The 288,358-nt window shown below is 34.9% G+C and overlaps 1 protein-coding gene and 6 long non-coding RNA genes across 9 annotated transcripts; 4 read left to right on the forward strand and 3 right to left on the reverse strand.

Annotated features, from left to right (window-relative positions):
• Positions 1 to 5,228: 5,228 nt before the first annotated feature.
• Positions 5,229 to 120,919, reverse strand: LOC143228536 (BCL11 transcription factor A-like). 3 transcript variants are annotated; one of them, XM_076459793.1, is made up of 3 exons: positions 119,223 to 120,919; positions 30,178 to 30,615; positions 5,229 to 11,578 (listed from the first exon to the last, which is right to left on the reverse strand). In XM_076459793.1, exons 1-3 carry the CDS (start codon positions 119,272 to 119,274, stop codon positions 9,459 to 9,461), a joined length of 2,610 nt encoding a protein of 869 aa, XP_076315908.1. In that variant the 5' UTR covers positions 119,275 to 120,919; the 3' UTR covers positions 5,229 to 9,458. The 3 variants fall into 3 exon arrangements, with proteins under 3 accessions (XP_076315908.1, XP_076315904.1, XP_076315897.1); XM_076459789.1 differs by having other exon boundaries at positions 30,178 to 30,618; XM_076459782.1 differs by lacking the exon at positions 119,223 to 120,919 and adding an exon at positions 91,222 to 91,444 and having other exon boundaries at positions 30,178 to 30,618.
• LOC143228558 (uncharacterized) lies at positions 76,631 to 82,225 on the forward strand. The gene is made up of 2 exons (XR_013015350.1): positions 76,631 to 77,501; positions 79,165 to 82,225. It is a non-coding gene; the product is annotated as an uncharacterized LOC143228558 (long non-coding RNA).
• LOC143228577 (uncharacterized) lies at positions 120,552 to 133,690 on the forward strand. The gene is made up of 2 exons (XR_013015354.1): positions 120,552 to 120,647; positions 132,606 to 133,690. It is a non-coding gene; the product is annotated as an uncharacterized LOC143228577 (long non-coding RNA).
• A 40,086-nt stretch (positions 133,691 to 173,776) lies between these two features.
• Positions 173,777 to 217,469, forward strand: LOC143228642 (uncharacterized). The gene is made up of 3 exons (XR_013015370.1): positions 173,777 to 173,834; positions 214,377 to 216,030; positions 217,300 to 217,469. It is a non-coding gene; the product is annotated as an uncharacterized LOC143228642 (long non-coding RNA).
• On the reverse strand, positions 176,447 to 204,089 carry LOC143228650 (uncharacterized). The gene is made up of 2 exons (XR_013015377.1): positions 203,658 to 204,089; positions 176,447 to 176,629 (listed from the first exon to the last, which is right to left on the reverse strand). It is a non-coding gene; the product is annotated as an uncharacterized LOC143228650 (long non-coding RNA).
• Positions 217,470 to 229,386: 11,917 nt separating the features above from the next.
• Positions 229,387 to 249,754, forward strand: LOC143228646 (uncharacterized). The gene is made up of 2 exons (XR_013015371.1): positions 229,387 to 229,705; positions 248,672 to 249,754. It is a non-coding gene; the product is annotated as an uncharacterized LOC143228646 (long non-coding RNA).
• LOC143228638 (uncharacterized) lies at positions 247,217 to 287,193 on the reverse strand. Its single transcript, XR_013015369.1, has 4 exons — positions 286,415 to 287,193; positions 282,177 to 282,528; positions 270,242 to 270,351; positions 247,217 to 249,051 (listed from the first exon to the last, which is right to left on the reverse strand). It is a non-coding gene; the product is annotated as an uncharacterized LOC143228638 (long non-coding RNA).
• Positions 287,194 to 288,358: the final 1,165 nt, after the last annotated feature.

Here is a 288,358-nt window from a genome sequence, read left to right on the forward strand (position 1 = left end):
GAATAGTGGGATTGACTGTCACATTATAACGCCCCCACGGCTTAAAGGGCGAGCATGTTTGGTGCGACTGAGATTCAAACCCGCCACCCTCGGATTACGAGTCAAACGCCTTAACATGCTTGGCCATGCCTGGCCAATTTTGTAACTTAAAAAAAAAAAAGTGATATCTATCATTTTTGCAGAACGATGAAATCACAATGCTGACCAGGGGTATTGGGAATGACTGTGGGCAATGAGATGTTTGTTACAGTTAAACGAACCAACTAAATAAAAATGAAAATGAAAAATAGGTATAAAATCAGAACACAATATTTCTCCTAAAACTGACTAATAGGTAGAAGAACTATACAGTTAATAAAATAATAATTTAAACTAATTCGCCTACAGGTTACTTACCGCTGTTTCACTGGTGAATGGTCGACTTATATAAAGGGCTAATACCAATCTGTTTAACATTTCTTTCCGGGGTTTCGGCCTGGCATGACCAGGTGTATAAGGCGCTCGACTCGTAATCCGAGGGTCGCGGGTTCGAAACCCGGTTGCACCAAACATGCTCGCACTTTCAGCCGTGGGGATGTTATAATGTGACAGTCAATCCCACTATTCGTTGGTAAAAGAGTAGCCTAAGAGTTGGCGCTGGGTGGTGACGATTAGTTAACTGTCTTCCCTCTAGTCTTACACTGCTAAATTAGGGACGATTAGAGCAGATAGCCCTCGAGTAGCTTTGCGCAGAATTCAAAAACAAGAAAAACTTTCCGGGGTTTCAAAATTATATGTTTCTTCTAGAAACAAAATTGTAATCTTCTCAATGGCTGAATAAGTCGTCTCTTATCTATGGTAAAATAAAGCATATAAAAGCGTAAATTTAGAGTGCCTGTACTGTACAGAATGTCGTGGTTATGCAGGTAAACATTTGTTTTGTATTGGAATACGATTTACTCTCACCATCCCTTTTGTATCTGTGTAATTGTACCAACTATTTTTTGTGTGAATGAAATGAATATATTTCATCACAATCCGTATAATTTCAGAATATAATAAACGCAACTAATATATTAAAAGTTTAAAAACAGAACTGCGGTGATGTAAACTTCTGATTTAAGGTTCTCGTGTTTTTTTTCACCCCAGCGGAATGTCTCCGGATTTACAACGCTAAAATCAGGGGTTCGATTCCCCTCTGTGGGATCAGCAGATAGCCCAATGTGGCTTTGCTGTAAGAAAACACACACTCTCATGCTTTTGAAATCTTTAAATTGGACAATATTTATTTTACTGAAAAAAAAGAACAAGGACTAACTTTGATAGAAGATAGGTCTTCACTAACTTTTCAACTTCTGTGACAACCACCCAATTAATTCAGCAACAAGCCGGGCCCGGCATGCCTAAGCGTGTTAAGGCGTGCGACTCGTAATCTGAGGGTTCGCATCCCCGTCGCGCCAAACATGCTCGCCCTTTCAGCCGTGGGGGACGTTATAATGGTACGGTTAATCCCACTATTCGTTGGTAAAAGAGTAGCCCAAGAGTTGGCAATGGTTGGTGATGACTAGCTGCCTTCCCTCTAGTCTTACACTGCTAAATTAGGGACGGCTAGCACAGATAGCCCTCGAGTAGCTTTGTGCGAAATTCTAAAACAAACAAACAAAAAATAGCGACAAGCCATTTCGAAAAGAAAACAAAACTGCTGGGAACTTCGACGAAGAACCATATTCAGAATCATTGAGTTTCTATTCATGAAATAAATTTAAATGAACTTACTTAAACTTATCTTATTTTCAGCTTTTACTGCACAGAAGAGTCTAATTTCTGATCGATTTGGAAGACATTATTTCATACCCAGTTCGTTACGTTGTAGTAAAACAAACAAGAAAAAACTTCTCTCTGTTCATTTAAATCGTACTGACCTATACTTAACTTGTTATATCCAGAAAAACTGTCGGTTTTATATCTATATCTATCGTGTTAACTCATAAATTTAAACTATATTTTTTTGGAAAAGTGTCGATTTTTTTTACCTGCTTATATCATGTCGATTCACAAACCTAAACTGTTTTATGAAAAAAGCTTTATAAAAATGTATTTGGACAAAGTTGACTCGTTTCATACGGTGAAAATAGACTTTGTTTTACACAACAAATAAATTTATGCCTAAATACCGATACCTGTAAAAGGAAATACGAAATAGTCAGTGTAAATAAACCCTTTGTGGTGTGAAGACCCCAAGCAAATAAAATATTCGTTTTTCAGAGTAAAACAGAAGCCCTGCGAGAGTGGTGAGTGTTTGTTTTTGAATTTCGCCCAAAGTTATACGAATGTTATCTGCGCTAGCCGTCCCTAATTTTGCAGTTTAAGACTAGAGGGAAGGCAACTAGTCATCACCACACACCACCAACTCTTGGGCTACTCTTTTTTGACTAATACTGTTAATGAAACTAACTTTTAAACAAATAGAATATGACTTCGCTTCCAAGACGTGTGGTAACTAGTTTGTTTGCCTTATGTACTGTTACAATGGAATTCTCGTCCTTGAAAACTACCATAAGACAGCGCTTGATAAAAAATTTTGGTCATTCTTATTCTAATCTTATAAAATCAGTCTATTTGGTACATTTCAGCAAACACACTTGGTACACAAACGATTGGCTTATTTTGAATTTCGCGCAAAGCTACACGAGGGCTATCTGCGCTAGCCGTCCCTAAGTTAGCAGTGTAAGACTAGAGGGAAAGCAGCTAGTCATCGGCCATCCACTGCCACGTCTTGGGGTACTGTTTTACCAACGAATAGTGCGATTGATCTTCACATCATAACGCCCCTACGGCTGAAAGGGCGAACATGTATGGTGTGGAAATGATTAACCACAAATAAGAAACAACATTTATGATTTTAATACAATGAAAATTACTGAAAAAATATTTTAATGTTACTATACATGCTGCCAAACAGATATCTGGTGGGACGGGGATCGAACGCGTGATCCTCACATCACGACTCGAGCGCCTTAACCACCTGGCTGTGCCGGGCCTAGTGATTAGACCTCTTAAAGAGCTTTTGCTTTTCTACATTTTGTAGTTTGTCTTGGACTGGACCCTAATAAGGTAATTTAGACTCTAAAGAGAGAGGAAATTACTGCGTTAATGAAAAGGTAAAAATTACGCCTATCGAGAATTATATGATTTTCATGCAAATGAAAATATTTTACCTCTTCCACTGTGGTAGTATGAAATATCTTAAATATCTCAATTATGAAACAAAATTTTCGGTCTCCAGCCTAAAACGTTTGATATATTTATTTATTTGTAAAGCTTCGCGATTTAATAATAAGCAAGTCAAAATTACATATGTATTTTTGTGTTGTACAAATGATGTTTTTAACTCAAGTTGTTTTTTATTACATATTGTTGATTTCAAAGCTGTTGATACAGTGAGTATGTACATCGACGCCAAATATGCTGATAAAGAAATCGTATCAACGTTTAATCTGTCACCATGACTACCTAACTTCTAGAAGAGTAGAGAGAGGTGGCACTTAGCCCCTTCTGCCATGTCTATAGGTTTGGTGCCAATGTTTGTCATCTAATATCTATTTTGTTACTACAATGTGTATTTTTATCACACGGTGCCTTTGATCAAAACACAGAACTTTAGGAAATTTAAAATATAACAAAATACACCCCCCCTCATTCAAAGAAGAAATGCTTTTCCTTGTCAATAATAATATCCTCGTTAACCCCGGGCCCTGAAAGGCATGGCCAAGCGTGTTAAGGCGTTCGACTTCTTATCCGTGGGTCGCGGATTTGAATCTCAGTCGCACCAAACATGCTCGCCCTTTAAGCCGTGGGGGCGTTATAAAGTTACGGTCAATCCCACTATTCGTTGGTAAAAGAGTACCCCAAGAGTTGGCGGTGGGTGGTGATAACTAGCTGCCTTCCCTCTAGTCTTACACTGCTAATTTATGGACGGCTAGAGCAGATAACCCTCGTGTAGCTTTGCGCGAAATTCAAAAATAAATTGTTAATCCCTAATCGATTATCAGCGATTTACGTACACGACGTTTATGGAAATATTTTACGTCTCTGCTTCTCAGACAATTCAACCATTTTAATGAATATTTACCTCCATAAATAATATAGTCGTTTTTTCATTCAACCATTTAAATGAATATTTACCTTCCTAAACAATATAATTGTGTTTTCATTCAACCATTTAAATTAGTATTTACCTCCATAAACAATATAATCGCGTTTTCATTTTATGTTTTAATATAACTTATCTCCTGCATATAACGTAATGTTTATAAGCTGCAGAACGTATTTGAATTTTGTTTGTTTGTTGTTATTGTAGTTTATATCTCTGGAGAGGGAAACGCTTTAATTACCATGTCAACCGTGATCATTGAACTCGAAACTGAAACAGCAACTGTTCATGGTAGTTGTACACAGGTCCATCCCTATTTCCCATTCAAAGGGGAATTTGGCTACCGAATTAAAATTGTAGGCCACATGCCCTTTAGTGAACTCACGGCTCCACCGCCTATAGTAATAATTTTCATTTCAGAATCTTAAATGAGCCGATAACTATAATTGAATCTACTTCTAGGCAGTCACGTAACAAGTCTCACAGAGTCGAGTAATTGACCTGTTAGGTAGGACGTGTGATAAGAACACTGTGAAAGTCTTGTCCGATAACACTAAAGAACCTTTTCTCAGCTGGTGTTATGTGTTTGTACGTGAAACGTCTTTCCTGACTGCTACGCTTGTCGAACTTAACGTTAACTATAACACCTTCAAGTTCCATTTATTTCAGTTTATACACCGACATATCGTACATCGTTGTGATTAGTACTGATGTGTTTTGAGACGGTCAGAAGACCCTCGCATTATGACGAATTAAACATTACGGTTAAGCAGGTGTCTGCTTCAGCTTGTGTAGGAATACTCGTAACGTACATTTTCTGAGACATAAACTACAACCGAAATTATTTACAGTTACTCTGTCGACAAGAGGCATGATAAAAGTTGGTGAGAAATACAACGCAAAAATTAAAAATCTAAGATATAATTCTTTTTAATACGTGATGATCGTGTACCATACGTTTTAACCATTAATGAAGTATTCAGGTTGATTGATTCTTTGTTTTTAGGTTGGCAATGTTTTTGAAATATTTTCAATTTCGTGTTTTTACTTCCACGTTTGTGACTTGAATAATATCAAAGAAAACACAGATAAAACAACCATTTCAGCAAGACTTTAATTTATAAATTTCGATTCATAAATAAAATTTGTTTTCACAACTTATTAATATACATTAAACATGCATGCTATGAGTTGAACAACCAAACCTATAATACTGGTCAACACGGGAAAAACACGGGGTCGTGTAAGCCCAATACAACACTCCTGGTAAATCACACCCCCTGATGGTTGATAACGTGGAATACAACAAGATAAAACACAAAGCAACCTTTGAACCAGTTGTAAACACTATCACAAATTACAAATCAAAACTTATTCTGTTATATTCAACCGGTTAAAGTAACATTGGTTAAAGTAAAACATGTGCAGGATAAACCATTCAATATAAGAATAAACTAATCGACGATAAATAGAATAAAACAATCCTATTAAAATTCCGCCAGAGTGCAAACACTATATCGTCTTCAATATTTTCAAAGCACACAGTTCTACAGAAAATACGTATCTCTACTGTCGCCATGGTAACAATGAATATTTAAATTGAGCTTTTGTGTCTGTCAGGAATTGACACGTCTTCATCAACGTCGGAACATATTTGAGTTTCGGCGTTGTTACTTCTGGAAGAAACTAAAATTGTCTAGGCCCTCTGAAGAGCTCTGGCTACATAAAACAGCTGCTAACTGTTAACTGGGATCTGTTGAATCCAGTCAATATTCTTTACTGGATCTCAAAAACCAGAGATGAAATAAAAGAAACTAGAATCGTTGAATAAGTTAACATATTAAGCGTTAAAAAGTGTAAATGCACAAGTAATTTAACGTAAGACTTAAAAGTGTAAGTGTACAAATAAATATGAAAAACCAAGATGTGCGGGTTACTGGGTTTTAACATCTGATTTTAAACACGTAAAGCTATCACCGAATCTGAATAAATATATATCAGTTCCTACTTTATAATACACGACCTGTAATCACACATCTTATAATTATTTGACTTGGTCTTGACTGTGCACCAACATAACAAAACAAGGAAACTATAGATAATGAAACAAGTCGAAATACTACAGTCCAAAACTCAAACAACTCAAGAACATTTAGGTGATCTTTCCAAATGAGATATACATAATTTTTATATTAACAGCTCTGAACGTGTTATTATTTAGTGCTATTAACTAATATTTGTTCACAGTATTATGTTCACAGCTTTCAAAAGTAAGGAAATTCAAAATATATTTTTCATAAAGTGGCTCACCTTTTAGTGGTGCACAGTATGAAATAGTGTTTTAAGGTAAGTTCTTAAAATTCTAAGATCTTAGCGCCCTTGGGTAGCGCTCAAATGCACTAATATCAAATATAATGGAAATCAAAATAATAAAGAAAACACATTTGGCTGTTATTCTGGGATGTTGTTGTTCACGTGAGTTTACAATAGGAAATGACACTTTCTGACTATAATTACAATCCAAACACTTCTACTTGAAATGCAAAACAACAGAATAGCCAGTTTAGAGACTGACCACAACTGATAAATTGAAAGTTACCAGAAAATGCAAAAAAAAAATAAAAACAGGTATCGTAGTAGCTAAGATTTTTATTCGTACATACAGTCTTAGAAAACATACACAAAACAAAAGATACTCAATAACCGTTAATATTTTGTTATTCTATCTCACATCAAAAGGCACTAAACACCTCTGATTATGCCTTTCTTTTTATAATTTAAGCACTAATGTCGCCGTATCAAGGTTGAATGAAGGTACAGTCAAATTACTGCTGCTAAATGTCTACATAAGCGCCCCCTTTCAAAGTGGTGTGAAGCCTGGAACCAACAAAAATCAGACAAATATGACGATATTTTTACACCCAAATCTTCGAGTTTCAGAGAAATATTGTGATACCTTTTGTTCCATGACATGCTTCACTTTCCACATCGCCAGATATAAATACCAGCTTCTTGCTGTCTTTCATAGACCGTTGGAAGAAAGAACATTTGCATGACGTAAACAGAATTGATCACAGATGACTTTATAGTTCAGTTCTTCCATTAACAAAACAAACAGGTGTCTGTACAAATGTAGGCTCGCTCAAATTAACTTCACCGTTAAGTTATCTCGTTTATTTTAACCTTAAAACAGTCCACGTATATTATTAACTCGACAACAATTGACTAATCATTTTCATATATTGAAACACAAATGCCACGTAAACGAAACGGGGTAAAACAACAACACTTTGTAAAATTCTATATCTCTCAGTTTACTAAATACTCTATTAGATTATTTATTTTACAACGTGTGTGTAATCAATTTATAAATTTATTTCGAGAAAACCGGTATGCGAACATCATCTTTCAATTTTCTTTCATAACTGAGCAAAATTACCAGGTTATATATTTTCTTCTACTTAACACCTACGGAAAAATGGTTTCAAGATGTGTTAAGTACTACGGAAAAATGGTTTCAAGATGTGTTAAGTAAAATAAAATGTGTTTATCATTCAAATATTAACCCATTGGATGCTTTCAAGAAAATGGTTTAGGTTTCTTTATGTAGAAAGAACACAAAAGAAGGGACCTCAACATGTGTACTTTGTTTTTTTTTCATTTCTTTTTAAATTGAGTCCCTTGTTTTTCAAAGACCGGTTTTCACGAACGAAAAGAATGCAGCAACCCACACATCAAAAAAAAAAAAAAAAACAACAACAACAACAAATAAACGACTTTTTATGGGAAGTATTTTCTAAATCAATATAATATTTCATGCTCATAAGTCTTGTGTGCACTTATTGCTTGTGATGTACTTTTGAAAACATAAAAACCCGTTAAAATGTGTTATTAACCGCACACAAAAAAATAAAATTATATGTTTCATATTAGCGAATAAAATAAAACACGATTGAGTCAAAGCACTTTTCTTTTTATCTGAAAGGTGCAAATAATTTGCTTTTATTTTATTTTACTAAAATGTAAGGCAGCTGAAAGGTGTTCTTTTGGATACGTTCTTTAACACTGAATGTCGAATAGTAATAAATTTGTATCTGAAATTGGAAGTTTTCACACTATGAATAAAATTACAAAACGGAATGAGCGTTTCTCATTCTTACGCTTTTGGTTTTCAAACTTCAGTGCTTAAAATACGCCATACGTTTTAATAATTCTAATGACACAAGTTCAGGATGAAGACAAAAATAAACACTCACCTGGACATGGAGATAATTACTATAACAGAAGGCAGTGAGTTGTGTTAGTGTTTTGAGTCGACATGGTAAGATTCTGTTGTTTTTTTTATTCTCTCTAGTTTTCCAAATATAAAATGGCAGGAACTGAGGCTTGTCATCACTTTGAGCGAAATAAATAGTTTTGTGCTATACACGGAGAGCTCGCCTGTGCCTCCTAGATGTGATTCTTTAGTATCTTTAACATTAAATTTGATACAAGGTTTGTAACCTTCAACATCTAGGCACTTACATAAACCAAGTGAAAACCTGAATTCCCGCCATTTTTAAAGATTATCTGAATACTTTTATCAGCTAAGAGAACGTTTATTACGCATAATGCACGTATCAAGAGTGGAGGGTTAAAATGTATTTTAACACAAGTTGACATCACTCGCTTACTCTATTTACTCAACAACTCTGGGGGAAATTACGTTTAAAGACTTTAACCTGATTGTCAAACCCAGAAATGACGTTAGGTTAAGCTACTATTTCGGAAAGCAATCTTGTTGTTAAACCAGAGGTAATGTCCGAAATGTTTAAAGGCTTAGCAAGGGTTTAGCTCTCAAAACATTTTTGACAAAGAGTATAAGTGAAGTGACTTACTATTCACTAACTCACAAAGGATTAAAGACCCATGCGTGTGAATCCGTGAAATCAATTCCACGAGTACTGAAAATAAATCAAATAGTTTTATATTTTTTAGCAAGGTTTCTTTTCTGAATCATACAACAGACTAATGTTGATGTATTCTAAACAATTTCTATCGGTTTCACCAAAATTATTTTATATCGCGCAACCACGATAATGATATTTGTATTTTTTTTCCATGCCGACAGAAGTTATTTAAGACAATCCTTTGGCCAGTTTGGGATACGACATATTTCTTATCCACTGTGGCTACTTATTTGTTTGTTTGTTTTTTTGCTAACACGATATTTAAATACTGTTCTACTTTCTAACTCACAGCCTTGTAGAAAACAACACAACACACATACGAAATTTCAAAATTTGGGAAATATATAATTCAAACGTTCCATAACATTTCACCATTTTCAAGAAGCTTCCCTGGAATCTGAATCTCTACCAGTTGTTATACTTGGGGTTTTCATTTGTCTACAATCAGAATCTTTTTCTGTTAATATACCTGAGGTGCTATTGTCCCTAGAATCGGTGTCCCTATCTGTTGGGAAAACGTTCTGATTGACTACACATTTTCTCATATGTTTCTCCAGAGTGCTTGGTACTGAAAATGGCATTCCGCAGAAGCGACATCTATACACATCTTTACCCATTCGACCATGAGTTTTCATGTGTCTGGTCAGTTTGGAGCTCTGTGCGCATGCGTAACTACATAATTCACATTTGTACGGCTTTTCTCCAGTGTGAGATCTTCTATGGACTGTTAAGTTACTGCAGTTCTTGAATACTTTTCCGCAAAATTCACACGTGTCATTTCTAGTTTTGTCTTTCGGTTTGGAGGGAAGGGTGGATGTGGGGGTACTAGTTCCTGGAAGGTTGGACGTCACCGCCATCAAGGCACTTTCACTGGATGATCTGTGATCAGGTTCTGAAGAGGTTACACCCCCAAGAAAAAGGTCACGGCGACTGGAGGTTACAGAAGGTAGCCAGAGTCCTGCATACAGATTATCTCTCTGGTGGTCTCCAAAATCGAGCCTCAGTCGCTTAGTTTCTTCAAAATGGGTATCAAAAGTTCGTATATTACTCTGACCTAAGTTAAGTGGAGGTTGGCTGAGAGCATTATTGCCTTCTTCCCTAGATGATCGTTCCAACCCATTTTCAGGTAAAACGCTAAACTTTCTTGAAGGAGACCTGTCCACTGGAGCAGAAGACGGTCTTTCTTTCTTTATTAAAGACCTCCCAACTCTGTTTTCTTCCAGAGCTTGCTTATAAGCCTCATTATATTGCTGAATATTGTTGAGTCCAATTTTTTCCATAACTTCTCCCAGCAAAGATTGTTTTTCTTGAGATGTTATGGAAGGCTCGATATTGGAACTCTTCTCACCATTTTCATCTCCAGCACAACGGTATGAGGAGTTATTTTTGGGCCCTTTCGTTGTCAAGTCTTCAGCTGTTAAATCTTCAGAATCATCTTCTTCCACTTCGTCTTCCTCTTCCAGTTCCTCATTTTCATTTTCGGCTTGCTCTTCATAGCCTTCTTCGTCCTCTCCAACATTGTTTGTTCCACAGTCTTTACTAGTTGAATCTGGAGTGGACCTTCCTGAGCATACACTTGTATTTTCTGCCGAATCTGGAGAACTCTTTCGATGAGTTTTCATGTGTCGTTTCAGCTTACTAGCTTGAGTACAAGCGTGATTACAAACGTGACACTTGAACGGTTTTTCTCCCGTGTGGGATCTGCGATGTACGGTCAAATTACTCTGAAATCGAAAGGACTTGCCGCAAAACTCACAAGACTTACTTTTTGGCGATTCTGATTGGTCAAAAACTCTCTGGTTTGGAATGGGAGACAGAGACTGAGACAATATTGGAGTGGAAATTGACTGAGGTGTGCTGGAGGGAGTAGAAGGGTGAGGGGAGAGCTGATTGGAAGTCAAGGAATGAGAAAATGGCGAAGTGATTTTTCGAGAAGGAGTTGAATTTGGACTTGTTGCCCCTGCTAACTGTCGAAGTCTCTGAGAATAAAAATCCAGATGTGATTCAAGTCCTAGACCAATATGAGGTCCTCGTGGTCTATCAAAACGGTTTCTATCAAAAGGGCTATGCGAATCAAAAGGATTAAGACCTATTCCTGCAAGATGACTTATTCGATAGTGATGATCACCAATGAGATCCATTCGGAATCCATGACTAGATGGACGAGAAAGATAGTTGGGGGTATTGAGCGCAGGGCCGAACTGTCGTTCACCCAGGGGTATGCGGGGAAGCTGTAGATTTGGAAATGGAGTAGCATCTAGACCAACGGAAAGGGGAATTGATTGTTCTTGGCTAACAGGAATAATGGAGAGTGGGGAAGAAGTATTCGTGGGTGAAAATGATACTGGTGTTGATCTTGGAACTTCTGTTAAAATTCTTTCTTTGTTGTTTGCCTCTACGTAGATTTTCAAGCCGTGCATTTTTTGAACATGTTGAACTAGTAGCCATGCTGAAGTGAAGCTCCGCTTGCACGTTGAACAAACATGGCTGCTCGGTTCTGAAAAAGAAGAAGAAAAAAAATCAATTGAAACCCATATCCAGACAATTCTTTCCCTACTTTTCCTTCGAGGATTATTTAAATCAGTACAGAAGAATAAAGTTAGGCGTTACACGCTCTCTCCATTGCACAGGAAATTAAAATAATCCAGTGGTCATCAAGGTGTTATCCATCACTGTCACGACCTCCTGTCGTGATCTGGGAGGAAACCCACGGCTTTGCAAACTGATAGCTGGTGTCTTAATGAGGCAGCGTTTTTTCCATTTCCACTGGGTATAAGCAGCGCATAAGGGGGGATCAGTAAAGTTTAAACTGTAAAATTGAAGGCATGCCGAGGATCTTTTCTGACCGATCTGCACAAGAGTCCCGCTACTGACATTACTCGAGTAATGGGTCATCAATCAATCTCAGAGCATGAAAAAAAAAAAGTATATATATACGAGGAAGAGGGCTGCTTGTGATTTACGCCTATCCTAACTTCCGCACCAAGTGAAAGAGATCGAACACTTTTTCAAACAGCATACCTATCAGGGTGGGTAAACAAGCCTCTCGATCCCTTTTATAAATCGACAATATCCGCCTAGCTCGTGCAAGAAGGACATCGCAAGCCTAATTTCACAGTGAAGGCTTGGATGCCAAGTTATACATCAGTCATGTGTTTGAATTGTGTAAAACTAGTCTTTAAAACGTTTCGAGAAGTCAGAGGATTCAGACATCATTGTTTGAATTTCTATTTACTTTCAACTCAAAATATCACACTGTACACATCTCAAGAATAAATTCGTTTTCAAACTGGTAGCTAATGCAAAAAACAAACAAACAAACCTCTATATGTTTAGTGTTATTACCAATACTTAGCTTTCATATAATTACTAGAATAATGTTTGTTTCTATAGTTATAGTTCAAGTTAAAATACATATATTATGGTGAAAAAAAAAACAATGCAATAAATGGAAATGAAATGCAAGAAATTATTTTTGGAAAGTCAATACCTGGTCATTACCTCATTGCTATTTTCAGTTTCAGCGAATGAAGGTAGTATTTTGAATATCATAGAATTCCTCTCAAGATGGTGAATTTATATTTTATTTCTCATAAAAATTACATTTTAATGTAATGTTTCGTATAAAAATAATACTATTTTTCCTATTTATTAAACTCGTGTTTTATTTCTCGACATCCGTAATAACAGGTTTTTATGTTTGATTAATGTGAAATTTTATTGACAAATCAAAAGTTTTTTTTTCTTTTACAATTAATCATAATTTAAAAAATAGTTAACACGAACTGAACAAGTTTTAAAAATTTATCTCAGAACGGCTGGTATGGATATTAACACTTTTACTGGTAAGCAGAGTTTCGACCTTCTGGGTCATCTTCAGATCAACAAAGAGTTGTTTGTTAACCTGAAGATGACATAGGAAGGTCAAAACGTTGTTCTCTGCTTGTCAATAAAAGTGTTAATATCCATACCAGCAGTTCTGAGATACATTTTTATTTCAAGTGGGTTTCTCGTCATCAAGAATAACTTGAACACGTTTTACTTATTCTGCTGCAAAACAATCCAGGACGTCATGATTTCATACACAATTTACACGAAACATAAAAGACTCCCCTCCGGTGCCACAGTGATTACTCTGAAGAATTATAACGCTGAAAATCAGGGTTTTATACCTTTGATGAGCACAGCACATATAGTCAATTGAGTAGCTGTGTGCTAATTTTGAACTGACAAACATAAAATATTAGTGAACTCCTGTATATAATATATTTAGAAAATAAATTTGAAAGGTACGTGTAATTAATACAGTAAGCAAAAAATAATGTAGACAGAAGAAACGCTTTTAAGTGTAATTTTAAAGTCCATGACGAGTTGCTTTAATTTTCCATATGCTATTTTTGTGTCGTAATTGGCATCCCCATATAATAAATATATATAACACCTAATTGAAAACAACTTTCGTTTAATTTTCACAACATAAAAACTTCATTTGTTGAATGAGAGAGTATTCATTAAAATGTCATGCCTGTATAAAACAACAACAACAACAAAGCATTGTATTTTTAAAAATGGTAACAACACACTTTTGTAGGTAGTTCCAACTTCGGAAGTGTTGTTTTAAGAAGGTTAATGCTTTTAGAAGTTTGGTAACGTATATTAACAACAAAACTGATAAACGTATCAAAATTATACTTACAAAGTGATGTATAAGAAAGCTGTAATTCATATCGTAACGAAAAATATTAAACTTAAAAGCAAAGAACACAACATCTCGTTAAAATAGCCTTTGTAGCCTGCTCCTTCCCTTCAGCACTTTTGTGCAAAGCTACACAAATCCGCTTCTAAATTTCAACTGATAGGTTAAGCGAACTGGGAATTTGACTGTCATTCTTATAACGTACTCATATTCACAAAGTGCAGAAGATTTTTTTATGGCAACGAGCCATGGACCTCAGGAATCACAATACAAGCATTCTAACTAGCATGCCACAATTGGCTAATTTTTGCATCACATTTAAATATTTTTGCGTAATATATATAAAAAAAATTTATGACAAAATCAAGATGCAAACAATAAACAGAGTGACTTTTGGATATTAAAATTCGATGACTTGTAAATTATTTTCTTAAAACGAAACTGTTATTTGATCTTAAAAAAACGGCACAATGCTGCATCATCATTGGAATAGCCTTGTTCAGGGCTGTATTATCTTAAATCAGTTTATTCTAGTGTTTCTTTGTTTAATGTACTAGAGGTTTTGCGGTCTGAGTTTACCGCACAGTTTTCTTGTTGTTTTTATTCTCACTTTTCTCTTACAATACACTGTTATTCATGAAAGGAGCAAACTTATTAATACCATTAAAATATCTCAAATAACAGAGTGAAATATTCACTTGAAACAGAACTGCTTTACATTTTTTTCCGCTTAGTAATGTTTCAACCGTTCGGATCTATTGTATTAGCTAATAGTACCTGAAAGAAGTTACCGCCCAGTGTTTAAAGATAACAATGTTATCAGTTCTCTGAAGGCTAATAGTCCTTAAAAAATAGTCCTTAAAAACTCGTGTTTCTCCGCTTTCCGACAGTTGGTAGAATAGGAAACTACAATAGGCGAGACTCTTTGCAATAAATTCTTGACCACTTTGTACCACTGACAAGAACATGAGAGCAACAGTGTGTTAAGTCTTTCAACAAACCTTATAACGTGGGGGTGGAAAGCGGTGGGCCGGACAATGGGTCTACCCCACGCCAGCAGTAGATCTTTCTTTCCTTTTTGGTCGTTTGTCACCTCATAAATTTGTGCTCTCCGCCTAATCATTTAGTGCAACAAGTTGAAGTGTTTGCTTTATGGAAAGACTATTCGTGACTGCTGTTTTCTTAACCACAACATGAAATCACTTCGCGCTCGGATTAGTAACCAAAATGACTCGACATTTTGACAAACAAATCTTCAGTAAGAACATTTCATAAAAAAAAAAAATTTTTTTTTATGTACAAAAATCTTGTAATCTTTACTAAAATTCTGCCAAATTTTGTGAAGGTACAAATACTGTATCCAAAGTTATAAGGTAAATATTTAACGCGAACAAACGTCTATATGAACTCGTGTATATTAGATCGAGCCCTTTGTGAAATTTAATTAAAACATCAGTTGAAACGAAGTTATTCAGTTGAAGAGTTGGAAGTTATTGTAGTTATCTACCAAAACACCAGAGTGAATGTAGCACAAAGTTTCGGATACCTACGTCGTCAATTTTACTTGTTACAATCTGAAAAGATGAACCTATGGACTTATCTGTCCTTGTGTATAACTATGCTGCTGTGACTATGAAAAACGGTCGAATCATACACATAAAAACAGCACTATGATCTACATGTTTCATTTGTTACATGCAGAAAAATTTCACATTCGCTCACAGAAACCGATATTCGTCCTAAGAACTGACGTTCACTGCATCTATATAAAAGCTGATATTCTTTTACCTGGAAACTGCTATACACTGTACTTATAGAAACTGATATTCACTGTACTTGTAGAAACTGCTATACACTGTACTTATAGAAACTGATATTCACTGTACTTGTAGAAACTGCTATACACTGTACTTATAGAAACTGATATTCACTGCACCTAGAAATTAGCATGTAAATGTGAAACTGATGCACGCAATTTTAAAATCTGTTAGAGCACTTATTAAAATTATTGTTTCTACAAATTTAAAGAATAATTCAGCGGTAAGTAACAGTAGGAAAAACAGTCAATAGTTAGTGCTCTTTAAGATAGTGAAGTCATGTATTAATTATTTGTTTCTAACAGGGGCGTAGATTTTTTTACACCCAATGGGGGGGATGATTTTTACAACAACTTATGTGGACTGTTCAATTTGCAAATTGGTAATCTTTGATAACGTGAACCTGAAAGCTGTAAACATGCAGTCACAGAGTAATCTTGTTGCCATGATACTTGCATGTATACTTAGGCCTACTGACTGATACTTTCGAACAAACTATCGCTTAGATCAAAAAGCTTACAAGCACGCCTATATTAAAGACGTACATTTCGGCTACTAAAAAAGCCTACATCTAGGCCTAATTATGTAATTCGATTGGTAAGAACACGAGAATCACAAGAACAAACACACAATTTGTGGGCCTGTGATGTAATAAAACAATTCAACAGATCAAATTGTAGTGGGGGATAATTGTATGCACCTTACCGCCCACCTAAAATCAAGAGGGATGTATCACCCCCCAGGATCTACGCCCCTGGTTTCTAAGATATATTTACTGTACTTTTGGATGTATTTTTCGAGTAGTAGTGTATCATTACTGTTAGTACTGAAGGTTTCAACTGTGTAATTAGGTCATGAGATCAAACTTTAATATTCACTTAATTTTAAAATTAATATTGCAGTGTCTGCAGGACTCGGATTACGAGTCGAGTGCTTTAACCACCTGGCCATTGCGGTCCCCATTGATTTATAATAGTTTGGTTTGGTTTGTTTTTAATTTCGCGCAAAGCAACACGAGGGCTATCTGCGCTAGCTGTTCCTAATTTAGCAGTGTAAGACAAGAGGGAAGGTAGCTAGTCATCACCACCCACCATCAACTCTTGGTATATTCTTTTACCAACGAAAAGTGGGATTGATCGTCACATTATAACGCTCCAACAGCTGATAGGGCGAGCATGTTTGATGTGACGAGCATTCAAACCCGCGACCCTCAAGCATATGGTCAGTTAAGGTGAGCATGTTATTTTAAAAGAAATATATATACATTTTATAAACATTTGATAAATATAATGTCTGAAACATTCACATCAGAAAGCTACGTTGAGTTTCAATTTAAAGTGCAAATACGCCTCATTCATTTCTTTAACTTCAGTAATCAACAATAGCTAATGTCTCCACCAAATGACTTTTGTCCCGACCTAACAGATACAAAAAGGAAACAAAATTATACAGGAAGACTGGCTAAGTTTGGTTGATAAAAGTTGGAGACTTAGATGGAGCTGTTGAAGCACCGGTAACAGGAAAGATTGGTGAAACTTCCTGGTTCGCTGAAAAAAAATAGAAATGAGAAGGGACGAGCACAAAAGTGTGTGTTAAAACAAATAAATAAAAAATATTAACATGTGATTTCGAATAAAAAATCATAAAATTGTTTGAAATTATTAAATGTTTAAATAGAAATATCTGTTTACTGTGTAAACGTGTCAAGTATATGGTTTCGTTTGAATTTCGCGCAAAGCTACACGAGAGTTATCTGTGCTAGCCGTCCCTAATTTAGCAGAGTAAGACTAGAGGGAAGGGAGCTGGTCATCACCACCCACCATCAACTCTTGATATATTCTTTTACCAACGAAAAGTAGGATTGATCGTCACATTATAACGCCCCAACAGCTGATAGGGCGAGCATGTTTGTTGTGACGAGCATTCAAACCCGCGACCCTCAAGCATATGGACAGTTTAGGTGAGCATGTTATTTTAGAAGAAATATATATACATTTTATAAACATTTGGTAAATATAGTGTCTGAAACATTCACATCAAAAAGCTACGTAGAGTTTCAATTTAAAGTGCAAATACGCCTCATTCATTTCTTTAACTTAGTTCGTGTGTATTCTAAGAATAATAATCTTTTATTAAGTAAAAAAGGTTACCATAAAAACGCACTCCGCACTTTGAGGCCATAGGTGCGCAATAAAAGTAACAGTGATATCTCACTCTTCCATTCATCTCAGATTAGCGCTGGGGGCCGTTGACTAACCCTCTTTGACCTGGGCTATCAGTTTAAAATTAGGGATGGTTATATAAAAATGGTCTTTGAGTAGCTCTGTACGAATATCCTAACCTAACAAACAAAAGCTTTCTCTAGATAGAAAACATTATTTTTTAAAAATAGTTGTAAACAAGTATAATGTAATGCTTGTGTTATCACGTGAAACTAAGGTAAATTTGAGTTGTTTTGTTGTTTGAAACAGTTTACTGTCTTTACAGCACTAATATTGTTTATTTTGGCTTATTAAAATGGTAAAGTAGCGTTAAATTCAGCCAAAAAAGAATTAAAAAATATTTGAAGCCACTCTGTGATTTTTTCGTGCAGATTAACAATCTAACATTTAACAGTTTAACATTTCTTGCGCTGCTCACCATGTAAGTTATTGTATCCTGTATATGAAATAAACAGACGTTCAATGAAATAACACTATGATGTTGTGACCCTCATGACCTGATGGTCATTTTATTTTCCATCAGAAATGGATTGCAGGACAAAAACAAATCTAATCCAGGCCCAGCACACGGTTAATTATCTTCTGGAAAGGGTAGACAGTAATGGTGCTTGGTGCCCGACCAATTGCAGCAACTTTTTTCCCCCTTCCCAGCACCGGCCTTCTTCCAATGATATCGTTCTGTTCCGTCACAGTAATTATGTTTACTAAATTACAGGTTTAATTCTAGCTGAATATGTGAAGAGCTGTAACAGTCAAAGATCAATATACTCTTATGAAATTTACACAAAAGGCTTCATACTGGGTGCTTTATAGGGTTATGGAAATATCTTATTCCAAGCTGTTTAATTGCTAAAAACAAAAAGTATTGGGTGGAAAGTACGGCAAGGTAGTCAAATAGGCGTAAATACGACTAAATTACGTACAATATAAAACTGAACTTAATGTATGAATAACCTGGACTGTGATAGGTAATAAACCGAAATCATGTTCATTTCGTATTTAATTCCAGTCTCCCGCCCAAACGTGACCAATGAAACTCGTCACATCGTAAAATATGTTTGTTTGTATTTTCCTTCGTGGAAGAAATTCTGATTCTCCTTGAAAATAAGCTGTAATTATATGCGTTAAATTAAATGTAGGAAAACATTCACATCATCGTTTGTGTTAAGTGAGTTTGTACGTTTGTTTTCTAAGAGACTCATCGTCCACTATAATACTCGTCATGCAACGACCTGGGACGATTAAATCGAATTAGTTTCAGGGGTTGGTAGGGAAAGACGAGTTATATAATTACTTATCACTCACTAACATAATTGCCATATCACGCACAGTCGTAATTTGTGGTTATGTGGTCAGTTATTTCTACACAAAAAATTATGAGCTTAGAAAAAAGAAGAAGACAGTTTGTTACAATAAAACCACGAAACTGTTAAAACCACTAAAATATAACATGTAGACAGGATGGCGTCTTTTCAATAACATTTTTTGTTGCAGTCAACCATGTTGCTAAAAAAATGTGTGCTTTAAAACAATACGTGCTTATATAAATTACATAACAGTAAGAAACACTAAAACTTTGACAATCCAAAACATTCTGACGCCTTGGGTATGTGTGTGTGTGTTTATTTTTTCTTATACCAAAGCCACCCTGGGCTGTCTGCTGTGTTCACCGAGAAGAATCGAACCTCCAATTTTCCAATTTTAACGTTCTAAATTCGAAGACTTACCGCTGTCCCGATGGGGTACTGATGTCTTGGAAATTAAATAAAAACAATAATAACAAAGAGAGAGGTTCATTATTTCTAGAACAGATTTTGCTTATTTTCTTCAGCAATGGCCGAAACCAATTTCTAAAGGCTGTTATCGAGATATCGAACCGTTTTAAAATTTTAAACTCTGACTCGCACGACAGCAATAAACTAACTTTCCTCCCCATACCAGGAATGGTCTGATCTGAACTGTTACCCTGGTGACCAGGCTAGCAGGCCATGAAACGTCGAATCCTTTTCCGCCTATTCTGTAAATGTCATTAAAATTGGATTTCAACCCAAGACGAAAGGTGGGGAGAAATTCTGAACCAATGGAAGTAATGTAATATTACCTTTTTTTTTTTTTTTCCATGTCACATGAACTTTTCTTGCCTGTCTATTTTACCTTCTAACTATTACTCACCATTTTAAGTTGGAAACTGTTTAATTTATGTATTATTGACATTACTTTAAAAGTTCGGAAAAAATAACTGAACGAAAATGCAGTTGACGACAAAACCTCGAACACTCATCGGCATAAATATTTTATTTGTTTACTTTCAATTCAATTTAATTTTCGAATATTTTAGCTACGTTACCAAAATTAATCGGATGAGCTGATAGAAATAATATATTTTATTGCGCCAAAAAAATAAAAACAACAGACGTCATTTTTGTATATACTCTTAACATAGCACCAGAGAGTGCTTACAAATGCATGATATCTGTTTGTTTGGTTTGGTTTTTGAATATTGCACAAAGCTACACAAGGACTATCTGCGCTAGCCGTCCCTAGTTCAGCAGTGTAAGACTAGAAAGTTTGTTTGTTTTGAATTTTGCGCAGAGCTACACAAGGACTATCTGCGCTAGCCGTCCCTAGTTCAGCAGTGTAAGACTAGAAAGTTTGTTTGTTTTGAATTTTGCGCAGAGCTACACAACGGCTATCTGCGCTAGCCGTCCCCAATACAGCAGTGTAAAACTAGAGGGAAGGCAGCTAGTTATCACCACCCACCGCCAACTCTTGGGCTACTCTTTTACTAACGAATAGTTATACTGACCGTCACATTATAACGTTCTCATGGCTGAAAAGGCGAGGATGTTTGGTTTGACGGGGATTCTGCCCGCGACCCTCAGATTACGAGTTGAGTGCTTTAACCACCTGGCCAGGCTGGGCCTACATTATGTCACCAACTGATAATCTGAGTGTCGCGGGTTCGAATCCCAATCACGCCATTATGTGACGCTCAATTCCACTATTCGTTGGCAAAAGAGTAGCCCAAGACTGGGCGGTGGGTGGTGATGACTAGCTGTCTTTTCTCTAGTCTTACACTGCTAAATTATGGACGGCTAGCGCAGATAGTCCTTGTATAGCTTTGCGCGAAATTGAAAACAAACCAACCTTTTAATCTTACACTACGAAATTAGGAATGGCTAGCGCAGATAATCTTCGTATAGTTTTGCGCAAAATTCAAAAACAAACAAACTTATGTGCTGTAGTCTATATTCAAATATGTACAGAAACAAATTATCCCAAGTTATTTGTAAATGGATCAGAAACTTATTACGAGAAACTTATAAAATATTTGAAAATAAGTGGTTGTGTAGGTAATTTGTTGATGAAAGACTATTTTAAAATTAAGAAGAAATGTACATAAATCTCTAGAAAGAAAACACAAAGAACATTTATTTCATTAATATTTTCTCTTATTCACAATTATGGTAATTTACAGTAAAACTAAGTCTTCTTTAAACCTTCTTTTCCAAGTTCATTTTCTATTAAAGTTCTGATAAATAATAAGCAATTTATTATTTAGATTCTAAACAATTATAGTTATATTAAAAAGGTCTCTTAAAATCGATACTTTTATAGTATAGGTAATTAAACTGTGTTCATAAACTGCTGATGGTTAATCTCATCAGGAGGTGTATTGGGTGTTTCTAACTTGAAAATAAAATATATATACATAGAGAGAAAGAAGTGGAAATAGGACTAAACAATGTTAAATACTTACACAATTAATGCTTTTATATCAGTAAGTAATCAAGTTACATGAATGGAATTATGTGTCTTTGTTCATGAAATGTTTAGTTTGTTGGGTTCCGCAATATTTCTTCAGACAGAAGTTTATATATAAATCTTTTGGTGATAATTGTTCGAAACGAATAGAACGCTTAGTTCGTTTTTAAAAAAAGACCTTATCAAATATCTTTTTTTTTCTAAGCGCTGAAATATGAAATGATAAATTCTAAACACTACTGATTGAGAACCAGCGAGGCGAACTTGAAAAGTAAAGAGAGAGATTACTTAACATTTAAAATGAGGTCTTATATTATGATATCACATGAATGAAGTTTTACCAATTAGTAATTCATAAAACTCAATGGACCGTGGAACACTGAAAAAAGGTTATGATGTTTGGGCATTTATGAAAAATTTAGAACTGAATCTATGTATACAAATACAAAATGTGTGTTTATTTGCACCCTAATTTCTCCCAACCTATAGGACTAATCTCAACCAAAATTTGTATGTAAACACTATGTGAATGTCCTAATGGGGTCAAAATTGGACATAACCCTATTTCTATTTTGTAAAGCCTGTTGGTTAATTTCTCCCAGCTTGTTGAATCAATGTTACACAATTTTGGCACTTTGACGCTTTAGCTGTTCTTTAATATTCTAAATGAATTTAGGGTCAAAGCATGAAAATTACTGGATTGCTTTTCAAAGAACTACGTTTTTTTGTCATAGACAGTGAGACGTAGGGTGTTCAGGGGTAAGATCACCTCAAAATCCTTATTCTTTGGTAAATGTAAAACAAACTGCAAATGTAATTTGTGAAGAAGCTTTCTTGTAATTTTGAAATTTTAAGATGAACATTGCGTTCAAATTATTATTTTGAAATATATGACTGCTGTTAAAATTACATTATTTTAATCAACTTTAAACATTCGCCGTCAATTGACGGGTATTTCAACTTGTAATAAATGGAAAGCCAGAAACGAAGTTAGATTTGTACATAAATAGAACAAATCAATTAGTGATATTATTCATCAAGATAGACACTAACCAATTAATGCAAGGCAAGCCACAGTTTTCTACTAGCCTAGATTAATTTCTTGTTTCCTCAATGGATTCTAAGGCAAAGCGGATGGATCTCTACAACCAGTATACAGACTACATCAACGAGCCAGATGATGTATTTGGCGCGTTGCTTCCCCGTATCCTGATAAAATTGAGTCTGCCTGATGTCAAGAGACATTCTAAACTCTAATTTATCTTCATTACTGTTCAACTGTACAAGTCTGTTCCCCTTCGATGCATTTCACATTGGAACAATAATTTTTAAAGGCTGGGTTGAAGGGTATCTTGGTCGTAGTCCTTGAAGCTGAGTAACCATCTCTGAAGTCTCTGGCGGAATAATCTAATGTCTGATAGACAAGCCAGTATTTGCTTATACCGAGTTAACTGCTATAACTTGTTCTTCACTGCGGAAAAAAAAATTGAATGGGGGGGGTAGAAAAAGGGGAAGTTGGACACCAGGTGATAGATGATAAATGAGAAGAAATCGGTGGTTCTTGAGCTTCTGGTGTGCTACATAATTAAATATTCGTTAAAATCGTTAACAGGTGGTGTACGTAATCAAATTATTTAGAAATAAACTGCCACACGAGAATTGCTGTGGGTTTTACACCACGTATAACCATAAAATTTCAGTCATGATTTCATTTTATAACGTGCTATGCCTATCGGCTGTGTCATTCAAGAAAATATTACGTAATAGAATAAAAAGTAAACATCCAATCCTCGTAGAGCAACCCAACTATGAACTTTCATGAGAGAATCAATGTATAAAAATAAGCAATAGTGAAACTTCCATCTCTACTGTTATTATTGCACTGAGTACACAAGCAGTACACAGTAATTCACGTTAAGGTAATTCAGTTATAACTAACGAAAAAAATATTGAATAAGGAAGAGAAAATGCTGTGTTTTCTACCCTACAAAATAAACTTAACTCTTGTTTCTCCCTTTAACCACGTATATGATACAGGAGATAGAGAACCTAAGTGGTTCGTTTATGAGTTTCTAAGCAGGAATTATCAGATGTTAAACAGGAGCTATCAGATGTGGGCTTCATATCCTACTTAAACACGTGTTAATACGTTAAATCAGACAACTTGGAAAAATTAAAGTCATAACTTACAAGAAAATTTGTTAAAACCTTGAGATATTTTTCTTTTTACTCGTTATGGTTTCATGGCATGGCTATCGTTGTAAAAATACTTTTAATCCCACGATGAAAGATAAATCTAGAGTTGAAAAATGCCCCCTAAGTTCACTAAGTGACTAACTTCCTTTGCAAACAGATAAAGGACAAACACAGTAAAGTGCTATTTTTACCATACTTCCACTTGAACACGTGATACACCTGACTTTAAAAAACAAGACCTTACGTAAGCTGTATTCAATGTTGAAAATTACTTGCCCGATTTGTTCTCATGAGTGTTAACGTTCACACATTCACACATGATTGATATTACTTGAGTTTGTAAGCATTTCTGTAGAAATTACAATAAAATATCTGCACAGCTTCAATCAACCATCTGACCACATGTAAGCACGTTATTAAAAAGTCCTAGTGCTGCACTTCTAGTAATTTAGATTTAATTATAGAAGTAGATAAATAAACGTTATTCAAATATTTAATGACACTGGTGAACAACCTATTCATTTCAGTCTGGTTTATGTTGAAGTTCTACCCAGAATGTTACATATCATAACGTCTTTGAAATGTATATAAGAGATGCAAACATTGCAAAATTCAAAGTATATATATACATATATCTTTTTAGATTCGTGTTCAATAGTGTGACAAGTAGAGCAGGGCTAAAGTTAACGCACCAGTCATTTTAAATCGTAACAATGTCGTGTTTTCGAAAACTCGGAGTGTTTTTGTTCATTTTTTTTTTCATTCTTTAAGGTTCTACTAACACTAGGGTATTATCCTCGTTCATTAACAAGCTTTTGGAAAACTCAAAAATGTAGCGTACGTTGTGATCTATCCTGTTCTTACTGGATAGCTGGAGTAAACGACACAGTTGTATTCAAAGTTAGGAAGGCCTAAGCTGTTGTTTTTTGTTATCTGGTAAGGTTTAACTAAGATTGAAATATATTTATCACTCAACAAACCTCATTTTGATAATTAGAGTTTCCAATATGTATATAATTTTCTTACCTCTTTTTCGTTTTGTTTTTTTTTTCAAAATAAACGCTGGCTAAATGGGTAAAACCATTAATTAACGAAATAACTGGCTGCAGATTTTATGTTTTACTATACAATGTTTAGTCATTTCATTTTCTTTTTGCATAATTGTCAAAGAGTTATTTTAGTTAAAAAATCTTTATGAGTGCTAAATATATGCAATTCATACAATACCCCTAAAGACATCTCTGTGATAGAACTCTGGATTTCAGAGCTGGCATGAAGAGTTTGGGGGCGTTGTAAAAGTAGTAGCCAATCTCTTAGCATATTTGGTATGAGGTAGGGCGGTACTAACTCCCTATAGCTAGTGGTTCGAAATTAGGGATGGCAGATCATAGGCTTAGCCGCTTTGCCAGAAATTCGACATACAAATACACATTTGAAATGAAGCGTGTCTATAATGTCTCTTAACATCCACAACCTTTTGGCTGAACTCTGCTACAAACTTCTATACGAGGAATGTCACGTATTAGAACGTTCGCAAATAAGACAGATTTTAACAGCTGCTTTATCGGCGATAAAGAGCAGTTCTTTTCATGTATTAGTCCTTCTCTTTAAAATCATTGTTCGAACATTTTAATTTAGTAATTATACAACCAATCATTGCCGTTAGATGGCGCTTCCAATTAGTGACGATGACAATCACCGACTGGATTTGAGTACGTAACAACCCTTAACGTAAACTAGAAGAAAGCCCGAAACTTCATTTATTAAGCCCCTGATATTGAACTTATTGGTCGTGTATGGTAAAAATACTGAATTATTAACTGAATCAATTATATGACACGAATATACAACCAAAATCAAACCATCTCCCAAAAATATAAGCAAGAAACTTCTCTTAGATTATTTGAGAAGTATTTTGAAGGTAAAAGCCATCTAATAAGGTAACTAGTTTTTCTAATATTATAAAAATTACAATAAAAGGAGAATACACCGACGAATGTAAAACTACCAAGGCCAGGTGAATGTTGTTTAGAAACGATATGATAAATGTAACACCATCTGTTTGCCTCATACAGTTCTGTATTCTAAAGACGGCTGGTACGGGTATTAAAACTTTAATTCAAATAAAATACAGAACAACGTTTCTACCATTTTAGGTCATCTTCAGTTTAACAAGGAGTTAGCAACTGATTGTTATTTTTACTTCAAGTGGGTTTCTCGTTATCATGACTTATACAGTTATGTTATGAACAAACAAACATTTCGATCTTTATATAATTCCGCTTGTGTAATGTTACTTTATTTATTCACTAAATTATACCATTATTAATCTGCTTATATTATTGTTAATTATAAATGATATGTTTACATAAATAATTAGTTTTTATTGTTAATTCTGACACAACACAAGAAGTTCTTTGTGCTTTGCCAACTGCGGGTATCGAAACCCACTTTCTAGCATCATAGGCAATCAAGAGCCAAAGAGAGAGAGAGAAAGATACATGCCAAGGCATCTAGGGCGTCATTTGAGGAATACTCTTGTCCTCCAAGTTTTGGAAAGGGCGTTAAATTGCAATTTGCGTGTGTGTTTTGTAAGTTTTTCTTACAGCAAAACCACAATGGGCTATCTGATGTGTCCACTAAGGGAAATCGAGCCTCTGATTTTAGCGTTGTAAATCCGTAGATATACCACAGTCCCAGCGGGGGAGACAATTTATATGAAACGTTTCGAGACAGGCCGGATTAACACGAGTACAAATAACGCCATGAAAATTCAGCAAACATGGCCGGGCGATTAAGGCACTCAACTCATCTGAAGGTCGCGGGTTCGAATCCCTGTCACATCAAACATGCCCGCCCTTTCAGCCGTGGGGACGTTATAATGTGACGAACAATCCCACTATTCGTTGGTATAAAAGTAGCCAAAGAAACGTAATTGATTTTCCTAGCTCCAGGTTTTCGTTTATTGGTGATTTCAGTTGGTTTTATTTTTTTTTAGTATTCACAGGAATGCGTGACAATTATATAAAATGTCATCAGAATCAGATGCAACTTAAGTAATTTCGAATGAAGGTGGGAAAAGACTGGAATGTTTAGATTTAGAAATATTTTCTGTTTCTAGGCTAACGGTTCATAGAATAATTTCAGGTTTTAGACTTTCTTTAATTAAGTTGTGTTCTTAGAATTAAATGATGGAAGTGTAACAATAATTGATTACAGTACATCGCTCAAAATGTCGAGCGTCAATTGAAAAAGAATTAGCAATCGAGACTGGATAGCAAGCATGTTTCTCTGTCATTATAAATAATATGTGGCTATTTGCAATATGTACCAGTAGTCCGCAAAACACTATAAACTATTTTGGATTACTGGTTAACACACATTATAAATAAGGTAAAACTCCTCTGTAAATTAATCAAAGTTACGGAAACGTATTCCTTAGAAATCTTTTCTTCTTTCTTTGCTCTTAAAACTGACGTTTTGGGGAACTTGTTCCAACTGAAGAATCGACAAAACGTTTCTCACAACTAAGCAACGTGTTTTATAACGATAACTTAATGTTAACTGCGTGACAGGATATTGATTTGCCAATAAATATTATTCTTTTTCACATTTACCAAATCTTCTGTTGTTTTTTTTTGGCTGGTTTCAGATCGTCTCAGTAATGTAGTTAACTTAGAAAACAAAGGTTTGCGCTGTGTGGCATCTGAAAACACAATGTTCATAATATTCAAACCTTAATTCGTAGTTCTCCCTAAATATCTGTTGAGTAGGTACTCTCACGAGCATCACTAATGAAAGCGAGGCTCATCATATCATTTTTGTGAGTTAACACGTATTAATCCTTTAAATCACATATTAATATATACATCGTTATCAGTTAGAATATTTCCAAAGTATTGCTGTACCTCGTGATCATTTGGAACTTTGCTCCAGATACTTTTATCCAATATCACAAAATGCCTCGTGCTCAGTTAGAATTTGTTCAAAATCTTTAGCTAAGTACAATATTTCACATCAGTTGGAATTCATTTAACTTGTGGGTCAGGTGTTACAATTTATTATCGAGTTAAAATTAGTTTAAAATTCGTATTCGTATGTTATTTCAGGGTCATCTGTAGTCTATTCAAAAATCTTCTTAGCAAGTATTACAGTGCCTTGTAATCATATGAAACTTGGAAAATGTCTCTAACTATTACAGTAATGAGTAAGCATCGTCGCTAATCGAAATATAAAAATCCGAGTAAAATCATTAAGAACCCATTGAACACTTTATTAAAGACTCGCAACAATCTTAGAATGTCAAAATGTATCTATCCGATTTAAAAATAAATCAGTGTTTGGACTATGTGACGTAGTATGGACACTGCAACTGTAAAATAAGTAATTTTAACCCCTATAACCAAGATTTACTTTAAGCGGTTTGTTTGTTTGTTTGTTTTTGAATTTCGCACAAAGCTACTCTAGGACTATCTGTGCTAGCCGTCCCTAATTTAGCAGTGTAAGACTAGAGGGAAGGCAGCTAGTCATCACCACCCACCGCCAACTCTTGGGCTACTCTTTTACCAACGAATAGTGGGATTGACTCACTTTATAACGCCCCCACGGCTGAAAGGGCGATTACGAGTCGCACGCCTTAACACGCTTGGCCATGCCGGGCCTACACTTTAAGCGGTTCTTTGTCTCATCACGGGCTCATGATGTATAAACATGATAAATTAAATTATCCATTGGCGATAAGTTTGATTTCATGTAGGAATGACAAGCTAAATATCTTACCCAAATTATTTACGCTAAAAAAAAGATATTTCAATGTCGACATATTTTATTTCAAAACTGAGTTGTTTTTAAAAACGATGAACCACTTCGTCTTTTCTAACCAGCCTTTCTTAATGAGATATGACAAATTCACTTCAACCCAACACGAGTCTCTGAAACAACCGTTTAGAAAAAGTCATGTATCATAGTTTCGTTAATCCATGAAGTTAGCACATGCACGTGAATATACATTTTTTGTCTACCATATGCATATTGTTGTAGAGTTTTTGTTTTGTTTTGCACTCAAGATCCATCACATAAAATATCTTGACAGGCAAATAAGACTTCAGAGACGTCGCTCGAAGTTTTATTTTAGATCAAAAATACGTTAACGACTCAACACTTCAAATAAAAGCACGTAAACATTTTTATAAGATTAACCAATTATAAAGTTATATAAGATTATACTGATTTCATTGGTTCTCCTAGAATAGTACGAGACATACTATTGATGCAAATAATACATAACAAAAAGTCTATACATTTGTTAACTGTTTAATAAATTCGCTTATAAATGTATCACTTTAATGATACATTTAGTCTATACTTAAACTGGCAGCTATCTGCACTCATATAGCGGGTAAGTCTTGGAAGAATGAAATTTGGTAAGCTTACTAAAATGTTCGAATCATTGTTTTCTATCATCATATGTAGATGTTTCATCCACTTAACGCCTGAGGAAAATCACTGTCACTAGTAATGACGTTTACCCAGGCAAGAAAACGGTTCTCTCAAGCTAGGTAGGTTCGTTCTCCAAGTCATTAGAATCTTAATAAACCATAACTTTGGAATAAAAGTGAACCATAAAGCGTTCACGTAGAAAGTTCGTTCTCCTGTAACTAAGTGGATATTGACAAATTATCGCTTTTAAAATTACACTTTTTAGTTTCATTATCTGGTGCAGTAAAGACGAAGAAACAAAGACCGTACTTTGATAAATTAACTGTTAATGCCTGTAAACGGGTTGATAAAGAGAATACACAAAGGATAGCATTGCAGTATGAAGTGATACAGCGTTAGCAACCCACTAAGAAATCATTATATGAAGAATGCCATTCTTAAAGCCGTGTGTCATTAATTTTGTGTTAAATTTAAGGGAAATAACACAGCTAACAGATGTTATAGTGAAGTTAACTGATTGGTCCACGGATGTCGTATATTCATCATTCCTGCTAAGCCTTTTTCAACCTGTGAGAAAATAACGAAGCTTGTACGTTACAGAAGTAGCCATTTAGACTTCGTACAAACAACGAAATTATTTCATTTAAAACGGGAAATCTTATCGGAACTAATTACTTGTATAATATTGGAGCGTAAAACTACGCAGTGAGTTAGTTAACTACGTGAGAAGTTAAATTTTGAATGTTATCATTATAAGCCCTAGATCTCACTGTCGAGCCAGGCCTTTTGTATTTTTTATTTTATATTTTATTTCATGGTAATAAAAAATTAATAATACAATTAATTACTTTATTGTTAAAAATGCTTGCAAAGCCAACGACTTGATGACGAATTTAAGAAACTCAGACCTCATTTGTCTTTCAGATAAACATGTATGAAACTTTTATTTTAATGTACTAACCTGTAGCCGTTGTATTAGTGTCAGCATCGACATGTTTAAGCTTGTATTCGCCCTCTACCGGGCTTTTCCTTCTCTTCGTAACGACTTCTTCTGTATCGTTGATAAGAATGTTCTTAACTTCAGGGGTCACTCGAACACTGGATTCCTTGAAAAGATCTAAAGAAAGTTTAGGACTGCCACAGGTATTCTCGAGTTTCCGTGGGGAAGATAACTCACTGTCTTTTTTACTAGCAGGAGACGAAATGCTCGGCAGTCTCGAGCGGAAGACATTATTTTGTTCGTCAGTGTTTCCATCAAAGTCACCGTCCCCATAGTACACACAGTTTTCTTTATTACAACTGTGCACTTTGTGCTGGATGAATTTCACAATATCTGATAAGGCAAAGTCTTTCTGGCACACGCCGCATGTTAAAACGTCTTGGAGGATGGCCGGGTCAGCTGCTGGAAAAAAAGAGAAAGAGAAATGCATTTGGATATACGTTCACGTATTTTTATAGACAGCTTAACAGTACTGAATTAAAACCACAACAATAATATAAAATTAGTAGAAGATACAATAAGTTTTGTAGTCATTATGGATAGTAATTCTGAAGTTTTTGTTTCGATTTAGTTAAAAACACAACTCTAAGAACAGTTGCTTACATTTCCTTTATAGCGTCATCCATTCCATTAACACTGTTGTACAGGCGATTAAAACGTAAAAAAGTGAAGTAAAAATACTCGCCATTATCAAGGTTTATTACAGCACTAATATCTACTAAAAGTTGCAAATTCACTCTTCGCTGTTTCTGGCATTGTTATGTACCACAAAAAACACGGCATATCACGGATATTGCATATACAAACGAGAAATAATCCCTTCTTCAACAGCGGTAAGTCTACGAATTTACAACGCTAAAATCAGGGGTTCGATTCCCCTCGGTGGACACAGCAGATAGCCCAATGTGGCTTTGCTATAGGAAAACACACACAACCTTCTTCACTGTTTCAAACATTATTACTTACCACAAAATATCACCAAACACAGCAATGTTACAGACAATACACGTTACAAAGTAGCGTTACATTCTTGATCGTTACAAGTGACTTGCAAGTACAACTATCTGTTTCTGTATTATGTGTAACGGATTTACTAATGTATATATTTTTAATGTTGATTTTTATCTCAGTTGAATATATGTTTAAAAATGTATGTAAATTTCATTGTTAAGTGTATATTGCAAAAGTCCCGTCTATTCTCTAATTTGTAGAAGATTCTTAAGAGTAAGAATCATATTGTTGATCTGCTACAGTCAGTATACTAGAAACCTCGAAATTTATAATTGTGATTAACGCTTATTGATATGAAAAATACAAATATTTGGCAAGAAACGTGCAGTATTGGACATTACAAACAGTTTAACCTCAGTGAATTTACTCTGGATGTTAGTATTTCTATTAGGACGTTAGACATTGTCGTCGGTGAAAAACTAGCGCGTGTCTGTGAAAAACTAGCGCGTGTCTGTGAAGCAGCTTGCTAGCTTAATCGTCAGGTGAATTGTACATGTGTATCAACATAGGATTAATTCGTTCTCCGTGAAGCGTCGATAAAATATTCAGTTCCAGACCAGAGAGAAGACTCAGTGGTTTATATAACTTGTATATAAATCATTATTAGTAATAACCGTTGTAAATAAATTGTATTATTGTTTGTATATTAAAACATATTTGTGTTGAGAAAGAAAATTACATGTAGCAACCTTGTTGGCAAATATCACAAGTTTGATACATACCAGCATTCAATTAACTTTTAAGTTAACATTAAAATTTCCGATTATTGAAAATCGTAATACGTAACATAATAAATCGAAAATTTGTCCGGAATAAATTATCATATATAATATATGTTACAGATACCAATGCGTGCTAAATACTTATTAAAAACTATACAGCCATCACTACTTAAACAAACTGACGCTACATTCTCAACTATTTTTAATTTTGTTTGTCACAGAATTACACAATAAGCTATCAGCGCTCTGTTAATCGCAAAGAATCAAGACTCTCTGATGATCTATCGAGCAACCACTTTTGACTGACAGAAGGGCTTCTGCTATAGATAAACAAATTTTGAAATAATACAATTACCATATTTATATAATTTTGGGAAACCGTTACTTGTACTTAACATACTGATAAACGATTGCGTCTATATTTCAGCCCAATAAATTTAGCACTAATCAGTGAATAGTAAGACAAGAATTGTCAAGAAACAGTTAGTACAATACTTTTAACCGCGGCATAACAGCCCAAAGAATGTCCCCGACATTTTCAAATACAAACGTTTAGCTCATAGCTCCGTTATCTCTTAACAGATTCGAGATCTAATTACAGTCTGTGGCTCAGGAGATTAAAACCCTTTCGGTTTATGTGCTTGATCACGTCCAAGGTCTCATCGATTAATTTACTCCAATCTTGTCTGAAATAATTTCAATTTGAGCGTTGGCTGTTAGAGATCCTAATGAGTAACAAAAGCAAATTTGTTATAAAATATAGTTAATAAAAAGTAAGAAAATATTTCAAAGGTTAATTTAATCTGCCTAAAAGAATTTCGCTGCTGCGGCTACTGAGAATTCCTATTGTTTAAATATGAAAACAAACAGAGCACCACTTACATAAGAAAATACATTTTTACTGAGTTGCTCAATTGCTGGTTCAGAAGTTTTTAGTTGATGAAAAGATGCAGAGGTAAAGGCTACTTGTTGTTAAAATTTAATATTATATAAAAAAATCAAATAAATGTACGTACCGTGGTTGAATGAAGTATACTCTAGAATTTCCACACGTCTAAACACAGCTCTTTTATACTTATATATGAATAACATTTCTGCAAAAAACATATACACGGTGTGTGCCTTTTTTGCTTACTATTTAATTTATTCAATATTCTAATATCTACCACTCAGATTACAAACAGTTACAAACAAATAAAGCTACAGTAATGAAATCGTTTTCTTCACATAAAAATCAGCGACAGCGATACGGACTTGTGAACAAATGAATATATAAATAGATATAATATTTCTTTATTGAACAAAAGTAAAGGAAGCGCTACAGAAACACTATAGAAAAAAATAATTAATTCTAATTAATAGTGTTCAACAGTTTAGGTGTAGGAAAAAAAATCCTATCATGGGGAAGGGGGACAATTGTAAGAATATTATTCGTAAGGTATTAAAATCTAGGTGGATACAAACGAACTTGGTTGAGGTCTTTCGTGCGTAATTAGTTGTTGTTTTATTTTTGATGAATGCAAGAGTAACAGGAGGGAAAGTTCTGGAGGGGGTGTGTGATAAAACCTGTGTTCATTAGGAAGAGCTGGACGACCAGCTGTTGAAAGGCTAACGAAGCCTTCCATCCGTATTGTCCAACCAACCATTTGCTCCGACCCATGCACCTCCCGACATCAAACAAAGGAAACTTGCTTGCACCCTAGCGACTAACTCGAGAACCACTTTCGTTTCCCGCTTGTTTTTTTTTTTTATGCAACTATAGTGCTATTTCACATGCAACTCTTACAAATTGATGTAGTATATAATTCTACAGAGCGAAGTTAGAATAGAATAAAGCATTAAAACAAATATATTAAAGAATTACGTAGACTATAACCCCTTTACTATTTTTAAACCTTTCACATGGAGTTTTTAAAGCTGTAAATTTGAATTAGAAAATTGTTGTACTCAGCAGAGATTCATTTTTTAAACATTCAAGTTGCTGTAAAGGCGTGAATACTTTAGTCAGTTTGAAGCCAATGTACACATTGCTTCAGTGCTAGATATCAACACTGATTAATCTCCTCACTAAGTCTACGATTATTAATGAACAATAATCTAGTTTGTCCGTGAGAGGGCGAGTCGAGCGTTTTCAGATGTGGAAATGAAACTGTCAATGGTAAAATTGAAGCTATTCGGTACAAAGTGGCAAAGACCTCTTAGTAGGTATACGCCATAATGTGAGAAGCAGACCTCGTGGTCTACACTGGTAAATAATAATTCTATTTTAAAATAACCTATTCATGACAAGCAAAGGAAATATGATGCTTTTTTAAAAACACATGATCAAAGAAAACGTCGCTTAAGTAAACAATTCGAGTGCGTTATCTAATATCACACTTACATTGCAATATAATACGTGTTTTATTCTCCACACGTTTCTATATAAATTAACGTTGGATTTTGGCTCAAGTCACTGTTATTTTCATCCAATGTTCCATTGAAGTGGGCCAGGCATGGACAGGTAGGTTAAGGCGTTCGGCTCGTCACTTGAGGATCGTGTGTTCGAATCCCCGTCGCACCAAACATGCTCGCCCTTTCAGCCATGGGGGCGTTATGATGTGACGGTCAATCTCACTATTCGTTGGTAAAAGAGTAGCCCAAGAGTTGTTGGTGGGTGGTGATGACTAGCTGCCTTCCTTCTAGCCTTACACTGCAAAGTTAGGGACGGCTAGCGCAGATAGCCCTAGTGTCGCTTTGCGCGAAATGCAAAAACAAACAATCGATTGAAGTAATAATTAAAACTCGTATCTGTCATTCGAATTTCTTGTCAGAAACATACCTGTCATAATTCGTAAGAACTCAAGTCATCAGTATTAAGAATCTCGCAAAATCTACGTTAAAAAAAATTGTATTAACCTGCAAAAGTTTCTTTTCTCAAACATGTCCTAATTACACTAATAACGTTCTAGACGAGACACTCCTGTCGCCCTCCCCCGATCTTCTTACATTAATGGCCTTTGTAGGAAGGTTTATTTGAATTTACTCGACGTCGATCTCTAAACGTTGGGTCTCACAGTCTGAGAGTTCATGTCAAGAGAGGGAAACAGTGGCGGATAATTTTCTTGTCTCATTACATTTGCGTGTATCAAGGCGGTGGGTGACCTGGGCTTGAAGCTGTTTCTCTACCTCAGCGCCAACGAGCCTACGAGATGAAGGTTTTGAAACTCGCTGAACTTTGGTTCACTTTGACCTTCAGCCCGCCCCCTCTTCAACTTGTTTGATAAGCTATCACTCTTCCACTCGCCAACTTGCCTCGTCGATTTCCCAGCCATTAGTTACGGTATGGTAGGACACTCTAAATCAAGCTGATGTCGCCCCAGGTCCGCACGTACTTTCTGCTGTCAAGCCTGTTGTCTCAATGACCTGTCTCCTCTTCTCCGCTCGTGCACGCGGAATATATTAACAATAAACAAGCGAAGATGATTAAAGCAAGATTTTAAATTTATTACTTCATCTATTTTATACTGAATCTACAAAAAATAATAACAGAAAAATACTGGTTTCGTGGGAAATCCCACCGTTTAGCCCGAGAAACGACGAAGCCGTAACGGTCTCTCGGTTCTTTCCCTCTCTCCGTCTCTTTGTACCTGTATATATAAAAGCAAGTTTTATTATGACCATGCAGTAACTTGATTTACGTTTCTCATTAGAAACACCTATATATCTGAAATTGGGGTTTATTTTGAAGTAACGTACGAGCCACGTGAGTTTAAAATTAATTGGTTTGGTTTGTCTTGTTTTGAATTTCGCGCAAAGCTACATTGACGATGACCGAAGAAGGTCGAAACGTTGTTCGCTTCTCTACGTAAAATATTTTCTCAACCCAAAAGAGCCGTTTTTACATATATATTTCTCTACAAGTGGGTTTTCTCGACATCACTGATTAAAGCTACACAAGGACTATCTGTGTTAGCCGTCCCTAACTTAGCAGGGTGAGACTAGAGGGAAGGAAGCTAGTCATCACCACCCACCATCAACTCTTGGGCTACTCTTTTACTAACGAATAGTGGGATTGACCGACAGATTATAATGCCCCTACGTCTGAAAGGGCGTGCATGTTTGGTGTGACGTGGGTTCGAATTCGTGACCCCTCAGATTACGAGTCGAGTGCCTTAACCACCTGGACATGACGGGCCTAAAGAAAAAATAGTTGGAGTTAATAGGGACGATAGATTTTCAAGATATTTAAGCAGTTTTCAATCAGTCGTATTTAGAGTTTATGTCGTCGGCTGCATCTTAATATAAAAGTGTTGTCTCTTTGTTAAAAACCTCAATATTAAGCAAGAGAAAATAATGCGAAATAATAACTACTTAAAGTTTTCAGACCATGAAGGGATGGATTCCTGAATAAAGGAAAATAAAATTGTACAAAATATTTATTTCTAGGGACGAAATGAAAGTTTCTGTACACATTGTTGCTGAAAATTCTGATATAAGGACGATAACATACAAAACCTTTTAATCACTTTAACATTCTGGGTCAGTGTACTTTGTTGATGTTACGAAGGGTGACGTTTGTTGTTATTTTGTTACATACATACAACTAGACGAAACACCTCTCGCTGAGATGTGAAGATGGGATATAGTAGGAGTCACATCCTCAACAGAGTCACTCAAGCATGAGTTAGGTACGAAAAACATTACGTTATACATTTCTGTTTTCAGCAACGTGTAGAGAACATTAAAAGGGGCTCATTCACAAAAAATGAAAAAGGAGGCAATTTTTCAACCATCGTAAGTCTGGATGAATTATTTAAGGGGTGAAATGTTAGGGGAGACTATGAATTGCTTCTGGTACACAGAGGGTAAAAAAAAAAAAAAAAGACGGTAAGAAACAAAACGAACCCCTTTATTTCTATTCAGTTGGTCTTAAAAGAACAATTTAAAATATAAAATTAAACAGAGAATGTTTTATGTATTGAAAATAGCATATCAAAGTTATGTTTTGTTTATTTCGCCGTAAAAACCTACAAGTCTGTTTTCCATTCGTTTTAAATCTAAAATATTTTTTCTTTTCCATCCTATAACTCGAAACAAGGAACGTGTAAAGTGAGACGTGTATGTTAGTAGTTGTTTAAATATTCTTATGATTAAGCAAGAAAACACTTTTCGGGTATAAAGGCACGTGCTTGAGACCCCAACCCACCCCACACATACCTTCTTCACTGTACACTTCACTACAGTCTTTTAAGACTACTTCACAGACAAGTAGTTCCGTACAACACAAGTAATGTAGCAGGTGATTAGTCAAGTTATTAACAACGTATAGACGAGAGAATAGCTTTGGTTAAAGTATATAATTATAGCGTCTGTTTTTCGGCTATGGTAACACAATACCTAACAGAGAACGTTAATATACCAGGAATAAAATCGATTAATAAGAAGGATATAATCACTACGCTTCCCGTCACAGGTTTTCAGTTTTGAAAGTAAAACGTCTTTACTGCATTTTTAATACGGCTTGTAAACCGTACTTTGTATTTTATACTCTCGATTGTATTTTTCGATAACAAGGTAATAAACACAAACGCAAAATGTTCCTACACGAATATTAAATTTTACGATTTGTATGTATATACATATGTGTAATTACCCGAGTAATTACATTAACGTACACTTTAATAATGTTTCTTCTGTTAAGTGCTTTCATCAGAAAGAGCCGCAGTTTGCCTGGTTTTTATTTTAGTCTTATTCTAATCATACGCGATTAAAAATATTCTGTTTCTGTTAAAGAACTCTTCGTTTATTATCGTTTGTACAGAACTAAAGGTTAAACATGGGTCACTGACCTTAGAATAATTTTATCTTTTACCAAAAAATTATTTTAACACTTTATTATATTTCCACTTCATTAGGCCTAGCATAGCCAGGTGGTTAAGGCGTTCGATTCGTAATCTGAGGGTCGCCGGTTCGAATCCCCATGACACCAAACATACTCGCCCTTTCAGCCGTGAAAGCGTTATAATGTTACGGTCAATCCCATTATTCCTTGGTAAAAGAGTAGTCCAAGAGTTGGTGGTAGAGGGTGATGACTAGCTGCATTTCCTCTAGTCTTACACTGCTGAATTAAGGACGGTAGCGCAGATAGCCCTCGAGTAGCTTTTGCGCGAAATTCAAACCAAACCAATTTCGTTTAGTTGACCTACCTACTCCATACACTTTAGTTGCATCGTACTGATATTTAAAACATTTTAGGATTATATCTTTATACAAACGTACAAATTATACATATAATAAATGTTAAATATACGTATAGCACACGTGATATTCACTGATTCCGAAAGCAGGAGCACAAACACATAAAACAACCTGGAAGGAAAGTTCTCTGTGTCATCTCTGACCATTTGTAAAATATCAATTTCCTCTGACCTAATCTAAACTGCTAAGCGCTTTCTTAGCCTGCAATCTGTATGCGTGTGTGTGTGTATTTTCGTATAGCAAAGCCACATCAGGCTATCTGCTAAGTCCACCGAGGGAATCGAACTCCTAATTTTACGTTGTAAATCCATAGACTTATCACTATACTTGCGGAGGACCCAGTCTATATGTCTCCCGTGAGACAATGGTAAATCTAAGATCTTACAACGCTAAAGTACGGGGTTCGATTCCCGTTGTGGACGTAGCAGCGGGTCCAGTGTGCTTTGCTCTCAAACAAACAGGTATATACATATATTCACGAATAGTTGAACTTTTTTGAAAGTTGGAAACTCTAAGGAACAAGTAAATTACTATTAAAAATACTGATAATTTTTGTGATTATATTCTCAAGTGAGTTTACTGTTTCTTATGTTGAAATAAGCCGATTAACTTAATGTACATTTATACAAATAAACTGATTAAAAGTGTACAACTATATTACGCGAATCAACAACTGTACCATGGATAAGTTATTCAGTTTCATTGAAAAATATACTAATTAATAAATGTATTCAGTCTCACTCCTGATAAAAAAAATGAAACTTTGTGGGTTTTTTTTTCACGCCAAATAACAAATATTTAGCCCCCCGTTAACTCAGCAGTATGTTTGCGGATTTACAACGCTAAAACCGGGTCTCGATACCCGTGGTAGGCAGAGCGCAGATAGCCGATTGTGTAGCTTTGTGCTTAATTCAAAACAACAACAAATATTTAAGTTATACAAGCTGAAATTTGTGTTACCTTTGCAAATAACTTCGAAATTTTAATGCAAATACATCCTAGAATTTGGAGTTACTGTTACTTTGGCCTCTAAACATCACACGACTTCTAAACTTTTTACCTTAAAACCACGTAGTCTTTCATTTCGATCCATATAACTTACAAACTTAAAACATGTAGACTTTTAAGTTTGATACCTGTAACCTTTAAACTTGAAACCACATAGACGCTTAAACACTGACTTCTAGTAATGTTTGAAACCACGTTTTGATTTATTAACGTGTTACGTATTACAATTTATCTTGGATGAGTCTCCAATATGTTATGTTACCCACACTACGTATTAATATTTCAAATCGTCGGAAATTTTAAATTTAGTTCAGAAATTAATTGAATGTCAATATGTATAAAATTTATAATATTTACCAACAAGTTTGACACACAATTTTCTTTCTTAACACAAATATATTTTAATATACAAACAATAATACAATTTATAATAACGATTATTACAAATAATGATTTATATACAAAAAATTTACAAGCTCACAAATAATATTCAGTCGGTCCAGCTCCACGACGAGCTAGCTGATTAGTTTTATGTTGATACATAAATACACTTCTCTTGATGAGAATGCTAGCTAGCTTTATTGTTGTTTAGCCTAACGCGGTTTACAAGTTTACTTTTCACAGAGGAAGATATCGAATGTCCTCGTAGAAGTATTAAACTTCGAAGTTAATTATATGAAGTAGAACGGTTCATAATGTTCAAAATTTAAGAACGTTACTGGTCAATTTCTGTATTTTTCCAATTAATAAACGTTAATCACAATTATCACTTCCGAGACTTATAGTATACTGACTGCAGCGATCAAACAATATTCTATTAACGTCTCTCAGCGCATCGGTTTATGTACTTCAAGGCGAGATTTTCGAACGTTCAACAATATTCGAAAATAAGCTAATGTTTTAGTGAAACATATATTGTTGATTCTTACACTAGATAATTTTCTACAAATTTAGAGAACAGGTGGGACTTGCGCAGTACACATCCAACAATATACGCATCAAACTGAAATAAATGCAGATATTAAAATAAATGTACAACAGTAAATTCGTAAACCTTTAGTGTGGAAAACTAATAGGGTTCTTAGGGTATTTATAACATTCACCTTTGAAATTCGTAAGCATTTCTCTTAGCTTGATCTCAGAACCTTTAATTTTAAAAATCAATAACTTGTTGATTTTTATTGGCATTCAATTAACATTCAGCTGTATATTTAAAAAACATACTGAACACAGGACTATATCTACGACACCTGAGACATAACTTCTTAAAACTTGGTTGTGGAACACGTTTCTTATTTTTTGTAGTCGTGATAATGGAATGAAAATATTTCTTATTTCCTGTTATTAAACATATTAGAATGGCTGAGTTCAAGGTAATTTTGATCATAAACTTTCTAATTACTGAGAAAAAAAACAATTTCCACATCCACTGTAGGTTATCAAAGGATTTCGAAATGACAAATTAAACACAATGATAAGTATCAGCTTGCACGTCAATATAAGTGGATCAACGGTAAGCTTACTGACTTAACAACGCTAAAATCTAGGGCTAAATTCCCCGTGGTAGAGAGACAGAGTGCAGATAGATTATTGTGTAGCTTTGCGCTAAAACAGATAAATGTCCACAGAAATGTAAGATTTTTTTCAGAATCCATTAAGATCGAATAACATTTCCTCAACGTTTTGCAAGTAGTATTAATTAATATAAATAGTAAATATCATAGAGTTGACTGTAAAAGAAGAGCCAATAACTTTGAAAAATCTTTATATCAGACAACCTACGATAGGGATACGACAAACAACTATATAAAAGAATCTTGTGCTGTAGATGAAAGATGATATGACAAGGTTAAGATTATTAGTTGTATAAAAGTTCTTATTATTGCTGTTGGCTTCCGAACATCATTTAAGTGATCTTTATTTAAATCAAGGTCGGTGCAACTGAGTTAATATATATTTAGTTACAAGAAAGCGGCTACTTATGGGGAACTTTGATCAATATCAGTGCGGCAGGATTGAAGTAACCAGATAAAGATAAAATGTTGGTTACTTCTGATGAATTTAGAGCAATACATCCTGATGTGCCAGGATTGAAATAACCAGATAAAGATAAAGGGTTAGTTATTTCTGATGAACGTAGGGCAATATTAATGTGACAGGATTGAAATAACCAGATAAAGATAAAAGGCTAATAACTACTGATGAACTATTGATGGATTGAAGTAACCAGACAAAGATAAAAGGCTGGTTACTACTGATGAACTTAGATTAACATCAATGTGCCAGGATTGAAATAACCAGATAAAGATAAAAGGTTGGTCACTACTGATGAACTTAGATCAACATCAATGCGACAGAATTGAAGTAACCAGACAAAGATAAAAGGTTGGTTACTACTGATGAATTTAAATCAATATCAATGAAACAGGATTGAAGTAACCAGATAATGATAAAAGCTTAGTTACTCTTGATGCAATTTGTTAGTTTTTAAAAGTTTTAGTTTTCGGACGACTGTTTTATAGGTTGAAGTTAAGAATTTCAGCAACTATTCAGATTACAAGATCACGATGAGAATAAAGGTTAAAAAAATAGGTGCAACTGCCAGAGGTCGCTCTTGTATGTTGAATTTGTCGACATTAAATTGCTTGAAGTCGATATTAATGTGCACTAAGCAGGTTATCAGGTAACTTGTAACCTGCTATTTTTTAAATTAATATATTTTAAATGTTTAAACAATTATGTATATTCACGCTGATCTTAGTTTTAAGGCCTGACATGGCCAGGTAGTTAGGGCGTTTGATATCCGAACTGAGGGTCCCAAATTTGAGCCTCTGTCCCACCAAACATTCTCGCCCTTTTAGCCATAGCGGCAATATAATATGCGAGTCAATTCCACTATTCTTTGGTAAAAGAGTAGCTCAAGAGTTAGCGGTGGACGGTGACGACTAGTTGCCTTCCCTCTGGTCTTTCATTGCTAAGTTAGGGACGGCTAGGGCAGATATCACTGGAGTAGCCTAGCGCGAAATTCTAACCAAACTTAGTTTCAAAATCTATAGACCACTTTTTAATATCCCCTGCCAGTATAGCGGTAAGTCTATGGACTTACAACGCTAAAATCATGGGTTCTATTTCCCTCGGTGGGTTCAGTAAATAGTTTGATGTGATTTTGCTCTAAGAAAAACACACACATCTTAATGCAACACTTTCTTCAAATGTCGCGCCCAACGATCCATGTCATTTGTTTTCTCTACCTGGTGATTCAGCGGATTTAGAACTTATAAATTCGAGTTTCAATACTTGCGGTGAGCAGATTATAGATTGCTCATTGTGTAGCTTTGAGCTAAGTAACAAATAAAACAATGCTTTTCCACTTGAAGCTCAATTGAGTAAAGCCTTACAAAACGGACAGTAGTAAGTTTACAAACTTAAAATGTTAAAATCAGATATATAATTTCCGTTGTGGACACAGTAGAAATCCCAATGTGGTTTTGCTATTGAAAAAACAACAACTTTGTAAAGCTTCTTACAGAGTTACATGTTACAGGTACTAAGTAAACAACTAATGCAATCAGAGTATTTAAAAATACAATTACTAATAAGTAATCGAGTAACTATTTCACATCCTATAACAGAAATCCGTTAGCAGCAAAGATTAATTCGACAAGCTTTGAACAAGAGTACAAAGTTGAAGAACACATTCAGTATGTTCTATTTCACAACTTAAGCCTAAAGTACATATCTCATATTATTGTGAGTTCAGAAGGATGTTACCTAAAAATGTTTTGTTTTATGTAACCACAAAAGTATATATGTTTTTAATTAAACAACGACAACAAAAATACAGCTCTTACACTCTTCCTCTGATCCAGTAGTTAGTGCGCAAGTTTGGATCTGCAGGTACGTCCTTCGCATTCTGTTATCATACGTACAAAATAATAATAACACGATAATAATAATAAAGCTATCCACGCTTAAAGGCCGTAGATACGTTATAAGTGCGACGGTTAAATCCTACTATTATATCAAACAACGGTAGCCTAAAAGTTGATAGTGAGTGCTTTCGGTTAGTTGTCTTCCCTTTCGTCCACTTTGAAATTAGAGATGACAACTACAGATATCCACTGTTGAATAGTTTCGCGCGAATATTCGAAAACAAAGAAACATTCATCCACTTATGGATCGATCGTTTGAAGTAAAGAAATCTTAACATTCTTATTTCCACGTTATAGTAAATCTAAGGCAAACAAGGTAAACCATTAAACGATTATTGGATTTTAAATAAAGAATGTTTTTTCTGCTCATGCTTAACGGGTCTTCTAATAGCCCCCCCTTCCCCGCTGGTACAGCGGTAAGTCTACGGATTTACAACGGTAAAATCAGGGGTTCGAGTACCCTCGGTGGGCTCAGCAGATAGTTACATGTGGCTTTGGTGCTTTGCTATAAGAAAACATATACAAAAACATGCCTTCTAATAACATTCATATTGTCCTCGTGAGGGTGTATTATTCTCTCCCTATAGATGACTTATAAATGTAAAGGGGCTAAACAGAAGGTTTAAGTCTTGCCTTGAGAAAGGAGCTTGAACGTGACCTATAGTAGTTAGTTATGCCGTCTATTTATTCCTCAAATAAATATACTATAGCATGCCAGCAACCCAAATAAGGATAGCACACACATATGTTTATATACATTAATGCCTATTTCTCTCTGGGTGAAAATGAGCTGGTTCTGTTTGCGTGTGTTCGTGATTAATCATTATTATTTCTTTCCTCAATTAGTTTCAAATCGTTGTCATACACTGTACACTTATAAAACTATTCACAACGACTTGGTTAGTACTATAAATATAACACTACAGTCTGGTCAAATACTTATTTTTATCGTTCTGTCACCAGTTAAGAGTTTCTATTCTACGTTTTTATCCACGTTTTATATTCAATATATACATATGCACCTACACAGGGCACGAGAGTCCACTACATAGAGTTTTTACCTTTACGCATGACACGTCTAAATAAAATTATGTGTCCAATTAATGCATGGCACACCTGTGCAAGTGCATAGTCCATAAAATAGGTTCCACTTTTACGGGGCGATAGCTAGAGCTACAAACATAGCGATAGAATACAAGAGAATACCAGATTAAATAGCCAGTAAAGATCGGCATATATAGTATTCTTAAAAAAAAAATACCGAACAGTCTATTCCATTAATAGCTCTTGTTCAATATAATTGTATCATTCTTAACTTATAAGAAATTCATTTTTATTGAAGTTACAGAAACGTTGTTCCAGGTCTCGTGTTACCATGGCTGCAAACTGTTACCTGGTACTACAGTTCCCGTTAAAACAAGATTCTGCTGAGACAGGGAGATAAATCTTATACCAAGTATCTTGACAAACGTTTTTACAGAATTCAAACATTAGTTTCGAAGATCAATCTTAAATAGAGCAATCGAACCAAATTATGTTTGATCTGCATTGGATTTGACAAGTTTCTGGTTGAATATGGGGCTACTGATACCAATTTATTCATTTCTTATGAATACAGCAGTTAATTTCGAGTTTGTTGCTATCTGTGGTTGTGAACTTTTGACATACGAGACTTTTCCAAATCCAAATCCTTACTTATACTCTTGTTAATGCTATCTAGCGATACATAGAGTCCATCTCAGTGTGTTTTTTTTAGGGTTGGGCAGTTATATTTTGTAATCACAGCCTGTAATTTGTTCTGGATTGGTTGGAAACTCACCGTGACATGTATACATGTACACAGATGCTAAATACGCTGGCCATAATCCCACGCCTTACATTTTCGTCTTGTTATTGTAGTAGCAGCACATGTAAACTGTTCTTATAAAATCTAGCTAACCATGCCTGACATTGTATTAAAAGGTTTAATATTGCCCACTTATAAATGTAATATTAGCTGTGTCATCTTTGTATTTGTTGGTAGTCTAGGTTACCTCTGTCTTCCATGTTTGAATCTTGGTGATAAACAAGTTGGCTTTGTGAGATTACCGATCCGTATGTTAGAGCAGTCACTATATAACTGGATTCACCTTTCAGTGATTGTATCAGCAAACAATTATCGTCTCAGGACTCGACTGAAGACAGTTTTATATACAGTTTTTGTTGATGTTGAATATTGTCTGTATGCACGTTGAGAAATCTCATTTTATTGTAATTACTGATTCGTTTAAAGTTTTATTTCTGTTTACTTTTGTTACTCTGCGTCAGTAATTTATGAATTGTTATTAATGGAACTTGATGTTCGTTTTAATTAATTTCACTCCAGTCTCATTCTTTAATAATTAGATATTTAGAAAAAATGATTTGCTAATCTCCCGATATTAGAGATTTAACTTGGATCCAATTGTTTATCACATTTTGAACGAACCTTTCAATAATCAAGGAAAGTCCTTCACTTCTACAGAACGGAAGCAGAAGACCTCACGCATTCCTAAAGAAGAAGGAAACTATAAATGCGTATTTAGCTGAAACTAGATAACAGGTTTCTTCGTGGAAGCAGGATACTGTATATGTATTACAGATGGTTTTCTTTTTGAATTTCGTGCAATGCTACACAAGGGCTATCTGCGCTGGCCTTCCCAACTTTAGCAGTGTAAGACAAGAGGGAAGGCAGCTAATTATCACCACCCACCGCCAACTCTTGGGCTACTGTTTTACTAACGAATAGTGGGATTGGCCGTAACATTATTACGTCCCCATGACTGAAGTGACGAGCATGTTTGGTGTGACGGGGATTCGAACCCACGACTCTCAGGCTACTAGTCGAGTGTCTTAACCACCTGGCCATGCTTGGCCATTACCAAATGAAAGCATGAGACTGCAAATGTTTATAGATGGAACCAGGATACTATACATATTTAAAGATGGAAGAAGGACACTACACATGTTTATAGATGAAACCAGGACACTATACATGTTTATAGATGGAACCAGGATACTATACATATTTATAGATGGAAGAAAGACACAACACATGCTTATAGATGGAACCAGGACACTACACATATTTATAGATGGAAGAAGGACACTGCACATGTTTACAAATAAAAGCAGGACACTACACGTGTTTATAGATGGCATTAACAGACATTATGTTTTTTAGGCAGAGTCAGGAGACACGCTTCACGTGTTTTTAGTTGATTTGTTTCTAATTAACCATAAAGATGTACAATGAACCATCTTTAATCTGTCCACCAGGAGTATCAAAACATTGTTTTTAGTATTATAACCCAAACACCTTCTGCTGTGCCACTGAGGGGCTCACGTGTATCTAGATAGATAGAAATAAGAAACTACACATGTTTCTGAATGGAAACGTGATGCTTTTAAATTTAGTTGTTCTATTAAGTAAGATCACTTTGCTGGAATTGTAACAATTCATGTCAAAATAAATAACAAACTAACAACGCTTAAAACAACGTCACATACAAGGTTCAGAATTAAATGTCAGAAAAATATTTTAATGGCTTCGAATGTTAAAAGAAGAATAATGAGTTGTCTTATAACACGATGGATGGTACTCACATACATCCGGAAACATATACAAAATAAGAGGTTTATTCTAAACCACGGTCAGGTTCGCTTGAGTAAGGAATAAAGTGACAAGTACAAACAGGTAGAAGGGATTTTTAATTATCGTAGAAAACAAAGTGAAGTTTATACTTATAAAACGTTTATTAGCAAGATTACGAAACAAAAGAGAACAAATAAAGTGATGTATATACTTATAAAAAGTTTATTAGCAAGATGACGAAACAAAAGAGAACAAATAAAGTGAAGTATATACTTATAAAAAGTTTATTAGCAAGATGACGAAACAAAAGAGAACAAATAAACTGAAGTATATACTTAAAAAAGTTTGTTAGCAAGATGACGAAACAAAAGAGAACAAATAAGTATATACTTATAAAAAGTTTATTAGCAAGATTACGAAGCAAAAGAGAACAAATAAAGTGAAGTATATTCTTATAAAAAGTTTATTAGCAAGATGACGAAACAAAAGAGAACAAATAAACTGAAGTATATACTTATAAAAAGTTTATTAGCAAGATGACGAAACAAAAGAGAACAAATAAAGTGATGTATATAATTATAAAAAGGTTATTAGCAAGATGACGAAACAAAAAAGTAAAACTGTGATGTTATATTGTCTTCCTTTTCATTCAATATGTTTAACGCTGCAAAATTATTAATTCCAATAATACATGAGTGAAAACAAGGGAGAATATGCTAACCACATTACATCTGCTATATTCAGTGATGACGAAGCCCTTCGGGTAATGCTAAGATTCTTTAGGGCGACCGAGGAAACAACAGACATGATTGTAGTCTCGACGCTATGTATGTGTACATATGTGCGAATGTATGTAAACAATTTTCATGAACAACGACTTTTATGGAGTGAATCTAATTAAATAACTGAACTATGATTAATATAAATTATATTTAAATCACTTATAAATCAATTTTGTAGAACGAGAGTTAATAAAATAACTTATTTTATTTCGTTTTAACACTGAGTGTTTATTTAACTACATAGGCCTGCGATGGCTTCATTGTCTTGAAATTATTGCATATTCTACAGTAATTCTTGTACGCTCAATTCGAAAATGATAACAGTTTTTTTTTCCATCGCGTACAGTTTTCTCACAAAACTTCATACATGTTTTTGCATAAGTGAATCATTTTCATTGAAATTGGGTCACATTTTGTTACACTTAATCTGTTGACAACCAGTGGCCATAGATTTCTCTAGACCAATCGCGACGCGAAAACCTTATCTATCGTTCTAGGACCCAAACATAACAAACACAATAATAACAAATGTTCATTAAAGAAAACCAAATAATAATTTGACCTAAGTGAGCGTGGTTCTTTTACCAATTTGTAAAAATTCTTACCGCAATATGAAAAAAAATTTAAATTTGTGTAGTTGAATTATGGGAAATCCATTAGTAAAACCAAAACAACTTTTAGAAGTTTAAGCCTGTGTTCTTATTATTTTATTTGATTAAGACTGACCTCAACACTTAGGTCCTCTACCTTGTAAAATCAGCCACATTTGATCCTCCAGTAGCACAGCGGTATGTCGACAGACTTACACCGCTAGAAACTAGGTTTCGATACCCCTAGTGGGCGGAGCACCGATTGCCCTTTGAGTAACTTTGTGCTTACCAGCAAACAAAAACTAATCACGTTTCTTTGGAGACAAAATCAAGTGACAGAAGAACTAAAGTACATTATACCTGTTGTAAAATACGGTGAAAAAAAAAAATCGAAGAAATGAAAGTATTTGAGGTCCATTAAATTAAATCGTGATTTCTTTTAAATGCCCAAAATTCTAGTTCACTTGTAATGTAATTTACGAGTCATTCGTATTCAGAAGTCAAGATGATCTAGAAGAAAATAAATAATATTTATATGATAATCACCTTGTTCCGCGCTCTTATATAAAGTGGAAAACGGTATGCAAAAACAAGTACAATTATAGCGTTATTTATAATTCCACTGGTCCGCAATGCAACCACTCAAACAACATAATGTTCGCAATATTTCATAGTTCTAAAATTTTTTTGGAGGTTAACTTGGTAAATTCGTGGACATTAACCAACAAATTGCATTTTATGTCATCAAAAATGATGAAAAAACTTGCTCCGAAAGACTATTTCTAACGATTCATTTATTTCTCCTAGGGCGTAATAAGTTAATTTAGTTCTAATTCCATAGTGGAGTTCAGCTCAAGCATATCTTCGAGAATTTGAAACAAATAAGAGAAGAAGAAAAAACGACGTGATCTTATGATTTGAAAGCTCAAACTTTTTAACTTGTACAGTAAAAAGAATAATGAGACAACTAAATGAAATTCGACGTGTTTATGCACGTGCTAGTACTGCACTTCAAAGGAATTTGTCTGGATTTTACAAAAACAACAACATTGCTTGTATTGACGTGTATCTCTCTCTTGTTTCTACAAACACTACGAAAGTGTGAGTTCTTCCTACACTATTCGCTTTTTCAGCAGTTAAGATGGATTACAAGCTTCATGTTGATACGGATAAAAAATTTTTTAACTCGTTTAAATTTAGTAGTTTGGAAAAAGCTATTGATATAGGTTTACAGGATGAAATTGTGAGGAACGTTGGTCAGAAGAAAAATAATGCGATGAAAATTGGTAAGAAAACAAACGCGCCGAATACAAGAGTTGATGTATACTTGTTTATATAGAGACAATTGGTGTTGAAACTGTGTTCCTAGAGCTATGTTGGCCCGACATGGCTAGGTAGGTGAGTTAAGGCGTTCGACTCGTAATCTGAGGGTTACGGGTTCGAATCCCTGTTGTTCCACACATGCTCGCCCTTTCAGCTATGGGGGCGTTATAATGTGACGGTCACTCTCACTATTCGTTGGTAAAAGAGTAGCTCAAGAGTTGGCAATGGATGGTGCTGCTCTTCCTCTAGTCTTACACTGTTAAATTAGGGACGGCTAGCGCAGATAGCCCTCGTGTAGCTTTGCGCGAAATTCAAAACAAACCAAACCTAGAGCTATGTCATTATCAATAATTTTTCCTAAGCAATTCGAATGTAAGGCTAAAAAGCAAGAAAGCTAAATGAAGTGAATGCGCATTTATCTAAAAGTTATTAATAAATAAGCATATAAGCTCGCAATAAATGGCAGACATAAAATGCATACCTCAACATTAACTTATTAAATAATACCTGCAATATGAAATCTAAAACCAAATATTTAAACTCGTAACTGTTTTGTTTTGGTTTTTTTTTAATTTCGCGCAGAGCTACACGAGGGCTATCTGCGCTAGCCGTCCCTAATTTAGCAATGTAAGACTAGAGGGAAAGTAGCTTGTCATCATCACCCACCGCCAACTCTTTTACCAACGAATAGTGGGATTGACCGTCACATTATAACGCCCCACGGCTAAAAGGGCGAGCATGTTTGGTGCGATGGAGATTCGAACCCGTGACTCTTAGATGACGAGTCGAACGCCTTAACCCACGTGGCCATGCCGGGCCAACTTGTAACTGAAACTTTGCATGACCCAGCAGCTGGCTATATTTTATTAATAATAAAGTAATATTTGTTCAGCTAGCTATTAGTTAGATCGAATTCACAAGAATAAGAAATATTAGCTAAAAATGTAATCCATGTATCATGCTATTCTAGCCTATACGCCATTATTAGCAAACAAATTAGCACAGAAATCACAGAAACGGACACCACGTAAAACAATTTTGCGTCACTTTATTTCATTTTTACACGAAACCGTAGGTTTTACGAAGTTGCTCAAATGTTTAATCACTATAATCACTCGGGCCTCGTGGTTAAAAGTTCCATATTCCAAATCACTGTAATGTTTACACCACTATCATTACAGAAACCCTATAGATAAATATTTCATACATCAAATCTCACGTGTGTTTAAACCAATATTATTACACATACTTATATATACACATTACACATATCAAGCTCTTGTTATGTAAATGAGCTGCGTAAGTTTCTGAAATCAGTATCAATTCATAACCTAAAGGGAAAGTACAGATACAAACACAACACTTTATACACTAAGTTTTATCTATAATCTAAATTTTGCATTTCTTTTTCTATAAACAAAAAAATGACGTTTTTCGTATCACCGGTTACATGGGCTTTTTTACACATGTTTTGATGAACCTTTTTAACATACGGCATATTCGGGAAATAGAAACCGGAACAGAGCACAACGAGAACTAATGTTACTATATCAGCTTCAGAAGTTGGTCTAAAGAATTCTCGGTGACCTAGGCAGATTTAGGTCTGTCAACAGATGTAGTGGAGATATAAGTGTTACGCCACCATCTCAAGTCTCTAAGGTAACCCTAAAGAAGTGAGCTATTCTTAGGGAAGGGGACGGACTCGGGTGTACGAGCGTGCCTACCACATCTGGCCCCACTAGCAGCTGGGGCATCCCCCCATTTCTTCCATTCCCTCTTGCAGTCGACCAACTATCATGACCTTAACAGGCAACTAGCCCGGCCAGTAAGGGATACCTAATGGTTATTTTTAACCAAGACACGGAATAATATTTCCCGAAATGGCCGGGAAAACGTAGTCCAAAGTCGGACAACAAAACTCACGTCGCTCCTTGCGTTATCTGAAGGTTTGAAGATAAAAAGAACAAAACACACACACATAAAAGTTCCCCTCTAAAAGAATTCTATTGTGCAAGATTCATCACAATGACTAGTTTATAAGTAATCACTTTGTATCCTAGAATATACAAATAAGCCTCTAAGTTGTTTATCAAATTTAAGGGACAATGCATTTACGTAACAAATTAGTAAATCTTAAACAATGTTTTCTCTGTTCTGCACGTTACTATAGTAGTAAAGAGCCAGCATAATAGTTCCTATATAATTAGGATAGACCGTCAGATTAATTAATACATTTCAACCAATAAAACATTCATTTGATGACGTAAATCTCATACGGATGAGCCTTACATTGACATGATATACGATACTTGGAAGGCAGGAGAAGTTAGCTTGGTACTAAAAATAGTACTCACCCGTTTACAGAACACCCATCTCTCTTGGCTTCCTGCCTTATGCCTAAAATCAGTGACGACAGAAAAGAACAATTTGCGAGGGTATTCACAAATTTTTAAATGAACATGATATCTTTGGTATTATTTCTTAGCAGGAAGTGGAAAAAAACCCAAACACGAGATATTGTTGTAATCATTGCAGGGTTTTAAAGGACGAACGACGAGATCATTAATTTGTTTAAATCACTTTATATGCTCAATTTCGTCAGTAAACGTACTTGTCTCGTTTTTGGTTAGTGTGAAGCTTCATACCGAAAGATTAACTAGATCTATAGTGATTCTCTTTTTTGACGTATTACCTAAATAGTATTCGATTTCAAAGTTTACTTGAATTTTCCATAAGTTTCATTCGAGAAACCAGGTTTACTGGGCTCATAAAGCCAATGTTTTACTGAAAGTATAAAACTCAAAAGTTAATTTGAACAACAATAAAAATCTGGTCGAATATGTTGTTGTTTTCATTCGACCAAAATTAAAAATATCGCCCCTACTAATACAGCGGTATGTCTCCGGATTTACAAGGCTAAAATCTGCGGTTCGATTACCCTCGGTGAGCTTACCAAATAGCCCAATGTGGCTTTGCTATAAGAAAACACATATACGTGAGAAATATCTCCAAGTCTTAGGGTTAAATGAAAACAAATTAAGAAAATGCGATAAACAATAATAAGATAAAATAAATTATTTAGTGCAATTAAAATCAATTTAATAAAAGTCGGTTTTTATTTTTTAAGCATATTACGCATATTACGTTAAAGAGAGCCATCCAGTTAACGTTTCTCACAAAATTCAACTACAGTAATAAAAGTAAGATTTTTAGCTTACCTGACAACTATTCATTTTATTTTTGGAATTTATAACACACAATGTTTAATTATTAGTAATAAAATTCAGGTTTAGACCTGACTGTGTATTTCTGTCATATATCATATGCGCCGTCAAAATATTTATTTTATTGTAACGTTTTACGATAAAGAAGAAAAGAAAAAAATAGAGGCGAATATATTCAGCCAAATTATATTTCTGGGACATGGATAACATCGGAAACCCAGGCATCGTCCCGAAGTCTTTCTTATTTTTGAGAAATATTAAGAAACTGGAACGCGATTTCTGATCATCTGGACTTCTGAACTATAACGAGTGGGCCTCTAAAGTCGAGCTGGTATTTCTATCAATATGACATTTGAGAACACCATGTGGTGAAGTTGTCCTACTCTGTCGCCCATGGATACCTGCACGGATTCAGTGTGGTCACGTGACATAGGCGTCCCCCCAAGACCCAGGTCAGTGACAGGGCGGCTCTCGTCGCTGCTCAGTCGACACAAAGAATTATGTAATTTGCCGTCCCGAGCCTGAGACGTCACGCCTCATGTTATAATGCTTTATCTGAAGTAAAAATCCAAACCATTCCCTCTTGATTACCTTGTTATAATTATTAGATTCAACCTGCTGGACAAGGATACAAGTTATACAAGTAACATTTTGCCAAATTTCTGTACCTTTTTTGTTATTACGAAAGACTGAAATAATGGAATGCAACATATGAATTATCTGGGTTTTATTCAGAACGCATCCAGTACAGTCCGCAACACAACGCCCAAGTTTCACTGCAGCATAAGTAAGCTGCTATTATTAACCTTCAAACTTGCCTAAAGATTTTAGTCTTCTTTCAGTTTTGTGTTGCAGCAAGAAATAGTCTCTATATTTCTCTGTATAAAGACAATGGGTTTAAAAAATATTAATAATCCAAGTATATTTAGAACATTGTCACCAGATGACGCTTATCTCAATAAGGTTGATTTATTGGTTTCCAGTTTAGCCCACAGCTACACGACGGGATATCTGTGCTGTGCCCATCATCGGGTATAGAAACCCAATTTTTAGTGTTATAAACTTATAGAAGTATCGTCAAACCACTAGAACACTGTGTTGTTTAGCCAAAAGGGTAACAATCCGCGCTCTGAACGTTGTAAAGAGTTGAACCCTAGATTTTATCATTGTAAGTCCAGAAATTTACTATTGGTCAGACCCGGCTTGGCCAGGTGGGCTAAGGAAGTCGACTCGTAATCCGAGGGTCGCGGATTCGAATCCCCGTCGCACCAAAGATGCTCGCCCTTTCAGCCGTGAGGACGTTATAACGTAACAGTCAATCCCACTATTTGTTGGTAAAAGAGTAGCCCAAGAGTTGGCGGTGGATGGTGATGACTAGCTGCCTTCCCTCTAGTTTTACGCTGCTAAATTAGGGACGGCTAGCGCAGATAGCCCTTGAGTAGCTTTGCGCGAAATTCAAAACAACCAAACAAGCTGTCGGTCAATCGAGGGATCTTCTTAATAAAATCGATGAACTTTTTTTTTCAAGGCATAAAATATGTATTTGGACTGCGATTTAACTCTACGTAGCTTTTGTATGTAAACAATATTTTCTTTTACAGAGTGAATGTAATTATAGTGTGTCGTTAATCAAAAAACACTACAAAATTTCAAACATTATTTTGAATTTACCCGCTTGCGTAATGAACTTCCAAAATATGACCTGGTGTTTCACAGTCACTGGGTAAACCACGAACAGGTTATTTTGGTATTTGGAACATTAAGATACACAAAAATTCTGGGTAAATTTTCTGTAGGAATAGATGAACTACTGTTTGAACACTGAAACAAAAGGTCTGTTCGTTTGCTGAACTTCGAGCAAAGCGACAGGATCGCTGCCTGAGCTGGTCTTCCTAATTTTAAAGGGAAGGTAACTTTCAACACCGCCAACTTTTCGTCCACTCTTGTCAAACCATTTAGTGGGATTTGCTTGCAGATCACTCTATCAAAAAACACCCACGGCTCAAAATTACGGACACTATTTTTTGTGTATTGTAATGATGTGATCCAAATCACAGAACCTCAGATCTATAGTCAGGTATACTAACCACTGGGTCACATTAGGCCTAAATGGAAGGACAATAGCTAGATATTATCTTGCAAACAGTTAAACAAAAGTTACCTTTATATATGTAAAAACTGGTCGTTTGGGTTGAGACATTTTTTTACGTAGAGGAGCGAACAACGTTTCGACCTTCTTCGGTCATCGTCAGGTTCACAAAGAAATGAAGAGGTAACTGACCGGAAGCTGACCACATGTTTGGAAGTGGTTACTTTTCTTTACAAGTGGGTTTTCTCGATATCACTGAAAAGTTCCCTTTGACACGTAACAAAAAAAAATGAAATATGTCACAGACGAAAACCTTCTTTCCAAATAACTTGTTCGATAAAAAAACTTAAACAAACCATGAACATAATGGGACAGTAAGATCAATTTATTAGATTAACTAAGCTGCGTATAAATATGCGCAATATTAGTAAACAAGATACTTGGACAAGAAAAACGATATATCATGGTTCATTAACTTTACACAGACACCCCTTAGAAAGATAAGCAGAAAAAAAGTTTTAAAACATTAATTTGGGTCTATAACAATGGAAAAACTTAAACTCACAATGTAAAGCTGTGTTTCAGTCAATAGATAATAGGCATTTAACATACGTAAAATGGCCAGGTAGTTAAGGCACTCGATTCGTAATCCGAGGGTCTTGGGTTCGTATCCCCGTCACAACAAACATGCTCGCCCTTTCAGCCGCGGGGGCATTATAATGTGACGTTTAATCTCGCTATTCGTTGGTAAAAGAGTAGCCCAAGAGTTGGCGGTGGGCGTTGATGACTAGCTGCCTTCCCTCTAGTTTTAAACTGCTAAATTAGGGACAGCTAGCGCAGATAACCCTGGTGTAGCTTTGCGCAAAATTTAAAAAAAAACAAAAAGTATTATGCATATCAAATACTGAATCTCTTCCGTCTATTCAGAACACATAAAAAGTAAGAGTTGCGGAAATGTCTAATTTTCAGAAATGTGAAAAAAGTATACATGTGAATAAGACTAATTTTTACAGTAAAACGTCTCTCAAATAATTATACTGTTAATACAATAGACACAAATAATCAACCTTATGCGAAGGAACTGTAATGCGAGCTGTAGTAACTACTACAAGCAAAATACTTAGCATTTATAGGTTTTTGTTCACACAAATTTCTGATCGTTCGACGCGCAATTCCCCTACGGTACACCTATGGCTGGAGGAACATGTCACAGCTCTTTCCGAAGGCACAGCTAAACCATGTAAAGACGTGATATTACTTAATTTCAGCGAATGAAGCCTCCAGCGATCTCCATGGAAATGGAAGATGTCACGGAAGAATATTTAGGTTTAAAGAAATAGGCTTTAAACTTGCACTAAAGACAACTCAGAGCAACGCTTTTATCTGTAAAGGAAAGAAAACTTTACAATTACTGTATTGAAACTAAGCATATCTCTTGGTACTGTTATTCATAAGATAAACGAGGACTTGAAATACGCAAAGGCTTACGAGTCAAAAGTTGACATGTTTTTTAGACCCAAGTCGAAACCAACGGCAGTTTTCACGAAAAGAATGGTTGCAACCTGGAGTTACAGACATCTTTTCGATTACATCTCTCTCAATTCGCTAGATGCGGTTTAAATAGGATTAAGTGCCTTTAATTTGCTTGAACCTGTCATGAAACTCAATATATTTGTAAAGCGAAGAGTCTGTAAAAACTTTAAGAGGATGTATGGTTTAAAAGTAATCTCACTACCCTTGTGTACAAACATGGAACAATGGAAACTGCAGTGTTGGGCGTCATTGTTTAATAACTGAAGTGTAAACTACTTTTTTACTTACAGAGTTTCTAGAGCTTTTGTTTTGTAAAGACTATCGATGCAAACCACCAAAAACTAACATTTTGTCCGATATCTATTACGTCTTTTAATTTAGCAGTATAAGACTAGAGGGAAGGCAGCTAGTCATCACCACCCACCGCCAACTCTTGGGCTACTCTTTTACCAACGAATAGTGGGATTGACTGTCACAGCCGTGGGGGAGAGCATGTTTGGCGCGACAGATTACGAGTCGCACGCCTTAACACGCTTGGCCATGCATGGCCATGGATTTCTTTTATTTCGTCTAATCAACTTTTGAATATAAATTATTTAAATAGTAACACGTCAAAAACAGCATAAAACACCAAGATAGCTGTCAAATCAGTATCCGCAACCTTGAAAAGTTTTTTTATTGCGCACGCCTGAAAAAGAGTGGTTTCCATTCATCTAGGTTATCAGGTTCTGCCTCTACGTTAAACCATCCTATATAAGAGGTTAAGTTTTATTGCAGTGTGGGTGGTGGTATCGCTTCTACGAGTCTTTTGCCCTCTCTCACTGACTTGCTTCATTCAGTCATATCTGATTCATCCGTATCCGACAAAATCTCGAATCGAATAAAGCGAGGGGAAAAAATAGCATAGAAGCTAATTTCAAATCAACATAAAATTTTGAACGCTGCCAGTTGGCCGTTGAAGAAAACAGTTTAGAAAGAAAACTGATCCAGATTTTTGTCTTCGTATGTTTAAATCTCATTATTTGTTGTGTTCGCTTCGGAGTTCTCAGTGTTTGTGTAACTGAATGCTCGTATTTACTCGTAACTATCAATTTAAAGTCTATCATAAATAGCTTAAATAATTTGTAAAATTAATTCTTAATTACTTCTTACTGGTCACGTGGGTTAAGACGTTCGACTCGTTATCTGAAGGTCGCGGGTTCGAATCCTGGTTGTACAAAACATGCTGGCCCTGTCAGCCGTGGGGCTGAAAATATCTTTGTTTTTTGCAAAAATAATTAACTGTAGCCTAAGTGGTGTATTCCTTTTTTTAATTAAATATCACAAAGTGTATGAGTAAACCAATTAATAAATGGAATAACTTATGGAGAAACGCTTATATAAAGCATATGTTGGTTTGGTTTATTGGTTTCTTTTTTGTTTTTGTTAAAGAAAAGTATGGCTCGGTGGTTAAGGCACTCTACTCGTAATTCGCGGGTTCGAATCCCCGATATACCAAACATGCTCGTCCTTTCAGCCGTGAGGGCATTATAATGTGACGGTCAATCCCACTATTCGTTGGTAAAAGAGTAGCCCCAAGAGTTGGCGGTGGGTGGTGATGGCTAGCTGCCTTCCCTCTAGTTATACACTGCTAAGTTAGAGACTTCTAGCACAGATCGCCCTCGAGTAGCTTTGTACAAAAAACAAACAAGCATTTCTTCTTACTATTCAGTTAAAAGTTGCTTTTTTGAAGTGATAATTTTCGTTGTTTTTTGTGTTTGCGTTGCGGCCGTACATTCAAAATCCAAGTTCTGTTAAAGCGTATTTGTTTCTTACTGTCAAACAAAGGGGTGGACTCACCAGACAGATAGCCCGATGTGGCCTTACTATAAGAAAACACAAACATACCATAAACATAGAGGATTGAAATCACGAATATTTATTTCCCAGTTTTTATTAATAGATTTGTACCAAAGCGGATGTTAATATAAAACGATTAGGGACAGAGTATGTCCTAGTTTTAACGTAGCCGATCTGTAAATCAAAGATTCGTGGATCTCGTTCCATTGCCACAGAAACACATTTCCACTTTGGGGCCATAGCTGCGCTATAAGACTGATTGTCAACTCAAGACACGGTGATGGGTGTTGTTGACTAGTTACCTTCTCTCTAGTCTATTAGTTGAAAATTAGAACTGGTTACGAACGAGTAACACTAGGGTGGGTTTGTGCGAAAATGTTAAACGAACAAAAACGTAAGATTGTGCTGATATTTAACTTTAAACATCTTTTGAATCAAAAAAAAAGGTTCTTAAAAACACAACCTGTATTATGAGGTAGGTGTTTTACTTACGTTCAGCGTTCTATTTCTCTAAACCTAAAACATCATTTGTTATGAAGACTAGATCCAAAGATCTACGATTTTGATACTATAAGTCCTTGACTCGCAATCTTAGAGTCGGAGGTATAAATCCACATTCCACCAAAGATAGTTACCTTTTTAGCTGTGGGAGTATTATAATGTTACAGCCAATCCAACTATTCGTTACTAAAAGAGTAGCGCAAGAGTTGGCAGAGGTTGGTGTGTGTGCGTTATTTCTAATAGAAAAGCCACATCGGGCTATCAGCTCAGTCCATCGAGAAGAATCGAACCCCTGATTTTAGCGTTGTAAAGCCATGGACTGAGCGCTGTATCAGAGGGGGACAGGCAGAGGGCGGTGATGACTAGCTGTTTTCCCTTTACATTAGACACGGTTAGTGCAGTTATCCTTCGTATAGATTTGTGCAAACTTCACAATAAAACCACAATTTTTATACAGTTTGAAAAAAATTATACTTTGTAATTTGTAACCCTTATGAAATGATAATAATAAAAAAAATATTAATAATAATAAAAGTTGAGAAGTAAAATGAAATCAAACAAGTTTCTTAACTTCAAACTGAGTCTTTTGTGTTTCTAAAGTGCCTATAAAAACGTCCGTGTAAAAGTGCACAGAAAAAAAAAGTATAATATTATAATTTGCTGCTGAAAATTCTAAATATGGTCATGTGGTTTCAAACCTTCTGAAGGACAGTGTGCGTGTGTGTTTCTTTATAGCAAAACCACATCGGGCTATCTGCTGAGTCCACCGAATGGAATCCAACCCCTGATTTTAGCGTTGTCAAACCGTAGACTCAACGCTGTACCAGCAGGAGATCCTTCTCAAGGAACAACAGAAAATAATTATAATGAAAACACTAACAGTTCGTCGTATTTTTTATGGATAATACATAACAATGGGGATACACCATTCATCAGACGTAAGCCATACAAAATAATTAAATTAAATTAGAACATTTAAGTTCACTGCAGATACGGCCCCCAAACTCCTTGTCTAAACCATCGAAGTATAGCAGTTCCAAGTGGAACAGAAAAAATTAGAAATGAATTTAAACGCATCATTAAAAATAGACTACTGGAGGAACATGCACACATATATAAAGATGTATTTCCAGCAGAGGTAAATTATCTATAGTTAAAAAAATACCCAGTCGAAACAACTGTGATTCCAACACATACGTAATGGTGCTTGGACACGATATATGTAATATATTGAGTAAACTTTTTAACACCATGTAATATTAAAGCGAATTTAACGCGCAGTTTATAGAACTGAAGGGTTTCGCATTTTGAACCCTCACAATTAAAATGATAATTCTTCGTGGCATATGTTATTAACTTGCAATTAATAATGTGAGATCGTCAAAGGAAACGTTGCTGGACTGACATGTGATTGCATCGTACATTGTTAAATGAAAGCTTACAACATCATAGAATATTAAAGTAAAAGCTACTAGCATCTTGCAATGTTAATCGAGACGGACACATTCTTAAAGGATGACTTGATCAAGGCAAATATTCTTAAATAAAGTTTTATTAATAGCATATATTATTAATATAAGACTTATTTGCTGCATATATTGGTAAATTAGAACTTATTAATGGTACATTTTGTCAAATTGAGACTTGTTAATAACATATATTTTTAACTCACTCACTCCTTACGTTATTAAAGTAAGACTTATTGCATACATTGTTAAACTAAGACTTGTTCACACCATATGTTGTTAAACTAAAACTTATTCTGACAATATATTATCAATTTCAGACTTATTCGCAGCATATGTTGCTAAACTAAAACTTATTCACGGCATGTATTGTTAAATTAGACTTGATAATGAAGTTTATATTGTTAACTGAGACTTTTCAATGACGTATATTGTTAAATTTAGACTCAGTCATTGCACTGCATATATATTGTTAAGTAAATAGTTGCTTATAACAATTAAGTATACATTGTTAAAGTTATTTTCGTTTGTAGGATATATTGTTAAAGTAAGTTTTATTACAAATAATAAATTATTGAATCTAGAATTATGAACAATTAACAGCAATCTTTGCTTTTTTTATTCATTTAATCAAGGAAACACAAGAAGAGACTGGTTCGACATGCCGATAAGGAATATATTGTCCATATGGGAGCAGGTGAACCGGAAGTACGAAATGGCATAGCTTTATCCTGCAGAAACCGGAAGTAGAAGTTCACAGTCTTTCCGTTGCAAATCTAAAACCACCATATTGTATTTAATAACTCAAGCATTTTATGTGCAACATATCATACAGTAATACGCACGAAATAATAACAAATGTACTATACTTAACAGAATATTTGCAAAATAGTTAACAATTCAGCTTAAGCTATTTCCAGTGTTTTCATTGTATTTTGTCCACCAGTGGCATTGCGGTATGTCTGCGGATTTATACCTCCAGAAGAGGGGTTTCAATATCCGTGGTGGGCAGAGGTCAGATAGCCTTTTGTGTAGCTTTGTGCTTAGTAACAGAGAAACATAATACTTTAAACACAGATCAGATAGTTTGAGAATATTAAAAATGTTGTTATGATGCGTCTCCTTTTGAAATATCACGTTCACTGTCCTAAATGTTTACTCGCGCGTGTCACAATATGTAAAAATCTACTTTCCTGTTTTTTTTTTTATTTTCTCTACCTTTAATATTTCTGTTAGCGAAGCAGCTAAACACCATTACGTCTTCAGTGTTTTCTGTTGTTGTTGGGTTTTTTTTTTTGCACTGCAGTCCTATAACGTCCCTCAGTGAGGAATAAGTCTCTCCCCTACTCCTCGCAATATAAAATATCACAATATTATATATTTTAAGACCATATTTTAAAAGGTTGTCATTGTGTTTAAAAGCGCTGAAAACTTTAAAGAAGAGCTTGATACTCCGAGTTGAAGTCCGGATTGGTCCACGACGCAAAGTAGTGTTTTTAAAGCATTTCTGGAAACAGTCGAACAAAGTTAAATGGCGGAGGGAGACAACACCTCCTCTTGGAAGTGAGGATTAAGGGTTTGAGAAAAAATAGTTTAAAGTATATAGACGTAGGACTAAATAAGTAGCGGAAGGTTTCTTAAGCCTAGATTTTACGAAGTCACTTTTTCGTAATGCGAGAGATTTAGGCACGAGATTTAAAAGCTTCAAAAATCGATAAGTGAGAAACAAAAAATGGGCATGAGTTCGACTAAAAAAAAACGGTTAAATAAATGAGAAAAATAAAACAAAATTTAACCGACCAAATAATGGTTCATCAAGTTAATCGTAAAGTTTTAACTTCATAGTGAATTTTTGTCAGTAAATTTATTTGTTTGTTTTTCAATGTTAATCTATATTCGACTCTTTTTAAAATGATTGCAGAGGCAGATGGCGCTCTGTCGATAGAACTATTTGTAAAGTAGACCACGTGCTATGTCGAGAGAAAAAAACTTGTGAAAGTAGTTTATACCAGTTGAAAGAACTTAAATGTTGCTTTTATCTATGCAAGCAGTCCGCACACAAACACATGTGCATAGAGCCATATATTTGTCCGTTGGTAAACACAGCGGAAAATTATTCCTATTCATAATTCTAACCAGCCATTCAAATACATTGTGGCAAGGCTATTGCCATTCAATTTGGTTATAAATAGGATCAAACTTAATAAAGCTGGGTTGTACGTTAGGCAGAAAGGGCTTCGTTTCTTGGCGTGCTTGTACACAGACTATTTCCATAGGTCGTTGAAAGGTTAATTCATCTTCATTTTCGGACGAGATCTGAATAACTCATTCAAGTTGCACGGATGAATAACAGAGGAAACAGGCGTGTTTTATGAAAAGTCAACAAGGCTTTACCATACAAGTGCAGATAAGCTTGGAAAGTTGGTTGTGAAAATAAACTTCATTTCAAAGTTGAAAAACAGAGACATCACAATGACGTACAAAGATAGCCCGGAGTGTTTAAAACTCTTACCTACGCAAGACTCGAACAGCAGCTTACTCAGGGAGAGATAGCTAACTCACCAGAACCGGAGTCCTCCGGGAAAAGTAGCATGCTTGGCTGTGGTCCGCTGGGTGCAAAAGTCCATTATGTGATGCCGTGAAAGCCCACCGTAGTCATTACGAAAATAAACAGCTCTTGTGAATAGACCTAGGTGTTACAGATAATAGTTACTAGACCTGGCTACAGCGTACACAAGCGAAAACACGGCATAAAAGACGACAGAACTAAGTAAACGATGGCTTTCTTTTGACCGCAGGCCCCTGTTCTGTGAGATGTAGGGGAACTAAAAGAGGGGGAGGGCTCCCCCCCTTCTGTGTCATTGAAAGTGAAAACTGTACTAATCAGTTGGTATAATAGAAATCAACGCAAGATATTATGGTAATAAAAACCACCAGCTAGGAAAGCAAAATCTGCGATTTAGCCATATTTATTAATTTATATCTTCTTCCCCTGAGAGTACGAGTTTATGACTAAAACACCTAAAGCACCTTCTAAGGCAATTTTGACAATTCAAGGGCCAGTTTCTTGTAGAACCAGCTTCATTATTACACCTACCAATTTCCGTATTAACAAATAGGAAAAAGTGTGACATTAGGAAAGCACATTGTGATAGTTACATTAAAACCTGAACTCCAACTGTGAAATCCTCCTATAGTTAAGCCTCACCACAACATATTTTTCAGTCCAAGAAGAGCATGAACTCTTAGTTCAAAGTTTTGTTTTGTTTGTTTTTAAATTTTGCGCAAAGGTACACGAGAGCTATCTGCGCTAGCCATCTTTAATTTAGCAGTGAAAACCTTAGAGAGAAGGAAGCTAGTCGTCACCATCCACCGCCAACTATTGAGCTACCCTTTTACCAACGAATAGTGGGATTGGCCGTCATATTATAACGCCTCTACGGCTGAAAAGGGAAGCATGTTTGACGTGACGGGGATTCGAACCCGCGACCTTCAGATTACGAGGAGAGTGCCTTAACCACCTGGCCATGCCGGGCCTTATTACGTTCAAGTAATTCTGTTTTTCTTTTAAAATGTTCTTAAGAGTAAAAATTGTTTTACGGTTAGTTTTGACTATAGCTTTATTTCAGCTTCTTGTCAAACAAAATCAGTTTTTGTGTATGTTTGGTTAGATTGTGTTGTGTGAGCTGAAACATTTTTAATCAACTTCGTGTTTGGTTAATAAAAATGTGTTGCAAGCACATCACACGTAGGTTGATACCTATGTATTTATACACTTTACGAACAAGTGAAAATAGTTTACTGAAGTGGTTTTATGTAGAGATAGGTAGTATGTCAGAACGGATTTTTGATCTGTTTTTCGGTTCTGGATAAAACTTGCGCCATTCATTTGTCACCAATCTGTTACTCGATAAATAACTAGCGCTGGGTGAAGTACTTATGATTCTCATTTAAATCACGACCAACCCTCTTCTATACCGAAACAACTTGTTTTTTATAACGATACTAGAAACCTGATCTTGTTTAACATGTGCTACTAATATCAAGAAGATACGACTTTCAATCATACTAGTTGTTTTAAACATGGAAGTGCAACTTGTTTCTAAACTTGTATCCTCCTAAGGATCAACAGTAACAACAACTTGTTTCTAAACTTGTATCCTCCTAAGGATCAACACTAACAACAACTTGTTTCTGAACTAGTATTCCCCTAAGAATCAACAGTAACAACAAGTTGTTTCTGAACTAGTATTCCCCTAAGAATCAACAGTAACAACAAGTTGTTTTGAACTAGTATTCCCCTAAGGATCAACAGTAACAACAACTTGTTTTTGAACTAATATTCCCCTAAGGATCAACAGTAACAACAACTTGTTTTTGAACTAGTATCCTCCTAAGGATCAACACTAACAACAACTTGTTTCTGAACAAGTATTCCCCTAAGGATCAACAGTACCAACAAGTTGTTTCTGAACTAGTATTCCCCTAAGGATCAACAGTAAAAACAAGTTGTTTCTGAACTAGTATTCTCCTAAGGATCAACAGTAACAACAACTTGTTTCTGAACTAGTATTCCCCTAAGGCTCAACAGTAACAACAACTTGTTTCTGAACTAGTATTCCCCTAAGGATCAACAGTAACAACAACTTGTTTCTGAACTAGTATTTTCCTAAAACTCAGCAATAACAACAACTTGTTTCTGAACTAGTATTCCCCAAAGGATCAAGAGTAACAACAACTTGTTTTTGAACTAGTATTTTCCTAAAAATTAACAGTAACAACAACTTGTTTCTGAACTAGTATTCCCCTAAGGATCAACAGTAACAACAACTTGTTTCTGAACTAGTATTCTCCTAAGGATCAACAGTAACAACAACTTGTTTCTGAACTAGTATTTTCCTAAACATCATCAGTAACAACAACTTGTTTTTGAACTGGTATCCTCCTAAGGATCAACACTAACAACAACTTGTTTCTGAACTAGTATTCCCCTAAGGATCAACAGTAACAACAAGTTGTTTCTGAACCAATATTCTCCTAAGGATCAACAGTAACAACAACTTGTTTCTGAACTAGTATTCCCCTAAAAATCAACAGTAACAACAAGTTGTTCCTGAATTAGTATTCTCCTAAGGATCAACAGTAACAACTTGTTTCTGAACTAGTATTCCCCTAAGGATCAACAGTAACAACAAGTTGTTTCTGAACTAGTATTCCCCTAAGGATCAACAGTAACAACAAGTTGTTTCTGAACTAGTATTCCCCTAAGAATCAACAGTAACAACAAGTTGTTCCTGAACTAGTATTCTCCTAAGGATCAACAGTAACAACTTGTTTCTGAACTAGTATTCCCCTAAGGATCAACAGTACCAACAAGTTGTTTCTGAACTAGTATTCTCCTAAGGATCAACAGTAACAACAACTTGTTTCTGAACTAGTATTCTCCTAAGGCTCAACAGTAACAACAACTTGTTTCTGAACTAGTATCCTCCTAAGGATCAACACTAACAACAATTTGTTTCTGAACTAGCATTCCCCTAAAAATCAACAGTAACAACAAGTTGTTTCTGAATTAGTATTCTCCTAAGGATCAACAGTAACAACTTGTTTCTGAACTAGTATTCCCCTAAGGATCAACAGTAACAACAAGTTGTTTCTGAACTAGTATTCCCCTAAGGATCAACAGTAACAACAACTTCTTTCTGAACTAGTATTCCCCTAAGGATCAACAGTAACAACAACTTGTTTCTGAACTAGTATTTTCCTAAAACTCAGCAATAACAACAACTTGTTTCTGAACTAGTATTCCCCAAAGGATCAAGAGTAACAACAACTTGTTTTTGAACTAGTATTTTCCTAAAAATCAACAGTAACAACAACTTGTTTCTGAACTAGTATTCCCCTAAGGATCAACAGTAACAACAACTTGTTTCTGAACTAGTATTCTCCTAAGGATCAACAGTAACAACAAGTTGTTTCTGAACCAATATTCTCCTAAGGATCAACAGTAACAACAACTTGTTTCTAAGCTAGTATTCCCCTAAAAATCAACAGTAACAACAAGTTGTTCCTGAATTAGTATTCTCCTAAGGATCAACAGTAACAACTTGTTTCTGAACTAGTATTCCCCTAAGGATCAACAGTACCAACAAGTTGTTTCTGAACTAGTATTCTCCTAAGGATCAGCAGTAACAACAACTTGTTTCTGAACTGGTATCCTCCTAAGGATCAACACTAACAACAACTTGTTTCTGAATTAGTATTCCCCTAAGGATCAACAGTAACAACAAGTTGTTTCTGAACCAATATTCTCCTAAGGATCAACAGTAACAACAACTTGTTTCTGAGCTAGTATTCCCCTAAAAATCAACAGTAACAACAAGTTGTTTCTGAACTAGTATTCCCCTAAGGATCAACAGTAACAACAAGTTGTTTCTGAACTAGTATTCCCCTAAGGATCAACAGTAACAACAAGTTGTTTCTGAACTAGTATTCCCCTAAGGATCAACAGTAACAACAAGTTGTTTCTGAACTAGTATTCTCCTAAGGATCAACAGTAACAACTTGTTTCTGAACTAGTATTCCCCTAAGGATCAACAGTAACAACAAGTTGTTTCTGAACTAGTATTCTCCTAAGGATCAACAGTAACAACAACTTGTTTCTGAACTAGTATTCCCCTAAGGATCAACAGTAAAAACAAGTTGTTTCTGAACTAGTATTCTCCTAAGGATCAACAGTAACAACAACTTGTTTTTGAACTAGTATTCCCCTAAGGCTCAACAGTAACAACAACTTGTTTATGAACTAGTATTCTCCTAAGGCTCAACAGTAACAACAACTTGTTTCTGAACTAGTATCCTCCTAAGGATCAACACTAACAACAACTTGTTTCTGAACTAGCATTCCCCTAAGGATCAACAGTAACAACAACTTGTTTCTGAACTAGTATTTTCCTAAAACTCAGCAATAACAACAACTTGTTTCTGAACTAGTATTGAATAAAACCCAAAGGATCAAAAGTAACAACAACTTGTTTTGAACTAGTATTTTGCGACTAATGTAAGGATCACAGTATCATAACAACAAGTTGTAGCGGCTGAAGTCCAGTATTCTTGGTGGAAGGATCAACAGTAACAACAACTTGTTTCTGAATTTATCAAGATGAGCGTCAAGGATATGGGACATTACACCGTAACAACAACCAGTTCCACATAATTGTGAACTAGTATTGTTCCTAAGGATCAACAGTAACAACAACTTGTTTCTGAGCTTGGGGAATTCTGTATCAGGGTCTTCCTAAGGATCAACAGAAGACAACAACTTGTTTCTGAACTAGTATTCCCCTAAGAAGTCTTGAAAGTACAGTAACAACAACTTGTTATTGAACTAGTATTTTCCTAAGAAATCATGTGCAGTATGGAAACAACTTGTTTCTGAACTAGTGGCTCACATTGACATTGTGCCTCCCCAAAGAGAACTCGGTCCGTTGTGGCCAGTGTTTTCTGTTGTAGTGCGCTGCAATGTCCCTGCTGTCCCAAAGGCAAAAATAACCTGAAAACTTGGTAAAGCCTTCTTGTAGACCCATCCGGAATGGCACCATTTTGAAGTCTCCAATAACCTTCCAGCCATACTCATCATACTTCAATGCTTCTAGCAAGGTCTTGACGCTGTTATATTCCTCTTTAAGGTGCACCAAATGAGCCAGGGGAAGAGATGGATACTTATTCCTGTTATGGAGCAGCACAGCTTTGAAGCTTCTGGATGAGCTATCAATAAAGAGGCGCCACTCGTTCGGGTTACAGGCAATTCCAATTGCCTGAGCACTGAATATACCTGGAATGTTCTGGAAAATTTGAAAATTTCTTTACCCAGGCCACAAAAGCAAAGTTTGAAGAGAAAAATAAGTCTTTTCCATTTGCTTTAGGCGTAAGCAATATGGGAACAACACTTTCTGCTCAGGAACAACAAAGAGTTGTTGTTGTTTGTTGTTGTTTTTGAATTTCGCACAAAGCTACTCGAGGGCTATCTGTGCTAGCCGTCCCTAATTTTGCAGTGTAAGACTAGAGGGTAGGCAGGTAGTCATCACCACCCACCGCCAACTCTTGGGTTACTCTTTTTACCAACGAAAAGTGGGACTGACCGTACACATTATAACGCCCCCACGGCTGGAAGGGCGAGCATGTTTAGCGCGACTCGGATGCGACCCCGCGACCCTCAGATTACGAGCGCATGCCTTAACGCGCTCGGCCATGCCAGGCCTCACAAGAAAGAGTAAAAATTTTCTTACATAGTATAATTAGTTACAACAGACGAAAAAGTTACCTACTTTGTACTGTATACTGACGATAAATCTACGGATTTAAAACACAATAATCTAGAGTTCGATTTCTCGCGGTGGAGAGAGTGAAGATAGCCCATTGCGTAACTTTGCACAAAGGAAACAACAATACCCCAGCTGCAAAACTTTAAAATTGGTAACTTGTTTACCATGAACTATTACCGTTACCATGAAATACGAATGTTAAGTTTATATGAAAAATGCTATTACAGGTGTCCTTTTACCATTAAGATATTCATGGAACACAGTCTTTGACCTTTCAGTCGAGCTTAGTATAGAACAAATCAATTTTTGGAAATCATGAGTGAAAAAAAGGAGAATATGTTAGGCTCTTTCTCCCAAGCAGGCTTAGATGCAGCAGACATAGCAGTGGTCTGAGTGCTATATATATAGCATCAATATCCATAAACAACAACTGTTAGGGTGATGTCAGAGACAGTCCTGTCCCTTGTCACGAGCGCTTAAACTAAGTGTCCCTTAGAGTTTAACCCCCAGAAACTACAACCCAATGAGTCAATGAGAATAAACAGAAGTTGGTTAGTAACCACAGTCTACATGTGTGAAGTTTCACTTGATGTAATTCAGTATACGTTTAAGTAAAGCTAGCAATAGAATTTTTTAAAAGTTGAATTTCAAGTAGAAAGACAAGGTGTACCTCAGATTACTACACACGAAAGATAAGTTTAAAATTTTCTAGGAACCTCATTGGTAATTCTAGGGTTAAAACAAGAGTTACAGATATGATATTAATGAGCAGAGTACAACATTTCTGAATGATATGGTAACTAACTGTATCTTATTTATGATTCCTAAACATGAACTGTGTGTTTTGTTTATTTGTCTTAAAGATCAAATCACTTATTTTAATCCACAGAATATGTGATTTAAAACTATTATATGTTTACATCATTAATGACCAAACTTCACGTTATATGTTTACATCACTACTGTCCAAACTTCACGTTATATGTTTACATCATTAATGACCAAACTTCACGTTATATGTTTACATCACTAATGTCCAAACTTCACGTTATATGTTTTTATGTCCATCACTATATGTCCAAACTTCACGTTATATGTTTACATCATTAATGACCAAACTTCACGTTATATGTTTACACCACTACTGTCCAAACTTCACGTTATATGTTTACATCACTAATGTCCAAACTTCACGTTATATGTTTACATCATTAATGACCAAACTTCACGTTATATGTTTACACCACTACTGTCCAAACTTCACGTTATATGTTTACATCACTAATGTCCAAACTTCACGTTATATGTTTACATCACTACTGTCCAAACTTCACGTTATACGTTTACATCACTAATGTCCAAACTTCACGTTTATGTTTTATTTTGAAGCCGTGAGAAACATCATCAGTAATTTAACGTGTTACTTTCACAAATCGAATGGTTTGACGAAACGTCTTTTTTACAATGCGAATTATTTCATGAGAAATGTTTATAAAATATTTTATTCGAATTAAAAACGCATCACTTAGTTTACGGATATTTGAAGAAAAAAATCATCTCATTCGTTCCCTTGGTTCATTATAAGCATCACCCCCATTACACCCCCTTGAAAACCATGGCCATGGCCATTAATAGAAAACAAAATTCATCTGTAATATACACAGACAAATTTTATTTGAAAAAAGTTTGAACATTGCAATGGGTTGAAGCGTTAATATGAATATGGTTGACTTCCCAAACCCACTCCATGTTATTTATAGCCCACAGAGAACGCCGCAAGTATGCTAAAAGTCACATTACAGGCATTGGAAACGGTGCAAAAGCTGAACTATTGCGGAAATAGTGGTCCGATACAAAAGAGATCACAATCCTGTCTGAGTGACATTTATTGGCTATCTTCTGCTCAAATTCCTTCGGGCAATAACTTTGTCATTTATACGGAGGGAGGGATGGTCATCGTCCAGAGTTTGACGTTCACTAGTGACCGTATTTTAATAGGAAAATACAAAAACCTGTTAACCTTACAACAGCTAAACCTTCTGCAGTTATGTAACCGGCAATCCACTTGTTAACAATTTTTGACGGAGAAATACCGCACAGATTCTTGATTAAATTGGCATATTCGATAACTGACAAAGTTGAATGTCACATCAGTAGCATAATAATGTCACATATCAACGTCCAATACAAATAGCTACGTCTGAATAATATTTTTGTACATAGGCACACTCTATATTAAGATTTCCTCAAAGATAAAATTGATTTTTTTTAAATGCCTGACAATTAATTCCCCTCCCCCCCCCAGTGCCTGAGCAGTTAATCTGTGGACTTATAAGTCGGATTTTAATAACTGTGATGAGTGAACAAAGCACACTTATTTCACTGCATAGCTTTGTGTTTAACAAGTTACGAACAAAGGAACTAAAATAATTTCAATGATTCTCTAAAATTACTTATCAAAACGTACAGTGTAAATACATTGATTGCTCGTCTGTCTTAAAACTTGGTGAGAGAATACGTTTCGATCAAATGAGAATTTAATCTGTAATATCTTCACTATCGAAGAACCAAGTAAAGCGACCTCAGGTGACAGTCATGACTCATTAATTAGTAGTCACTGTATTGATGCTGGTGATGACCGAGTTTTTTCAGGTAGTTCAAGAAAAATACGGATCACACATGTGTATCTAGAAAACAAACGAATACATACATCATGTTGATAAATTACTAACTAATATTAGATATATCTAAACTGATAGCATCTTCCGAACGAGAATGGCACTCAGTTGAGCGCATACCTTGCTATGCCACGCAAAGGTGATCACATTCGGGTGTCAAAAAATACGAAAATGTGTTTGTGTGTCTGTCGTTATGAACAGACACGGACCATTTCTGGCACGACAATAATGGGTAATGTTTTACATGTATCTACCAAGTTTATTCAAAATCCAATCATTTTTGACTGAGTTATAGAGCAAAAATACTGTGAAAAACTGATCCCCAAGTTGAAATTTTTGTGGTCTTGTTCTTTGACCTTTATTTACCCTTTAAACCTAATCACTTCTAAGTTGTATCGAAGTCCAACTATATATATATATATATACATACTAGCTTTCGTCAAAATCAGTTTCGAGAACTCTTGCTGACAAACCACACAAACACACTTACGACCACTATCAGTGGCGGAGGTAATAATAAACAAAATGTTTTAGTCTGTCAGATTTCAACTAAAGTTATGTGGTTGATTAGTTAAGTTCGATTTATTTTATGTGAATGGTTTAATTTATAAACAGTTTAACTGATCATTACCTGCCCTTTTGTTTTATTGTGCCTTATTTTGAGCACGTGGTGATATATCAGTACAATAGTGCCCGTCTTCACAACCTGATGCCACCGTGGCTTCTTACAAGGGACAACAAAGCGTGAAGTGTACGAGCATACTGACATGTGTACCTCGTAATGTGACTTGAAATTGACTTACTGACATGTGAACACAGTAATGTGAATAGGACACATCACAAAGTTAAATTAATTCAGCATTTCACAGCAATTTAATATTGTTCCTAAAACGACAGTCGGGATAAACTTCGTCTGCCAAAATCTTTATCACACGATGTATTGTTTACAAGATATGAATACAGCTCACCAGGGGGGTTGTTATTCATTCAACCATCGAAGATTAAGAAGCCATGCGGTATTTTTGAGAGTTGGTTCAGTTTTCCCACGAACACGTCCATGTGGAGGTAAAGGTAGAAGAGAGTCATATTCTGGGGGGTCGTGTATCCATTTCATCTCCGTGAGAGTTGTCTTGCCTTTCTGATAACGATTTGTTCCAGCACTGGTTAATAAAACAACTTTTCACGTGCCAGTGAAGTTGCTGCCATCCCACGTATTGAAGATCACTGACTGAAGGCTTCTTTTTTATCAGCTGCGACACACACACACACATTTATTTATTTATCTCAGCGAAAATAGAAATAAAAATTCAGTTCTAAGAATGTTAACGAAAATCATCTTGCAGAAATGGGTCGAGCGTGGCCTAGTGTAGCGTGCTGACACTTTCAATTTGAGAGTTATTAGTTCGTTGTAAACTGCTACAAGCAGTAGGTTCACTATAAGAGTGATGGTCAAATCACTCTATTTGGTCAGCCAAGAATAATAAAAGACTGGGCAGTGGATGTTGTCGACTAGCTACCTTCTCTCTAGTCTGACAGTTCCAAATTATTAACGACAATGCTTTGTGAGAAATCTCCTAAACAAATACAGCAACGAATATGGCACTGAAATAACATAAAATTATCTATTTTTACCATTAAAACATTACCATTAAAATAATAATTCACTTTTTTATTTTAGCCAGTTGGACTCCTCTCTTTTTTGGATCTTCCAAATAACGTGGCATATTATTTGTACGAGCGTACAGAAGTGTGTCTCTCGTAGCTCAGAGGCAAGTCATTGGGCTCAAAGCACTAAAAATCACGTTTTGATATCCACTAGGGTAAGAGCAGAGTTAGCGTATTGTATGTCATTGTGCTTAAAAATGAAATGTGTGTTTAAATACTTACAATATTAGTACTTATTCATGACCACATGTCTAAAAAACAAACAAACAAAACCCGATACAGCGATCGACCTTCTAGTAAAACACTTTACGTTAGTTAGCACATGCGCAGTTTTTACATAAGATTTTATGATAATAAAGTGTATGTGTTTTCTTATAGCAAAGCCACATTGGGTTATCTGCTGTGTCCACCGAGAGGAATCGAACCCCTGATTTTAGTGTTGTAAGTCAGTGATTTTCTTTAAGATTGTGTCTATTTATTTTCCTAATTCAACATATAAAGTTTCTCATGAGCTAATGATTTCGTCGTTGTTGTTGAAATTTCATTACCGGCACAGAAACAGTTATTACGTTTTAAATCCTAAAAGTGTAAATTTTCTAAACTCGCACGACCTGCTACCGACTTCTGTGTCACTGAAAATATTTCAAGAAAAGAGCCCACCAAGGTGACACAATGAGAAATTGACACGCCGTTCAAATCTTTCCCATCGATCAGCCAGAGTGTCCAGGCCAAAGGTGTAAGTAAGAACACTTAACCAGTGGTAGTCAGTTACTCTGCCATCTTAACTGTAATGTGAATTCTACCTTTCCATCAAAATGACCTGGTTTTCACACGACATAATAAACGTATGCGATCGTTTGTCTTGTTCCCCGTAACACAAGTGGTTTTCAGATAATAAAAAATTAGTGCCAGCTGTGAAAGAGACACGAAAAGCTAGGTGCACGTTAACTATCAAACTGTACGAGGTAGTGGTACTATCTACGGGCCAGTCACTGTTGCAGATCTGTCAATTATTGCACAAGCTGTATAAAGGTATTCAGCTGTACAGACCGCAGTTTGCGAAGATGCACAAATGGTAACCAGGTGACGTCACGTGACGAGACAAAGAAACATGTAAACATCTTTAAAATATCAACTTTGTCTCAGCCTTATTTTTCTTCTTAAGTTTTTGTTTTATATGTAGCAGTCCGGCAAGGCTAGGTGGTTAGGGCGCTCGACTTGTAATCTGAGAGTCGTGGGTTCGAATCCCCGTTATATCAAACATGTTCGCCATTTCAGTCATGGGGAGCTATAATATTATGGTTAATCCCACTATTCGGCAGTAAAAGAGTAGTCCAAGAGTTGGCGGTGGGTGGGGATGATAGTTGTTTTACACTGCTAAATTAGGGGCGGCTAGCGCAGGTAGCCCTCGTGTAGCTTTGCGCGAATTTTAAGAAACAAGAGCACTTTGCGTCTGGTTCTTATGCATTATTTAATTTTATTAGGTACTTATAATAGATAAATAATACGGGAAAATTATTCATAGCTATTTAACAATGCATAAATGTTCGATTCCCCATCGTACAAAACATGCTCGCCCTTTCAGCCGTGTGGGCGTTATAATGTTACTGTCAATCCCACTATTCGTTGACAAAAAAGTAGCCCAAGAGTTGGCGGTGGGTGGTGATGACTAGGTGCCTTCCCTCTAGTTTTACACTGCTAAATTAGAGACGTATAATTTTTGGTTTTGTTCGGCGATCGGTGATAACTCATTTCATTATCCATGGGATAAAAGTTTTTTCATATAAACAGAATAACGGTAACCTAATTCTGAGCACGTTTTGTGCTCTTCTGATTATAATATTAAAAATGACATTTTTTTTCTTTTCTGCATAAATAAAACATGACAACAAAACGGAAGAAAAAGAGACTTAATTGATAACGATGTATCATGTAAATCATTGTTAACGGTAACTTACCCCTGAAAGTAAGACCCAACTGATTTCCACGTATCAAGTAAATCATTGATAACGGTAACTTATTCCCTGAAAGTGAGACCCAACTGATTTCCACGTATCAAGTAAATCATTGATAACGGTAACTTATTCCCTGAAAGTGAGACCCAACTGATTTCCACGTATCAAGTAAATCATTGATAACGGTAACTTATTCCCTGAAAGTAAAACCCAACTGATTTTCATGTATCAAGTAAATCATTGATAACGGTAACTTACTCCCTGAAAGTGAGACCCAACTGATTTCCACGTATCAAGTAAATCATTGATAACGGTAACTTATTCCCTGAAAGTGAGACCCAACTGATTTCCACGTATCAAGTAAATCATTGATAACGGTAACATACCCCAAAAAGTGAGACCAAACTGCAACGTATCAAATAAATCATTGTTAAAGGTATCTTATCCCTGAAATTGATTTATTTGATGCACAGGAGCTAGTCGGGTGACTTTTCTTCACGTTTTACTTACGCTGTCAAATATCTGTGACTTTTGATATTATATAGTAAACTAAGTTCCCGAAAAAGAACATAAAACAAATTTCAAACTAAGTAAAATTAAAATTTACAAATTACCGAAGGCTAATGATACTTGCGACCTAGTAATTCAAACATAACCATTTTCAGTAAACATCGACACGATAGAGAAAACAACAAAACATAAAAGAACAAAAACGAAATAAAACAGACTTTGTTAAGCTTTGAATTGATGACAGTTTTATGTTAATACTTTTTCTCGAGGAAACGAACGTGAGGGTAAAACCGTTCACGAGGTCCTGACACTCGCGAAGTGGTAATAGCTTGTACATGTTACCTTGACTTTGACGTTGATCTCATTAAACAAACAATATTTGCAATAAATTTCACACTAACTTAACACGTGTGAGAATAGTGAATGTTCACGTGAGGTCAGAACTTCTCACAGTGTAGATTTCCACCACAGCAAAATACTAACGTGAGAATGGCAAACCGAATATTCGTTGAATTTGTTTGTTTGTTTGTTTGTTTGGGAATTTCGCGCAAAGCAACTCGAGGGCTATCTGTGCTATATTCGTTGAACAATAAATTACTTGCCAGACTTTGAAAGAAACGCGAAGTGCTTAAGTTGTCGTTTGAGCCCACGACACTACACTGAACGAAATATGAAATTGTCAACTGTCAAGTTATACTAAGTTGAGGTTTCAAATGTGTGAAGGGAATAAATGAAAAACGCAAGCTTATTTACACGCTTTCTTTTCCAGACGTTTCTTGTTTGTTTGTTTGTTTCGGAATTTCGCACAAAGCTACTCGAGGGCTATCTGTGCTAGCCGTCCCTAATTTAGCAGTGTAAGACTAGAGGGAAGGCAGCTAGTCATCACCAACCACCGCCAACTCTTGGGCTACTCTTTTACCAACGAATAGTGGGATTGACCGTCACATTATAACGCCCCCACGGCTGGGAGGGCGAGCATGTTTGGCGCGACCGGGATGCGAATCCGCGACCCTCAGATTACAAGTCGCACGCCTTAACACGCTTGGCCATGCCGGGCCCTCTAGACGTTTCACTGACACGTTTCGTTTCCTGACACTGAAACCTCTAATGTTACGTTCCGAAAAGTAAGAAACAATGACATTATAGCCGTTTATGTTCAAAACAGATGCCCGACAATAATAAACATTGTACGTATAATGTAAACCAATGGAAATATGGAACAGTCAAAATATATGCTGCATTATATTTATATTTCAACACAGGTTTCACAATATTATTCGTGTTCGATAAACATGGGCTTGTTAATCAGTTCTCACAAATAATTTATTAACCAGAAACAAATACAATTACAATATTAACTGTTGTAAGGAATAAGACTATAATATCTAAGTATTGTTAATATTTTAATATTAAGCTTGTGTATACAATACACAATTCTATTAAGCTGAATTTCATTTAATATATATATAAATGAGCTGAGTTTTATACAAATCACGTGACTCCGGTGGCAAATGCTGAGAAATAATGTCCGGCTACCGAAAATCGCTTTAATAGACACGAATCTCTTTCTATTTATCTATTTGATTTAAAGATTGTTCTGTTTATATTTCAAAGGGACGTAACCGGGAATATGACATTCCCTTTCAGTTACAATGTAATTTTGTTCTTAGGCGAAAGATAAGGAAACCCTTAATTGGTTTAAGAAGTAATTTAATTAATTTTTGATAGCAATAGGGTTAGACAGTCACGGTAGTTAACGTAAACCATGTTTCACGATCATCGTTACTTCAGAAAGTGTTAACATTTGACGACTTATTTCACAATTGTAGAAAAAAAATGAGGCTACGTAGATAATTATCGATTATATGAACCTTATTTATCAATAACATAAAGTAAGTTTGGATTATTAGCATTTCGCTAATCTCTTATGTACATTCAGACGTGCGCACAAACATTAACATTTTCACGATTTCAGACAAATACGTAAGTTTAAGACGTTTTGATACAAAATAATAAAAGCCCCATTTCTGTTTCCCGTCGTGTTATTCAGACAACATTTGGAATGCACGTGTTATACAACTCAGTTACCAAACGTTACATAAACGAATACTTGTGAGTCTACGAGCAGCTTTACTCTATGTTAGTCATCAGCTCATTTGGACCTAATATACACGTACACTTGTTTAGTAATTACACGTTACAGAGCTCGTCCGTATGGGAAGTTTATTTCTAACTGCCGCTAGGTGGCTTTGTGTTTCTAAATATTTTCCCTACTTTCAAGTAAGTACAAAAGAATAGATCATAGTCTGAATTATGCCTTTGTTATTAATTTTCTACTCCGAGAACTATTTTCCAATGCAAAAATGGCGTCATTGTCTATAGCTTTGAGTGTAAATGATAATATACATTAGGTAATCTGAAAAGAACTTCATCTATTCCCTGTAATTCCGCTATTCTGATTAGGAATTAATACTCAAGTGATTAGCATGCCAACCCTGATCGCCATGTGAAGAATTACTGCTGAGTCTATCTTTATACGCAGTAAAAAAAAGTGACGGATAAAATAACCTTAAGAACTGCTCTAATTATTTTCTTTTTGTTACGGTTGAGTTGAAAGAATTCGTACAGATCACGCATTGCCTTCCACAGTACTAAGCCTAACAGAATAAAATTATTTTATTCGCAGCTTATTTCGTGGAACTTTTATTTCGTGTACTGAGTGTAAAGTATTGAAAGTGATGCTAATATTAGGACCTGTATATTAAAATTATTACTTTTGTAATTGTTTACTTATTCTTAATAATTTTTAGCCTAATTAAATATCTGAAGTAGTATAGTAATAGTATAATACAGTAGCGAATTTAAGGTTGTATGTGTCCAGGGGCTAATTATTTTTGTGGTCTCTACATCCCACGTAATTTTACATAGAACCCTCTATCCCCTACCCAAGTACGCCACTGGATGTGTGTGGTATCTGCTTAACGTATAGATGATTAAGAACTTCTGATTAAATGTAACCCAAACAACATAGATTACAAATAAAATAATTTAAAAAGTAACGTATGCAGGAAAAAGTTTTATTTCCTGTAACAAAACTGATTAGAAATGCCGTTAAGCAGTAAACCAGAAAACTAAAACCAATAATGCTTAAAAATTCACACATGTAATTATATGTAAAACAATTATTTTAAAGTTTACGACTAATACGATTTAGCTGTTTGAATTACAAAAATAAGTGAATAAAATAGAAAAAAAACTTTTGGTCACAACCCAATGGACCCTAAAAATGATTAAAAATGACATTGTAATACTGAACTGTAATATATTTTAAATACATAAAAATTTTCTATGAACATTTAAATGACTGTTTTGACTGAATCGCTTTGAACTATCACTTGCATTTTCTTACAATGATGTTTTAGGTGTTCATAAGATTTAGAGATTGAGACATAATTGTATTCAATGTGTATTCTGAAAGTACGGTTGATGAACAAATACTGATATGTCATGAAGCTCTTACGACGGTTGTATATTTAAATAATTTTTGTTTTGTGGTTGTTACGTTGCATTTTTATGTAACTATTTCAATAGCAATGATAACAAAATATAAACCAATAAGGAAGAACAAACGTATTGGAACCGAAGGTTGCATCTGCTTCGAGTGAAGTTAATTTAGTAAATCATTTCATTTATATATTTTCAGTGTGCTGTTTGCGAAACATGTAATTAAAACAATTTTAGGAATGGCACTTTACGTCTGGTTCTTATCCACTATTTAACTTTATTAGGTACTTATAATAGATAAATAATGCGGGAAAATTATTCATAGCCACTTAAAAATGCATACTATTAAATGTTTGATACATATGCAATAGATAAATGGTTCCTTATTATTTCCAAGATGAAATTACTGTAATTTTGATTCACCATTTATTATTTCCAGTTTCATGCAGTTATACAACAGACAGGCTGATCAGACAGTGGTGAAGGAAGACGAACTACAACAGCTGGGAGGTATTTTAAAATGTTTTTAACGCTAGAGGCCGCTAGCCTAGGGGTGTACAAGTTTCACCAGATCAGGATTTCAGGGGATAAAGGTAGCAAACAAGAACAGTTTACTTTAAGGCAACATTCCATTGGGGCTGAACTCTAAGACAACATTCTGAGTGAGGTTGGGAGCTGCTGACTGACGCAGAGGGTCCATTGAACTTCTTGGTCAGCCATCGGGTCAAGATCTTCGTAGAGACTCCAGTATGCATGAAGGGCAGGTGATCAGCAACCAACGTTGTTTATTGTTTTAATACCCGACGAACAGCTGCAGTTATAAATTGATGTAAAGAGACGCGACAATCTACGTGAAAAAAACACTTGATTATGATGCGTGGCCCAAATCTACTAGCCGATCACCTCAACCTTTAAGTCACACACAAAAAGTGACCCAGGTAGCCAATGAGCTGATGGCGCCTCAGGCTCCGACTAGAGTGGTCCAACTGGCTGTTCGCATCTCGTTGTTTGTATCAGGGAAATCCTCGGTTGTTGATAAAAGGCTTGTTATCTGCCGGAAAACTGTGGTAGTAATTACCACAGTTCGTCTACAGTGTTATGTAACTCTTATAATTACCCACTCTTGATGGGTTATCGTAAACATTGATAGTTCAGGGGTAAGAAACCTATGCATATGTGACTAACCTCTTTAGCTTGGTCGCTACAATAACCGTTTTGTATGGATGGTTTCTACGCTATTTATCCTTTTAAACCCAGTGTTTGTTTTTAACTCGTCAATAACAAAGGTGTTACGTGTTCCTTCAGACCAAGTGATTTTAAATTCTTCCATGATAAAAGTGTTCTTTATTCCTTTAACCAGTGTTGTTGTTTTTAATTATATATAACAAAGGTGTTACGTGTTCCTCTATAGTTAATACCTTTATTTCTTTATCGTCATTATGTTGTTTCTCAACAGCTAATAACCCCCACCCCAGAAGTTGAAACATACCACATTTGACAAAAGAAATTCTAAGCATAACATAGGCATAAAACTGTGTTACTTACAGCAAATTTTGGTTTAATATAACTGTAATTGTGTCCAAACTTCTGAGGAATAAATTTTTGTTGTTGTTTTTTTTAGAGGGGTGGGAAGAGCCAAAGGTCACGGTAAAGGATATCTATTGGATTTGTAGAACAAGAGTTAAAAGTAATCCTGATGAGAGAATGAAATTTAACTGTAAAATTGCGTATTCAAATAACAATGATACACTAGTTTATATTGGGTAATCTAATGCCATATATTTAACTTTCATTTTCCCTTTTTATTGTCATATTCACTTCGTAATGCCTGACTTAATTATTTCAACGAGAGTAAAATTCGATATACAAAAGGAACGAAGAGAAAATGTTAATTATTTATCCGCCAAGTGAGAACCACAAAGTGCAAACTTTCAGTTATGGAACAGCATTTCACAAGAATATTTCAATATAGGTTAAAGCATCTAGAGCTATCAAGTTAATGGAAATAATCAGTTATTATTAAAACAAAACTTAATCAACAATGCCTTAGGTAATCTTAAACACATTTTTATTTACTTATAAAATAACGTAGGTAAGATGTCCACTAAAAAGATGATTGACAGCATATCGAGAAAAGTTAAATTTACTATAACTTGATTCTATTGGTCGGTGAGAGAGCACGTGAAAACCATTCCTTTAAAAAAGCCAAGCAGCTGTATCAGAATAAAGACCTGCTCCACTACCTTTGCATTGATGAGATCAAATGGCTGACAAGTTAAGTTCCACTACCACTAATGGGCAGGTACCACGATGGGAATGAAACGTTGTCTTATTTCTCGCATTAGGCCCTTAGGGCTCGTGTCGGGTTCTTCTGTTCTGTCCAGTCACTGTTTGGCCATGTTATCAAGTTGTCACACTGTCTTGTTGTTAGTGGCCAATAAGAATAACCACCCTGAGAACGATGGATAGGTATCAGTTATCTATTAATAATGTCTCTTATTGTGACAATCTATTCCTGTGTTGTTGTCTCTGAACAAAGCTTTCAAGTCACGTGTTCTTTAAGAGCACGTGTTTAACGAAAAGTAACTATCATTTCATTTAGTTCATTTTATTATACTGAATGCCGTATTAACACAAAACCATGTGTGTTTATTAAATAATTTGTAACTAACGCGTTTCACTATGTGAATGCATTTAAACGTCCTTGTCTTTCAAACACTGCTCTTAAAATAACCCATTTGTACGTAAATTCAAACGTAGTTATCAATATTTTCTAAACATAGAAGGTTAATTACATAGATCAAAACTGAAAAATAACTTAATAAATAATTTATTTGGTTTTATTACTATAAAGGAAATCAACTGTGAAACTTACAAAAATGTTTATGAATAGAGACAAACAGCAGAAACGTTTGTTTATAATGAGTAGTTTTTGTTTTGTTTTATTTTTGTTAGCGCCAAGATGCACAGTTATTTATTTAATGGGCCTAATGTGGCCAGGTGGTTAGAGCGTTCGATTCTTAATCTGCGGGTCGTGGGTTTGACTCCCCCGTCCCACCAAATGTGATCGTCCTCTCAGCCGTGGAAGGGGGCGTTATGGAATGATGATCAATCACATAATTCGTTCATAAAAGAGTAGCCAAAGAGTTGGAGGTGGGTGGTGATGACTAGCTGTCTTCCCTCTGGTCTTGTACGGCTAAATTAGAGATGGCTAGCGCAGATATCCCTCGTGTAGCTTTGCATGAAATTCAAAACAAACAATTAACTTTGTCGGCAGCAGAAACCGATCCCCGAATTCTAACGTTACAAATATTGAGTCTTACCGTTTAGCTACCAGGTGACGTAAATACATAAACATAAAAAAAAAACGTATTTGAGTGGTTACTATTTATGTTTATGTACTTTGATTATTCTAATTTCTCATTACATAAATAAGTATGTCCTCGCTATTCCAATATCAATTGTGTAACTTAATAAAATAAACATTATAACAAGGAGAATGAATTGTTTTAACTTTCAGATTCATGATTGCACGACCAAATAACACAAAGAAATGTTAATGTTATTCAGTTAATAATCACTATTTGATTATTTTATGCAACGTTTAATTAATGGAATATAATTAATCTCTATCACTTAATTTATTATAAACCAATTCCAGATCATCTTACATGAATGAAACAGCCTATCAAAAAATGTTTTTGTTTTGAATGTGCAGTTAGTTAACAAATATCCCGAAAATATTATTACAAGGGTTACGCAATATAACTAGAAATATGCTCGAGAAATAGTATTATTCAAATGTTGTTATTGTATATTTTTCTGTGTGATTATAATACGAGAAACGAACAAACATATGTCAAAGAAACAGTAATAAACTCAACGTATTTCAAAGGTATATACAATAGAGACCTTGACAGCAAAAAAACAAACAAACTAGATTTAATTGGACTAATATAAAATAGCCCCAGAATTTGTTATAGGATTTAAAGCACCCCATCATGATTCACAGACACCTGAGTGGACCAGTTAAGATCCTCTATTACCCCAGTTACTTCTGTAGTTACCCGACGAAAAATAAAATAAATTTTGACACCCGTCCTTTGTTACGAGTACAGGCCCGGCACGGCCAAGTGGGTTAAGGCGTTCGACTCGTAATCTGAAGGTCGCGGGATCGAATCCCCGTCATACCAAACGTGCTCGCCCTTTCAGCCGTGGGGGCGTTATAATGTTACTATCAATCCCACTATTCGTTGGTAAAAGAGTAGCCCAAAAGTTGGCGGTGGGTGGTGATGACTAGCTGCCGTCCCTCTAGTCATACACTGCTAAATTAGGGACGGCTAGCGCAGATAGCCCTTGAGTAGCTTTGCGCGAAATTCAAAACAACAGCAACAATTGTTAACGAGTATTGGTGGCAAATATGATCTCGCTAACTTGTGAGTGAAGTATGAACATAGTTTCAAATACGGTACTTTCTGTGATCCCCAAGAATGGCTAAATGTCATATTCGGGTTCAGCGACCCTGAACACATAACTAAATGACCTTCCAAGAGCGTTTTAACGTTTTAGGGGCCCATAGATAAGAGTAGGATTCTTGAGCTTAGCAGATGGGATTTGTGTTCCCATCTGCCACTGGTGTAGTACCAAATCCCACTCATAAGCTTAGACTTTTACTCATAACGAACACTAGTACCAGCTCGAATTCATATGCTAAAATTCATTTTCATACCCAGTGGAGATCCGTGCACGTGACCATGCAAACACATGATCTTCGTCTGATCTTTTAAGATTTTTTCAGGTCTGGGTGAAGGAACTACATTTTAGTTTCAGGTTAAAGTAACTTAATTTCTTTTCAGATCATTCCGTATTTATCCAATTAAATTCTTAAAAGAAAAAAGAAAGATTGCATAATTTACAATACGTATATTTTTAGACAGATGATAAACTATTTTCTGTTTTATGCACAGGTAATTTTTTTTCTTTTAAAAGGATGCACGCATTCAGTAACGAAACACGTTTAATTATGAGGTAGAAATATTGATTTAGCTGTTTAAATGTACACGTATATAACATGGTCTTATCACTTTATGTGTCCCGGCATAGCCAGGTAGTTAAGTCACGCGACATGTAATCTGAGGTTCCCGGGTTCGAATCCTCATCTCACCAAACGTGCTCGCCCTTTCAGCCGTAGGTACGTTATAATGTTACGGTCAATTCCACTATTCGTTGGTAAAAGAGTAGCCCAAGAATTGGTGATGGGCGGTTATGACTAGCTGCCTTCTTTCTAGTCATATAATGCTAAGTTAGGGAAGGCTAACGCAGATAGCCCTTGAGTATCTTTGCGCAAAATTCAAAACAAACAAATAAATTTATCACCTTATAATATTCAAACTCAGTTTATTTTATAACTTCGAGAGAAAACAACTACCAAAATACATAAACGATTAGGATTAACCACTGAAATGCAATCAAAAGTTATCATAAAAACAACAATAATGTATCTATATGTAGATATATGTGCATCTTTGAGGTTTAACAACTATTCTAATACTCGTATAACAAGTTCAAAGACATGAAACTCCTCGGTACAGGTTCTTGTTAGAAATACATTGTTCCAACCTAGACAACAAATGTTATAACATGATACACATATACACTGATAGTAATAGACAGCAAGAAAAATAACTGGGAATTTCGACATAGAATTTCCGTCTAAACGACTGATAAAAATCTAACTTATTGGCATTGTGTGTTTTCTTAAGTGTGGCATCACTTTGGGCAGTAAAAGTTCACTTCTTCCTGTGTTGATGAAAGACCAAGATTAGATGGATACAGGAAATGCCGTCAAAATACAGTACCGTTACCCTATAAAGTCCAGGTCTGCTACAAATGAAATCAAGAAAAAATCTATTTACCCTTCTCCACTCTATTTCTAATTTTTAAAAAAACACAACAAGAACAACTTGAAAGTGCGAATGTGAGATAACAGAGGAAGCTTATATTTTTGCAAACCCTTTGGGCTCATATCGAATACATAAGGTACGAGCCTTGTATCCACGGTTCGTCTCTCGCTGCCGCATAAACGCCTTTGCACTTGGAATTCGTGAGCACGTTAAAATAATGACACTAAAATCCAACGATTAGCGGTGAATAATGTTGGCTATCTGCCTTTATTTTGGGATAGATAACAAGATAACCTTTACGTAGCCTTGCACGAATTTTCAGACATCAGCCCGATCACGATACTATAGAGTTACAATCTCTACACCTGAATTATAACAAGTAAATACTGTTACAACAATACTCAATTCAAGTAGTACACAACGGTTCTAACATTCGCTGTTACGTTTTTACCGTTTAATAAGAACGTGTGAAATAACAGTAGTTATCCAATAATTTCACTAATTTTCTGATATTGAGTTCTTGTTTTTTTAAGTCTTAAAGTCCTCAGAGGAAACCTATTTTACAGCAACCAATAAATAGAGACCTAAAAATAGAGGTAACTCAACAATAGCAGTAACACCTGGGGGATCTGTCGATATAGTTACAACAACCTCTGTAGAAGTCGTTGATATAGCTGAGTTAGCATTAAAGGACATGCCTAACAAACATATTTTGAAGCCAACAGTACACTTGCACCAATTACCTGAAACCACATCTGTTATGTGTGCTGTGGTAATGCACCTTATATAGCTTTAAAAATGCAGAAGAGTTATATAAACTCATATATACCAAAACTTTACAGGATATATAAAAAAACTACTAAGTGAAAAACTAATAAATGTCGTTGTTTTTCTTGGGATTTTAATGTCAATTGGTTGGAGTAGTAAGATAAAAAAAACACAACAAAAACCATTTCTCTTCACAACCAGTGAATTAGTAGTTAAGAGTGTATCTTGGACAACACTCTGTAAGAAATATTAAGTTTTTCTATGGAATATTAGGAGTAAAACGTATCAACTCACACACGCACGCACAGACAGAAACATTAAACGAACAATAAACCTAATAAACAAAAACAAGAAAGTATCAGTACCCTTGAAAATATCTCTACAGGAAATCCTGACATGTTATCTGTGTTTATGTGTGTGTGCACTTGTTTGTTTGTTTTTAAGAATTCGACCAAGGTGTCTGGTAAGAATATTTCGCTGTTTTAAAAATGGTAATAAACATATGAAAAATTAAATGATTTATATAAGAATTCTTACTTTAATATTGCAACTGAAAATAATTACAGTAAACGCATCCACTAATCACAGAATGATTTTATTTTTGCCTATAAGGCCCCCTAGTGGCTCAGAGTTAAATCAGACAGTAGAAATAACCTGTTGTATAGGTTTGCGCTTCACTACAAAACTAACATATAAGTTCATTTATAAGATAAAAAGGAACTATCAAAAAATAACTCTAACACTTACTAGTAGCAGTGTAGAGTTTATTGGATGAAAAGAAAGAGGATTCAGTTACTTGTAAAATGCCAGTTGACGTAATTAACATGTTAATGACAGTTATTCATAGCAAAATCTTATATTAAAATTCGATGTGCTCGAAGTAAACCGTAGTTTCAGAATAAAGGTGAACTACGTTACTCATAGTTATCCAGTTTATTTTCAAACTTCTATACACACGTGTATCAAAGTAGTGTGTAACTACAGTTTCGAAACTCCTTGATTCTTAAGAATATCTTCAAAATATTCACCCAATATCAAACTAATGTGTAACTACAGTTTCGAAACTCCTTGATTCTTAAGAATATCTTCAAAATATTCACCCAATATCAAACTAATGTGTAACTACAGTTTCGAAACTCCTTGATTCTTAAGAATATCTTTAAAATATTCACCCAATATCAAACTAATGTGTAACTACAGTTTCGAAACTCCTTGATTCTTAAGAATATCTTCAAAATATTCACCCAATTGGAATTAGTCACCCTGGTAGGCTAGTCCGTAAAATAACAATAATATAAATTTCTTAACTACTTCTGTACTGCATCAACGAGGTATTAAAAAAAACACATTTATTTTTGAAACACTTAATTATAACGTAGTTATTATTTTTAAACTGATTTGCAGCCATTGCGTACCAAAACTTGTTGTCTCAGTAAATGTGAAAATGTGTGTGTGTGATTTTTTATAGCAAACTCACATAGGCTATCTGCTGTGTCCATTGAGGGGAAACGAACCCCTGATTTTAATGTTGTAAATCCGTAGACTTGCTGCTGTTCCAACGGGAGACAAATGTGCAAATAGAAGTATTATTTTCACGAAGTTAAAACACACATTTGCTTGTTTAGCCTCATATAACAAGCTGTTTTCTTGGGTACTGAGAATGCGTTGGTCTTAGTTTAATTCTATAAATCAACAGAAACCACAGCTTCTTCTCAGTAGGATGAGAAGATATTTACAGACGCTTTGATTGGTCCAAATTCTAGTATGTTATATTCACTAGCATAACTGTGCTATCATAACTTCAAGCTAGATACAGTTAAAATAATGCCATAAAGCTTTATATTTTTTTTTCAAGCGCAAAGTACTATATGAAGGACTACGATTTGCTTTTAGCGGGATTTGAGCCCCAATTTTTTAGCATCATAAACTCTTGAATTTACCTCTGAGCCAGCGGTGGAAATACTTAAAGTGTTTACTTACAGATGTTTTTAAAAGAAAATCGTTTATTGAATCACAAACTGAGGGAGCGGATTTTAAACAGTTGTTTTTTGTTGTTTTTTCTATCAAAATATTTCATTTTAATGTGAACCGAGTACACTTTTTAGGTACTAGCCTGAATTGCAGTTGGATAACTTAACTGTGCACTATTGTAATAATTTGTTTAAAGATACTTCCGGCTATTTTACAATTAGTGTTTCAACGGTGATTTTACGCACTTTGAGGGTTCGATTATTTGCTGTGAACAAAACGCAGAGAGCCTCTTGTGTAGCATTCCATAAGAAAAACAAATGTGGTTATTCCTACTACCATATACGCATATGTACATTTATACAATATGCTTATCAACACACAGGCACCAATATGAAATCCACTAGACTACCATATTAAAGTCTACATATGTCAAACCGACAATTTCAAAGCCTCCCACCAAAGAGAATGTTAAAAGAAAGCTAAAGAATGAAACCGTGACTGAAGTGTCTATAAACGCTCAGCTCGTCACACTTGGCTTTGCAAATTCGAAAAAAATACCAATCTATACGAGTAACAATTTGATATTAGAAGTTTCCTCATCGGTTATATTTAATTTAAAGTTTAGAAGCTTCCTGAAACCACGTAAGCAGCTGTTCTACTCGACCCGTCGACCCAAGTTTTTGGTTTTTTTTTCCGTATTCAAAAGAATTTCCTAGTGTCAGATTCGGTATTAAATACAGTATAACACTCACAAGATATGACTTACGATGAACCGTTACGACACTCTTTAAGCGTGACTACTACGACACAAATATTATAACACTTTCAAGATACGGTTGCTACGATAAAAACATTATAATGTTTTCAAGGTATGATTATTATGATTCAAACCTGTACAACAATATGACTGCTACGAAAACAAATTGATAACACAATGATAGCGCGATAAAAATATATTAGTACACTTCCAAAGCACGCTCAAGGTAGTATTTGTTAAAAACTACATCTGCAAGCTGTAAATGGTATATTATAAAACATAACAGTGACCTCAAACTGTGACTGGTATATAATAGCAACACTGCAACACCCTAAACTCTAACTAGTATAATAGAAAAATTAAAGCACCCTCAAAATGAGACTAGTATATGATAAAAACATTACAGTATACTCTCAAGATGAGAGTGGTATATAATAAGAACATTACAGTATACTCTCAAGATGAGAGTGGTATATGATAAGAACATTACAGTATACTCTCAAGATGAGAGTGTTATATGATAAGAACATTACAGTATACTCTCAATATGAGAGTGGTATATCATAAAAACATTACAGTATACTCTCAAGATGAGAGTGTTATATAATAAGAACATTACAGTATACTCTCAAGATGAGAGTGGTATATGATAAGAACATTACAGTATACTCTCAAGATGAGAGTGTTATATGATAAGAACATTACAGCATACTCTCAATATGAGAGTGGTATATGATAAAAACATTACAGTATACTCTCAAGATGAGAGTGTTATATAATAAGAACATTACAGTATACTCTCAAGATGAGAGTGTTATATGATAAGAACATTACAGTATACTCTCAAGATGAGAGTGTTATATAATAAGAACATTACAGTATACTCTCAAGATGAGAGTGGTATATGATAAAAACATTACAGTATACTCTCAATATGAGAGTGATATATGATAAGAACATTACAGTATACTCTCAATATGAGAGTGGTATATGATAAAAACATTACAGTATACTCTCAATATGAGAGTGATATGAGAGTGATATATGATAAGAACATTACAGTATACTCTCAATATGAGAGTGGTATATGATAAAAACATTACAGTATACTCTCAATATGAGAGTGGTGTATGATAAAAACATTACAGTATACTCTCAATATGAGAGTGGTATATGATAAAAACATTACAGTATACTCTCAATATGAGAGTGGTATATGATAAAAACATTACAGTACACTCTCAATATGAGAGTGGTATATGATAAAAACATTACAGTATACTCTCAATATGAGAGTGATATGTGATAAGAACATTACAGTATACTCTCAATATGAGAGTGGTATATGATAAAAACATTACAGTATACTCTCAATATGAGAGTGGTATATGATAAAAACATTACAGTATACTCTCAATATGAGAGTGGTATATGATAAAAACATTACAGTATACTCTCAATATGAGAGTGATATATGATAAGAACATTACAGTATACTCTCAATATGAGAGTGGTAAATGATAAAAACATTACAGTATACTCTCAAGATGAGAGTGGTATATGATAAAAACATTACAGTATACTCTCAATATGAGAGTGATATATGATAAAAACATTACAGTATACTCTCAATATGAGAGTGGTATATGATAAGAACATTACAGTATACTCTCAATATGAGAGTGGTATATGATAAAAACATTACCGTATACTCTCAATATGAGAGTGTTATATAATAAGAACATTACAGTATACTCTCAAGATGAGAGTGGTATATGATAAAAACATTACAGTATACTCTCAATATGAGAGTGATATATGATAAAAACATTACAGTATACTCTCAATATGAGAGTGGTATATGATAAAAACATTACAGTATACTCTCAATATGAGAGTGGTATATGATAAGAACATTACAGTATACTCTCAAAATGAGAGTGATATATGATAAGAACATTACAGTATACTCTCAATATGAGAGTGGTAAATGATAAAAACATTACAGTACACTCTCAATATGAGAGTGGTGTATGATAAAAACGTTACAGTATACTCTAAATATGAGAGTGATATATGATAAGAACATTACAGTATACTCTCAATATGAGAGTGGTATATGATAAAAACATTACAGTATACTCTCAATATGAGAGTGATATATGATAAAAACATTACAGTATACTCTCAATATGAGAGTGGTATATGATAAAAACATTACAGTATACTCTCAATATGAGAGTGATATATGATAAAAACATTACAGTATACTCTCAATATGAGAGTGGTATATGATAAGAACATTACAGTATACTCTCAGTATGAGAGTGATATATGATAAGAACATTACAGTATACTCTCAATATGAGAGTGATATATGATAAAAACATTACAGTATACTCTCAATATGAGAGTGGTATATGATAAAAACATAACAGTACTTTCCATACTGCAACTTTCAAAATAAATCTACAATATTCTGAAGGAGAGACTCATGTTATATGGAAGAAAACTGCCTCTGTTTTCTAAAGTGTGATACTTAACATGCAACACAACTTTCACAACGATATTTCTGCAAGATTATCAAATAAAAGGTTTCTGAAGGCGCAGTGAACATACGACAATAAAAAGGAACAGGTGAATTCATATATGCTAAATTTTGGGTACATTATTTTAGACTGTGACCGCCTGTGTCAAACTGTAGAACTAACAGGAAAAGGGTCTGTGTGTGTGTGTGTTTTTTGGGTTTTTTTTCCTTATAGCAAAGCCACATTGGGTTATATGCTGAGTTCACCGAGGGGAAAGGGATAAAAATAATTAGTGCGACCGGGATTCAAACTCGTGACCTTCGGATTACGAGTCGAGTGCCTTAACCACCTGGCCATGCCAAGTGTTCGTACTAATTATGTATACCATTCCTAACACTAGTAATGATCTATACTAGTCTTATTACATCTGGTAACCATATATACTATTTTTAACACATTTTCATTCTTAAAGTATACTTTACAGTTAAAAAATATTTCGCAATAAGAGTTTGATTTTAGACTGTATTCCGACAAGATCGTTAAGAGCAAAACTTGCAAACGGTACTTACAAACGATGTGTGATGTATTTCCTGTCATGTTTAACCCTTCCGCTGTTTGACACAAGTTCATGATCTCGCTTGTGACGTTTTTTGAACTATTATGTGAGCTACATAATTTAGACTAAAACGTTTTTGCAGATTTATTAATTAGAGTGCACTCATGACTGTAACATTTACAAAACCTGACCACGAAGTATTCAAGCGTACGAAGGTAATTTTACCCTTGCTACGTTTCAAGTATCATAAAAGATTGATTGTCATAATTGCTCAACATTCTAGGTTATTGCATTATCATTATCACTTGGCCACTTGCGCCATGTTTGTCTATATAATAGCACGAAGGGAAATTGTACTATTCTCGTACATGTAGTAACAATCAGAGAGCCCAAATGGCACGCTTGTTTTCATAACATCCATTTTTAATACAGTGGCTTTAAAAGGGTTAAGGAGGAAAGGCAACGCTGTATGCACCTCAGAAAGTTAAAAAAAAATATATATAGACATCGACTTTACAGCAGTTTGATAAACCGAGCAGATCACTGTGTCTGTTAAAGTAGATTAAGAGAGGATACATGACAAACACTTTGAAAAAAGACATGTATATATCAAGAATGAAAGCTTGACGGACGTGAACATAGCTACGAATGCACACTATATTTATATATATAAGAAAAGAGTGGTTAATGGAAGAGTTTAAAATTAAAAAAAGGTAGTGGAAGATAAAGGAAGTTAATATGGTCAGAAGTCTTGTTGCCACACGTTGACAACAAGCTACTATTGACTTTTACACGTATCTCGCTCATTACATTAATTTTAAAATAAGTCAAAACAACGTGGACTCAGCATGCAGCATGTTTGCTGTTCAGAAAGTAATTTTAAAAAGGTTACTTCAAAAGGTCTGGCTCATTATACAATATGATTTGAAAAGTCTGCGTTCCTTAAACGAATATTATTATATTAATACATGAGAAGGATATCAATAAAATATATCAAGAGGTTAATTTTTAAAACACGTAAACAACGACTCACATTCATAATAACGGAAGTTAAACTGTCTTACTAAAACAACTTTCGTTAGTATTATCAATTATTAGAGAAGGGAACTGAGCACAGAAATTTGCTTACGACTTTTTAAAGATCCTGCTGAAGATGTATAGTCTTATAAAGTTTTTGTTTTCATCCACGTGTTTTAACCTTGTAGCGACTTCCTTTTATTTGTTTTCGATTTTTAGACCCATTTTAAGTTGAACGCCTTTCTTTAAATTCTCTCTTTTACTTTTATCTTTCTCTTTCCCTCATGTTTCCACCTGCTTCTATCTCTCTTTTTTTTTCCACCTTCTTTCATTCTGATCTGTTACCCTGCCACAACTAATTTTCCTAATTTTTTTCATAAAGTGAACCTTGCTGTCAGTTCTCTCACAACTCTATTTTCATCCCTCACTTAGTCCTCCGTCAGTAACTGTGTTATGTGATACCAAATTATAACGCCACAAGGTTGATATAAATATACAGGTGCGAAATTCGCTTATTTCTGATGCCAGCTACACATAAAAAAATGACATATCTTTATAGAAGATTTAATTTTCAAATATATACATAAATATGGATTATATGATTAAGAATCTTTCATTCAAAGAGGAATGCAACAATAAATTTGTATGAACATCAGCGAAGGGCTGAATTAATATTCGAATTTAGAAGAGAAACGAAAATACTAATTTTACCTCTGCGTGAAGACCAATTCGATAATCATTAAAGCTAGATCGGTGTTGGAGGGTGCTTAAAAAAACAATGTTTTCTTAGACTTCGTTTCTGTCAATTTAAATACGTATCTTTTGGGTATTATTTACCTTCAGGCACATAGAACGAAACAAGTGTATCAGCAAGAAACGAAACAAGGTTTGCTAGAATAATACGCGTCAATTTCAATTTTTGTGTAAGTCTTCAAAATTATCCGAGAATTTATTATAAGGTTTGCTTCCATCTAACGTCCAAAACGGAACGATCGAAACCGATGTTTATATTAAGCAGCCTTTATATCCAACTAATCCAAATTGATTTTTAAACTTTAAAACAAATAACGATCGTCTGTTTGTTTAATCTATCTATCACGGTCTAATTATTTAAATGGACGTTTAAATAAATGATGTGGTTTATACTTTAGTTAAGATTTAGTTAGCTAGAAAATCCTTAATTCACAGCACCTACTAAAACACAAAGGATTTAATAAATGTTAAATTGTGATAAGCTCCTGGAAAGCTCAAACAAACTTGTACAGAAGTAATGGCAGTAAAAATGTTAAAGTTGCAAAAAAACATTACTGTAAGGTTCTGGCGACTCGAATACAGTCATTATCAGAGTTAGTTTATATAAAGTCACGTTTTATTGTGTATGATCTTTTTTTATAGTTGCTAATGTCCAGTTCAGCTCAAAGCATGGAGACTGAACCTTATGACAGAAATTAGAACAGAAGCTGATATAATAGTTTTGAAACTGAAGACAACATTTTTTATACCTGAGAAAAACAAATACGTGACTTCTGATCGTAAAACGTTTTATCCCTTATTTTAATTGTTTCGTTTCGAAATCAGTAGAAAAAGTACTATCGTATTCATACTTAAATTTCACTTCAGATATCCAAAAGATTTTATAGGGCAATTATATATGTATATCTTTGTATACATTATAGACACACGTAGGTAGTTTTTGAGCTTTTCATTATGATGAAAAATATTTGTAAAATGGAAAACAAAATTACATTAGTTTATTAACTTCCAACGAATTAGGCTTAACCTGCATAGTCATTTTCAAATTTAACTCACTAAAATTTATTGGTTTGTAGCTGGTTACTGTTAACAGTATGGATATCCAATGGCATTCAATGTGTGAGTTAATCATAAGTTTAGTCCAACTGTTATATATATATATATTCAATATTCTAATGCCATTGTTTTGACAGGATCGTGTTTTATTACTTAGAATACATTTAGCATTTAACTTTAGTATCGCATTTCTGAGTATAGGTCAGATTCAATTTTAATATTGTAAAACTTACTTTTTGCACGTAACTTTCGACGTACCATCTACAGCTTTCAAAAAAGTATCAGTTTTTGTATATAGAAAGTATATCTGTTCTCATTGACATAGTTATACTAACATCGTTCCACGAAAAGCCACGAAAAAAATTGAAGTTCTCCAACAGGATCACGTTAAAAGTGATTGGGAGAGCATAAATGACAAAGGTGCACGCGGGCAACTTATGCTGTTCCAACGCCTCATAAAAGTCAACATTAAGATATGTTATGAGTTATATAAACTTTATTATTTATACAGAGATTGTCATTGTTACCATTTTACTTTGCATTCGATGCGTTAATAATTTACTTTTAAGCCTTGTTGTTTGATCTCATGTACCACAATATATTTGTTGTATGGAATATCTCCATGACACTTCTTATTTTCAGGCACATGATAAACAGATACTGAAGTCGTAATAGTAGTCCAATGAAAAAGAATATAACCGATATTATGAAGTGTCAACAATTAAATAACAACTTTATATTTATATATATTTATATTTTCGCTCCTTATATTACAAACAATACTAAAACTCTTAGCTGAAAAAAAAAGGTTACTCATATTCAACATGAAATTTTAAAAAATAATTTTTGCGTATGGAAAGGCACCTAATCAAAAGCACCACCCGCCAACTTTTGCCTGCTCTTGTCCTAGCGAATACGGAATTTGACTGGTACTTTTATAGCACATTCTCGGCCCCAAAGTATGGAGCACGTTCTTAAAGAATCGAGCTGTGATTTAGAGTTCGGACATTAACTATTTGGACACGAACAGCCCTGTACCAAGACGCTTGCGTCTATAGGTTTTGAGCAACTAAGGAGTCACAAGGTAAAACATTCTGATAATGTTCAACATGTTTCGAAGGAAAACGTTTTGCCCCTTTCCAGCCCAAGTTCTTCAAATAAACACTTTCTTCATATCTCCGTAGTTTTAAATTGTAACGATGAGTCACGTGACATAGCAATCGTGTTATCTCAGCGAAAGTAATGATATGATATTGTGAATTTTATAGTTACGGGGAAACATCTGAAGTCTTAACCCTTAAGGCACTGGCTCCTGAAGTGCCTGAGGTAGGTAGTAATAATCATTATGCTAGCTTACACCATACTTAAACGACCTTTAAGAATAATCTTCGAAATAGCTCACGTGACTTTGAGAATCCGGAACTGTTTTTAAATTATTCTCCACCTAACTCTGTTGCTATAGCGACCTAACAGACATCTTCATAGTTTAGATGACGAGAAAAAGAGAACCATTTTGATCATCCCTGTGTTATTCTTCAAACTCTATCATAAATAAAACTAAACAAACTGCAGTCGACCTCAAACTTTCTAACAGATCTTATATATATATAGAAGATTCCTGATAGCTGTCTGTATTACGAAACGTGTATTTTTATTTCAACGAGCTACTTACAAAACGTTTATTAAGTAGTGCGAAAACAACAAACATTGATGTATTATTACGCCAGTGAAACCCATTCTGCTCATTTTTGTATGGAATATACACATAACGAATGATATTATGAAAATGATCAAAAGATATTTGCGTTAGCCTAGATCATGCCCTTTTGTGTGTGCCGTGTTTGTCTCTTTATGATTGTCAAAAGTAACACACATATAATTTTGGGTCAGGCAGGTGAATACAAATGGAAAATGTTGCAGGTTATTACAGCTGTCGTTCTATGACCTACTTCGTACTCTCACCTGTATCACTTACCTTTGTGCATGTTAAATGTTAAATGTCATTTAAAAAATAAAGTTAAGTTAGAAACGCTTTCATCTAGCACTTTTCAGTTGTTCAGGATTGAAGATTAATTTATTTTTTACTTCTGACAAAGATTAGGTTTACTAAACATTGAATCTAAGCCAAATCTAACAAAATTTAGGTTTTTTAGCACTAAATTTAAACCAGAAAGACAAATCATGGATTATTAGCACTAGGCTTAAGTCAATTAGAGAAATATTAAGTGGTTAGCTATCATTGAAACTTAAGACAAAACTGACAAAGTTTAAGTTTTCTTGCACTAAAATAAACAAACTATTTGATTCATAACATAACTTTGCCATCAGTTTTTTTACAAATCGCCAAATGCCTATCTTCAGAACTTTGATCAACAAATTTTATATTTTTCGTTCTTTGGAACTAAACGTTACTGGAAGGAGTTCTTTAACTGCCTCTGTATTATCAAGGTGTACTATGTTTAAAAAAAATTCTGTTATCAAACTCATCCATATTTAACCATGTTTCAGTCATTCTCACTACATCAAAATCCTCCAATAAGATCAATGCTATTGATTTGTTTTTTTTTTTTAAATTTCGCGCAAACATACACGAGGGCTATCTGCGCTAGCCGTTCCTTATTTAGCAATGTAAGACTAGAGCTAGTCATCACCACCCTCCGCCAACTCTTGGACTACTCTTTTACGAACGAATAGTGTGATTAACGCTCACATTACAAAGCGCTCATGGCTGAAAGGGCGAGTGAGTTTAGTGTAACGGAGATTCGAACCCTCGACCCTCAGATTACGAGTCGAGCGTCTTAACCACCTGGCCATGCCGGGTCTCAATGGTATTGAAGCTATCTATTTCATTTCATACACTTCTAGCATTACAATTTTCGTTTTTCTTGGATACTTTATTTCAGCCGGAAAAAAATATATAATTTCCTAACAAATAGTTTTAGGGTCTCTGTATTAAAAGGCAGTATTATAATCTCAATAATATCTTAAGATATTTTGTGTCAGATTTGTTTCCTGTTCCATGGTGGTACAGCGGCAAGACTAAAAATTTACAGCTCTAAAACGAGGTGTTCAATTCCCGTCGGCGGACTCAGCAGGTACCCCGATGTGGTTATGCTATAAGAAAACACCCACACCCTTGTTTCTTATTTTGTTTTTCTAAAATTCTCTCTCTTTCTCCACCTGTATATGACAAACGAGATACCAAAAACACATTAAGTCATGGGCTTCATTAACTGGTACTTTTTTTTTTGTAATTTTCGATAATGCAACATAGTTATCTAAAGTGTAGAATTACTGGGTGTTATGAAAGATAGAATTATTTTTAAAATATTCGAAAGAAAAGCAAAGTTATCTTCGCAAAAAATGTTCAAGGTAGACAAGATTATTTAGAATGTAATTTCGAGAATTCTGCTCAATTTCTAATCTACTGCGTAGAGAATCCTACTTAGTTTAGAGTTTATCGTGCATAGAATCGTGCTTATTTTACTTCTGCTATAGGTTTGTTTATTTGTTTTGTAGCGCAAAGCTATACAATAGCTATCTGTGATGTGCCAAATATGAGTATCGAACCCAAATTTTTAGCATTATAAGTTTTCTATTCGAAAATAATATTATGTCGAGAATCCTGTCATACCTTTCGTTTTTAGGTAAAGAATCCTGTCTTATCTGTAGTTTGGCATGTAAAGAATCCTGTCTTATCCGTAGTTTTGTATGTAAAGAATCCTGTCTTATCCTTGGTCTGGCATGTAAAGAATCCTGTCTTATCCTTAGTTTTGTATGTAAAGAATCCTGTCTTATCCTTGGTCTGGCATGTAAAGAATCCTGTCTTATCCTTGGTCTGGCATGTAAAGAATCCTGTCTTATCCTTGGTCTGGCATGTAAAGAATCCTGTCTTATCCTTAGTTTGGCATGTAAAAAATCCTGTCTTATCCTTAGTTTTGTATGTAAAGAATCCTGTCTTATCCTTGGTCTGGCATGTAAAGAATCCTGTCTTATCCTTGGTCTGGCATGTAAGGAATCCTGTCTTATCCTTGGTCTGGCATGTAAGGAATCCTGTCTTATCCGTAGTTTGGCATGTAAAGAATCCTGTCTTATCCTTGGTCTGGCATGTAAAGAATCCTGTCTTATCCGTAGTTTGGCATGTAAAGAATCCTGTCTTATCCTTGGTCTGGCATGTAAGGAATCCTGTCTTATCCTTGGTCTGGCATGTAAAGAATCCTGTCTTATCCGTAGTTTGGCATGTAAAGAATCCTGTCTTATCCTTAGTCTGGCATGTAAGGAATCCTGTCTTATCCGTAGTTTGGCATGTAAAGAATCCTGTCTTATCCTTGGTCTGGCATGTAAAGAATCCTGTCTTATCCGTAGTTTGGCATGTAAAGAATCCTGTCTTATCCTTGGTCTGGCATGTAAGGAATCCTGTCTTATTCTTAGTTTTGTATGTAAACAATCTTGTCTTATCTTTAATTTAGTGAGTAAAATGTCCTGTTTTATCCTTAGTTTAGTATGTATATAATCCTACTTACATGTCAGTTTACGTGTAAATAGTTCTATTTACAGTTTTATTTGACAGGTAAGATTCATATATCTTCAGTCTAACTTATTGAGTAAGGTATTCATTCTGTCTCCCTTCGAAAGTTTTCTAACGAGCTTAATTTTGGATAAAATATTTAGCACTATTAACGGTATTATTAACGTATTAACGGTACTGATAACACTAAGTTTGTTTAGTCGCGAACAAACTTTAAACTCAAGGACACACTTTCTGTGCTTTAAAGATGAAAAGTGAAAAATACCAAAGAAACAACAAAGTATTTTATCAACTACATAACTATCATTTTAACATATAGTTATCGTTTGTCTACAGCAGAACGGATCCGCAAGGCCAGGTTTATTTAAAACGGACTTTGGTATTTACAAACAGCCACACAAGAATGGTAAAACACTTCATATTTACTAGCGTAACGGTAAAAATGGGTGGTGTATCTCTGAGCTTGCGTACTGGGGAAGTGTAGTAGGATAGAGTTAAGGGAGAAGCTTTAGTCTGTTACCATGCATACACACAACACTCAAACATCCTCGAACAGGTATAACCTTAAACATAGTGTGTCAGTTTGTAAACAAGGCGTTTTTTTATTTGTACAGGGAGGTAAATCTAATCTTTGTACCGATAATAGCGACTGTGTTATTGCACGAGTTCAAACCAAACTTTATATGACTTGAGTGTGAGTTGTACCAGCTGAAAGTCCATCCGTGAAGAATACATCCATTTTTACTTTTAACCTTAATAAGTGATTTAACAATTCTTTTTTGTTATTTACTAAAATATATAATAAAATATAACAATTCATTTTCCTTTTTTTTCTCTGTTTAACACTGATGAAAGTAATATACAAAGAGCCATCTGACTCACCACTGGATCAGCGAATTGCTTGAGTTCGCTATCAATTAAAATTTTCTTTAAAGATTCGACAGAAAATGAGAAAATGTCATAACTTTTCAAACAACACTTTTCTTTTTATACGAGTTTGAAACGTTACCTTTAACACTTATTGTGTTTGTTGCTGCACGTAACCCTGAAATGATAGTTCAGTGACATAGGTCTTCACGTTTATTCTGCATTTAGAATACACATTTTGATATATACCGCGAGTTTAATTTATTAACTTATTTTTAAAGAAGAGAAATGTAGCTAAAGCCAAATTTTATCAAGATAGACAGAATGACAAAAAAGACACGTTAGTTAATTCCTCTCACGATGATTTGTTTTATTTGTGTATTTCACACTTTAGAGTAATTATTTGTGTATTTCACACTTTATAGTAATTATTTGTGTATTTCACACTTTAGAGTAATTATTTGTGTATTTCACACTTTAAAGTAATCATTTGTGTATTTCACACTTTACAGTAATTATTTGTATATTTCACACTTTACTGTAATTATTTGTATATTTCACACTTTACTGTAATTATTGTAATCTATAAAACTAGTTTACATCTTTCGATTTTAAGTGTTATGTTTCTTATACAAACAGTAAACACAAATAAACAAAATAATTAAAATCGAAACATTTAAACGAGTTTCAGAGATCGCTAATAATTACAGTAAAGTGTGAAGTCTACAAATAATTACTGTAAAATGTGAAATACATAAACAAATACAGTAATGTGTGAAAGCCATAAATAAAACAAGCCATTTAGAGAGAAATTAGCTGATGTGTTTCCTTTTATCATTCTTTCTATATATCAAAAAATAATTCGGAACATACTTCTATGTCCATCTTATACAGATAAGCTTAGGAACTCGTAAAATACGTAAATATGAACAACCATGTTATCGTATCTCACGTAACCTTTTAAGGCTTTCTTCAGTAGTGTTTTTATCGATAAAAACCAATGCATTTTATAGAGCTTGCGTGAGAGATGTCGATGCTGTAGTTACGTTATTAATACAACAATTACTCACAGAATTGAAGCAAAGGGCTAAATTATACACTTTTCAAACGAGAATCAGTTCGAAGATTGATTAATAACAAAACAACTAAGCTTCGAATAGGTTTTTCAAATATTTTTGTTATGCAAAGACTTAAAGCTAACTCTGCACGGGTGATCTCTTTTCTGTCTTTCTCCAATACGACCATGACAATAATAAACGTATCTTACCCTTATCTAAAATACATTTTTTTTTCATCTTAAGACGTTTATTAGAGTAATTTCTCACCAACAATTCCCCTTGTAATCCAACAACCCTGTGTTGTACCTACCTCTCATTGATAACAATGAAAAAAAAAAAGACTGTGAACATTCTTTGTAAATGTGTTTTCTCAACATGAATGATTAATATACAGTTCCAAAAGAGCATCTTTCTACTGCGTGGCTGACCCCTCCCCACTTTTTGTAGTTCTTTCAATGATTTTACAATTGCATTTAGTTTGCTTTTAGATAGAAAGGTTATTAATCCAAAACTATTTAATGGTTGCTAATAGATTTGCATTTGTATTTAGTATCATATTCAGCGGAAACGTTTTTTCTTCTCTCCCAAACCTTACCTTGTTTCACTGGACACTGTAACTATAGAACTCCATACTTTATCAGTATGCAGTTTGTACTATGTTTTCCTTCCTCTTGTATTCAGTAATTAATTTCCAAACAAGTACTTTCATATATCGTGGTCAAAAACGTCGTTTTCAGACGATTAACTCTAATTTCTTCTTCAAAGTACTGTTGTTGTTTTTTGAATTTTCGCGCAAAGCTACACGAGGGCTATCTGCACTAACCGTCCCTAGTTTAGCAATGTAAGGCTAGAGGGAAGGCAGCTAGTCATCACCACCCACCGCCAACTCTTGGGCTACTCTTTTACCAAGGAATAGTGGGATTGACCGTAACATTATAACGGCTGAAAGGGAAAGCATGTTTGGTGCGACGGGAATTTGAACCCACGACCTTCTGATTACGAGACAAACTCCTTAACCCACCTGGCCATGCTGGGCCTCTTCAAAGTAGATCTTAATTTCTGTAAATACTGTTTAGGCGGATACTAACTGAGTAATTTTTCACATACTTTAAAATTGCCTAAGTTCTACTTGTAAGACGTACCTGTGTTTATTTGTTAATAACTGAAAACTTCCATGTACTTTTTCTATCAATAACATTTTGAATTTCTTGTTGTTGACAGAATGTCTTTTTGTTGTGTGTGTGTGTTTTCTCATAACTAAGCCACATTCGGGTATCTGCTGAGTCCACCGAGGGGAATCGAGCCTCTGATTTTAGCGTTGTAAATCCGTAGACTTACCGCTGTACCAGTGAGGGACTTGTTGTTTCATATGCAGTGTTTTGGAAATATTAATGTGGTGACTAATTGCACCATGATTTAAAAATAAATAAATTTTAAGCAACTGGATTCATGGTTGAATACTCATATTCATACATATTAAAACACCAACAACATGTGTTCACCAGGCCAATTTTTTATTATTCCGTACTCTATGAGTAGAAACTACAAATATATAAACTTCGTTCTGACAAAGTCTCTAAATGTACATTTTGTTCTTATCTACAAATCTATCTGTATTGCACTCTATCTGAAAACGTTATCTCAGACTTATCTGAAACTTGTCCCAGATTCTCGAGTGCACACAACATTCTCTTTAGGAAACTGTTAATATTAAACATTTCTGCATGTTTAAGTTGTTGTAACAACCACCGTAACGTACTCCAAAATGCTAAATGTAAAATGGAATAACAAAAATGCTACAAATATTTCTGCTTGTTTAAATTACTGTAACGCTCACTAGAGTCTACTCCAGAATGCTAAATGTAAAATGGAATAACAAAAATGCTACAAATATTTCTGCTTGTTTAAATTACTGTAACGCTCACTAGAGTCTACTCCAGAATGCTAAATGTAAAATGGAATAACAAAAATGCCACAAATATTTCTGCTTGTTTAAATTACTGTAACGCCAACTGGAGTCTACTCCAGAATGCTAAACGAAAGCGTAAAAAAAAACGCATTACGTTTTAAACCGAGATTTATTTTTCTATCAACTTTCTCATGCTTCCCGTTGTATGTGGTTTGACTTTCCTTGTTTTACATATATAAGCATTATTTATTAATATATATAAATATATGGGAAATGACTATCCTCGAAGTTTCACAATCGACTGTTAACAAGTTTGTATTTTGTCTTCCTTAAGACTTCTCGGCAATACAAGAGAACTGCTAGATGACCACACCAAGTCTTTCGCATTTTATATATTTTTCTTTTCTACCATACACGTTATTAAAATGATAGTATTAGCCATTATACTTAGATCATTTCTTGGACTACTGATTGTATATTAAACATGTTTAAAATTCTATTTTTGAGAACAAGTAGCTGCTGATGAAACGATGCGCTACACTATGTAATGCTGCAATTGAAACATTACATTCTACTGTGTAATATTGCCTTTGAAACACCATATTCTACAGTGTAATGCTTCTATTGAAACATTACATTCTACTGTGTAACGCTGTCTTTAAAACACCATATTCCACAGTGTAATGCTTTTATTGAAACATTGCATTCTACTGTGTAACGCTGTCTTTGAAACACCATATTTCACAGTGTAATGCTTCTATTAAAACATTACATTCTATTGTGTAATGCTGCCTCTGAAACACCATATTCCACAGTGTAATGCTTTTATTGAAATATTACATTCTACTGTGTAACGCTGTCTTTGAAACACCATATTTCACAGTGTAATGCTTCTATTGAAACACTACATTATACTGTGCATGCTGCCTTTGAAACACCATATTTCACAGTGTAATGCTTCTATTGAAACACTACATTATACTGTGCAATGCTGCCTTTGAAACACCATATTTCACAGTGTAATGCTTTTATTGAAATATTACATTCTACTGTGTAACGCTGTCTTTGAAACACCATATTTCACAGTGTAATGCTTCTATTGAAACACTACATTATACTGTGCAATGCTGCCTTTGAAACACCATATTTCACAGTGTAATGCTTCTATTGAAACACTACATTATACTGTGCAATGCTGCCTTTGAAACACCATATTTCACAGTGTAATGCTTCTATTGAAACATTGCATTCTACTGTGTAACGCTGTCTTTGAAACACCATATTCTACAGTGTAATGCTTCTATTGAAACATTACATTCTATTGTGTAATGCTGCCTCTGAAGCACCATATTCCACAGTGTGATGCTTTATTGAAACATTGCATTCTACTGTGTAACGCTGTCTTTGAAACACCATATTCTACAGTGTAATGCTTCTATTGAAACATTACATTCTATTGTGTAATGCTGCCTCTGAAGCACCATATTCCACAGTGTGATGCTTTTATTGAAACATTGCATTCTACTGTGTAACGCTGTCTTTGAAACACCATATTCTACAGTGTAATGCTTCTATTGAAACATTACATTCTATTGTGTAATGCTGCCTCTGAAGCACCATATTCCACAGTGTGATGCTTTTATTGAAACATTAAATTCTACTGTGTAACGCTGTCTTTGAAACACCATATTCCACAGTGTAATGCTTCTATTGAAACATTACATTCTACTGTGTAACGCTGTCTTTAAAACACCATATTCTACAGTGTAATGCTTTTATTGAAACATTACATTATACTGTGCAATGCTGCCTTTGAAACACTATATTTCACAGTGTAATGCTTCTATTGAAACATTACATTCTACTGTGTAACGCTGTTTTTGAAACACCATATTCCACCGTGTAATGCTTCTATTGAAACACTACATTCTGTCTTGTAATACTCATTCATACATATTAATAAGCCATTAACATTATTAATGCCACTTGCCCAACTGTAACGTATTTCATTACACACACACATTTTAACAGTTCAAGGAAACATAATCACTAGGCCATTTGTTAATAAAATAAACCCCGATTACAAGTTTCAAATTCAGTTCATTAAATGCTTATATCTCTTCACTGTTTGCTACCTATGTTTAATGAAAATCGTGATCATAACTCGTCATTTGAATCCTTACAATGTTAAACATATATAATAATTAAAATTATGTAGGACTAAGGTTTTCTTTTTGCTTCATTGAAATATGGTAAATTTTGTCAAGTTTAAACACAAACTCCCCCTAATGACTTAAAAGCCAATTAGTATTCAAAGTACAAATTAAACTTCACAGTTTGGCCTGGAAAGTGCGTTAACATAAAAACAAAGTATATTTCGAAAAACCATAATAATGTATTGTACTTTCGTGCCCAGTATATTACACATCGTTCAGAAAGTAAAATAGGTAGACGTAAGAAATTGATGTTGTATTTGATATTTGTAGCTGGTAATATAGACGAAATAAAAATGTTGATGCTGTATTACATATTTTTAGAGGGTAAGATAGACAATGTAAAAAATGTTATATTATTTGTTTATCTTACCCTCTAAATAATGTATAATATAGCATTAACCTTTCTTACTTTGTCTATCTTACCCTCTAAACAATGTATAATATAGCATTAACCTTCCTTATAACATAATGCTGTATAATAATAGCATTATATTATACATTGTTTAGAGGGTAAGATATACAAAGTAAAGAAGGTTAATGCTATACTATCTATCATCAGTATAGTTGTATACGTACCATCGTTATAGACGATCTGAAATGTAAAACAATAAGATATTCAAGCAAACCACGTTTTTTCATTGTCTATAATTAGTTGGGTTATTTCAGAACGGAAATAAGGCAAAAAAAGATTTGAAAAATAGAATAAAACACTTTATAATGCATTAAATTATAACTCAGTTACGTGACACTAACTGAACATGGTGTTCATATTTTATTGTCTCGAAAATCCAAGTAGAAGTTTGTTCATATGTGATATGTTTCTCCTGTATATAATAATAAAACAGGTTAAAACAAGCATCAAAGCAACAACGTATTCTTCTAGACGTACGTATTACTTAGTTGAAATACTTCTTGGTGTACTTGCTCAAATATTATAATTTCCATCATTATTAAATAAAACTAGTTTTGTGCCTCAGGTAAAAATTTCCGGGTCGTAAACCTGGGCTATAGAACACATACGTATTTCTTATGTATTATTACCCAACCGCTGGATGTTCTTCAGTCACAGTGTCGTTAGCCCTAAATAACGGACTGGAAATCGTTAAATGGTAGTCGCTTTTTTACAGGTCAACCTGTGTTTGCTGGGACAATAACCATGATTAGGCGAGACAAAGTTACGACTTGTTCTAAAACTGAGATGAAAGCCACTATACGTACCACAATAAGTAAATGAATAAAGAAAGGCCAGTCTGTTTAAACGCTGCTTTGCCCTTATTCTGTGTCCCTTTCTCATGCTTTTTTTTTTGTTTGTGACGTTCCCGAGTACTAGCAATGCACAGGGTGGGAAAGCAAACCCATAGTGAGTCCTCAGACTCTGACCACTGGGCTGGCTCCAACAAGCCTCTCCGTTTACAGAGCAGCTGATTTTCAAAACCGCCGTCTGGACACGGCTTAAAAAAAGGATGGGGAGGGGAGAGAGTAAAGAATGCCTTGGGTAACGTGAGAAAAACGTGTTTGTTCGTTCGGTTACGCCACTCTTGCGTCTCGACAGATAACAATTCACGTTTTCTAGTGGTGAGGTTTTATTTAAAGGTAAAAAAGCATACCAGCTATACAACAGTATACACCACGAAAATAATCATAAAAATCATACTTAAACTTTAACTTCTCCCCTTCCTGAGTTACCTTGGCTCACTACTTTGTTTGAAGCTTTGTTTACAAACGACGGCTTTAAAAGATGTTTTGAAAAGTTTATTGAAAATTATAAAATAAGGTCTTTCTTTGACATTTTAGTCGGCATAAAGACAACTGAAGTTATAAAATAAACACCTGTAAATGCAAATAATAAACGAAACAACACACATAGATAAACAACTTGGACCAAAACCTTACAGTTTGTAAAGGCTAAGTAGGACATATGAACTTAAAGAAACGATATGGTCAAGATACTAAAAGGGGTGGCTTCAATACTTAGTACACAATGTTAGTACATTTCCTGATCATAAGGAACAAACAGCCTCTGTTTCACAGATAAAAAACAAAATATCGGACTCTTAACGTAAGAATACAGTTGACCACAATGTCTCTAATGCTGTTTGAATAAACTAGCGACCCAAACTTCTGTTTTCTGCAGTATAAGGCAATTTGATAAATGATGCAAAATACTTTTAGGAAACGCAACTGGTGTCCAAATGACTTACTTGTTTATGGGGAGGGAGGGGGAGGCAAGGAGCAGGGGGTATATAGGAGTGGCTTTCTCTTCTTTACGTCCAGTTTCTTCTTTAAGAGGTCGTACCATAGTATACCCCAGCTCGCCGCCCCAGCTGCTCTGAGTTGTTGTTTTTTTTTTCGTCGACAAGCTTCTCAGCTAGGGGTCTGAATTACATCTGCCTTTTGGAAAAAAAAATGAATTCAAAGGCTACTGGCCTTTAAAAAAAGAAGATATTAAAACGTGCCATAGAAAATGTTCTGAATCGGGGTAGAGGGCATCGTTAGACCAGGTGGACATACACAAGAATGGAGGTTTTTTTTCTCTCCTTTGACCTTTTATTCTAAAAAAGAAGAAAACGTTTCGCTGAGATTTATTGCTTTCATAATGCATGGCGAATTATGCAACGAAAAAAGAAGAAACTGTACAGTGACCTACCTACCTACCTGTTCAGTAAGGTGGATAACCGATACTAACGTACAGAAAGAGAAAGTTGATCACTTCTGCTCTGGCCAGGTGGACCAGACTCTTACTTTCTAACCCCCCCAATCTACTGGTTTGTAATAGAAGTTTAAACTGTTCAGGAGATAGAATGACTGTACCTGTCTGTCACGAACAACAACAACTTTAGTCCGTCTGTAGCTCCGTGATGAGCTTAAGGCTTATAGACTGGGAGTTCGATTCTTACTGTGGCTAAAATTAACGCAAGTAGCCCATCGCGGAACTTTATGCTAACACAAAACTGTTTAGTATTCTACAACAAACACTGCAAGTAGATAATATAACACAGGAAAAGTTTAAGATAATAGACCAGAAGTTGCAACAAAATAAAAACTTTGATCTTGTTAAATGATAAAAATTCATTATTGATATTTTAGTGAATGCTAATATCACTTTAACTATATCCGGAATAATATCACTTTAACTATATCCGGATAATGTTCCAGAATATCGCGAAAAATTGATTTTCATGAGTTTTTATTATTGTGTTCCTATAAATGTTACAATACCCCTAACGCTGTCTAATTTTGGATTCATCATAATCCAGCAACGGACAGGAAGTTGGAATAACCGCGTCTGGAGGCTTCTAAGTAACCACAGTTGATGTCCAGTATAATCGAAAATGGAATCATATAATGTTTACATAAGCCAACAAATCGGTATCATTTGTACTGGAACGGCATAAGAATTTTTTCTATATTACTGATTCATTATTAACGTTATTTAAGCTTTAAGACATTCACTTATTATTATTTGAAATAACAGTAAGTTATTATCTTCGACATCTCTGCATATATCAAATCACTTGGAAGTCAGATTTTATCCTTACAAGTACATAACCTCACAGAATTTCTTGATGAAAATAACAAAGTAAACAGCACAGGTTTCACTTCTATTGAGGTTTTTTAATTTAGTTGACCAATTTCGTATGATAATACCGAGACAATAGTCTACAGTCAGTAAGCGTCAACAATAAGCAACATCCATAGTTCGTAGCCTCGTCACAGATACCAAATATTCTCGTAGAAAACAGTTTACAAACAATAAGGCTCATTAGGCTCATCTTGTGATAAAAATATTAGGAAAATAAATAAGAATATTATATATCTATCATGAGGTTATGGAGCATGGATGCCACGTAAGCCTAATTCATAATGACAAAAAAACCACTTGAGGTAAAAATGTATTCTAATGCATTAGTTAAGCCTAACAGTTACTGCATGATTCTAATATAATGCGATAAAAATTATTTTCAGTGTTATTATGATGCAATACAAGACAGATTACCGAAGAAGACATACTTTAGAAAAGAAGAGAACCGATCATTTATTTTAGTGTAGACGCATATTAAATTTCAATAGAAAAATAGTCTTTCCATATCTTTCTCTGCACGCGTGATAGTAACCTCATTAACACGTGAAAGTCATTACCTTAATACGTATTTCAAAGAAAATCTATCTAAATACTAATTAGTCTGAGTTTAAATGGTATTTATAAACTCTTAATAGTCTCCAAAACTGAAAGCAAAAATATGTAATACCAATTAAAGTGTTTGAAAGACGAATTAGAAAACAACCAAGGTTCAAGTAAGCACAACTTTCGACTTTTAAATAAGTTTCAAATTCTAACTTTAAACAATGAAGCAGCAATTTTAGCTTTAAAATAGGCTTGCCAAATCTGATGTATTAATTAGTACTAATAATCCAATCTATGGTAAAATTCACTAATTGAAATGGTTTAAGTTGTTTATGCAACATATATTTATGTATTAATTGTGTACAAAGTAGGAAATAAGATGGTAATGTACGCAATAACCGAAAATTTTCTATAGTTTAAAGAATATTTGAATTTTTTGCTTTTAGAGAAATTATATAAACAGGGTTTAGCTGGATGCAGTTACAATTCGTCTAGAAATCTACATAACAGTAACGATCTGTTCGAACATTACAAGGACTTTAATTTGTTCTAATCTTTCCCATTTTTAACATACACAACATCTTAACTTCTACAACCTATGTACAAATGATGAATCCACTTCTAAATGAAGAAAGGATCTGTATAGAATTATAAACAAGGAAGAGGTCCTGACATTTGACCTTCTGTGGCCTGGAATATGGTTTGATTAGCTACCAACTTAAGATCAAAAATGTTTTTCCTTACATTAGCAGTTTTGTTTTGTTTTCGAATTTCGCGCAATGCTACACGAGGACAATCTGCGTTAGACGTCCCTAATTTAGCAGTGTTAGACCAGAGGGAAGGCGACTAGTCATCACCACCCACCGCCAACTCTTGGGCTACTATTTTACCAACGAATAGTGGGATTCACCGTGACATTATAACGCTCCCACGACTAAAAGGGCGAGCATGTTTGGTATGACGAGAATTCGAATCCGCGACCTTCAGATTAAGAGACGAGTACTTTAACTACCTGGCCATGCCAGGCCCTACATTAGCAGTGATTTTGATCTGCTGTGACCTATAGGTTCATTTCTCTTTATTTCAGGTTTATTCTAGTTGTTTCTCTAACTCATTGACTATAATACTGGAGATCGTTTCTTCTTGCAGTCACTTCAAACTCTAACTGCTACTTTGAGAAAAGTACTCCTACACGTGTGCTTACACATAGACAAAGACACTAATGTAAACAACGCTTCGATAAATCTTCTCGGAGAAGGACTACATTGAACTTCTGCATAACCCTTGTTGTAAGTCAATTTGTTTATTGTAATGGATTTTGATAAACACTGGGGCTATGCTTTGAAGTATTTCTAACTATGTGCCAGGTGCTTGCAATGTTGATCAAAACATCTCACCTTTAATGTAGTAATTGGATAACACGATGCTTAGTGGTGAGAATATTTTATTACATTGTCTAGGTGGAAAGCTCTCGGCAAGATGAACGTTCCACAAGCAGCTCGTCACCAGAGAGTAACATTGGATTAAGTGCGAGCTACTAGGAACTTAATACTAGAATGAATATTATATGTTGATTTTACCAGGTCTTAGTGGATAATCTGTGAAAATGTTAATCACTGCACATTTAGTGAATTACTGTTTTGCGTCTTGAACACAGACAAAATTATGAGAAACCTTCTTTACAAACAACATTTGCAGTTTGTTTTCCATCTATTAATTAATAAGTAACTTAAGGTGATCCCACCCTTGAACAGTCTACATCACATTCACCATGTGAAAAACATGGTTGTTTGAGAACTAGTGCAGCAACTTTTGTGCTCCGAGCTGGAATCTCTTTAGAATATTCAGCATTGTCTAATGCGTCAACCTGCTAAGACTGTTTGAGATTGATTCAATATGGTGGGTGTAATTAGCCAACAGGATTTATAAAATAGAAATAGGATTAAGTTCAAGTTTGGTTCCGTTAGGACGTTTCTCGCAGTGTGTAGTGTTTACATACAAATTTTGGTTAAGATTAGCCCAATAGGTTTGGAAAAGTTAGGGCGTAAACAAATACACATTTCATCTTTGTATATTTAGATTAATGTTACACTACACCTCAAGATAATGGAATATATCAAAGAACAAAGGCGTTCTATTAAAGATAAATTATCGCGGTTGGATTTCCATTAGAAATGAATAAAATGATGATAAAATTTCAAATTATGAGTCTTGTTTTTAATAAAACTTCTCACACCTCACCAGACAAACCTTCTCAGTGGATACAAACAGGAGAACAAAAACAAACGAAAGCTCTGAAAATAAAGGACTTTCAGAGAGAGAATATTAAAAAAGAATCTTCTGGAAATGATAATATCCTAAAACTAACAATAATCCAACAACTGGTACAAGAAATTCTTGAAAGACGAGATCCTGAGATGACGTTTTTGGAAATGGTGATATATTGAAACTGATAATAAACTTCCACGAATGATTGCTTCACTGTCTATCTTGGAAGACAGACAAGACATGCTTTAACTGTATAAACTAGTTAAAAAACTATAAAATTATATTGTAATTGTAGAAATTATTTAAGGCAAAACATTCTTGGAAGGTTTGGTTTGCTTTGAATTTTGCGTAAAGTTACACGAGGGCTATCTGCGATAGCCGTCCCTGATTTAGCAGTGTAAGACTAGAGGGAAGGTAGTTAGTCATCACCACCCACCGCCAATTCTTGGACTACTCTTTCACCAACGAATAGTGGGATTTATCGTCACATTATAACGCTCCCACGATTGAAAGGTCGAGCATGTTTCATGCGATGGGGATTCGAACCTGCGATCCTCGGATTACGAGTCGAACGCCTTAACCCACCTGGTCACTAAAATTCAAATTTAGTGGGAGGCTGTTCAGGTAGCCAGTCTTACAGCTCATCAGATTTGTTTATCAGATGTGGAAACCATTATGGCGTAACTAAGTGTAAACTATAATAGCCTTTATGTCTGTTCTTTATTTCGTTGGTAACTCATCGAATGTTACTTATCAACAAGTTTGTGAATTATCTCTCAATTCTCCACCTTTCTCACACCCAATGAAAGCCGATAGATAACAGAAATGTACACATAAGAAAGTCCAATCGTAATTCACAATCTAACACAGAGAAAAGTGGCACATACTTACATAAGAATGTGGTTCTGATAACAATAACCTCAAGTTGTGTAAAGTTACCATGGTAAAGGATAATAAGATTTTTTGTGCAAGGTTATAAATCTCGGGCGTAGCGTTTCAACAACGAATATAAAACAAATATTGGCCGACAGATTGTTTTAGTGTTTACCTTGGTAGGAACCTTTTAACGTCTACATGGTGTGCGTGTTCTTTTTCCACAACAATCCTCCCATTTGAAGTCAGAGTAGGAAAAAAAAAAGTATGTTACTGACATTTTTAGTGCAAAAAACTAAACACTTGTCTAGTCATAAAATTTCATCTTTAAATCGCACAAAGTTTGCAGATACGTCCCTGAAAGGTTAAAATTTCGGCTCTTAATACTAATAACAAAACATTTTTGTATCAAGTAAAAGGAAACGTTTTTGTATATACGTAGTACGTGTACTTTAAAATTTAGATAACCTGTCTTAACACTGTAAAGTATGCTGCCCAATTTCAAGAATTTTGAGGGGCGTTATAAGTGACAGTCAATCCCACTATTCGTTGGTAAAAGAGTAGCCTAAGAGTTGGCGGTGGGTGGTGATGATTAGCTGCCTTCCCTCTAGTCTTACAGTGCTAAATTAGGGACGGCTAGCGCAGATAGCCCTCGTGTAGCTTTGCGCGAAATTCAAAAACGAAACAAACTTCTATCGTGCGAAGTTCACATAATTTAAACCAGTCAAGATATGTTGTCAAGTCGAATATTATGACGAATTTCTTATATGTACGAAGTCTATTTTAACGAGTACAAACAGCAGTAACGTATTGCTGGTATGCAAGTATAAAACCTTAAAACATCGATAACAGCTGAAAGAAATATACTGCAAAAGGAAGAAACATATAAAGAACAACTACAAGTATCATGTGAACAACTGAAAGACAAATATATCTTTAATAAAGAATTGTATAACAACTTATTTTAACCTGATAATCTGGTTCTAATAGTAAATAAGAGGTAGCCTTCAATAGCCGCGGCACTTTAAGGTAAGATAAATTAAATTAATCTATGAGACCTTTTTTTTTATTAGCTATAATTTTGTGCGTCAACAACACTAATCATGAGACGCACGTGCACCCTATTCTACCTTATTATTCTTCAAAAGTTTTACTGCGATCAGAAAAATTAAACAAAAATAAAACAACAAGTAAAAACTCAGTCATTATATGAGTCGCTGTGACGTGGCTGTAAATGGTTTTAGAAAACAAGTGAATAAATATTGGATAGTTTAGTTGCCGTTTTCTTTTTGAATTTCATAAAAAAATATATTTTCACGTACTTGCAAATCACATTGTTATGTAAAGTATTTTAACGGAGGATAGAAGCGAGTAATTTTTCACACAGTAAAACAAATTTGTTAGTTAATTAGATGCCTACTATAGGCGCAGATCCACAGCAGGAGGTCATTTTACCGTTTTAGTACATGTACATGAACTGCGGTGGATACTGCACTGTAAATACATTCTGCCACACAGGCTATAGCATAAAATTTCGTGAGTGAAGACGAGGGAGCTTTCAGAACTAGCAGCTGTCGAAACCTTCCTATCTCAAGGTTACACTGGCACGTAGAAAAACCAACCATATAATCACTTTAAGTAAGATATAAAAAGCCCAGCATTATTGATGTTCAACAGTTACAGTATATATACATATATATTTATCTATTCACAGAAATGTATTGTTATTTTACCAACAATTATATACGTCTATGATATTGAAAGGTATCAGTAGTTTGAGGCGAAAGTTTGGTTTTCTTCAAATTCCGAACCAGAATAAGTTTCGGATTTTAGTATAATTTTAGGAGTTTAAAAGTAACCTAAAACGTTCAACTGACGTAGCTCTGGTTGGAGCGAGAAAGACCTAATCGAAAGAAATAACAGTGGCTTTATAACTCTAGGGAACAACTGTTTATATTCCTTTTATTCATTTACAGCTTTTTCAGGGGTGTTCATGGAGTAACTGTTTATATTCCTGTTATTCATTTACAGCTTTTTCAGGGGTGTTCATGGAGAACTGTTTATATTCCTTTTATTCATTTACAGCTTTTTCAGGGGTGTTCATGGAGTAACTGTTTATATTCCTGTTATTGATTTACAGCTTCTCCAGGGGTGTTCATGGAGCAACTGTTTTATTCCTTTTATTCATTTACAGCTTTTTCAGGGGTGTTCATGGAGAACTGTTTATATTCCTTTTATTCATTTACAGCTTTTTCAGGGGTGTTCATGGAGTAATTGTTTATATTCCTGTTATTTATTTACAGCTTCTCCAGTGGTGTTCATGGAGCAACTGTTTTATTCCTTTTATTCATTTACAGCTTTTTCAGGGGTGTTCATGGAGTAACTGTTTATATTCCTGTTATTGATTTACAGCTTCTCCAGGGGTGTTCATGGAGCAACTGTTTTATTCCTTTTATTCATTTACAGCTTTTTCAGGGGTGTTCATGGAGAACTGTTTATATTCCTTTTATTCATTTACAGCTTCTTCAGTGGTGTTCATGGAGTAACTGTTTATATTCCTGTTATTCATTTACAGCTTTTTCAGGGGTGTTCATGGAGAACTGTTTATATTCCTTTTATTCATTTACAGCTTTTCAGGGGTGTTCATGGAGTAACTGTTTATATTCCTGTTATTGATTTACAGCTTCTCCAGGGTGTTCATGGAGCAACTGTTTTATTCCTTTATTCATTTACAGCTTTTCAGGGTGTTCATGGAGAACTGTTTATATTCCTTTTATTCATTTACAGCTTTTTCAGGGGTGTTCATGGAGTAATTGTTTATATTCCTGTTATTTATTTACAGCTTCTCCAGTGGTGTTCATGGAGCAACTGTTTTATTCCTTTTATTCATTTACAGCTTTTTCAGGGGTGTTCATGGAGTAACTGTTTATATTCCTGTTATTGATTTACAGCTTCTCCAGGGGTGTTCATGGAGCAACTGTTTTATTCCTTTTATTCATTTACAGCTTTTTCAGGGGTGTTCATGGAGAACTGTTTATATTCCTTTTATTCATTTACAGCTTCTTCAGTGGTGTTCATGGAGAACTGTTTATATTCCTTTTATTCATTTACAGCTTCTTCAGGGGTGTTCATGGAGAACTGTTTATATTCCTTGCAGTTCATTTACAGCTTCTTCAGGGGTGTTCACAATCATCAAACATCCTAGGTGCTACATTAATTTCGATCTTATATTACCTATTGTGCTTTGAATAAATTATCAAACGAAACATAGAGTAATAAATACAAACACTCCTTGACTTTTCGAAGTAATATATTTTTCCTTCAACTGAACTAAATATTTCTTTAAAATTAAAAACATCCCATATCTCTTGTATTGAAAAAAAGAACCAAGAGGGAATCTTCAGTAGCCGCGGTACTTGAAATTTGTTTAGGCAGTATTAGAATAAATTAATCATCGAGGTCTTTTTCTCTCCCTTTTTTATTAGCTATATTTTGGTGTGTTAGCAATACCGGGCGTGGATCGCTCGTTTACTCGATTTCATTTTATTACTCATCGGTCTCCCATAAGTACAGCGGTAAATCTACGGATACACAACGCTAAAATCAGGTGTTCGATTGCCGTCGGTGGATTCAGCAGATAGCTCATGATGGCTTTGCTATAAGAATACACACACATATTTTAGAGTAAATTAATCTATGAAACCTTGGGCATAGACAGATACACAAATCGATAGGGTTTTACTTCCTGAGTACAAAACTGTAATTAGATCTCAAATCGGGCAAGAAATGACGGAGCTATGACCATAACGTTTATACCTGAACTACAACAACAAACAAAGAGCCTGAGCCCGGCATGGCCAAGCGTGTTAAAGCGTTCGATTCGTAATCCGAGGTTCGCAGATTCGAATCACGGTCGCACCAAACATGCTCACCCTATCAGCCGTTATATTGTGATGGTCAATCCCACTATTCGTTGATAAAAGAGTAGCCCAAGAGCTGGCGGTGGGCGGTGATGACCAGCTACTTTCCCTCTAGTCTTGCACTGTTAAATTAGGGACGGCTAGCGCAGATAGCCCTCGAGTAGCTTTGCGCGAAAAACAAAAAATACAAAACAAAGCAAAGAGCCACTCTATGAACCGTTATGCCGCGGCTAAAAATGTTTACAATTCTTTATATCTCTTTTTAGTATACTTGCAGTAAAACTAGCTGAAGGTGATCACTAATTTACTCCTGAAATGCATAAGTGAATAAATAACTCAACCAATCGGAATTAAGAGCATTAGACATTCTTATTTTAACACAAGAAATTCCACAATATTCTGAGATAACAACAACAAAATCACAATATATCACCCTTTATTATCTTTAATGGAATTTCTTGCATTGAAGGTTAATAAAATAAGCAGTGAAAAAACTGTTATAATAATACATTAAATCACCAAGACCAATTATTATTTCCTCCAGCAGGCATTTTAAATGGCAATTTGAGGATGAAAAAAAAACAACTAAAAATTAAAGATGTAATCAAGCCTGTAAAGGTTCAGAAACAAGTTAAACGGCAAACTAGAAAGGTATCAACTAACGCCTTACTCAGAGTCTTCATGTAAATAACCACGTGGATAAAACAGTTAACTCTCGAATATATTCAATTAGATACATAAAAAATAATAACATAAAGACAAGTTCGTGACGAACATTTCCAGTAGCACAGAGAGGAATATCTTGTGACGTCACCTCAAACTGTATCAAAGGATGATGGATTACATGAGCTGGGACGAAGAGATAATTATATTCAAAAGACAAACCACTAGCTGTATAGTCATAGTTATAAGAAATGACAGGTAACTTTAGGGTTAGTCCCTAAACTTTGGAATATAATTGAATTATAGATTTATCGTATTACATCACACGATAAAAAAAGTTACGATAACATATGGTGTGTAATTACAGCAGGGAAAAACACAGCGCGGGCTACGTAAGTAAATGGGTGAGTTGTATACATATAAATAAACAAATTGATATATTTTCAATTTAATAAGAACTAATATAAAGACGTCTTGTTTATTTAAACATTCAACGTCAAGTTATATAATGTATACAGACGTGATTTAATTTCTTATCTTATATATGTATGGACAAATGCACGTGTATGATAATATATATAAGTATGCTAACGAATAATCTAAAATAGTTATATTTGCAAATCTATTCTCTTGGGCTTAAAGTGTCGTAATTACGAATACCTGAAATGAAACATATAACGTTCATATTCTGATCATGAACATTCGTTATTTGATGAAATACATTCTGACGTCACGAGATTCTTAAAAAAAATCTTTAGGACTCGAGTTTTCTTTTCTAGTTTTGGACAAAGAAACGCCCATTCGTGTATATATCCAATATAATTACAGCTTAGTTACAAAAGTATTGTTTTTTAATTATATGCAAACGTACACTACACGAACAAGTTGGTGACTCGTTCATACTTGGAGGTCAGAAATTATTGGCTCATTTTTGCGTGTCCCGAGTTATATTTTTGTGAATAATATTAACAATAAGAATCAACATTGTTTAATTTCCCCGTAATTAGTTAATTGTCGTACAACAATGTTAGTACATAATCGCTTAAGCCTGGAGTTAAAGGTAATTCAAGATGCAAAGTTTAATGACATTAGGCTTAATCATTTTTAGATTACAGTAATAAACAGATAGATGGCTCTAAGTGTCATGTCACAGGCCATTTAGACTACACTGGAGAAGCCAGTATATTCGATAGGTCCTTCAACGTGTACTTTACAGTTTGAAAATAAATGTATTTTATACACAACGACTCAAGCTGACAAGTTTGAATAACAACAATACTCCATCAAGAAGATACATCTACTTAATACAACACAGGTTAATAACGTTAATTGAAAAAATATGAAAACGTTTTAAGAAATTTTTTTTCTAGAAAACATCCAAAACTATCTCTAAAACACAATAAACAAAAATACGTATTTTGCAAAAAAAAAAAAGAAATCATAATTGTGCCGTTATTAATTGGCGTAACACACAATTAAGAGAATTACTCAATATGTGCACGTAATTAAACAATCACGTCTGTCGTTGTTCTCAATGACAACCGAGATGACATTTATAATCATGTATTCTGTCCACAAAGGCCTCCCACTAGTACGGCGGTAAGTCTACGGATTTACAACGCTAAAATCAGATGTTGGATTCCCCTCGGTGGGCTCAGCAGATACTCCGATGTGGCTTTGCTACGCGAAAACACACACACTCAATGCAAGATTTCTCTCAACCAAAATGAGAAGCAATGCATTCTTTTTTTATTCGAAATAATACAATAAAATCAATTTGTAATTTGACAAGAATACTTTGAATATCACAGCTGTCTATTTTTAATTATATTGTGTTATTTTCATGCGTCTGTGCTCACGTGTATGTACTTGTCAGATCGTAAAACGAACTTACCTTCCTGTTAGCTACTGGGTTAATATTGAAGACAATCAGTATGGAAAAACAAAACAAACAACTTGTATCCTGCTTAATGATTGTTAATGGCAGTTTGTTAACACTACATCAGTTTGTTTGTGGGTATTAAACTGAATGTATTGCACCAGGGAATGTATTTATAAGTTCACTAAGTTTGGTCAGAGACATTTTGAACGTTTACGAATTTGATCTAGTCAACAGTTTGCCAAATAGTACGTTTGAAATTGATTTATAAAATGTTGTGCTTCGTTTCCGTCTCCCAAATGGAACTCTACAAATTCCACACCGAGGGAGTCATCGCGGTTTGCCTACATGGTTGAATGTCTCGGTCACTCAACGCGGTAGACGATATCACTGTGTTTCTAAAGCACATGCTAAACGGCAAGTGCGAGAACACATCTCACTTGCGTTAAGGCATCGTTCTGGCACGCGCACAAACATAAAATGAAATTATTTGCTTTAAAATATTTAGAAAACAACAACAAATAAAAACAATAGTAGGTGTAAGATAAGATGAAGTTATAGAATCACTAACGTATTCAGATTAACTAAATACGATTTTTCGTTAGATAACACAAATGAGTAAATTATGTGTATATTATGTAGGGTGCTATGTAGGGTGCCATGTAGGGTGCTATCACTTCCGCTTTATTAAACGTCTGATGTCTAGCGAAGACTGATTGTTGTACGTCTTTTTTCACCTTACCATTTGCTCACTATAGTGATTCATGCATAAACAAATAAAAGAAAAACGATTTTAACATCGAACGGTTACACTTGTATTTAGCGCCGTAAACCCTCAGTGACGGTGCTACAGCAGTTTCGTAGAGAAAAATCGAACCTACCTGACACTATCCTCTTTCTGGGTTGCGGGTTCTCTTGTTTTCTCCGCGACATCTCATCGGACTTTTGACGTCAACAAAGACGTGCAAAATCTACATGGACACCAAGAACAACAAATATGGCGGACACTACTGCATGCTGGGTAGTCTAACCCGGCTGTGGAGTTGACTCTGTCACTTTGAATCACTGATAGGCTAACCTCATTTGCATATTAAAAAATTAGCCGTCGGAACGTGGCGCTAAAAAAATGTTCATGGCGTCTCTGACCAAAGTATACGGAGCGGCTCTCTCAGGGGGTAGAGACATGTGTACCCGGCCGATGAAAGTCGGTAACCGATCGCGCGAGGACAGGGGTGTTAGGTGAACGCACTGGCCACTGTAGGACTTCGTTCTCTCGTTTGGGTGCTTGGCGCGTGCTTATATCATGATTTTTCTTTACTTTTTCCAAAATTTGGGGTCCATAACTCTTTCTGGGTGAGTCTTTTTTTACTGCAGTTGGTTTTAACCTCTGAGAATGTAAAAGATATGTGGGCGTGTTTCTTTTTATGTTCCTCTCAGAATGTATTAATTTCTGTCAACATATATTGTAGCTTAAAATAGGAAATTTTAAAAGGGTTCACTAATAATCTATGAGTTAAGAGTCTAAAATTCTCTTTCGAACTTCTGGCACGGACGCTCCATGTTCCGTTATGTAGAGCCTACGGTACAGAGGCCAAACGAAGTGGCTTTTCGGACATAGTAATAGTTTCAATCCACACCAAAGTAAACCATAAAACAATTCTGATCCTAACAGATGAACTTTAAAATAACAAAACAGCCGTTTCACCCTTCGGTCTTAAGAGCTAGTCTTCTTGAGCTTCGTGAACAAATTTCGCAACGCGGCAGTTGGCCTCAAACGGACAAGTGCACAATATACAGCGATGATTATGGTAAAGCGAGAACTTGGCCTCAGCTGAAACAACTTGCGAGCTAAGGTCCTGGATGCCTCTGCTTTCATATGCAGAGAAAAACCTTCGCCTCGTGGCACAGCGGTCGCAGAGTCACTCTTGCGTCACAGAACGAGAAATTTCTTGAGCTGTGGTAATTCGTGATGCGTGGATTCGTCAACAGAGTCGTGTGGTGCGACAATCGTCCAAACAGAGCGTTTTGCAACACGGCTTTTTGCCGCGCCTGCCCGATCGCGTCATGGCCGCAGAGGAGTGGTCACGGATGCCACGTCGACCAGAGGTCAGCCCACTGCATCTTGATTGGCAGGCCAACAGGACGTTAGGCGTGCTACCAAACGTTCTCTCGCTCGTGTCCTGGGTTTCGTACTCATAAACATGATGTTTTACGGGATGAGCAGAACGTTTGGAAGATACTAAATATTCGAACATGCTATTTACAAGTTCTACTATTCAAGTGTTAACAAAATTGTAGCTCAAAACGTAAGTTACATTCCTTTTACTCCTTTCGTTTATTTCCACTTAGTTATACTGCGCTGTGTTTTATATATTTTTTTCTTTCAACATTGTAGTTTCAACACATACAGTTTTTAATTTTCGTCTTGTTTTTCTTGGCTTACGATAAATTAATGTGAAAACTGAAAACTCCAATACATGTAAAAGGAATTGTGTAGAAAAAGACGATTAAGATATTTTAGTCAAAAAGAGATTATAGAAAAATGTATTATAATCAAGTGGTAAATAAAAATATATTTAATATCTGTATTTCTTGTTTATTTCACACTTTTGTACATTATTACAAACGTGTCGGTCTCCACAAATATGGGTATACTAGAGGTTCATTGGTGGAAAGCTTTTGACGTCAAAGTATCTGTAACATTTAACTTCCAATAGGATTTCTCTGAAGTGTGCTTGTGCTTTCTCCGGCAGTTACGATAAATGAAATAGTAATAGACCACCATCTGATACAGGGTAAACATTGCCCCCTATCGGCAAATAAAGCATTTTAGCAAGCAGAATGCTTACTTAGATTCAATGGCAAAGTTCACAATCGACGGTGTAATAATCATGAAAAATAAATAAATACAACACACAGAAGACTGTTGTTTCTTGTTTGAAAATAGATTTAAATGTGTAAAAAACTAAGCAACTTTTATAACAAAAACGTATGAAAAGATTGAAATTATTTAGAAGTTCCCTCTCTTTTATAACAATACAAAATACGTGTAACAGTGTTGAACAATTCAAAATACATGTAACAGTGTTGAGCAATACGAAATGCTTGTAACAGTGTTGAACAATTCAAAATACATGTAACAGTGTTGAGCAATACGAAATGCATGTAACAGTGTTGAGCAATAGAAAATACACGTAACCATGTTGAGCAATAGAAAATACACGTAACAGTGTTGAACAATTCAAAATACATGTAACAGTGTTGAACAATCCAAAATACATGTAACAGTGTTGAGCAATACAAAATACACGTAACAGTGTTGAGCAATAGAAAATAGACGTAACAGTGTTGAACAATACAAAATACAAGTAACAGTGTTGAACAATACAAAATGCATGTAATGGTGTTGAACAATACAAAATACACGTAACAGTGTTGAATAATACAAAATACACATAACAGTGTTGAACAATACAAAATACACATAACAGTGTTGAACAATACAAAATACATATAACACTGTTGAACAATAATAAATACACGTAACAGTATTAAACAATACAAAATACGTGTAACAGTATTGAACAATACAAAATACGTGTAACAGTGTTGAACAATAATAAATATATGTAACAGTGTTGGTGCCTGGCATGGCCAAGCGCGTAAGGCGTGCGACTCGTAATCCGAGGGTCGCAGGTTCGCGCCAAACATGCTCGCTCTTCCAGCCGTATGGGCGTTATAATGTTACGTTCAATTCCATTATTCGTTGGTAAAAGAGTAGCCCAAGAGTTGGCGGTGGGTGGTGATGACTAGCTGCCTTCCCTCTAGTCTTACACTGCTAAATTAGAAACGGCTCAGTGCAGTGGGTAAACAACCTACTCACTTAAATACTTGTTGAAGAATCTGCAAGCGATTGCAGCCCTATGTTCCTAGATGGAATCTAATGGTGATAACTAACTAACTAACAATGTTGAGCAATACAAAATACACGTAACAGTGTTGCACAATACAAAATACACGTAACAGTGTTGAACAATAACAAATACATGTAACAGTGTTGAACAATAATAAATACATGTAACAGTGTGTTATTTTTCAACAATTTTAATATCTCGTTAAAGAAAAGCCGTAAAACGTTTGTTTTATCATTCATCCACAATAATAAGCATTTGTTGAAATATTTTGACAATAGAGCTTGGAGAAACAAAACACAAAATGACCTTCACTCAAATAATAACAATAATAACAGAAACCTTTTATTTCGGCTAGCGTTTAAACATTGTGGTGTTATCAGGACTACCAGTATAAGAGTCATCGAAACTCGAATAAATTAAAATATTATTATACAACATTCAACTGGTTATAATACCCTTGTACATACACATATACACACATGAATGTATATATGCGTATTATGGAAGTGATAATCAAATTGTTTATTCAGTATATGACACCAGAAAAAAAATGAAGTGCCTCATAAGAATGATTTAAGTTTATTTATAAAACAAATACATAAAATTCGGGCAAAGCTACACAAGGGCGATTTGTGCAATGTTGTCTCTATTTTTTTAGATAGACCAGAAGGAAAACAGGCAGTGAACAACACCTAATGTTAATTCTTTAAGCTACTGTTATCTGACGGAACGGTGAGATTTGTGCGCTTCTCTTGTAGTACACTTACGAACTGCAACCCAAATATCATCGAATTCACAGTCCAAGCACCTTAACCAGTAGCTCCTCGGCCGGCAGTTCACTATATAGAAGTTGTTAGCCGTTAATTCATAGTCGGCTGTGCATTATACAGAAGTTGTTAGCCATTAACTTATAGACGGCTGTACACTATACAGAAGCTGTTAACTAGCGAACAGAACTTTTAACATATGCAGTGCGATAACAGATAAGTACAATCGTGACGTTAATTAATTTTAATAAATGAAGTGCTTTATCTATAAATTCAAATAAATTTCTAGAGAACAGACAGATAAATAGTTAGTTGGAGAGACAAACACATATGAATTTTCTTTACGGTATTGTGAGTATATAAAAAAACCGTTTCTTCCTCAATATTTAACCAAACGGCCATCAAAAAATGTGGTTATATTACAGAACAATGTGGGAAGTAACTATACAGAACCCTAGCCAAAATTGTAACTTGAAGAAGGCCATTTTATTTACAAAGAAACAAAAGTAAAACAACAACAATAGTAATGAAAATGGCTGGTAGCTTTTTGACAATGGCCAATGATATGAGATTTTGTGATAACAGAAAAATAAGGCACTTCGTATCTGTAGGGAAGCTACTAAGGCTATCTGTCGCCGTCTTCGATTCTTCGCAACTAATCAGACGGTTAGGCAAGCAATAACCACCCCATTACCACCCACCATCACGCTAAAGAGATTACTACCATCCTTATAAAGCACCCACAACTTAAAGTGTGGATAGAGGAACATGTTGTGATGTTGCACAGATTCGAACCCTTTCTCGCCGACATCGAAATATATAAAGCTCTACCACAGGGTTAACCCCTTCCTCCCTACCCCAGAAAGGGAAAATAAACAGAGAAAGAGGCTTGTGGACAATAACTCATGAGTAGAGGAGTTTCTGATAAGTACAATAAAGAGGACAGTGACCTGTCAACAATGACCTATGGTGAAATGGTTTCTGAAACAAAGAAAGAAAGAGAAGAACTTATTGCCAATAATGATCCAGGAATAAGGTAGTTTCACGTAATTTTGAGACCTACTGGTAGAAACGCGTGAAATTGCCGTGATTCACAGCCAGCATGGCCACTTGCGTTCCACCATGTTTTTTAGAAAACCATCGCTGAGCGCTTCTGACCTTGCTGTGGTTACTTCGTGGGAGAAATGCCGCGTTCCGTTAAGAAAAGGACATTAGCATTAGGACTAACATTCTTGAGGAATTCTCACGCTAAAGGTCAAGCTTACGAAGAGCCTAATTTTTTTTAATTTTTTTTTTCTGATAATCATCTTCCCCACCTCTCATCATCCCCCTTTGTCACATTTCTCCGCTTCTGATCCTCTGGCGATGTGTGTCCAGAAGGACCCAGGCGGAAAATTACTTTAAATCATATACGAGAGAACAATCAAAAACTGGGTTCAAAATTCCCAAGACCGTCTTTAACTAATTATACGAAATAACAAAAAAGTGAAATTGTTAAGTTCAGTAAACGTTATCCCATCTCAAGCTTTTCAAGTTATTGAAAAGAAGTTCCCGATTAATTCGATTTTAATTTTTCTCAAGCACTGCCTGACAAACATTCGTGTAGTTTTCATGACTTCAGCTTTGTTTCCAACTGTTATTTAGTTACTGTCGTTATTGTTTTATTGAATTAAGCACAAAGCTACACAATGGGCTATCTGTGCTCTGCCCACCACGGGTATCGGAACACGGTTTTTAGCGTTGTAATTCCGCAGACATGTCGCTGAGCCGCTGGGGATCATTTAATTAGTTACTGGAATGAGGAATTTTTTCTTTGTTTAATCTGACCTTTATACTTTGCCATTTGATCCGCAGTCAATACTTACACGTTAATAACATTATATTTATCCGTCTTGTAGAGTCACACTCTGTAAACCTGTGGTAAAATGTTTCAATAACATAATTCAATTAAAATCATAATAAATACTTGAGACCACTTAACCACGAAGTGAGTTATCTGTAGTTTATGTAGCAGTAAATTATCATTGGGCCCTTGACCTAGAGGATACTATGTTTCCGGACATGACACTTTGATGACTCTACCCTCATCCGTTTACCATTTATCACTTGGACAGACGGAACAAAGAAAGTTTATAGATAGTATTCTAAAAAGGGTTGGTGACTTGGAAGCTAAAATAGCTGTGACTCTGATCTTTAGTCTTTGGTCAACGATATTAAGTTTTTTTAAAAATAACATTCAAGTAATATCTCACTTGTCAGGTCATATATGAACTTCGAAAATGGATTATGTGTGAACGTCTTTTTTTTACTCATGTTTCGCCAGTACAACCTGTTATCAGATCATGAGTTTATGGAAAATATATTCTTAAAAAAATGCATTTTATCACTGAGACTAATTTTGCCAAAATGTTTATGCTATTTTTATAATCGTTGTCTTCGAAATAAATCGGTTATATGCAAGATAAACAAAGATGCTTTTAATATACTCACACTCTTATAAGTTCTTCGTTGGGACGGTGGTAATTTTATGTACTTACAGTGCTAAATTCTGGGTTTCAATTCCACGAAGTGAACACAACAGATAACCCATTGTGGCTTTGGTCTGAAAAGAAACAAGTTGTAATATTTACCTATTTATATAATAGCTAAGAAGCAAGATTTACTACAAATAAGGTAAAATAAAAGTGCTGTCAGTATGTGTTAAGTAAATATAAACACAATTGAAAGCAATTAAATGATCTGCTCACGTAATTATGAAAAAAAAAACACAGTTATTATGAATATTTGCTTATCGTGAATGCAGCTGTTGCTATGGAAACAGAAGTGGGCGAATTTTTACCCTATGTATTTCTATGACATCCTTGCTACTCAAGTAAAAAATAATAAGAAATAAGTTTCATTTTACATATGTTACCACGTTACATCTACTCTACCTTTAAAGTTATTTTATTTCTATATAAGTTTGCCAATACAATTAATCGATTTATACTTTAGTTTTAATTGATTGAAACTAATTATAATCGCAACCTGATGCTAGAGTATACGGTTTATTTTCTACGTACAATCTTCTCAGAACAGGTGTTTAAGAAAAACAAAAAATATTCACTTCGTTTAATCTTTTAAGTATCAGAAATGGAAAAGTTATTTGAATAATATCACATTAATCAGACCTTTCTCCAGTTTAATAACAGTTTTCTCTCATAAGAATGTGTAATTAAGGCACATTATTCCAATACTAAATGTAAGCCTGAAACATATTTGTAAACGTTAGTTTTTCATAACATCTTTCTTTACTGACTTCTCTGGATTTTTAGCAACAAATTATTGATATGTTTACCATCAGTAAAGTATAAATATTCCGTCAGATTAAATAATTGTTTTTTCCCCAGTAACAACGCTCAGTGTAAAGAAATGACAACATAAATTAGGTGAAATCATTCATTTCTTATATCAAAAATGTGCAGGCAATTTCAGCACTGACTGATAAGATTAACTACAATGTTGACGGCACGTGTTTGTCACTCACGTTGTTAGGGATTCTGCACCCAATAAAAGTCACGGATCCACAAATAATGTAACGTAAAAATTGTTCATAAAAATATGTCCAAGAATTCTGTATTTTGTTTTCCGATCTCACTTAAATTTTCAAACAAACCCAGAGACTCGATGACATGCGTAACCCAGAAGACGGTTTTTCATGTTTCCTGTATTTCTGTTTGAGACGACAGAGCATACTGCTAATGTAGATCAGCGAGCCTCAAACAAAAAAAACAACACCTTCCTACGACTTATAGAGTTTTCTATTTCAACATTTTAATGCTTTTCTTGTTTCAGTATGCTCTATTTAGTTTAATATTATATATATATATTCGTTTTTATGTTTTATTTTAATCCGAACTGTAGATGGTTCTGTCGAAATGACGTTATACTGAGTTTGATGAGTTTCTATATCATTTGGTTTTTATGTGTCCGTGTGTATCTGTAAAAAATACCACCAGTTATTTAATGTTGAAATAAAAATAGAATAAATGTTGTATTTGTATGATCATTTTAAAAACTGTTCCTTTATTAAATTTTTGCCACAAACGTTAATCACATCTGATATCTGAAGTATTTAAAGTTATTTTTATAAAGTTAAGTAATATACATTGTTTGAGTGACATCAGTAACACAATCACGATTACGCTTTAGAGATTGAATTATAATCTTAAACCAAATTAAAACAATACGAAACAAAACTAAATAATTATTCTAATATGGTGCTTTTTGCGAGGTTTTAATTTTGAAGCGTACAATATGACGAATTAAGTATCTAATAAATTTTTGTTAAGTCATAATTCTAAGTCATAAAGAGTCATAAAGGTTTTAAGAGCATTAGCAGAAAATTATAAAAAATACGATAAACGAGCTAATTTAGTATAGTCATATTTATATAAAGCTCTTCTTAATAATGTCTTACATACACTGAAACGATTTTCGTTGATGGTGAAACCAAAACACACCAGAATATTTAGAACAGTTATTATGTTCTTATTGAAGAATTACCACAGTGTACATTTTTTTAATTACGAGTCGATTGTCTTAAAATTTGAAGGACGTATAATTATTCCAACAGACTCAGACGTATTTTTCCTTATTTGATCTCCATTGTGATTTTACGAGATCAAAATTCAAACGTTAATAAAACAAATATTTTGGCTTGTAAGTTTCCTTGTACTTTCATCATTACAGACAAGCCTTGGAACAAAGATACTTGACCGTAGAATAAAGCGAGTGATTTAAAACTTGCGCTTTTCGTTTATTTCGCATGGACCAAATTTAAACCTAAGTAGCAAAATTTGGATTTTTTCGGTCTATTCTTTCGTTATAGTTCGATCAATTCACGTGAGACACTTTGCACAACGAGATGTGTACCTTTCTGGCGCTTTTACAGGGGTCAAAGGTAGAATAAACTTCTTATATATGCAATAGGGAGCACTAAACCTAAAGACACTCTTTGCGTATGTCATTATTACAAGGGGTTGTTATTAACAGTGTTTTGACTTACGCAATGCGTGAAATTGCAAATTCGAAGGATAGGTCTTATTTACTTTTCTTGTATTATTTTCTTAAGATATTTTTATTGTGAATAAATGTATTTATTACATTTTGTTTTATAAAATAATTATATGTATGATCTTGGCCCGTTTCCATTCCATTTTTTTTCTTCAAATTTTGATACACTAATTGAAAAAAAGGAAAGTGCTGATTTAAGTTCACCTTAATTTAGTAAAGTGGGCTCCTCAGTAGCACAGCGGTATGTCTGAGGACTGCAAGAAATCAGCATTCAATCCAAGGTGGGCAAAGCACACATAGCCCAGTGTGCAGCTTTGTGCTTAACTTCAAACAAACAAAGACTAAAGCAGCTATAGTGCTGAAAACATTTTTGTGTTATTTAGACCAGTGTTTCTCAGCCAGATTTACTATTCGATCCCCGTGTCCGGGCCGTGGTCTTCATGCCCCTCATTATATTCACAAGGATAAAACAGCAGTTCGTTATAGTTCATAATTAAAGTATTATGTGCTCCTCTCAGACTTAAAAAAAAGTTTACTCAATGCAGGGAGTTCGTGGATGTTTTTTTTTTTTTTTTTTAGAATTTCGCGCGAAGAGGCTATCTGTGCTAGCCGTCACTAATTTAGCAGTGTAAGACTAGGGGTAAGGCAGCTAGTCATCACCACCCACCGTCAACTCTTGGGCTACTCTTTTACAACGAATAGTGGGATTGACCGTCACATTACAACGCCCCCACGGCTGAAAAGGCGAGCATATTTGGTGCGACGGGGATGCAAACCCGCGACCTTCAGAATACGAGTTGCACGCCTTAACCCACCTGGCCATGCCGGGCCGAGTTCGTGAATAATTGGAAGCCCTGCTCGCGATCTACATGGGGCCCCACCCTTTGAGAAACACTGATTTAGATTGTCTTTATCGTTCTATATGAGCAAGACGTTTCCACATAATGTTTAGTTATTTACACCCAAAGGTCACTTGAAGGTTTTTAATACAATATTCGTACAATGCCTCAGCAGTTATGATGCCAATATTTGAGAATACAATATTTCATCAATGCCTCAGCAGTTATGATGACAGTATTTGACAGTACAATATTTCGTCAATGCCTCAGCAGTTATGATGAGAGTATTTGAAAAAAATGTCAGTTGAAACATTAAGAAATGAGTTACGTCTGTTTGGAAAAGAATAATATATCAACGAAAATCTTTATGGTCAAATAGTCGTCGTGCTAGGTTGCTATTCGGAAGGCCCATCGTTCTTGTCTCGACATCTTGCTGATCGTGTTCCGTACTTTTTAACTGTGGGTACGTTTCCAAAATGTCAGTTAATTCTGCTATTCGGTTTAAAAGTAACTAGGTAAGCGAAGGAGACTGCTGGCTGGATCTCCTCCTAGTCGGCGTGTGGATGTGTGTTTTCTTATAGAAAAGCCACATCAGGCTATCTGCTGAGTTACCAAGGGGGGTGGAACCCCTGATTTTAGCGTTCTAAATCCGAAAACTTACCGCTGTCCCAGCGGGGGATTCCTAGTCAGCAAGTTTAAAAAATGAACTCGAATATAGGGTACGTGTTACATAAGATACAAGCCAAGTTGAAATACTGGTATTACATAATATATTATAAGATTAATTAAAAGCGAATGAAATATGTTCTAAAAATCTACTTTTTAGTTCAGATAATTTAGTAAACATCTGTCTAATAATAGCGATAAACTTTCTTATAGATTTGCTTTGGTTATCCCTAAATAAAAGACTTTCAGCCGTGGGGGCGTTATAATGTGACAGTCAATCCCACTATTCGTTGGTAAAAGAGTAGCCCAAGACTTGGCAGTGAGTGGCGATGACTAGCTGCTTTCCCTCTAGTCTTACACTGCTAACTTAGGGATGGCTAGCACAGATAGCCCTCGTGTAGCTTTGCGCGAAATTCATTAACAAACAAGCATTGTGTATAGTAGCCTAATAGTTGGTGTGTTAAGATAAAGAGTTTTGTCGCGAGGCTCGTTTCCATGAAAATGTGTTTTCCACTTTAAGGCTTGTATTAATATTTTATACATTATAACTCTTCTTCTTTTATGGTCTAGTGTTGTGAAAGAAAATACACTGTGGCGAAAAACTAAGAAACTTTATTTCATTGGTTTGGTTTGCTTTGAATTTCGCGCAAGGCTACACGAGGGCTATCCGCGTTGGCCGTCCCTAATTTATAATATAAAACTAGAGGGAAGAAAGCTAGTCATCACCACCCATCGCCAACTCTTGGACTACTCTTTTACCAACGAAAAGTGGGATTCATCGCAACATTATAACGCCCAAACTTGAAAGGTCCGAGTCCCTCACATTATGAGTCAAGTGCCTTAACCACCTGACTATGCCGAGCGAACTTTGTTTGATTAATACATTAAAGCAAGCTAGCATATTAACACAAAATACTATATTAGAATTTAAATAAATTAACCAATGTAGAAAGTGTTTCTCGTTAAGCACAAAGCTGCACAATGTGCTCACTGTGATGTGACCAATATAAGGACTCAACTTCGAATTTTAGCGCTACACGTCTTTAGGCTTACCGCTAAGTTACTAAGAGACAAAAAGTGATTCTACATTGGATGGAGCCCTTCGAAATGGAAATGACGCTGAAGGAGTATTGTCCCAACATACACCGTCAGACAGAATATGACCGGACGCGGCTACGTGGGTATGTTGAAGCTGCTAAGCCGTTTTGATATCACGTACTCAACCGCTACAAAGTATTTCTTTGAAATAGTGAATGGAATTGATAATTTAAAAAAAACAACCAAAATATCTTCAGCTTAGTATTCATTCTTCAAACGCGAATATATTCTGAAACACCACCCAATAATTCATGTGTTTTCAGTATCCTTCAGCAACAACAGGAAACCAACTGTAACCTACAGTTTTGTTTTTCCAACTATATCTCGAAAACGACACACAATTACAATCTTCAGGGTATAATTAGTTTTGCTGCATTATCTTAAAAAAAAAAAAAGACAAATATTACAGTTGTGTCGAAGTTATCTTAAATGTAATACGTGTATTATGGCACGTATCTTCCACGGGCCCCTGAAAGTGTTCCGTTTCAAGAGCAAATAAAATAACAATTAAGTTATAAATATTTTTATTGGCGAGGTGGGTTAAGGCGTTCGACTCGTAACCTGAGAGCCGTGGGTTCGAATCCCGGTCGCACCAAACATGTTCACCATTTCAGTCGTGGGGGGAGTTATAATGTTACGATCAATCCCACTAATCGTTGGTAAAAAGAGTAGCCCAAGAGTTGGCGGTGGGTGGTAATGACTAACTGCCTTCCCTCTAGTCTTACACTGCTAAATGAAGGGCGGCTATCTTATTTTCGTATTTTCTAAGTTCAGTTTTCTGTAGCCTACAGAGTGCAAGATTATTTTCGTGAACAATTCACTCGTGTTACTGACGTCACTACAGTACAACTTGCAAAGTGTGACGTCATTTAGTGTATACTGACTGATTGATAACACACTGCTGTGTAACGGTACAAGTGGTTTTGATTAATTATTGTGTGGCAAATGAATGGGAAAAACCAGAACAGATAGATAAGTATATATATATGTAAACACATACACACGTATATAAAATATATGTGATATTTATTTATATTGCGCATATTATTCTATATTTGAATAACGTAGCCTGTCAGATAGTAACCCTCGATTTTAACTTAGGGCTCAGACGTTTGTCGTATCGTCTTCTTAAATACTATTCCTGTTGTAATCTAACCAGTTTTATTATTTTATCAACAGTCTGTCATCATTCATAGTTGATTGAACTCCTTTTAATAAGAATTAATATCGATATACACGAAGAACGAGTACCCTCCCAAGTTTCACTCCTGGCTAACACGAATATATTAGGTTTTCAAAGACGTGTAAGTGTGATTCCACAGCTGTAATAATTGTGCATGTAATAGTATCACAATATCTCTTAATCTCAAATAAGAATCTTAAACAGCACCTTTCAACTGTCTTGTGATTTTTTTAAACCTCTTTATGAAATACTTAAGTCACACATTGTTTGCAAGGAAGCAAAACCAACTGTGAAATACAGAAATATCCGAATGTTCTGTACATATTACATAAAGATGTATCGCAGAAACCGCGCATTCCCAACAGTATTTTTATATCTTAATATACATTATCGTATAACTAGGATGTACATTAGTTTGCTGAAAACCCCATAGGTAATACATTTAAAGAGCTCGTTAAAAGTTGTTACGTCAATAGCGAATGGTCAAAGCTGCCATAGTTGAAATAAATTCATTATTACCCTTAGAATAGTAGTATAATATGTAACTATATTAATAAATAAAGGAATGTCACTTAATTTTATGGGATTATGTGTCCTTTTCAATTCACCACACAGTAACCTAAATTAATTTAAGTATGTGAATAATGTTATGTCATTTTGCTGATTTCATTATCCGATATTATACAATGGATGAGCTATTTAACCAGTATATACAAATATGTTATTTCCTTTTACATCAAAGGTGGAATTGAAAGGAGAATCTGTGACGTAGAGGCCTAGACCTGATCGGCCCTACCCTTTGTTGTGGACTGCAGTTTTACCTAATGCAGGCTCCTGAGCAACATCACGAGTCAACCAAATTGCAGACCACAGTACAGTTTCACCTTTGATGAAAAAGAAAAAAACAACAAACTTTTAAATATTTTTATATATGTGTATTTATTGATTTATAGTGAATCTTATTAAGTTTTTTAATCATCAGAAATTTAAGCGACAAAAACATGTCACAGTATTCAGGGACGTAGATCCTGGGGGGTTGGGGGATACATCCCCCTTCATTTTAGGTAAGGGTATGGTGCATACAATCACCCCCCCTATAGTTTGATCTGTGGAATTGTTTTATTGCATCACAGGCCTGCAAATTGTGTGTTTGTTCTTGTGATTCTCGTGTTCTTACCAATCGAATTACATAATTAGGCCTAGATGTAGGCTTTTTCAGTAGCCGAAATTTATATCTTTAATATAGTCGTCCTTCTAAGCTTTTCGATCTAAGCGATAGTTCATATCAGTCAGTAGGCCTAAGTGTACATGCAAGTATCGTGGCAACAAGATTGCTCTCTGACTGCATGTTTACAGCTTTCAGGTTCACGTAATTTGCAAATTGAACAGTCCACATAAGTGGTTGCAAAAATCATCCCCCCCATCAGATGTAAAAAATCTACGCCCCTGACAGTATTATAACAAACAATGTGTGTGGGACATGTACTTACATCAATAATATAAACAACTCGTTTAAAAGCTTGAAATTTATTCATGCACGACATAAGAAAACGGTGCTATAGTCTACAAACATGCGATGATTTGAAATTCTTCAAACTGAGCCAAGTCGTCAACAAACTTGAAATTTATTCATCCAACTAAAATATGGCTTACCAAACTGTGGATGTATGCCGATGGTTAAGTAGTGTACTATACTTTTTTGTATCAAACTATCTCTTTTCAAATCTAATGATCAATATCACAGTATTTTGCTATAAATAATATAGCAATTAAGTTTTCCTTTGGATAAAAAATAAACTCTGTCACAACTTTTTCACGCAAAAAGCAGATTTACTGTTTTTGCAAAATGTTTCTACTGACGTCAAGTGATTATACATACAAAATCAGTTACACAATATTACTTAAGTCTTAAATATACTCGACAATACTGATATTAGCCAAAAACTACTCGGTATCTTAACAAGTTTGAGAAATTTTGTCAGGATGATGTAGAGTTGTAGATTAGAGCATTGTCATGACAAATGAAGATAATTCTTGCAATTAAAAACTACAGGGTGGTCAGAAAGTCACTGTGCAGTTTTGTAATCATATGTCTATTCAGTCTATTTCAAGCCAGCAACTGATAGCGGTGTTTAGAAACAAAATAAGAAGGATCCAAGCCTGTATTGATGCCAACAGGGGTCACTTTTAACATTTTTTATAATTGTCATTCATATTTACCTCCTGTATTCTATATTGAAACATGTCTGTTAATAAATATATAATTGTACAGTGACTTTCCGAACACCCTGTATTTTAAAACAACGGAAACATTGTACCATTTTTTAAAACATAAGAAGCGTACGAAATATAAAGCTAATTTAGTAAACACATAACGGTAAAAAGAAGTCATATCAAGGCAGAAATTAAAAAGTTATATATCTCACGTAATTTAATTGTTTATAAGTGTTAACTGTACACGAAACACAATAATTATAATAAATTACCTAACGCTTTTATAAAATATCTGGGCGTGGTCGAGTATCTGGTGTAACGGGCTACGTATCGGAAGGTTTAACATTGGATCCAAGTATTCGTCTGAGCACTTGTCACACTTTCAACTGCGGAAACAGTATAGTTGTGAAAGTCAATCACGCTATATTGTCAAAGGTAGTCGTGTAGACGGTGTATGGTTCTGATCGAATGCCACACCTCTGGTCAGTTATTTTAAACTAAGGATAAACATGTCTGATCCTTAGAGGTCTTTGACCTCGTGTTCTGTCCATATTGCGCCTCAGGTGCCTTTTAGATTGAAGTATCAAAATCCAAAAAGTATTTTTTCTTCATTCGGTGAGAGAGAAATAAAATATTAGAAAAAACTGTTACAGTTGTTTGTTGTTAAGTGCAAAACTGAACAATTGTTTGTATAAGCTCTGCTCACCATATGCCAGATATACCACTGAATCATTGGGAGGGGAGAAGGGGGGTAAATTGTTACATTTGCTAAAATAAGTGACATGTGTTTTTTACACATGTGTATGTGTGTGTGTGTGTGTGTGTGTGTCTGCGTGCGTGTTTTGAAATCCTTTTTAAAGATAAATATCAGATAAACTGGTTCCCAATCACTGTACATTCATTTACTTCATCAGTATTGGCCCGGCATTGACAGCTGTTAGAGCGCTCGACACGTAATCTGAGGGTCGCGGGTTCGAATCCCCGTTACATCAAACACGCTTGCTCTTTCAGCCGTGGGGGAGTTATAATGTGACGGGGAATCCACTGTTCACTGGTAAAAGAGTGTCCCAAGAAATGGCGGTGGGTGGTGATGACTAGCTGCTAGTCATTTCTTCTAGTCTTACATTGCAAAATTAGAGACGTCTAGCGCAGATAGCCCTCGTGTAGCTTTGCGCGAAATTTAAGAAACAAATCCACATTTGTGTTTCTCTTTCGTATAGCTCTAGTGGAAGATGTCCAAGATGTAACATTCCTCTCTGAGGTCTTTCCATAATACATTCATACTTCTAGTGTAGAAGTTCTACTGTTTTCTGGAGCTATTTCAGCAGTCAGATTGCACAGAAATCCATAGGCACTGCACCTGGAGACTTGACCAGTATATCTTCGTATGAGCGTGTTTTTGATTCTCCAGCTCTTTGCAGTATGCAACGGTTGAAGATTTACGTCGTGGAAGAAATCTATGGACAGTGTCGCCTTTCCGAAGGAAGATCATTTTTGACTGTGTTGTATGCTATTACGTGAGACACATGATTAACTTCTGCTAGTAACTTTTGTTTTCGAGGATTTGTTTTCTGTTACAAAAAAAAGGTCACGTTTTGCTCATCACAACTGCAGTACGACTTCTTGAGGGTCTCTTTTTAGACTATCCTGCTTCTCCAGGTTGAGCCATATTCTTTTTCCTCCAGTGCATTAAGTACAAGGGATAATCCCGTCTAGTAATTTCTGAATTCCCAAGATGGTGAAAGACAAAGAACAACGAAAGAAATAAAAATGAGTTACTATAAGATGAAGAAGAGAAATGCATACATATGATGAACAGAGGAGGTCTGAAATGAGAGACAGAAAGAAAGAAACAAGGTGAACACAGTTGAAGAAATACTATATGATTAGGAGGAATTTATCAAATCTTCCACGAGGGTGGGTTTGATGGAAATATTATATCTCGAAACAAGAGTCGATGAACTCGGCAGATAGCTGGATGTGGCTTTGCTATAAGAAACACACACACAAGATTTAGCTAGATATTTTATTAAAAAAATACAGAGTTATTTATGTTTATAGGAGAAAATATTATTACTAATATTAGAGCTAAATGGAAAACAGTTTATTATATTATTATTGTATATTATATAATATATTATATTTATTAGTTATTATTAGGTACACTTTTTCACCAGAGCAAACCAACCAACTTCTCAAAAGACAAGATATCTTCGAGATTTTCATTTTTTTTTCTTATCAGCTGCTTCAGATTTCTGAACATTAATACCAGAAATAATTTTTATCTCTTTAGTTTATTCCAGATTTTTTGAGTAAAGCTACATCCGAGCTATTTGCACAGAGGTGTCCGTAACTCTGAAGTGATAGACAAGGGTAAACACAACTCTAGTAAACAGTAACCCTACGCCTACTTTTGGACTACATTTTACTTGATCGAATAACGGTCTCCATAGTCCCAAAGTGTAAAACACATTTTCGTGGCAACGAGCCTCGAACCATGAACTCTTTATCCAAGCGCGCCAACCACTAGGCTGCTATACATAACGCACCAAAATAATTAAGATAGGGAACCTATAGGTCTATCAAGGCCAATAGTTTGTATCTAACAAAACCCATCTCGATCAAGAATGTGTCCTTTCCATTCCTTTTCTCTCTCTCACACACACACGTGACTTAGAGGCAAGTACGAGGGCTTATGAAGCTAAAAATCTGGTTTAGATGCCAGCAATGGACAGAGTACAGGTAATCCATTGTGTAGCTTTGCGTTTAGCAGCAAACAACAAGAACAACAAAAATCGTCCAACCAAACTCCAAGATAATGGCGCGTTATCCAATATGCTATTTTGAATGAAGGCTTTTCCCAAAAACTGAACAAACGCCTTCAACGCAAAACTTTATGCCACCAGTTTTGACGCTTTCATTTCATCATGTTTATACCAACGATATCTTTTTTGTTTACAATTTCGTTTTTACTTATATATTTTTACATATCATTTCGTCTTGTTTATCGCAATGCATTTCCCGTCACTTGTGGTAAACCTATGCAGTTCTTTGAGTCACTTTCAGAATTTGCCAATTTCTTAAAATTGCGTAGTTATCGGAAAAAAGGAAGCTAAACTCAAAATAATTTGATTCTCTCGAAAAAAATCTCCCAGGCCTTTCTTAGAACAAGCCACATTAAGGGATAGGGTATCAGGCGTGTATCACCCTTTCGTCTACACATACATGTTGTAACGCAGTAGTCGCAGTTACAAGGTGTGAAAACTACAAATCAAAAAGTAATGTCAACCATCCGATCAACACTGTTGTATAATACATTCCCTTTAAATCATTAGAAAGTTAATATCCAGGTAAAAAGGCAAAAATATACCATGACTTATAATGATCGTTATAAGTAACGAAGTATTTGTATAACGTACCACAGCAAACATAACCATTGTTTTAACGTATCATAGAGCAACTTGTTGCAATACTTATATACTACAGTACTTCTATATGTTTTACGTCGAGGTGTTGCATTTCTTATATTTGTTCTGCAGGAAGTGTCACGTATATATGTACTAAAGTTCTTGTATACGTTTCATTTTGTTTGTATGGAGTTAAGCACAAAGCTACACAATGGGCTAACCGTGTTCTGCCCACCGCGGGCATCGAAACCCTGTGCCACTGGGGTTACATATATGTTTTATACCAAAGCTGTTTAACATCGTGACCCATGCTTCATAATTCATGCAATGCTTTTCAAATGTTTCGAGAAACTTTGCTATACAGCAGATTATCACAGCACCTTTATATATTACAACACTCATTTGTAAATAGGTTGTAGATCAAAGTCATATAATATTTCACATCGAAGTATTGTAATAGGTGTGTAATTACACAGCAAAATACAATGTATTTCTATTAAGTTTTAAGGTGAACATTTCAAGAACAATATACATATATTTTGTAGCAAATTATTACTTGCAAATGTATAATTTTAGAGGAAATCTAACGACGTTTATGTATGTTTCACCAAGAAACATTGCACACCTGTATGTATTTCATAGGAAGCATTGAAGTAACTTTATATGACTTGAAGGAAATATATGACAGTGTTAGTAATATGTTTAACTGTCGAATATTGTAACCAACACTTAAGTTTGTTTAATTATGAAGTTTTCCAGCTAGCAACTGAATAAGTTTCATTGTGAAGTTTTACATCCAACAAATAAGTTTTACTTTGAGACATTGCAAATTGCAAGTGAATGACTTTCATTGACAAGTACTCTCGAAAGTGCTTGAACAAGTTTAATTGCAAAGTACTGCTTTCCATATATATAAATATAAGTTATATTATTACAACAGTGTTTTTAATTTAATGAAAACAGTCATCATGAAATTTCATCGTAATAAAGATAATATTTTCGAAATATAGCTAAAGTGATTTTAGCCCCCAAGTGGCACAGCGGTATGTCTGTGAACTTACAGAGCTAGAAACCAGGTTTGAACATCCGTGGTGAGTAGAGCGTAGATAGCCCATTGTGTACCTTCGTGCTTAGCTTAGTTCCAAATAAATAAACAAACTGACTTCAGAAAGTGCTTTTCACAAATGAATGATAAAATGTGTTTAGGAAAGGATACGTATGAATACGTCATACATCGACTTCAATTTTACAGAATTAAAAGAGATAATAGTTCTGTAATGTATATTTACTTCAACTTACCTACTTAGAACATCCAATCATACACGAGAAACAGATTTACGGACTGTCCCATTAAGTATGGTAAACTTAGAAGGCACAATACAAAATCCGTGATGATGAGAAACTCACTTGAAGTAAAAATGTATTCTCAAGACGGCTAGTATGACTGTTAGCACTTTAATTAATATAAAGTACAGAGCAATGTTTCGATCTTCTTAAGTCATCTTAAGGTTAACAGGTTGTATTATTGAGAATACAATTGTCTTCCATCGGTGGCGAACTAATTGAATGATCCTGTTAAGTGATGGAAACCGTCAAATTTAGTGCAGTGGTTTGTGGTTACAATAACGTAAATAAACTTTTGGTCACGATTATAAAAAGCTTGGCCTCATTGTTTGACCTGTCGCTGTCTAGGATTACTGAAAACAAATAGCATAACTTAGTTACAAATAAGTCAACAGACTGGTCCTAACGTTTTTTTGTGGTCGAAATACAGTAAGTACATTAGGTAATATAGAAAAAGGGGAATACTTCAGAGTTCATTGAAAAAATATGTTGTTCATGGAAGATGAATTACAACTTATTATACTGCAGCTACATGGTTTTGATTTAAGAGAGAAAACAAAAAGAAATATGAGCGACTGTTTGAAATCCAAATAAAGTTTTTTCCATGTAATTTCACAGAACTGTTTTTACCATCGTAAAAATAGTGGCGACATCTATGGAGTATTATACAAGTAAGGCACTGAATTGTCTGCCAAATGACACGAATTTTGCTTATTTATCAGACAATTATTTTAAAAATATACTACTTTTTATTCCTGTATAAAAAAGGGGAATATGTTAAGAACAATCGGATCAAATAACACACGAATATAATTATTCAAATAGATAAATAGTTCAAGTTCCGTGCAGTTTTGTTTGAAAACAAAGAAGCAATATTAATAGCTGTGTGTATGTGTGTTTTTCACATAGCAAAGTCACACGAGGTTATCTGCTGAGTTCACCTAGGGGAATCGAGCCCCTGATTTAGCAAAGTCACACGAGGTTATCTGCTGAGCCCACCTAGGGGAATCGAACCCCTGATTTTAGCGTTGTAAATCCGTAGATTTATCGCTGTACTAGCGGAGGGGGGAGCCAATAATGGCTAATTTGTTTTGTTAGAACCTTAGAATCTAATTTTTTGTTTTTGCTATTTACTCCCACAGTCAGGTTCATTTGATTTAAAATGGAAGTTAATTTTATATCTTTAATTGCTGATGTAACAACGAAGTTAGTTCATTAATTTCCACATGCAGAAAAGAATTATATTTCTAAGCAAAATCCACATGGAAAGTATCGATAACTGTGAACTGTGGTGTTCACGAACCAATAGCTATAGAGTTTAAAAAAAAAGTAACCATCGTAGGAATGCATCGAATGCTATTATGTTAACGTTTTGTATTTAGCTCTGGCGTTCTCTTTTGGTACTATAACAATCAAGCTTCATAAATATACAAAAAGCATTACAGTATCAGTTTCCATTGTTTATCATACATAATAACGTAAACTGTAAAAAAAAATAATGATGAAAATTCTATTGGTTTGCAAATACTTTACTCTAGTACAAACCACTACTGTTAACTAAAAAAGTAGTTCAACTGAAAGAACAGACTCGGTGAGTATAAATAATTTCATCAATTATATGACGTCATACCGAAGAATAGATGTTAAGCACGAAAGAGTGGGTGGTATGTGGAAGAAATCAGAGGTCCAGCTTAGTCATAGAGGGATAACACCAGCAGGAAGCAGAAGCTTTGATTATGATAACCACTTCATGAACCCCATTGTTAAGTAAGAACAGAAAGTAGATGGAACATTATTTAAACCTCGGGCTAAAATGCGGAGAAAATCAGAGGTTTTCTGTGCACATACGTTCTGAAATTCACTCTCTTTCCTTCAGAATCACTGTGATAACCGAGGGTGTTAATGTCAGTGTTCTGCTGTGAAAACGTAAGATTTCACTTGGAATTTAATTATTTTTATCCGTAATTTTATCGTATTTTTTCGACTCTTAATAAAAATTCATAATTCTTCTTCTGCATGTATAATTATGTTACTCTGTGAAATGTTCTACTAATCAACGTTTTTTTTTTCTTTAGTTTGTAGAGGCCAGTGACACAACATATACACAATACCTAAAAAAAAATTTAAATGAAACAATGGATTACCCACCATATGCAGCGCGATAAAGAGCCTTTGTTGCCATGGTAACCCTACCTACCCTAGCCACGTAATGCTTCACTTCTTCTCATTGATTGGTGAGAGCTAAACAGATCCAAGTCTCGTGCATGAGTATCTCCCTTAAATTTGGAGGAATCGATTTTACCGTGTGGTTTTCAAATTCTATGGAAACATCATGAAAGCAGAGAGAAAAGGGGAGGGAAGAAAGAGTAAGGGGAAGTTTCTGTTATTTCTAATTCATCCAAGTTGAGAGGGGGGATTCTCAGACCCATCCAAGTTGAGAGGGGGATCCTCAGACCCATCCAAGTTGAGAGGGGGATCCTCAGACCCATCCAAGTTGAGAGGGGGATTCTCAGATCCATCCAAGTTGAGAGGGGGGATTCTCAGACCCATCCAAGTTGAGAGGGGGATCCTCAGACCCATCCAAGTTGAGAGGGGGATCCTCAGATTAATCCAAGTTGAGAGGGGGGATCCTCAGACCCATCCAAGTTGCGAAGGGGGCTACAAGTTTTTTTTAAAAAATATTTTTATGCTGCAGTCAGCTATAATTAAAAGTGGATGTCATCTCTTAAAGAAATAAAGAAAAAGCACCGATCGTCGCATGGTGGGACTGGTACTTTTCAGTTGCCATGCCAACAAATATTAGATCACAGTTGCAGATGTAGAGTAAAGTAGTTAATGTGACATCGAGTTATCAAACAGGCCAAATCGGAAGATATAACAACTGTGATTTTACACGGTACAATTACACAAGATATAGGATGTGTGTGAAACAACTATTCCAGTGTGCACTTCCGAAACGCTAAAGCTCGAATGATTTTTTTTTTTTTTTTTTTTTGCTTTTAAAAATCAATCATCCGTTTGTAAAACTTCGTATACTCTTAATAACTGTTACTAAAGCGAATATAAGTTTTACTTGAGAAAATACGTGTCAATGACTGAAATCTCCAGGGGTTTGATTTCATGCAAAACTACATAAGAACTATATGTATCAGTCGTTCCTAATTTCTAACTGGTCGACTATAGCGTAAAGGTGACAGAACAAGAAAATTCACCCCTAACACTAGCAGTGTAAGACTAGAGGGAAGGCAGCTAGTCATCATCACCCACCGCCAACTCTTGGGCTACTCTTTTACCAACTAATAGTGGGATTGACCGTAACTTTATAACGCCCCCACGGCTGAAAGGGCGAATATGTTTGGTGCAACCGGGATTCGAACCCGCGACCCTCGGATTACGGGTCGAACGCCTTAACACGCTTGGCCATGCCGGGCCCCATATTCTAGTAAGAAGAATGTTACCGTAACAAAGCGACATAACACACTCAGCACATTATTAGTAAAAAACTCCGTATATAATCAGCGTACTTTGCCGAAATATTATTATAGATAAAATAATAATACACTTATAATGTATTTCAAGCGTAGTATTAATATAAAGTACACATTTTAATGTTTAACATTGCCGTGTAATTAAATATTGTCACACCTTAACATTTTATAAGTTGGTAACAAGGATGAACATCTATAGACCATAATGAACATCTATAGACCATAATGAACATCTACAGACCATAATGAACATCTATAGACCATAAATAACACCTGCTATCGTGTGAACGTATTTCATTCTCCCGTTCATAACTGTTTATTAATTTATTGTTTTATTAAATAAAATGTACCATAGAGTTTTATGATCTCTTCGGTTAAAAATCTGCGACTGTTCGTAATTTAGTGCGAATAATGTAATTAAAAATAGTGTCCTTTCACTCGTGACTAAATGTGAAATTCTTTTTTATGCCCGGAAATAAATACTACATTCAAAAGACTAGAGGAGTCCTCAGTGGAGCGCATACATAGCTCCGCCAGGTAGTGTTGATCATATTCGACTCTCACAAAAGTACCGACTCACAGATTGGGAGTCTAATGCCACTGCCCACCTGACTGACCATCAGGATACTTGTTACCATTCTTGGCTTTAATTGTTTTGTCCGTTTGTTCTTTAAGTGGAAAGCTACACAACTGGTTACGTGCACTGCGGTATCGAACTCCAATTGTTACCGGATTGCGATATTTTGTTATTTTAATTTCTAAGAATAACGAGATATTATTGATACAATTAACAGTTACCGGGATTTACGCCATTGTAATAATCAGAGAATTACTAATAATTTATTTTTATAAGCCTCAGGGTGTGATACACTACAATCTGGTTTGGTTTGTTTTGAACTTCACGCGAAGTTACGCGAGGGCTATCTGCAGTAGCCGTCCCTAATTTAGCAGTGTAAGACTAGAGGAAAGGCAGCTAGTCATCATCACCCACCGCCAACTCTTAGGCTAGTCTTTTATTAACGACTTGTGGGATTGACTGTTACATTATAACGCCCCCACGGCTTAAAGGGGCGAGCATGTTTGGTGTGACTGGGATTCAAACCCGCGTCCCTCGGATTACAAGTCGAGTGCCATAGCCACCTAGCCATGCCTGGCCCATTATAATCTGATTGATCGCTTTCAAAATTGGAGTTTTGTATCTTTGTGTTGAATTTCATTGTTGTTGTCATAATGAATACGTGTGTTGTCTGATAACAAAGCCACATCGGGCTATCTGCTGTGTCCATCGAGGGAGATCGAACTCCCAATCACTCTTATTAAAATTTTACAGTTGTAATATCAAACTTTGACGGGATTTTTTGTATAGTTATTTTGAAGAAGATAATTTATTGTTTATTTATACCTATCTCTTGTTTGTTTACTGATTAATATATATATATATATTATCTTAATAATCAAGATAGTCAGGTTTTATTATTATAATCGTAAGGGTTAATACTTACTTTCCTTGTATTCATTAGAGACAACGAAACTATGTTGTTATAATGAATAAATTTTATTATAAATATGAAGGATGATGATGTATTACAAGGTAAAAATTAATGTAATCATCAGGATAACTAGTTTTAATAACGAGCGCATATGCCCTCGTGTAGCTTTGCGCGAAATTCAAAATACACAAACAAAACTTTGGTAATTACAATAATAATTAACCTCGAATATTTCAATAATAAACACACGTCTTCTCGTGGTTCAACTGCAGGTCTGTAGGATTACAATGCTATAAATCTAGTTTCTATACGTATGGTGGGCAATTTTATGTTTATCAATGAACGAAATGCAATAATAAAGTCTTGTTAATCTGTATCTCTGTCCTCACCAGTGGCTCAGAAGTATGTCCACAGATTCATACTACAAGAAACTGAGTTTAGATACCCGTGGTTGGTAGAACTCTCATAATTTTGGTGTAGTTTTACATAAGAACAAAATAAACAATCTCTATCTTTTAACCAATGATGGTTCAGAATTTACTGTTTGCGTGTATGTAATTTTGCACTGTCTTTGTACCTTGAAGAGTTTTCAAACAAATATGCGTTTTGTATATGAAATATACCTGATTTGGTTCACCAACTTTTAATGAAGTAACTTATTACCAGAGGGAGAAGTTATTGTGACTCTGGCTTAATATTAAACCTAAAGAAGGAAATTAAAAAAAAAAAAGATATGAAATTGATTGAAAACTCTGAAACGTTAGATGTAATCCAGTGGGTTGGAATCATATTGCCCTTAAGCCATCTGTAGCCTTCACTGTTTTATCTTTTTTTAAGTGATTACACCTGTCTTTCATAAAAAAAACGTACCTTAAGGGAAAGAAAGGGTAGACACTTCATTAAAGTAAGGCGCTATCTGGTGGAATAGCAGGGAAATGTGAGTCACATGCTCTCCTGATAAAGAGTTTTGCTCCGTTTGTTATACAATTCTCATTATCACGGAATGGGAAATTTTGTCACCCCCTCCTCGAAAACTTGGATATCTCTTTGTTAAGCAAAACAGGTTGAAATGATGTAGACGGAAGTTGAGCATACGTTCCTGATTTCACTCACCTCTTGCTCCTTGGGTCAGAATTAGAAAGTAAAGCCCACTGTACTGACGAGGCGCGATAAATTGGAAAAAATCAACATCTCTGTCGTTTTAAATATTTGATTTTATACGACAGATGGGGGTTATGGGCTCGGAAAGAGGAAGAGCTGTTATTATTGTGAAGGGCTAGCCAACATCAGCAGAGTGTGTGTGAGGTAAGCACAATGCCATCATCGAACATATGTAACCAACAGAAAGATAGGTAGTTTTAAAATCTGTGTAACCCGAGGCATCCAGCCGGAAGTTTAAGTAAGTTTTGACAAGATAACGCTAACTCCATGACAACAAAGATCCCGATAAGACGTTCAGATTTAAAGAAGAAGGAAATAAAAAAAGAACTTAAATGTTTTCTAGAGCTGCGGAAATCGATGTTATTTTACAGTTTAGCATCTAGGTTGCAGGAGTCGTTTCTAAGATTAAAGTCTGTCATATCACCCCACCCCCAGGCCAAACTTTGTCATTCAAGCCCCTTTAGCAACCCTTTTACTCTGAAGACTGCAGTAGTAACCCATGGGGATGGTGTCGGTTAGTTTATATTAAAGAAAGACAACGCCTTACGGTCAAATCTACAAAACAAGATTACACTTGAAAAACTCTCCTGAACAGCGAACAAGAGCTTGAGGGCTTTTCAGAAGTTTATGTGCGTCAGATGGTTTAGACGGTCAAACAGTCTGGAACCTACACGTTTTTTTTTTATTTCAAGATGAAGTCTTAGGAGATTCTCTAATGGTTTGAAGAGAATAAAGAAAGTTAAGTTCTGACGCCATTTTTATTTACTTCGTCTATTTAGTGCGTCAGAATAACTTTGAGCAATAAATTCAAACAAGATGTTTTCTGTTCAAGTTTCTGGTACCTTTTGTAGCTGATAACGTGTCATTATTTTAATTTCAAATTAATATTATTTGATACGAATTTGCTTTTGTGTATTAAAAGTGCTTTTTACACAAAGCTACACAGAGGTTATCTACAATAGTCGTCCCTAACTGTGAACTAATATTTTCTTCAAACAAAAATTACTCTTAAGAGTAAGTACGTCCTAAACATCTACAGAACTTCAGATTTCAGAAAAACCACAAATCATTTCACGTAATCTGATATTTTCTAAGGAATTCAAGAACACGAATCACTGAGAAAATGAAACTTCAGGAAACATTTCACTGTTGTTTTTTTTTCAATCACCTAGTCCATTAACTCAATGGGCTTAAAATATTAAAAAAATTGAGTTTCGATACCCTTAGTGAGCAAAACACAAATAGTTCATTGTGCATCTTTGCGCTTTTTGAGGAACAAAAATTTCTTTTGTATCTCAATTATATTAATTGGTATTCCCTTCATTACCAATAAGTTTGATAGCTTTCTGTGCATTCACGGTTTATGCCTAACCTACAAGGGTAAGATTTTTGTAATTTCACTTCTGCACAAATGTCTGGCATATGTGCACCTTTTAAACAGTCATTTTCTGTGTGCATTTGTAGGTGTTGGTATTAATGTCGTGCATGAAACGTTCGTGAAGTTTGACAGAGGTAGCGAAAGTCCAGCGTATGATGGTATGCTGTTTAGATATCACTATATCTTTATATGGATATTCTAGTATTCCTTTACAGATGCTGATCTCTGTGTTATAGATAGTCTTGTTTAATATGTTGGTACATCAGGTTTTATATTGTTATAGACAGTATTCTTTAATGTTAGTATTACAGATAATCTTCTTTAATATGTTTGTACATCAGGTTATTTGGTTTATTTTACTTTACAAATATTCTTCCTTGAAGAGACCAGTGACAAATTCCAAAGTCATAAATCTGTTCTTTGCGCCGTCAAAAGGTCAGATGTTAAATATGTTGTTCGAGGTGCCACGGATCACACTTGTGGCATTCCTGCACGTTCTATTAGCCATTGTTAAGAATTTATGTGTTACGAATGTGATTTACTTCTTTTTATTAATAAATTATTTGTATCAATTGACACTCAAATTTGTCCTCTGGTGGATTAGCGGTAATTTCTGGGCTTAAAATGTTAAAATCCAGTGTAGAGAAACTAGATATCTTATTGTGTAGCTTTGCGCTAAAAAAAACTACTGCCGTTAACAGCACTCTAAGTGTTTAAACCCCCTGTTTACTCATTTAACTGCTATAAGACCAGCAACTTAATGGTCATATTAATCAAATAACACAATATCGTGTGTGGCAGTTAATAAAACCACAGTAAATTGAACAAACTATCAGAAGTATTCATACTGGAGGAGTTAGTTAGTAAAAATCACTGTAAATTGAACAAACTATCAGAAGTATTCATACTGGAGGAGTTAGTAAGTAAAAACTACAGTAACTTTAACAAATTATCAAAAGTATTCACATTGGAAGAGTTAGTTAATAAGAACCACAGTAAATTGAACAAACTTTCAGAAGTATTCATACTGGAGGAGTTAGTTAGTACAAATTACAGTAAATGTAACAAATTATCAGAAGTATTCACACTGGAGGAGTTAGGTAATAAAAATCACACTAAATGGAACAAACTATCAGAAGTATTCATACTGGAGGAGTTAGTAAGTAAAAACCACAGTAAATGTAACAAATTATCAGAAGTATTCACATTAGAGGAGTTAGTTAGTAAAAATCACAGTAAATGTAACAAATTATCAGAAGTATTCATACTGGAGGGAGGAGTTAGTTAATAAGAACCACAGTAAATTGAACAAACTATCAGAAGTATTCATATTGGAGGAGTTAGTTAGTAAAAATCACAGTAAATGGAAAAGAAAAAACTATTAGAAGTATTCATACTGGAGGAGTTAGTTAATAAAAAGGACAGTAAATTGAACAAACTATCAGAAGTATTCATATTGGAGGAGTTAGTTAGTAAAAATCACAGTAAATGGAAAAGAAAAAACTATTAGAAGTATTCATACTGGAGGAGTTAGTTAATAAAAACCAGAGTAAATTGAACAAACTATCAGAAGTATTCATACTGGAAGAGTTAGTTAATAAAAACCACAGTAAATTGAACAAACTATCAGAAGTATTCATACTGGAGGAGTTAGTAAGTAAAAACTACAGTAAATTTAATAAATTATCAAAAGTATTCACATTGGAAGAGTTAGTTAATAAGAACCACAGTAAATTGAACAAACTTTCAGAAGTATTCATACTGGAGGAGTTAGTTAGTACAAATTACAGTAAATGTAACAAATTATCAGAAGTATTCACACTGGAGGAGTTAGGTAATAAAAATCACACTAAATGGAACAAACTATCAGAAGTATTCATACTGGAGGAGTTAGTTAGTAAAAATCACAGTAAATGTAACAAATTATCAGAAGTATTCATACTGGAGGAGTTAGTAAGTAAAAAGCACAGTAACTTTAACAAATTATCAAAAATATTCACATTGGAGGAGTTAGTTAATAAAAACGACAGTAAATTGAACAAACTATCAGAAGTATTCATACTGAAGGAGTTAGTTAGTAAAAATCACAGTAAATGGAAAAGAAAAAACTATTAGAAGTATTCATATTGGAGGAATTAGTAAGTAAAAACCACAGTAAATGTAACAAACTATCAGTATTCATATTGAAGGAGCTAGTGTCAAAACATTCGTGTTTCCTCTTGAGGCTCGTGTTGTAATTTTTAAAGGTATCGTTGAAAGATATGTTGTTTCTTTTCATAATAAATAAACACGTGCCTCCCAGAGGCACAGCGGTATGTCTGCGGACTTACAAAGCTAAAACCCGAATTTCGATACCTAAGGTGGTCATCAGAGCACAGATAGCTTTTGGTGTAGCTATGTGCTTAATTACAAAAAACAACAACAAATAAACACTTTACGTTCTGTAGATTCGAGCGAATGCTTGTAGGCCTTTTAAGTATTGAACTAATGTCATTAATAATTCGTGTTTATTCTAGAAGAGCCACGCAGTTATATGACGGATAAAAAAGTTTAAGACACCAGTCTCAATTAGTCAAGCTTTTCGAGTTACTGGGAATATTCTCCCAATCCATTTACACAAAAAAGCGACGTTGGTAGTTTCATCCACTTTGTGTAGACCGTGAACCTTTTCAAGGTATCATAAAAACATCACTTACTTTATGGTTCACACTTTATGAAAAGTAAAACAAGAATGACTAGTTGCTTCACAACATTATAAAAGGTCTGCCTTACTACGTTCTGTTCACGCTAAAATAAGTATAAAAAGTCTGCCTTACTACGTTCTGTTCACGCTAAAATAAGTATAAAAGGTCTGCCTTACTACGTTCTGTTCACGCTAAAATAAGTATAAAAAGTCTGCCTTACTACGTTCTGTTCACGCTAAAATAAGTATAAAAGGTCTGCCTTACTACGTTCTGTTCACGCTAAAATAAGTAAAGTCTGCCTTACTACGTTCTGTTACTAAAATAAGTATAAAGGTCTGCCTTAACGTTCTGTTCACGCTAAAATAAGTATAAAACTTACTACGTTCTGTTCTAAAATAAGTATAAACTTAACTAAAATAAGTAAATGTAATTACTTAAACAGTAAATAATTTTGGAAACCCTCTCAATAACAACAGCAGAAACATTCTCTTAATCTAGCTACTAGGTAACCGCGATGACTGGAATGTTCTCATTTTCTCATTGTGTCTCATGCGCATATGAGCTAAACAGCTACCAGGTAACCGCGATGACTGGAATGTTCTCATTTTCTCATTGTGTCTCATGCGCATATGAGCTAAACAGTTTGACCATACGTCCTTTAGGTTTAGGAGGTTTAAGCCTTTTTTAATGTTAATTTGCTGACAAAAGGGAAAGCAGCAACCGCTAATAAAATGGTTTTGTCTGTTTTTCAAACGAGTAACGGGATTTAAAGTGTAAATTGTGTTCGGCAAGATTGTGGCACGAACCTTGGGCCTCCCGATTTTTAGTCTGGACTAAACCATGTCCAGTTCGTAGCGTAGGCCAAAGTTACTAAACCATGTTTAGTTCGTAGCGTAGGCCAAAGTTTGAAACCATTGGTTTGAAAATATTGGCGGGAAAAGTAACATGTATTTCAATAACCTTATAATATTTGACAAAATTAGGACTCACAGACTACAGCCTATGGTTCATTTTACAGCCATTATGTTTTACCAAATCTCAGTTATAAAACATTTTATATTTTGCATAACTTGATAGAACGTTATCCTCTCTTATTCACATACACATAGATAATAAAGACGATTCGCACACGTTTTTTTAATTACATGTGTATTACGCCCCTAAAATTAGAATTATATTAAAACACATACAAATTAATTAAAATAACTGTACTACGCTCAATATTATATGACGTATGTGTGTGCTTTCTTATAGAAAAGTCACATCGGGTAATCTGCTGCCTCCATCGAGGGGAATGGAACCCCTGGTTTCAGCATTGTAATTCCGAATACTTACCGGGTTACGTATAATAACGCCCCATATCCTTGCACAGAAATATAAATTTGAGCACTGCTGGAGAGTTGGGTGGGTGCACGTTAAACACACATATTATAAACACATAAACATATCAGCACAAGTACGTATATCACATGCATAGAAACAAACAGTATTAAACTCACCAAAACGACCGAGTCCACCCCCTGGTTTAGGTGATTTTCTGTTAATGTTGATATATCGTCGTATAAAACGTTTTCAATTATCACATTCGATCGATGAAAAAGCTCGAACTTAAAAACCAAACAAATAATGCAATTTTAAAATACAATCTAAGAAATCATAATGTCTCTATTTGCAGGTGTTTTCAAATACATATGTACTTTTTTTTTCGTATTTTTATTGTAACTTCATCATGCTTGAAGCTTGCCTACGTCATAAACATGTTCTTATGACGTCAAAATAATGCTTTATCTCGTGTTTCTGAACAGTCTCGGTTTAAAAGCAATTGTCTCATCTCATTCAATCTCCACCAATGGATGCTTTTTTCAACATGTAATTTCCATGGCAACCTGGTTTGATCAATCTTCTGCGAAAATAAGTTAACAATGGAAGTCATAAATACATACACGTGCGATTTGTCTTTGGTTTTATAGACACTGTTGTTGTTGTTGTTTTGTTTTTTTCATTATTATTCGAATTTCAATCTTCGTTCCTTTCGGCACTGTTTTAAAGAGAAGTTTACGTAAACCATAACGCACACACTTATTGCTGCTCCATGCCCGTAATAGACAGGTGGTTAAGGCACTCGACTCGTAATTCGAGTGTCGCGGGTTCGAATCTCCGTTACATCAAACATGTTCGCCCTTTCAGCCGGGGGGCGTTATTATGTGACGGTCAATCCCACCATTTGTTGGTAAAAAGAGTAGCCCAAGAGTTGGCGGTGGGTGATGATGACTAGCTGCCTTCCCTCTAGTCCAACCCTGCTAAATTAGGGACGGTCAGCGCAGATAGCTGTCGTATAGTTTTGCTCGAAATTCAAACAAACAAAGAAACAAACCCTCTTGTGTCCCAGTAACGCAGTGGTACGTCTGTGAACTTATAACACTAGAAACAGGCTTCGATACCTGTGGAGGAAGCACAAATAGCCTATGGTGAAGCTTTGTGCTGAACTATAAAAAAAACAAATACTTCTTTGTTCGATAGCTTCATATTGTCTCATATAATACCCATTTATGTCGACATACTCCAGAAAGTGGGTGTCAAGATGAAACGTAGCAACTAGTAAGCACAAATATTTATACGAACACATACGCCTGATGTGGGTGCAATTCGATATCATATGTTTTCTGAACGAAACAGAATCGTCCAAAATTAAGTTATAACAACTTCATTTAACCAGAAGAGACAGCGTGTCAAAACGTCAACCTTTGTTTCGCTGATTAAAATAGAGAACAACATTGTAATTTGAAAAAAATTACAATACGAAATCGTGATACTGTGTGAAGTTTGCTTCGAGTTAACCTTGAATAATAACATCAAACTCCACTCGGTTTTGATAAATCAATATAATTGTTTGTTTGTTTTGGAATTTCGCGCAAAGCCTCTCGAGAGCTATCTGCGCTAGCCGTCCCTAATTTAGCAGTGTAAGACTAGAGCGAAGGCAGCTAGTCATCACCACCCATCGCCAACTCTTGGGCTACTCTTTTACCAACGAATAGTGGGATTGATCGTCACATTATAACACCCCCACGGCTGAAAGGGAGAGCATGTTTGGTGCGACGGGGATTCGAACCCGCGACCCTCAGATTACGAGTCGAACGCCTTAACCCACCTGGCCATGCTGAACCATAGCAGGTGAAAAAAAAAAGCATTATACGATTTAACATCAGGATGAACTCGACACATTATGCAAGGAACTGTTTCGTATTTGCTGGGCCTTAAATCAATAGGTTGTTGTTGTTGTTGTTTTGAATTAAGCACAAAGCTACACAATGGGCTATCTGTGCTCTGCCCACCACGGGTATCGAAACCCGGATTTTAGCATGTAAGTCCGCAGACATACCGCTGAGCCACTGGGGGGCAAAATCAATAGGAAAAGCCAAATGTATTCTCATAAGGTTGGGAGTAATTTGTACAAAAATATTACAGTTTTATTTTTTTTTTTTTTTTAAATGTGAAGAATACTGCTCTTTAATTTGTCATAACATATTGGCACTTGATGTTATACATAGAGGTATGAAACGCTAACCAAAATAATATTTTTTTTCCAAAGAGGTTGAATATTTTGAGCATAACAAGGAAAGTTAACCACTTCTTACCATCATATTACCATCCTTTTCACTAGCCTTCCAGGGGGTTAGTGAGAAACAGCATAGATAGTCCATTGTGTAGAAAGAGCGAATAAGGAAGGCTCAGCACGGCCAGGTGGTAAGGCACTGGACTCGTAATCTGAGGGTCGCGGGCTCGAATCGTCGTCACAACAAACATGCTCTCCCTTTCAGCCGTTGGGGCGTTGTAATGTGATGATCAATCCCACTATTGTTCGGTAAAAGAGTAGTCCAAGAGTTGTCCTTGGGTGCTGATGACTAGCTGACTTTCATCTAGTCTTACGCTATTAAATTACTAACGACTAGCGCAGATAGCTTTCGTATAGCTTTGTTCAAAATTCAAAAATAAACAATACTTTAAATGATGCGTTTATTTTATCACGTTAAATACTAATTTAAGATTCTACGAGGGAGCTAATTCTAAAAAAAATAATGTTACAAATAATTAAGTCAGACCAATGTTCTAAATAACTGTTTAATTGTATGCGACCCTCATCTTCTTCTATCCCTCAGATTTAATACCTATAGAACTGTTTCATTGTTTACGACCTTCAGCTTTTCCTACCCTTCAGATTTACTACCTAAAGAACTGTTTAATTGTTCAAATTTTGTAAGATATTAGACCATAACTGCCCGGAATGGCCAGGTGGGTTAAGGCGTTCGACTCGTAATCTGAGGGTCGCGGGATGGAATCCTCGTCGCATCAAACATGCTCGCCCTTTCAGCCATGGAAGCGTTATAATGTGACTATCAATCCCACTATTTATTGGTAAAAGAGTAGCCCAAGAGTTGGCGGTAGGTGGTGATGACTAACTGCATTCCCTATAGTCTTACACTGCTAAATTAGGGACGACTGGCGCAGATAGCCCTCGTGTACCTTTGCGCAAAATTCAAAAGGAACCAAACCTTATAAACAAATCACACGACAAGAACACCTTATTTCCCAGTTTGTGGTAAAGCGCCACCTTGTATGATAAAGTACATTTTGCTTTAAGTTGGAAATAATCGGTCATCTGCTTTATCGATTTTAATACGCTTCAAAGACGCTTTGAGCTGCCACGACAAAATAATAAGTTCTGGTTATCCTTTTTCAAATAATTCCAGGAAGAAAAATAAACACATATCGAAATATTTGAACTAGTCCTTGCATATCCATGCTTCTGGGACTAATAGATTTTAAAGAACATTAAATTTCGCAGAGTCTTTTGCTAACAGCAATTCAAAAGAAAAATGGCTTCCAACTTAGAATCAGTACTATTAAACAAATGTCTCCACACAAGGATATGAAATGCAGTTACGTTATTAACAATAGAAAGTTCACGTTCCTCAATCTTTAAACTTACTTAAAGGGTAATCAGATGTTTTTAGCACCATGATATCATGAGTAAATTAGTTGACACTTACGTGTCTGCTAATATTATGGTTCTTAACAAATAATACTCAACAAAAGTATCACTAATAGCAACAAATAATGTGATCTATTCCAGAAAAGATAGCCAAAAATATATATATAAATATGGAAAGTAATAGTGTGGGAGAAGTTGTAAAACATTTCAACTCAGGAAGTGTTAATAAGAAAGAAACAGGAGTTGTTCAGTTATTATGTACAGTAACTGTAGTGTCTATACATCTAGTCACAGAAAAACATTCACTCACAACAGCGCAAAACTTATCCATTTAACTTGGCCAATAACGTGTCATCTACAACAACGCTATCACCGTAAACACTTTCTTAATGACTACTTAATCCTTAAATAATACCAACTGGTATTAAGTTATAAGAGAAAATCCCAACGTACAGTACTATATCCTATTGAAACCTCTTAAATAATTACTAATTAATCCTAATATACAGTACTATATCCTATTGAAACCTCTTAAATAATTACTAATTAATCCTAATACAGTACTAATATCTTAAATAAGTACTAATTAATATACCTATATTGAAACCTCTTAAATAGTTTCTAATTAATCCTAACATACAGTACTGCATTTTATTGAAACCTCTTACATAGTTATTTATTAACCCTAACATACAGTACTACATCATATTGAAACCTCTTACATACTTATTTATTAACACTAACATACAGTACTATATCATACTGAAACCTCTTACATAGTTATTTTTAACACTAATAAGCAGCACTATATTTCACTGATACCTTGTACATAATTACTAAATAATCCCTTTCAATCTTCGTATTTCTCTCCATCAAAGTTTAAAAACTATTAACTGTTATTTTCAATTATCCACATCAGTTTATTGTATGTTACAAAAAATACAGAAGTGAATAAGAAGAGAGGCTTTTAGTTTTAGGTAAAAATTATACGAGACTGCTTTATTGAACGCATATCAGTTTACCAAATTTTAAAGCCATAACCGTATAAAAAATGTAACTAGAATTACATCAAGGGCACCTAGATTGATACACGAACGTAGGTTTCTGAAAATTTGGTATTTCATTTTTTATATTAAAGAAATATTTATTTCTACGTATTTATTATGTTACGTACATACATTACACAAACTTATGGATATACCCTTCTACTTACGCTATCACGTTCTTTTTAATTTCAAAAAAAAAAAAACGCTGCCTTAAATGGTAAAGAAACAAACACGTTAAATAATTTGTAAACTTTATACCTGATGATAAATATTGTTTCTTCAAATAATCCTTAAAGTCTCTAGTTATAATATAACGTGGACTCTAATTTTTTTGGTGTTAATGACTTATCAAACCAGTAAAAGGTAATATCTACCTTATAAATTCCAAGTACTTACTAAGTTAGATTAATGGTATACAACTTCGTAATAAAACTATCACAGTTGACGTATGAGCGTATAAAATAAGCTGTTGGTGCACCACTGTAAATTTTATCATTACTGTTCGAATAATGCAAACATTTTTTGTAAATATTCTTTCTGTTTGAAAATTATAAAAGCGCTCTCTATAGGCATAATTTGCAATAAATATGTTTGAATTCTTCCGAACATTCGTCTGATCAAGGCCCGGCAAGGTCAGGTGGCTAAGACACTCGACTTGTAACTTGAGGGTCGTGGGTACGAATCCCCGTCACATTAAACATAATTGTCCTTTCAACCGTGGGAGCATCATAATGTGATGGTCAATCTCACTGCTCTTTTGTAAAAGAGTAGCCCAAGAGTTGGCGGTGGGTGGTGATGGCTAACTGTCTTCCCTCAAGTCTTACACTGCTAAATTAGGGACGACTATTACAGATAACCTTCGTGTTGCTTTGCATGAACTTCAAAACAAACAAACAAATCGTCTGATCTAACATTGCCTAGATGAAAAATCTTAGAATACAGAATTAGAGAACACATTGATATACAATCGATAAAACGTGCTGAATGAATGTGTTTCACGCATATTCTTTGTAATGAAAAAAAAAACCCTTCTCTTTCAACAAATTTATACGAAATTTATTCAACTGAATGATGTAGGGTGATTTTTTAAATATAAATTAGAGTATATTTTCAGTATAAATATTTAAATTTAAACATAATTAATGATAGTTACCCTGTAATTTAGTTATATTTAATTTTAAAGTATTTTAATCTAACTTGTGCCATCTAGTGACGAGTTTTGTCAAAGTTTCTTTAAAAAAAACATTTTAAGAAATATGTATTTGAATCTTCGTGATTATTTTGTTACATAATATATCACGGAAAAAGTGATCACTACAAAATAACATAGATTTCATGAGTTCGACTACAACCAGTGTTTTCTAATAATTTTTACCTTTTCTGAGTAAAAGTTTAAAAGTCGAGGAATTAATGGTTTTACACTCCTTTAGTTTCTTGATGCAAATATTCTAGTTTCACACATTATCAGTTAGTAATTTCAGACCTCTCTTCTCTAAACTAACTTGAGCTAGCTCGTAGAAAATAAAAGTGAAAAAACAATGTTTTTCGATAAATTACTGTTCCTAAGATCTTTTAACCGCATCAATGTTTTGAAAGTAACATAAGCCCGGCATGGCCAGTTGGGTTAAAACGTTCGATTCGTACTCTGAGGGTCGCGGGTTGGAATCTCTGTCGCACAGAACACGCTTGCCCTTTCAGCTGCGGTAGCGTTATTATGGGACGGTCGATCCCAACATTTGTTGGTAAATAGAGTAGCCCAAGAGTTGGCGGTGGGTGGTTATGACTAACTGCCTTCCCTCTAGTCTTACACTGCTAAATTAGGGACGGCTAGCGCAGGTAGCCGTCGAATAGCTTTGCGCGAAATTCGAAAGTAATAAATTAACAAGTACTAGAATATTCTACTGATACGTCAGCATTCTTAATTATATTCTAACGTCTGTGCCCTTAATGTGCATATATATAAACAAAGAAAAAGAAGAGGAATTACTTACTACTGTCACACTTTAATTTTTTTTTCCTAAAAAAATAAAATAAAATACAGTTTTTTTTCCGAGAGATGGCACTACTAGAACTTCCCATTGTTTTGAAATAAAGTTCCACATGACCGTCTTCATTTTAAACACACGAAAACCAAAACCCCTAAATTACACTCAAATTGAACTTGAATCTGTAGTTCAACATCAGTAAAATTCTTAGGACTAACCTATGGTTTTAAATTAACATGGATAATTCATATTACCCAAATCAGAGTTAAAAAATAGCAAAGAGCAAATAACGCTAGGAGACCATTAGACAAAAATACAGGAGTAACACCAAAAAAAAATCATTAAAATTTATAAACAGTACCTATTCCCAGTAACTGAGTTTATAAACAGTACATACGCCCAGTAACTGAATTTATAAACAGTACATAGCCCAGTAACTGAATTTATAAACAGTACCTTCGCCCAGTAACTGAATATATAAACAGTACCTACGCCCAGTAACTGAATTTATAAGCAGTACCCACGCCCAGTAATTGAATTTATAAAGAAGACATACTCCCAGTAACTGAATTTATAAAGAAGACATACTCCCAGAAACTGAATTTATAGAGAAGACATACGACCAGTAACTGAATATCTCTGCCCAGAATAGATTTTAATTGCAACATCATTTATTCAGAAATCACAACAATACAAAACTCAGGAATAACTACAAACCAACAAACCTGGACCAACAAATAGTTTCTATGTGCACACATGCAAACACACAACCAACCCACGACAGGATCTTCGATTGCTCGTTCAAATATTTTAATAAAAACTTATACAAAAATGATTTACTAACCTTCTTATATCGCTACAACATGTATGATGATGATAGCCCTAAATACCTCTCTCCACTCAGTACGTACAATAATACAAGAGCCACCTATGGTAGACCATAAAATGCCACTTAGGTTAAGATATCAGATGTGCATTTATGTAAAATACGTGCCTCGTAACTTAATCAAGTGAAAAAGTATCGATTTGTCAACGGAACTGTTTCTTAAGTGTAGGACTGTTCCACAACTAAATTAAGGGAAGCGATAGAAGCACTAAATGCTATAAGTTTTACATTTATGAACATGGCCGTAATGAAGAAGGTTTGTTTGTTTGTTTTACTTTCGCACAAAGCTACACGAGGGCTATCTGCGCTAGCCGTCCCTAATTTTGCAGAGTGAGACTAAAGGGAAGACAGCTAGTCATCACCATCCACCGTCAACTCTTGAGCTGCTCTTTTACCAACGAATAGTGGGATTTACCGTCACATTATAACGACCCCATGGCTGAAAGAACGAGCGAGAATGTTTGGTGTGATGGGAAGTCGAACTCGCGACTCTCAAATTACGAGTAGAGTGCCTTAACCACCTGGCCATGTCTGGCCGGAGAAAAAGGAACAGAGTTAATACATGTCAAGAATGTAAACCCTGAATTTATAAGTAGTGCCCACACCCAGTAATTGAATTTATAAAGAAGACATACTCCCAGTAACTGAATTTATAAAGAAGACATACTCCCAGAAACTGAATATATAAAGAAGACATTTATTTGTTTATTTGTTTGTTAGTTCTCCAGTGGCACAAGGGTATGTGTTGCTTTACGCTTAACTTCAAACCAACAAATAAGTTAAGCACAAAGGTACACAATGGATTATTTGTACTCTGTCCACAACGGGTATCTAAACCCAGTTTCTAGCTTTGTAACTTCGTAGACATACCGCTATACCACTGGGGGACGTCTCCATAGCTCCAGACACCAGCAGGTCGAAACATACACGACCAAACACTGATAAATCGACTACTCCTTTAAGGTTTTTAAATATATTAATTTTTCTTAATAAACTATAAAAGGCTGATAATCAAAGAAAATAAACTTCAAAGTTATATATATATATATTAGAAATAAGCGCTATAATTTTAATGTAAAACTTTATTTCTTTCCATCAGAGAAATAATGAAAACAATACATTTGTATCTTTCCAAAAATTCGATAAACAGATTTATGGTTACAATCAACAGACCTTTGATTACAATAACAAACAAAACTATGTTTACAATAAACCGCTTTTTGGTTGGAACGATTTGATTTCAGTTATTCGCCTCAGAAAAATGCGGATGAATATATTGTCACTTCCAGCTCCTACTATTACAGTATCAACCTTAAAGAAACTGAATATCACGTCACTTCCAGCTCCTACTATTACAGTATCAACCTTAAAGAAACTGAATATCACGTTACTTCCAGCTCCTACTATTACAGTATCAACCTTAAAGAAACTGAATATCACGTCACTTCCAGCTCCTACTATTACAGTATCAACCTCAATGAAACTGAATATCATGTCACTTCCAGCTCCTACTATTACAGTATCAACCTTAAAGAAACTGAATATCATGTCACTTCCAGCTCCTACTATTACAGTATCAACCTTAAAGAAACTGAATATCACGTCACTTCCAGTTCCTACTATTACAGTATCAACCTTAAAGAAACTGAATATCACGTCACTTCCAGCTCCTACTATTACAGTATCAACCTCAATGAAACTGAATATCATGTCACTTCCAGCTCCTACTATTACAGTATCAACCTTAAAGAAACTGAATATCATGTCACTTCCAGCTCCTACTATTACAGTATCAACCTTAAAGAAACTGAATATCATGTCACTTCCAGCTCCTACTATTACAGTATCAACCTTAAAGAAACTGAATATCACGTCACTTCCAGCTCCTACTATTACAGTATCAACCTCAATGAGACTGAATATCATGTCAATTCCAGCTCCTACTATTACAGTATCAACCTTAAAGAAACTTAATATCATGTCACTTCCAGCTCCTACTATTACAGTATCAACCTTAAAGAAACTGAATATCATGTCACTTCCAGCTCCTACTATTACAGTATCAACCTTAAAGAAACTGAATATCACGTCACTTCCAGCTCCTACTATTACAGTATCAACCTCAATGAAACTGAATATCATGTCACTTCCAGCTCCTACTATTACAGTATCAACCTTAAAGAAACTGAATATCATGTCACTTCCAGCTCCTACTATTACAGTATCAACCTTAAAGAACTGAATATCATGTCACTTCCAGCTCCTACTATTACAGTATCAGCCTTAAAGAAACTGAATATCACGTCACTTCCAGCTCCTACTATTACGGTATCAACCTTAAAGAAACTGAATATCACGTCACTTCCAGCTCCTACTATTACAGTATCAACCTTAAAGAAACTGAATATCATGTCACTTCCAGCTCCTACTATTACAGTATCAACCTTAAAGAAACTGAATATCACGTCACTTCCAGCTCCTACTATTACAGTATCAACCTTAAAGAAACTGAATATCACGTCACTTCCAGCTTCTACTATTACAGTATCAACCTTAAAGGAACTGTATATCATGTCACTTCCAGCTCCTACTATTACAGTATCAACCTTAAAGAAACTGAATATCCCGTCACTTCCAGCTCCTACTATTACAGTATCAACCTTAAAGAAACTGAATATCATGTCACTTCCAGCTCCTACTATTACAGTATCAACCTTAAAGAAACTGAATATCACGTCACTTCCAGCTCCTACTATTACAGTATCAACCTTAAAGAAACTGAATATCATGTCACTTCCAGCTCCTACTATTACAGTATCAACCTTAAAGAAACTGAATATCATGTCACTTCCAGCTCCTACTATTACAGTATCAACCTTAAAGAAACTGAATATCATGTCACTTCCAGCTCCTACTATTACAGTATCAACCTTAAAGAAACTGAATATCACGTCACTTCCAGCTCCTACTATTACAGTATCAACCTTAAAGAAACTGAATATCACGTCACTTCCAGCTCCTACTATTACAGTATCAACCTTAAAGAAACTGAATATCATGTCACTTCCAGCTCCTACTATTACAGTATCAACCTTAAAGAAACTGAATATCACGTCACTTCCAGCTCCTACTATTACAGTATCAACCTTAAAGAAACTGAATATCACGTCACTTCCAGCTCCTACTATTACAGTATCAACCTTAAAGAAACTGTATATCATGTCACTTCCAGCTCCTACTATTACAGTATCAACCTTAAAGAAACTGAATATCACGTCACTTCCAGCTCCTACTATTACAGTATCAACCATAAAGAAACTGAATATCATGTCACTTCCAGCTCCTACTATTACAGTATCAACCTTAAAGAAACTGAATATCATGTCACTTCCAGCTCCTACTATTACAGTATCAACCTAAAAAAAACTGAATATCTTGTTACTTCCAATTCCTACTGTAATATTGTTTCTATAAAGGAGAGTTTGGTCAGAATGTTAACATTTTAGCAAATGGTAAAGTGTATACCTCTGGAGTATGCAAAGTTATGGCTACAAAATAATCAAAGTTTTTAACATTGTGACATTCAGCTAGCAGGTTTATGACATTTAAAATGTCAACTGGTACTAGACTCCCGCAGAAAATAATGAGTAGAATGTGTAAGATTACTGAAAGTGCAGAGGAAATAACAGCTTTCTAATACTCAGAAAATTACTGTTCAATACAGTAAGAATACGTAATACATATTTCCATCAGAACAGCGTATGGAACAGACTGCAGACAATCGACATCAGCCTACCACCTACCACCTACCATCCATGATGAAACCATGACTGTCACTCTTATAGTGCATCTATATTTTTAAAGTTCGAGGAATATTTTGTTGTTTCGCACGGGTTCGAATCCGTCTCGCCAACTCCAAAATATAAAGTCCTACCTCAGGGAGAAAACATGCTTTCTATAGATATACATAAGTTTTGTAGATGTAATATATAGTCCGGAATTATTATAAAACTGACATGTTTGCTTGTATAATGTAATATAGTGATTGCATGACTTGGTAAAAACAATTAATAGATAATATTAGCGTTAGTTTGTTTCAGAATTTTCTAGTAAGGCTACACAAAGAACTGTCGAAATTATAGACTGAAGAAATAACAGGAAATCAACAGCATCGACCACCATTCTTGGGCTTCCCATGTCTGACCAAACAGTCGAAGTTGACTGTGACTCTTATCACTTACTTACGATCCCAAAGTGCAGAGAATATTTTTCCGGCAATGGCTGTGTAAGATTAACTCTCAATACCGGCACGAAACCCGTTAAGTCATGTTGGACCCTCCCTGAGAAATATTGTGATTTTAATGCAAGAAGCTTTTACAAAATAAGCTCTCCCTCGTTGATGCGGCGGTATGTTTGTGGACTTACAATATCAGAAACCGTATTCCGATGCTCTGAGTAAATAAATAACAACAAGTTACAAAGTAAAACTCTTCGTCAGGACTTAAAGAGGTAAGACAACGTACTGGCCATCAAGCAATGGGTCTTTTAATTCAGAATATTCATAATGACCATTTGGAAAACAACCAATCTGGGACAACTGCCGAATAGGCACCTCAGAAAACAGCTATTGGCGGACAGATGCTATACAGTTTTCATTTATTTGATTCGTAACCACCAGAACTCAGATTTTTGCCACGTGGAATGAATATTTGGTTAACTGTAAAGACTGGGTAAAGAAAAACACATTAGCACCTATTTAAAGACCATGGCATTATAGCCACAGATGGTTCCTACGCTAATAACAGCGAGATAACTGGTTAAACATTCATTATCTCATGAAGTAACAATATTCTTTATATGGTTGATGGTGTATTCAACCTTCCATATACAATACAAGAATGGAGCTGAAAGTCATAATGTAAGCTTTCATCTGGATTGCTGAAAGTAACAAACATCACATAGACAATATAACCAATATAAAATACGCCCCTGATTTACAGACATTAGTGCGTAAAATTCAAAGTGGTTGGTCTCTATACTGATGGAAGAAATCGCAGCCATGTAGTGATAAAGGTGAACAAGGAAGCTAACAAGATGGAAGCAGTAATCCCTCTGTTAAACCAATCATAGCTGTATTGGCAAGATATCGATATCATATACATTAGTAAAATGATAGCAGCAACCATGAAAGGTCATCACTGACATTCAGCAGGAAGACGACTACTTGAAAACAAAGACTGTATGGTGTTGCAAGGTAAAGCAAAAGATGGAAACTCAGTGTATCATTGCAATGTATACAGTCTAAAACATGCAGTAAAGGAACTTTCTTTTACTTCCAACACGACAGCTGGTCTCCAGATGAGGACTATTCGCCTGTTAGTATACTTTCTAGTATTTAACTCAGTAACCTTCTAGGATTCTCATATACTTTTAACTTTAACGAAACGATAGGACTAGTCACCGTATTTTGTCTTCAGGAACAGAACAGCAGTACAACGTATCAGTATCATTTTAATTATTTTTTCATACTTCGCTTTTCATTTTAACAAAACGATAATGTTAATCATTGTATTTTAACTTCAGATACAGTTTGTTGTTGGGCTTAGAAGGAATCCTGCAATATTGATGATTGGCCAAAAGAGTTTATTGTAAAATCAACCATGATATCGCATAAAAGTCACGTGCTATTGACCAGCACATTTCTAAGAATTTTATTATACGTGAAAGTAAAGAAAAAACTTTATCAATACGTTAACCTCATTATATGTGCTACATCCAGTGCTATATAGATAGATATTATTGAGTTTTAGAAAATATCCTGAAATACCGATGGTTTGTTAGGATGATTTAATGTAAAATCGACCATGAAGTCACATTAAAGGTCTTGCAGTAATGGCTAGCACATCTCTAGATATGTTTATATCCAATTTGATTCAGTATTTGAGTGAGGATTTAATACACTTCTCATTTCAATCAAAACCATAAGATGTTAACATGCATCTTTATGTTATCTTGTATGCATTATTGTTTCGTTATAAGTCCTATATTTTTTTAAAATTTTAGTTTTTGAACACGTATGTGTATTTGATAATCTATATGAAACATAAATCAATGCTCATAACACTTCTAAAGACATAATTAAATCACATTATGATAAAAACAATGCTCTTGGTCATGTAACTTTGGTGTAGGAATACACTGTCATGTCTTTATGTGGTGCTAATTAATGTTGTTTCTAAATTTATGTTTTAGTTGCGCATATGAGTAAGGTGAACAAAAACACACATGGTCTATAAAAAAAAGACCCAAAAACACACCTGGTCTATAAAAAAAAGACCATCAAGGTTTTCTTCGGATTTCCTCGCTTCTGTCACATTGGATATTACTGTTTTGGTCAAGAACGTTGTCAAAGCTTCTTCCGATGTGCTCATTGGACAAAATGTACCAACGAATATCGATAGACAGTGACCAATCACGTGGTAATGCTACTGAGACAAAATGGCCGAAAGCCTAGTTTCAGACAGTTCTCTTCGGGTGCGAATTTTGGTTTGCTTTTCAACTTACGCAGTTATCTGAGATTTTGTTGCAGGGGAAAGAAATCTAACTGTTGCACACTAACTGGTGCAGCAAAAGCAAAGTTTTTGATAAGTAGCAAGCACACAACTGGCGATTTTGTACTTCAAGGTTAATTTAATGTTGTGCATTACACACTGTGTTGCTTTTGATTGTTATATTATGTATTACACATTATGTCAGCTTGTTTGTTATCTCATGTGTTACACATTGTGTCAACTTGTTTGTTACCTTATGTATTAGACATTGTGTCAGGTTGTTTGTTACCTTATGTGTTATGTATTGTGTCCAGTTTCTTTGTTACTTTGTGTATTACTTAATATGTGCAGTCTGTTTGTTTCCTTGTGTATCACACATTGTGCCCAGTTTATTGTATGTTACCTTATGTATTACACATTGTGTCAGCTTGTTTGTTACTTTATGTATTACTTAATATGTACAGTCTGTTTGTTTCCTTGTGTATTACACATTGTGTCCAGTTTAATGTTTGTTACCTTATGTATTAGACATTGTGTCAGCTTGTTTGTTACTTTATGTATTACTTAATATGTACAGTCTGTTTGTTTCCTTGTGTATTACACATTGTGTCCAGTTTAATGTTTGTTACCTTATGTATTAGACATTGTGTCAGCTTGTTTGTTACTTTATGTATTACTTAATATGTACAGTCTGTTTGTTTCCTTGTGTATTACACATTGTGTCCAGTTTATTGTTTGTTACCTTATGTATTAGACATTGTGTCAGGTTGTTTGTTACCTTATGTGTTATGTATTGTGTCCAGTTTCTTTGTTACTTTGTGTATTACTTAATATGTGCAGTCTGTTTGTTTCCTTGTATATCACACATTGTGCCCAGTTTATTGTATGTTACCTTATGTATTACACATTGTGTCAGCTTGTTTGTTACTTTATGTATTACTTAATATGTACAGTCTGTTTGTTTCCTTGTGTATTACACATTGTGTCCAGTTTAATGTTTGTTACCTTATGTATTAGACATTGTGTCAGCTTGTTTGTTACTTTATGTATTACTTAATATGTACAGTCTGTTTGTTTCCTTGTGTATTACAAATTGTGTCCAGTTTAATGTTTGTTACCTTATGTATTAGACATTGTGTCAGGTTGTTTGTTACCTTATGTGTTATGTATTGTGTCCAGTTTCTTTGTTACTTTGTGTATTACTTAATATGTGCAGTCTGTTTGTTTCCTTGTGTATCACACATTGTGCCCAGTTTATTGTATGTTACCTTATGTATTAGACATTGTGTCAGCTTGTTTGTTACTTTATGTATTACTTAATATGTACAGTCTGTTTGTTTCCTTGTGTATTACACATTGTGTCCAGTTTAATGTTTGTTACCTTATGTATTAGACATTGTGTCAGCTTGTTTGTTACTTTATGTATTACTTAATATGTACAGTCTGTTTGTTTCCTTGTGTATTACACATTGTGTCCAGTTTATTGTTTGTTACCTTATGTATTAGACATTGTGTCAGGTTGTTTGTTACCTTATGTGTTATGTATTGTGTCCAGTTTCTTTGTTACTTTGTGTATTACTTAATATGTGCAGTCTGTTTGTTTCCTTGTATATCACACATTGTGCCCAGTTTATTGTATGTTACCTTATGTATTACACATTGTGTCAGCTTGTTTGTTACTTTATGTATTACTTAATATGTACAGTCTGTTTGTTTCCTTGTGTATTACACATTGTGTCCAGTTTAATGTTTGTTACCTTATGTATTAGACATTGTGTCAGCTTGTTTGTTACTTTATGTATTACTTAATATGTACAGTCTGTTTGTTTCCTTGTGTATTACACATTGTGTCCAGTTTAATGTTTGTTACCTTATGTATTAGACATTGTGTCAGGTTGTTTGTTACCTTATGTGTTATGTATTGTGTCCAGTTTCTTTGTTACTTTGTGTATTACTTAATATGTGCAGTCTGTTTGTTTCCTTGTGTATCACACATTGTGCCCAGTTTATTGTATGTTACCTTATGTATTACACATTGTGTCAGCTTGTTTGTTACTTTATGTATTACTTAATATGTACAGTCTGTTTGTTTCCTTGTGTATTACACATTGTGTCCAGTTTAATGTTTGTTACCTTATGTATTAGACATTGTGTCAGCTTGTTTGTTACTTTATGTATTACTTAATATGTACAGTCTGTTTGTTTCCTTGTGTATTACACATTGTGTCCAGTTTATTGTTTGTTACCTTATGTATTAGACATTGTGTCAGGTTGTTTGTTACCTTATGTGTTATGTATTGTGTCCAGTTTCTTTGTTACTTTGTGTATTACTTAATATGTGCAGTCTGTTTGTTTCCTTGTATATCACACATTGTGCCCAGTTTATTGTATGTTACCTTATGTATTACACATTGTGTCAGCTTGTTTGTTACTTTATGTATTACTTAATATGTACAGTCTGTTTGTTTCCTTGTGTATTACACATTGTGTCCAGTTTAATGTTTGTTACCTTATGTATTAGACATTGTGTCAGCTTGTTTGTTACTTTATGTATTACTTAATATGTACAGTCTGTTTGTTTCCTTGTGTATTACACATTGTGTCCAGTTTAATGTTTGTTACCTTATGTATTAGACATTGTGTCAGGTTGTTTGTTACCTTATGTGTTATGTATTGTGTCCAGTTTCTTTGTTACTTTGTGTATTACTTAATATGTGCAGTCTGTTTGTTTCCTTGTGTATCACACATTGTGTCCAGTTTATTGTATGTTACCTTATGTATTACACATTGTGTCAGCTTGTTTGTTACTTTATGTATTACTTAATATGTACAGTCTGTTTGTTTCCTTGTGTATTACACATTGTGTCCAGTTTAATGTTTGTTACCTTATGTATTAGACATTGTGTCAGCTTGTTTGTTACTTTATGTATTACTTAATATGTACAGTCTGTTTGTTTCCTTGTGTATTACACATTGTGTCCAGTTTAATGTTTGTTACCTTATGTATTAGACATTGTGTCAGCTTGTTTGTTACTTTATGTATTACTTAATATGTACAGTCTGTTTGTTTCCTTGTGTATTACACATTGTGTCCAGTTTAATGTTTGTTACCTTATGTATTAGACATTGTGTCAGTTTGTTTGTTACTTTATGTATTACTTAATATGTACAGTCTGTTTGTTTCCTTGTGTATTACACATTGTGTCCAGTTTAATGTTTGTTACCTTATGTATTAGACATTGTGTCAGCTTGTTTGTTACTTTATGTATTACTTAATATGTACAGTCTGTTTGTTTCCTTGTGTATCACACATTGTGCCCAGTTTATTGTTTGTTACATCATGCATTACATATCGTGTTTGAAATCTAGCAAAATTATAAATCGATACCAGAGAAAAACTTAAACCAGTAATGATAACAATGCACTCATGCTTCAAACATGTGCGCATAATGTGGAACTTACAAGAAACATTGCGTCATAGGTCATCTGAAGAACACAATAACCAACCAGTTCTTCTCTTATTAGAAACTAGTTTTAATTTCGCGAAACTATTCAAGTTGACATGAGGTAAGACTGATATAACCCCACATGATAAATAAAGGCGATTTATTAGGATATTCACAGTAGCACGTTGATCGCAAAAGATGTTTCATTGAATTTGTGGCCTTACGTAATGCACGAACCAGAAGTCTCCAGAAAGCATGATTACGTGTTACTTGATTTGTTACCGACCGTAAAATTTTGATTCTCTTTAGTAAATGTTTGTTGCCACTTAGTGATTAATCCAATATCTTTTATTACATTAATTTTATTTAAAATTATACAATGTGCTATACGAGAAATATCCACGTCGTGGAATCAAACTCTTAATTTTAGCGCTTTAACTCCAGAAATTTACCGCTGACTTACCAGCGGACCCCAGTACATCTAGAATCACATTTAAGATATTTAAATCCTTACACTGGATTTGACGTTTGCAACAAAGCCGATTCTTTGTTTGTTTGTTCGTTTGAAGTTAAGCACAAAGTTACACCTGTGTTATATCCACCACAGGTATCGAAACCCGGTTTCTAGCATTGTAAGTCCGCAGACATACCGCTGTACCAGTGGAAGATCAGAGGACTCTAGGCAAAACTGTACCTTGCGTGAACGTTGTATTCGACGCTCTGTAAAATTGAGAACAGCTGCTAATTGCAATGTCAATTTTGGCGCCCTTGGGTGGAGGGCGTTCTCTACGGGGACGCACGTCGCCATCTCCAACAGCCGGTCCTGGTTTTCAACAACGTTGTACTATCATTTTGAATTTGACAAAAATGTTCTAATCTACGCACGTGCTTTTTAAATCTCACAATTATAAATACTTGAAATAGATATACGAGAAAGGCCCGTACTGTCTATTTCCCATGCTCACCGTGTGAGGCAACTTTACTGATACGGGTTGTCCAGACGTATTTTATTCGACCAATTCAGAACTAAGGATCTCAATCAATTAGCCTCGTGCAAAGTTACCAACAATGTTATTTAGAATATGTTCAAAACGTATTTAGTGTTTTCAAACGCATTAACGTCTTTATAAGAAAGATGAACCGATATCTTAGATTTGCTGTAAACCACTCTGGAATAAAAATGCTAAAGCTGTGATATAAACAGATAAACATGTTTATGTGATATTATATACTTGGTCTTGTCATTGTTACTCTACATTAGTGTATCCATAAAATATATATATATGTAACAAGCAAGTTTGTCAATGTTACACTTTGGATCTCTTATTGTTTTAGATTGTTAACAACTAAACACTTCAGGTTAAATATGACAATAATATCACCTCAGAGAAAGGACGATTATTTTCATCCATTGTTTCTTGTCATAACAAAGGAACAAGCTGACGAGTGAGAGTGCTTATTGCTGCTCGGCTACATATTTTAATACAAAAAGAAAACACTTGGTAATAAGCCTTAACATCCTCTGAAAACAACAACAACAAACGACCACAACGAAACAGTTTTCTAGAAGACAAGTTATTGTTGTCTTAGGGCAAAGCTACACAATGGACTATATGCACTTTATACATAGCGATGAATCAAGAAGATAAGTTATTGTTGTATTTGGACATAGCTACACAATGGACTATATGCACTCTGTACACAGCGATGAATCAGGTGCTAGATAATAGCGTTGTAGTTCCGTAAACTTATCACAGATCTACAAGTGGATATAACAATTAGCATTAATAATCTAAGCATGTGTATCTTTTCTTATAGGAAAGCCATATTGGGCTATCTGCTGAGTCTACCGAGTGTAAGAGCGTTAATAAACTATCTGTTCAGTTCGTACGTTGTTTACATATACATTTATAATTGATTTTATTATGAATTTTAATTACAATAATCGAACAATAAGAAATAACTCTTATGATTAATCTTATATAATTTGTTGAGTTTTTAAAAAAATAGATTGTCTCAAACACTTTTCACTATGGCAGAATTAAAACAAGATAAACGAAATATTTTTTTTAAAGCAAAGCTGTGCGAAAGGTTACGTGCGCTCTGTACACCGCGAGAAATTGAATTTCAATTGATTGATTGAAGTGTTATAAATATAGAAACTTACTACTGATCCCACGACGGTACACGAAGGAAAGAAATGTTTGCTGACATAGAAATTTGCAATTATTTTAATGTGATAAATGAAGTACTAAATAACTATGACTTCTGAAAAAAAAAAAAACTGTTTGATGGTTACATCTTCTGCTCGACTTTTAATGGCGACTTATAAAAAATTTAAAATTCTCATTTTCAGTTGTCTTATTTCTTTTGCACAAAATATTGGCGTGTAAGCTTCCTAACCAATTTTTACTTCATCTGCCATTTTTATCTCTGTGTTATGAGAAACAAAACTTTAAACAAAAGTTTCTGCACGAGCTGGGAAAATATCGCTGACAGCATCTCTATCTCGAGTCATTTTTTTAAAATTTCAAGAGACATATTGTTACATTTTAATCTAATTTTCAGAAAAAAATTCTCATCTAAATATTTTAAAGTACAATATTAAGAATTTAATAAAAATACACGTTAAGGATAAATATCATTTAGACAGTAGGATATGCTAAATCAAAACAAATAAATAAACAATTTGCGACTTCGCTACACTGGTTATATGGAAATTTGAAAATTTACCGTTGTGCTGCCATCTATGAATGAACAATAAAACGAATATGTAAGTTAATAACTTAATAACTGGAAAAATTTATAGTAATTTAACCTATATTGATAGCATATCCAGCTTTAGCAATCGTAAAAATTTTTAAAAAAGAAATGCTAGTTTTAGGAAGGAGAAAACGTTTACATAAATGAATTTTTCGCGATATATTATTATGAAAATGGTTGGATCAAACATTCGCTGAGATCACAGGCTAACAGAGAGCACGACCCTGTATGTATGTAGATCCATATATATTACAGAGCTATATAAATTCAAACACTATTTGCATGCTAAATATTCCAAATTAGACATACAACAAATATAGCAGCGGTACAAAATATTTATTAATATTGAATTTATTTTTTCCTCCAAAAAACAATTTCATATTTTTAACAAATATAACAGCAAGGTATCAATTCCAGAATTGAACTAAATTAGCGACCCAGTGGCTTAGCGGTAGCTTTGAAGGCTTATAACGCTAAAACCAGACTTCTATACCTGTTATGAATACAGCAGAGTAGGGCCCGACTCGCAATCTGAGGGCCGCGGGTTCGAATTCTCGTTACACAAATTATGCTCGTCCTTTCAACGGTAAGTCTACAGATTTAAAACGTTAAAACCAGGGGGTTCGATTTCACTCGGTGGATTCAGCAGATAGCCTGGTGTGGTTTTGCTATAAGAAAACACCCGCACTCGTAACAACTACATAAAAGATCAACAGTTGACATCTACAAAATGTGATGAAATAAAATTCAAGTTGGATATATTGCTTTATCTATAAGGTTAAAGTTGTCTAATTGCTTTAATAAAATTAATATTTCATTTATAATAAGATTAAAAGTGGATAGTTTTTTTAGTAAACTTATTACGCCATCTATAGTAAAGTTTATTTGCTTGAAATGTTTGTGTGTTTGTTTGTTTTTGAATTTCGCCCAAAGCTACTCGAGGGTTATCTGTGCTAGCCGTCTCTAATTTAGCAGTGTAAGACTAGAGGAAAGGCAGCTAGTCATCACCACCCACCGCCAATTCTTGGGCTACTCTTTTACCAACGACTAGTGGGATTGACCGTAACATTGTAACGCCCCCACGGCTGAAAGGGTGCGACGGGGATGCGAACCCGCGACCCTCATATTACGAGTCGCACGCCTTAACACGCTTGGCCATGCCGGGCCACTGAAAATGTTACTTTTATGTTTTTTCTTCTTGCATTTCTTCATAGTCTTTCAAAAGAATCGTAACGCAGATGTGAAGTGACCATGTCAGATTACCATTTCAAGAGGTTTATAAATGAACGTTATTAGTATATTAATGCTTGCAGTTTTTGTGTAGAAACAATAAATAGTTACGAACCTTCTTATACAGGTTTAGAATATTTCATATACGTATTCTGCTTGTATTTTTCAGATGTTACATGATAAATTGTGTGTATTAATTTCCCCTGGAGATTCCTACAAAATTTATTATTTCTAAGTAAATACATTACCTCTGACGAGTTTATAATTTTTCTACCACAATTTTCTGTAGAACGTTGACTTCATTTCAATTTCACAATATATTTTAACAAGGCCTGGCATGGCCAAGCGTGTTAAGGCGTTCGACTCGTAATCTGAGGGTCGCGGGTTCGCATCCCCGTTGCGCCAAACTTGTTCGCCCTTTCAGCTGTAGGGCGTTATAACGTGATGGTTAATCCTACTATTCGTTGGTAAAAGAGTTGGCGGTGGGTGGTGATGACTAGCTGCCTTCCTTCTAGTTTCCACCTGCTAAATTAGGGACGGCTAGCACAAATAGCCCTCGAGTAGCTTTGTGCGAAATTAAAATTCGTTGTTACACGATTGAATATCAGTGTTACTTTTGCTTATTAAATATTTCTTCTTCTGAATTTGTAATATCGTATACGAAACTCACTCCTTACATACTTATATAAATTTCGAGTAAAGCTTCTCGATGGTTATCCGCGCTAGCCGTCCTTGGTTTGAAAGTAATAGACCAGAGTAAGGACAGCTAGTGAACAACATCTATTGTCAATTCTTGGGTTACGTTTTTTTTTACCAACGAAAATTGGAATTGATCTTCACATTATAATACCTCCACGGCTGATATGGCGAGCATCATTGGTAACGCGATTTGAGCTCATAACTCACAGATTACAAGTCTGTAGCCCTAATCACAAGGCCCGTGTAAAAAACTATTCTTGTAATACAGAAATAGAAACTTACCTATCTGTGTAGAATATCATAAAGATTTGTGAAGGTTTAATTTTTACATTGAAATGTGAAGATATATGAATAATGTATTATTGTTATTAGCCGTTTCAATTCCTTTGCTCAATAGTTCAAATATACTGTTATCGTTTACTTAGCCTGATAATAAAGTAAACTTTTGAAAATGTTTCTGAGGCAGTAAAAGTAGATAAAAGTAAATAGTGTTCACTCATTTTGACGGTAAAAACAACAACAAAAAAGTAGCTAATGTCTCTAGAGCAACACCAACATTAAATTTGAAAGTTTTACTCTCACTCAGCCTGAAAATAAAACAAACCGCAATTAATATTTCCGAAGTACGACAAACAGTATAAAATAAATATATATTGTTCACTCATTTTGTTGATAAAACAAACCTTTAATTAAAGTTTTTTGAGGGCAACACGAAGTAGGAAACAAACGATGTTCATTTAACGTAATGACAAAATAAACTTTAGTTAATGTTTTAGAGGGACTTGTAAAGTAGGGCAACACAGGAAAGAAATGTATTGTTAATCTTCATTCAGACTAATTATAATTATCATACAAACTTTAGTTAGTGTCACTAGAGGACAGCACAATGTAAGAAACATAGTTAACGCTCATTCAGCATGATTAAAAACAATTTCTAGTTAATATTTCAGAGATAATCGCAAACTAGATAATAAATAGGTTACTTTCATCGAGGGTGATAATGAAAACACGTGGTAATGTCTCTAGAAGGTACCACAGAGTAGAAAATATATTGTTAACTTTCAGTCAGACTGATGATAAAATAAACTTTATTTCATATCACTAGAGGGCAGCACAAAGTAGAAAATAAATAACTTTCACTCGGTGTGGTGATAAAACGTTTTCAGTTAAAGTCTCTCGAAGGCGCGACATAGAAGACAATAAATAGAGGTTTGTTGGATAAACGAAAGTTAAATTAAGGAATTGTAACTAGTTTAAAAAGTTTTGTTTTAAGAAGTTCGCCCGTTTTAAACTAACTTGAAGATATATATTTTATGTTTTTGGCATGGACCACCAATCTTGCACGTCAGTCACCGTTCTTAATTAACCCTAATCTAGTTATGTTAACTAACCCTAACTAGTTATGTTGAAGAAACAGTAATAAAGCGTATGCACATCTTATGAAATTATTTTCTTAGCATTAAACCTCGTGAATGACGCATACAAAAAATCTCAGTAATTGCTCAACGTTGAAACTTCAGAAATTCATTCAAAGTACAATCTTTTATCAATACTTACCAAGTAGGAGTTTGTTTTTGAAACTGTTATGTTATGTTTCTTAATTGCCTATATAAAGCTATCACTGCCAAGTAATTTCTTTTTGATAAAAAATGATCACATTATAGAAATCTTGCAGTGACAGCTAAAGTATTCAGGCCACAACCCCTTTGCGCTTATAACCCCAGCCCAGCATGGCCAGGTGGGTTAAGGCGTTAGACTCGTAATATGAAGGCAGCCGTGAGGACGTTATAATGTGACGGTCAATCCCACTATTCGTTGGTAAAAGAGTAGCCCAAGAGTGGGCGGTGGGTGGTGATGACTAGCTGTTTTCCCTCTTGTCTTACACTGCTAAATTAGGGACGGCTAGCACAGATAGCCCTTGAGTAGCTTTGCGAGAAATTCAAAACAAACAAATTATAACCCCTACCGAGCTTTCTTCACCCACGTTATAGAAAACTTATGCCAATAAATAATTTAAATAACTCGGATACAGCTATAGATCAAAAACTTGTAAAAATAATGTACTAATAATTCTCCCCGGAAATATTATGTATTTCTTTATAATGAAATGTTTTCGAAAATCGCAGGTTACTAGTGCTTACTACAACTGTACATTTTTGAGGGCAAATAATATTAAAGTCTATATATAGATAACTTAACACCACATATAATAAAAAGCCACAAAAAACAAAAAAACTAAACTATAATAAATAATTAATGTATAATCGCCTATTCAAGTTATTTTACAGAAACTAACCGTACATGGTTATGTATTTAACCAGTAAGTTTCTTTATGTCTTTTTTTATATTAATTTTTCATGAAAGCTTTTTACATTCAGCATCATCCACTCCGGCTTTTGTAATTAGAATAGTTGAATATATTGTTTCAGATCGTAATATTTTTTATTCTTAAGTATAATTTAGACTGTTATAACACTTTTATTATATATTTTTAGCACATGAATAATGTGTTATAGATATAATTGTTAGCCCTCTAATCCTTTGTTCTAGCATTAAAAACAACAAATTCAAACCTCTGACTAATTGTATTAATTTGTTATAACTTAAATAACAGGCTGAAACAAAAAATGCTGCACTAGTTGAAAAGATCCCAGGATACAAACTATAATGTTGCATTATAAAATGTACCCTAAGTTTTGGAGGTGACTGTGAAAGTAGGACCCGCATTGCGGTGGGGATACACTGCCTATCAGTCTTAACCTCCATTGGCCAGTCTGACATAAGAAATAGAATAGAAGCAATAGAAATAGAAATTTGGTGAGCGAGATGTGGGTGCTAAAGCCCACAACGTCCCACATCTATATCACCCTTCACTGCCTGCAGAGAGTTATGGGAAGGTGACTGCTTTCCAAAGTAAAGAAGAAAATTAATTGAAATAAAAATAATAATAAGAAAATAAGGTACTACCATTTAGGGGTAAGTAAATTGAAAACTTACCTCTTGAAGTTAGCATTCCAGCTCCCAGCATGGTAGAAAGGGATTAACTGATAGCACAGTTGACGAATTATACTACTACGAAGCATCCCATCGAGTTATTTAAACAAACTGGTACAGCTCCCAACCATTACCCAGGCTCAGCGAAATGCAAAAGTTTCTAAACGCACAAGTGAGTATTTGTAAAATTGTAATATCTTACGTAAGCATCGGAATAAGGTGAGGGGGCTAGGTCCCCTATCTTCAATACATGGTGTCAGCGTCTGATTTGGCCTACACAAATTTTGTCAAGTTTTCGATTATTTAATATCAAATTGAGGTTTTGATATGAAATGATTATTCATTAATATATATACACATTTTAAAATGAATTTTAGCTGGAGATAAAGAGTAAAAAATACAAGATGATTTTAATGTAGAAAATAAAAAAAATCAGACAAACTGATCATCAGACTACTTATTTTCACTTCAATTTTGCTTGTGTTTTCCTTCTGATTTCATTAATATTTAGGGCATCCAACATGCTGCCATGTACGAAACAAAGCCCCTAGTTTGAACTTGCTTTTTGTAGAGAAGTTTCTGATAACTTAGTTTCTCTTACATCTTTGCTTCACGTGTAAAGTTTTTCTTTTGCATCTCCTCTAATAGGTTGACGAAAGTCCATGGTGCTTAAAACAAAACTATCAACGTTTATAAGTAGTCATTTATCGGAAATATTCCTATCAATTGAATCATCACTTATTAAACTTCAAAATATATTTAAGGATATCATGACTATTCAAACTTATCAGCTTTGAATAAATCTAATATCAAGTGAATTACGATAGTTTTTACGTGTTTACAAAATTTATTTAAATAAAGTAGCAAAAACTATTAAAAATATAAAACCGTATATCTTAGATTCTTAATGGTGAGTCTTGGTTTTAGATGTATGTCTCCGGATTTACAACGCTAAAATCAGGGGTTCGATTCCTCTCGGTGGGCCGAGCAGATAGCCCGATGTGGCTTTGCTATAAGAAAAAAACACAAAACACTTGGTTTTAGATACATCATTACGAATATTAAGAAGTGACTGAACTAATAAATTTAAACCCATAGCTAAGCGGTTATGTACAATGTACGTTTATTTTTGTGATCAGAATTATACTTTTTATTAGAAATAAATACATTTGGTGAACTTGCTTTTACACGAGACTGCTGCTTATTGTCAGACTACGTACAAAACTGATACACTTAACTAATGTTTTGCATATTTCTGTATTACTTCGTTTAAAAACACATTTCCATATTGCCGTACTCACACTTTAGTTTGCTGGTTAGGTTTAGCACGAGATACATGGTGCCTAAATCGGCTTTTAATGGTTTACTAAGTTGGGTTGTTGTTACTTATAAGGTTCGATTACGATGAAGTTGATCCATACCTTACCTTGAAATATTTATGATGTGAAAGGTACCAGCAATTCTAGAAAATAAAAATATCTTAAGTGTTTATTTGCTTTGGAGATATATATGGTTTTCTGTTTAAGTCAAATAACGCTGTGTATAAATTATCCTAATTTAAAAGTTAATATACTATCTTTCGTTTATCCACTGTGTTTTGGACTAAATGATTTTATGTATGAAACATAGATGGCAGCACATTATACTATTTTATCAATCTGCATATTTTTTTATCCATCCCATCCTGTAACTTGCCACGATAGAAACGTTGATACAGGAATTATATTTTTTTTTCGGAGAAAACAACATTTATTATAAGAAAACCCACCCACTGGTGTGAATATATTTTACTAGATATCAAACTAGTAACGAAAAACACGCCTCTTTGCCCCGCCTACTAGGTAAAATCAACGCCCCTAATATCTTTTCTAATATCACACATCAGTAACAGTAAGAATATAAACGAACTTCTTCAAACAGATGTTTTTGATAATAGTTTTCAGCTGATGTATATGTTATACGTAATCTAAATCCAGGTGTTTGCATGTATATCCTTTTGAAAATATTCTGAGTTTCAAGGATTTTTTGACCATAGAAATTTTAACGATAAAATCTAAAGGAAACAATTGGCCAATACGTTTTCATACATACATATTATATAGTAAATAATCATAGAAATTTTGAAAGTTTCAGTTGATCAAAGTTGATTACAACTTGAAGGACTGTTGATTGTCGAATATTTTAGTGGTTAAACCATAACTTGAAAATTATTATGCAGCATATGTATATATATTAAAACCAACACTTCCCAGAATCTCTTATCTCTCTCATTGTCTAGTCCAATTGATGAGTTCTGGTGTTGAACGAAAAGTGTGTTAAGCAATGACTTATAGGAAACAGAAACTAAATCTGAAGCTTTATTTTTATGCACTTTCATTTTGAGTCACAATGGACAAACTAGAAGGAATGTGATAAAAACACATTTAGTATTAAATGGTTATTTTTAACAACTTGAATGCCTGTTGGTTTTCCTATATGTCGCCTGCCTTTAGCGCAACTTTCAACATACATATCACTTTAAGATTGAAATAGATTTTCGGTGTTTTATCTTAAAAAAACGTCGGATGGAAAACTTCAATACAAGTTCACTTATTATTACAATTTCCATGTCTTTCGACTTATGAATTTAAGTAAATGTTATATTTGCTTTTTTATATACTGTTTGTTTTTTATACGCTACTTTTATAAATTGTATAGGAGAATGTTTCATGCATTATTTAGAATACTTTTCTTTAAGTTATTAAAATACGTTTGATTTGTTTGTTTGTTTTTTAATTTCGCGCAAAGCTACACGAAGGCTATCTGCGCTAGCCGTCCCTAATTTAGTAGTGTAAGACTAGAGGGAAGGCAGCTAGTCATCACCACCCACCGCCAACTCTTGGGCTACTCTTTTACCAACGAAAAGTGGGATTGACCGTCACATTATAACGTCCCCACGCCTGAAAGAGCGAGCATGTTTGGTGTTACAGGGATTGGAACTCGCGAACCTCGGATTACGAATACCCTAACCACTTGGCCGTTAAAATATACAGTGCTAAACTTTAGTGTTGAGAATATTTCAGTTTTGTTTTTTATGCTGACACTTGTGTTAAATTAATATTCCGATGTTATCGGATCAGATCATTTCACACTTGTTTCTTCACAATAAGTCGATAATGTTTTTATTGTAGTTCGCGTATGCGTTTATTATTATATTTTTTTGCTTTTATGTTTTTGCTTTTCTTTGCCAGATGTGAAGAAATACTGTTTTTATGTTAAAGACCTTTGAAAATTATATATACGTGTGTGTGTGTGTGTATCATGTTCGAATATTTTACTTAAAGTTTATTAATCTAATTACTCCATCCTGAATAATGTTCCACTAATGTGTGCACACGTGCTCGAGTTTAAAAATATTAAAAACAATTGTTCTTTTCGTAATGTGAGATCCATCTTGTGGAATATCGTGGGATACATACTTTTATATTAGAATTCAACATGCTCTTTCGACTGTGTTACTAATATTAACATTGGGCTCGGCATGGCCAGGTGGTTGAAGCACTCGACTCGTAATCCGAGTGCCGCGGGTTAGAATCCTCGTCACACCAAACATGCTCGCCCTTTCCGCCGTGGGGGCGTTATAATGTGACGGTCAATCCCACTATTCGTTGGTAAAAGAGTAGCTCAAGAATTGGCAGTAGGTGGTGATGACTAGCTGCCTTCCCTCTAGTGTTACACTTCTAAATTAGGGACGGCTATTGCAGATAGCCCTCGTGTAGTTTTGCGCGAAATTCAAAACAAGCCAAACCAATATTAACATTGATACAAATATATGAATCTTAACAAGAGCATCAAGATATAAAAAAGTGAAAATGGTAAAACTACTTTGTGAGAACAGAAATACAAATACAGGAGAATGATTTACTGTAACAGACAGGATGATATTGAAATCCCATGTTCCAAATAATTAAACATCTGTTTCAAGCGTATTTAAGACTTCCTGCAGCTTACTGGAAATGTTGTCTTTCTAGTTGCATCTACGCATGATCTATAACATAACTTGATTTGTCCTCTGTTCGTTAGAAATCTTCTGTTGTTTTATTCCGGGCGAACACGAGACTTATATTAAGTAATTAAACCTCTTAAAGAAAGGGTGGATACCAATGGCATATTGTGGGAAACTTGGAAATGTTGAACCTTTTATAAGCTAGTCATAGGCCAACCCTCTTAACAAACAATGCCCACCCAACAACTATTACATCCAACCTCTTCCTCTGAGCATGGATCCCGCCATATTCTGCTAGCTATGTCGCTCAACGCTCTTCGTGGCTTAACAACAAATCATAGGGCTTATAACGCAAGAAATCGAATTTAGATATTCGTGGTTGGCGCAGCAAGATAGTTTGTTGTTTAGTTTTGTGCTTACTAACAAACAAAAGTCGTTCAACCAGCGGACGCACAGTATTCCATATACCAATCCAGCAATTTCAAATATCCTCACTTATTCATGCTTCTCAGTGATATTTTTATAACGTTAGTGTAGATTAGGTTTTATAAAATTCGTTAAAACAATTTTGTTTTGCACTTTTGCTCCGTAGTTTCTGATATTTCTTAAATATATTAATATTGTTAATGGATATTATCTCATTTTAATCGAGTAAAAACTATCTATCACACACATGACATAGCGGTGTGGTTAGGCGCTCGACTCGTAATCAGAGGATTGTGGGTTCGAATCCCCGTCACACCAAACATGCTGTCCTCTTTCACCCGTAAAGACGTTATAAAGTCATGGCCAATTTCACTATTCGTTAATAAAAGAGTTGGCGGTGGGTGATGACTACCTGCCTTCCCTTTAGTTTTCCTTTGTAAATTAGTGACAGCTACTGCAGATAGCCCTCCTGTATCTTTGTGTTATTGATAATTTGTCGATGTTTTATCATATGTTTATTGCAAAATTATTAAACTTCATAATTATTTCTGTGCTTTGTATTTTATTTGTTTTTAAGACACCACTGACATCCACTAATCTGAGAAATGTTGAGCTTTTCTAATTATTCAAAATTTCATCTCTTTATGTATCATTATTGGTAGTTTTGGTTATAATGATATGGTTTTGAGGTATGCTTCGATTGAACAAATATGTACTGGCAGTATCTCTGTATCCGTGACTTGTATTACATTTTTATATGGAAAGCCTTGTTTTTTGTGTGTCATACTGTTGCTTGTGGCGTGTGCACATCTTTTGATACTGACTTTCTGGTTCATGGATGTTGCGAAACGTCGAAGTTTCCTTACCGTGGTTAGGGTGCGACTATTTCCAGGTGCTTCAAGTTGATCCATATTTCTTTATTTTCTCATGCTGTTATTTACATGACATATCCTCGTTTTCTGTGAATTCTAAGTTCCTATCTGAACAAATCTTTATGAACTCAGTACAATTTACAAATTTTGCATAATAAAGTACTGTCATAAAGTATATCGAAATGTAGTCTTGATACATTTTGTCCACCGCAAATGTATATCGACTGTGCTTGTCACGTGACACGTTGATTTGCATATTCAAAATCGTTTTAAAATAATATATGTTTGAAGAATCTGACGAGTCTATAAATATAGAACAATCCGATTAATGTGGAAGTATCATTATCCACCTAGAGTCAGAAAGTAATATTAAATAAATAATCTGGAAATAGTATTATTATCGTACTAGTCTGGAAGTATATCTAATTATGTGTTTGAGTAACATTATCTAAATAGACTAGAAGTAGTAAATCTTAAGTCCGAAGTGAAACTGCTTATTTAGTTTGGAAATTGTCTTACTCTTTAAGACTATTTTCGATATAATATGTATATATATATTGACACAAATCGAAGATTTTTGTAGCAAAGCGCCATCTTTCTTCCTGTAGTAGATACAGAGCAAATGTGGTTGTTGTCAGGATGAAATTATGCTGGTTTATTTCTTTATAATAAATGACTCCATGTACTAATGAAAAAAAAATCACATCAGAAGTCTTTCCTGAAGGCCACGTTTGTTAATATTCCATTGTCTAGGTAGCGCGCTGCTACTATTGTAATAAGTATATGTGATAGAACATTTGGAAAACCACACATATATAATTCTCTGTATAAAGTTTGCTAACTTCTTCGGAATGTAGCATATACAATGCTTTCGTTGAATAAAACATAAATACTTATTTTCCTTTTGTAACAACAACAACACAAAAACACGTGTATGATAATAAATTATATATCATTATTATTTTTTCTATTTATTTTTTTTTAATCTTTGAAAACAAAATGTGTCTCTTTTTAGAGTTATTACTATAGATGTCGACCCAGTATTAAACACACACAAAATAATCAAAAGTTTTGCTTATTGCCATGACTTATTTAAAACTTTTCCGGTTTTTCTATTCATTGTATTGTTCTTAAGGGTGGGATTAACCGACTGAGTATAACTATTTTAAATTGCGTAAGGTTGAGTAATTACTCAATTTACCTTTATCGTATTTACATAAAGTGTTCAATCTGAACTTTCTGGACTTTTTATCACGTGGAAATGTACGAGTATTATAATGCTTAAGTCTTCACAACTGTTACTCACTTCTTGCTAGTTTAATTTCATAACTTATTAAAACAAATGTTCGAAATCTAAAATAAAACGTTCGCGACAGCTATTGGTTGGTATTAAGAGAAAGCAAGAGATTCTCATTTTAAAAAATCGTGTTTTTATTATAGACGTCAGAATATAGAAGTGAGAAAACGTGATTCTGTCTGGAATAAAATGTGAAGGTATTTATGCCTTAATTTCGTAATTAGACCACAATCAGTGTATACTGTTACAGCTCCTATTAAAGTAACATGTTTCCAAACGCCAACAGTTTTCGAAAGAGTGTTGAAGACATACACTGCTGGCCAAAATCGTAAGGCCAATGAACATAAAGAAAAAATATGCATTTTGCGTTGTTAGACTCAACCACTTATTTCAGTAGAGCCACGAAAGATGAAAATAAAAAAAGGAAAAATAAAAACCTTTTTTAGCATTTAATAGGAAAAATGTGAACACTATGAAATTAGCCTAAATACTAGCTGGTTAAAAGTTTAAGACCATACTGAAACGAAGCGTTAATCGGTAAACACATAACGAAATTTAGTCATTTGTGTTCAAGCATTAACGTTGTCAGCATCTCCCACTGACATCTCTTGTGTAACACTGGGTAAAAACATGGCAAAAGCTAAAAAGTTGACAGAGTTTGAACATGGCAGAATTGTCGAGCTGCAAAAGCAAGATCTCTCCGAACGTGTCATCGCTGGTGAGATTGGGTGTAGTAAAACTGTTGTTGTAAATTTCTTAAAAGACCCTGAGGGATACGGAACGAGAATTTCAAGTGGTCGGCCCAAGAAAATTTCGCTGGCGTTGAGCAAGAGGATTCGACGGGTTGTCCAGCAAGACACCAGCCGATCGTCGAACCAGATTAAGCCACTTACAGACGCAGAATGCAGCTCAAGAACAATAAGATGGCATCTACGCGAGAAAGGCTGTAAAAACTGTAAACGTCTTCAAAGGCCACGCCTCCTTTCACACCACGAAACAGCTCGGTTAAACTATACTGAGAAGCACCAAACATGGGACGTAGAAAAGTGGACGAAGGTTTTGTTCTCTGATGAAAAAAAATTTAACCTGTATGGTCCAAATGGCTTCCAACGTTACTAGCACGATAAGGATATTCCACTGGAGACATTTTCTACACGACACATTGAAGGAGGTCCCATCATGATCTGGGGTGCTTTCTCCTTCCTTGGAACAATGGAGCTTCAGGTTATACAGGGGCGTCAAACAGCAGCTGGTTACATTGGCATGTTGGCGAGAGCATCCTTATTGACTGAAAGCTCTCGCTTGTGTGGAAATGACTGGATCTTTCAGCAGGATAGCGCTGCAATCCACAATGCCCGCAGGACAAAGGACTTTTTCATGGCGAATAACGTGATTCTTTTGGATCATCCAGCTTGTTCGCCCGAACTGAACCCCATTGAAAATGTTTGGGGCTGGATGTCAAGGGAAGTCTATAAAAATGGACGTCAATTTCAAACAGTGCATGATCTTCGTGAAGCCATCTTCACCACTTGGAATAACATTCCAGCCAGCTTTCTGCAAACGCTTATATCGACCAGGCTAAAGCGAATGTATGAAGTTATTCGCAATGATGGCCGTTCGACTCACTACTGAGACCTCTTGTTTGGCATTTCCTACCCTGTTTAGGACTTCGTTTCAGTATGGTCTTAAACTTTTGACCAGCTAGTATTTAGGCTAATTTCGTAGTCTTCACATTTTCCCTACTAAATGCTAAATTTTTTTTTTTCAATTTTCCCTCTTCTTATTTTCATCTTTCGAAGCTCTACTCAAATAAGTAGTTGAGTTTAACAACGCAAAATGCATATTTTTTCTTTTTGTCCATTGGCCTTGAGTTTTGGCCAGCAATGTATGTATTGTCTGTCCTCTATGCAGATCCTTGTCGTATCACACTCTTTTTAACAATAATAACAAAAACCTGTCCAGTTCACACGACACGTTTTTCTCGACACAAGGTTTGTAACACAGCCGTTACAGAACAACACGGGCAATCAGAGCCATGTGTGACGTCAAACCAAATATACAGGTAAAAAAAAAAGAAAGAGGGGAGACTTCTAATGCGCGGTAGCTAAATTTGACAGTGAATTTTAAAGATTAGACTAAATAAAGCTTGTAAAACATTTACAAAATAAACATATTAGAAATGCTGTATAATGTAAAAAAAACACTTTTCAGCATTTTAGGTTCGTGGGTAATTTATTAAAATGACGGTAAAATCTTGCTGTATGGTCAGGCAACAGCATACTGAAAGCTGGCAGTGTATAATATTGACTGGCTAAATTTTCTCTACTTTGTTACTAAAGAATTGGCTCAGCATGGTCAGATGGTTAAGGCGCTCTACTTGTAATCTGAGGATCGAGGGTTTGAATCTCCATCACACCAAATATGCTTGCCATTTCAACCGTGAGGACGTTATAACGTCACGGTCAGTCCCACAATTCGTTAATAAAAGAGTAGCCCAAGAGTTGGCGGTGGGTGGTGATGAGTAGCTTCCTTCCCACTAGTCTTATGCTGCAAAAGTATTGACGACTAGCACAGATATTCCTCGTGTAGCTTTGCGCAAAATTCAAAAAACAAACACTGCTAAATTAGGGACGGCTAGCGCATAGCTCTCGTGTGGCTTTGCGCGAAATTAAAAAAAAAACTGACAGCGATTTTTGAAGATCAAACTAGATAAAACTTTTTAAGCACTTACAAAATAAACACATAAAAATGCTGTATAATGTAAAACGTTTCAGTTTAAGCCGTGTATGTAACAAAATAAAATTATTATTTTTATGTAAAATATATTAGAGTATGTTCGTCTCATGTGTGTGTTCTTAAACAACTTTAAAAAATCAGTTAAAAATGACCAAAAAAGAAAAACTGTGAAGGAAAGTCGAGTCTCATTAGTAAATTAGGATGCCCCTAGACATATTAATTTACTTTAGTACTTTAACTCATCGGAAATGATTATCCAAGTTTTTATTTAAAGGAACAATCATGGGTATGCCCAAAAAACTCTATGTTAAGATTAAAATAAATTGGTAACAACTAGGTGAGGATACTCGAAGAAAGAAAACGGATTTAAAAACAGCATTTTTTTGATAGCAACAGATGGAAAGCGATGGATGATTTATAAATACACTCTTATACATGCTTTATATTTTAACAGGTTTCTGAAACAGATGAAGAATACTAATCATGGCCTTCTCTTTTCCGCTTTGTAAAGCGTAGCAAAGATGAAGCTTGAAGTATTTTTATATGGGAATTTTCCCCCTGGGGCAACTCAGGTTGGAACCAGTGTGTCGGGATTTGGGCAGCAACTTTATATTCCTTGGTACTTTGTTAGCAAAATGAGCTAATTAATAAAGAATTTAAATGTATAGAAGTATTGTTTGTGATTACTTGAGACAGAACAATGGTCTAAGAAGAGGCCATTTCCACCTGGGGGAGTTACCCCGCGGTTGCCATATATCTATATTAAAATACCCGCAAGCAAATTAGGTCAAGATGCAAGGTTAAAACTTTGAAGTTTGTTTGTTTTTTTAATTTCGCGCACACCTATACAAGGGATATATGCGCTAGCTGTCATTAATTAGAAGTGTAAAACTAGAGGGAAGGCAACTAGTTATCACCACCCACCGCCAACTCATGAGCTACTCTTTTACCAACGAATAGTGGGATTGACCGTAATATTATAACGCTTTCATGGTTTAAAGGGTGAGCATATTTGATGTGACGGGGATTCGAACCTGCGACCCTTAGATTACGAGTTGAGCGCCTTAACCACGTGGCCATGCCGGGCCATTGAAGAGTTTAGGTCCTATAATGGGATTGCCAGCAAATCCTTTTTCTTTCTTTTAAATATCATAAATCGTTGTAACTCTCTGTTCCTTTCAACGTTGTATTTCATGTAGTTTTAACCTCATATTGGTTATTTTATAAAACAAAACCTAACTACAACGACTTAAGCGATAGGTTGGCTCATAACTAAGTTTCATTTGGCTACTGTGTTTATTTGTTTCTTTCTTTAGAATTTTCGTACAAAGATACATTGTGACAAACTGTGCATAGTTGTCTCTAATATACATTTGATTGATAGGCTAGAAGGAAGGTCAATAGTTAACAGTACCCTCCGCCAACTTCTGGGCTACGTTTGATTGTTCTAAGAGTGGGATTTCATTGCCTTATTTATAGCTCACTCACGATCTCAAAGAGGAAACTCGACTTTGTAGAAACAGGACGCGAACCAAGAGTCCTAGTATTCACAGTCTGGACACGTTATGAATTTTTCCACGCTCGGTCCCAGACGTTACAATGAATTTACAAAACTGCTTGAAAACATCTGGGTGTTTAAGGTAATTTAATCGTTATAGCAACGCAAGATAATTAAAACCACTAAGATCTACAAATTGGTTTTGAGAAAATCACGCAGGGTGCTCACCAATCTAGCCGTGTCTTTACGTCCCTTATTCTGCAGACGTGAAAATCATTTAGGTTTTTAATATCTTTCTTTTGAATTTGACCAGCATAAAACAACACATAAAAAAACAAAAAACTGGTCATTAGCTTTCGTAAAGAAGCAATCGCTGGGCTTCTATTGGTTTTGCGGAAACGGTTTTGAAGCTGTAACTGTTATAATTAAGAAAATTATGTCATTATGACAGTCACATAGAGGAATTAACTCAAGTGCATAGACATCTATTACACAGACAAAAATGAGCAGTTTCCTTAATGAGCAAGAATCTCTTGATGCATTTGTCTCCGAGAAAAAAAAAAGCCTTATATTATTAAAGGGTGAAACCATTATTATATTAAAAAAGACAAGAATAGGAAAGAGTTAAATGGTACCTTCCCAATAAAAAGAAAAATACTGTCGCTTAACTTTAATCAGTCATTAGTAACTAATGCTTATCATACTAAATGGAAGTTTTGCTTGAATGATACTGTAAAAACGTTTTTATTACGCGATGTGCAATCCATAATTTTGCGAAATTTTTATTCTGTGTGCATGTGGATTTGCAATAAAGGTCACGATTTTACCGTTTTGTCTCTGTTTCCTGTCACAGGAAAACTTTATTCTTCTCCATTCTCAGGGTGCAGATACGACGTCATCAATTCATCACACCCAGATCTAATGCACTGGCGCCGTCTATATAAATATAATAGTACTATCTGTTGCATGTCTATGTAACTACTTCACAGGGTGTGGATGGATCTTCATCAAACTTGGTATGGGGGCTCATTGGGTCCATGGAAAATACAAATTTTCAATTTTGCATTTTGCGGTTTTTACGAGTGATTTTCTATTTTTTTAGCACTTCTTCGTCCCTGTTGATGGTTCTTTATCAAATTTAGCATGAGTGTGTGTGTGTATGTTTGTTTTCCTCACAGCAAAGCCACAACGGGCTCTCAGTTGTGTTTATCGAGGGAAATCGAACTCCTCATTTTAGCGTTGTAGATTCGAAGACAAATTTGGCATGAAGATTTGTTGGGTCCGTAAGAAAACACATGCAAACTTACGGTTTCACATTTTATGTTTTATTGTGTTTGTGAGCATTTTAAAAATTATATATAAAGGAAACAACTTTCATGTCCTAAGATAATCTTTCATTAGTCATGAATTTAGATAACATATGTCCAGGGTACGAGTACCCCAGCTGGTGTTTAATAATTCTAATAAAAACTTGGATAATCAGTGTTGAAGTAAACTGAGATATCTTGAGATGCCCTAGTTTCATAATAATACGTCGACCTCACCTTTACTGTTTTATGAGACTCGGCATGGCCAGGTGGTTACAGCGCTCGACTCATAATTTGAGTGCGGGTGGCGAGACCGAATAACATTCACACCAAACATGCTTACCATTTCAGCCGTAAGGGCGTTATAATGTGACGGTCAGTTCCACTCTTCGTTGGTAAAGAATAACCCAACAGGTGGCTTTGGGATTGATGACTAGTTGCTTTCCCTCTAGTCTTACACTACTAACTTAGGGACAGCTAGCGCAGATAGCCCTCATGTAGTTTTGCGCAAAATGCAAATCAAACAAACAAACAATGTTTGATTACTGGGAATAAATTTTTTAGGAAAATTTGTTTGGAGACGGTTTGAATGCGTAATGAAGAAAACCTTATAAATGTACAACGTTTTTCAAAACTTATAACCAGACACATAATCAAAACGTTGTACATTTATAATAAGTTTTCGTCATTACCCATTTAAGCCGATCCAAACTTTTCTTTTACTGTTATTTTCTTCAGAATCTCGTAATTACTAAGTTTACGATAATTACGATAAATATACATACCAATTATATTTTATTTCATTGTCTTGGCTGGAAATCTACTGCAGTTTTCAGAGAGATCCCCAGAAGGACAATTTCTGAGCTGATGGTGACCAGAATTTATTATTTGATCGTCTTAGTTGGATTTTTCTTGCTTTATTATTCATTCTGCTTATGTAAATAACACTATATAACACAAATTTTGTTCCTGGATAGTATGTGTTAATTCTTAATTGCTTATGTTGTAAAAGTACAGAAAATGGCCATTATTCCCTTCAAACTTTGCTTTTGTGACCTAGTTAATGAAATATAGAAATTAACCTATTTTCTATGTAAAAATGGGCAAATTTGCACATTTTCATTTACACAAGGTCTGAATAAAATAACATATGAATCAATATTTACATGTATTTATACTAAAGTTATACAAATATGTTTATAAGTGAGTGGTTTTTCGAGATTTGCGACTGTAATGTAAATCACTTTCACGCATCAGCCCCCAAATATAGTCTCCCATCATGTTTTCGTTATACACTCTTTATTAGCGGCGTTCAAAGTTCAGTAAATCTTGGTGAAAGCGCTCGCCTTGCTCCTCTGAGTATGCTCCATGATCTCCTTGAATATATCAAGATGAGCGTCAAGGATATGGACTTTCAGGGACATCCTGCAGCCCATTTTGCCGTAGTTCTTCACCAGAGCCTCAACCAGTTCCACAAAATTGTCAGCCTTGTGATTGCCCAAGAAGCCCCGAACCACTGCGATAAAGCTGCCCCAAGCTTTTTTCCTTCCAACTGAGCTTCTTGGGGAATTCTGTGCACTCCAGGATCTTCTTTATTTGCGGTCCAATGAAGACACCAGCTTTGGTCTTTGCCTCAGACATCGTAGGAAAGAAGTCTTGAAAGTACTTGAAGTCTGCAGACTCCTTATCAAGAGCTGTGACAAATTGTTTCATAAGACCCAATTTTATGTGCAGTAGTGGGAACAACACCTTCTGGAGGTCCACTAATGGCTCACACTTGACATTGTGCCTCCCCACAGAGAACTCGGTCCGTTGTGGCCAGTGCTTCCTGTTGTAGTGCGCTGCGGTGTCCCTGCTGTCCCAAAGGCAAAGATAACAGGGAAACTTGGTAAAGCCTCCTTGGAGACCCATCAGAAATGCCACCATTTTGAAGTCTCCGATAACCTCCCAGCCATACTCATCATACTTCAAGGCTTCTAGCAAGATCATAACGATATTGCTTTCCTCTTTGAGGTGCACCGAAAGATATTTAAATTTTGAAAGGGCTAAAATTTATATAATATAAAATCTTACTATTCAAACAAGCAAAAATTGTCCGTCTTACCTTCTAAAATTTGTTTTGCAGTGCTTGCAGGTAAAATGAGGTGCCCAGGGTTTGTCTCGATCCCCGACAGGTGTGCCGAAATATGCCTTGTAGGCTTCACACGTTTTAGCAGATGCTGTCATAGAGTACTTTTTCGCTCTTGTTTTGATAAATTGGCCACATACATAGCAGAATGCGTCTGGAGAATGCTTGTAGCTTCTTGATGGCATCTCTGATAAAATCAGATAGGTCTGTGTGTTCGCTTAGGCAGCTAGAACTAAACTGAAGTAGTGAGTGGTGAACCCCTGAATATATATCACTATAAAAGGTCTAGAAAATTCTAAAAGGTTCTTGAAAATTCTCGTAAGTTATACAACATTCTAGAAAGTTCTTGAAAATTCTTGTAATTCCGAGAAAATTCTCTATCAGCTACTCAGCACTGAATCTACCTGGAATGTTCTGGAAAATGGGTAAATTTGAAAATTTCATTACCCAAGTCACAAAAGAAAAGTTTGAAGAGAAAAAAAATGGTATTTTCTATTTACTTTAGGCATAAGCAATTGGGAAATAACACTTTCTGCCCAGGAGCAAGAAAAAGTTAAAATTTTGTTACGTAGTGTTATCGCTGGAACGTTGTGTTAAGTCCTAGTGTCGCGGTCAAATGATATTTTCTATATATAATGCACTAGAACTTCTTGTTTTTTTTATCTGCGAATAAGTTGTCAGTCTGTTATCATCAAGTGTTATTTGTGGATACAGTTTTATCCGTTTCGTAGTTTTGAGTTTCACTGTGAACAAAAACGTGCCATTTTCACATACGTTAGGGAAAAAAAACACGAATAGTTTTAATCTGCTTGTTTTAGTTCTCTGTTGTCTGTCATGAGAACAGTTTTAAGCAGCAACTTGAAGAACTTACTTTAGGCTTAGGCTAACGAACCATGTGACTTTCTCATCGTGAGCTTGAAACATGAAAACATAAAGTGAACAGTTTTTGTTTTACTTGTAGAGTTTTTGCTTTAAAGATTGTTTGTGGAGTAGACACACAAACAAAACAACAAACTTAAAATTAAATAGTATTAAATTAATTATTACAGTCAGAAGTTTAACCATATATTTGTTGTTATTGAGGCAACACTTGGAAAGCTTTTGAAATTCTAGAATTAAATTCATAACCAAATGAGTTGAGCTACCATCTGCTCTGTTCGTACTTGCATATAAACAGGATTATTGAGCGAAACTTGATACACACGTAATGTATACATGCTGTGCATTTTCAAGTACCTAACGTGCCTGTTATGCGATGTCATATACCATCTTTGTCATAGGTTTTGTTGCGTTATGAAAAAGCAAACCGAAACAGAATCCACGTGGTCTAGCTTGTACAATGTCTTTCATGTTAAAATAATCTCCAATGTAATGTCTTACATGGTTAAGACGCTGATTAATTATATATTTAATGCAATAAACGTAACAATGAATGCTGCCCATATCTTTTTTGGCCTTTCAATGAGTGTCACAGCACGCAAAGGTTTAATGTATTTGTTTTTGTTTTTTTGCTTACAAAGTATCCCTTTACTTTCTAACTCAGACTGTCGCTCTATGAGGTAGCAATGTAGTGCGGTTTGAATTTCGATATCCTTATATCAAAATCTGTTATAAACTGGTATTTGAGCTCTCAGTCTTGACCTTAAGATTACAATGGAAACTATTCTGACTGTACAACTTGTTCTCTCTCTCTCTCTCTTTTTTCCAGACACACAGTCGTTTTCTTATTTTTCTACTTAAAGAATGGCTGTCATTATTATAAATCTACATAATCTATAGCTAATGTTTTAGTCTGCCCGCGTTTCTTATGTGTGAATCACATAAAGAGTCGAACTGTACAAACGATCTCTGCTCTGCTGCCGTTTTCTTATTCACGAGGATGATTTATGAAGTTCAGGCCGTCACTGAGGCTTCTTTATCAGACTTTCCAGATAAATTATCCTTTTGTGGAGAGAACCTCTGGCTGGGGATGAGGTGGGCAAGACCAGACTTTGATCAATGATATCCGTGACGTGCCAGATATTAAGTGGCGTGTTAACAATGCCACTCACGGTTAGCCTTCTCTTTCCATCGAGATGGAGTGACGTCACTTGACATGAAGAGAACCCCTCCCCGTGCATTTCATTTGGCGTGACCGTATCTCAGGGGCGTAAGAATAACCGCAGCGAAAGTAATGGATGATATGGACGTACACTGTAAATCGTATTAGATCACAAGAACAACCACTGAGACAATCTCGGATTTTATCAGCTGTTAATAAGTAGAGATTACATGTTCCGTTTGGTAGATAACATTTGATGCAAGGAAATATGTAAGTGTCTGTTACATGTCAAGGATTTGGATGAGCACGTGTTCGTTCGAAGGATGAATGAGCGAATATGGAGTTAATTTTAATACTTTATTTTGGGAGGAAAAGAGGTGAAATATTTTATCTTACCTCCATCTGTTCTGTTCGATTCTTAGAACATCATAACATATTTTTTTCAAAAGACAGGTCAAAGGTGAGGGTTACTGGGAAAGGAAGCATTCTTGAACACATTTGAAAAAGGATGTGATGACCTAACAATTAGAAACTTTTACTTTTTAAAGGCTTACCAAATAAACTTTTTTTTTATTTACAAAGAGTCGTTTAAGTTGAATTTGCTTTGAAAATATAGCTTATGAAACTGTTTGGACATCTAAATATAAAGAATTAGTGAGGGTGTTGCTGTCGTAGCACAAAGCTACACAATAGCCTATCTTCAGTCAGTCTCAGATTTTAGCATTGCAAATCTTTAAACTTACTGTTGACCCACATTGGATAAATTTATCAAGATAGGTAAAAATAATTTAGTGTAAAGCTGTACATGGTTTATTCTGATAAACTGCGTGGTATCTACTCCATTTATTTACGATCAAACTATATTTCATATAACGTATCAACTTACGATTTGAAAGGAATAAAAAATCGTCCGTGTTATTAGATTGTATGTTCAATGATATTATATTGAACACAGTTTCAGGTCATGCACACACGATACCCGTTTGCCATCACAGAAAGAGAAAAGAGACAAAGAGAAGTCGGATAACTGTGAGAAAGGAAACGATGATCGATTCTCACCCTAACCCTAAGTCGTCTACATCATAAGGAGCAGAAAGTCCGACGACTGATTGTTTTACTGTAATTAATAACACCTCTAGCATCTCTTCTGAATGTTCAAGGGACTTCTCATGTTTAACTCATTCATTTGTTATGTCGTGCAGCTGCGAATTCACTGCCATTAATAACCCCAACGTCTTGATAGAAAAACAATCTGTAAGCTGAAATGAAATTTCTTTACTTACAATTCAACGACTTCGGCGTACTGTGATGAACAATGTATATTCCTAAAACTTATTTTATTTTACAGGCTTTTGTTTCACATTTATTGAATATCGCCAGATATCTTTGTCACCAAGATGCCTCACCTGATGTGGTCGATATATTTTGTTTGTACCACTTCCTGTTTTTGATCATTACGCATTTTTACTATAAGGATGAATTTAGATTGTTAGTTTAATCTATGAATTTAAAACTAATCTAAATTTACTAAGCAAGTTAAAATGTCTTAGATGTCATTGGAATTACGGCCGAATAGATCGCCAATAGCAAGAACATTCAACTGACAACAAAGAACGTTAGAATAGTATATTAAATTACCCATATTCATCACTGGTTTGTTTTTTACATATAGATTTTTCTCTAAAAGTGGTTTTCTTCGACATCACTGGTTTGATTTTTAATTTTGATACACGTATGTAGCACGCTTCAATCAGAAGTTAATATCAGTTACCGGTGCTATCCAGAACGCCACTATCAGTAACATTAGAAATATATACTTATTTATATATATATCAATGAAAATATATTTGAATTAATAAAAATGCAGTTTATAATTTAAAGAAATTAGTTCGCATTGGCATCAATATCAGAGCAATAGTTATTAATGCTGGGAAGTAACTTAAACTTTGTGTTTTTTTGTCAACTTTTGTACAAACCTATCAGGTTACCTGAAATTATATACTAGAAGGACGATCACCTATCATCGACCCAACGGCTGCATCAGGGAGCATGTCGTGCGACGGGATTCGAACCTGCCACCCGCAGATTGCGATTCAAGTGCTTTAACCACCGAGCCAACACTTTTAAGCAGGTGTTGTATGTGTAATACAAACTGACGTTATTAATGTTTGTAAGGTTTACCTAAATTTTTTAGTCGTAAACGACTTTCCATACAAATGATAGTTTTAAACGAAATTGACATTAAAAATAATAATAATATGTTTTTCATTAACCAACGTTATTATTGTTTAATTTGAATGGTAAATTACTAGATGGATTAGGCCTCTTATCAATAACACTCTGGTCCGGCATGGTCACGTAGCTAGGGCGCTTGACTCGTAATCTGAGGGTTGCGTGTTTTAATCTCCGTCACACAAAACATGCTCGCCCTTTCAACCATGAGGGCGTTATATTGTGTCGGTCAATCCTGCTATTCATTGGTAAAAAGAGTAGCCCAAGAGATAGCGGCGTGTAGTGATAACTAGTTAGTTGCCTTCCCTCTAGTCTTACGCCGCTAAATTAGGGACGGATAGCGCATATAGCCCGCGTGTAGCTTTGCTCAAAATTCAAAAACAAACAATAATACTCGAGTAAAGCAATTATCAAATCAAGCTATAAACATTCATATGTTTATTAACATTAATTGCATCGCCATAGTTTATTTAATCGCTAGAACGTTTACACACCAGCATCTGGAGTAAGAAGATGCGATTTGGTTTTGGTTTTGTTTTGAATTTTGCGCAAAGCTACAAGAGGGATATCTGCGCTAGCCATCCTTTTGCAGTGTAAGACTAGAAGAAATACAGCTAGTCATCTCCACCCACCGCCAACTCTTGGGCCACTCTTTTACCAACGAATAGTGGGATTAACCATCACATTATAACGCCCCCACGGCTGAAAGGGCGAGCATGTTTGGTTGGACGGCTATTCGATCCTGCGACCATCAGATTACGAGTCGAGTGCCTTAACCACCTGGCCGTGCCAGGCCAGATGTGATTTGTATTAACACGTAGTTAGGATGTCAGTTTTCTCCTAAATGAACAACTTGAAGTAACAAATGGTTTTGACATCTCTGTAATTCCCACAGTGATAACATATGTATAACTTGTTGAAATAATTATCTCTATATGGAACAAAATATGAAAAAAATTCGTCAAATATCCAGTTTTCTGTTAACTATTTATTTCTCTGGCGAATTGAATTAAAGTCCGACGCGAGTGTATTATTCAAGTTAACGATCCAGTGCTGCATGCCAAGCAGATGTCGTTAGATAATGTTTGACTTACAAAAAGTTGTGCCATTGTCAGAGCTTTCTTTTATTCATCTAATTTCTTGCTATCCAGTCCGTGCCTTTATTTCTAAAGCCGGAACATCTGGCCGTCTGATTACGTCTGGTGAAGACGGCAATTAACTCTGTGAGCTAAAGCGCTCAATTATCATTATAATATATAGAGGTAATTTTCTCAGTTGGAGAATACACATTTTTAATGTTTTTCTCAGATGATTGCTTTGGTTTTCTCACTCGGATGTCCACAGTCTTTTTCTTTCTCACTTTATGGTTAAATAACCTTCAAAACATCCAGACGTGGAATATTATTAGTCGTTATTTTCTTTTTTAAAACTATTCCGGAAGTATACCAACAAATACTTGAAACAAGTATGACAAACCACGATTGCTATATATATATATAATCTATGGCAAATGACCATAGCTTAATCTATTTTTAAGTATGGCGTTTATGCATAACAGCGACGTAATTTCTGGTATGAATTATAGAGCCTTGTTTCGAATAATAAACACTCACTAAAATAAATAAAGATAATAAATCCCTGGACGTTAGCACGTAGTACAGATGCTTGAAAGGATTGTTATGTTTTTGTTAGTCGTTACGAGCGGTAAAAATGGATGTAACGTCTTCTGTATAAATTATAAGAGGTAATATCTCGGGTTCATATTAAGACAAGAGAATTTTTGTTGGCATTCAGACAATTCGCAATTAATTAAACTTTACCTTTTGTCAATCAGTGATGTTTGTACAACCCTAAACAAGATGGGAAATCCTATCACTAGCACTCGCCACCTATTGAATTTCTTTCACTCATGCGGAAAATTGATTACAAAGCCACTTTCAAATGTATAGTAGGAATCTTATTAAGTCTAATTTAAATTAAGGCCTAGTATGAAACCTGTCTTACTTGCTGATGATCTTAGAGACGAATGTCTTTGGTATTTTACAGGTACTAATAATCTGCAGTTGTGAATAATTTATTTGTATTTATGTTTCTTAATTTGTTCCTTTCTTTGTTTTTTACACGTTGTTCCTACGTATGCTTTAATCAATTATTTGATGATCAGTGTACGAATTAATATAATGGTATTTTAGAAAACACATATGAATACTAGTCATTACAGTGTGCAATTCCTCCGCTAGGACAGCGGTAAGTCTTCGGATTTACAATGCTGAAATCAGAGGTTCGATTCCCCTCGGTGGACACAGCAGCTCACACGAAACACATAATGTGTGCAAGATGTTTCACTTTGAGAATTCGCTTTGTTTTCAGATAGAAAGTTGTCTGTCTAAGCGAGTTGCTCAGCAATAGTTCAAATGAGTTATTAAATTATGACGTATTTGTAGTTTCAGACGTATTTTTTACTTATTACATTGATTTATCTATGCTATTCAAAATTCAAAAGAATTTCTTTGGCTGTCTCTATGACAAGTACCAGAATACCACATTCTGGTTTGATCAATGGGGATCCTTAATATAGTTTTTTTCTTCTGATCTATTTCGGTCAGTATATGTCTGTTGATCGGCATCGTAATAAACACTGACCTTTTATTAGCCATGGTACAACAACTCATAGAATGTTTCTGAGGTGTTTTTTATTGTTTTTTTTTTCCTTTTTAAGTACAAACATTCAACTCATAGCTCCATTTATTGATTTGAGATCTAATTACAGCCGCGGCTATTGAGGATTCCCTCTTCTTGTTGTCGTTTTTTTTCACAGAAAAATATCCGACATTGAAACGAAATAAAGTGGAATACTTCAACTAACTAATTTATCAACACCATATTATAGTTAAAATGCTGTAACAGAGTATATGTTGAGTAAAATACAGATATTAAGTTCTATGCTATAGTCGGTGTGTATGCTAAAAGGCATTTATATTTCTTTGCTTTAGGCTTTGCGCTCGAAACTACACAGTGGACAATTTTTACTGTCTGTCCATATTTTGACCTGAAAGCACAAACCTTTGAACTACTCTTCTCTGTACCAGTAGTGGGATTTGATCGCTAAACAGGAACCCGTGGATTCACAGTGTAGACACACTAACCATTTACCTTGCCCAGCGCTGAAAAAAAGAGAAACACCCCATCATCGGAAGAGTGAATTTCATTTGTAAACCCTATAAAAGATACATAACAGCCTGCAGTAGTAAATCGGCACTGAAAGTACATGAAAATATGTGTGTATTTGTGCTTTTTTTATAGCAAAGCCACATTGGGCTATCTGCTGACTCTACCAAAGGGAATCGAACCGCTGATTATAGCGTTGTAAATCCGTACTTTTACCGCTGTAGAAGCGGGGAACTCAAAACGTTGGAAGAAACAATTAAGGTAAATCTATGGTTTCGGTTTCGTTTGTTTGTTTTTGAATTTCGCGCAAAGCTACTCGAGAGCTATCTGCGCTAGCTGTCCTTAATTTAGCGGTGTAAGACTAGAGGGAAGGCAGCTAGTCATCACCACCCACCTCCAACTGTTGGGCTACTCTTTTACCAACGAATAGTAGGATTGATCGCCACATTATAAACGCCTCACGGCTGAAAGGGCGAGCATGTTTGGTGTGACGGCGATTCGAACCCGCGACCCACGGATTAGAGTCGAGTGCCTTAACCACCTAGCCACACCAGGTTCTATGGTTTCGTACCGACACCAGAAAAAAAAAAAACACCCCTAAAAGATTTATAGTTTTCTTAAAATACATGAATATATAATTAAAACTCCTTTTTAAATCTGATTTTCATTTATAGTGATGTATTATCTTACTGTAAAAATAGATATTTTGTCAACGTTTCACGCGTATGCAACATGAAATCTGTTGCGTGATGTTAATTTCGAATGTTTTATGTTTGATAATCGTCGTGATATCCAAATCTGTACTCCATTAAAGTTTAAAATTATCAGAGGAAGGGGGTTCTAGTCAGAAGCATTGTGAATATTAAAACACCTATTTCACATTAACCAGTTCTTGTGATACACGTTTTCACCATTTTGTTTTGCTTTCAATTTCGTCGAACGACAGCGTGTTTTGGCCGATTTTATTTTTCATTACCAGTTAAAATGTTGCACATAACAAATACATTGAAACGTGTAGTTGTCTTACTTATCTTTATACAGTATATTATTAAGTGAAACGAAGTGTTTTATTGTATTATGAATCTGAGGACAAAATATTTATTGTGTACGATTAAATGTCAATTTTCCTTCAACATTATTAAACCTTTTACAACTGTCGTCCTAATCTGAATAATGGATATATTGGATTGGTTTCAAGTAAAACAAAACGAAAAGACAGTATTTATGTGAGGCGTCATGTTGGAAAATGCAAACCGTTCTGTCCGATTACAACATTGGAACATCCTATATAAGTGGTTCTTTGAATGCTATAATCAGTTTTAAAGTATTTCAGTCAAGAATTATTTCATCAACAAGAGAATCAGCTGTTTCCAGGTGGCGTATATTAATCTTCCATTTAACCAGAACAGTTAAAACAATCAAAGAATACTACATAGAAAATCGTGTATCAAGAATGGATCGGCCTGAACAGTTACAGACTGTTATATACAGAGGATCGTGTATAAAGAATGGATCGGCCTGAACAGTTACAGACTGTTATATACAGAGGATCGTGTATAAAGAATGGATCGGCCTGAACAGTTACAGACTGTTATATACAGAGGATCGTGTATAAAGAATGGATCGGCCTGAACAGTTACAGACTGTTATATACAGAGGATCGTGTATAAAGAATGGATCGGCCTGAACAGTTACAGACTGTTATATACAGAGGATCGTGTATAAAGAATGGATCGGCCTGAACAGTTACAGACTGTTATATACAGAGGATCGTGTATAAAGAATGGATCGGCCTGAACAGTTACAGACTGTTATATACAGAAGATCGTGTATAAAGAATGGATCGGCCTGAACAGTTACAGACTGTTATATACAGAAGATCGTGTATAAAGAATGGATCGGCCTGAACAGTTACAGACTGTTATATACAGAGGATCGTGTATAAAGAATGGATCGGCCTGAACAGTTACAGACTGTTATATACAGAGGATCGTGTATAAAGAATGGATCGGTCTGAACAGTTACAGACTGTTATATACAGAGGAACTTGTATAAAGAATGGATCGGCCTACTCAGCTATTGATTGGTACACAGAGAATCGTGTATAAAGAATGGATCGGCCTACACAGCTCCTGACTGGTACACAGAGAATCGTGTAGAAAGAATGGATCGGCCTGAACAGTTACAGACTGTTATACAGAAAAATTATCTAAGAAGAATAGATCACGAAATGTGATAGATTCTGCGGTTTTCCAGCAGGATGGTTCTCGTTCACATAGTGATAATTAGATGAAACACGTATTGCCGGAGAAATGTCAAGGTAAAAGCATTGCATAGCTCTTTCCTTGTAAATAAACACCGGACACAACACCAACGGCCCAACATGACCAGGTGGTTAAGGCACTCGACTCGTAATCCAAAGGGTCGCGGGTTCGAATCCTGTGACACCAAAAATGCTCGCCATTTCAGCCATGGGGGTGTTATAATGTGATGGTGAATCCCACCATTCGTTGGCAAAAGAGTAGCCCAAGAATTGGCGGTGGGTGATGATGACTAGCTGCCTTCCCTCTAGTTCTACACTGCTAAATTATGGCCGGTTAGCGCATATAGCCCTCGAGTAGCTTTGCGCGAACTTCAAAAGCAAGCAAACCACCAACAACCGATTGTTGTTGGAATATCTGAAATCACACGTGTATCTTGGGACGCTTAGCGCATTCCCAAATTGCAACAATGCAACATACCATATGAGAGTGTAGTGTTGGTGTAATATTCATTCTCACATGGATGCTGGAGGAAGGCATTTAAAACCATTGTTGTGATCATCGAACCAATAAAGATTATCTATAATCATCCTGCACGTGTAACAGAATGTATGTTGTTACAGCATTATAACTTGTTTTTCTACATTACATAAAGTTTTGGTTCACTCATTTACGACACTTGTTTTTTTAATCAAATTTTCGTGGTACTGTATGTTTTCCCTCGGAACTCTATTGCTAAAAGCAACAATCAAATTATATATTTCTGTTAAAGAATTCAGCATAACGTTTCCAGTCAAAATATTAATATGTTTCCATAAAATGGCAACAATAATTGTATATGAAGTCAAAATTAAGAAGAAAAAAAAAAAAAGTGAAATTTTGGTAGGTGGTCCGGGACTTCTGTTAGCCACTTCTATTAATTGTCTGCTTGAATGTTTAAAGACAGAGATTAGATTAATTTACCTACTGTGAAATGCGTTTTGAAATATCGTTTCATATTTTAAACTTACAAAACAATAGGCTATTATATTTCATAAGCATTGTAAAATAATTCTAAGAACACTCTAGGTTTGAGTTTCATGGGTCCAACTGTTCGCCATCTGGTGCTTATGAAATATTTAATAGAAATGTCAAACTGAATTTCATGGATGAAATCTGACAATAATTCTGGTCGAGTCATAAACATGTTTCAATCTGGTGCTGAAACTAGAAAACACATTTTCCCCCCAAAATAGCAGTTCACAGGTGCAGCGTATATAAAGTTATTTTTATTTAAGGTTAAACGTGCTTTGTTATTTTGGTTTAGTCATACATTTCAGCGTTTGGCAATACTGCGAGTAGTTTCACGATAAGGGTAAAGTTAGATAATAGACAATATTTTTTATACCTAAGATAATCATTGAACCTCAAATTTTAGCACTGTAAGCCCCCTGCTTAGTCGCTCGAAGGGGGATTGCGAGATGGTTACATGGAGCTATTGAAAATTATATTTTGTTTTCCATACGACGAATTTCAAGTGGCTGCCATATGTTGTAAAGGATCCTGTTTCTTCAGTGGTCTTGGCGATCTTTCACTATGTAAACAAATACCAAGATCTTTTCACACCCTACTTGTTGTCAAGTGTTTACAGGATTCTAACCTGAATACTCTACAAGAGCTAGTCTGTTCATACAGTTTACAAATCTTAGATCGGCATACGACTCCTTAACTCTGGTATTTTACAAACACAAAAATACAAGATAAGAAGTAAATAAACGAAGTGGTGTTAGTTCAAAAGTAAGACGATTTGGTTTGTTTTTGAATTTAGCGTTCGAGGGCTATCTGCGCTAGCCGTCCCTAATTTAGCAGTGTAAGACTAGAGGGAAGATAGCTAGTCATCACCAACCACCGCCAACTCTTGAGCTACTCTTTTACCAAAGAATAGTAGGATTGGGCGTTGCATTATAACGCCTTCACGGCTGAAAGGGTGAGCATGTTTGGTGGTGACGAGGTGTCGAACCCGCGACACTCAGATTAAAAGTCGAGTGTCTTAACCATCTGACCATGGCGGGCCAGCAAGACGATATTCTTAAAAAAAAATTATATATATTTATAAGGAAATGTATATTTTGATTAGATAAAAAGGTTCTCACGATTAAGCTGCATGCACACTTATTTTGTGTGGATTTTACCAGATGTGTGCCTATATCTTAAGTATCACAGCAAATGTCACTATTGGTCGTTAGATATATTCAGTCATGACAGCATTATATCGTTATAATCAGAGTAAAAATAATATAAAAAAAGAAACTTTGTCTGATGTCTATAGGCAGGGATCTGAGTTCATATATGTCTTAGAAATCTGGGTACTAAAGTTTATGTAGGATAATATCTAACCGAGAGATGGATAAATCGTTAAAAAAATAAGCTGAATGAAGCCCTAATCAAACCCCAGGTGGAAGTTTTCTAGGGTTAAGTGAAATCGTCAGTTGACGAGAAAGCTAATTAAATTTATTGGATTTTGGCGTCATTTAATAAAATTCTCTTCAAGTTGTTAGTTAGAAATTTACAGTTCCATAAGACATACACCATATACATTAAACATAAGTGAATGTTTTATTTCTTATTTAAATATTCAACTTGTATTCTTAAATGACTTCTTAAGCCACAAGATTTCTAAATCCATTTGCTCGAGAGAGAAATAACTTAATAGTAAATATGAGTCACACGCAGTTTCGGGCGTTTGATTAATTCACATAATTGCTTTTATGACTTGTTTATGTATTAGGAGTCGTATCATTATAGTGAGACCGCGGAGCAAAAGAGTGATCCTTTTGACTTGATGCTGCCATCTATAAATACAATTACTTTATAAATGTTTGTATGTGTACACACGCAAAGTTATTGGTCAAACCTAATACTTAATATAATACATGCATAGAAATTTATGATGCTTCGAGTTTTCATAGCAGGGCGCGTCTGTAATGATCTAAAGCAGAGAGAGAGAGAGCGAAAAAAAAAAAGACTGAAAGATATATGTAGATATGTTTTATAACATCCGGTAGGTGGAGTCTCACAATGTAAATAATTTGATAAGCATTTAAATGACTTGGAAACCGATGAAGGTGTTTAGAGCAGAAAAGTTTATGCCTTTTAGTTGCTGTGTTATTATTATGCTTCTGTTAGGTAGCTATTGAATATAATGACTATAATTTCGTGTTTTAGTTATTCATTAAATAAAAATTTAGTTTTACTATTTCTACGAACTTGGTTTCGTTATTCTGTCTGGTTGGACGTTCAACAAGCACATGTTTCTGAAAGTAATCGATTATGGCAAAGCTATGTTTTTGTTTCTACAGGCTTTACTGTTAAAGTTCTTTGTAGGAAGGACCATATTTTTTTAGTTAAGCGTTAAGCACAAAACTACACAATAGACTATCTGTGCTGTGCCCACCAAGAGTATTAAAACCATGTTTTAGCGTTTATAAGCCTTCAGACTTGACGCTAAGCAGCTAGAACTGATGCATTTCTGTAAATGAGAAAACGTGAATTGTTAGAAGTATGGAGAACGAGCTAATTATTCTCATCATACGTGTTTAAACCATAAAGAAAAATTTTAAAAACACTCGAAATAAACAATAACTTAACGTAAAACGGTAGTCGAAACATTTTGCCCTTTTGCTCAAAGACGAATAGCTTGTTCACAATGCAGAAGTTAAGATATTTTATGTTTTTAATATTATCTCGATTCAAATAATACAATCATGTCAGAAAGCATCTATAGTTCATTAGAGCCTATAGAAGACAATAAAGGTTCTAAAAATAGAAATGAAGTGTTATCTTTAGAAAGTAGAGTTTAGCTTGATTTCATAGTTAAGAGTTCTATACTAAATTATAAGCACACTCATGGAAAGCTAGTTTAACATGATGGGATAGTAAAAGTTGCACACTATATAGATTGGAGGATGTATACAACAAATTTAAGAGTTTAGCATGATAAGACGGTACAGGTTTCATTCTGCATATTTTAAAGAATGTACATTACAATTGTAGAGTTTGACATGGTAGGACAGTAAAGATTTTATCTTAGAGAACGTAATATTCTCACCAAAAGCTAGAGTTCCATCTGACAGACAAACATGGTTTGACAGTATTGGATTCAGCATTCCCACTGATAGTTAGAATTTCTTCTGATAGACAGTAAAGGCTTTACAGTACTGCGTACAACGTTCTCACTACAAGAATTAAAGATCCAACTGACAGAAAGGTAAGGTTTAAAGGTACTGGATACTGTGTTTTCACTAGAATCTTTAGAGGTTCGTCTAACAGATAGTTAAAGTTTTATAGTACCGTTTTCACAGAGTTCTATCTAAAATAAATGAAGAATTAACAGTACCTGATTTAACGTTATCACTAGAAGCTGTAGAGAGCCATCTATCTCGATTATAGATGCTTAGTATAAGCTAATAATAAAAAGTAAGCACTGTTTTTAAGAGTGGGTTTAAAATGCAGCTTGAATAAGTTTAAATACAAATACAGAAGTGAAATTCTAGTTGGATTTAGGAGAAAGCAAAAAGGGAAATGCCAAGCTTTCAGCAGCTGTTGACAAGGTTACGAATGAACGAAAAATATCCACTTATAAGCATACTACGTAAACTGAAACCTAACATGTCAAGTGTACATAAAAAAAGCAACAACGCACAAACATCAACAGTAGAATAGATCTAAAATTACTAACGTTTCAACCTAAGCTAATAACAAAAATGAAGTATGCTAATTATAATAAAAAATACAAAGCTAATTATAAAAACCTTGAAAGCCTTTCTTTCATACGATTAACCAGTTGGTGTTGTAAGGCTTCTATCATGAATTTAGTGTAATGTCCAAAAATTGTCATTAGCTGTGACTGCTGCTTCATTACAACGAATGAGGCTTACCAAGTGTTTTTAAAAATGCAGGACCTACTTGACAATAACAACTTTGTGAAAAGAAGAAGGTACAAAAAATCTCTTTTAAACTGGAGGAAATGTTCAACATGGAGGTCTTGGTGTTGAAGGTCGTGCGGGCTCAACAGTGAAGTTATGGTCCAGAACACAGTGGTGACTTTAATAAAGAATAATATATAAAGGTTGAATGAACTGAAGAGGGGAACACATAAATGTGCATATGTTTAGAGATAAAGCTAAGTGATAGAAGTCAATAGATGAAATTTACATCCTTTTTTATGGATAAGACAGATAAGAAAATATAAAGAAATAAATGAAAAGAACTTCATTTAAAAACATAGCTTAATGAATTCAATGAAAACTTGTTTTCTCTCGAGAATCTAATAAAATACACTGGAGTAAGTTTGGTTTGAATTTGAATTTCGCGCAAAGCTACACGAGAGCTATCTGTGTTAGCCATTCCTAATTTAGCAGGGTAAGACTAGAGGAAAGGCAGTTAGTCATCATCACCCACCGCCAACTCTTGGGCTACTTTTTTACTAATGAATAGCTGGATTGACCGTCACATTATAACGCCCCACGGCTGAAAGGGCGAGCATGTTTGGTGTGACGGGGATTCGAACCCGCGACCCTCAAATTACGAGTCGAGTGCCTTAACCACCTGGTCATGCCGGGCCCTGGAGTAAGTAATAAGAACATGCTTAGAGATGTACTCGATACTAGATAAGGTTAAGAAACAGCTTGAGGTTATGACATTAAAAAAAGAGCTTTGTAGAACGGTAATAAATTACATTTTCAGCTTCCAGTACAATAAGCAGAATCATTGAAACCACATGCTAAACCTATCTGGTTAAGTTTCGAATTCCTAACAATAAAAACTTCGTAAGAAAGTCAGTTCACTGCTAAGCACCGAGGGTCCTCGAGAGACAGCTGTCTGATGTTGTCAGTCAATGACATAATTACTGCATTCTTTCATTGAATATTAATTAATGTAATTTGTACATAAAATCGTGGGAGAAGAACACTTAGTTGCTGTTTATTAAATTAACCGATGGAAATGTATATGGTAAATTGTGAGCTTGTATAATAAACAAACATGATGGTGTAACTTACATCTGCTAAATAGTTTCCTGTTTTCAGACTCAGCTGTACCGATAACAAAGTGTCCTGCTTGTAGTCTCACTTATATCTATAACAAAGTGCCTGCTTTTAATCTCACATCCATAACAAAGTGCCAGCTTTTAATCTCACATCCATAACAAAGTGTCCTGCTTTTAGTCTCACTTACATCCATAACAAAGTGTTCTGATTTTAGTCTCACATCCATAACAAAGTGTTCTGATTTTAGTCTCACTTACATCCATAACAAAGTGTTTTGATTTTAGTCTCACTTACATCCATAACAAAGTATCCTGCTTTTAGTCTCATTTACATTCAGTACAATATTGTCTGTTTTCATTCTCAGCTAAGTTTATACAAAAATGTCCTGTTTTCAGCCTCAGTTACATCTACAACAGAGTTTCATGCTTCCAGTTTTAGTTATATCCATAAAAAAATTCATATTTTCATTTCAACAGTAATGTTTTTGTTTATCCGGTCATTTTAACTGAAGGGTTTACTCTTGAGTTGAAGAGATCAGGTTATATCAAAGTGCTGTGGTATTTTAACTGAAGGGTTTACTCTTGAGTTGAGGAGGTCAGGTTATATCAAAGTGCTGTGGTATTTTCTCACCATCAAAACTCTCTTTCTCTAGCTCTGGTCCTAAAGTACCAAAATTCTCAGAGGTTTTTTTAATTCAGTTTTGTCTGTAGTTAAACTTGTGATCAATACCTGGACTATTACACCTTTCTGTAGTTGTTACCTCTGCATACTTCAACTGTCTCTCATCTAACTTATTGGGTGGGGTAAATAATAACTTCTGGGCACTAAAACGCTTGTTTAGGGCGTGTTTATGTATCAGTATTATCTCCTTAATGCTAAGATTCGACTCAATTATGGGCAGGAACAATGTTGATTAAACGCTGCAAGCTACATGGGCTATAACATAGTTGCGATTTTAACAATAGTTTGTAGCCATTTAGAGGTACCGTGAACATAAACTTTGAAGTATTATTTGTTTGTTTATTTTTGAATCTGGCGCAAAGCAGCACGAGAACTAACTGCGCTAGACGTTCCTAAGTTAGCAGTGTAAGACTACAGGGAAGGGAGCTACCCGTCACCCCTCACCGCAAACTTTTGGGCTGATTTTTCACTAACAAATAGTTAGATGGATCGTTACATTATAATAACCCCACGGCGACCTTCCGATTACGAGCCGAGCGTCCGAATCACTTGGCCATGCCAGGTCATGGGAAATAGTAATGATAACCAATGAAAGTGCAATATCCTTTCAAAAACCGATCTTTGTATTTGAAGAAATATTTAACGGACACCATGTAAACAAAAGATGCCTTAATTTGCAATTGCATACGTAATATTAAATTTAATCTACAGACACTATTATTTTTCTGGTCACGTTATTAGAACTCCCTCCTTTTTAATGTCGGAATGGGCGTCCACAGAAATGTTTCCAGGTGGGGGGACAGAGAAAAGCAGTGTGAAGTTGTGATTTGAATAATATAAACATTATTATAATATGGCATACGTTTAATTTATAGATGTCCAGAGAGGATAATGACAGTGATTTTAACATTCCAGTCCACATCAGAGATGCTTGAAACAAATTGACGCCAAACACATATCGATCGTGTGCCCTTAATCTATTTTAGATAATAACAAAACAGCTGATTGTCATCTATGTTCTTGAAAGAGTTCTTGTCCATTACTACATTGTAGAGGCAACATAATCAGTAGGAAACGCTCAGATACATTTTGCATGTCATTTGTCATTTGAAAAAAAAAAAAAATCGAAGGGCTCAATTACCAGAACATTCTTCGCGTAACACCGCCTTCAGCAGTTTGTAGTGTGGTAAAAATACAAATAGGGTAAAGTTCTGGTTGGTTGGTTTCGAAATATAAACGCCAGTACATAAAATAAGAGTAAAACGTAGCTCATCAGAGCACATTCCATTCACTATCCATTTGTACTCTATAAACACCACTGAATCATGTTTACCTGTTTGTCAATGATATAAACACTTTCTGAATATGTTTGGGCTGTTATAATATATTTTTCGCAAAGTTCTTCACATGGTACCTTTAGGGTAAGTCATTGTTGAAAAAACGATATGACATTTAGTGCGTTTATAGAAATATGTTTAATTGACGTTGTTGTTGCTGTTGTTGTTAACAGCAGCTGGTAGACCTAATTTAATCTAAGAGCAGACCTGTTCCTTTTCAATTGCCATTGTAGCTAGATCCTGATAACAGGTATCTTTTGAATGGCTTATCAAATAAATGATCTCTGATGAAGATGCTCCTGCTTCTGTCTTTCAAAACATAAATGGTTTTTGACCTCACCATTCTCTTGCATATTAACTATATTTTAATTGCGTTTTGGGTTCTAACGAACACCTGAAACATCAGAATATCCATCTATTTGCATATGCGAATTAGTGGTGAATAATTAATCGAAATTTCGATTACGTATCAACTAGTAGAATAAACATTGAAATCGTATTAATAAGATTACATAACGCCTGTATTTATTTTATTAGTACATGAACACTGTGTGTTTACTGACGGATAACCCCTCAGAGATATTGCCCTCTTCGTTGTTTTATTGTGCTTGTTTGTTTGTTTGTTTTTGAATTTCGCACAAAGCTACTCGAGGGCTATCTGTGCTAGCCGTCCCTAATTTAGGAGTGTAAGACTAGAGAGAAGGCAGCTAGTCATCACCACCCACCGCCAACTCTTGGGCTACTCTTTTACCAACGAATAGTGGGATTGACCGTCACATTATAACGCCCCCACGGCTGAAAGGGCGAGCATGTTTGGCGCGACCGGGATGCGAACCCGTGACCCTTAGATTACGAGTCGCACTCCTTAACACGCTTGGCCATGCCGGGCCGTTTTATTTTGCACCTACAGGTGGTTAGGGCGCTCGACTCGGAATCTGAGGGTCGTAGGTTCGAATCTCCAGCACACCAAACATGCTTGTTCTTTTAGCCTTGGGGCGTTACAATGCGACGGTCATTAATAACCGTTATTATACATTGTATTAATGTCTGTTTATCAAAATACATTTTTTTGTTAAGAAAGAAAATTGTGTGTATCAATCTTGTTGGCAAATACCATAAATTTAATACATACTGACATTCAATTAACTTGTAAATTCAAATTCAAATTTCCGGTTATAAAAAATCGTAACATGCAACATACGTAACATAATAAATCACAGATGCGTCCGAGATACATTATAATACGCAACAACAGATAGCCAATCCTGTAGGTTTGCGTGAAATTCAAAAACATACTCACATAAAAAAGAAAAGTTGAATAAACCATTCTCTTTCTTTACAACTTCGTGCGCTAAGAAATTAGAACTGTTAAAGTAAATACGAAACATCAGCGGGTCTGATTAATTTATTTTATTGGTATGTCAAAATATTCTGGAGTCTGTACTTCTGCCAAAGCCTTGAAGAAATACAAGCATAGAGACACTCTACTCTCTTTGGTCGAAACCACATCTTTCAGGTTGCGTATCAAACGGCTTGATAAGTGTTGTTATTGTTAGAAACAACGTTACAGTACTGTCACAAGAGTTTGGAGCAACCAGTTTTAGTTAAAGGCAACTGGTCAGTCAGTAAAACAAGGTAGCTAATATTTTAAATATATCTTATCAAGACACACACGTACACGCGTATATATGTACAAACAAATTGTGTCGTATTAATAATGCTTATTCTGAGAAGTAAACAAAGCATAATAACAAATTAGCAGTGTTGAGTTAATAACAAAATAAGTCATTATCCTTCTTTGTCTGACATCTCGTATTATTTGTAGCCTTAATGGATATCAAATCATTTGTTATTACACATTCTTTCTTGTATGACATCTCATTATTTGTTGCCTGATTGGACATCAAATCATTTGTTATTACACATTCTTTCTTGTATGACATCTCATTATTTGTTGCCTGATTGGACATCAAATCATTTGTTATTACACATTCTTTCTTTTATGACATCTCATTATTTGTTGCCTGATTGGACATCAAATCATTTGTTATTACACATTCTTTCTTGTATGACATCTCATTATTTGTTGCCTGATTGGACATCAAATCATTTGTTGTTACACATTCTTTCTTGTATGACATCTCATTATTTGTTGCCTGATTGGACATCAAATCATTTGTTATTACACATTCTTTCTTGTATGACATCTCATTATTTGTTGCCTGATTGGACATCAAATCATTTGTTGTTACACATTCTTTCTTGTATGACATCTCATTATTTGTTGCCTGAATGGACATTAAATCATTTGTTTTTATTTTTATTTATTTTTTATTGTTTCTGCGTCTTTTTTTACACGCCCTCCAGTGGCACAGAGGTATATCTGCAGGCTTACAACGCTAGAAACTGGGTTTCGATACTCGTGATGGACAGAGAACAGATAGTCCAATGTATAGTTTTGTGCTTAATACCATACAAAGACACCAACAAACTTTTTTTCAAGTACTTTTCTGTTTCTAAAAAATATATCGAATCGATTTCCAAATGTTCTAATTGCTTAGCACTAATTGGAATAAGTGAATAGTCTGACAAATGTATGTGTATGTACGAAATCTTTAGATCGTTAATCAGAGAGCATGTGAATACACTTCACTAGATCGCAGTATTTTCTAAAAATACCTTCTAACACTAGTTTAACTAAAATAACATTCAAGGCAGATACATTGAGTTTCTCTGGAATCTAAAGGGGGAAAAAACAACTGAAAGAGTTATTTCTATTTTTGGATATATTCACGTTCCTTTGGGACATTCAATAAACTTCAAGTAATATCACGGTACCTCAGTTTTTTGCATTGTTTTAAAAAATCACATTTCTAGGTTACGTTACGCTCTTTTTGTGTTCATCACAAAAAACACAAATGTTATATCAAACTATATTTTAACTGCATTTACAGTTGTTAGCTACACCATAGCGGTTTATAGAATGGGTCTGAGTTTTTGTTTCTATAAAGTACAAACGTTTAACTCATAGCTCAATCTCTTTACCGATCTGAGATCTAATTACAACCGTGGCCATTGAGAATTCTCTATTGTTTTTCAAGTACAAGCATTAAGCTCATTGTTCCATCTTTCTACCGATTTGGGACCTAATTACAGACGCGGCAGTTGATGATTCCTTCTTGTTTTATTTAAAACATTGTTTAACCTGTTCAGTGCCGTAGACGAGATAACTCGTCCAAGCCAATCGGTAACACAGTGCCACGGACGAGTTAATTCGTTCTCAATAATACCTAACTTCAACGCTAGATGTCAGCACTATACATGCATTTGACCTACTTACAAATTGTTTCACTTTCCATCCAAAATGGCGTCACGAAAAACGTTACAAAATGGAAAAGCATTAGAGTTGTATTGTAGCAGCTGAAATACTTGGCAGTCAATAGGTTAATGCCAGCGTTTTACTCTGAAACAAAGGATACTTAAAATTGCTTTAAGTTGATTTTGTAATGTTTTACCATGCCAACTGTGACAGCTTAATAATATTAATAAAGTGCGCCAACGGAATGATACCAAACTCTACCAACCATAAAGTAATTTCTATCCCTCCCAACTTGTATAGTCACTCTTTAATATTGTGTCAGATATACTGTTAGGTATTTTTTATACGTATCTATAATATATAAAGTTAAGATTGTCAGGAACAAAACGGTTTTAATCTTTTGTGACGTCATTTTCTGACATTTAAGTTTAATCTGATATAATCTATTAATATGTAAGTTTATGCAAACCATAGAATGTTTGGCTTTAGACTAATTTAGGTCTGTTTGTGAAGCTTCAGGTTTAATATTCTTCTGATTGTTACAGTTACTACCAGAGCAGTACATATGTGCGTGAGAAAAACGTTTATTTTTACGTAATTCATGTACACATAGGCTATAATATACTAAGTTCATCATTCAAGTGGTAATAATTACACTTCACTAGCTTCGTCTGGTTACATCTTAAAAGTTTTGTTCATGAAAAATTGATGATATACTTATGTAGCGCCTAGATTACCACTATGTCTATCGTATTCCTGACGAGTCGTGGTATTGGCAAAAGACCTCGTCAGCAGTGGTTATGACGTTATAGTATCGTTATATCGTATGATACCTTGAATAGAATGACAAGCGCTTTGATTGTTTGTTTGTTTTTGAATTTCGCACAAAGCTACTCGAGGGCTATCTGTGCTAGCCGTCCCTAATTTAGTAGTGTAAGACTAGAGGGAAGGCAGCTAGTCATCACCACCCACCGCCAACTCTTGGGTTACTCTTTTACCAACGAATTGTGGGATTGACCATTACAGTATAACGCCCCCCACGGCTGAAAGGGCGATCATGTTTGGCGCGACGGGGATGCGAACCCGCGACCCTCAGATTACGAGTTGCACGCCTTAGCACGCTTGGCCATGCCGGGCCATCAAACGCTTTGATTTCAGGCGAAAGATTTTTCCATCGAGAACACCCGACTTCACTTTGTCAGCGAGAAATGTGTGAATATAATATATATATATATATATATATACGAGCTGTAGCGAGATGTACAACCTCATCTAGGCCGACATTAAAGGCCTTTTGTTTGGATATAGGTTTATAATGATATCATTATAAAAGGGAAATAAGAAATTGACGAAGTAAGTAAATGTATCTATGTTTCGTCTGATTCGCCCGAATAAATTTCATTGGTTTAATGGCTGATATCATTTTCCTGTATCTTTAATGTATGAAACATGTTGGTGACAGACAAAGGAAATATTAAGAAATGGATGAAAACCAAAAACAGAACACAGGAAAAAGAGCTAACTTTTATCATTATTATTTTATCTATAAACGCACTACACACGTTCCACATTTTCACAAGGACAGGAAATGGTATTTATTTTTAATTACCAACGGTCTTTGTTTTTTACTTTAACAATTACGTCTTCGCGAAGAGCATTAAGTCGGTTATTAAGAATCACGTTTTCACTTAGGCCATTATGTTATTAAACTATACCTGCCCATCAAATTTTTTATCAGAAACAAGGCCCCAGAGGAAGTTGATAATTGTATTATTAAACCTCGGTCCTCCTGGCGTACATAGTTTTTAAGTTTATTAGATATTTTGCATAGTGTATTATTAGTTAACCTGAGATTTCGTTTCTGTGTTAGAGCATTGATTCTAATTCACTTGTAAACCTACCCTCTATAGTGGCACAGCGGAATGCGTGAGAACTTACAACGCTAGAAATCGGGTTTCAATACCTGCGGTGGGCAGAATACTGATAGCTCATTGTGTAGCTTTGTGGTTAATTTGAAACAAACAAATAAACAACTATTAAGCTGTTCACAAGGACCAAATACGCACCATCTTCTTTGACAAACTCAAGACACAAAACTTCACATTTAGTATGAAAATATTACATCACTAAACGCGTACAACCTTCTTTTGCAAAACTGAGACACGAGCCTACGCTTCTAGACTTTATATAATATTACATCATTAAACGCATACAATGCTCTTTAGCAAACCTCGTGCATGTAAAAATAAGACAAACATGACGTATATGAATTCAGAGATAAACCAGGCATGCCACAATTAGGATATTATCCTGGAAATAAAGAAAAGCGAAACACGAAGTAGTTACAAATTTAACGAAGTTTCTAAGAACTCAGGATCTGCGAAGATAAGGGTGATTATTTAAACATTTCAATAAATATTCATTCTGCTCAAAGTTAGTTGTCACCTATAACACTGTCAATGTGTTTGTTAAACACAGCCTTGTTGTCTCAGCTGTTAAGTAACTAATAAGTCTTATAATCAGTTTTATGTATATAATTAGACTTAAATGTAATTAATTTTTTTATATTACTTGGAGTTAAATTAGATGCGAATTTTTGCATAAAAACAACCACAGATGATATGATCGAATACTTTTAGTTATAACTGTATTTGTGTCTTGAAAGGATTATAGGTTAGAGGTTATAACAGTTATACAATATTATTTTACCACCACACATTAAGTCAAGAAGTTAACTTATGGCACCTTCCAAAAATTGAGAGACACTTGAAAGCAAGGAACACCTCTCATTTCATATATATATATATATATATATATATATATAGATGATATATATAATGCCTGGAAAGTCAGTCGCCATTGAAAGCCTTAGAACATATTAGTGGAAGCAAACAAAAACATGCAATAATATGTTGGCCATATGTAGTGCGGATGGGGCATTTTGTACAGTACCAGGGCTCATAAAACTAACCGGTATACGACAGACACAAACGTGGTTTATGTGCTTTTCATATGAACACCTAACAACGCCCGGCATGGCCATGTTGTTAAGGCACTCAACTCGTAATATGAGGGTCGCGGGTTCGAATCTGCGTCACACCACACATGCATGCCCTTCCATCCGTGGGACGTTATATGTGACGGTCAATCCCACTATTCGTTGTTAAAAGAGTAGACCACGAGTTGTCGGTGGGTGGTGATGACTAGCTGTCTACCCTATAGTTTTACACTGCTAAATTAGGAACGACTAGCGCAGATATCCCTTGAATAACTCTGCGCGAAATTCAAACCAAACCACAAATAACTTTTATAATATCAACTGAATTGTGTAAGTGGTGAGCACTTGTTATCTAAAGCTGTTAACTTAACAACACCAATTATTTATTATTATTACTTGAATCATGGAGAAAATAAACATTGTTTATTTGCCAAATTTATTTTAGGTAACGCCACCGGATATTGATGAACCTGTAGAAATTTATGGATCTGGATTGAACGTCATAAGTGATCTCTCGATTTTGAAGACGGACATTTCAGGCATATTGTGTGAACGTGCAGAGACGTTAATCTGTGATAAGCAACTCTTTGAGTACACTGTATATTCATTCACTGAGTAGATAAAAGGCGGTGCGACCATAGGTAAAATGAGAGTAGTTATGTGTGTGAAACAGTAATAGAATAATTTATTACTCTGCGAAACAAGACCAGAAACTTTCATGAAACTTCTGTTTCAGGAACACTTTGTGCTTTGCACAAGTCACTCTTGAGTAACACAGGATAAATGGCTTTACTTTATGAGTATGCGTGAGTGAGTATTTAGGTGTGAAATACAAAAACAGAGAACAGAAGAAAAGCAACTTTAAAAAAAGAAAAATCAGTTTATCAGAGTAATGAACGAGGTCCGGCATGGCCAAGCGTGTTGAGGCGTTCGACTCGTAATCCGAGGGTCGCGGGTTTGAATCCCGGTCGCACCAAACTTGCTCGCACTTTCAACCGTGGGGGCGTTATAATGTGACGGTCAATCCCACTATTCGTTGGTAAAAGTGTAGCCCAAGAGTTGTCGGTGGGTGATGATGACTAGCTGCCTTCCCTCTAGTCTAACACGTCCCTAAATTAGGGACGGCTAGCACAGATAGTTGTCGAGTAGCTATGCGCGAAATTCAAAGCAAATCAAACGTAGTAATGAACGAAACTGGCTCTTCCGACGTGGACCTACTAGTTTTTCACTGATGTTTCGCTTATAAAGTTGGCTTTAATTCGTGTCTGTAATGTTTCCGTTTGTGAAGTGAACCTTCCTACTTGTCACTGACTTCAAGCTTTCAGGTAGGACTTATTAATTTCTTAGTGATGTTTCACTTGTGAATTGAACCTTTCAGCTTGTCACTGACTAACCTGTCAGATAGGACTATTAATTTCTCAGTAATGTTTCGTTTGTAAAGTGGAGCTTCCTACTTGTCAAAGACGTTTCACTTACCTACTCAATCATGGATGCAGACCATTTGTTTTGATAATTTAGGTGAAGCTACACAATAGCTATCAGTACTGGCTGTCCTAGATAATGAACTATTAGACTAAAAAGAAGGTAAGTAATCAACACCACCTATCGTCAACTTTATTACAGTGATATTTAACTGCCTCTCATATAACATATCCTCGGCCCCAATGTGCTGGGTACATTGTTGTGACAACGAAACGCAAACCATGAATTTCACTGGACTGCATACGGTTCTACGTACACAGAATCCACTAACACAAAGTCCAGTGGCAAAAGCGCTCTACGTTTTCCAGGCAACACTGCTCAAATTTGTCAAGAAGGATTGAAGATTTGAAAAGCGACACAAATAATGTGTTAACAGTTTTCTTTCCACGACAAAGCAAGGAAAGGAAGACCAGTCGTAGAAATTTGCATTAGCCTGACCGAGGAAAACCTGCAGTACTTTGTGTGCCGTGATGACAACAACTAGTCTCATAAGGTTGTATACTTGTTAAAAAGTGATTCATTGCGTATCACAAAAGTTTTTTGAAGGGATTCATGATCATTCCTGGTTACTGCTTCGAGGGCAAGCAGTAAGCTCATGAGAGTAGATGAAAGTCAAGGTGAGTTTTATTTATTCTTAACCCAATGTCTTGTACCCTTTTTTTCAAACAGAAATACTAGTTTTATATGAAATCTCGCCTGATAAGGTATGGATTCATCAAGACAGGTTTGTTAATCCTATCTTTCCTTCAACTGTTGCAAACTCAAGCAGCTTCTGAATGAAACGGGTATTCATGATATTTCAGTATGAAGATAGACTAGTCAAGCCATCAGTTACAGTGCCTATGAATGTTTATGCGATAGGACGTTTGAAAAAGGCTCAGGGAGAGGTAGTTTTTATACACTAGATGGATGATGAAAGGCTAGCAAAGAGTATTGGTGTGCTTTGGACATTACAGCTTTACGATATGACCTTTTGAAGTGGAAACTACGAAAGAGCATAACCGGGCATGGCGAAATGTGATCAGGCTCTAAAATCATTTTGATACAACGTACCTAACTAGACAAAAATCTAAAATATTCTGGTAAATAACACAAAATTATAAATACATGGGAGTCATCTGAGATAATAAATCATCTGAAAAAAAATAGGTTTTTCCTAATACCACGAGCCATGTAAGAGTAGAATTTTATTACTTTATCATGTCATGTAGCTCTTATCTAATCTTTAAAAGGAAAGATGCAGTTGACGAATCCGCTATTATTTAATTAATTTAATGAACATTCCAATTGTTCAAAAGCATTGAAGCAACTAATTAATATTTATAGGAATGTATTTATGTTATCTCATTAACTATGTTGTATTCCATAGGAACAAATGTGAGTGGAAAATTATCGAAGCTTCCAACTCCTGAAATTCAACTCGATTATTATTTCCATTTTTTTCACTCGTTTTAAAACGTGAAATTCGCTTTATTCGCTAAATTATAGGCTTAGGAAATGAACTAGCCTCATGCTCTTATTCTAAAAGATCTATGTTCACCTTGATTTTTTTCCCAAACTTATGTTTGACATTCAATCACTCTACAAATAACTTGAGAACCTTATTTCATATTCTGAGTACCACATTACTCCAAAACAAAACGTGGAAAGAAATTCAACAAAGCACGTAGCTCAAGCAGATGGAGTTAAACTTTCCTTGGAAACTTTGTACAACTCCCAAGATCACTTCTAAAACTGCCTGATCTTATTGAAGCTGTCTTTATTTTAATGCATTCTGTATGAGCTGATGATTTAAAAGCTAAGTAACGTTTTCATGACACAAATTAGTTGTTTTACCAGGAAAGCTGTCAAAACAAAAGTTTAATCGGTTTTTTTTTTCTCTGTAGGATATTCAAGCTCCATATTGGGAGAAAGGACCATTTAGAGAAACCACGTGCAATACGTTCGTCGAAACATGAGATTTTTCAGCCACTAAAGAGTAATTAACTCTGTCTTCTTTAGTTTCCGGAAATATGTTTTGGTTTACGACGGTTTTCATGAATAAAGCAGTGTTTAATTTACCAAGTTTTTGCTGTGGTAAACTGCAAGCAGTGTATAGAAGTTTTTCAGGAACTCAGTTGTTTTTTTTTTTGTACGTGGGATCATTTTTGCTGTGATAATCTGTGAGCAGTACAGAGCTTTTGCAGAATGCTAATTTATATATGCCCGGCATGGCCAGGTGGTTAAGGCACTCGACTTGTAATTCGAGGGTGGAAGGTTCGAATCTCCGTCACACCAAACATGCTCGCCCTTTCAGCTGTGGGGGCGTTATAATGTGATGATTAATCCCACTATTTATTGGTAAAAGAGTAGTCCAAGAGTTGGCGGCTGGTTGTGATGACTAGGTGCTTTCCTCTTAGTCATTCACTGCTAAATTAGGGACGGCTAGCGCAGATAGCCCTCGTGTAGCTTTGCACGAAATTTAAACTAAACCAGCAACAAACCTAATTGATGTTTATATGTTGTTGTTGTTTTTATGAGCAATAAAACAATTATTCTGAGTAATAACAATAATTATAAAATGAAATAAAAGTCTTTGAAAGATATAAAAATCAATCAATAGGAGTATTACCAATATTATTAGTAAATATTTTAACACATATTGTAATACCGCCAATTGTTTAGTTTTATAATAATTTCTATGACTTAATTTGTGATTAGTAATTACAGTTGGTTATTAGAAGGGGACCATTGTTGGGTATTTACTTACTATGATAATAATATTTCTTGGTTGACATCCAAAATCTTACTTGGTAATTAATAGAAATCCTAATTCGTTATTTCTTTTGTGTGTGTTGCTATCACACTATTACTTGGTTAGTAATGGAACTTTGTTTTATAATTAGTGAAATATTACTTGACTGTTACTTAGGATCTTACTTGTTTATTACTATAAAATTCACAGTGTGCTTGATTTTTAATGAGAACATTACTTGTTAGTTGTGTATCATAAAGTTTACTCGACTTTAATCAAACTTTGTTATTGTCTTTCACACAAATTTTAATTGATAGAGTTTTTCCCGCTGTTAAACTAAAAATTTGATTTTAGTTCATATTGTACTTGATTTTCTGTTGAAGTGTTAAACATTTATTTCATTAACATTTTGAAACATAGTTTATAACATTTATAACATAGTTCTTTGTCGTTTTCGTTTTGCTCATTTAAATTTTGATTTTTTTTTTTGGGGGGTTATGAATATCTTTACAATTCTAAATGAGATAAACATCACTAAATATTCTAACCTACGTAACTACGGTTAATAGTTACATTCAGGTGACCTCAGACTATTTTTTCCAGAACTTTCGAGAAAAGCTACTCGAGTATTATCTATGCATATTTTTGGAATTGGTAGGCCAGAGGAAAGACAGCTGTTTAGTAGCACCCTTCGCCTACTTTTGGGCTACTCTGATGAATAACGTGCTCATAGCTCCTGTGTGTGGAGTTCGTTTTTGCGGCAGTGGATCACGAACTTACAGTCTGAGCGAGCTCGGCCTGGCATGATCGAATGGATAAGGCACTCGACTCGTAATCTGAGGGTCGTGGGTTCGAATCCCCGTCGCACCAAACATGCTCGCCCTTTCAACCGTGGGAGCGTTATAATGTGACGATCAATCCCACTATTCATTGGTAAAATAATAGCCCAGCAGTTGGAAGTAGATGGTGATGACTAGCTGCCTTTCCTCTAGTCTTACACTACTAAATTAGAGATGGTTAGCGTAGACAGCCCTTGTTTAGCGTTGCGCGAAATTCAAAACAAACTAAACCAAACTGAGCAAGTTAACTATTAGACTACATCTTAGAGAACTTGAAGAAAACCTTTAGAAGGGTCTGAGGTCTGAGCCCCAATATACCAAAATACAAAATATTTTCCTTTTGACAAAATAATATGAGAAATATTCTTGCTATAAATGCTGTACCATACATATATAACGTTTGATGCTTTTTCCACGATTTGTAATTGTGCTTTCTGCTTTGTGGACCTGCACAAAGAGCTAAAACTAGTTTTGTTGATTAGAGTTATTTGAGGGTTTTTAACAAGATTCGCATATCAATATGTTTTAACTATTTAATAAGAGAAATTATGCATTAATTAAAAATTATAATAAACTACTTCGAAAAAGGAAAAAACAATTCAGATTTGTTAAGGGTAGACATGTTTCACTCCACTTAATTGACTCCTTAAGTATAGAATGATAATAAACTCAGACATTAAAAAAAAAACTAGAAATTATGAACCGAGTAATTGCACAGAAAAGAACACTTTAATATAACAACACAACATTAAAAGTGAACATAACACAACTACTGTTAAATAACTTTGATAATTGCTCTTCGGAAAACAACGATAAGCTAACTGTGAGATACTAGTTTGCATGCAGAAGCTGTAAGCTTGAATTGCTTTGAAAAGACTGGAGAATCGAGAGAAATTTTCATAAAAGATTAGTTAATGAGGGTGTTTTATATGAGGATAAAAGTTGATGACCACTGCAGTGACTGATCTCTCGGAACACCATGACAACATGCCATTGAGCAGTTCCGACAGTTTGTTTAAAAGTAGCTGAGAACCAATACAGGGAAAAAGTAATTCGAAATTATGAAACTGACGTTTTCCTAACGAAGTGCTTATTGAACATGTCTTTGTAGGTATCTGAAATAAATGGTGTGGTGAATAAGACAATAGGAACAGTAGAGAGAGTGGGCATCACTTTAATTTTTCTATGTCTAAATTAGCTTTGGAAACACTCCGAGGCTGCCACGTGTTCTCTGTTAAGAAAGACAACATTAATGTCATTTTTAATGACTGGAATTATCTGAGTAAAAGCTGAAATGCCGAACGATTGTCTCTCTCTCTCACCCACAGATATACATTGTATTATGAATAGTGTTTGAAAATACACTGAGTTGTACAACATACGTTCACTACACAGTAATAAGAGACGTCGAAACCTAAATTATTAGTAGTCGAGAAATAGTAGATTAACTTTTAGGTTAAATCACTAATCAGATCTGAAGAGTAGTACACGCACATTTTACTGACGTAACGACAGCACGAATTGCAACGTTAAGAGTCTATTATGTGACGCTATTTTAGTGTCTACTGACTGACAGACAGACAGCACACTACTGTATTGTAGTGCGAGTGTTAAAACAGGTGATCCTTCCAAGCGGCCTTTGGTTCCCTTTCTGGGAAATGATTTCAAATCAAACTTTTTCCGTTGTAAAAGGAAACAAAACTGGCTGAGGTGACAGTAGATTGTCCGTTGTAGAAGGGAAGAAACTGGCTCATATATACATAGGTTTATTGATTTGGTAATAATATTTTTATAATGAGGGAAATATGCATGTGAAATGTATGAAAGCCGTCACCTTGTGGGATTGTTTCGGTAAGTGAATATTTTGACCGTGTGTGAGAAATTAACGAAAACATTATACACGCTATAAGTCATCAACGTTTAAGTTGTATGTTATTTTAAATTTTTAATTCGTGTTATGTACCAATTAACGTGAATAAGGAAGAAAAAAGAAAGTAACCATTGTTCTTAGAGCAAGAAAATTTTGCCAAATGATTGTTAGATTTATAATCGTGTTGAATTTTTAGTGTTGTTACAAGTCATGATTAATCACGAAATGCATTGGTTAAGAAATTCAGGAAGCCCGTGACCTTGGAAATTACGTATCGTCACATGGACAATGATAGTGCAAAATATGGCTTTCACGAGTCTTAAAAACTTATTGTCATTCACAATTAATGCAACCTAACTTTATTCAGCGCAAATTTACAGAAATATTTCTAAAGAAGATACATTATTATTCGAAAAGAGCTATAGAATCAATTCGTAACAGAATCAAAGTTTAAATAACAAGCACAACCGAACATAAGAGACCAATATTCGGTTTTACTAGAAATGTTCGTGATTCGTGTATAACGAACGTTAACATATATAATCGGCACATTGCTGTTCTGTTCATTGTTATTTTTACCTGTTTATAACAAAACAAGCGACGGATACACGAAAGACAAAGAGCAGAATTTTCCACTTTCTTTTAAGCACAAACGTTGGTTTGAGGAACACGGCATAGTAAAGAGCTTTTAAGAAATAGATTGCATCATGGAAACTTTTTCATAAAGTACTTAGAGATATAGAAAAAAGTTCTCACGTTAAAGATGTTATCCGTGAAGTTCAGTTCTCACTCTGCCGTTAAATAACAAAGTGGGAGTCTTTTTACATCTCCTTAATCTCGGAAAACAACAACAAAATACAAGTTGAAACAAACCGACACATCAAGACACCTGACAAAATAAATTATGCATCAGCACTGAGATGCTTTGAAACGTACTGGTCCGAGAGTGTGAATTTACTATTTTACCGTACTCAAACCAAAGAATTTACCGCCTTAAACATGTTGTGAAGATAATTCCGTAATTATTGGATCCCCTCATGCTTTAGTAATACTGAGCAGTTGTTTTGTCTTCGTTCAACAGAGGGCACTAGATTTTCTTTGACAGGTTTTCACTGTCGTGTTACATTCATTTGTCTTTAAGACGAGAAATACAGGCAGACTTGTTGTAAAAAAGTGACCTTTGTGCAGAGAGAACACTAGTCAGCCTCTTTTCATTTTCTTTATAATAAGGCTAAGCGTCCATTCAGTTTATTTAAGGTGCTACCTGTACAATGATGGAATGACAATCAGATTTTTATACTTACGAATATTAATAAGTACAATGATGTATGTCGTCGTCATAGGTTCATAAGGTCTCCAACAATATATGCGAATACATATACGATCAGTAAAACCAACAAGAAGCATCGTTGAATTTATTATTTAGTTTTAGCGAAGCTGTACAAAGAGAAATATAAAACCATTTTCGAAATTATTTGTAGATTGTTTGGGCAGAGTCTCCTTGACCAGTAAACTAGAATGGACAGTTACCATTCAAATTGGTAACATTAGACATGCGAGTTACAAGGTGTTGAAAACAATAGAGAATTGTGTACAAAATTAGCGAATTATAAGAGTTAAATCAAGAGTTAACCGTTAAATAAATTAATGAAACCAATTCATCAGAGGCGCCACCTGTAATAAACGTAGAAATATTTGTACTATTATAACAAACATAAACGGGTTGTCTTGTCTATATTTCGGCATTAGTCAAAGGTGAGTTAAATGTTAAATCCATGTTTTCCTATAATATAATACATCGATGAAAAGTGTCATTTTAAGTGTTCCTGGTGGCAAAAAAAAAAGAAATTTTGGTAGCCCCTCTCCTATCTGTGTCAAAATGCTCGTATATTCCTATTCATCCCACTGGTCAAGCTATACTTATGTTTCTTTAATTAGCCTAGTATGGCCTGTTGGTTGAAGCACTCGACTCGTAATCTGAGGGTCGTGGGGTCGAATCCCCGTCACACCAAACATACTTGCCCTTTCAGCCATGGGAGACGTTATAAAGTGACAGTCAATCCTACTATTTGTTGATAAAAGAGTAGCCTAAAAGTTGGCAGTAGGTGGTGATGACTAGCTGCCTTGCCTCTAATCTTACACTGCTAAATTAGGGACGGCTAGCGCAGATAGCTCGCGTGTAGCTTTGCGCGAAATTCAAAACCAAACAATCCTTTATTTAGTAATGCGATAAAAAACTAAAACAATGAGATTTTTATTGAAAATAAAATTGTTGCTCCACCTTGAAATGTTAATTATAAATGTCACAGTTGATTTAGTTCATAATTATAAAATTTATAAAAGAAAATGCTTTATATTAATTGAGACAAGCTTGTATTTCTAAGGTTGTTTGAGTGTTTCTATTTTGACGGAAAATTCATGCAACAAAGGTGAACCCATATTTAATCATTGTGTCCAAACAAATGTGTGTGTGTGTGTGGGGGGGGGGCTTGTGAAAAAGAATAGATGATTTTTTTAAAAAAAAATATCAGTCCCTGCTTTCTAACCACAATTATCAGTTATTATAATTTACTATTAAAATCTTGATCCATATAACTAGCATGGTTTAACAATATATAAAGCCTTCTATTGTTGTAAGTATATAATTTTTAATAACGACAAAAGTTTAACCTGTTGACTGCCAAGTATTTCAGCTGCTACAATACAAACCTAATGCTTCTTCATTTTGTAACGTTTTGGATGGAAAGTGAAACAATTTGTAAGTAGGTCAAATGCATGTATGGTGCTGACATCTAGCGTTGAAGTTAGGTATTATTGATAACGAATTAACTCGTCCGTGGCACTGTGTTACCGATGGGCTTGGACGAGTTATCACGTATATGGCATTGAACAGGTTAATACTACAATAAAAAAATCTGTAGTTACGGTCTAGTTTGTTTTTTTGAATTTTGCGCAAAGCTACTCGAGGGTTATCTGCACTAGCCGTTCCTACTTTAGCAGTGTAACACTAAAGGGAAGGCAGCTAGTCATCACCACCCACCACCAACTCTTGGGCTTCTCTTTTACCAACGAATAGTGGGATTGACCGTCACATTATAACGCTTCTATGGCTGAAAGGGCGAGCATGTTTGATGCGACGGGGATTCCATCCCGCGACCCTCAGATTACGAGTCGAACGCCTTAACCCACCTGGCCATGTCGGGCAGTTATGGTCTAATACCTTACAAAATGTGAACATTACAAACATGCAACTTGTATTATTCATTTAATACTTCAAGAAATATTATTTTTAAAGACTCACAACGTAGGTAATTTAATATTTAGAATTATACACGAACTGTCCTCTCCATTAAAATGTTTTATTTGTAAAAGAAAAGTATTTTAATAAGAGAATAGTTCATGTATAATTCTTTATACACCATAAAACATGCTAAATTTACAATATAAGGCTTATGGTAACATCATGTACAAACCTTTTAATGTTATAATATATAGCTTCTAATAGTTTAACATTAAATACAGCCATATTACCAAGTAAGTATGACATAGAACTATGTTACAAAAACAAACGTGAGATACAATCATATTACCAATTAAACAACAGATACTTCATCAAACAACATTACAACACGAATGTGAAATATATCCAAGTTTGTACTTAAAAATAAATTCGATCACAAAGAACACATTCACGTGACGGGTTCTTTTGTTTCCATTAAATGTTAAAATGATTAATAAACACGAATCCGTGATGCTTCGGAGTTATATGAATCAGAGTTACGTTTCGAAGTTTTAGATACGAAAGTCTATAACATACAGTTCTGAAGTGACGTATCTTACGTTTGTCGTTCCATATAAAAATGTGTCTGACACCCGCAGTCTTTAAGAAGACTGTGAAACTCTATATTTTAAAATGGAACCCTAGCCTAACAGCTTTGTGTTCTCTTTTAATTACATTTTGATTACCAAAGTTGTTAGACACATTTTCTTTGTGTCGTGTTTTACAGAAATAAATCGATGAATTCATTAGGACTGTATTATATAGACGTATCTGCTACAGATGAATATATTGAGATTCAGAAAGAGCATGCCTTACAGGGATATCTGGACAAGGCCATATCTGGTGTCCGTGGAAAATCACTGCTAAATAAATCATCGATTCATTCATGAGAGCTAATATTTTTCTTTCTCTGGGTGGAAAATTTGAGTCAAACTGGAGATGCAATCACTTGACATTCCATCTCTTGTTATGGGCATGCGTTACGTCTCACGTGTTGGTGGAACGACAAGTAAAACAGTGATAATAACGCAACTAAAAAGAAGCCCGGGAGAGATCAAAAGTAAATTGAGAATACATTATTTTTTAGAAACTTTTTGTTGCGGATATCAGCGCAAAGCTACACAGAGGATTAGCGCATGCGCTATCCATCTCTAATCTTCAGTTGATAAGACTAGAAAAAAAAAAGCACTCACTTTCAACTCTTAGGGTTTTGTGATATAGACGTTGAATTTAACTGGTACTCTTATAAAATACGACCCAAAAGTGCGGAGCGAGTTGTTTGTTTGTTTGTTTGTTTTTTGGGGGGGGGAGCGGAGCGAGTTGTTTTTTTTTTTTTTTGGGGGAACTCATGCAAATTATAAATTGACATTCCTCTAGACTAATCAATAGGCTTCACGTGGTTATATTTCGAAAACTATAAAAGAATACAGTTAGTGTGTCTACTTTTTCTGCACATGATTAAAAATGTATAATTTATTATCCTAAACGTGTTTCACTTCTGTGCCTCCTTAGGATCAGGAGTTCGTAATACTCTAATTCACATTTCACCTCTGAATGTTTGCAGCACCAGTGTAAAGTTATTGGAAACTTTCATATCAGTAAAATAACACGATTCTAGTTAATGTGTGAATTCTGACTAGCATAAAGCAAATATGAAGTAATTATTTTATTGATATATATTGAATCCTTATTTCTCACCGACATTTTTGGTATAAAACTTTTGTGAACGTCTAACAGTCAATGCTACTTTATTATATTGAAAGGACAGTCTGGTGGCTTCAACCTTAACTAGTTTTTATTGTTGCTTTTAAACTTCAAAGTAGAACTATCGTATTTCAATAAATTCATTTTTTTCTGTGCATTTCAAACGTCTCTATGACATTGCTTTTCAAGGTGGTCTCAGTTGCTTCAATGATAAAAACGGTTTCGGTTGTTTTTTCCCTTTTGTCTTTCGTGCAAGGCCCGGCATGGCCAAGCGTGTTAAAGCGTTCGACTCGTAATCAGAGGGTCGCGGGTTCGAATCACGGTTGTGCCAAACATCTTCGCCCTTTCAGCCGTGGGGGCGTTATAATGTGACGGTCAATCCCGCTATTCGTTGGTAAAAAGAGTAGCCCAAGAGTTGGCGGCGGGTGGTGATGACTAGCTGCCTTCCCTCTAGTCTTACACTGCTAAATTAGGGAAGGCTAGCGCAGATAGCCCTCGAGTAGCTTTGCGCGAAATTCAAAAAACGAACAAACAAACTTTTGTGCTGAACAATCATTTTAACATTGTTATAGGAGTTAATTATTCAAGTTGAAGCCAATTTTTTATATGTTTCAGAAGTTTTTTAATGCAACAATTGCTTGTAATGTAAAAAAAAATACGAATAATCAAATATACTTATTGTCTACACCATAAGTATAAGGGTATTACTCTCCTTTGTGGTTTTGAGGCTAAACCCCATAAACAAAAGGATAAAAAACCTAGACTCTGTAATTATAGATAAAGTTGTTATTTCCTGAACTCTTTTATTTTTTTATTTATTGCTGTCTTTTTATTTTCATTTGATTCTCTTTCCATGTGGAAGAAAACTCTACACTCTTAAAAAAAAAGTTCCAGTGAAGAACCTTTTTTAAGGTTCTTTGACTTTTCCTCGCAGCACAACTCTAATTGCTCCATAAATGTTCATACAAGAACCCTGACAAGATTTCCATTTGAATTATAATGTGACCTTAATTTATTTGTTTGTTTTGGATTTTCGCGCAAAGAGGCTATCTGCGCTAGCAGTCACTAATTTAGCAGTGTAAGACTAGGGGTAAGGCAACTTCTCATCACCACCCACCGCCAACTCTTGGAATACTCTTTTACCAACGAATAGTGAGATTAATAGTCCCATTATAACGTCCCCATGGCTGAAAGGGCGAGCATGTTTGATGTGACGGGGATTAGAACCCATGATTTTCGGATTACGAGTCGAGTGCCTTAACCATCTGGCCATGCCGGGCCAACCTTAAATTGATTAATTTAAGAATTGAAGTTTATTCTTCGTACCAATGTCAAAGTTTGTTTATAAATTCTGCTTCGAATCCACATAAAGCTGATATACTAATCTGTTTTAAAATTGCAGAGCATTAAGCTTATTATGTTTTACATATAACTTGCGTTGAATATTCTAGCTTAAGCCTCGCATATCTTAACTTGTGTACGTTCGACCAATAAATCTGCATTGCAGTAAACTTTCTCCTTGTGCGATTTATTTCGTTTGTTCAGTTTTTAAGACACCAACAGTAAATAGCAAAATTAATCGTTCAGCTTTTATAGCTTATTTATAAAATAAATTTTTACAAATCTTGAAACACAATTACTTTTATTGTATTTTAAATTTTACAATAAATTATACCTTCCGCGTTAGGCTTACAAAATTTTTTGGCTACAGATGTTCATTTAATTAGCAGTTTAAAAAAAATAGATGTAAAACGAATATCACAAATTTAAAAATACTCCACACTGGAAATAGTATATTCCCACAATGTCATATTATCAAATATACGTCTTTTCTTTAGTGCAACATAAGACAAATCAATTAATTCTGTAACATGATACATAATTACGTAAGCACTTAAACACGAACTTAAAAATCAGATTTCCTTACATTGATTGTCTAAGGATTCGTTAACATCAATTACAGCTAAGTTTTCAAATAAACAGGATATACAACCAGTAAGTAAGTAAACCAGAGTTTAGAAACATGAAATATATAGAAATAGTTCTCAGTGAAAATAGTACTAAAACTATGTCACTGTAATACCAAATTATTTGACGTTGTTGTTGTTTTGAATTAAGCACAAAGCTACACAAAGGGCTATGTGTGTTCTGCCCACCACGGGTATCGAAACCTGGTTTTAGCGTTGTAAGTCTGCAAACATACCACTGAGCCATTGCGGGTCTATTTGATGTTAAATAAAAGAAAGTGATTTTATGACACATCTTTTATTCAGCTATGGATTTTAAACTAATTAAATATTTAAGTAATGCTAGTTCTTTATAATAATATTTAAACTTATCACAAACTTTACCCACAGATTCGAATATTTCAACAATTCATGAAACTGTGAGTACGAGAACTAGTTTCTTTATAATGACTATTATGTTTTACTAATTTGTAAACACTAACTAATAGTATTAAACGAGTATTCACTACTTCATGTAATGACAGACATATTCTAATTAACAAAAAGTATTGTAGTTAAATTATAAATGGTAAGTATTTATATAGCAAAAGGCACCTTTAAATTGAGTAAGTCAGATAAATCTATTTCATGCCATACGGATAACTAGTGAAATTATTTGTATAAAATACAAATATGACATGCATATTGTAACAAAACATTTGTTTTTGTTTGTTAATTTTGCACAAACCTACTCGAAGGCTATCTGCGCTAGCCGTCCCTAATTTAGCAGTATAAGACTAGAGGGAAGGTAGCTGGTCATCACCACCCACTGCAAACTCTTAGGCTACTCTTTTACCAACGAATAGTGAGATTGACCGTAACATTATAACAACCCTACGGCTGAAAGGGCAAACATGTTTGGTGTGACCGGAATTCGAACCCGCGACCCTCAGATGACGAGTCGAACGCCTAAACCCACCTGGCCATACCGGGTCAACGATACCTGTATTTACACCTTTCATTTTACTTTGTTTAAAATTTCCCAAACTTACGTGAACAGCCTATCAAATCGTGATATTTTATGAATAAAACATTTGAAATGTGTATGTATCTAAAAACAATCTCAAAGAAAGCATAATCAAGTTAAACCCACGTCTTTCTGGCTTATTTCCTCAAAAAATGTTTTGTAAGTGTGAAACTATGTTGACATATTATAAAACGGCATAAACAGAAACAGGTATTTAGTAAATGATATAAAAGCAATTGGCCCAAAAAATTTTAAAAGTTGGATACTTTTATATCAGTAACGTGCTACTGATGGAGTGTGATCCATTCTTCAAAGGTACTTTTTTTTGTGGCGGAAAAAGCTAGAGATAAGACTCAGTGCCTCAGGTTTGCCTAACAATAAAACTTAGAATAACGTTAAAGTCATTCTAATTTATTTAAATTAGCATGAATACCTGTTTTTAATTCGTATTTGTATGCGTGCTACGGGAAGAGAGATATGAGTATAGAATAAGGAAATACCGTATTTACGATTATGAATAGGTAGGCCTTAACCCTGCACAATTTACGCTGTGGCTACGCCACCAAGAAACCTGTCGTTCCGTTGGTGTTATAGCTTAACCTTAGGCCTAAAGACTACTTTGAATATGAGTATGAACTAAATAACGTTGACCAATCAAAGATTTTTATTAATGGTTATTAAGTCAACCTAAGAGAGAAAGAAAAAAACGTTGAAATAACAAGAAAGTTACTTTGAAAGCTTTTAAACGAAGAGAAGACTATATAACTCACCTCGAGTGTTAATTGGGCGTCTTTAAATTTAAAATGTACCTAACGTAGGACTAAACCTATCTACACCAACTTGGGGGCATTGAAACGATCCATATACTTTGATGACATCAGCCGATTTTTTGGTAATATATTTTATGGTATTTATGGGACTATGTTTAAGTCGATCGAATACTGTTATTGGATATAGTGATATTAATAATCAGATATCCATATTAATTTATAGCCTGAATGCTAAAAACGAAATAAAAATGAGTTATACCCTTTATTTTTTACATTAAATCCACCAGCACTAAAAACATATTCGTCTCTAAGTGTTCCTATTTAAGTGAGAGGTGGGGATAACATTTCTGACATGGTTTTTATGCAGTATGAGAATTACTTATTAAAAAGTTAAAGTTATCAGTACGCTGGCGTATCGTTTAACGCACGGGGAAGATATAAATATCCTTGGAGACTGGCTGGGGGATAGTATGTCAAATGCTTTTATATCATTTGTTAAATAGTTGTTTGTAAGTATATAGCTTCACACTTAAGCATTTGGTAAAGATAAGTGCAATAGCTCGTGGGAAACATAGTGGTAGTCTGAAGTCCAATTCCCTCATGACACTCTCCGAGAGATATAGACGACTGTTTGTTTGTTTATTTATTTTTTTAAATTTTGCATAAAGCTACACGAGGGCTATCTGCGCTAGCCGTCTCCAATTTTGCAGTGTAAGACTAGAGGGAAAGGAACTAGTAATCACCCTCGAAGCCATCTCTTAGACTACGTTTTACCGACGAAGAGTGGAATTGACCGTCAAATTATAGCTCTCCCACGGCTGAAAGGACGAGCACGTTTGGTGTGGCGAGGATTCGAACCCGTAACCCATAGATTACGAGTCGAGCGCTCTAACCACCCATTCATGCCAGCCCCGTAGAGATGAAGCCTTGGACGGCGAAAGTATATTGATTTAATATACTAGACAAATTTATTCAAAGTTTGAAATACTTTTTACAAAACTCTGAAAATTTTTAGAGCGTAAGGTGGCGAACGTAAACGTTACAGCGGAATACGACAGGTATATTTGTGAGTAATTGTATAAATGTTAAAGAGATTAGTCAAGTCCTGGATAAAAGCAAAAGAAAGAAACAAAAAAAACTTGCTATTTTCTGTATACTAGAGAATTTCTAGATTAAAACAATAAAAACTATTTTAGTTATCACGGTAAAAAACAATTATCCTAATAAACAACTAATCCCGTCTGAACTGTATAATTTCTTATGCTTGCATTTTATCTGTACTGGAGTTAAATTATAAATAATTATCAGAATATTATTCTGAACTAGAAAAAATAATATTAATAAAAATAGATAGTTAAATAGCTGACCTTGTTATTGGCTCTAAATAGAGTACTTTGACACCTTTTGTTAAGAACCTCATAGCGAAAAATGGTTCCAAATAATGACATTAAATTCTGCGCTCAACCCTCGAGAACCGACATTTTTAAGAGTGCGTACATTTGCGTATTGTGCATAAAGTGTGCAGCTACCTTCCAAAACGCCCTAATTATTTACAACTATTTTAGGAAATATGTAAATACTAAACAGTTTCACAGTTTTAGTACATACTTTTAAGGGATTGTTAAATGCAGAACAGATTGGATAATGTACATCGTTTAACTTACAGATCAAAGGTTTTACCGTAGTGTGTGTTTTTCTTCCAACCTTTTATAGATAAAGCTATTGCGTACAGGAAGCATTGGTGTCGAGATTTTTTCTTTTATTGAAAGCATTTCCAAGTGTTTTCATGTTTTGTGGTCCTTCCCTTTATTGTAGATATTCATCTACTTTCTATACAATATAAACATCCGAAAGGGGACCACAGTTTACTTTAATATCTTTGCTATCTCACGTCGTATTAAAGGACCACACTCCACTGTGATATCCTAACCATTTCATATAGTATCAGAAAACCACAGTTCACTCTAATATCTTTGCTGTCTCACCTGGTGTTAAAGGACCACAGTCCAAATCAATATCCTTGGTGTCTCACGTGGTGTCAGAGGACCACATTCCACTGTTACATCCTAGATATTTTACATTGTATCTGGTTATTTTCCAAAGAATTCGTCATCTATTATTATGAGCTTTGTTATTTTCAAGTAACATTATCTTACTTTCTGTCTGTTGTTGCATTTAAGTAATGTTTTAGTTCTGTTTATAAATGTTCTGTATTAAATCTTATAATGGTTAAACTGTTTATATTTACCACGTCAGTTTGCTTGTGGTATAATGTTTGTTTCCTCTATATTTTTTTTTTATATATATACCATATTTAAGCCTTGTAAGACGCATTTTTTTCTTTAAAAATACCTTGAAAAACTCCTATCCGTCTTCCAAGACAAAGTGATGGGTTAACTTAGGGTCTACTCAAAACAGCCTCTCATACTGATTGTCATCTCATTAATTACCAATTGCAAGTATTTTCAATTGCACAAAACATTCAATTTAACTAAAATTGTCGATATACTGTGAAGAATATGACGTATTTGACTGTATTTACTCAGTGGGTTGAAAAAACGTTAGGGCTGCATCAAGATGTTGGTTACATCTTCAATTGTGTTTACAAAATCAGGTTTCGTCTTCCATGATATAGCGTCTTACAAGACGTAAAATACAATATATATATACACACACACATAAGTCCACTCTGTCTGTCAGCATGGTGGTTAATTTGCTTAATTTTAAATATAATTCTCGGTTTGTTTCTTCATTTCATATTAACTAAATTCATTGAGCAATGTAAAAATTGTCTGTGCCAACTCAATTATATCTACGTAATGTTCACTCAGTTCGTGTAGGTAATGAACAGTTCATTCATATAATTAATTTGCTTACTGACCGTTTCTTCAGTTCTTCCAATTTAATTATAATTCTATGTTGTTCAGATAACGCTCAACCATATGTGAGATTTTAACGCCTAGTACTTTCTCAAACATGTTTTGCTTTTCCAATATCAAGTTAACATTTTTTCCGGACATCTGAATAAAGTTTTGTTTCGTTAGCTGTGCGTTTTAAAAAACATCGATGGATGTCCATCTTTGGTCAGCCTGACTTGTTCTTGTCACACATGGTTGTTCCTGGTAATTTTATAATTATTTAGCTACGGTAATTGAATTTAATCTAATCTGGATGTTTTAACAGTATGTTCAGTTAAGTATTAGCAGGTTTGTTTCACTAACGGAATTTTGTATTGTTTACGTAGAAGGTACCGTGTGTATTGTTTCATTAACACTAATTGTTGGACACATTATTTTGATTGTTACGTATAACGATCATTCGTCAATCATAAAAATCTGTAGTTAACTATAACAATTATTCTGTAAGCAAACATTTAACTGATTCATTCGCTTGTATATCCCATAAAATCCTAAATCTTCTCTAATCCTATACAAGTCGATACACATAACACCAGCAATTCAATAATAAGTTACGTCAAGACTTAACAATTTTCTGTCGTTAACTACACCAAGTCCCGGTGGCTCAGCGGTAATCTTCAGGGGCTGATAACGCAATAAGTCGTGATTGCTCGCGGCTGACACAATGCACTTGGCTTATTGTGTAGTTTAATGCCTAAACACAGAACAAACAAACTATATCACACTTTAATTAGTGTAATATATATGTTGCCTCCCTTTTTAATGCAATAATAAGCATACATCCAGGTATTAGACTAATCTTTTGATAAGAGAGACTATCTATGAAGTACGGTATTCCATGTACATCATTTTTATCGGGTGAAAGTTGCCAATATTGTGGGAGACTATATGCTGTTTCTATTTATTTCCCATCGCTAGGCCTGCTCTTCTCAACTACAAGTAATATAAAGTAGTGTACGTACAACTGAAATTGAAATCGACTATGTTAATTTTTGCTATAGTTATACAACATTTGATTTTAAATAACCACAGTCAGTCCTTTATGATTTCTTTTTAATGATGATGGTAAGTTCTCGCCTTCTTTTCCTTCTTTCTGCCGCCGTGTTAGCTCCCGCCTCAGCGTGAGACTTCCAGGGGTAGCAGGGCTCCCCACGGTGGGGAGACGAGTTCTTGGCCGTTAGTTTTACTCTCTTCACACCCTTCTCTGCACCCCTACCGTGACGTCTGGCATACCTGACAACCTATTTTTACGAGCACCCTCGGTGACCTCGGGGCGTTAAAGGCTTGGCATTCATCAGTCTAAGCTACAGCCCGCCGAGTTTAGAAAGGCGAACTAACAAGCTTTACTGACTGGACTAATTATAACAAGAAAGAAAATGGACTAGAAACCATAAGTAGGATAATAATACCGTATGTGATACGAATAAGCCAGGATTTTACATTTTAGTCAGCACGATATAAACTAAACCCGTATAAATGTAGCCCAGGATACAGTGATTAATACATGACGAAATGCGTTTAGTCTGATGAACTATTTTAATTACATTTCTATTAGTCAAACACAATGAGGTGATTGCAGTTCGGTTCTCACACATTCGGGAAAAACGTAGGATAACAAACTGAAGAACAACGAAAAGCGCGTGGTTGCTACCCAAGAAAAGTTGTCATAATTTAGGTTGTTTGTACGAAATAACAGAAATTCAGAAAAAAAAGGTGTTATCCGAGTTCAGCGGATTTAAAATCGTTTCTCGACTTGCATTCGTAGAAGCTTTAGAGATTCAAAATTGGTTTTTGTTTCTCAAATCCTTTGCCCAGAAAATACAAGTTTGAGGACAACGTTTTTAGAGGTAACAAAATTTAATGTTTATTACACGTTTGTGACACACTCGTGAGTGTATTCTGTTTACAAAATGTTTTTTAATACAACCAAACTCTTCTCCTACTTGTTGAAAGTATAGTTGTTGTGATAACAGTGAAGTACTGATTGTTTGTTGTGACAACAGTGAAGTACTGATTGTTTGTTGTGATAACAGTGAAGTACTGATTGTTTGTTGTGACAACAGTCAAGTACTGTTTGTTTGTTGTGAAAACAGTGAAGTACTGATTGTTTGTTGTGACAACAGTGAAGTACTGTTTGTTTGTTGTGACAACAGTCAAGTACTGATTGTTTGTTGTGACAACAGTGAAGTACTGTTTGTTTGTTGTGACAACAGTGAAGTACTGATTGTTTGTTGTGATAACAGTGAAGTACTGATTGTTTGTTGTGACAACAGTCAAGTACTGTTTGTTTGTTGTGACAACAGTGAAGTACTGTTTGTTTGTTGTGATAACAGTGAAGTACTGATTGTTTGTTGTGACAACAGTCAAGTACTGATTGTTTGTTGTGACAACAGTGAAGTACTGATTGTTTGTTGTGATAACAGTGAAGTACTGATTGTTTGTTGTGACAACAGTCAAGTACTGATTGTTTGTTGTGACAACAGTCAAGTACTGATTGTTTGTTGTGACAACAGTGTAGTACTGTTTGTTTGTTGTGATAACAGTGAAGTACTGTTTGTTTGTTGTGAAAACAGTGAAGTACTGATTGTTTGTTGTGACAACAGTGAAGTACTGATTGTTTGTTGTGACAACAGTCAAGTACTGATTGTTTGTTGTGACAACAGTGAAGTACTGTTTGTTTGTTGTGACAACAGTGAAGTACTGTTTGTTTGTTGTGATAACAGTGAAGTGCTGATTGTTTGTTGTGATAACAGTCAAGTACTGATTGTTTGTTGTGATAACAGTCAAGTACTGTTTGTTTGTTGTGATAACAGTGAAGTGCTGATTGTTTGTTGTGACAACAGTGAAGTACTGATTGTTTGTTGTGACAACAGTGAAGTACTGATTGTTTGTTGTGATAACAGTGAAGTACTGATTGTTTGTTGTGACAACAGTCAAGTACTGTTTGTTTGTTGTGACAACAGTGAAGTACTGTTTGTTTGTTGTGATAACAGTGAAGTACTGATTGTTTGTTGTGACAACAGTCAAGTACTGATTGTTTGTTGTGACAACAGTGAAGTACTGATTGTTTGTTGTGATAACAGTGAAGTACTGATTGTTTGTTGTGACAACAGTCAAGTACTGATTGTTTGTTGTGATAACAGTGAAGTACTGATTGTTTGTTGTGACAACAGTCAAGTACTGATTCTTTGTTGTGACAACAGTGAAGTACTGTTTGTTTGTTGTGATAACAGTGAAGTACTGATTGTTTGTTGTGACAACAGTCAAGTACTGATTGTTTGTTGTGACAACAGTGAAGTACTGTTTGTTTGTTGTGACAACAGTGTAGTACTGTTTGTTTGTTGTGATAACAGTGAAGTACTGTTTGTTTGTTGTGAAAACAGTGAAGTACTGATTGTTTGTTGTGACAACAGTGAAGTACTGTTTGTTTGTTGTGACAACAGTCAAGTACTGATTGTTTGTTGTGACAACAGTGAAGTACTGTTTGTTTGTTGTGACAACAGTGAAGTACTGTTTGTTTGTTGTGATAACAGTGAAGTGCTGATTGTTTGTTGTGATAACAGTCAAGTACTGATTGTTTGTTGTGATAACAGTCAAGTACTGTTTGTTTGTTGTGATAACAGTGAAGTGCTGATTGTTTGTTGTGACAACAGTGAAGTACTGATTGTTTGTTGTGACAACAGTGAAGTACTGTTTGTTTGTTGTGATAACAGTGAAGTACTGATTGTTTGTTGTGACAACAGTCAAGTACTGTTTGTTTGTTGTGACAACAGTGAAGTACTGTTTGTTTGTTGTGATAACAGTGAAGTACTGATTGTTTGTTGTGACAACAGTGAAGTACTGATTGTTTGTTGTGACAACAGTGAAGTACTGATTGTTTGTTGTGATAACAGTGAAGTACTGATTGTTTGTTGTGACAACAGTCAAGTACTGTTTGTTTGTTGTGACAACAGTGAAGTACTGTTTGTTTGTTGTGATAACAATGAAGTACTGATTGTTTGTTGTGACAACAGTCAAGTACTGATTGTTTGTTGTGACAACAGTGAAGTACTGATTGTTTGTTGTGATAACAGTGAAGTACTGATTGTTTGTTGTGACAACAGTCAAGTACTGATTGTTTGTTGTGATAACAGTGAAGTACTGATTGTTTGTTGTGACAACAGTCAAGTACTGATTCTTTGTTGTGACAACAGTGAAGTACTGTTTGTTTGTTGTGATAACAGTGAAGTACTGATCGTTTGTTGTGACAACAGTGAAGTACTGATTGTTTGTTGTGACAACAGTGAAGTACTGATTGTTTGTTGTGATAACAGTGAAGTACTGATTGTTTGTTGTGACAACAGTCAAGTACTGTTTGTTTGTTGTGACAACAGTGAAGTACTGTTTGTTTATTGTGAAAACAGTGAAGTACTGATTGTTTGTTGTGACAACAGTCAAGTACTGATTGTTTGTTGTTACAACAGTCAAGTACTGATTGTTTGTTGTGATAACAGTCAAGTACTGATTGTTTGTTGTGACAACAGTCAAGTACTGTTTGTTTGTTGTGACAACAGTGAAGTACTGTTTCTTTATTGTGATAACACTGAAGTACTGTTTACTTGTTTCAAACTCTTCGTGCAAAGCTATTCAAAAGCTATCTGCATAGAGACGTCCTAATTTTGAACTGATCGACTAAAGAGAAGGCAGTAGCCAAGAGCTTTTGTTACCAACTCTTAGGGTACTCTGATCAGACAGAATGGCAGAGCTTGGTTACGGTAACGGGTTACGAACTATAAGTTCATAATCTGGTTACACTAACCAAAACAAAGGCTACCAGCTCAACATTAGAATACTGTTCAATTAAGAGTTTAAAATGCTGCATGTAAATGTTTTAACACAAATGTAAGCTATTCTACAAAATAAATTAGCACCAAGATACTTAGTACCTCAATATCATAACGAAAATGTTTCTTTTTTGTTTGTGTGGTCTAAAAGTGCAGAAATATAATTACTTTTAAAACAGTGAAATTAAACAACTGAAGGGTGGAAAATTGTCCATAAAAGTTTTAAATATACATTGTTCAAAACATATCAGTTGCGTTTGATGAAACTAGCGTGTTTCATGTTTGTAGTAAAACTCTTTAAGTATAATAAAACGGTTTAAGATACTCAAAAACTTAGGGATCTTGACAATGAATTAGTTGTGATTATTGTTCAATGAATTTTTCTTAACAATTATTACTTTTCAAAGAAAGCAAAATGTAACTTACGTGTTTTTATTAGCTGCAGGAAACGATGCTTTGTTATTAACTTACCTTGAAACACGGCCACTTTAAAAATATATTTGTTGTTTTAATGTTTGTTATTAGATTATATATAAAGTTTATACAACTGTAGACTCTCAGTAACTCAACGGTAAGCTTGAAAGCTTATAACGGTAAAATGTGTGATTTAATCCCTCTTGTGGGCAAAGAGCAGATAGCCCGTTGCGTAGCTTTGTGCCCAAACTACACAGAATAAATGAAAAGTTGAAATTGTCATTGATACTTACTGAAATGCGTTTGTATATTACTACTGTTTCTATAACCACTCAGAAATAAGTGTACGTATTATACGTGCATATATATTATGTAGATACACAAAACAGTTTGTCACAACAGAATTAATAAAACTTAATTGTATACTAATCGCTTTATATTTAAAGTTTGTATGTTCTGTTGTTAATCAAAACGCTATACAGTAAGCTATCTGTGTTCTTTCCATAGCAGGTATCGAAACTTGATTTTGTGCGTTATAAGGCCTCATACCTGTCGCTGAGCCACCGGTAGGGGGAGAGAGAATGTTAAGGGAAAATTCTAAGATAACGTTATATCTACGAAAAACAAGAATAAAAATATCCTATTGGCGTTTAGCAACCACCCTAGAGCCTAGGTTTGTGTCACGAATTACATTATTTTTATGTTAAGCTAGATTAAACATAATGAGCTAATTACATATTTATTAAACAGTATAAACGACTGAAAATGGGATTGAAAAATGAAAATAACTTGCAGTTGGAATTTCATCGTTTTACTTTTGATATATCATATAGTGATATACTGTATAACAATATAACACATTTATATACGTCTACCATTGAAAGTCACAATATAGCCTTGCCCATTCTCTTGTTTGTTGCAATAGTTAATTTATTTTTTATTTTAAGTTTGCTAATACCAGGTTCATAACGGGTTGCGAATGTTACATTGCTCTATATTTGATTTCTTTCAAGTACTGTTTTACCAAATTTGTTGCATGCTGGAGATCATTCTCTTGTTTAAAAATGAATCCCTGCGCAACAAGTCTTATTTTGAGGTAATGAAACGAAGCTTGTGCCCATCAGCAGTCAGGGTACCATCAATTGTGTACAGATAATCAACATCACTGGTTTAGATATGACTCACTTTTGTGTTGCATACCTAGTATGTTTCACTGTATATGTTGTTTTGTAACTATGATAACACTTTTTGTCATAAAAAAAAACTATAGCTGATAATTGCCAAACATTTCAGTTTAAGTTCACCTGTATGAAGTAAAATTTTCAATTATTAATTGTCTCTTTTAAGCACTGATTTCTGATGTCCTAGTATGCATCTTTCTGTTCTGAAGGTAACACTTACATCTGAATCTATAGATAGATCATTGGTAAGATCTCTACTACATATTTACGTATGACTTAAAGAGCATACATAAAAAAGTGAAGTGTTGCGGATTTTTAATTCGACCCATTCTTTTATCAACAATACTAGTTGCACGTACAATATGCAGACTTTCTATACAATTCCTGCTGAAAATGAATTTCTTCTAAATTTGCCGCAAGGAGTAGCCTTAACCACACGTTTATTTCCACACTTTTGTCATGCAGAACTTCTGTCCTGGGAGCTATGAATACATTCACCACACTACTACTGAGAATAGTTCGCCTGCATCTATTTGTGTAAGATTTATTCTTGCGAAGCAGTGTCTGATTGGTTGGATTGCAATGTAAACTATCTGCACGCGACAGTATTGTGATGTTACAATAAACGGGAAGAAATTCTATAATATGTATTTTTAGTCATTCTTTTATCGTATTATGACATTTAGAGATATAGATGAAATAAGATGTGGAACTTAGAAATATTTGGCTACCATAAGAAGTAGAATGATACCATGGTAATTGTATGATTCTCAACCAATGGATCTTGAAAGGCACAGCAAAGGGCCGCCGCGTGCCTTATTGTATAATTGCAACAATTCTTTAAAACATTTGCTTGTATAGCTATATTAATTCTATGGCAGTAAACCAAATCAGAGATGGCCTTAGAATGTGTTTTTGAATTAAATTACAGTTTATGAGGACATGTATTATTACAAAGATATTTGAAAGCTGTCATTAATTAATATTTTCTAGTGCGTACGAAGGCTACCTGCTTAGGTTTAGAGTGATACACACATGTGCTGTATGCATATTTATATACACAAATATGTCAGGGTTTCGAACAGAAAAAGATTCTTGAGATGTACTCTTGAAATTACTCGCTGGGTTTCTCTGTATTCACGAGATAATTATGGGCTTTTACGCATTTTCTAATTATATGTAATCACGTTAAAGTGAAATTATGGCAACAAATACTTGAGGTATTATAGTAAGTCTAGCAGTTCTTCGCTACTGGAATATCAGGCTTAGGGTAGCTCTTAACAATACGATGTGATTTAGGGTAGCTCTTAACAATACGATGTGACTTAGGGTAGTTCTTAACAATACGATGTGATTTAGGGTAACTCTTAACAACACGATGTGATAGTGTGGTTAACATTGAGTTCACTTTTCTATTCAACAACGTGAAAACGTTCTAAACAATAAACAAACATTAAAAAAGATAAGATAAATTTTTTTGTGCGTGAGCTACCTTTAGCACCTACCTAATGCTCGCTATGTTTATATATTTAATGCGGTCGAGTATTGGAACTTAAAGGGAACGTGGAAACTACTGTATAGCTTATACATTTTTAAAGATTAGGCTTAACGTTTCCATATTTCATGTCTTTCTTGTGGTGTGAAAAAAAGCTACCTTGTGAGATTTTCTTCTTCTACAGAACGAGGATCTTTTATTCGTTGACACTAACGAAGATAAATACCTCATTTCGTACGTTATACACATTTGCTCTGCCGATTTAAGCGGCTAAACTTGTCGAATCGGCGTGACAATCAACCAGTCGTTAAATGTGTAGCTCTCGCTGCAAATGTCCCATAATAGAGGCTGTTGATGTTTCTCTCTCTTCCTCCCTCCCTTTCTTTAATGCTGGGCCAATTCAAGACCCGAACAACATCTATGTTTATAATTATATGTTTCTTTTGTTATGCAAGTCTTTCTTGCTTAAATCATAGCTCTTTAATACTCGCGTTTACAAACGTTCTGGGCTTCCGTGCGTTTTTACGACTTATTTTGTTGATAGATACGCACAGGTTATGATTTATTAATATTTATTTATAACTATCTGCAAACGGCCCAATCAGTAATGTAGATTCTAATGTATTATCTCACCGCTAGAGTGTGTTTTCTTATAGGAAAGCCACATCGGGCTATCTGCTAAGCCCACCCAGGGGAATCGAACCCCTGATTTTAGCATTGTAAATTCGGAAACATACCGATGAACCACTGGGGGTCTCGTTAATAGAGACGCACAGGTTATGATTTATGAATATTTATTTATAACTATCTGCAAATGACCCAATCAGTAATACGGATTCTAATGTATTATCTCACCGCTAGAGACTACTGGTAGTATCGCAGAGAACAATAGTTTTGTATAGTTGTATTTAGTGCGCACAATCAGTACGATATTCTTTATACGTTCATCACAAAACTTTCCTTATTAGCAGTACTGGAATATCAAGAAAATATATTTTGCACTAGAAATGTTTTATTCGATACTTTTCTTTTTAACGAAATTAAGTAAATAATTGTGTACAGTAGAAACAATGTGTGGAGATTCGTACTATTTAGCCCTTAAAAATGGAGTCGATTTTCAACAATAACGTAACATTTCAAAATGGAAAGGCACAACTTGACAGTTATACGTGGTTTCGATCTTATAAACTACTCTGGTTTGTGGCATTCAAATTTAGTGTAAAAAATGCGTCGTCCCTTCTTCCCAAAACAAAATGAACGCTGCGGACTCAAACTCCAATCTGTTTTTAATTTCTTTTGAATTACGTGCAAAGCTACTCGAGGGTTATCTGCGCTAGCCGTCCCTAATTTAACAGTGTAAGACTAGAGGGAAGGCAGCTAATCATCGCCACCCACTCTTGGGCTACTCTTTTGCCAACAAATAGGAGGGTTGACTGTCATATTATAATGCCACCAAGGCTGAAAATGTTTGGTACGATCGGGAATCGAACCCGCGACCCGCGGATTACCAGTCGAACGCCTTAAACACACTTGGCCGGTCCCATTTCTTTGGGACACTATGGAGTACCTTATATAGTGCTCCATTTAAATAGTAAATGAATAACATACACGGTTGTTAACTCCTGTAAGTCAATATTGTGGATTACAGATGTAAGCATGAAACGACCACTGACGTAGTAATACAAGTAGATGAATAAATATTAGTTTCATTCAAGACTTTGTTATTGAAAGCAAAAACTGAATAGTCAGTATTCATTAGAATTTTTAGTATATGAAGAAAAAAACGGCTGATGAAACATTCATATGTATATGTATCTTCTCACATAAATTGAAGTTAAATTTACTCAAGGTGACAAATCTGAAAAAATATAACCATATATGGGATCAACGGATCTCCCATGACTCTTCACGTTTCGGTTTGTTTGTTTGTTTGTTTGGAAATTTCGCACAAAGCTACTCGAGGGCTATCTGTGCTAGCCGTCCCTAATTTAGCAGTGTAAGACTGGAGGGAAGGCAGCTAGTCATCACCACCCACCGCCAACTCTTGGGCTACTCTTTACCAACGAATAGTGGGATTGACCGTAACATTAAACACCCCCACGGCTGGGAGGGCGAGCATGTTTAGCGCGACGCGGGCGCGAACCCGCGACCCTCGGATTACGAGTCGCACGCCTTACGCGCTAGGCCATGCCGGGCCTTCACGTTTCGGATTGCTACAAAACTAGTCTGAAGTGGGTTCGAGAAAAAGTTTCTTTCTTCGCGAAATCGATTAAACACAAAACCTTCAAAATTTAGCGTCATATGCTTGCTTGTGTTTATGTTTCAAGCTTAAGAAACTTATTTCATTTACTACTTATTTAAATCAAGAACTGTAACCTAACGATACATACTGAGTGGAGTTTCGTCTGTTGGTAATAAATGCTTCGTTGATTTATCGGAATCGAAAGGTTCCAGAAAGAAGTACCGTGTAAATAAAATATTAATGACCAGTAAAAATCGACGCCCCAAAGGGCTGATCAGTTGACGGACACGCCTCGCGATTGCGAGGAAGGTTAGGTAGCTTATTTTAATCGTAAAGCAATATAATGGGCTGTCTGCGCTGAACCCTCTGTAAGGATAGAGCTCTAATTCTAGTTCTAGAGTTATAAGTCATCGAAACTAAATATCCTCCAACTTAGTTCATTCTCAAATGTACTACATTATATATTTAATAATTATATAGAGCTTATTGATAGGTTGAAATTAGGGAACATCAAACATGCCTACAACTGATAGTTATACATTACTATAATAAACCTTATTATGTGTTTGCAATCTTACAGCATAAAAATACATTAGAATATCAATAATACCAACTAATCCGTTATCTATATAATTCCAGTAATACCATCTAATCCATTACCAATTTAATACCAACTAATCCGTTATCTATATAATATCAGCTATCATGTCCTCGATATGATGTCATCTAACATGCCACGTATATATGTCTAGTAAAATATAACTTATATATCACCAAGGGGCATCTACGTTATCCATACTGTATTACCTGACACACTACCCAGATAATACAATACCACTTAATACGTCACTTATATAATACTTATAATACCAAACAAACACTATATGTCTAGTAGTGCTAGATAACACAGGCAGTTGCAACGAAAATAGGACAAACACATAACATACACAATATCAACAGACACATAGCATACATAGTACTAACGAACACATAACACAGGCAGTTCCAACGAAAATAGGACAAACACATAACATACACAGTACCAACAGACACATAGCATACATAGTACCAACGAACACATAACACAGGCAGTTCCAACGAAAATAGGACAAACACATAACATACACAGTACCAACAGACACATAGCATACATAGTACTAACGAACACATAACACAGACAGTTCCAACGAAAATAGGACAAACACATAACATACACAGTACCAACAGACACATAGCATACATAGTACTAACGAACACATAACACAGACAGTTCCAACGAAAATAGGACAAACACATAGCATACACAATACCAACAGACACATAGCATACAACATACATACATAAAAAACGGATAACATGCATAGTGTTAACAGACGTATAACATACATAATGCTAACAGACGGATAACATATATAGTACCAACAAAAGTATAGCATACATAGTACCAACAAACACATAACACACATTGTACCAACAAACACATAACACACATAGTATCAACAAACATATAACACACATAGTACCAACAAACACATAACACACATAGTACCAACAAACACATAACACACATTGTACCAACAAACACATAACACACATTGTACCAACAAATACATAATATACATAGTACCAACAAACACATAACACACATTGTACCAACAAACACATAATATACATAGTACCAACAAACACATAACACACATTATACCAACAAACACATAATATACATTGTACCAACAAACACATAACACACATTGTACCAACAAACACATAATATACATAATCAGTGATGTAGAGAAAACCCACTTGTAGAGAAATATATATGTAAAAACGGCTCGTTTGAGTTGAGAAAATTTTTTACGTAGAGGAGTTAGCAACGTTTCGACCTTCTTCGGTCATCGTCAGGTTCACAAAGAAAGAGAGAGATAACTGACCGGAAGCTGACCACATGTTTGAAAGGGGTTGTGTAATGAGTGTTGGAATGTAGAGGGCGGGCTTAGATGTTTGAATATACAATATTATATTATTTATTTTTTTATTATTATTTATTATATTATATTTTAACATAGGTATAAAGGTGAGCCTTTATTTTGGTCTTGGGTTGTTGTATGAGTAAGGCTTGTTTAATTTTGCGTTTGTTTATGCTTGTTTCTTTATTTAGTATTTGAGTGTTTTCTATGGTTATGTTGTGTTTATTTGACTTGCAGTGTTCGAAAACGTGTGAAGGTGACTTTTATGTTCTTTAAATCTGGTTTCCATTTTCTACTTGTTTCTCCAATATAGAAGTCGTGGCAGTTATCACATTGTATTTTATAAATAATGTTGGTGTGGTGTTTGTCAGTGTAGTTTTTACATAGTATAGACCTCAGTTTTGTGCCTAGGTTTTGAATAAATTTGGTATTAACTGGAATGTCATATTTTGTTACCAGTTTTTGCCAAATGTTGGTTATTTTTCTGCTGATGTCGAGAATATATGGTATGCAGCTGTATATGGTTTAGTGATTTTTTGATTCGTGAGATATATTTACTTTTGTAAGTTGATTTTGCTTTTGTCTAGGTGTGTGCGTATAATGTTTTCTACGGTTTGTGGAGGAAACTTATTGATGTTGATGAAGTATTGTTTTATTTTGTCTAATTTTATCTGGTGAGCATAGTTTTACGGCTATGTTTATTTGGTTTCTTAATATGTTGAGCTTTTGTTTTGTTTCATGTGCTGAGTCCCAAGGAATGTATAGTCCAGTATGGGTGATTTTTCGGTGGATTTCTGTTTTCAATTGTGTATCGGTTCTTGTAATTTTGAAGTTAAGAAATGATATTTGATTGCTTTATTCCTGTTCACATGTGAAGTTGATGTTGGGATTTATAGCGTTAATGTGCTTAATTTTTAATTTTTTCAACCTTCTGGTCTACAGTTAAAGAATGTTCCTGCATTTTGGGTTTTCTGTCTTGATAATTTAGTCCATTTTTTGCACGTTTGGTGTCATTCCGGTAAATAAACTTTCGTGATATATTTGATTATTTTGTGGAAATAAAGACAAACTGTGGAAAAATGATAATTTCTGTAAGGATACTCAAATAATTAGTTATTAGATTATATGGGACGTTCCTAAAGAGTGAATTCATAGAGGAATGAGGTTTTTCATGTGATCTGCTTGATGCATTCTTGCTGGAGTCTCTAATTTCTATGGGGCAAGTAAACTACTGAGGCACCCTGTGTATTTCCTCCCTCGTGTATGGCTCCTCTCGGTGGACTCAGCAGATAGTCCGATGTGGCTTTGCTATAACAAAACACATACGCACACACACCCTCGTGTATCTCCAGAAACCTTTTAGCTTAGCTATTTGACCTTCAAATTGACTCTTGACTTGTTTAAAACACAAAAAATGAAAACAGATTAGCACTGAAGATCCAGCAAGAGACGAAAATATAGTTCAAAACGGAGGTATCGAACTGATGAAACAATGCATTATAATATTTATACTTTAGAATGTATTACAGTATATTTAAGTACCTGTACTTACTACAAGGTTGATATGTAGTTTCGACTTAACTGGTGCTTGTTTTGATCGGAAATGAATATCGAGGTTTAATATAAAACTCAAAAACCTTCCACAGTCACTGTGTATGAAATGATACGTGTATATACAAACATTCTCTAGTACTCGCCTGAACTATAAAACGGAAATTTAGGTTATACTCATACATAATAAACAAAATATGAAGTCAGGAATTTTCTTAAAACCCATTAAAACGAAAAATGGTTTTCAACTTTATGTCCGTTTATCGTTATTCTAAAATGAGTAAAGTATATTAACCCCTTTGTTTGTTTTTGAATTTCGCGCAAAGCTACATGAGGGCTGTCTGCGCTAACCGTTCCTAATTTAGCAGGGTAAGACTAGAGGGGTCATCACTACCCACCGCCAATTCTTGCGATACTCTTTCACTAACGAATAGTGGGATTGACCGTTACATTATAACGCCCCCACGGCTGAACGGGTAAGAATGTTTGTGGTGACGGGGATTCGAACCAGCGACTCGCAATATGAGGGTCCAAACTAGCCGATTAATTAGGTTATTGATCGAAATATTACTTGTGACATCAGACAGAAGATAGAGTTGAATTGTCACTTTTACACTCTACTAGCTTGAAATTAATAGTGGATAATCTTAAAGAATTGAGGGAAATGAAAATGTGCAGTTTCGAGTGAAGCTTCATCACACGCAATAATAAATATGGTATTGTTGTACATTTAAACTGTTTGAAACACCTCAGACTGCGCCTGTACACTTTGTAATACAAACATGAAGGAATATATAATTTTATTATAAGTTACAGCTTTTACAACAAGGAAGGGTATTTCTAAAACGGGTCCGACGTTTCGATCACTGGTGCGATTATTCTCAAGTATACAAGTTTTAACGATAAGAAATACTTTATGATTTAAGGTAATGTCCAAGAATCTAACGTGTCTGAATTTTAAAGTGATAGTGAGTACGTAACATATGAACGTCAATTCGCGTGACGGATGAAACCAATAGATAAATACACAGTGTGATGTCATCTCATTCACGTATTTATTGGTGGCTTAATTCGAAAGTGTTTAATTAAACACATTACATACCATTATTTTAACATAATACTACGCATAGCGTATGATTAAATACTATATAAGATGTCATCTCATCCAAATGGGTATTGGTAGGGTTAATTACAAGGGGTTTATAACGAACTATTCCTTTTTTACATACATAAACATTGAAAAGTGATTTCAGTCCTCACCATGTTAACTTTTCGGATTCTACTTTTAACGTGTCATGCTTTTTTGATTTTATCTTTAATGCACAATTCTTTGGTTTTACTTTTAACTTGTAAAGCTCTTTGACTTTACCTTTATCATGTTAATTTTTTGGATTATATCGTTAACACGTTACGTTCTTCCATCCTGTCTTCAATGTGTTATAGTAACTGCTTTTCCTTTATAAACTAAAGTCTTTCAAAATTCACTTTTTTTTACATTATTCGTCTTTACATTTATTCTTTGTTTTGTTTCAAGAAACACCTATCAGACGTTTATTGTAATTACCTGTCATATTATCCTGATAGCTTTAGTATTCCCAAATCGTGACATAGTTTTTCATCACAAGAAATTATTCGAAAGGTGTAAACTTGCGTGTGTTTCGTATTATGGTTCTCCTTCTTTGTGTCGTCGATAGCGGCTTTTAGAGATAGGTTTTGCTCAAAGCACTCAGCACGCAACGCAGCAGTTAGTCCTGGAGTTGGGTGTCGTTCTTCTTGTCTCTGGAGTGCTAGACAAGCAATTTTTCTCATATCTGTAAAGACGAATGCTTCATTTAATGTAAAACGGCAGAGCACGCAAGCGAAAAGATACTTTCTCTCATTAATTACCATTCGCCAAAGGCGTCTCCGTTTGAATTCATTCCAGATTGAAGTTCATCTCCAATTTCCAATAGGCTATACGGGCCTGACGGCTGAATGATATAACAGTACTTGGAATGGAAGATAGGAAACATTCTGATTGAAGTGACTCAAGCAATCGATCTATATAACCAAATCTATGTATCCGTTTTAGTGTGCATTTTTTAAAAGTATTTCTTCCAAAAGAGTGTCTTGTCGTGTGGTTATCCTGCGATTTTTCAGAACCAAGTGTCACACATAGTTTACGTGAATGTAAACGAACACATATTTATTTTTAATCACCTGTTACTGGTTATTGCGTTTATATTTCTAACTTAGAATTATTTCGTAACTATAAATAGTAAAATCCTTCACACGTGTACAAATGCTAGTAAGAATAATTTCACCCAAACTACTACGAGAGATACTTGTGTTAGCTATTTCTAATTTAAACGCGACACACTAGGGGAAGACAGCTAGTCAACATCGTCCACCGCCAGCTGTTGAGCTACACTTTCACTAACGAAAAATGGGATTGCCAATAGTAATTTATAAGCGATATTTTATTAACCTATTTACCTCTATGATTTTTAATTTTCAGATGGTGTGATTCGCAAGTGGCGGTTTTTGTGGGAAATCGTCTGCAAACTTGCCATCCAGTGTAAGAAAAAACAAACAAACAAAGTCGTTATCATTGTCAACATTGGTTCTTTTCTAATCGTCCATGCTGGAAAGGATTTATGAACTTTTAAAAATGGACGAATTTCAAGCAAACAAAGGTCATGAAATGCTCTAATGATTCCCGTCTTCTGTCACCAGCGTCAGCCATTCTTCAAGCTATTCAGTGTGGAGAACTGGGGAGCACGCTGTGAGGAATTGACGTCACTGTAACACCTGCGGCGTCAGTTTCCGGGTGTTGTTCTCCTTTATATACAGAAAACACCAATATTCGCCTGTCAGGACAGCTTTCATTAGAACAAGCTGCAGAAGAAAAAAGAAGTCAAATCTAAGTTTCCTCTCCAAAAAAATCTGTGATGAAAAGATGGTGATTAATTATCTATCTCATCCCCTGGTGGGAACAAAGGATAACACATTTCTTGATTGATATGATTAAAAAACTCAGGAAATCCTTTCAATCACCTGCCTACAAGAAAAATACTTATATTGTTGTATTAATTGCGTTAGAATTACTTTCAAAATATACATGGTGTTGGGAAATATAAAAAATTACATCTCTCTATAATATATTAAAATAATGTGAAAAATACATTCCAAAAATTACAATTTTCTGCCCCAACTCTTTATAACTCGTGTGAAAAAAATGACCAAGCATTCTCTTCCAACGAAATAAGGAACGTATGATTTTTATCCATAACATGTCTGCTGTTGCTGCTTATGCATACTGTAATTCTGTTAGATACCAGGTTATATTATATAAATATGTTTATAATGATAATCCATAGTTATCAAATGGAAATCCGTCGGTTGTGTGGGAAAAGATTACGAAAGAAAGAGGGCGCCTCTGTGTAAATAAAAATAATGTTATACTCGTCATAAAATAACTTATAAGATTGGTTATTCATCAATATGTTTGTTACTTCCTCGCTGGGAAAATATACTCAGCTTTATTGTGCTTTTAGCGTGTTTGTAAATAAATAAGCAACATGCGCAGAAGTGAGATAACACTATTGATATGAGGTGTGTTCACTAGACATGAACAAAAACCAATCATGACGAGATTGAAAATACAATATAAAATACCAATAAACGCAAAGAGATCAAATAACAACGCTAAATGGCAGACTTCTGTACACAATAATGAGAGAGAAGGCAGAAAACGTATTTAAGAGAGATATAAAACAAAGGTAGAGTTCCGTATTCGTAAGTGTGACATATAGAAACATATATAGCTTAAAAGGAAACGGACTTTTAATCTGCAAAGCGTACAACGACAAGAGTTAAGTATATATTACACTCGTAACCATCATCACCAGCGAAACGTAAACAATACTCGATGTTAAATACAAAATAAATAAATGATACTATGTCAATTATCCTTTCCTAAAAATCTAGTTTGTAAATGATTTAAATAAATAAAAATGTTAATCACTTATTTATTCTAGTTCACATGTTAACAGTCGTCGTTTGTGAAAGTTGATATAAACACTATTTTATATCAACTATTTATATTATATTCTATTACTAGTATTTCCTGACGTAACCCAATCGACCCAGTAAGCCTTAATATCCTGCAAAATGCCTCGTCAACACCGGATATTACAGGTGTAGCGTTATTAACGCATGCTATAATATATTCTATTTCACTCCTAACTTGTTAGAATATCATAAAAAGCTGAACAGATGTGAAAAGCGTTTCGAATCAGACTTGATGAGCTCTTGTATTGAGCGAACGGCTTCTTTGGAAAATTGAACAAATATTCCTGAAGAGATATGTCATATCTAGCTATGACATATAGCTATAAACAATATAGCTTCGTGGTTTCTTTCAGTAAAATCTTGTTTCAGTTTGCAATGAAAGCATAAAATAGCATTGTACAACTTATCAGTATATTGTGTAACTATATTTCCTCACTGATGGACATTAACTATGGAATTGTAACTCAGTTAGTCACTAAAATACATATTTCTGTTTCTAAGTCTGTACATTAATGAAAGTAATTGTATTTTCTAAGCAGTATTATCCTAACGCTCGAAAGTCGTATGAAGTTTAGTTGGAACTAATTGTCGAAGAGGAAATATAAATTTTAGGATCATGAGGTTGAGGGGCAAGTAGCTGCATTGATTTATAGACGAAGTTAAAACAAATTAATTTGTTAATTATTTGAATTTCATAATCTTAGTGCATAAATTTATTTGGTAAATATTGTAAAAACATTTCTTGCAATCATAACACTTGTAACCCCTGTGTGTTGGCTGTAGGCTTACGAACGTACGAGACTAAAATATGGGGTTCGATTTTTTGTGGTAGACGAAGTGAAGATAGTTAATTGTGTGAATTTGCAGTGTGAAAACAACAGTAGTTGTTTTCTGATACCATCGTGATGAAAATGGAAAAAGTAATCTATATTTCATTGTTTGTCTAACAAATGAACTGTCCTCCGATGGTAAAGCAGTAAATTTATGGACTTATAACGCTAAACTTCGTGGTTCGATTCCACGTGTTCACAGCAAATGGTCTTGCTTGGAATGAAAAGCGATTAAATTTCCAAATTTAATCAAAATAAATAGTAAAAGACATTTAAAAACGGTTCATAAAGATTACATATCGTATAAAGTATAAATAGGCCATCACGTCAGTTCATATCTTAATGCGTCCTTTGTTGCAATGTTTTGAAACCAGCTACAAATAGCGGAACAAATTTGAACTTTGGGGGGCAACTTATTTTCTATATTAATCGTAACCATTAAATTCAGGGTAGAAATGGCGATTTTTTTCTGATAACACTGTGTAACACAAATTTTGTTCCTGGATAGTATGTGTTATTTCTTAATTGTTTATGTTGTAAAAGTACAGAAAATGGTCATTATTTCCTTCAAACTTTGTTTTTGTGACCTGGATAATGAAATTTAGAAACTAACCTATTTTATGTGTAAAAATGAACAAATGTGTACATTTTCATTTACGTAAGGTCTGAATAAAACAACATATGAATCAAGACTTACATGTATTTATACTGAAGTTATACAAAAATGTTTAGAGGTGAGTAGTTTTTCGAGATTTGCAACTATAATGTAAATCACTTTCATGTATCAGCCACCAACCATAGTCTCCCATCATGTTTTCGTCATACGCTCCCAGGTCACAAAAGCAAAGTTTGAAGAGAAAAATAGGTCTTTTCCATTTACTTTAGGTATAAGCAATTGGGAAATAACACTTTCTGCCCAGGAACAAGAAAAAGTAAAAATTCCACAGCCGAAGAAGTACTTCATTAACAGGTTAAAAATTGGGTCACGTGACTCAGTACTTTACATTCCCGATTCCGTCATCTGTGACACTAATCATAATCTTTGACCTCGTGCTAATAGAAAATTAGCTTTATTATCATAGTTTGTTATATGTCAAGACATACTAACTATAAACTTTGAAGTCTACTCGTATTTAAAAACCGTTAACTTGTATGTAACTATCAACCGCTGTTAACTTTCAATGTATCGGTTTCGACCAGCGATGAAACAATAATAATCGTGAATGAACCAATGGGGTTGCGCCAAATGCGGGGAGAATGTCCGTATGTATCAATTATGTAGTTATTTATATCAATAAATAAATCAAAAACTATTTTCGTTAAATACAATACTAATGAAAAGAAAAGCCACATTAAGATATCTACTGTGTCCGCCACAGGGTGTCGAACCCCGGATTTTAGCATTGTAAGTCCGAAAACGTAGCGCTGTTCCATCTTTTATTTTAACAACAGCTTGGAATGACAGTACATATTTTAAAGAAATCCTGTCTACAGTATCAATAAAACCATAATGTATTTTAACAACAGGTTAGGAGAACAGTACAGGTTTCGAACGTAACGTGTCTACAGTGTCAATAAAACTACTTCGTATTTTAACAACATGTTTTAGATTTATTTTAAGACTGTTTTTACTTAAAATGTCTTAATTATACGTACACTGTTCATGTTTGTTGTTTGTGCAAAGATATACAAAGATATTCTGCGTTAGTCTACATAGGTTTTAAAGTGATACAAAGAAAGACAAAGCATCTTAGCTAATAACATCCACCAGCAATTCTTGGACTGCTCTAATCGGATAGTAGGGTTTGGCTGATGCTCTTGTGATAACCTATTTTTTTCGAAGCACCGTCACGTGAATCCTGGATTGTCTGGTGCAAGTTTGAAGTGCCAACCACTTTGCCACGCCCACCACATACATAAATTATGACACTATTTTAATAATAACTCTGAAATTGTGTACAACTGCACTATTTGTTTGTTTTTTCATTTCTTAGTTACTGATGAAGACACTAATTTTCAGAGTTTAAAACCTCGAAACTGTGGACTAATGACAAACATACGTATTAATTAATTATGCATGCAACCGAGAAACACCTCTTTGGTTACATAGTTTACGATCCTCTCCTGATCTTCGCTGTGTAGAGGAGGGGTAATATTTTATCTTGTAGCGGCAAGTTCTGTCGTATAAATAACTATTTATATGTACGTTTCGCACCTTAAGATTTTATGAGCACCTCGAGAGAGAAGACTGCACCTGTACTAAAGAACGTAGGAGAAACGTGTGTGTGTGTGTGTGTTTTGTACTGCTGCAACTGAAGTCAGTACATTTCATACAACGCTAGTGGCAAAATTTATCACTAATAATTAATTAAAACATAAAACCCAAATAAAACGATGTTTATTAAGACGAACCATGGACTATGTGGAACGAAGGAAGTGAAGACGGCTGTCATTCCGAGTTAATCTGTTGCGCCAATAGCATGAACTAATAGTATAAAACCCTGTTTCTGATTGGATGCACGTCGTTTAAGCAAGCCAATTAAGACGCACGTTGGAGTGTAGGTAATAACTATTATTTATAAAGATAACGAATTATTATGAGTTATATTTTATTAGGCTAGGAATGTCACACTTATTTTATATTTCGTAAAGTTAGACGACTTTTATCTGCACTGCGTTACATAGTGTGTTAATTTTTTTTTTGCACTTTGAAATAATACGTTTTCGCTTGTAAAAAGCGATCTTTTTCACATAGTTTTAATTTCATTGAGCAACAAGTTTAAGAAGAAAAGTAGTTTTAGTCTAGTGATGTGTGTTGATGCATCGAAATTATAGCATCGTTATATGAAACTTAATCAAATAACTGTTTAAAATAGTCTTACCTTTAATAAAAACAACATTATAAAATTATTTGTATCACTTTTATTCACACTAAATCAGTAAATCTTCATTGCCACACAATGTCTTTTTCCAACAATATATTACTACTCTTACCTTATTGTTCATACCATTTCCTTACACTGGATCTTTTCATTGTTTCTTTTTTTCGCACAAGATTATATAATATTTACTATTGCTACACAATATATTTTTCCAACAATATATTACTACTCCTACCTTATTGTTCATACCATTTCCTCACACTGGATCTTTTCATTGTTTCTTTTTTTCGCACAAGATTGTATAATATTTACTATTGCCACACAATATATTTTTCCAACAATATATTACTACTCCTATATTGTTCATACTATTTCCTCACTGGATCTTCATTGTTTCTTTTTTTTCGCACAAGATTGTATAATATTTACTACACAATATATTTTTCCAACAATATATTACTACTACCTTATTGTTCATACTATTTTCACACTTCTTTTCATTGTTTCTTTTTTTCGCACAAGATTGTATAATATTTACTATTGCCACACAATATATTTTTCCAACAATATATTACTACTCCTACCTTATTGTTCATACTATTTCCTCACACTGGATCTTTTCATTGTTTCTTTTTTTCGCACAAGATTGTATAATATTTACTATTGCCACACAATATATTTTTCCAACAATATATTACCACTCCTACCTTATTGTTCATACCATTTCCTTACACTGGATCTTTTCATTGTTTCTTTTTTTGCACAAGATTATATAATATTTACTATTTCCATATTAAAACTTTCCTTATTTTTCATAACAGATCATGCTACGATTACCATTTTTGGAAAACATAGATTTTGTTACTCCAACCGTTTTTCATACAAGATTTTATTAATTTTAAATTTTTTTCCACTTTGATAAAATCTTTTTCACCATTAGTGATGTTGTTACTAATATCTCGCCTTTTACAATGTAGATACTGTTATCGTTCCTTAGGTTCATTTAGAAACACAATTTCTTGTTAACTGTTTGTTTGTTTTTTGAATTTAACACAAAGCTACTCGAGGGCTATCTGTGCTAGCCGTCCCTAATTTAGCAGTGTAATACTAGGGGGAAGGCAGCTAGTCATCACCTCCCACCGCCAACTCTTGGGCTACTCTTTGACCGTAATATTATAACGCCCCCACGGCTGAAAGGGCGAGCATGTTTGGCGCGACGGGGATGCGAACTCGCTACCCTCAGATTACGAGTCGCACGCCTTAACACGCTTTGCCATGCCGGGCCTTCTTGTTAACTTACTAGTTAATGAAAAGTGTATCACGCTTTTAATTTACTTTTATTATCAAATATTGATTACAAAAAACAACAGTGATATTTTATGTACCAGGCATCTGCAAAATGATGAACCTACTTAACACTAAACTACAAACTGGTGAGCCTACTTAACACTAAACTACAAACTGGTGAGCCTACTTAACACTAAACTACAAACTGGTGAGCCTGCTTGACACTAAATTACAAACTGGTGAGCTTATTTAACACTAAACTACAAACTGGTGAGCCTGCTTGACACTAAACTACAAACTAGTGAGCTTATTTAACACTAAACTGCAAACTGACGAGCCTACTCAACATTAAACTGCAAACTTTTAAGCCTACTTAATACTAAACTGCAAACTGTTAAGCCTACTTAACACTAGCTTATTTTAATGTCAACATGTGAAATGGTATGCCATCTTGTCAAGCTAACTCTATCGTGTTATCAAGTATTAGTTCAAACTCGGGGAATATAAACGTCAGGAAAAATATTTAAAAATAAACAAACTAAACATAAAGCTTTTTCAAAGTAATTTAATTTTAAAAAGTTTATGGGCACGGCCTAAAGCTGTGTAACGTTATTTATATCGTAAACAAGTATATGGATGGAAAATGAGTAAGATCTGTTAGGTTTGATGTACATATTTGTTAGAAACGTAAAGCCAAGTAGGATTGTATACTTATAAAGGACATATATTTATAACTTATAAATGACATTTATAAGCAAATATCACATAGAATTTTTGTTTTCTTTATTACGCATTATTTAGTTATTGTTAATGTTCCTTACGCATTTGACCCTGAAATGAGTCATTTCTTGAGTGGTCGTCCAGAAAAAATCTAGAAGATAGGAAACTAACGCCCATGCAATAGGAAGTTCACTGTGAAGAATGGTGTTTAATGGACCACAAAACCCTTATTTATACGTAACGGTGGTCATTTTCGGCTAAACATCTGTAAAGTGTGTTTTCTGACACAGTAAAGCATGATTGTTCAGCCTTCGGCTTTCTGTTGTTAAATATGGTCGAACCGTGTAGGTTGGCCTGATCAAAGTCCCAGCAGGGGTTTATTGCAGGCGAAGATAGCTGTTCAAGTAGATTCATTATCTGAAACGGAGGAAGAATAATCTACAGTGGCAGTAAGATGGTCGAACCTCCCTCCCTTTATGTCAGACTGAGGCTGTAATTGCCTATGTTTATTGTGAGGAGACCCCTTACAAGGCAAAACAAATCACAAGCAAACTGAATGTTTTTTTGCGGGCGATTAAACCTTATTTTGTTGCGTTACAGAAACCTTAATTGTTTTCAGTTTAGGAAACTCTAAGAGTTTATGTAGCAAGAAAATAGCAAGAGAGTTATTGGGTGAGCTTACATATACTTTCTAGAAATCGGGACTTTCTCTACATCATGTAAAAAGACAAATGCTTATAACACCGAAAATTTTAAAGTTTGTATAACTAATGTAAAAACTGCAATTGTTGAATATTCCACTAATTACACTTAACGTTATTTGTCTCGTCGTCTTTGTTTTTTAACTATGAACATTTGTATTTATCTTTATTTTGTATTTAGTATGAATTGTCAACATAAATACAGAGTCGAGGTTGATATAAAGTTGGTTTGGTGGTTTTGTTTTGTTTTGAATTTTGCGAAAAGCCACACGAGAGCTATCTGCATTAGCTGTTCCTAATTTAGTAGTGTACGACTAGAGAGAAGGCAGTTAGTCATCACCACCCACCTCCAAGTCTTGGGTTACTCTTTTACCATCAAATAGTGGGATTGGTCGAAACATTATAATGCCCCCACGGCTGAAAGGGCGAACAATATTTGGTGTGACGGAGATTCCAACCCGCGACCCTTGAATTACGAGTCGAGTGCTTTAACCACCTGGCCATGCCGCGTCGTTGATACAAGTAAAACGAATACTTTTATTTATAAAGATGTGGTAAAGGTACAGAGTGCAGACTGGAATCCCAGTATTAAGATCAAGATATCTATGGATCAAAATTTCATGTCCTGTTTAGGATTTAGAAAGGCCCTAGCCCTGAACACGTGGCAGACATTTATGGTTTGAAGTTTCTAATTTCAGATTAGCTAGTTAAATAATTACCTTGAGATTCAAAATTTAAAAAGTAACTGAAAATGGATTTTCCACGTAGATTATAATACAATTTTTCACTTTTTAAAACTCCAAACACCTGAAGAACATGTGAATTATATATATATTTTTTTTTAACATTTCATTCATTGACTCACCAGGTTGTGTTGTCTAATGTCGGATTAAATACCATTCATAAACAGACGAAACGTAACGTTTCAAAACGGCTGGTATGAGTATTAAAACTTTAATTAAAGTAAAGAGAGAATAACGTTTCGACATTCTTAGGTCATCTTCAGGTTAACAAAGAAGACAGAAGGTCGTAACTTTGTTCTGTACTTTATTTTAATAAAAGTTATAATACCCATCCATACCAACCCTCTTGAGAATACGTTTTTACTTCAAGTTGGTTTCTCATCATTACGAGATACGACCTTTTGCTTTTTCAGGCACGAACTTACTTTAGGTCTTTTACTATCCAGTAAGTGAAGTTGCCCACTCAAACATTTACTGTTACTCTTCGTACATACCAATTTAACAGTCGCTTTGTGTTACACTTAGGATAATTAATGAAGCCACTTACATAACATTTACAATCACAGGATACGCAGCGAAGCTAGCCACACGCAAGCATATTGCTACACCTAATACATGTTGTAAAGCCATCTATACAGATAGTTTCTACCGCACTACAGTTACAATAAATATTTTAGTTATATATAAGGCTCATGTCCATTTAATGAAAAATATTAATTCTCTGCTTGGAAACATAAAATGTCTTAAGGCTAAGATACACAATTGCGTCAGGATCAGTTGTAGACTACAAATATATAAACAAGTTGAAATTATAGTCACGTTTTATGGTAGACAAAACTAATATCACAAGCTTATAACAGAGTCTGCGTTCATCACTAAAGGGGTGACGATCAAATGAAACTTTTAGAGCTTGGTGTTAGGAATAGTGAATTTGTTAAAACCATTGTTGTTCTCATATATATATATATACCTCAAACCTCTGAACCATCACATTTACCAATTAAGTTGTATGGATAAAAAATAAACATAATTACCCTACTTTTATATAATTGGAAAGTATTCTGATTCGTACGTTTGAAAATGTTGTTATTAATATTCTATAAATTATTCGATCAAAAAATATGAATTTTAAAAGTGAAAATTCACAAAGATTGAAAACTTTATTGTGGGTTAACTGATGTTTCATGTTCTTCTGCTCTAATTGTAGACAATGACAAATATATCTTGTAATTTTATGATATAATTTGCACAAGTGTACAGATATAAAGAGGTTTAGAAGGATTGGGCTATCTGTACTCTGCCCACCACGGGTATCGAAACCCGGTTTATAGCGTTGTAAGTCCGCAGACGTACCGCTGAACTACTGAAGGGGGGGGGCAGTTTAGAAGGAAAGACATACAATTAATGAACAAAAATAGGATTAATGTAAACCAAATACGTAAACTTTTTCATATGAAGCTTTGTCACGTTTTTAATGTACAAAATCTATTTTATAAAGATGTATCTAGCTTGAACTTGTGTAACTTATAAACTTTGCTAAAGTGTTATTGATAGATTGAACTTAATTGAAGTTGAATATAAATGCTTGAAAAAGTTTTAGAAATATTGAAACAAAACAAAACTTTACCTGTTTTAAACTTCAAATATAAAGCATCTTCTAATTTTAAAAATCCTTGTATGATATATACACCTATTGAACAATGTTTCTGTAAAAATGGTTAGAACAGTTATAAAGATAAGAAGTAAACAAACAATCTGATATACCTTGTTTATGAGAATAATTATAACAAATTTTAAAATAATATTCATAAAATTATTGTTTTAATAATAATTTTATTATTAATTTATTGTTTTCAATTAATATTTATAAAATTATTGTTTTAATAATAATTTTATTATTAAATTAATTTATTGTTTTCAATTAATATTCATAAAATTATTGTTTTAATAATAATTTTATTATAAAATTAATTTATTGTTTTCAATTAATATTCATAAAATTATTGTTTTAATAATAATTTTATTATAAATTAATTTATTATTTTCAATTAATATTCATAAAATTATTGTTTTATAATAATTTTATTATAAAATTAATTTATTGTTTTCAATTAATATTCATAAAATTATTGTTTTAATAATAATTTTATTAATAAATTAATTTATTGTTTTCAATTAATGTTAATAAAATTATTGTTGTATGAAATATAGATGTTATCAAAAACAGATATATATGTGAAACATTATAAGAAAGTAATAAAAAAATAGAACATTACGAAAATGTAATGACAAAGAACTGACAGTGTCTCTTGAAAATCTCTGTGTGATTACAGCATAAAACATAATTATGTTAATGAATATCCAATTCTCTTAAGTTTTTCTCAGAATGCAAATATTTTTGTCTTTAATAATGTTTCTCATACAACCTTCCGTATTAATTTAAAAGATTGACTTGTCTTTTAATTAGTTTTAACTGAAATTCAAGATCTGCAAAGGCTTTTTATGATAGTAACAATCAATAACTTTGTAATTTTTAATTTATTTGTTATCGTTGTTATTAACTAACTGTTATTAGTTTTATTACAAAGATTTTCCAGTTAGCAATAATAAGGCAAACCTAAAAGTGTCGATACGTTTGATATCAAATCAAATAATTATATGAAATTAGCTTTTATGTGAAATTCCTAAATTGGCATAGACCTCCTATTAATTCAGATTTATTTCTAATTTTCTTTAGAGTGTAACAAATGGAAGCGAAAGTTTGTTAAACGAATTACTAGATAAAATGTAAAAAAACTATATCAATAAGCTTAGTTTCTGGAATATAAGTAACAATGAAATTGTTTTATAACACTCCAAACTTATGATTTCTATTGCTTTGTTCAGAAAAAAATAATTACAAGTCTTATTCGTGGTTTAATTAATATGTTTAATACACTTATAAATAATAGAACTTTTAGTCCGATAATTATTATAGATTTGATCGGTTTTAATATTTATAATAGCTATGCTGTGTTTAAGAATCAAGTTTATAAGAAAGCTGTAAGAGTTTCAATGAGAGATAATTATATTTATTTTTAATTAAAATATCCTTATAGATAATTACTTTAGTTTAATTCACATATAAGTAATTTGATGATTTAAAGTTTGTTTGTTTTTGAGTTTCGCGCAAAGCTACTCGAGGATTATCCGTGCTAGCCGTCCCTAATTTAGCAGTGTAAGACGAGAGGGAAGGCAGCTAGTCATTAACCTCCCCCGCCAACTCTTGGGCTACACTTTTACCGTCGAATATTGGGATTGACCGTCACATTATACGCCCCCACGGCTGGGAGGGCGAGCATGTTTGGTGCGACCGGGATTCGAATCCGCGACCCTCGGATTACGAGTCGAACGCCTCAAGACGCTTGGCCATGCCGGGCCTGATTTAAAGTAATTCGCACATAATATTTATAATATATGTATTATTAGTGATTACGAAGCTGTATTTGAAGGCCTCTGTTTGCATTTGGATATTAAGATTTCTAATTATCTTTGCGTTGTTAACATTTTTGAGAAAAATAGGAGGGTGGTTTATCCTCTCCTGTAATAATATTTCTTTGGAATTAATTGTGTTTCAGTTGCATGGTTCTGCAGAATTACCACCAATGATAATTATTCTTACATCTAATATTAAGTTGTCAGATCAACAACTAATATTACAATATTTATTTTTTCTTGGTGAAAACCTACAAAATGGGTCCACAACAGGAAATCAAACTCACAACTTTTGCGCTGTAAGTCCATATACTTACCACAGACCAACGGGGGTATACAGGTTTAATCATTTTACCTTAAAAATGTTTCATTTTGTTTGTCAAAAACATTTACGTTCGCATTTCTTAAAGTTTGCAATGTTACAAATAGTGTTTCGATACCCGTAAAAAACACAGCACAGATAACTCAAATGTTTCCTGAGTTATAAGTAAAGAACACAGCACAGATAACTCAAATGTTTCCTGAGTTATAAATAAGGAACACAGCACAGATAACTCAAATGTTTCCTGAGTTATAAGTAAAGAACACAGCACAGATAACTCAAATGTTTCCTGAGTTATAAGTAAAGAACACAGCACAGATAACTCAAATCTTTTCTGAGTTATAAGTAAAGAACACAGCACAGAGAACTCAAATGTTTCCTGACTTATAAGTAAGGAACACAGCACAGATAACTCAAATCTTTCCTGAGTTATAACTGAAATAATTTGCACTAATAATTTCAGTTCATCGTGGATATTTCTGGCTATTTTGATCTATTGAACTCATTTTGTTAATTCGACTTTCACTTCTAATTAATTTACATACTCGTCCGTACATTATTTCTTCTTATATAAATAAGAAACGACCTAGGTTAGTTCAGTGTAAGCAATTAAAAGTAGAGGATGGGATAAAACTATTAAATACTTTTGTTTAGAATGATGTAATATATTTTTAACATGCTTTATTTTCTAAATTTTTCTTTCTTTCTATTTTCCACACAACATATGACATAGGAATAGGACGTTGTAGGCTTGAACACGTGCCCTTTGTAACATGTAAATTAATTGAGCTTATATCTGATAGATGGTATATCGCTATCGCAAATATCTCCAAAACCGAAATATAAATAATTTACTTCAACTTGTGAATTGTGACTCAGACTACAACTTGTGACTTGGTGTTATTACGGTTTTGTTTTTTTTTATGTTTTCCTTTCTGGGTTTCTAGAGAAGTGACTTTAATGATCTGCATAATTATAATAATTATCTGTTTCTATTACTATTATACGAAGTTTATTAAGTTATTTTAATGGTCTTATTTTAGTATAAAGAAGTGAATTTCTTCAAGTTATATAGCACAGACTGCTTGGTTTTGTTTTTGTAGTTTTCACCGATAGTTGTACCGTCTTTAGGTAATTAGAGACCTTATCATCGGAAATTGTGAATAGTCTAAGTTATATTAGATTCTCGAGCAATTAATAATAAGGACCTGAGATTACAACATACTGTTCTGTCGATAAACTGTAATTCTTCGGAAACTATCCAGGTTTTGAAATGAGTGATGAGAATTATATTTGGGTTACAGCTTCCTATCATATTGATATTATTAAATGTATTGAGATAATATGGGACTTGAGTCACTGATAATGGCTTGGGATTATATAAGATTTTTCAGTTCCGTAGCAGGCGCGGCATAGCCAGGTGGTTAAGGCACTCGACTCGTAACCTGAGAGTCGCGGGTTCGAATCCTCGTCGCACCAAACATGCTTGTTCTTTCAGCCGTGAGGGCGTTATAATGTGACGGTCAATCCAACTATTCGTTGGTAAAAGAGTAGTCCAAGAGTTGGCGGTGAGTGGTGATGACTAGCTGCCTTCCCTCTAGTCTTACACTGCTAAATTAGGGACGGCTAGCGCAGATAGCCCTCGTGTAGCTTTGTGCGAATTTCAAAACAAACCAAACACCATCAGTTCTACGTCGAAAAAATTTCTTGAACATGTAAAATACGTTAAAATCGACAAGACACCAACACCATAGGCAACTTAATTGTCTTTCGTACAAGGAAAATATAACGACCCAACGGCTGAAAGGGCGAGCAAGTTTCGTGTAACGCGGATTCCATAGCGCGACCCTCGTACTGCGAGTCGAGCGCCATAATCACCTGGCCAGAAGATAGGGAAGGAAGTGGACATATCACTTGATCTGGCTAATGATCACAGAGCAAACTAAACCTTCACAGTTTGATGTTTGAATAAAATCTTACCTTTTCCTTCAGTTAATTTTAGAACATTACTTTTATGACTGTTTTAGAGTTGAGTAACATTTTACGATTGGAAATTCTAGGTCTATTATTTTTTCACTGAAGAAGCCAGTAATGTAGGATTCTTATTCTCCATGTAAAATTTAGACGGTTCAGTAGCCAGATCAAGTGATATGTCCACTTCCATCCTTATCTTTTACCCTCGGCAAATAGCCCATTGTGGCTTTGCTGTAAGAAAAACACACACACACATCCTTATGTTGTTGGGTTATATTTTTATTCCTTTTTCAAGTTCATTATCCAGCCATTCATAGGTGTGTTTTTTTTAACTTATTTTTAAATTATTTTTATAATGCTAGTCTGTTTACTTTTTATTTAAATAGCGTACACGGATTACTAGGTTATAAAGTGTATTCTAAAGTTTAAATAAATTCTTGCATGCAATAGTAAATAATAGGAAGTCAAAAATCGAGAAGACTGTTTAGCTCTATCAAATGATGGTAAAATTACGGTTACTGCTAGAACCAGGCAGGCGCTAGGCCTGTTGAAGAAATATGGTGATAAACGAAAATAAGAAATCTCCTCATTGGCTATCGCCGATTTTCGACTTTGGGACGTCCTGGTTAGCTGAAAATGGGCACATACTTGTAGTGAATATAGAATGACTAAAGCTCTTCATATCTAGCTTCTAATGATTTGTAGGGTAGAAAATCCAGATTTATTTTGTATTGTTTTAATCGGGCGTCCGTGCCATCGCTACATAGGAAGTGTTAGTGCACTCTCATATAATAAGCTAGTGTATTTAATATGACGATTACATTAAATGTTATGTCAGATGCTAAGTCTCTAAAATTAATAATGGTGGTTATAACAGATTCTTGTTTCAGTAATATCGCGTTTTTTCTTGAGTCTGACGTGTCGGAAGCAGTGAACGCGTTGACAGTATAAGTACCTTTCATGACAACATCAAAATGTTTATAATATCTTTCCAGTTCAACAGAATAAGTTCTTAAAATTCTAACATACGTTCAACCATGTAACGTATTGACAAGCTCGTTGTGAAATATTTAGGTCCGGCATGGCCAGGTGGTTAAGGCATATGATTTACAAGCATATGATTTTGTATCCAAAGTGGTCTTAATTCAATATGGCGAAGTACATCAAAACCTGGCTTGCATTTAAGTCGTAATCTGAGGGATTCGGGTTGATATCCCCGTTGTCAAACATGTTTACCTTTTCAGCCGTGAGAGTGTTATCACCTACGATCAATCCCATTATTCGTTGGTAAATTAGTGGCCCAAGAGTTGGTGGTGTTGACCAGCTGTTTTCGCCATCAGGTAAATCTTTCTGGATATCACTGATGATGCATCAGCATCCAAGGTATCCAAAAGGATTCAAGCAGTCTTACAACAACTAAAAGCTGGATAAAACATAATATAAAAACAAACATGTTTACAGCTTCATTCTTAATAAGCAAACTACCTTACTGACAATGATATTAAAGTTAATTTAATGTCTGGTCATATGTCTCCATAATTGTAAAGTACGTGTTAAATTAAACCATGGTTTTTGTATGAACATTTTTTTACGTAACTTCGCTTATTTCTTTCACTCAAAACTGAACGTTAATAAGCATATTGATAATCGATTTCTACTACTCGCTCTTTCCATTCTTAATCTATCGTTTGTTTAATAAAGAAATCAGAAGGAAATCATTGTTTAAACCCACAGAATAAATCATTTTCGCTGAGGTTATAGAATTTTGACAACTGTTGAGATTTAGTTTGCTAAAGAACCATTGGGAATTTTCCCCAGGTTTAAGTAATTATTGGTCAGTGAGAGATGTGTTATACGGGTTCTTTATCAATTTTTTAATGTTGTTGTTCTGTTGGAAGTGATAGATATTCAAAATTTTGTGGGAAGCTTAGTAACCGTTGATTTGAAAGTTTATTTCTAAATCAAACTGAAGAACATACATTTATTTTCGGTAGGTCAACCGTTAGTTAGTATGAATAATCGATAACATGCTACTCGCTAAGTGTAGCCATGTTATATAGGTGGCTGTGAAGATTGATTCGTATGAAGTATCCATCAAGCAAATGCGTATTAAAAAAAAAAAGAGACAATTATAATTATATTTAATGTGTTGGATATTGCAGTAACTTATTGCACACTTTATAATCTCAAGACACTCGCAGTCAGCGATAAGTGAAATTCTGATTTGGTATAAGAAAAAAAATAATTAAATAGCACTTATTCATAGAGTAAGACTTCCAAACATTGAACTCAGAAATTACACGTTATTTACTCATAAAGAGCGGATTGTGTTGATCAATAATAATAGGCCCCTGCATGGCCAGGTGATTGAGACACTCGACTCGTAGTCCGAAAGTCGCGAGTTCGAATCTCCGTCACACCAAACATGCTCGTCCTTTCAGCAGTGGGGGCGTTATAATGTGGCGATCAATCCCACTTTTTGTTGGTAAAAAGAGTGGCCCAAGAGTTGCGGTGGGTGGTGATGACTAGCTGCCTTCCCTCTAGTCCTACACTACAAAATTAGGGACGGCTAGCACAGATAGCCCTCGAGTAGCTTTGCACAAAATTCAAACAAACAAATAATCTATAATAGTAGAGATTAAACTTAATTCTCTTATACGCACGTGTGGTTGTATTTATGACTTCGTATATTCTGAATAAACCCCCAAACCAGTTACTTTTCATACATATACCAAAATTTCGGTATTTTATTCTCTAATTGGATTTTTACAGCTAGTACAAGACTAAGAATGACTAAGTAATTAACACCCGTCTCGTTGGTTGTGATGAATTATCCAAAAAAGAAGCATTGACCCTTCTTTAGAGACCGCGAAGGAAAAAGAAAAGCGGGGGGGGGGTGCTTTTCAGCACGATACAATACGCTCTTCCTTTCTTCCACACATCGTGATTTGTCACACAGTAGGGGGCTCTTCCATCTTCTAACTTCTATTATCTTGTGGAATCCGATTTTTTTTTTTTTAATCGTGAGGAGGTAATCACTATGGCGACCTACAGTAGGACTTGTCAGCCACTAGTGATAGTAGCGTATATACATGTTTCACACCTTAAGTGCTTTAGTAACAGACCGATACCAAAAAGAATTCTCCCGGCCTTCTGTATTACACACCACTAATGTTCTTTCCTCGATGTCTTCACGATCTTTCCACAACAGCGTTTCGAGTTCTCTGTATGCTATCAAGTGGAACTAAGTGGTTGTTTCTGGAAATACAGATGTTTGTGTCTATGCTTACAATGTTCATGTTTTATAGTTACGTTAAGGTTTTAAACTGCTTTTTATAGATCGAAGCGCAGAAGCAGTTTTGTAACCTGTTATAAGTTTCAGATAATCTCTGAAGTTGGTTTTGGTTTTGTTTTTCTTGGCCTTAATGGCTCAGAGTACAAAAACAAATACAATGACGCGTCTTATTAAATACAATTACGATGCAATTTAAGAAAATATTGCTTCGCCACGTTTTGATACTGAAGATTGTACATGGTGTATTTAAACGATTTTATGTAAATTTAAAACACTTAAGCATATATAGTAAATTGGTTATTCATTCCACGTTTATTCCATATTCAATAACAATTTGTTCAGACCTGAATTTCCTATAGTATTGTGTATGTATTATGACGTAATTCAACGCTCACTTTAGTCACCAAACTCAATAAATTCATTCAACAAATAAAACACAAATATTTAGTTTTATTCATAAACGCAAAAAAAAAAAAAGAGAGACCCAAATCCCTTATCACAACATCAGTGCAGAGGAATCACTGTATCGGGTTTTGACGTTTTTAATTCAGTAACCTTACGCCTTGTCGATTTGGATTGCTTCTGTGAGGTTGATGCCTATAAAATACACTACAAAATAATACGATCCACATTAAGTGCAGATGTATGTTGCGATGTGAGGTTAATATGAAAGTTGGAAGCTGCTGTCGAGCGTAAATAGTCCATTCACTGGTGGTGGCGGCGCTCTAATATTATTCTGCACAGCTATTTCTCTGACGATAACCAATAAAATTCACTCTAGCAGAATGTCTTGGGATTATTTATTTGAGTCGATATTAAACGCTTTCTGATTGCCTCTTAAATATGTGTATTTTTATAATATAACACTTTGTGTCTATTTATTATTTCTTGGAGCTCGGACTGCTAGAATTTTACTCGTCTTTGAATTTTCTTATATCAAAATCCAAATGTTAGTGTTGTAAGCTGCGAGAGCAACTGACAAGCTACCTTAGAGCAGGTTTAAAGAAAATTTCAATTAAATGGCTTAAGCGTGACGCCTAGAAGTAATTTGGTTGCATATTAAACCAACCTCTAACTTTTTCGAATGACCGTCACTATTTTGTACTATACATTCGTGAGAATATTTAATAAATATTAATTTTTATCGAATAAATAAGTAGAAAGATTCGACAGTGATAAAATGAATAGATAAGACCGGCTGATAGGGCTGTTTCTGGCTTAGAGAAAAGCTGTTACTCAAAACGTCACCAAGTAAATAATTTGTTTTCTTTGTTTTTCAATTTCGCGCAAAGCTACACGAGAGCTATTTGCGCTAGCCGCCCTTAAGTTAGCAGTGTAAGACTAGAGAGAAGGCAGCTAGTCATCATCAGCCACCGCCAACTCTTGGGCTACTCTTTTACTAACGAATAATTGTACAATTCATTCTATATACAAGGACGTCATAACAAATAAATATGTTCAGGGACGGCTGTTTTACCAAAAGTGTCTGACCATCTTCCCTCACTCTTCCCTAATCAAGCTTGTGTCCTGAGGATTAAGTTACTCGAAAATGCTTAATATTTCTTAGTTATAAATATGTATATAAACGATATCATTAACTTTACCATGCTGTTTAAAGGCGGCGCATTGTATGGGCGCAGTATATTATATCCGTCTTTAAGATATTTAACTTGGAGGCTATATTTTCATATTTCGCTAAATCATTGTCTGATAAATACATAAAAACCTCTATGTTATGAATTAACTGTTTACCTACAGGACATTTCACATCTGTCTACTTACGTTTATGTACAAGAGACGCTATTGAAATTCTAAACATACTCTAATATTACTTCTTTGCAACGAGGCTTATGACCCTTCCAAAAACATGTTTAGAGCAATAAAGAGACCACACAGATATATTAAAGAAATAAGGTCATTATTTAATAATACACAATAAATATTTAGAATGGGATCCACCCACACATCAGTTTTTAAATACGACACAAATTCATTTGACTATATAAATATAAAATATTGTGACACTAATAGCATGTTTCGACATCTTATTGTCAGTCATCGTTTGTTTCGCAAGTTAACCGTATCTATTAATGCACTATGTAACCTAAACTGCCAATAAAACAGAAGATAACAAAATTCGATGCCGCTTTCGAATCAAAGAAGCGATAGCTCGAATTTAATTCTAAAAAGAACAGATACTAATTTCCCATAAGTTCCACCAGAATTTCAACTCTATAGCTTCACCATGAACCGACACATGAATATTGCAGTACAATACCTTACATGCCCATAAGAATAGAAATGAGGCTTCACATAGTTCGTCTCAACAAATACAATTTACGACATTGTATGTTCGTTAGAACTGCAGTGCTTGTAAGCTTAAACTTTTAATGACTATAAATAAAAATTATGTGACAAAAATATGCTACATAAACTTTTATAAAACATCTACTTTTAGAAAACGTTAGAAAAACGTTTTAAGTTTAAGACAAAACAATACTTAATATCCCTTGTTTTAGTTTAGTACATTCATTCTCAAACATTTAGTTTCGCGGACCACTTGAATTTTGTTTTTAATCTCTGCGGACCGGAATGTACAATATATTGTCGTTAACTTTCTGTAATGTTGCAGTCTCTACACGAACCACCTGATTGAGAACCTATATTGTATTCTTCCGGTGAATATTGTTTCATTGTTAACTAAAGCATGTTTATGATAATGTTTTCTTCAAAGTGGATGTTTATTCAAAGTATATCAAATGTACTTCATACAACTGGTTTATTCAGGTTCAAGAAGTCTCTTTACAAAGTGATAAAAACCCTATAACCCGAGCGCTTTCGAATGGTGGACCATCTTTGTTCAGGGGCAGAATAGTTTATAAAGTAAAATTGTCACACGTAACGGGTCAGGTAAGTAAAACTAGAATTCAAACCACAGCATATATAAATTGTTATGATTAATTATTCTATTTTAAATACTGGTTATTAGGAGCCACTAGTGGATTTATTTAGAGAACTGCTATTTAAGAACAAACACGCATTTCGATACTTCGAAATTTAAGTTATAGAAGAGTTGCTTAATATTAAGAATATAATAAAATGCTACGTCAGTTGTGTAGAAAACTGCACTATAAAATTAAAACATAAAACACATCACTTCAACGTATTTCTGCCATATTACATGTATATATATATATATATAATATATAGAATCATATTTCTTTGTTGAATATTTAACTGGTTCCAAGATTCTAGGAACGAACCACAAAAGGCAAAAGGCATTTTAGCTCTAAGAACGTTATAATTTGGACAGTCAGTCCAGTTATTCGATTTCGAATTGCCTTATAGGCGGTTGGTTTTAACTATTTGCAGCCATCCTTCTGATCAACACTTCTCAGTTGGGTGTGATCATTTCTGAACCCATAAACCACTAATCTATCCGTCGAACAAGGCTTACAAACAACAATACCAAAAATAGTTAACTGAATCTTTTTAAAAAGAAAGAAGATGTTTTGGGTAACTTAGGTTTACAGTCTTAATGGAGTAAACTCTAAATACAAAACCCAGGTGTTATGTGACGTTTTCTCTACATTACTGACGGTTGATTATTATCAATATTTAATTAATTTCTGTCATTGTTGTTGGGAATGGAAACTATTTACTCGTTTGATAAGTTTTATTTTTACCTTCAGATAAATATAGACTTTTTCGCCTTTCATTTTTCAAGAAAGTGAGATCAAGGTACGATATTAGACCAACCAGATAAGAGTCATTAATAACTATTACCTTAGATCTAATCTCAGTTTTTGTCAAACTCCGTACATCTCAAAGTGCAGACGCCCGTGAAGCTGGAGGTACAGTCTCAATACGTGGATGAATAGGTGTAACAGCTCCTCCTATGAATGGAAAATGAAGTAAATTTCGAGGAAAAGCATATCTGTTTTTTTATAATATACTTTATTTTATTCGTCTCAAATTTAGACATCTTAATCTATTTATATTGCATACCCCCTTACTCTTATAGATAGACTATATTTAATTTACCTTGTTCGGTTGTTTTTAATTAATCACAAAGTTACACGAAAGGCAATTTCTGCTCTATTCACTAAAGGTATCGAAACCCGGTTTCTAACGTTGTTAGGCCCGGCATGTCCAAGCGCGTTAAGGCGTTCGACTCGTAATTCGAGGGTCGCGGTTTCGAATCCCGGTCGCACCAAACATGCACGCCCTTTCAGCCGGGGAAGCGTTATAATGTGACGGTCAATCCCACTATTCGTTAGTAAAAGAGTAGCCCAAGAGTTGACGGTGGGTGGTGATGACTAGCTGCCTTCCTTCTAGTCTTACACTGCTAAATTAGGGACGGCTAGCGCAGATAGCCCTCGAGTAGCTTTGCGCGAAATTCAAAACAAACAAACAAATTCTAACGTTGTTAGTCCGCAGACATACCGTTGCGCTACCGGGGATAGGAAAGTTAAATTCTAGTAGGGTCATCAGTAAATTCATGTTAGAACACCATAAACACTGTATATGTGCGTGTTTCCTGAACATTATAACACTCGAAATTACAGGTGCAATGAAATAACTTACAGAGATGCAGCAACCATTTAAATTAAACTACATTTGCTATTGGACGAAACGAATTACTTTCGTTCTATCCCGTACTTCTCAGAAGAAACAAAATTTGCATATCGACAGACTGCCTGGAAAAGTTAAGCTGTACGAAGGTTGATGTGAAGGAAGCTTCAGCACACGCTGACATATGTAAACATATTAATAATATGTATTAGCAGCAGAAAAAGACATAGTGTGAGATCTCAATATCGGCATTGCTAGTTATGGAACATCCACAGTACTTATCACCACTATAAAGACACACACATATATATGGTGTGAGATATTAATGAAGACACCACCAGTCGAGGCATATCCGTGGTTGTGAGATGTGACTAATGGCATCACCACTAACGGCTCATGTGTAGTGTGCAATAATAATAAACATGTCAACATGAAGTGCACGAAAACACGTATGATGTGAACTGTTAATAGTGACATCACCGGTGGGTTTGCAGTGTAAAATATTTATAACGAGACCATCAATAAATACGTATATACGATGTAACCATAATCTTCATGGTTCGCCAGTGTCTGAGCGTTGTTTCAGTAGGATAATGACAAATATTTATTACTCAATCAAGACAAATTATACAACACATAAAGCGTGTTCAGCTTACCAGAAACATTGTATGAATTATTAAGGAAATTGGGGTAATGGATGTGATTTCCTCTATCTTCATAAGCATATACCCGATGTTCTTGACAGTTTATTCTTTGTTAAAAAACCATTGTTTTATAATAGCATGATGTTTCATTCTATGATGGACACGCTACAAGGTAACGTAATAAATGTTAAGCAGAACTAACTATAAGTAACATGTATTATTTATGACTGAAAATGTGTTCTGTGGGATAATAGTAATAAATTTGTATATTTAAATAAATAGGTATAATAGCCTTGAAAAAGTAACAGAAAACTATAACAAATTGTACTATAAATATATGTGCTGTATCTTTTGAAAAGTCTTGTTATTTTCGACAGAGCTCCAAAACTTCAGTTAAAATACTGAATACGAGTCACTGGAGGACTGTATTTTTATTCAATTTCAGTAGTGTGCAAAAAAAAAAAAATTACAATATCACATAGATAGACGTTAATAGAACTCATGATAGAATCATAAATGGGCGTTTTTAGGGGAAAAAAAGAGAGGCCCTGGTTCAGCTGTAAGTCGTTGGACTTACAACTTTAAAAAAAGAAACAATAATTGATTTCTAATCGCTGAGGTGGGTCGCGGGTGCGACTCGTAATCTGAGGGTCGCGGGGTCACACCAAACGTGTTCGCCCTTTCAGCCGTGGGGGCGTTATAATGTTACGGTCAACCCCACTATTCGTTGGTAAAAGAGTAGCCCAAGAGTTGGCGGTGGGTGGTGATGACTAGCTACCTTCCTTCTAGTCTTACACTGCTAAATTAGGGACGGCTAGCGCAGATAGCCCTCGATTAACTTTGCGCGAAATTCAAAAACAAAACCAATATCCGCCGCAGGTAGAGCACGAATGAGTAAATAAAATATTAAATAAAAAGTAGAATACTACGTTAACCAGAAAACGACTAATTTAATATTACTTGGTTGACGTTTATTGGCGCAAAGCAACTAGTCTATCTGCGCGAAATCACCGGTAAAAACTAAAAACTAAAAGTAAAATGTGTATAAAGGAATCATGTTAAAACAAACCAAAAGCCAATTTTCGAATTAAAAACTTAAATAGAATTAACAAGCTATGAATATTAAAAATTTAAAAACAGAACTGAGGTGAACAGTGTCACCATCGCCAATGACACTGTCCAACATCAGGGGTCAACCCATAATAAAAACATGTCTAAAATGGTGCCATTGGTCACGGTCTTAATGACGGCATGCCAGTAAAATGTGGGATTTTGTAACTTGAGTGTCACACAGACAATACCTTGGTGAATCAGTCCCAGATAAAAGAAAGCGATGAGTTAAAAAACAACGACCAATGCGTAGCCTCGTCAGGACAACTTCCTCCTTCCGATCCTTACGGAAGCAAGACGACCAAAGAGCAAAAGGAGGTTTGATCTAGAAAAGCTTGCTATCACTTTGTTCACTCCAACTCGAGTGCCAACTGTCGCAGTGCCGACTGAGTCTTGAATATAGAACCGTAGTCCAAGTGTACGACAGGCACGATCCTGATAGCACTAGAGCAGACGGATTTACTTGGAGTGTCAGCGAGCTCGTTCTCGCGAATACCGACGTGACCTGGTGTCCAGAAGAACTGGATAGAGATGTATGATGAAGAGAAATGGGCCAGTTTTGAATTCAACGAGTAAAGCGATTTCAGAGGCAGTAGAGAGCTGAGCGAGTCAGTATAAGTAGTACAACTGATGTAATGCATGGTTTCTACACGACCCAGGGCAAGAGAAATGGCGCACAATTCAGCAGTGGCCATAGAAACTGTAGAGAGGATCCTGTGTGCAACCATCGAATAACAACATACCATGACAGAACCCAGAGAGTACCCTGATTTCGAACCATCAGCATAAATGGGAATGGAAAGACGGTTCGAAAGATGTTTGGCAAATAGAAGATGGTACTTCTAATCAGAAGTATTCGCCTTTCTAAAATGACTCAGGGAGAGGTCTCACTTGGGGATGGTAATAAACCATGTTGGGATAGAAAAACCAGTGGAAACAGCAACGCTATCCAAGGACAGAACCAATTCAATCAGCTGCGTCTGTATAAAATGACCGAAAGAAACAATAGCAGACCATTTATTCTGATAAAGCATGGTCCACTGAGGAAAGAAAACACAACTCCAAGTGGGATGCTGTGGTAAGGATCGAAGTTTTGAAGTATGCAGTGAAGGCAGTTGCAAACGGTGGACGTGTAGACGAGGTTCAAGAGACTCAGTGTACAGACTCTGGACTGAAAAGTGTGGGAAGCCCCCGTGCAGAGCCAGATGGTGAAGGGGGTTCAGCATCTTCAAGTCCTAGATCTGGCAGAGCCATAGACGAGACACCCATAGTACAGTTTTGATCGAATGAGATAAGATAGATCTTTAGCACAGAACATCGATCTGTTTCTCAAAGGGTAGAATAGAGGACATGGAGGTTGTTTAATGCCCTTGTACATTTGATGCAAAACCGTTTGCTGTGATCTACTTCAGTAAACGATTGAGGGCAGTCTGTAGATGCAGCTCACTACACCTCATGCTCGATGACTGACATGAGATGTGGAAGTTATTGACATAAATTCCATTTGCAACTGTGAAGGTATTAATCTTTATAATGAAAAGTGTGACACTCAAGAAACAGCTCTGAGGGACTCTAAGTTCTATGGGAAAGAACGAGAAAGTGTTGAACCCAAACAGAGTTGGAATTGCTGGTCCATTAAAAATGTTTAATAAAAATGGGCAAATTGCTACACACCACATATGAGTGGAGATCTCCACATAGTATCGTAAGCCTTCTCAAAGTAAAAAAAAATGCAGGAACAAGATGTTGTTGCTTTAGAAAGGCTTCCATGATTGACGGTTTCAAGCCGAATCAGGTGGTTCACGATGAAGCCATGTCATCAGAAACTACATTGAGCAAGCGAGAGAAGATTGTTAGATTCGAGGAACCAAATAAGACGAGCATTAACCATTCTCTCTAAGATCTTACACTGACAGCTTTTGAAAGCAATTGGACGGTAGTTTGAAGGAATTTTGGGATCCTTCCCAGGCTTAGAAAAAGGGAGAACAATAGCCCAGCACCAAGCATCAGGAAAAACATTCTCCTGTCAAATCTGGTTAAAAACAACCAGAAGAATAACAAGAGAAGCAGGAGACAGATGGCGCAGCATCTCGTAGTGAATATCATCAGATTCAGTCAATGTACTCTCAGACCAATGAAGAGTAAGTTTGAGTTCCACCAGTGTAAAGAGGCTATTGTAGTCATGGATGTAAAGAGGCTATTGTAGTCATGGAGACGATAAGCTGAAAAGGAAAGAGGCGATCGCTCAGCCTGATGGCTAAAAACTAAAAAAGTGGGGGATGAAGCAGAAGTGCTAGCTGCACGAGAAACACTGTCGTCGAGAGTATCGGCGATGTTCTGGCCATCAGCAACTTCCTGATCATCGGAGAGCAAAAGGGTAATGGGGTGGAAGTATACTGTCCACTGACCTTCTGAATCTTGTCCCATATGACTTCGGAACTGGTGGTAGAAAAAATGCTAGTTGTGAACTTAATACAGAATTCCTTCTGGATTTGACATCTTATCTGCCGGGCACGTGCACGGGCCCGTTGGAAAGAGATGCGATTTGAAAGTGTGAGATACCTATGAAAGGTATCCTAGACCTGTTTTTGAGCCTTTCATGCCATTTGGCAGGCAGAATTTTACTACGGACGAGGATATCATGGAAAACACGTCGAGGTTTTAGGAATATATTAAGCAGCTTCCAGAATAATACAGTCTGTCACTGCTACCATGCAGTCGTCTATCCATAGCTTACAGACAGCAGTGAGATGAAGTTTTAAGAGAGCAGGGAAAGAGGGCTAGTTAGCCTAGTCCAGCTTCCGCTGAGGTACGTGCGTTGGGTGGCATCGACTATGGTCAGTCTCCCTCAAAATTATAGGAAAATGATCACTGTCTCATGGTACTGTCAACCTCTGACGAGAAATGAGAGAAAAGTGAAGGAGAGCAGATAGAGAGATCAATAACAGTAAAAGACTGACTAGGTGCATAAAAATAAGTATAAGAACCAGTATTGAAGAGAGAAAGGTTGTGTGTAACTGTTCAATGAGGACATTAAGGTCTAATTGACCATAGGTCTTTCCAGGAGACAGATAGAAAGAACACACTGTGATGGTACGGTGTACCAAGTGGTAAAGACGGGCTGAGCACATGCTGGTCAAATAACAGTGCCATCTTTCCACAATTTTTCACTTCTGTACAAAGAAAACTGTCAAGAGGTGCCTGCATCGGCAGATTTCAGAAACGTTTCCTGAAAGGAGAGACGCACAGGATGATAAGAAGCAATTAAATCCTTAATGCCATCTATAATCGAACGGAAACCTCGATAGTTCCACTGTATTTATGTGGGCATTTTTATTTAGGTGGAAAACTGGGTGTAGAACCTTTCAGTTTACGTCCACATCGTTGTTCTTTATTAGAAGGAGGTATTTCTACCTCCATAGATTCTGGGCATGTCTCTGTCAGAAGAGGTAGAGTCCAGCGACTGAAGTCGAGAACAAATAATCGTTCGACGTTTCGGAGCCGAAGAAGAAGATGGACCAGAGGAAACGCCAGAAGCCAGAGCAAATGGAAGGAGCGCTGGGGACAGAAATGTTCCCCAGATGTTGACGTTGATTCACCAACTCTTTTAACCATGTACGGCATATGACCGAGATGGAGTATTGGATAGAAACTTTCGAGCTTTGGGGTAAGAAATATTTTAAACCGTTCTCAAAAGTTGTACCTCTTTTTTTCCTCCATTCACCTGGGACAAGAACGAATGTAAGAGGGGTAGAAGCTACTACAATTAATATAATGGAGGCATAAGTCAAGGAACCATGACATCAGTCTTCGAGTGAACGAACTGTTGACACTGAAAACATCTGAGAGGGTTAAGAATATATGGCTGTACCTTACCATTCAGATAACCTGTTTTGATGGTGGAAGAGGGATGTGGTGATGTAAACGTCAAAATTGGTACATTTTTAGGTTCCGTCCTTCCGAGTGGAAATACGGCGCACTGCAGAAACGCTTTGGCTGGAGAAACCAGCCATGGGAATGTTCTTTAAATCCCTCTCAACAATAACTTCCCGAGATGAATTCAAAGTAGCATGAGGAGTAACCTTAATGAGTATATCCTCAATGGATTTTGAATGCATTAGGAGTTCACTGTATTTCGGAGTGGATTTTTTTTTCACCAAGATGTTCCCAGACTAACTTAGCTAACAAATCCATCTAGTATCTTCCGAATAAAAAATGGAAACAATTGCCCTAAATATTTGTCCGATAAATAATGTAATATCAGAAAATAAGATACAGGTTTTGAAGAAATTAAAAACTGTTATTCATATTTTTAAAAACGTGGTCGTTTACCTATGATAAGTTTTTTATTATTTTATTTTGATTTGGAGGTTCCTTAATAGACAAAAAAAATTTCAATGTCCACTGTTCCCACCTATCATGGAGACCTACGAGGAGACGCACTGTAGTGCCAAACAAGAACATTACAGCAACACCCTGGTTTTGTGAGCACTATACTCAATCACCAGCGTCAGACACAATGCCCACAACACCTGTTGAGAACGTCCAACATTGGTTGACCCTAGGCCAAGTGTACCAGCCAACTGAGCCTTGGAGGGCCACCCTTAGGCCGCCCAGCTACAGCAATTCAAGGCCAAAGTGGTGTGTTAGGGATGGATTCCCCAACCACCAGGATCCTCTCCTTTCCTTCACGGGTCACCACGCACAGCAGACATGTGAGTGGATGTTTAGATCCCAGAGGAGGTAAACTGAAAGTACACAACCTTCTAGGGAGGTTTCTTCACCACGTAAAGAAATCCTCTTCAAGGGGTTTAATATTAGATATGTTAATTGTTACTATTGAAAAAAAGAACTGACTTTTAAATAAGTTTAGAACACAAAATATTGCATTTAATGTAATGAAGTTACCAAATTTGAGACGTGTGGTAATTTTTTAAAGTTTCTCCACCTCATTCGGCTCACAATCTGAGGGTTTTGGGTTTGAATCCCTGTTCCACCAAACATTTTTGTTCTTTCAGCCGTGGTGGCTTTATAATGTGACAGTTAATCTCATTATTCGTCAGAAAAAGAGTTGGCGGATGGGTGATGATGACTAGCTGTCTTTCTTCTAGTCTTTCACAGTTATGTTAGGGACGACTAGCGTAGACAGCTCTCATGTAGCTTTGTGTGAAATTCAAAATAAACCAAATCAATCCAAACTCAGTTAACATACTAAACGTGTAAATGTTGAATTATGCTCACAGATCAATTTGATAAAGAAAAGTATGAAAAATTGTATAAATTATATAATTAAATATCATAAAGAGAGGGCAGCACAACATTCTTCAAATATGATTAGGTATGGAAATAAGATATGGAAAAACAAACGTCCAACAAATTGTTTTAGATATGTTGATTCAAATTTGGAAGCTGAGCCTAAAATAATCAAAAATGTGAAAAATGATTTGAAGAGTACATGTGAGAGTACAGGACACTGTGATGAAAGTTTTTATTTACAGTTAACACAAATATTTTTCAAACTGCGTGGATTTTATTCATTACTAGAAAATGACTATATTTATTTGGCTCACTTGAGTAGAGCGTAGCCTGAGGTAAGCTAGCTGAACTACAGATTGAAAGGTCTAAGGTTCGATAATACACTGAATACGTTTCGCACTATTATGTTGAAGGCTTATAATTATGACAGTCAATTACACTATTCATTTAAGAGTAACCACATAGATAGCAGTTGTTGTTTATTGGTTGCTCTTTCTTTTGCCAACATTTCTATATTAGGTTTGTTTATACTTCAACCTCAGGGGCTTCTGGCCTTAGCCAGTCCATAAGCCCTCCTTAATGACTTAACGTAAAAAAGGTTTCATCGTTTTTGATCTCATCATAATATAGAAATTGTTTCGTTTTTGCATGTTATCGAATTAATCATATCATAAGAGGGTAATAAAACAAATTAGTATCGCGTCTATTAACACAGGTTGTATTTCTTTTTACTCTAAAGTTTCTTGAACAACAAGCACATGTGGTATTTCTAAAACTGCCTTAGGATGTCTCACAGGACTGTTTTTATTGGAAGGACACACAGACAAAAGAATCCCATTAATTATTATTTCATTCATACTTCTTTATAATGTTATTGCACATTACGATTTCGGCAGCTGCACGAGATTCCCGCCTCCAGCTGTATATTTCGAACACAAAACTTTAAGATTTCTAAGGGCTGAATACTTGGTTTTATAAAGTGAAGTCTACAGTGAACCTACTTTAAAGGAAAAACAAAAACAACAGCAAACTGTGTCTTCAATTTTTTTTTCCATGATTAATCTGTATTTTTGCAAAATCACGAAATTAGTCTATTATTACCATTACAAATGTTCAAAGTGTCAAGTAGTGCTATCTGTGTGTTCGTGAAGTATGACAAATTTAGTGTCCCTCTTAGAATTTTTTTTTTATTTAGTGAACGTTGATGCAGCCAACATTTTACAGCACAATATAGACAAATAGAAAATGAATTCATAGTATTTTGTGAGAGCATATTAAAAGAAAGTAATCAATCAGCTTAGTCTGTGTTTATTGTGAAAATTACGGTTATAGCTTCTACATACGAAAGGAAAAACCACACTTGTACTAGTTTTAAAGACATGTCAAACTTGAATTTCTCTTATGGAAACTACGAGAAGGCTTCGCCGAGAAGAGATGACAGCTTGTTTGGAGTCACGGAAACAAAGCAAGTAGACGTCACACAACACAAAAAGAAGAAGAAAAAGAGTTGGTTTGGAGACATGGAAACACAATAAGACGAGCAGACAAGAGAAGTATTGTGTTTGGAGTCATGGAAATATAGAAAGGCAAGTAGACGTTACTCAACACAAGAGCTCGTTTGGAATTGTTGAAACACTAAACGTCAGGTAGATGTCACTCAATAGCACAAGGAGGAGGAGCTCTATTGTAGTCATAGAAACACAGGTTGACAAGCAGACGTCAAACAACAGGAAGAGTAAGAGAAATCATGTGAAATAGATTTTGTTTTATTATCACGTTCATCAATCAGAACAGAAACGTAAACAAACAGCAAGTGTGGAATCTTGTCATACACAAAAATGGGTATTCAATATTTATGTATCGTGTGTTTTTCTTATAGCAAAGCTATAACAGGCTATCTGCTGTGTTCACCGAGAGGAATCGAACTCCTAACTTAAGCGTTATAAATCCGAAGACTTAAGCTGTCCCAGCGTTGGACTATATATATGTATCGTATGTAGCATATAATAATACTAGTTACAGATGTAAATCTTCTAATGTTACTGTTGTAAAATGAGTGTTTTAGAACCATAATTTCCGTACTTTTCAAATGTCTATTGAGATGGCCCGACATGGCCGAGTGGCTAAGGCACTCGACTCGTAATCCGAGGGTCGCGGGTTCGAATTCCCGTCACACCAAACATGCTCGCCTTTTCAGCCTTGGGTGTGTTATGATGTGACAGTCCATCCCACTATTCGTTGGTAAAAGAGTAGCCCAAAAGTTGAAGGTGGGTGGTGATGATTATCTGCCTTCCTTCTAGTCTTACACTGCTAAATTAGGGACGGCTAGTGCAGATAGCCTTCGTGTAGCTTTGCCCGAAATTCAAAACCAACGTACAAACCAAATAGTTATTAGTCGACTACGAAATGTTTTAAAATTGCTAGAAAAAATGATAAACAAAAACAAATGATTCCTTTTTGTATACATATTACAATAAAGATATTTATATGAATTTCTTTATAATAAAATGACATATTAAGTATTATAAACAACACTTTAAATAGCAAGGATAGTTATTATAAATGTGGTATTGTTTATCGGATTCGAAGGCGATCTATTCTTTAAATAATTTATAAGAAAGGAAGTTCCTTGAGGTTACATAATTGTTGAGAAAATTACTGACAGTTCAGGCTTTATTAACCCTAGATTTTTACTTCCGTTAGAAATGAAACATTATTTTGAAGTGAGTTACTGATATTTTGTTACTCAAACTTAATGTTATTGTCTCAAATCTAGCAAATTGGAATATTGATGAAAAAAATTTTATTGTTACATCATTAGATTTTTCCGTCCATTTTTTCTTTATCTTAAAGATGTGCATTAACGTGAAGAGTGCTGGGTAAAAGGATCATTATTATTGTTGTCCATTACATGCCAAAAAACGCGAAGAGTGCTGAGTGAAAGGATCATTATTACTGTTATCCATTACATGCCAAACCTACTGTGGATGAGAGATACTAAAAAAAAAAATTAAACTCAAGTTATTTAAGATCAGTTAAAGAACGTATCGAGAAATTGAACTTAAACTGTCAGTTATCGAGTCTTTATCGACGTTTCAAATTGTTGTTTTATAAATTTTGACATCTGTTTCCTCTACTCTTACTCGTCACATCTGACACTCCCTCGGGGAACAGGTTGTTTTCCGACATAATTAATCTGGAAGAGTGTATTTTTCTTATAGCAAAGCCACATCGAGCTATCTGCTGAGCTCACCGACGAGAATCGAACCCTTAATTTTAGCGTTATAAATCCGTAGGCTTACCACAGTACTAGCGAGGGGCAAGCTGGAAGAAATGAAGTACATATACATTAGTTGATGTGTATTTGTAGTCCACAGCACACTTTTACAGCAACGTGACAATAATGGACATCCATCCTCTATCCCCTCATTGATGTAAAAAATAAAAGGCAGACGTTTTGTTAGAGAAAATTAATAAACGATCGAAGACACGATCAAATTCCTAGATTTCTAGCTTTTATGCGATGTATTTCTAACATTTCATTTCAAAGTTATATATATGTACCTTCAATTGAATCATATAACCACAACTTGGTTTCCAAGCTACTTAACTCGCAATCTGAGGGCCGTGGGTTCGAATCCTGCCCTGAAGGATGCTCGCCCTTTCAGATGTGTGGGTATTATAATATTACAGTCAATTTCACTATTCAATGACAAAGAGTAGCTCAAGAGATGGATGTGAGTGTTTCTGACTAGCTGCCTTCCATTTAGCTGTGAGTGTTTCTGACTAGCTGTTTTCCATTTGGCTATGAGTGTTTCTGACTCGCTGCCTTCCCTCTAGTCTGTCCTTTCAGAATTAGGAACGATCTCAAGGAGCTCTGCATGAAATTCATAGCAAACAAACCTGAAGAAAGATCGTATCATTAATTTTTAATCGAATTAAACCTAAATTAGGAAACTACGCTTTCGCTCTATTATTAAATAACTAGAAACTTTAAATAAATGGCGTTTCCCATGTATCGCTTTCGAGCCTAAACGAGAAGATTTAATTTGCACTTGCTATTCCTGGTTTCAAAATTAGGTTCAAATCCGTAGGCAACCAATACAGACAAGTAATAAGACTAATGGTATACTCACGATCACTTGTTAGCAAACAAATGCACCTCCACAAATCGATCTCTGGTGAAAATCCTCTCTTGTGCTCTTGTACTAGCCCTTGTGACTGTTAAAGTGGGCCTACATTTTAGAGCTTAACTCGTTCGTATTATAAAGAACACTTTTTTTTTTTTGAAAACAGGTTATGACGTTGTAGATAGTCTAGGTGGGGGGATTCGATTTCCGTTTCGAACTTCATAAATCAAATTGACACAAATTCTGCGACCTAGCACTGAATACAACTGGGATGCCAACCTGCTCTTTGCCCCAAGGTTCGTAGCAGAGTTGCACGTGAGCACTTGGAATGTAGAATTGGACGCCCTCCGAGTTGTGACTGTGAATGTAAATGTCAGTTTTTCTTTTTCAAACCTTACGTGAGAAGATAGTAGGAAATAAACATTTCTTCAAAACATTTTAAATGGTGTTCAGGTAATAAGTTAGGCTTAATTACCAGTTAACCAGATAAGACTCCTAGTGAATTAACACAAAAGCATCATTATTGATGGTTAAAACAAGAGTAGGAATTCCTTCCCGTGGGTAACAGACAACATACAACCTACTTCTTCCAAGAGGTTGTAACATGCACTGATATCTGTTTTACCACTTGAAACATGTGTTGAAAATGTTCCTTATGCATTTGATACAGGTCAGTTTCTAATGGCAAAAATCGTCTTAACATGAACAAAATTATAAGTCAAAGTTGAAATAGATGTTAAAATATACTATTCTATTTATTTATCTATGAAGTCACGTTATATAAAGGCTATATTTTGTCAAGGAATATTCCGTAAGATGACTCTTGGAATCATTCACAATTTTATCTATGTTTATGATTTACAAAACAAATTCAGTTATACGTCATTGTGATTTTTCTGACTAAAGATTGAAGTGATATCGTAGAATTTGAGTATTATGTAAATAAAACGAAGTGCTGGAAAAATTGGAAACCAAAATTGGGTGTAAAAAAACAATATCCAGATATTATTTCATTGAAACACGGAGAGAAAATTGAATACGTTAACACCAGTTTCAAGTGAACGGGGTCTAAAGAAACAAAATGGCGGTCACTCACATTTCATCTGGAGAAGATTTTGTTATCTACAAACAAGATATTTACATGTGCAGATAAGATGGTTGTAAAAATAAATTAGCTACTTCTGACCTTCCCTCCTATAGGAGAATTTATTATAATGATTATTCTGTCTGAATATTATTTCTGAAAAAAAATCTACCACTGATTAACAGTATTTTGTAAACGTCGAAATTATCTCATCTTTTACCACAACGCCAAATTCATAGTTTTGAGTAATCGAACTTATTTTAACTGAAAAAAGTCTTAACGCAATACCTCAGGAACCATCAAAATAATATGCAATATAACTTGAGAAGGGATTTAAATACTGATTTCAATGGTCAAGAAATCTGTCTTTGTGAGTTCAAAATGATATACTGGACCATGTTCATGATGTTTGAAAAACACGTAGGTTCAAGAAGTCTTGATAGAAATGAATAAAAATCCCATAACCCAAGAACATTCCAAAGGTGGAATTTTCATCTTTTGGGGTATATTGAGCTATGAATATGGTGCAAGATTTGAATTAAACTATTTAAGAAGCGTCAGGAAATGAGTTATTTAGGTTATTCTTACGTGTTATGTAATGCAAGAAACGAATGAATTTTACCTGACGATACTTAGTTCTCATACTGGCTTGTTGTCACCCATCTTACAAATTCTCCTTTTATGTTGTCATTTTTCTTTTCATTATATTGGATTTAGATTTTTTTATCTTCAAGAGGTAATAGGTAACGATACAAAGGTTCTGTGTACAACATGACAACACCTCTTTGCAATTGCTTTTTATACCTCATATCAGCAAACTTGCTATTAAAATGGTTATTCTAATGTGTAATAAAATAGGTGCGGATTTACAACGCTAAAATCAGGGCTTCGATTCCCTTGGTGGGCTAAGCAGATAGCCCAATGTGGCTTTGCTATAAGAAAAACACACATAAAATAGGTGAGGAGGATGTGCAGTGAAGACAGCACTTGAGGAACCGAGCGAATATATGATTTCAAAACCATTCTAAACTTTTAGTTAGTTAGCTGGTTTTGTTGTTGAGTAAAAAGCTATCTGTGCTGTGCCCACAATACGTCGGAAAGGAATTGTGTGAAATATGAATAAGAATCAAACAGTATGAAATTTTTTTTGTATTATTCCTACTGCGCATGCATGAACAGGATCCACGTGTTTATATAATGTATTATTGGTTTAGTTCGTTTTAAGTTTTGCGCAAAGCTACACGAGGGCTATCTACGCTCGTCGTCCCTAATTTAGTAGTGTAAGACTAGAGGGAAGGCAGCTAGTCATCACCACTCACCGCCAACTCTCGAGCTACTCTTTTACCAACGAATAGTGGGATTGACCGTTACATTATAAGCCCCCACGGTTGAAAGGGCGAGCATGTTTGGTGTGACGAGGATTCGAACCCGCGACCCTCGGATTACGAGTCGAGTGCCTTAACCATCTGGCTATGCCGAGCTTATAACGCATTATTTGAGGTCAAGAAATTAGGTTTTAAGAACAATTATGCAAGATAAAACACATGGGTAATGGTAAGACATCACAATATGTAATAGGAAAGTACAATATGCAACTACTCTTCTAAGCTAGAAGAGTGGTAAAACTTATTATATAATACTATCGGATGTCAGGCCTTTTTTAGTCCACATTCTCGTTAGTAGGGGGCACAACGCTGCTTCTTTTAAATAATCGAATAAATAAAACCTTTTTTTGTATTTTTTGTATAATCTGTATATATTGCATGTTTGTCTTTGGTGATGTCATAATGAAAATGTATGGATTCAAATACGATATAAAAAAAGGTTACAAATCAGATAATCCTTTTATCGCCAGTTGAAGTGATAAAGATTCTTATCCGGATTTTTAACCTACGATTTTAGCCACAAAAGTAAAACCACTAGGGAAACAAGGTGTAAAGCGCTAAAAATCGGGCTTCGATACTTGTCATGAGTAGAACATAGACAGCTAGTTGTGCTTAACAGACCAGATAGAAACCACACCAGTACACTCCAGTGAACCACTTGGCGTTACTGGTCTTCATCCTAACAATGTCAACATTTAGTTCAGAACTATTATCAATACGTGCTAGTATTTTCCGATAAATCTTGATTTTGTTGGTTTATCTTTAAGATCTACTCACCCTTATTAAGAAATAATATTTAACATTGCAGTCCGATACACCGCGTGATTTAATAGTTTGTTTTTAATAAGACATTCACCAAAATAAAGTCAATAAGATCACAGTTTCGTTCAGATATACCATGTGATTTTGCTAGTTTGTGATACACCCATTCCTACGAAAGTCAAAATTTGTGGCCATCGTTAATTCGATAACTGCATCTGTGACTGAAGGTACCAAGCACTGGTCCCCTCTTTTATCTTTGTTAGTTAGAAGTAACACCTCGTTTGCAATTAATCTCTATTTTGCCATCATCTTTGGTAGGTAACATTCTCTTCTCATGCATAATTAGTAATTAAATAAATACTCGGATAAACTGTCCATATATTTTTTCCACATATGACATTGTATAATTGATCACCAATTCTATTTTAGACGACCATTAGCTGGATATAACACTACGTTGAGAGCTTTGCGTTTCAATTTAATGTAACGAAAAACGACTACGTTGTGAAACTAGTTTTAAGTGAACCGACCCATCACATTTTGTTAAGAAATTATCTACCTCTATTTGAACACGCAGTAAGATCCCTTCTTTTATTTGGGTGTTCGACTCGCAACCTGCGGGTCGTAGGTTCGAATCCCTGTCCCACCATACATGCTCGCCCTTTCAGCCATGGGGGCATTATAATGTGACGGTCAAACCCCCTATTCGCTTATATAAGATTAGCCCAAGAGTTGGCGGTGGGTGGTGACGACTAGCTGCCTTCCCTATAGTCTTTAAATACTAAATTAGGGACAGCTAGTCATATAGCTGTCGTGCAACTTTGCGCGAATTTCGTACCAAACTATTCACATCAATGCGACAAGTTTGTTAAAAGCCAGTCAGTTTCAAATTTCTTACATAAATTTGTTGAAATTACTACTTTTTTTAAACAAATAGTTCCAACAGTTCTGATTAGTTCGGTAAATTTAGTTTGCACACTTATAAAAAATAACGTGAAAAACTAACAACTTACACTAAATGTATATCATCGAGTTCATCACTGGTAAAACTTCCTACAGGTTGAATCTTAAAATGGACAGGTTATTGACATTATTTGAAAAAAAAACAGTCATTAGGGTGGACATTGAATAACGTGGAAGTGTGGGGATGGGACAAGATGGTGACAACGAGATCTGACAGTCGACAGGCATGATTCGTGAAGGTTTCTGCTTATTCGAGCGACCTAAGCCTTGTGGCAAGCAGGAAACACGTAGCACAACCAGGGTGGCCGACTGGGTAATTCGAAACTCCAATATAAACTTCTAATGTTTCACTAAACTACTGTAGTGTCATACGAAAAAACCTAAAGAACATTTTCATGACAACCGCCATTGCTTCAGGCTATCTGGTAGGGCTTCAGGATTTCTTAATATATTCTAGGCTCTAGGATATCCATTTTTACATACTCTAAGCCTGAGGTTCTGACAGCTCAACTTGTGCAGGATTAGCCTTATCACAATCACCCCTAGTGACCACGACTTGATGGCAAGCAATAGTAAACCAACAGGGGAACTCTCCCCGACTGGTATGTCAAGTTATGTTGTCCACTGCTGACAATCATTGCTGCGAGTTCTATTTGACTAGGACAAGAGAAGCGGCGATGGTTCACCTGATAAGCGAACTGTTTCCCCGCTCATGGCGCATGACCAGCCCTAGAGTACAGTGGTCTAGCCTCCGGATCGTAATAGGCCTTACACGCTTGGAAGAACAGGTACAAAAGACAGCTATGGCAAAGAAAAACTCTGGCACCGTTCAGTCTGTTTTTCCCTAAAGTTCTAGGTCTATAGCCTTTTCAAAGCATAGAACAAACCCATTGAAAGCAATTTTCTACTATTTTCGATGTGGTAGCCCCTACTTGCTGGCTGTCAAAGCCGTTAAATAGCTTATTTCATGTTTCTCAGACAAATGAACTTTGAACTCGGGATTCACTAAAACGAAAGAGCTGGGTTGTTATAACAACAGACAGTTTAGTTCGAACTTGAAATTGTTCAGTCTTCTGCAGTCAGCGATTTCATTCAATGTTATTTATTCAGTAAGACTAAAACCTTCGTCCATCCTTTAAGCTTTTTTCTTTTTAAAGAAGGTTTTGAAAAACAGACTAGTTTTTTTTTGTGTTTGGTAAACTCGTATTTTAATAGATTAAAACTTGTTTTCCAGTTGTTTTTTTCTTTTCAAAAACACGCAATATCTAAAACAAAAAAAAAAAGGCCTACTGCACTCAATACAGTTGGTTGCCGTTTCGCTCATTGTGTTTGTTTACTTCACTTGAGGGAATTTCTCCGAAGAGTATTTTTGGAAATAAAATACGCATCATTGTATCAACTTCAGCAGTAACGTTATTTCAAAAGTAACAATAAAGGTATTTCAGAAATAGCAACGACAGTATTTCGCTAACACAAAAGGAAATTTTTCACCATTGTTAACTTACAGTATTTCAACATAGTCATGTAAGTACAGCGTCTCAAGTATCAAATAAACTTTAAAAGCTTTGAATGACAGCAAGGTTAAATAAATATATAATAAAAAATAATGTTAGCAAATAACTTTATTTTTAAATTTGCCAGCCTACCTGCAATAGTCACGATAACCTGGTAGTTTGTGAATTCCCCCCCTCAAATTCAATAAAGCATTAAGAATGTATTTGTGAAAATAAAGTAAAATATTAAAAGTAATAATATTATTTTAAGAAAGAAAGAAAATATTTCTCAAATTGAATTCAAGTTAATTTATTATAATTTATTTGCTTATTGTTTTTTTAGTTTCGCGCAAAGCTACACGAGGCCTATCAGCGCGAGCCGTCCCTAATTTAGCAGCGTAAGACTAGAGGAAAGACATTACTCATCACCACCCACCGCCAACTCCTGGGCTGCGTTTTCACCAACGATAGTGGGACTGATCATTATGTTGTAACACTCTA

Source organism: Tachypleus tridentatus, chromosome 1 (genome assembly GCF_004210375.1).
Source record: "Tachypleus tridentatus isolate NWPU-2018 chromosome 1, ASM421037v1, whole genome shotgun sequence".
Lineage (NCBI taxonomy): Eukaryota > Metazoa > Arthropoda > Merostomata > Xiphosura > Limulidae > Tachypleus > Tachypleus tridentatus.

Excerpts from the sequence above, each read along its gene's own strand:
- LOC143228536 (XM_076459782.1), bottom strand. The coding sequence starts at position 91,282 with ATGAACTTGTGTCAAACAGCGGAAGGGTTAAACATGACAGGAAATACA. Across the intron at positions 30,619-91,221 it reads AAATACATCACACATCGTTT|CAGCTGACCCGGCCATCCTC; the intron begins GTAAGTACCGTT and ends CTTTTTTTCCAG. Across the intron at positions 11,579-30,177 it reads CACTAATACAACGGCTACAG|AACCGAGCAGCCATGTTTGT; the intron begins GTTAGTACATTA and ends CTTCTTTTTCAG.